The following is a 284505-nucleotide window of genomic DNA, read 5'->3' as shown; positions in this document are numbered from 1 at the left end:
CTCCCTGCACGTCTTGTTCCCAAAAAAACAATCAACAGAGACTGAAATGGGAAGTTGAGTTTTCTTCTTGCTTTATGTCTGGATAAACAGCCCTCAAAAAACAAGAGACTGGAGACTAAAACACCTCTAACAACTGAGTGTTTGTGTGAGCAAATTGTGCTATTTTTCTCAAAGAGGGGAAAACATGCTGTAACAGTGAGTCAGGAAGAGGCAACACAGGTACACAAACAGCAGGAAATGCAGAGATGACACACAACAACAAACACACAGAGATACAAATGTAAAAAAAAAAAAAAAACAACAACAACAACAACAAGAGTGCGAGCACACAAACGGGTCACTCAGCCTCACCATCTTCCCTGCATTCTTCTGGCGGTTTCGCTTTCTTTGCGAGACGAGGATCCAGCCATGATGTCGTTTTGGTGTTGTGACTGGAGGAGAAGAAGAAGAGAGAGGGATGGTGAAGGCGATGAAGAGAGGGAACGTGGGACAGAGAGGCGACAGAGAGGAGTGTAAGTAACACTAATGACCTGTTGGTAATTGTGTGTGTGTGTCTGATAAGCAACATTAAGTTACATCAATTATTCAACGCCAAGTCCAGCGCTATTAAGTTTAGAACCGGAGCAAACATAAAGTGCAGGCCACCAGCAAAGACAGCAGCCCCCTCAAACTGTTAAACAAACCTCCAACCCAACCTCCGGGGATTTACGGACTCCTCTTTATTTCAGGAACAAGTTTCTTTCCCTATAGTGATTGAAATAAGCAAATATGCTTAATTCTGATTTAAACCCTGAACATTGATGCAATAGAATGATTTCATGTCAGAAATTATGATTTCATTATCATTTAGACTTCTGCCTCTCTGCTTACTGGACTCGTCCTCCTTCATACCTGGGAGGTAGGTGTCCCAGACAAGTTTGCAACAGCGGTGCAACATAAGAGCTTGTAGTATATTGGATACTGTGTGGGATTTGAATTATTTTTAATCCAAGAATCATCCCACATCACTCAGCAAGGAAGAGAAGACATACTGAAGAAATGTAGAAGTTGGATTGATTTGGAGCCGAACACACAGGTAATATTCTCATCTTACCTCACGACAATGTGCTTTTTTTTCCATTACTGTTCTTTTAGGCCTAAAGTACACATGTTGGGTGTGAATGACAGTGCAGTTATTGAAATAAATCTTAAAACTGAAGCCAAGACAGAATTTATTATTCTGTCTGTGGGCAAAAAGTGCAGGGAGCAGCTGCGAGGGTGTGTGTGTGTGTGTGTGTGTGTGATGGTAGTGTTGGTGGCAGGGGTGCGTGCGTGTGTGTGTGTGTGTGTGTGTGGGGGGGGGTTACGAATACCAGCCTGATTATTCTGGGAGGTCGTGACTCAAATAGCTTGAGAAGCACTGATGTGGAGGCCTGAGGAGATTCAACCTAACATTTTTGCAGGGATTCCCAAGAAAGTGATATTCGCAGGATCATTGTAAAATTCACTCTGTGATAGAACACAGCTCTCTGTTGTTAACAGGATGTTCCCACAGAATAAGAGTCAATCTGCAGAGAACCTCCAGTGATACAGCAATAATTACATGCATCCACTGCAGATGGTGTAATTACAGATGATTGGTAATAGGTGTTCCTCCTCTCTTATTCATCTTCTATTATATTTTGCAATTAAACTAGCAGAATTAAATTGCTTTATTAATGTCTATTATTCATAAATCCATCTATCCACTAACTGCTCACAGCAATAGGAGTGAGCATTGTGCGAGGGGTCATCATTCACGTTCACACTCTCTCATAAGAAACCCACAGCTACAAAGGGAGAACAGAGCCCACACAGGGAGACTGCCTCATGGGTCGGCTACCACATTCAACCTGTGCAATAAAGACAATCGTCCCTTTTGACTTCTTCCAGCTGAAACGCCTGATGTTGTCATCACTGATAAAGACAGTGCAGAAGTCACGATTCTGGGCGTAGGGTGCATTTTTGAGAAGCCAGATGCTACCTACTTTTAGAAGTAGAAACTACTCAGGGATACTACCATACAGCACAGGAACACATTAACTGTTAGCATTTACATTTGGAAGTCTATGCTATGTCCGTAGATTGGTAGACTCTGGCCTGCGGATGGCTAGTTTGCTAAAGCACTGATAATAGTGGTCAACACATCTGGAGGAGGCGCTGCTCCCTCCACCCACAGACCCAGACCAGATGTGTATGCTGTCTTGAGTGACCCATCGTATGTGCACCTACCGCATTTTGTTCCTACATGTGAACACAAATAAAGCTTTTCAGATGTGAATGGGGCAACATTGTTAAGCTTGATTAATAGAAGTGTGCCGGGTCTGTGCCGTGCAGCTCAACTCAACCATTTATCTCCTGCTCTTTGCTGAAAATAGGGAACATGTAAACAGTAGATTATTAATAATTATGAATATTGCTATCAATATCAAGTTAATATCAAACATTTTCTTGGACAGACATTACATAAAATATGTCTGTTTATATTTAACATTAATAAATACATAATCTTGCCGAATCTGTGCTTGTTAGCACTTGAACTGTAAATGTGCACAGCTGCTTGTTGGAAGAACAATAGATCACCAGCTGCTAGTAGCTGCAGTCCCACTGGCAGCATGGTTGCACTGCATTTGGACTAATTGACCCACAGAGGTGATTCATGCAGGCCAGCTCTCATCATTCTGCTCCTCCTCAGGCCTCATTAACAGCACTGAAGAGTCCAGTTGCTTTGTATCTTGAGTGAACGTAAAGCCTGGGATTCCTCCATGAAGTTCTCCACGCCAGTTAGTATTTCCTCTGCTCTCGTCTCCAGCTGGCCTCCTAGATCGTGAGCTGAATGTTGAAAAACTGCTAATGAGAGAGCGAAAGCCTTCTAGGATTTTCTGTTGATAGGCAAAGTCCCTATTTTACTTTGTTATTAGCTCATCTTCATTGCAGATGGGTAACTGAGCCGTCTAGCTGAAAATGTTGCTGTCTTTCTGTTTTTTTTCTCTTTCATCTTATTGCCTTTGTTTCTCTGGCAGATTCAAGCCATGTCAGCTCTGTGTCAACACTGGTCATTCAGAGACTTCCTTTTCTGGAGGATCACCATCTACTGTTCTCACAATGGAGATTCTGTTTGCCCCCTGTCCCTCTGAAGTTCAAGGCAGGCAACTTTTGCAGCATGTAGGATTTTCTCCTTTTCTTGGAGATCAGAAACTTGCCGACAAGTTTCACTCAGATTCAAGGTGGGCCAGCTAAGCATCCTCATTTTCTCCTGAGGATTTTCTCCTCCATCTACACTCGTTCGTTCAGATGTTCTAGGAGATGTTCATGTTCCACAGGGCTCCAATCTCAGCTAGTATTGTATTAGTCAGAGTCCAGTCGAGCATTAGTGGGATTTTCCTTCCACTCATTAATAATCTCGTTGTTGTGCAGCTCCTACAATGCTGACTTCAGCTGTTCAGTCTCCTTTTGTTTCCTCTTGCCGAGCGTCTTTATTTGAAGCAGCTTGGCAGCGTGGCTATGATGGAGGATCTTCATGTTCAAGCAAAGATCCGTTACTACTGCCTTCAGTTTCTCAGTTTTGGTCTCTTGTTTCTCTCTGAGGAATTTGAGCTGGGCAAGCTCAGCACTCATGTTTTTGTTCTGCTCACTCAAAATAGACTTCTTGTCTCCACGTTTCCTGGAAGTCTCATTCTTCTCCCTGATGCCCACCTTCTTGGACAGGAACTTTGAGAGGCGGGCCAATTCTTCCTGCAGTCTTTTTGTTCTCCTCCCTGATTTCAAGTTACTTCCAAGTAACATAACCACCGACTGGGGATTGAGCTCCTTCCACTGGTCATGACATTGGTGGAGCTCTTCCTGAGATTTGTGCTTGATTTTCATGCTTTTTCTCTCTGGCCCCCACCTCTTCTAAATCTATCTCAAGCACCCACATCTCTGATTCCATACTGCGCTCCTGACACTTCATGGAGTTGATTTCAACATTAACTTTTTGTGGAACCTCCCGTGGTGCAGGTATTTCTGCCCTTCTCCTGACACACCAAGGCTTCCTGTGAACCCCACAGAGGGTCACTGGTTTTACCTCAGGAGGTGCTTACTTGCTGTAATTTTGAGAAAATGAGACAAATGTTAAGGGCTCTACCCGTACAGTTCGTTTGATTTTGGGAGCTGTTAGCTTCCGGTTAAATATAGGTGGCTGGTTCTTTCTGCATCCTAGAGTCACAAAGAAGTGATGAAGCGGAGAAAAACTTCTTCGAGAGCTCGAGGCACCTATGTGTGAGTGCTTTTTGTAGGTATCACTTCAATGTTAGTGGAATTTTTTTCCCTCAAACCCCATCTGCCCTTAAACTAACTTGATTCCGCCTCGGCCTGAGCTCCACCCCTCCAGCAAATTTAATGAAAATCTGCCTGGTAATTTTTTCATAATCCTGCTAACACACTAACTAAGGAAGGAAAATAGCACCACCTCCTCGATGGGGATAGCTATGTTTTTAAAGTCGGTGTATTTGTGAGCTGCTTTCAGTTGGATTTATCCTTTTCAAGTGTTTTTTTTTTCTCCTTATGTCAGAAATGTAACCTTCTGTGACTCTACAGATAAACGGGAACACGCTGTTCTTTGAGGCTAAAATCCTCCCTCCATGGGTCAAAGTAAATATATTCATGTTTTTCTCTTACTCTATGAAGTAAACCTCCCCCTTCTCGGTGTAGGCCATCTCCCAGTTGTCAGGGAGAGGACCCAGCTCTTCCTCATCTACGTCTGGGACTTTGGTGGGGGATTTCGAGGGAGATTTCGGGGCCTCCTCTCCCTCGGTGGGCGGCTCAGTGGAGGCTGGGGCCTGGCTGGAAGCTTCAACAGGGACCTCCCCAGAGGCATCTGTGCTCTTGTCCTCATGTTCACTGGACTCTGTGAAGCATGTACACACACACACACACACACACACACACACACACACACACACACACACACACACACACGCACACACAAGGTTACTTTCAAATTTACTCCTCCTCTTTCCCATTTCCACACAATTCTGACCTTCTGTGGCCACAAACACACACACTCTCTCTCTCACACACACACACACACACACACACACACACACACACACACACACACACACGGCATGCATGATGAGTCAGAGCCAAGCCACTGCAGAGCTATGAACCCCCAGGAGAGAGAGAGAGAGCAAGAGGGAAAGAGGGGGGGGGGGGCAGAAGGGACGGGGGTCTGAGGACAACAAGCATGAGGAGGAAACAACATGGGGATGTCAGAAACAGAGAAACTGGGAAAGACAGAGACTTCAGGGGTCAGAATGAGTCAGAGACACAAGGAGAGGGTTTTTAGAGTGAAGAGAAAAGCTGGTGGCATTTAAGTCAGTGGATGAGTTGCACATGACGGACGAGAGGATTACTAAACTATGTGATACTCAAATTTTTGTTTATCTTAAAATAAACCCATTACAAGCAAAGGTTTTGTATCAAACTTCTAATTCGTCCAAATCGTTGCTATTGTTTGGCTGTGATGTGTGGAAGCATGTATAAAACATTTACCTGATCAATGCCGTTTTTTTTTTCGGTGACAGTTAAAGGACAAAAGTAGAAGTAAAAATAGCACATCATATGACAGTAATAGAATAATGTAGAAAAAATACAACAACCCAGACTGCAAAGAGACAAGGGACAGGGAAGAAAGAGACATGAGGAGAGGTCAGAAGAAAGGATGGTAAAGGAGGAGAGGACAGATGGAGTATTAATAGAAACAAGGACAAAGGCCAGTGGCAGGACAGCGAAGATGCAGTGATGAGGGGACAGAGAGAGAGAGAGAGAGAGAGAGAGAAAGAGAGAGAGAGAGACGGCGGTTTGAAGCCAAAATGAGCCTCAGAACAACATTAATAGTGGAGACGTTCAGGTGCCCTTGAGCTTTCTGTTACATAAGGTTATTGACACCCTGTGCAGCCCACACAGATGCAAGCAGAGTGTGTTAATGTCTGTGATCACTGGTCAGGGTACAGTTGAAGCCAGATTTATAGCCATCTGCACCGCCTAGACATATAAAGTACAAAAATGAAACTGAGCTCAAGGAGAAAACAGACTCCTTATTTATCCATAAGGGAAAATAAAAAAGTATAATAACGTTTGAGTCTTATTCAATCCGATCAACGAGAGGCAGTAAATAACCCATATGAGAGAGTGCGGGCCGTCAAACCAGATTTTGTCTCCCTCTAAATGTGATGTTATTAAAGGACTATGGTCGTGACACTTGTGAAATGGGATCTAATTTCAGTTGAGCAAATGAAATATGTTGTACAAAAACATCAAAACCATCCTACAGTACCTGGTGTAATGGCCACTCCGTTGCCGTTGACAACCGGGCTCTCCTCTTCTTCCTCCTCAGGCGGCTCCAAGCTGGCACGCTGCTCCATGTTGCTGACTGACTGGTTCCTCTTCCTCTTGCCCTGGGCGCTGGGCCGGGCTCCAGGCAGCAGGGCCTCACTCACATTCAGAGGAGGGGCTGCAGGGGACGGCTCCGCTGGAGGTTTCGGGGTGCCGTAGAAGTTATCTGAGGGCCACAACAGCATTTGTGTCAGGGGCCACACGTGCAGTACTGCTACTGCAGTCTACAAAAATAAATGTCTTTGAAAATGTGATCGCAGGTTGACTAACAGAGATGCTGTTCTGACTGGGAGCTGATCGTTCTGAAGTAATGGATCGGTTTTCTGCATTCTCACTCCGAGATGAAGACGTTTCCACAAGACACAAGCGTTAGCATGTGTAGCAGTCATGTATTGATGAAAGAGGAACACTGAGTCAACGCGGACTCTTTCAGATTCCATCAAAGTCGGGTTGGGCACGTGTGGCAAGACAGTTGAGGCGGTCAAAATATAGATTAATATTAAATGTCATTTAACAATGAAATCGTCCTGTGGTTTTTCTAGAATTGAGAATTGTGATACACGAATTTGCAAATACAGGGTCATACTTTTCACAAAAAATATTTGTGAAAAGTCATTAACACAAAGACCAAAGAGACATCGACATGTGAATTTCTATAGTTGAGCAGACATTGGGATACTTAAAAACACCTTGTTTATGGTGATATTAGTTTTTTTCCATATTGATCAATCCTACCGTTCTATAAATCCCAAAGTATCCCCTTCCACACTGATTTTTGTGTTGAACGCCATTTTCATTTTGCGTCTACATTAAAGGACCATGCCAATTTTTCCGGAAATATGCTGATTATCCAACATTTTCAGAGCCAGGCTATCAGATAGATACAGGCCGACAGGCAAGAACCATTTTGGATGACTTTTGAGACATCTCTTTCTCCTGACACCCTGCTAGCATCGACTGCAGCTAACCTGACTAGCAGTCAGGTGTCTGATGGAGGTCTGTTAACGTAAACATACCACACACACACACACACACACACACACAGAGGAGAGAAGAGTCTCTATCTGCTTGTCTGGCTCTAATCATGATGGATACTAAACACATTCCCCAAAAAGTTAGCATGTTCCTTTAAGCTTGCCCACTCACATGTTTACTTGCTCTCAAAGCCCAAACCAGCATCATTACCCTAAAAAACAACAACTGCCCTTTGGACTGAAGTCAAACTGTGCGCTACGTGTAACATTGTGAATGCAGTAATGTGAGCAAGCTGAAGTTCAAATAATGGCCTCATTTCTCATTTGTCATCGTCTCCCTAAAAGCAGATAACGCCTCTAATGGGTTTGGGGTGAGACTTCAGCTTCTACTGACAGGAAAAAGAAAGGGTGCATTTCCTGAGTTAAAAAAGCAAACATAATATAAATATGTTTCAAAGGCATTTTTATGATGTCTAAATGCTTGGATGATTAAGAGAGAGCTGTCACTGCCCTTATACATTATTTCATAGCGTAATAGGAACTCTGGCTCCAATTCGGATGTCTTATTACAAACTATATCTGCATTATAGACCATTATCTATTATTTTGTTTATTGTCTGTCTATTATCTTCATTTCTATTAAAATGGTCACTTTTATTAAACACACTTACAGCCACAACTCCACGTACAACAGCCTTTTCGAGGTGCTTGTACGATTGCACGACTCAGCAAACCACTTACGTTAAATAAATTTGAAGAAAACATTATATTTGATATTTTAAAAGAAGACAAAGGCTCCCAGTCGTTACACTACGCGTGTGGAATAGCTTAGCAGGTAAAAACAGACGCACACATGTGATTAAATGGTTTCCAAAGCTGCACACCACCAGCTGCTCTGTATTAAAAGAGACCTTGACTGCGTCATTCCACCCATGTAGGTGCAAGCGGCTTTGTTCCGAGGCAAAAGCATCAGAATAAAAACATCCAACCACAAAAATAGCAGTGACCCTCTTCAGTGCTGGTAAAAAAAAAGAGGAAGTTGGAGAGAAGAGGAAAGACCTGAAGGATTTCAGGGTACCGTATTTATACACCTTTAAGTTTCTGATTGACATCGCTGCCTCTGGGATTTTATGGCTTTTCATAATTTCTTGTCGCTACGAACATTTATATCTTTTCCACATATTATCTGCTCTTAAACCACAACAAGGTTTTATTACTCTTAAGGAAATGTAGCAGTGATTTAATATTGAGCGAGAGGCAAATATGTTATTTTATAATCCCTCCAAGTGGAAAAAATAATGGCAGCCTCACAAAGAGGAAACTTGGAGAGGACATGGGCACTGGGATGAGACAACAGCTGAGCAAAGACTAAGGAAGAAGACAACAATGGAGGACAAAAGGAGGATCAGCACTAAAGAGTCCACAGACATCAGTTTACTTTCATCCCAGCAGGAGCAGGGAGCAGGAACAGCTCTTTCACAGACGTTTCACCAGAACACACTTACACTGCTGTTCACCAAACGCAATATCACCTAAATGAAAATGTTCACACACACACACACACACACACACACACACACACACACACACACACACACACACGCAGTATGAAACTGCTCCAACGTGTGAAAGCTGAAGACATGATTTACAGAAAGAAAGACAGCTTTAACGAATGATGAATCACAATGTGGGGAGGTATAGAGCAGACATACACTACATCCTGATACCTTTATGGCTTACTTTTAAACAATCATATCAGGTTATTTCAATGCGACAGTGCTTCAAATTCGCCGTTCAACTAATCCTGCTCAGACACAGAATTCTGGCAGCCAGAGACGTAAATCAGAGCACAAGAAGAGGAGAATCAGAGTTTTAATGCTGAAATGGGCATAGTTTTTAATGAAATTCTGCATTAGAACAGGAGAATTATAATTAGTTGCAGTCTGCTATCACAACTCTCCATAACTAAGAGTCCAGAGTTGACCCCCAAACCAACAAAATCCAAAATCAGAAGAGAAAAACAAGGTTAACAACATCAAAAACTGGCTAGAACGCAACAACACCAAATGTCATGCTACTGGATGGTAAAGCCAGGTGTATTAATGAACATTGATCGTGGCCCTGTTCCATCTAGGCGGACCAGGGCTCTGGTACTGTGCTGCTGGCTCACTGGAATGGCTGGAACACTGACTAGAGTGGGACTGTAATCAATGTTCAATCAATAACACCTGTGTTTACGCTGCTATGACACATGAAAATGGCCTTTAGCCATTTAAAAATGATCCATCGTAGATGATTCTTGATATTTGGAATCATACAGTAAGACACATGAGGCATTTAATTGACAGGTTATTTACTATACCTTCAACCAACTGTGAAATACCAATTCTCGCTTTCTCAGATCATGAACCCTTCTTTTCACGGTTTACTTGAGGAGTAAAAATATGAATCCTCTGTTTTTATTTTTGGCCTTCAAAAAGAGGCGCAGTATCTTATCTAAGCTGAAGATTCTGAGGGCGGGATAGATTGAGGGATTTGGAGGTGACTTTGACAGCGAAGAAGTGAAGGAGGAGCGCACTGGAAGGGGTCCATACGGCCTCAATCTCTGCCAGCGTGGCCTCATTCATTTCAAGGTGCTGCGTCACCTCCATTTCTCTCAACAAATGCTCCTATAAAGGCGACAGATGCAGACTTTCACCTACCTCTCTGACACACTCGAATCTAATCCCTCCATTTATGGGAGCTCATTCTTCAAAGCACTGACTAAAAATTGTAATTCAGATGGATCCCATGACAGCTATTTTTGGTGTCGTCAGGGAGAAAAATAATAATCTTTATTGATAATGCAGAGTTGAAGGCTGAGATTCACAAAACTTAGAATCCGTTACGATATTCAGAAGATGTCAAAAACATTTATGGATTAGTAAAGTTTTCCCAACAACCCTCCGGAGTGCAACTCCAAATGTATTTATTTTTCACTTTTGTAGGTTTTTAATGCTTCTTTTGTCAAAATTTTCATCTTGTTTTTTTTAATGGCTGACAAAAAAGGTGGTCCCTTGATGCTGAACGCTCCTGGTTTCTGATCAGCTCAGTATCTACCTCCAGCTCAGACTGAGCTCATATCATCACCACTCAGGATAATGTCTGATTTTGGCCTCTTTCTCCTTATTTTTGTGTCCTTATTTCCTGTGTCTCTTATTTTAATGTGTGCTGCAGCACCTCCAGTGCAGCCATCCGGAAAGAGACAACCTCCCCCGGTGGGCAGAAGTAAGAGAAACATACACTGTAAACACGAAGACGCACAATTGTGACGTACTAAAAAGGAAACACACAAGCGTACATGAGCACAAATCCCTCCTATACACACACATAATTTGTGTGAGTGTATGTCAGCCACACATGCTCACAAAAGTCGCTCCTGGGCAAATGAACCAGCGGGTCGCCCATCTGTAGCTGTATCCCTGACAGCGTAGCAAAGCAGATACACAATTGACATGCCTTGGATCTCTCTTGTTCTCACACACACACACACACACACACACACACACACACACACACACACACACACACACACACACACACACACCAACAGAATCATGCACAAACAAACTCACTGACGGGTTTTCATCACTTACACGACTTACATTCATTGCTGTAAACTTCCCATAACACCACCGGCCTGACTCTAACCTCATTTTCACCCTAAGATCTATCACTCTGATTCCATTCTAACCTTGAATGAGTCTCAGATGTGAGGGCAGACTGACAAGTCGGCACCGTGATGGTTTTAAAACTGCAATAAGTCCTCTCACCCATCCTGAAGTATTCAACCAGCCTTTCAACGACCCCAAGAGGAATCTCTAATGCACCCCTCACTGCAAAACACTAATTGAGTTTACTTAAGCTGTTTGTAAGAGCATCACTTGACACACCAGATCCATCATGAGCATCTATACTGTAGCGCGGCTCACATTTAAAAACAGCAGAATAGCTTTAGTGAAAGATGTGCTCCCATTTTTTGCTCCCCAAGCACCTGTACTTGTCTCGCGGATACAAAATGCTTCCCTGCGCAGCGGCCACAACGATCCCCCAAGCTCACCTTCATAGGTTCCACTCTCTAGTAAGGCTCCGCTTTGCTCCAGTTCCATAAAACGCTCCACACTCACAAAGTTGTAGTCCACCCCCGGCACCTCCCCCTCCTTAGGCTGCCTGGTTGTACCTGTAGAAAGAAAGAGATGGGGAGGTCATCAGAGCCAAACAGGGTACTTGAGAAGAAAAGGCAGGAAGGCAGAGAAAGAGAGGGTACAGAGTGTATGAGAGGAAGTAGGAGGGAGACGGGAAATGGAACAGAAGAGGCTGAGTGAGGAGTCATCAGTTGTGATAGCCAAATCCATTCACACAATTGTGTGTGAGTGACAGTGATAGACTGAGACTGAGCTGGAGAGGAGCAGGGAACGCATGTTCAAACAGCAAACCGACATCATTCATTCCCTACAAGCCGATCCGCTGCCATTTCATTAATGAGTCAATCAATACGCCACTTTTACCAAACATAACTCAGACCTCCTCAAACAGCACACACCACTGCACACACTGCAATGACAACAGCAATACAGAGGCGCAGCACATACAACAATGGGGGCCCTCCGAAATCACAGATGGAGGTCTGGACTGGCGCTGCTGCGGCGGTGGCTCGGCTGGACTGCGTGATGGCAGTTAATGGCAGTTTGGAGTTTAATGAAGTGCTGCGTTTGTGCCTCTGCCAACTCAACTGGGAGCTCCGATCAGCGACGTCCACTGCTCTTGATTCCTGCTCACCATCGATCATCAGTTCGATCATCGGGCCCATACAGCCGGGTGGAGACTTGCAATCTGACGTGTCTGGTTTTATTACTGAAAAGGTGATGGTGGCACTCTCACAGCTGTATGGACGAGGGTGTGAGATGTTAAAACAGCAGTTGGTGGATGGGCAGTGTTCACACGTACGGCACAAACGCACACACGCATGCTACGCTAACAGTGTGGGGTTTGGTCGCCTTGGTGAGAGCAGGATCCCTTCACTCTCCCTGAACTGTGATATCTTAACCATTAAATCTCTATTGATTGTCTGTCACCACATTGTTCCTGCATCCACTGAACCTTCAACACTGTTTTTACGCCATCACTGTATGTGTGTGATAGAGAGAGAGAGAGAGAGAGAGATAGACAGATAGATAGATAGATAGACAGAAAGATAGACAAATAGATAGATAGACAGATAGATAGATAGACAGATAGACAAATAGATAGATAGATAGTTAGATAGACAGATAGATAGATAGATAGACAGATAGATAGACAAATAGATAGATAGATAGATAGATAGATAGATAGATAGATAGATAGATAGATAGACAGATAGATGATAAATAGATAGATAGATAGATAGATAGATAGATAGATAGATAGATAGACAGATAGATGATAGATGGATAGATAGATGGATAGATAGATAGTTAGATAGAGAGATAGATAGATAGATAGATAGATAGATAGATAGACAGATAGATGGATAGATAGACAGATAGATAGATAGATAGTTAGACAGATAGATAGATAGATAGATAGATAGATAGATAGATAGATAGATAGATAGACAGATAGATAGATAGATAGAGATAAAGCGTGTGTGTACTCAGAGCTGATTATTGCTAATTAATTGTTTTGTAAACTTTAAGTATGTCTTCCCAAGTAAACTTCATGTAGCAAGTATACCAATATCAGTGTAGTAGTAGTAGTGTATTTGTATTCATTCCACTTCAATACATATTGACGTCAATATAAACATGAAAGTGTATCTTTACATTACTGCAGTGTAAAAGACGTAAATTTAGATACATAATTAGTTTACTACCTATATATTTTTAGCCCATTAACTCATGAAAATATGAAAACTGCAAGTAAAAACAAAGCTGTACCTTGTTTATATGGTAATCTCTGTCCAGTTTTCAGGTTTTCATAAGTATGTAGTACGAGGTATAAAGTAGTCAAGTAGCTGTTTTTCAGACACTTTATGTTTTTATTTGGTAGAGACAGAAAATGTGAGGAATAACTTGCAGTGTACTCATGGGCCAGGGGGGAATTGACAGCGAGTATTCTTAACTGTACTGCAAGTGAATTTAAAGGTTTACTGCTACTTCGATCACAAGTATTGGTTTATGTAAGTATATTTTTACAATGGCAAAAAATATTCATTTCAACAAGTAAATCCTGATTGGAGAATGTTGTACGACTACAGAACAACCACTGTGCTCGACTGGTGTTTATAATAGGTCTGAGCCACACTTTCACTTCATTTTTACAATGCAGTATTTATACAGAACATAAACCTTCTTGATAAGGCAGGAAGACTTCATCAGTTTACTTTACTGCTTGCTACTCTACGAGTATAATTTGGTAGTTTAACCCTCAAAAAAAGGTAAACTACTGCCCTACTTTTAGTTCCAAAGAGGTGAACTGTAAGCATACTGGAGTAATTTTAAGGGTAAGGCACTGTAATTCGACACTGCTACAGTTATGGTTGTGTGTGCGTGTGTGTGTGTGTAAGTGTGTATCACCGTTTAAACTGTTTGATGCACTCTGACTCTGATCACCAAATGCCTCTTTCATCGCTACTGCTGTCAGATGTGTTACCAGAAGTAATTATAGAGTAAACGCACATTCCTGAGAGATTCCAGGAAGCTTCAGTATCTCTCATGACCTGAAACAGATTTGAATCCTCTATACGGTCTGTTTTTTTGACCCGTAGACACACAAATACGTTTCTAATAAGCTGAAAAAGCAGCAGGCCTGCTTGCAGCTGTCTGTGAGCTGGTGTAGGCCTGCAGATTTGTCCGACTGATATTTGGCAGCCTTGAACATGTTCACAAACTGACTGATGACAACTGGCAGGCCTAGCAAGAAGAAAATATGAAAGACAGCAAAACAGATAGCCTGATAAATATAATTCTTGATATCAAAGAAGGTATCTCGCTGAAAATACTTGAATCCAGAGTACTTGTAGTACTCTGACAATCTGTGTCATCTTCATTAGTCCATGTTAAAACTTTCTGGGCGCTCAACAACTGTGAAAGTTCATCATCTCCCTCATGTTCTACAACGAAAGGAAACTACATTTTACACAAATCCAAACTACAACTTATTCCACTCCTGAGATCGAATCGATAATCACTTTTACTCTGCAGATATGGATGTTTTTTGCACACTGTAACTATATTGACTGATACTGCAATTTTTATTTACAACATACTGTAAGAAGGAATACTAATGGATGTTTTATCATTCACATTCGAACTGAAACAACTTTGGGGTCTTTACCACAGAAATGATTTTTTTTTTTTAAGTCTGTAGAATGCATTTGTAAACACTGCACCTCCTGCCATATTGCAAATTCGATCAAAACAAATTCTGATGTATTATTCAGCCCTATTTAACAAAACAAATGATGTGCTAGGAAAAGGTTATGATGCTTATTATTGATTATTGACTAATAGAACCCTATCATAATTTATGAGGCTATGAATGATCTGTTGATGTATTAGACTGCAATTTTATGACAGGGTGCAGTAAATCTCCCCCTCTTGAGTTAAATCCTCACCTCTGACATCAAAAAAATTCACTTTATAAGATTGAATGACAACGTGTTTCATCTGATAGCATTACATTATAATGTATTTCTGTCTACTCTCTCGTATCCTAAAAATGCCAACGTGAAGACTCTCCCCAGTGCATCAGAGCTCTGACCATAATGCGATCTAAGTGAAAGATGTATTTTAAACGTGCTGTGTTCCTCTGAATACCGCAGCCAGGCGGGGCTAGTCGCCTTCACTGGGCGCAGCTATTGATCTGTAAGATCAGAATGAAATTATTCTGCTGCCCACACCAGAGTAGGCAGAGCCTGCTGGAATACTGATGACCTGCTGATGGCCTCCTCTCCCACAGCTTCCTTCCCTAGACAAACTGAGGGACAGAGAGAGAGAGAGAGAGAGAGAGAGAGAGAGAGAGAGAGAGAGAAGCTGGGAATATTGATCAACTAATCTGGGCTTTGAGATGGGAAGATAGCCTGACTGTTCCTCCTTCCTTCCTTGTCACTCGTTTCAAAGCGGTTTAGCACCTTACCTGTTTTAACTGTAAACTCTTAATGAGCACAGTCTCCAGCAATAATCCATACGCTGTTCCTCCCCCTCCTGCTACTTTCCTCTACCTTCATCTATCTTTAACTTTACCAACTCACTTTTCCTTATCCTCAAAAACTCCCAGGTAGAGGCCAAAAATGATGAAAATACAATCCATAATTGATGTGGCCTTGTGCATGAGTGCTGAAAAGTCTTCAGTTCAGCACAGCTCTGTGGATTTTGGCCTTTTTTTGCTTCTTCTTCTTCTTTTATTTTGCACGCAGCACACAAACTGCTACGCTGAGCTTTCAGTAAACGATGTGAACAAAGCAGGACAAGCGGCACAGGTTCTCAAATTAAACAAAATGGCTGCAGAAGAGGCAGTGAAGCTTCCCCTGAGCCAAAAGCACTGCTGACTATTGATTGGACGTTGTGCTCTCCCTAATAAAGGATAAAGCCGGCTGTGTGCCAAAAATGGTCTTTGCATTGCAATCAGCCGGTGTAGCCAAACCACTCAGAGGTGACACTGCGAGGAGGAGTGAGTGCCACAGAGATTTATAGCTTATGACTTACTGTAAATCTACAAAAGCAGAGAAAAGCTTCGGAGCTGCCACTTTAAGGGGTGAAGACATTCTCTGCCTCAAACCAAACTCAAATTGGTGGTATTGTGTGTCGGAGAGCGATATTACGTACATAACAAGGAAAGTCCATTTGGAGCTCCAACGAAAATAGCTGACATACTGAAATAACTCAGCTGGGTGTCAGACGATAAGAGGACAAAGACCTTTGCTAAATAATAGAGTGGCAGGCAGAGAAAAACTGAAGAAGACGGCAGCCGAAGGAGACAGTGAGAGGGAGAGGAGGAGCCCTATTGGTTAACCTCGCTGTGCATCCACAGCGGCAGGCAGTTGGAGAATGTTCACGTGCACGCGTACGCATGAGGGTATTTGTATAATTAGACAGGAAGCCACCACGAGGCAGAGGGAGCGTGGGGGAGATTTAGAGCTAAAAATAGACTATCGATGGGCTGATTATCATAATAAAGGCTGGGGGAAAGTGGTCAGATGATTAATAGTTAACGCTTGATGTGGAGGTATTTTTATTTCCTCTTATGGGACATTAAAAGGAAAAAAAACATTTCCTCCAGTTTAGATGGAGCAACAAACCCAGATAATGGACAGCGGGGGGATACAGTAAGACTGGATTCACATGCTCCCACCTGAGCTGCACGTCTTGGTGCACACAGATTAGGAATGTGTTTGTTCCACAAATCCCCCTCCTGGTTCCAGCGAATCATCCATCAAAGCCATCAGGTTGCATTGGGAGTTGAAGGGATTGACTACACTCCGAAAAGGTGAATCCCTACGTGGATGGCATCAAAAATATAGATCCTTTTGGCTAAATATGTCCATCCTGACCTTATATCACTGGTTTATCTTGTTTGAAAGCATGCCTCATCCTGATTGAGTCAGTACTTCCTACATGCACAGGGTGCAGCCAAGCACAAACCTTGGAGAAGGGCTCGAAATATTTCACACCAAATTTATGAAAAGGCATCTAAAAAGATTTCTCTTACTATTCAGTCTAAATGTGCAGCCATTAAAACAAAAATAAAACATTTTAATGTGAAGCTAGCAGCAGGGACTTAACAGGAACACATAGATCCTGCATCTGTGGTACACGGCAGCTTTCAGAGGAACAGAAATATATGATGAAAATAGCAGGAAGTGAACTTGTTTACTCAGAGGCTGCCAGCCAGCACCAAGCGTACGACACCAGTGGAGCTCTGGTCTTTCACATGGACTCATTGATCTGAACAGTCGGCCTCCGTAGCAACAAAAAGCCATTGAAGCGAGCCATTCCGAGTAAAAACGCAACAGTCCACGTTGTTTCAGTTCTGATCCAATTCCGACTGTCAATACTGAAACTGATCCTGATATTGTCATGGCGACTATGTTTAAGGTTACACCAAGAGGCTGCAGTAAAACACACAGTGCTTCTTAAAAGAGCAACAACAACAAAATGTAAACTCAAATGGATTCAATTTTTATTTAAGACAGAACAATTCATTTGAAGTGTGGAGCTGTGTGACTTATTTCTTATGTTAACTTATGGTTGTTTCATGGTCCAGTACAAGCAATGGAATGCAGTCTGGCTCATCATTCTGATATCCTAAGCGTGAATAACATTGGCATCAGCGCCCCATTATTAATTTGATAAACTATATCTAGTTTTAAGTAAAAATAAAGCATCTTAGGTCCAAAATGATACCATACTGATGCTAACAGCTTGAAACCTGGGAGACACACACACACACACACACACTCTCTCTCTCTCTCTCTCCTCAAAAGCCTGGACCCAGAGTGAGCAGGGCACCGCAACAATGAGAGCAGGCAGAGAGGAATGTGAGGACAGCTCCTATGTTTGTTCTCTCTCAAAACACACATTTAATTGTTTTCCATCCCATTCTTTATCCATCTATCCATCAATCCATTATTCTATTTCTACATCAAACTGCCCTCCATCATATCCTTTCTTTTGCTCCCCTCATTGTCGATGTACCTTGTCTCTTCTTTTCGTTTGTTTCACTGTTGTCTGTCCCCATGACTCCCTTTCTCTCTCTTTATAACCCTTTTCTCTTCCATTCTTTGTCCTGCTCTATTCCTTTGTCTCTCTCTCTCTCTCTCCATCCTGCACTTTGCTCTTGCATTTCTTTCATTTTCACTGTTCACCCTCCTCCTCCTTTCCTTCCTCTCTGGTTGACAGATGTGAGGTGTGACAGCAGATTTATAGGAAAGGTATGATGGAACACACACACACACGCGCGCACACACACACACACACACACACACACACACACACACACACACACACACACACATTCCATTTACACTACAAAGCCCTGGCTACAGATGTAGCGACGCAACACGGCAACACTCTGACAGGAGTGTCTGCTACCACGACAACCCGTCAGTGCCTGGCAACACAGTCTTGCCATGGTAACAAGGAGGAACATAGATTAGCTGTGCAAAAAATAATATTCATGTCAGACATGACATTTTTCACTTGTTACTTTCTCAGAGGTCCTCAGCTGGCGACCTTTTGATCTACAGAGTCAGAGGTCTGTGTTTCTCCCCGCCTCACACTTCATCAATCAATTACTGCCTCAGCTTGACCGAGGAGAGCTCACACCTGGCTACTTCAGAGTGATTCAGCTGCGGTTTGAAGGTGCAGGATTGAGGGGGGCTTCAATGTTATCTCCCCGCTATAAATGACGGTGAGACGGATGGAGACGTGGCGGTTCAGTTTAAGATTCACCGAGTTTAAAAGCTCGCTAGCTATTTTCTTGGAGGTGCACTGCAACATGTATGGTACTTTACAGGCAGATGAAGGCCTGCAGACATCCCATTATCCACAATCTAACCCTGATCTACTTTTCAGTAAAATAGAGAGACGTGAGTATCGTATGTTGTCACACTGAAAGGTTTTACTTTGGGTGTATGGTTTATTTGGGTTTAACTTGTATCAGAGACTATTTTTTAACCTCAAACGAGTTCAGTGTACACTAGAATAGGACCAGGCCACCACGTCAGCTGAGCGAAACAAAAACATAATAAAACAACTGAATTACTGAGTCATGCTTACGAAAGACGGTTATGCACATTAAAGAACACAGCAAACCTTTAGAGAGGAGAAGATCATCAAGTGATTGTGAAGATTATATATATCATATACATATACATTTGCAGGTTATAAAGTTATCCCTATTTTCAATTGAAGTTTGCTAAAATCCTAATGTGGCCTGCTGCACTATCCAAATCGTAGGAGCTACAATATTTGCTGAGGGCAAAATGTGTTAAAACCTCGTGTAAATGAACTATCGTGTTCCAGCGGAGATGTTCCATCCCGCTAACGGTTTTCTACAGGCTTCAGAAAATATCCTTGTTGATCCCTGCAAAAATTACACCATTACCAGTTCAGGATGTTTTGGTTGTTTGTTTGTTTTTTAATTAAAATGGGAGTTGTGAAAAAATAGAATCCATCCACAATGGAGGCTGTGGACACATAGACGCCATTCACTCTCATATTTTTTTTCAGGTCAAAAATTCAGATGTGTTTAGTTTTAGGGAAAATTTGGATTTTTGGGATGTAAAATCCCCGAGGTCCTTTATCTGTGTGTAGTGAAAGAGGTTGTAATTATTGAAAGAGATTGGCAGCTGTGTTTTTACAAGCAAATGAGCAATCACACAGAACTGGTACAAATCTGACAGTCTCAGGCGTAGCGTGGATATAGTCAAACAAATCTCTGCCATGGAGAGAAGAGAAGACGTTCTCTCTGAGAGGAACTTCACCAGAAATCGATTTCCTGACATTACAGTGGAAAAGATTGCTACCTTTTAAATAGTTTATAATGTGATTTTGCAAGCTGCCTGATTCTTTTTTCTATTCCGCGCGCCGCTAAAAAAAAAAAAAAAAAAAAATCCTTCCGATATTGCGAATCACATTAAAATCACAAGTAATCACAAACAGACACAAACTTATGTACAGTGAATAACCTGTATTAAGATAACTGAGGTTTAAAAAGTCTGACTTTGACAAATAAGATTAGAGTTTCATCCACCAGTAACGCTTCTGGGATTATGTGACTCTGGTGAACATCATCCAAACCACAATCTACGGCGGAGGCTACCAAAGCTGGGTGCTATTCTTCTAACACATTTCTGCAAACATTTCCTTGAGAAATGCAAAGAAATTCTGACTAAAAAGGCAGCAGAGGAAGATCCGTACATGACTTTTCTAGTTCACGCTCTCTTAGCTCTTACTGCAAGTTGGTGTATAAATGTCTTATAATTCAGTAGACATGTGTTTGATATTTGATCAGTGAAGAAACAGTTCATCCTTAACACGTTTGGAAATTTTACACGTTAAAAACAAAAATCCAGTCAAGTTCTTTGACCCGTCGACAGCTTCGGCAAGATGATGACGGGATGAAATAAGGTTCAAACCATAAAAAAGGAAAACGAGTCAACTAAAACTTCACCCAAACTGGATGATTAGAGTGGATCAAGGATGTGAAAAAACGGTTTCTACCAGCAAGTGAATCTCAGCTTGACTAGCAGCTGCAATGACAACTGTGCTGCTGAGTGGATCAGTGTCCTCGTAGCTGGTGGCTGGGTGACATTGAGAAATTGCCCCAGTACTGAGGTGTTTCCTGCAGTGATGGAGATCAGGCCTGATAGGCTGAAAAGCACCTTTATTAGTCTGCTGTGCTGACTGATGCAGGACGACAGTGGGGGCTCATGATGCAAACACACACACACACACATGCGTGCACACGTACTGAGCTGGTGTTTAGTATTCACTGTGTGAAGTGGTGAGTATAAGGAGAGGTGAAGATCAACTACAGTAAACAGGTAAGGCTCTCGGAGGTGTCAGCGCTCACTGACCATCACCGGACGAGCCGCTCAGTGAGCCGGCGAGACGAGGGGTGAGGAGGGGGGGACGCAAACACACACCCAGCAGAAGAAACATTCTCTGATTTTTGGCTGCTGAGTGAGACGAGGAGGAGGAGGATGAGCGCAGAAGAGATGACACCTGTCCGCAACTTAACACAGAGACTACTTTACAAACACAACCAGTAGATAAATCGTGTTCAATATTTGCTATTTTCATTTCGTATAATTAACACCATTCCCTCGCATTTTCTTTCATCTGTGGAACAACAATAATCCAGTGTGCCAATCAAACGGCGGGAAGCACAGAACCACATCAAAGCATGTCAGCCAGCCTTTTCACAAGAGCAAGCCAGCAGGCAAATCACCCCTTTAAGGAGAGAGTCCCTGGGGGATGATGTATTTTCTCTCCCTCGCTCACACATACAGAGGCAAGAACACACACACTCACACATCGACAAAGAATGACGCGTAATACCATTATTCATTTATCAGCTCAGCCTATTATATCTCAACACACACTGAATAATCAATGCGACACTGTAGAAAACACATACTCTCTGTACAAGCACATTCAGATACACAATCATCCTCCCACAGACAAAGACATCAATCAATTTCTCTATTAAGACAAACATCAAATTAGGTTTATGGCCCACTCAAATCTGTTAAAAAAAAAAAATCCCACCAGAAATCTAGAAACACTTTTTTTTTCCGTGAAAATCTAAACACAGACAGTAGGTGGGAGACTTGGGTAGCAGCTTCATCTGCTGAGGAAATCTTCACAGGCCAGCGTTGGTTTGGAGGTGCAGATTGTTCTCGTGTGTTTATAGCGAGCGTCCGTCTGATTACCAGCAGCAGAATTCCAGTACAGCAGCACAGTAGCAACCATGTCGACGGAAACTAAAGGCCACCAATGTGCGGAGGTATAAACGACCATGGGGGAGGCAGAGGAAACGGGGGTACGGCACAACGGTGTTCTCAAAGTCCCACGACTGCTTTTCTGTTTTCACCTCAAGAAAGTACTTGAATTTCTCATTTTTATCTATAAAAAGTTTAGAGGATTTACAAAAAAGTTTGTGTCACAACCATTTGTTCTTGCTGAGCATTTTTTTTAAATTACAGCGCATTTTTACTAAACCGTGCTGGATGAATCAAACGACAAAAAGCCTTTAATTCCTTCAAAAAAAAAAAAGATAGATCAATATTTTGGGGAAAAAAGGAAATAGAAATAACAGAGACAGACCTTTATGGTTAGTTTCTGCTTAACAGAGAAACTATAAACTAGAAATTCTTCCTTTTTAGTTTGGGTTTTTGTTTGTAATGACGCAATCTTAGCCATAGCGGTCGGGTAGTTTTGGATTATTTGGAGCTTTGAAGCTCTAACAACCTGATCTCACAGAAGAATATTAAATGCTTCGTGTGATGGTCACGTGATAACAGTTAAAATACGCGCCAGCACCACAGAAACACTTTATTTATGTGAAAATGACCTCTTGAGATCAAATTAACAATTGGTGACACATGATTTTTCATGATATATTAACGATGTTAAGATCTTAGGCAAAAAAAAATCCCCAAACTGCACATGTGGGAAATGCAGGACTGCGACTGGGACTCAAACCCCGTCTGTCACTGCGTAGTTATATTTAGACAAACATGGTGGAGGTTGGGCGGGCATCATGGCTTAGGTCTCTGTGGTGAAGTGCAGTGTTACATACGGGACTTGCAGTGGACTGTCAGAGGTCCCAGTCATTTCAGGTGTTTTCTGTGAGGAGCTTAAAATGTGCTACGAGCACGTTTTGCATTCACACCACAGCATAACTTTGCTAGAATCAGGATTCAAGATGCCATCTTCATTTACTGCTGGCACAGCAGGGCTATTCTACCTGTCATCGAGTTCACCATCACCATCCTAAACATCTTGTTCTTCATCTTCATCTTCTCCTCTGTCCACTCCAGAGAAGGATTCCCTGTTGGAGGCTGCAAGGCTGCGGGGCAGCGTGCGTCCAGAGCAGCAGATGCAAAGTGACAGAAACTGCATGTATTTATAGGCTATCTGAGTAGAGAAACGTGCTGCTCACTGTTCAGGCTATTTATAGAGCCTTTTACTGATTCCTCTGAGTAGTGTGGAGGAGAGGAGATGGTTCTCCAGGGAGTGACTTATGAGGTTCCCTCATTTCTCCCTCTCCCCCCATTCAGCACACGTTCAACCTCCTGCTCCACACGTCTCTACTCTGCTCATCCCTCCATCCTATCATCAAATCTCGCCTTCTCGGTTTCCATTTTCTGCCTCCGCTGCTGAGCTCCACCACAACTCCTCCTGACTTTTCCCCCCTCTTTTTTCCATCTTATCACAAGGCCTCTCTGCTCTCATCCACTTCCATCATCTTCTCACTCTCTTTCTCTCTCTCTCTCTCTCTCTCTCTCTGACTTCACCGTACTCCCACCTTTCTGCTGTTTCTCTTATCTCCAGATTCACCCCCATGTCTTCCACCCTCCCATATTAAAAAAGAAAAGATGCAGAGAGCAGAGTCATCTCCTCTCTGAATTCCTCAACAGCAGATGCTCCGACAGAAGCTCAGGCTCATTTTTGGAAGTGATCACAGTAAATGAGGTGAAATGGTGCCTGACAATATCTAATCTAATAGGCGCGAGAGGTTGGATAGTCAGACTGTCAGACATTGACAACTTTATCAAACCTTTCAACTTGCACATCAGCTTTATAGTTTTATTCCTATCCTCTCTTCTCTCTCTCTCTGTGCATTTTTGTGTTTTCTTGATTGACCCTTTTTGCAGCTACTCAACCAGCAGGGTTTCTGTATTTTTGTAGGTGTGATAGCCCATCCTACTATGAGTGCGTCCTTAAAATAAAAGGGCAGCTCTGCAAGAATATGGCATGTTTTTGAAGTGCATGTGAAAAAAGGAGCATTTGCAGATAACTAGTAGAGAGACCAAGCAAGGAGCCTGGAGGAAAAAATACACACAACACAATGTGAAGAAAGTTTGTCATATCAGACGGGAAATTATCTCATTCAATTTGATATTTTTTTGGGAGGAGGGGGCGCTGAACAGTTAGTGATGTAATAGGGTGCAGGACTTGATGTCAGCATGTGAGCCTTCTAGCAGTATGAATACACACTCACGCACATGCAGATGCACACACACACACACACACACACACACACACACATACACGCCGATGAACGGACACACCTCCTCCCACGTCCTTCAGTGTGACAAGGTGTTGTGATGCAGAGTGGCGTCTGCTTGTCAAGCTGACAGACTCGCACTGACAGCGTGGTCAGAGCGCTGCAGACATGGAGGAAAAACACGGATTTCAAAAATGCTCCAAACCACAACTACAAACAGCCTGCTGGGCAAAAGCGGCTCTGCGTTCACGACCCTCATTGTTGCTCTTCAGCTGTCTGATGCAGAGTCACATCTGCCAGGAAAACACGGGGAGTGCTCGTATGCAGATAATCCGCTGACCAGTAACTAATCAAAGCAGGTCAGCGAGATGAAGAGGAAGCTGTGGAATCTGTGTTATCACCTAGTTCAAATATTCACCATCAAAGCTGCTGTACAGGAGCTCTGAGAATTGGAATTTCTATAATCTTCTATTACACTGTACCAGCTTTGATAGGCACTTAATTATGGGGATGTCATTACTGCTTACACATCACACAGAGTCAACGTCTTTCCATTCTCAAGAAGAGCTGGAAGGCAGCTTTAATTGAAATGTGGTGACAAAACAATGGTTCATCCAACCAAACGGACCAACGGACCAGACAGAGGCTTAAGTGTGCCTGCAGTGTTGAACTTCAGCCGGTCCTCATCACCTCAACTGTCACCCTGTCAGTCTGCCTCCTCGCCACAACCAAGCAGCCAACAGGCTGGAAAAGGTAGAAACAAGCAGAGGCGGTGAAGGGGATGATGCTTTTTCCCTCTATTTTCTAACTGATATGCACACAAATGAGCACATATACGCAGAAAGAGCCTGGGAATATTTACTTTATTGAATATATGCTGAAATAACTTGACTAAAATATAAAGTGCAACAGTTTTCTCTTTTATTTCAGGTTTGATATACATCTGTTGAACAAAGCTATTTAAACTCCGTCATTGTCATAATTGCTATAGGAAAATGAAAGCGTAACACCCTGTAGGTAGGTAAACGACTAGCTGCTCCTTTTAACACCTCACTTGTCGCTCTGTCCTCCTGACTGTAGCTGATTTAGGCAATACAGCTCAAGATTTAGTAGACATAGTTGCAGCAGTATTCCAACTGTCTTTAAAAGATCTGGGGAATTTAAGGGAGGGATGATATGGTGATTGACAGGAGGCTGTGTATGACTTCTCAAGATTTTTCCCAACAACATCAGACCTCACCTGACACCACACCTCACCTGAGAGCCTGCAGCTGTTTAACAGTGATTTATCGAGGTTCTCCATTGGTTCTACTTTCAGATCGTCGGCGAAGGTTTAGAGCACACTTGCATGCTGTCAGGTTGATTAACTTACAGCGAGAAACACCTGTGTCACTCGTCATATATCATATATATCATTGTTTGCTCGCTATGATGTGCAGTCCCTACATGCAAAAGATGTCTACCAGAACCTACGCATTTATTTGAACACCCGCAGACACGCCATCACCCCATGGTTGCAAAACTTCAGGCAGGTGTGTCAGAGCCATGGGAAAGAGCTGCAGTATGCAAACTGGCCTGAATTGAAGGATTTAATGCTTGTGTCAAACTGTTCATGCTAGAAGAAAAAAATCAACCTTATTCGTCCCTTTAATGGCCCATAAACCATCTGATCGCCAGTTGGCTCGAATATTATGTTGGTGTGCTGGTGAGGCCGTTGTTGCTGAGAAGCTGTACCCTGTTTATCCTAAAAAATAATGTCTTCGTGGTCACAAATAACAGCAGTAATGCTCCCCATCAACACTTGAAAAAAGTCACATGTTCAGACTAATTATGGAATATTTCTCATCGCTACACTCAGCTGTTACTTACATTTAATTTCTCCTCAAAAAGATGTACGGTCTGAATATTCTTAGGATGTATCTGGAGTCATAAGGTTGTTTCATCAAAACACATGTCTGAGTAACAATCAAAACAAGTTAGCAGACAACGCTGAATGTCTGACATTTAAACAAACAGACTGGTGTTGATCTTTTCCAGTGGGGATGCTTTTAAGCTGGTGATGCTAATAGATTTGAATTATAAATACTGACCATGTCAGAGTAACTTTGCTGCTGGGCTCAAACTAGTCAACAATGTGTTATAACCATTCAGAGCTGCCAGATGTTCTCATCTGGAATCCTGCATGACGTGTCCATCCTTAAATCTATGCTTACAACATGAGAGAGAGGAGAGATGTAAGGGGGGGGGGGGCTCAGGAAGTGTGCAGCTGGGGGGGGTTATTAAACAATCACCTCTGTGTCAACTGCTGAACACACCAGCAGAGGACATCTTGTATAGTAGAAGCTCTCAGCCAATGCAGCAACAAGCGCTGATGTCAAATCCCAGCTTTGCTCTCTCATGCCACCAGATTCAACAGCCAGAACCAGTTGATTCCCCTCATCCTCAAATCAAAACCCTCCGCCTGCAGAGCGACCAGACAGCACGGCTGACACACAAATGGTACCCGAGCCCTTGAACAAACACCAAATCAAAGTGCATTCCATGCTGCAGGAAAGGAATAACATGTTTAGTCTGCAGAGTCATGCATCAGAGCAGCTTCGGCCTCCAGAGGAGCTGATTCACGAGCTGCTCGCTATTCTGACAGCAGGCAGAGCTGCTCTGGACAAGATCCCCTCATTGTCAATCACGGCAATGACATCGCCCTGCACGAAGCAACAGGAAAACACAAATGTAGGCTGCACACATCTACATGCAACCCACGGGTATTCAGCGTGTGTGTGAAGATGGTGCTTTTTATTAGTACACACACACACACAGGTAAAAGACCCATCTGCCTCTTGCATCCTAAAGAATGATGTATTGTTACCTTTGTGTATCTGTGTGTTGTGCATGTCTAGCATGTGCTGAAGGGGGTAGGGCGTGACTGCAACGCAAGCCTCGAGACAAGAGGGTGGTTGCCGTGGAAACCTCAGGCTGAGAGCTCGGCAGCCGGACGATTGAGGGAAGAGAAGGAGTGATAGGGCCAGGAGACGAAGACAGAGAGAAACAGAGCTATAGAGAGAGAGAGCATGTGCGTAATGAGGAAATACGAGGGCAACATCCTGAGGGCAAGGAGGGAAAACTACAGAGGGAAAGAAGGAAATAGAGCTGGAGGAGGTGGAGGGAGGGGGAATTGTATCTATGAAAGCGATAAAGACAATGAAAGAGACAATTACAGAAAGAAGCAGAGCACGGAAGGAGTGAAAGGGAGAAGCGAAGAAGGCCAGAAGGAAAGAAAGAGTAGAACTGGAGGTGATGCCTTACAGGGAACGGTGCGGAGGTAGAGGTTGTCTCTGATGATCTGCTGGTGGTCGTGGTCCACGGAGCCTTTGGAGAAGCGCAGGTTGAGGTAGTGTCGCAAATCCTTGTCCACCACCCCCCCTAAAGACAAACACAGTCAGGTGAGAGCAGGTCTCCATGTCTCCAGATCATGAATCATGACGCTAGTGAAATTATACATTTCCATAAATAGCAGATATGTCTGAAATTGGGGGGAATGTGTTGAACATGATGTAACAGAGCTTGAATAATTCATACAGTATAAACAGCTCATTTTTACTCTCCAGATATGAATTCTGATGCTTCAAAAATGTGGATCTACTTATCCCACACCAATAGGGCTGAGTATCGGTACCCAACACTACTTTTTTGTTTTGGTACTTGATTTTCTCCGTGGATTGCTGCAGGAATAAAATATGTCAGGCAGGCCGACACAGAAATTAGCCTTCATGGGTTCCTTCCACCAAAATGGGACAAATAAAAATGTCTGCGATTTACACAAGTTGTTCTACAAGATAATCTCCAGAAATTAAAAACAAAACACCTATATGATTTTTTTTGATGAGTAAGAGCAACTATCATAAGCAGGAACTACACCACACACGTAACGTCACGCCAACTAGCATCACACATCTTCCATTTTTGTGGCATGATGATGTTTAATAGCCTGACAACTTCAGTAGTCTCATTCAGACACTGACCAGGAGCCTGCATGTTAAGACACACAAACGTTTAGAAACTCACGGTTGTAGGATTTAGGGACTCATTTTATGTCGTCGCCAAAAACTGTTCAAATATCTTAAGCGAGTGGGAACCAGAGATCATATGAAAGGCAATTAAATGAAGCTGAAGGAACTGGCTATTCAACACTGCTAACTTATTTCTAGGTTTTAGAACTCATTACACCATTCTATAGCATACAATAATACAAAATACAACTTCTATTGATAAAAAGGAGCCAGAACTTTATTCATCAAAGCGGAAACTGTTTGACCAGGTGATTCCTTCCTCACGTTAGATGTGCAGCTATGCCAACCATTGCCTTTCACTGCAAATATTCCAGAGTGTGAAGTCTCAAAAAGGGCAACCACACTTGAGAGACCACCGTTATGTTTGTCACATGGTCCAACCTGCGCTCGATTTTCTCACCCAGATTTCTCGGGTACCAAAATTAAGCACAGACATTTGCCAGGAGTCAGTTAGTGAATGTAAATCAGTTGTTACCTTCAGTTCAGCACCAAACCCAACACACCCAACATACATATGATCTCTTTTCCCTCAAGCTGTAGGTGTGACTTACTGGTATTTTTACTTTTATGTAAAATAATGTGACCCCAGGAAATGCCAACAGAAACAGAGATTTAGGACTTTGACACAAATCTTATATAATGTGGATTGGTCAGGCCATTGCAGCTTTAGTAGTGTATGATATGACGTGATGTGATGGTTTTAACTACCTTAAATATGCCAAAATGTTTGTGAGTGTGTGTGTGTGTGGGGGGGGGGGGGTAGTGAAATGCACATTAAGATTGAGTGTTTTGTTATGAGGTAAAATAGTTTAATCAAAATGAAAGCCTCTCACACCAAAAGGAAAAAAGCAAAGGTTACCACACACACACACGCACACGCACACACACACGCACGCACACACCCACGCACGCACACACACGTGTAAACCAGCGATCCCCCTGGGGTATAAAGTGCAATGTCAGCAGGTTAGGTGACAAAAGCCTACAGAGGACAGACACACACACCACCTCATCTCTGCCTGACTGTCTCTGCTGATAATTCTCTTCGCAGGAGGTTAACTTTAAATCACTGAATAGAAACATTTTTTTTTTAAAAGAGGACAAACATTGGTCTTTAAGTGAAAACAGGAGAGCAGGCCAACATATCTGTGCTGCACACACACTGAGCGTGTCCATGAATAGTTTCTCCTCCCTTCATCCCAAAACCAAAGAAGCCCAGGAGGATGAGAGGAGGAGAACTTATTCTCCACACAACACGCAGTATCCAAGAATATCACATCTGACGGTGGGAGGGATGAGGTTACATGCCATGCATTTACAAATGACAAACATGTCTTCTCACTCATGCATACTCTAGCAACCTCCTGCCAAACTGACTTGACAGCGTTTGGCCTACCGGCAGAGATTAATGCAGCGCCTACCCGTGATGGACAACATCCATACAGTGGAGAGGAAACACTTTACATTTGCATCAAATCCATACATGCATTTTTGGTGACACAGGTCCTTTTTTTGAATGACATCTTATGTAAACTGACTCCATTTTAGCAAGGAAGCCTCACAAATAGGAGGAGAGGAGAGGAGAGGAGAGGAGAGGAGAGGAGAGGAGAGGAGAGGAGAGGAGAGGAGAGGAGAGGAGAGGAGCCAGAAAACAAAGGCAGGGTGACATCTTGATGAACATTAACACCATTGCAGACATCACATTAAAGAGCCATCTAATGACACACAGACCTTATTGTACATGCAGCCCAACACACACCTATGTGTTGTGCAGAGAGAGATGGAGAGACACAGTGTAGAGAAAGGCAGTGTATTCCGGCCACCTTATCAGCAGCTGGTCCTGATGTAGATAAAAGCCGTCCTTTTCTCCTCCACAGGTATACATCCACACACAGCCTGTCCTCCCAGGCGTCCTCTAGCCCTGCAACCGAGCACCACACATCTTCCACTGCCTTGGCGGTGAAACCTCACCGTCCTCCTTCTGCCTTTGCCTCCTTCAACCGCTGCTCGAGCAACACAGCAGCTGGCTGCAGCCAATTTTAATCCCAGAGAAGAAGGGTGATGGGGGAAGGGAGATGTATAGAGAGAGAGAGAGAGAGAGAGAAAGCCAGAGAGAGACAGGGAGAAAAGATGGATAGAGACAACGACCGTCGGAAAAAAAGACAGGAGAAGGAGATGTGCCAGTGGGATGCCGGGCTCCTCAGAACCTGCCAGCAGATTGACCTGCACAGTCCTGCAGCAGCCCCTATCTGTTACTGGTGTTACTGCACTGGTGTCACGGTTGGTGTGTGAGGAAATGGGAAGTAAATGTTTATGTGTATGAATGCGTGTGTGTGTATTTTGTGCATGCACGTGTGTGTGTGTGTGTGTGTGTGTGTGTGACTGCACCCAGATGCTCTCTGACATTCCTCAAATTCTCTGCTTCTCGCCCACCAGATGCTCTCCCTGTTTGACCTTGTGTAGACGTCACCAACTAGAGGGAAATACTGTGAAATACAGCAGCAGCATATGTCCCACCAAGGTAGAACACACACACACACACACACATACACTGAGGGCTCATAAGATTACAGCTGCAGACACCGGTAAAGATGCCTTGAGCGCCATCTCGGGCAGCTTTTGGTCTTAATACAAGAAATAAACAAACACCCACACAGAAACACATGAACATAATATGAGCGCTCAGGGAAGAGTTGAATGTGGATTTATTTAAAGAAGTAACTGTTCAAATTGAGCATATTTAGCAAGTGTACTGTCTAGGGGGATGATACTCACTGAGGTACCAGAGGCGCAAGGTTCCAATCCTGGATGAACCCTCAATTTATAGTAACACCTAAAAATGTACTGTAAACATTTTCTCCACCTTGTTTTTGTGGCTAGCTACTCCAACATAGCAGTACAGCTTCTAGAGAGGACACATTGTATTGATTTCCAAAAAAAATTGTAGAGCATGTCAAGGAGAGAACGATAACGGCCACGATCAATCACAAACTTATCATGGCAGACAGCAATCAATGCAGCCTGTGCTCAGTGGAGCGTTCATCAGTCCATGGAGGTCACATCGCCTCCTGTCAATCAACATATCATCCCTGCCAAAAAAAAAAACAAAAACCCACCAATCACGTCATGGTATTTCCACAAGGTGGCCCATTTAAGCTGTCAGCTCCCCATTCCTGCTGCTGCACCCACACGGCTGCTATGGCATCCACCTCTGCAGCCTCCACCTCATTAACCAACACACTGCACGGTAAAGCGGGGGACTATGGGCCGGTGTGCTGAATACATATGTCCAATATCTCATAATACATGCATGATCTGTCTCTGCTGCATGAGAAATTGGGATCTGAGTGTTTCAGTGCGGCTCAGATTTAAGCATGAATCGCGAAAATGCTTTTGACCAAGCAGGCCACATCAGACGGGAACATTTAACCAGGCAAAGATTTCCAGGGTGCCTAATAAATCCTTTTTTTAAACAGCGAAATGTTTACCAAAAACGACACAGCCTGATATTTTTGTTGCTAAGTAACACAAATGGAAGCAGATATATTTACAGAGTGGTTGATGAGGTGTGGTGAAAAGCTGTAATAATGGCAAACTTTGGTTTTGTTTTTTGAAATGTTCTCCGAATCTTCACTATCCACTATCCTTAAAAACTCAGATTTTCTAAAGGTAGTGGCGACAGAAGGTGGTCCCAAATCTTTGGATTTTTGACTGAACTGAAATCACTACAGTTTAGTTACCTTCAGTTGTGTTTGAAGTATCACTTTAGAAACGGTTGATTGAAATGGCGTTTAGGCTCTCAAGTTGGTTTCAAAAAAAGAGTACAGGGCGGCACGGTGGTGCAGTGGTCAGCGCTGTCGCCTCACAGCAAGAAGGTTCCAGGTTCCTGCCCTGCCTCAATCACAGGATCTCTCTGTGTGAGTCTGCATGTTCTCCCTGTTCCTGTGTGGGTTCTCTCTGGTACTCCAGCTTCCTCCCACAGTCCAAAGACATCAAGAGGGGACGAGGCTGATTGATACTCTAAATTGACTGTAGGTGTGACTGTGAGTGTGAATGGTTGTCTGTCTCTATGTGTTGGTCCTGTGATGGACTGGTGACCTGTCCAGGGTGAACCCCGCCTCTCGCCCAAATCTTCTTCTTCTTGTTTGTTACAGGTGTAACGTTGCCCACACCGCCATCATTGTGTGGCTTACTTTATTTGCTAGAAAGAATTTAATGGAAATGCTATTTTGCCCTTTTCACTTTTTTTCAAAGCTTACAGGGAGGGAGAGACATCACCACACAAGCGACTTGAGGGAGGCAGGATGATCGTCCACCTCAATTGCTCCGTCACGTCTGGAGCAGCAGCCTGAGCCCACTATGTGCACACTGATAGGAGTAAGCAATGGAACCCAGGATTCAAAACTTGCCCTCTCCAGAGACCATTGGTCGCCCTCTATTTAGCAGATCAGGAGGCCACCTGCTTGGCTTGAGAACTTGGCAATCAAAGAAATAATTAATTAATTAATTAATAGAGGCTGTGGTGTCTCGTAAATGCAGACTACTGGTAAGCATGTTAACTGGCAACTGTGACTTCTTCCTCATTTTTTCCTCCCTGCCACATAGAAACGGGCAGTGCTCTCGTGGGTTCTCTCTGGTACTCCAGCTTCCTCCCACAGTCCAAAGACATCAAGAGGGGACGAGGCTGATTGATACTCTAAATTGACTGTAGGTGTGACTGTGAGTGTGAATGGTTGTCTGTCTCTATGTGTTGGTCCTGGGATGGACTGGTGACCTGTCCAGGGTGAACCCTGCCTCTCACCTGAAGGCTGCTGGGATAGAGGTGCAATATTTGGTTTGTTTGGTGAATGAAAAAAGTTGATACCGTCCCTCTGCTACTGAAAGAAATGTTTATTCTGAATGATGTGTTTAATGGGATGGAGTTTTGAACTAATTCTAATCAAAATACCAAGGGACGTGTAAACCCACCTAAAGATGGGGAATGACACACAACAAAGCCTCTCAATCATCAGGGCGCCCAATACCCGCTGTAACAGAAGCTGTTGGTTGTGTTACTGTGGGGTTGTTGAGTGCTTCTCTCCTCTAACAAGGTGCCTCGAATTACTCTACGCTGTTTGTTCACATACCAACATTAGATTTAATGGATGAGCAGATAGATGTAGGGTAGAAACCAACAGTAGCCATTTTGTTGGATTCAGGAAGGCATAATTAGGTCTGACATGCCCACTTTCCCAGGAGGCCCAGAGAGGAGAGAAGCGCATTTGTGCCACATTGATTCTTTGAGCTTCTCACAAAGTTTAACTGCTCAGCTCTTAAGTGTAAACAAGCCTCCAGTCACGCTTCAGGAACGCATGCCGGTATGCAAACTCACGAGTTTCACTGTAGATGCATACATATACACACACACACACACACACACACACACACACACACACACACACACACACACACACACACACACACACACACACACACAAATACAAAGTAAAAACAAAACCTGTGAATGTTAGAAAAACAGTGAGACGTACACAAGGTGCAGCATCTTGTCAAAGACATATCACACAACATCTCTGCGTGCACACGCACACACACACACACACACACACACTTACAATTTTTTGCCCTAAATCAAACACAGCTGGCAAACAACTGATCTAATACCTGCCGTAAACACACACACACCCACACACACACACACACCCCCAACACAAACACATACACCAACACACACACACACACACTGTACTGTACCACATCAAGTAAACAGAGGGCCATCTAGCTGGTTAAAGGCTGAGATCTGAGCTGATGGTCAGGGGTGTCTGGGGAGCACTGAGGTGAAGTGGTGATGTACCTGAGTGGTTGTCATGGAGAACAAAACTCAGAGAGACTTTATGATCGATAGCTTGCCTGCACTCCCACAAGAGGTCATACTGGCTATACAGAGTAGTGCCAATGTACTGTATGTACAACGGTATATCTGGAATCTGGAGAGGGAACGTATACACACACACACACACACACACACACACACACACACACACATATATATATTTCTGTATATATATATACAGAAATATATATATGTGTGTGTGTGTGTGTGTGTGTGTGTGTGTGTGTGTGTGTGTGTGTGTGTGTGTGTGTGCTTGAACCACTAAGAATAGACAAGACTTCACACCTCTCATGCCTGTGTGGATGATCACTGATACTTACAAGCTGCAACACAACGGTATAAACTCAGTCCACTCCTTTCTTCTATCATACACCCTTCATGTATGCAAACTTCAAACTTTTAAAAAGCCTTAATCACACGGTAATGTAATGAAAGTGCTGTTTGTAAATTAAGAACCAGCCAGCACTGTCCGCCCAAGCACATTATAATACTTTAATACTTTGTACCCGAGTCACTGGAGTGCGAAGGAGCAGCGGCTCTCCTCCAAGGCGACACCTAGCCATTAGGAAATGACCGTAGTTGCACTCACTGAGCAAAACAGTACAATGAAATTATATGACTATGACATTATACATCCATAGGACATCTACATCCTGTCCTCTTCAGTCTTACTGCACGCTGCAGCGAGCACTGTTGGCAGCAGCAGCGCTGCGTTTCAGCCAGATCTCAGTCCTCTGCACCTCCCAAATTCTAAGCTTGTGCATCGTGTTGGAAAGCGTTCATAGGATTGCAGGCGGTAGCTTCTGCAGCGTGGCCTTCTGCTTAGCATGTAGCTCCACTGGCTTTCCCCTGCTTTGGTTCTCTTCACTTTTACTGGTGCCTCTCTTTTTCTCAGCGAGCTGATGATGTCTGCATTCAATAAAACGCAGGATCATTTCACGTATTGCTGATTTTCAGGAGGACACATCACTAAAGTATAAGTATGTCTCAACTTCTCAGCTCAAAAACAATCACAGTAAAGTCAACACAAACAGTCAGAAGAGCGTCCAAGCAGCTCCATGTCTGTCTGATTATATGCTGCACCCTCTAGATTTTGAGAGTTTTACATTTTATAAATTGTAGCTTTGATATCAATACTCATTTCCCTGTCAGACCCTGTCAGAAATTTGTACTCTCCCAATGTTCTAAACTCCAATGAACCAAAGAAAGACCTGAACAGAAAAGAGCACAAACATAAGTGGGAAAATTAATTAGATGACCATGTAAGTCAATTTAAGCAGTTAGCTTTCTGTCTACCTATCTATGCTTATAAAGACACTTACAGACAGATCACCTCAATTAGTCTGATTTGTTTTCACGTTCGATTGGCAATTAAGTCACACACTCTTTGTTTCGGTCCAAATTATACAGCAAATATCCATCAGCTCTTAGCTTCACCCTTCACTTCTCCTGTTATCAATCAATAACATTTATCTCTGACTTTGAAAAGAGGGAAGTAGCAAAATAAAAAGCAGTACAGCAGAACTGTAGAAAATGTTAACTGAACAATTAGAAACAAAAGAAAAACATATACTGTATGGGTTATTAATTCTACACCCCCCCCCCTTCCCCCCTACACTGAAGGTCACAGGCTTTGATCACAGCAGCAGAGGAACAAGGATTCAGCACCAGATCTGTTGAGGCAAGAGTTGAAAAGACATGACACAAGATGCGACCAGTGCAAAGACGCCCCTGGGACCAGCGCTTCGTGACAGAGATGAGCAATTATAAAGAGAAGGGCATAATCAAATGGAGCGTACAGCGGAACATCTGACTGGAGAATCTCAGAGTTGAGATCACGTAGGACCTCGAGTTCAAGACTGATAAGAAGAAGGCATTGCTACGCCAACCAGACGGGGTTGTGGTCATCACAAACAGATACCCATCGATTTGACGCCAACATCATGAGACGCTGGAAAGACAAAAGCACCCAAAAAGGGTGAGAGAGACAGAGAGTTCTTTTTTTTGGGGGGGGGGGGGGGATGATATATCATGTAGACTGCCAACCGTACTCTACTCTCTACCCACTCACACCAACTCTCCCTTTGGTCCATTTCTCCTCTCTTTCTCTCCATTTTCCCCAGTTGACATTTAAACCTTCTGCTATCTCTCTTTTCCTCTTGATCCACCTCTCCTGTGGCCCATTTAAGACTATTATCTCTTGTTTTACAGTTAGGCTCAGTGGTGTGCGCGCGCGCGCGTGTGTGTGTGTGTGTGTGGGGGAATTATACTGCATGTACTGCGATGTGGGTGTACTGTGATGGCCATTTAGCTGTGGATGAAGTATGTGTCCAGGACTGCTGGCATTTTTACAGCAGACAGCAGGGTCCATTATTAATAGTACATGGCACAGCCTCTCTCCTAAAGGTCTTAATATTGATCCCTCCCATCCTCTGACTAATCTTAATGATGATGTTGCTCGCTGTCTTTCTCTACAGCACCGTAATCAAGGCCAGACACACATTTACAACCTCAGAGTCATTACAAAGAGAAACAAGTCCGCACCACAAATGAGACATCAAGATGAAAGAAGGACATTTATAGGAATTGCCAGCTCTAATATTTTTGTTCTACCCTTCTCCCCCTCTCATCAATGAACTCCTGCACTCACCTCGCATGTCGAAGCAGATGAGATAAATACTAACGGCCGGTTGTGTGTTCCTGTTTTTAAATGAGGCTTTATGAGGGTGTTTGTCAGCCCTGATTGCTCTCTCCACCTCAAGCAGTTATCAGGAACAATAAGCAGGATGCATCTTAACTAGAATTAAAGCAACACACCAAATGAGAGCTGCACGATATCAAACTTTGAAGGGAAATGGTGTGTGGAACCCAAACACTTCATCCTGAGCCGAGTAACAGCGGGACGTTGGGTACAATTATGTGGAGAAAAGCAAGTGGGAGGGAGATATGAAGGAGTAATAAGAAACTGAATGGGTTGGGGCTAGGGTGGTCGATAACCTGGGGGGGGGGGGGCAGCATGGGTGTGTTCCCGGTCGATACAAAAAATTAATAATTGTAGCTATAGCAGAGGGAAGGCCGCCCTCGGAGCATCGTTATGATTCTGCTCTCCAATGCTTCATTTGGCTGCTGTGGTCTGATAGTCTAATAAAGCTTGTCTGTAGAGATTAAGGGGCCCTGCTTCATGCTGCTAAATCCAAACCAAAATGAATTGAAATTCGGCTCAACTGTACCGACCCCACTGCTCATTTATTTCTTTACAGCATGTTCGGGTGAACTACATGAACTACAATATTACACACCCATCAGATAAAGTCTGGAAGAGGTGGCCGTAACTCACAGCCTAACAAGTCAGGTGGAAAACTGCTTAGAGGTACAGGGGATGTTTGGAGGGTTCACCGAGGATGAACTCATGATTGTCACTTCATTTTAACCGCCGTCGTATACGCCGCTCCGAGAATTTCATTAGAATAGACAAAGACTTCATTTATACCATGACAGCCAACAGCTAATCACAATAAAACACCCATTTGGACGCGACAAACTGGATGATTGATTTCAGTCGAAAGTTAATCGTTGTAACGGATCTGGTACGCATATTTGCTTCATAAGAAATATTGTAAACAATATCGCTTCTTTACCTACCAGATGATTATCACCAAAATCAAAAAAGGCAAAAACTAATTGCTCAGAATGAATTTTTTTTTAAATGTCGCCAGATATCCTGATAATCGACTCATCATGTCAATCGTTTTTCAAGCAAAAATGTCAAACATTTTCTGCTTCCAAACTCTGACGTAAACGGATTTTAGTTGAATTCTTGTTATTTATCACAGGAAAAAGGAGTCTTTGAATTTTTTTTGACTATTAGTGGACAAAATAAGCAATTTGAATGTGAACATTTTTCAAATTTGGGGATTTAAAAAAAAATAAATTCTTATGATCATTTGTTGATTATCAGCAGGTTAATCTATGACTGACACAATTGCTAGTTGCAGCCCTAATGCCTCCAACCTTTTTCGTGAATTGGGTGAAGTGACTGTTTTTGGAAAACTTTGTCTGTAGTTAAAAATATGATGAAACCAAGTACAGAAGCTGATGGAGGAGTCAGGACCACTCCCAAGCTGCCAAGTCTCGACAGTTTTAAGCACCAACTATAGTAATTTAAACGTTTTACACGTCAACTTCAACGATGCAAAATTATTCCAGTCAGTCCCCTTGTAACACATCAGTATGGACAGCAACAACTGTAAGACAAGTAAAATACTGACACTGCTAAAATCTGACCTTTCTGGCACTAGAGGGAGGGAATGAAAACATGAGAAAAGCAACTTGCCTCCGAAGTTCAAACTGTTTTAGTGCCTGTGAGTGTCAGCAGCAGGTTTGAAGCTGCTTCGAGTCTTCTGAGGACTTCCTGATTAATCTGCTACTGCCCTCTATTGGTAGGAAGCATCAACCACAGTCATACAATTATCAGGGGTGCAAATGAGTCACTTGATGGTTTTGTCAAAGAACCCGAAAAACTTTGAGAAGAGGAGTCGATTTGAAAGAACTTTAAACCTGCATTCTCCCTACAGACCAGAAGGGGGCGACTTCCCTAGTTGCAAGGAGAAAAAAATTCTATGAGAAGGAGAGAAAAAGACACAATTTTTCTGGGAGATTGAGTCCCTGAGATCACCAATGAAATCTTTTAGGATAAAAATCTCCTCTCCTACACAACATCCTGATATTAATAATCAGTTAACTTTGCCATTACTACTGTGGTCTCCCACGTTTTCAGAATCAGTTATGATTTGAAAGTCCTGTCGTGTCAGCATAGCTTTTGAAAAATAAAACATAAACGCTGCTGCGTGATCGGCAAGTTGCTCGCAAAGATGGTGACGGCTAACCCGCCCAACTGTCCTTCAGAACAGGAGTCGCAACACGACTGCTACGTCCACCTATTTTAGTTTTAACACATCAGATGAAATTTCTTCCAGTACAGCGTGAAAAAAAGGTTGAGCAAATCCATCTCAGTACTTGTCTTACTTGTTACAGAGGAACTATTCTGAATAAATTCAGATATACTGTAAATCCACCATCTCTTCCATGTTCCACAGAAAACACAAAAACAATGCATCACATGTAGATAAAGAGACGCTGCAGAATGTTAAAGTTATAATGAGATCAGAGTAAAGAATAACTCACTTTCGTGGCCATGCCCCCCCCCCCCCCCCCCCACACACACACACACACATTATTTTGTTCATCCAAACACAAACTGGCTGTGCTCGACAATATTCAGCTTGAGAATGAAGGCAAGCCTCTTTAAAAAGTCAGGAAATCACAGTTTTCAGTGCTGCAGTTGGAACGGCTCCTGACGGCCGACGCCAGATTTTTTAAATCCTTTTCATTCAGATTGACACTGTAAGATTAGCATTTCTGGCTAAGCTACATTATGTCAATGAATGCAAACCATCTGCTACCTTTCGCACTGCGATGGTCGACTGACTAAGATGTGATTCCATTGTTTCGGCACAGACCTGGATGGCTGTTATACAGAGAAATTAGCGGGAAACCAGATGTTGTAGCTGCCAGGAGCTGGGAAGTCTCGGTAACCAAGAGATTAACCTCGACACATTGGGACGTAGAAATAAAAGGGGATTTTGGATGCAATGATATTAATTCAACATATAAAACAGCTCCCTTCATTTCAACCAACTAAGATTCTAAAATTCGCATACATATTAATGCAAGCGTGATAATTACCCAATAATATAAAATTCTAGAGTTCAGGCGTTAGACAAAGGTGCTTCATGCTTTTAATGATTTAGATCCACAATGTCAGAATGACTCTTCCACATTTTAAGAGCTATTCTTAAAGCCCAACTTCATTTTACAACTTATCACTTCACTAGTTTTATGTTGTTCTTTCTTTTTATATTTGATTATATTTCTGACAATTCCTTGAAATTCATTTCATCTTTTATGGTAATCTATTTAATGTGCAACTGCGAAGCACCTTGTAACCTGTCTTACGACAAGAGGAGTTCATCTGTGACGAGGACTCGCTGCAGCAGACAGTCTCGGCAGGAGTAAAATGGTCCAGAATATAAATACTGAGTGAAAAGGTAAAAAGAAATAGCCAAAAAAGAAATAAATATATCTAGAAGTAACAGCCAGGTGCATAAACACCATAGAAATACATTAAAAAAAGAGAGAAATAAAGAGAAAAGAGGCTTGGATAATTGCTTATGCACACATTTTGTGCTACAGGACGAAGTGACTCTGGTCTTTCAATGAATAGAATTATTTCTGATTGACCTCTGTCCATAGGTCTCAGGTCGAATGTTGCACACAGGGACACACCAACAACTAAACAACACAATGAGGACACACAAACGCGCGCGCGCGCACACACACACACACACACACACTTGCATTCTCTGGTTTCTCAGGACACACAGTCAGATGAAATGCTTTTATTTCTATTTAGCTCTGACACAGAAAACACACTTCCACACACTGCAACAAACAGCGTAGTCACATCAGGATCCATCACTAAAAGTCCTGTGCTGATGTGGAAAACCCATTAGGCTGACTGGACAGATGGCAGCTGTTATTGGGGACGGACTCAATATTTGGGGCATCACAACAAACACACTCCAACATGGCATATCTTAAAATGAGCTAATATCAGCAACAAAATATAAATAGTTTAATAATAACGGCTCATCATCTTATCTGTCTGTTGCTCTTAACTGGATAACCAAAACTACCGAACATTTTATTCTAAATTGTGATCAAGGAAGAAAACAGGACATAAATAAAATGCATCTACTTAGAAGCAAATTTTCACAACTCTTGGTGAGGAGGTGGAGTGGGCTGAGAATGAATCCATTAAATGGTGGTGCGGATCTTATTCTTTTCTCAAATCTAAGCAGTTAGCGTCCCCATGGCAACCTTTATCTGCAGGTGAAACGTAACACCCTGGGGCTCCAGAAACCAAACTAGCTCCGTGAATGACCTCATGCTCCGCATCACTGACTGGCAGCGTATCTGCCATCTTAATACGGTACAACACAGTACTACTTCTTTAGTATCTGTTTACTTCAGGCTGTGTGTGTGCAAATGAATCAACAGCTCAAAATGTGGTAAACCATTTATAACCATATTTTGGACCCCACAAACACACTTCAACCAGGCGACACACACACACACACACACACACACACACACACACACACACACACACACACACACACACACACACACACGAACACACAGATCGACATTTCAAAAACACAAGCTGCTGCAAAGTCCGAGGCCAGCACCATGCAGTGTGTCCACAGTGAGGAGAATTACATTGACCTAATTCACTTAACTGGACCAGTTGGATATTTGGTCTGAGGCTGGCTGAGCTGGAGTTTGATCCTCCGAGCTGAACACCAGCAGCTTCTAGCCTCAATAAAATCCTCCTCCGACTCTGACAGAACTCATCTCTTGGTGAGTTATTAATACACGCAGAGCAGACAGGATGTTATGCACTGATTCTTCAAGCTTCTCATCAACAAAGTGATAAGACGGGAGGAGAAGATCGCCTTCTCTCCCTCCGTACCATATCCATCAGGACGACTGGCAGGACTCGGGCAATGACAATTATGAAAAGTCTCTAAAATCGGACTTAACACAAACTGCAACTATACTCCAATGCCTAAAGGCTTGGTTTGGAATAATGTAGGCAGCTGCTTTAAGGCTTGTACTTCAATGGTTTCAGTTTGTATAAGATTTATATTGTGCCATTTTAAACATTACAAAACCCAATGTATTTCCAGAAGAAATAAGTTTATCGTGAAGACAAAACATTTCAGCCGGGGCTGAAACCAATACTGATGCTTAAAAGACTAATTTTATCAGTGCCCGCACTGACAGGGTTTAGGTTTTTTGGTGTCTTCTTTTTGCTTATATGGCATTGCTGATAGTTTTGTTTGTGTTGATCTCTACTCCTGTTTTTGTGCCATGTTAGGGTGACAAAAATAAAAATTAGTACAAAATAAATCATCTATTACCAAAAATCTTTGCTAGAGCCCAAATTGCTTCAGTACTGTAGAGTACATTTAGATGCCTTATGGTTTAATAGGAAATTTCAATACTTTGGAAGAAATCTCTGATCTTGTGTTGCAGAACGGCTTTGAGTGGAGGAACATAAAACCAAAGAGTTGAAACAGTAAATTAAGTTGAACAACATGTCAGATTTTCAGGTTTAATTGTTTTGAGCCTATCCCAGCGGCGATGGGCGAGAGGTGGGGGTTCACCCTGGACAGGTCACCAGTCCATCTCAGGACCAACACATAGAGACAGACAACCATTCACACTCACAGTCACACCTACAGTCAATTTAGAGTATCAATCAGCCTCATCCCCTCTTGATGTCTTTGGACTGTGGGAGGAAGCTGGAGTACCAGAGAGAACCCACACAGGAACAGGGAGAACATGCAGACTCACACAGAAAGATCCTGCGCTGGAGCCGGGGCTCGAACCCAGAACCTTCTTGCTGTGAGGCGACAGTGCTGACCACTGCACCACCGTGCCGCCCATCACAGCTGAACACTTCTGATGTAAGATGATGGACTGTAATTTTTGTTAAAACAGCCTTTAATTTGTATCGAAAAAATATCATTGAGAAACTGATACTGAAGTCGGGCAGCATGGCTCAGAGGTAGATGGCCATCCAGCATCCAAAGGGTCGCTGGTTTGATCCTCACTTCCCTCTGTGACCATGTCCAAGTGTCCTTGAGCAAAATACTGAACCCCTAATTGCTCCTGATGGCCCTGTGATGGACTAACGACCCTTCCGGGTTGAACCCCTTCTCTCGCCCAATGTCAGCTGGGATAGGCTGCTGGTATCGACCAACACCGATGTTAATGATACACCGTAGTGTATTTGCTAGCTGATATTTACTGATGCAGATATTTTCTGAACAAAGCCACTTTATATTATATTCACATTTTGAGCATATTGGAAAACATGTAAACAAAGTGAATTTGAAAAGTGTGCGTGGAAAAGGAGGAGGAAAAGGTCATCTCAGACTTTGAGTGTGATCGATTCATTTTCTTCATATTTGTTAACAGGGAGAAAACTATCAAGGACTATTATGAGAGACTAAGATTTCTGAAGTGGTCCTCTACTGAATCCCAGTTTACAGTTTCATCAGTAAATAGCAGCGCTCCCTGGCCTGTCCTGCCCTACATAGACCGGCCGAGAACTGCTGCACTGTGTGACGGGGGCTCACTGGGCTTCACTTAAAAGTTAAAGGGCACGTTAACATTTTGATATCATGTAAGTTTGAATCAGAGGGAATTGTTCTGATGAAACCTAGATTAAAAGTCCTGCGGTCCTCCTCCTCCTCCTCCTCCTCCTCCTCCTCCTCACTCCTCTCCGAGAGGCATTTGGAAAGAGCAAAATTACAGCACACTCCAGCAACACCAGCAACCTGTCACGTGTGGCTTTAGGCTCCACGTTTCATCCAGACTTAAGCACCTTCAGGTAGGGAAAATGTCTTTTTTTCATATTTTGGTTCCCTGATATGAAAATGAGAGCAGCATTTGTAGTGGACGTCGGATTTAATATCACCTGAATGAAGAATGCAACACCAAAAATAGCTGACGTTATTATTTATATCGCTGCATTTGCTCTGTAGCTATTTATAACAACGGATTATTGCCAATTAAAAGCATATAAGACAAAAAGCTGAGTCTTCATTTTTCCTCTTTTTTTTCCAAAAAGAGAACAGAGAAAAGCTAGCTAATAAAACCTTAAATATTAAGGGTCCCCTAATCTAAACAGGCTTTTTTTGTTCGGTAAACAAGAATAAAAAAATCAAAGGACAAATCTGTGTTTGGCTTTGTTGTTTTTTTTAACATACTGGCATGACATCTTCATTATAAAAAGCACTAATTTAAAAATATCATATGATGTGATTTTCCCTGTTGCAAAGAGTGTGTATGTTCACACTTTCATCATATTCTTCTCTTAACAATCTCCTTCTCTGTCTCTCATTCACGCACACACACACACACGCACGTTCACACATCTTTCCTCTACATACTGTTCTAACACCTCTATGATGATCTTCATGGCATTTTCCATAAATCTGCTTCACTGAGCCAAGCAGCCATTTGCACTTCATTCCTGCCTGCTGCTGATGAGGAGATGAACATCTGAAGAGAGATGCTTAGCACATAATTTCTTACATACGGTCAGAGATTTAAAAGAAATCCATAAGCACATAGATTTATATGTTTCACATACCTCTTGGCAGTATTTCTACTCTATTAAACTCAACAGTCTTCTGTAGGTTGTACAGAAACGTTCACGATAGTCTAGCTGTGTTGTTTCTGGTGATGACTGGTGCCGTTATGTTGTTCCTGACATAAGCTGAGATTTATCTATGGTGCATTTATTTACACGACAGACTCGCACACTGCGGGGGAATAAATAACTGCCCTCTGAAGACGCAAACTGATGCGGTGTCCTGGCACTTCTACGATAACAAGTAATATGCGGTATCTGTGACCGATGGACTTGTTAAACAGCCAAGACAACAGAGACACATTCCTAGAAGATGGTTCTCTGCAGGTGAAATTAATGTAATAAACCTGCAAAAGTTCATAACTCAGGTGCCAGAGAACTTGGTTGGATCATCTGTGCTCATGGTTCGGTCTCTAAACGGGCCCAGAGTCAGATTGCACCTGCAATAGTTAAAAAAAAAAAAAAAAAGTGAAAATTGAGTAATTTTGAAAGCGCTCCCTCCTGTCCTGCTGTAGTTACACTCTCGAGTGATTGACAGGAGGTCAGAGAAGAGTGTAGTCGCCCTCCAACTCCCTGGCTACAGAAACAGGGCCGGTTACTGGCTCCGACCATCATGGTGGATTGTGATACGATAAATGGACTCTACTTATAAACCACTTTTCTATCTCTATAAACAAATGTGCATATACATACAGAATCTGTTGGCGAGGGAGAACATGTCAGGGAAGGGAAGCTTCCGGTTTCTGTTAGAGTAGCTTTGGCCATCGCGTTTGAGCTGGGCTGCATTGGCTGAAAAGCAAAGTCAGAAAAATGTTCGTAGTCTGACAATTAAACAAAGCACTTGCAGTGGTTTTAAACTGTAAACTGAGAGTAAACTGGCTACTTCTGACACAATCCACTTCTATTCATCATTTTTCAACTCCATGCAAACATCTCAAGTTGCTTTACGGGCCCTAAACAATGAGCAGCGGACGGAACAAGGAAGTCCTGGTCCTGATATCTGCTGGGTAACCTGGAACAGCAAAATACAGACCCTGGTTTACAGGGGCTAAGTTTCAGACATAGCTGATGGGCTGCTACATTGACCTTAATGGTACTCAAAGAACTTTAAAATGTTGCCTCATTTACACACACACACACACACACACACACACACACACACACACACACACACACACACACACACACAGTGGAGGCTGTCATGCAACCACCAACCTACTCATCAGAAGCGTTTAGAGCTTCAGTATCTTGCTCAAGGCACATTGACACAGGGGTCAAACCAGCAAACCTTTGCATACCAGATGCCCACTCTACCTCTGAAACATGCCAATCCAATATATAATACGACACGTCAACATACGCTTAACATACTATCATAAAAAGATAAAAATCTAAACAGAGCTGAAAAAAAAGAATTGGCTGTGTGGCTGCGCAGTCTAATAATTCATACATCACATTCTGTTGACAAAAAGAACGATTTCACTCCAAATTTCTCTTTCGATTTATAAAGCAATCATTTTTAAAATTGTACAATTCCTAAATCTAGCTGCCATAAGCTCCCATTGATAAAGTGCATCCTTGTGACTTTATCAGGATACATTCTGATATGTCACTAGTAGGAGCAGGAATCTCAATACAGAATCAAAAAATAAACACTGAATCATTTTTGTTGCTCAGGCTGAAACTGAAAGGATGTTTTGGCCTGCTGTTCTTGACACAAATTAACCTGTTAAAATGCGGAAGTGCGTGTGTGTTGGCAGGCGAGACCTGATTGTGAACTTTTGTGGCCTCTGAGTGCAGCGACTGGACTGCTGCTGCATGATTCCTCTGAGGGTCTAAAGCGTGTCAGCAGCTGTCTGCCTTAAATACAATCCGCTCATTGCAAGTCAAGCAGCAATATGAAGGAGGATGAAAACCAAAAATAATATATATTGAAAGGGGACGCGAAGCCGTGCACAAACAAAAGCGCTCAAGGACGTTCTTCTAAGAGAGGCCGCGTTCATCCTGGAAAACAGTGTGAGGTGGGTAGTTAAATAAACAGATAGAGAGGACTCATGTTTAAATGGATAAGAGAGGGAGAGACCAGACCTGTCTAGATACATGCACATTAGCATTTAACCCCCAACACATCACACAACTGAGCCCTTCCTCTGTCAGCAGCTCTTACTCAATAATCAATCACATTGACGCAACCCATGGAAACACCAAGATTGAGAGCAAGCTTGAGAGGCAAATCCTCTCTGAGGACGCTCTGTGATGTCCAAAAATAAAAACAGCGCTGAGTGTTTGATTTACCAGGCGTCTCAGAGAACTCAGACCCTTATTTAGCCACTTATTTGGGCTTAGACTGAGCCTACAAGGGGGCGATGATAACCATCTCCTCCGCTTCATCCAGTCCAATGTTCTGTTCGTATGAGACATTGTCGGCTTTTACTGACAGAAGCAGGTCACTCAAGAGACGCTCAGAAACATCAAAACAGGCTAATTTTAGATGCCACAATAAGTTGAGACGTTCCAATCTGACGCCGGTACACATCTGCTGATGCCGATTCCAATACCACAGCCCTTTTTCCTTGAATATTATCATTATTGTTGTCATTTACATCAGGAGGCTTTGGTAAAACCAAAGACAGCCAAAATATCTACACAAGGCCAAAGAAATTTCCTGTTTATCATGAGTATTTATGGATGAGCGATGTGTGTCATGTTATGGAAAAGGAACCTGATTCGGTATGTGGATAAGCACCATCAATCCAACAACTGGTCCCTACAGAAAATCAGCCGATACTCAAATAATGTCAGTATCTGCACCAGATATTCCAGATATGACAGCCCATCTCTCAATATGCAACACACTGAATCAGAACTAGGGATGGGAATCCAGAACCAAATACACTCAACATCACGTGCCTCTGAGTTTATCGGTTCCTTTTATCAATACTGGCATGGTTCTCTGACAGTTGCAGGACAATAATGTCAGTGTCTTTACCGTAGAGAGAGAAAATATGAGGAGTATTGTAACTTATTTGTTACAGGCAGTCATTCAGGAATGGCTTTGGTCTACGGTGTTTCTGTACCGTACTGACACTCAGATATAATCAACAGTGTGTAAGCCTGTTCGTTTTTCCACGTATAAAACTGATGAGGAATCAACAAAGAAGTGAAGCAAAATTGATCAATAACATGTCATTAATTCTCCTCCCTAAACTCAAAGGCTCCTCTAGCCAAGATGGAACATTGCATGAGCTCAATATGTTAACGTGTGTGTGCAAAATGTGTGTGAGAAATGTGGGTGGGTGAATGTTAACTACAGAAGCTACAAGATCTGATCAATGTGGGCTCTCCAGTAATTAGGCTACACCGGTTTATGTTTCAGTTGCTGCCAGCAGACTCAGTGTGAAGTCTGTGTGTGTGTGTGTGTGTGTGTGTGTGTGTGTGTGTGTGTGTGTGTGTGTGTGTGTGGCAAGATAAAAACATCATCAGCACAGGCCTGTTTGCTAATACCAACCCAGTATGTCTTTGGCCACAATAAAGAGAAGCTTGGCCGAATCCAACACACCCCCTCCGGGCTGTGGCTGATAAACAACCGGCCTGTCGAAGCACCGTTGCTGCTCACATTTTACCCACTAACAGGCCTCCTCATAGGTGTTGTCCACTTAAACGAACCGATCTCTCCTTTAATGTAGACTGACAGATGACTGCTCAAAAGACATCTTAGTTACTCATAGATTTTCAAAACAGACCCCCACCCCCCAGCCCCTTCCTCACTTCTCTCACCTTGTTTGACACATTTGAAGCGGACCGGGTCCTTACAGTGCTTGATCACGGCCAGCACGTCCCGGCTGGTGAGCCCGGCCACTGGCATGTCGTTGACCTCCAGCAGCAGCTCATCCTCGGCCAGCTTGCCGCTCTGGATCAGCCCCTTCCCCTGCTTCACCTCGCCGAAGTAGGGGAACTGGCCGTTCTCCGCGCCCCCCTTGAGCTCGAACCCCAGCTCTCCCTCCTTCCCCCGTGTTATCACCGCTTCGTGGACTTTGTTGGTCCAGTGGTTTTTCTTCTTGAGGCTCTTAGACATCGTTAGGGCGAGTTAATCACTGCGGACTGGCCCGTATACACGGCTCCTACCGTCTCATCCCTGCCGTAACGGCTGCAGCTTCACACCGTCCGTGGCTCCATCATCACCGAAGCACGCCAGGCGTAGTGTCCGCTCGGCGAGCCGCGCAGTCGGGCAGAAGGCTGCGGTACAGCACAGCGACGGCGGCGGATGAAATTATTACACTGTCAGACACACAGACGCAAGAGACTAATGCTGGCGGATAACCCGGATGTGAAACCTGAAGGAGGGGAGAGATGAATGGTTCTGGTTCGGCATAAAGAGATGGAGGGGAGGGGAATAGCACAGCTTCACTCCCACTCCTCCGCTGCCAGGGGCGCTTCCTCAGGCTCACTCAGACCGCTCACTGCGACATGGAGGAGGGACGCAGCTCTCTCCACATACACATCACTCTGTGGTTCACCTTAACGCCTGTTCGCAGAGAGAAGCCGACACTATGCGAACACTATTCTTAACTGTATGACATCGAGACTTGAAACCGGCCTCAGACCCGGGTGAGGGGGTGAGGGCGGGGGGGACCTTAAATCGCACGATTTGTCGTAAATCCCACGAACTGCAAAAACAAAACAAAAGAACAACTCTTCAAACTATCATATCAAATTACAAGATAAAGATTAAAACATCTCAACCTTTTTGAGCCTTTTAACCGACATGGTATTAGTGACTCACAGACAGAATAATAAATTCCATTTTGGCTTTGGTGCTCCAGACTTCATTACATAGCTGCACCGTGACTTCTTCAGAATTAAAGCAACATTACTTAATGGAAAGAAAGAGCAAGAACGAGATTATCTACTGCGGCCCATCAGAGTGTCTGCTGAGGTGAAGACTCGGTGTTGAGATAAACCTGAACTATCCTGTACCTGAAGTGGTATTTCTCAGCGTGTAAAGTAAATAGACAATAAACAAATAGATATGAAGCGCTGTTTGATACCCGCACAGTGCAGAGAGAGAAGCAGGAATCAGGAGGTCAGTCTGGGTCCACTGCACAATTATGTCCAGAGGCTGCATTGTGGGCTCATTCGGCCCTGCACCTACTATAACTTCCATGGGTCTTCTTACACCAGCGATGCAGCACTACCTGCACCACCAGTCAGTGCAAATAGAAATTGTGTTTATTAGTGTTTCGGTGCAGGAAATGAAAATCCCCATGGCCCGCTGCTGTGTGCTGAGAATGAAACGGAGCTGCACCGCAGCTCTTCATCTTCCTTCAACACGTTGCGGGTTTGCTGTGAAGAGTTCGTCTGCTGTAGTGTGGAGAGAGAGAAAAGGGAACCATTTATTCATCTACACCTCTTTTTTAAAAAAAAAAAACACCCAGATTTAGTTACATAACTCCTCCGATGACATAAATCCAAGTCCAACAGAGAATGACGAATCCTTTTGTTGCCATTACTTTTTCATGCCTGGCTTTTCGGAGAGGGTGAAGTAAAGTTTCATTTAATATTTAACACCCGAGTCAAGAGCTGCTCTTTGCCGAGTCGACTGTGGATGACAGTCCCTTTTACGGCCGCTCTCAGCCAGGCTTTAAGGGTTGGTAACATGAGTATCCTCCTCCCAACCAAACAACATCACCGTGCACAACCTCTGTGCATTTGAAACCAGTAAATAATCCATGATCCACTTTGAATGTCACTTTACGGACTTCATTTAGGTCGAACTGTACACTGACAACGGTAGATGATGCGGTCTTTTGTAGAGTCGGACTGGGAGGAGCTCGCACGATCCGGAGGAAAAGGGGGATCGTCCTTGGCGTGGAGAAGAAGGAGCAGAGGCAGGCCCGAGTGAGGAAGAGGATGACCGCCGGAGAGGAGGCTACTTTAGCGTGTCATGGAACTTAGTTTACAAAACAAAACAAAAGCTCATCCTCGTTATAATTTTTTTTTTTTTTTTTTTTTTTTTACATAAGTAACTTTATTAGTTGAAATACCCACACACTTTCCACCAGGATCCTGAGAGGAGCCACCTCCAGCTGCCCCGTAGACCCCGAGACACTGCGAGTGAGACCCGGAGTTCCAGGAGGGGGGTTAAGAGAACTTGGTTCATGCTCTGCGTATTTCTCACAATTCTGGCACCACGAACAAACAAGTTGTATTAGCAGCGTCTCCGTCCTCAGACAACACAAGAAGTTACAATCTTTGAGAAATAAACCAGAGTTAAAGAGCATGTGGTGGTGAACCTTTGCAATTTCTAAAAAGAAACTTTAGATCCAGTGAAATTAATCTCTCTCAGTTGCTGATCAGTCCGTTTTACATGCTCACTGGGCAGCAGGTAGTAAAGTCGTTTTCTGAAATCAGCTTGTGAATTCTGTATTTTTTTACTGTGAAAGCAATTGTGCCAATTTGGAGGCTCTTGGATTACAATATAGGCTGAGTTTAACTGGTGCACCGTTTCCTGCTTTTGAGTTTGCCTTTCGTAAGTGTCTTAGTTTTTTATTTATTTATTTTTTTGTAATTCAAGTTTTTATTTCTTTTATCCTTGGTCTGTGACAGTACAGCACTTGACATTGTGAGACAGTTTCGTACACAGTATGTAGCATCAGTAACATAGCAGTACAAGAGCAAATAGAAGCATTCATAAACATTAATGTAACAAGGCACATGACTCATATCAACTTGCTACATGACCAGGAAAAGTGTCCATACAACAACTTCGATCATTGGAAACATAGAGAACCGAAGTAATTAGTATTCATGCCACAGGCTCCTTAGGCGATGTTATATGAGTCCAGAAACTGTCCCATATTGGTGTTGTATTTTTGCCTCTGTTATTCACCCTGTTGAGCATGAGCTCATATGAAGCAGTTCTAACCATGGCATTCACCCACTCTTTCAGATCAGGGCGTTCAGGTGTCTTCCAGTGTTTGAGTATTGTCCTTGCAGCTGTTGTGATGCCTGCCATGATTACCGAAATTCGTAGTTATTTTATTTTATTAAATTACAACAAAGACACCGAGGTCACAAATGAACTTTCTGATGTCATGCCATCCAGTGGTGTTGTAACACTGCTGTAAATTTGCTAGTTAAAGTCAGTGGTGAAAGAGCTCAGGAGAAATGCTGAAAACAGTCTGGATTAGGAGATTATATATTCTGGGTGTGGGTGGGGGGGGGGGGTTGTTTGAATCCCTGCCATGTGTTGTTTGTGTCTCTGCTGATGGATGCTAGAACTACAGGTTTGAGAGGCCACCAGCTGACGGTTCAAGTTGGAGGAAGCTTTCAATCCTTTCAAACACTGAGCCATCAGATGGATTCCTCTCTGGGGAACAGAATAGTGAAATCTACTGATGCTGCCTTCAAATAGAACAAAACCAAATCACCTTTTTCGTTATATAATGCCACTTTCATGCGTGTACGTAATAAATCCTATGCTAAACGTCTGCCCGGTGTTCATCTATATATATCTAGATCAGAGCAAATCTTTTTTTTTTTGTACCTCCCTTTGTGAATATGAATGTGATAGAGCAGCTAAAAGAAAAGCTGTCAAAGTTTGGAGCCGGAGCATCTAAATTTGGAGTCACTTCAAGCATTTCTGAGACTTTCTCCGACAGGAATCAGTGCATCAAATGCTTTCAAAGTGTCTTTATGGACACACACCTCCATCTGCAGAAGGTGTGTTTCCAAGCAGCATAATAAAACGCCCTCACACCTGAGAGTCACTGCAGCGTACGTGCAGCTCAGAGAAAACGACTTCAGCTTTAAAAACAGTCAGTTTAATCCTTAAAGTTTTTTTTTTTAACTCTCTTTTAAAATATGTAAGATCAACTAAATCCCCAAGTCTGAACTTAACTCCACCCACGGCATAGTTTAAAAAAAAAAATTGCTGGAAAGTAGCAGGGGTGTCGTTGGGATGTGTGTAGAATTCAGTGACATCAGGAAAAATGGAGAGTGACTGAATCCCATTTTGAAGTGGAGGACTTTCCCCCCTCAGAGTCCTGTGAGAAGAACAACATTAATTCAAGCCAGTGGCTCCAGCCCCTAAATGAGCTGTCCACCCTCACTGTGTCACATGTCTGATTCTATTCCCTCATACTCTCAGTTTACCCTCAACATCAGAGGCAGAGGGATGCGTAGCTCTGTCTGAATTCTGGGATAACCACTTGTGTTGTGTAGCATCTGGATCCACAGGTCAAAATACACTGGCTAACTGCTATCATGGCATTTGTCGGGTTTACAGCAATATGTTTAGAAGAATTGCATCAGAAAGGGTTTATGGAGAGGGCGCAGTCTGAAAAGTTCTGTGGTTATTTTTGCATCTTTCCAAAAAAAAAAAAAAAAGGGTTAAGCAAACAGACGAAAACCAGTATTTCAAATAAAGTCTGTGAGGGAATCACGAGCTCGTGCGACTGACCAGTTGTCTCTGAAGCTATTTTTTTGCTGATTGACAGCTTCTGCTCTTTATTATGCAGCCATGAGTAAAGTTACTCACAGATTACCATCTTCTGACGGCATTAGGGAGCCTATTTTATTCACTCCAAGATGAAAACTCTCCTTATCCACAGTTATTTTTTGTGACATATCTGCAGTTTACTCAAAAATTGTTTGACAATTAAAAGGTAACACAATTAATCCTTTAAAAAAATCGTATTAACTCTTCCTTGAGTGGCCGTCTAGCAACCGAAGGGTTGCAGGTTCGATCCCCTCTTCCCCCGGTGACCATGTCCAAATATCCTTGAGCAAGATACTGAACCCCTAATTGCTCCTGATGACCTGCGACGGACTGGCGACCCGTCCATCTTCCTGGCTCCTCCATGAACATCCTGTATTCATTTTTCATGAAAATTCCAATCTAGCTTCTCGTACCTGAATGCAGCATTACAAGTCAGCAGCAGTTTTGTGCGTCTTCACTTCAAATTCAGGCGTCAGAGCTCAGAGAATGAATGAAAATGGAATCATTCTTCTTATTTACAAGTCAGTGCATCATCAAAATGGCATGAAAACCGTTTAACCTACAAATACGGTATATTGTTGCTTTAATATAATCAGAACATGTGGGTTATATAAATCATCTCCAGTACCAAAAGTGGTTTGGAAGTTTACTAATTCTTTAATGACAGAGATGTAAAAGCATTGTGTGTGATTCTTCTCATCTTTTCCTCAGACAGTCTGTAAACATTTATGTGTCTGTGTGTGCACACCAGGTGGGAGAGGAAGAAGGGAAAAAGAATATTACTTCACATCATCTTTATAGACAGAAAGTAATGAGCATCCTAAAGCAGAGTGCCAACAACAGCAGGCATGAATACAATAACATGAGGCAGTCTGCACACACAGCGGGGGAATTTCAATAGAGCTTATATGGATTTAGCTCGCAGCCTCCCTCACTGCCTCTCTGCCTTTTCGCTGTTAGGGAAATGCACACTGGGTTGTTTTTATTACTCCGCAAAGACGAGGGCGCGTAGGGTCACCTTCCAACTGACACTCACGCACTCTCCGCAGGGTGAAGAGACTCCTCCTGTCTTTGTTTTATCAATTAATGTGCAAAAGCTTAAAAGGAGAAACAGGTGGCAGAGAACCATATAAACTATCATCCACCGTCCTTGGGAGACAATAATGTTTGAAAGACATTGTAATCTTTGAAATTTAATAGACTGTTCAGCCACACCAGGGAGAAACCCATAGGTGCGCTGGACTGGAGCAGCAGTTAAAATCTTTTTACACACGCGCACGCGCACACACACACACACACACACAAAATTACTTGCTCACAAAATGTTAATTTGAATGGCTTCAGGGAAGAGGTTTTCAAAGTGTGAGGCGTACCTCCCTCAGGGAAGCTATAGGCGGATTCGGGAGATTCAGAGACTGGAGGTTAAAGAGTATTAGTTCTCAAAAAGGACACCATTAGATGTACGTGATTTAGTTAAAGAGATGGTTGAGAGATACAGGAGTTTGGGGGGAAATTTCTCTTGGATCAAACATAAAAATGTCTCTATATAAGCAACCAGGAAAAAAAACAAAACATAAGTAATGTACGAAGGGTTAGGTGACACTTCATTCAAGCCTCATCATCTCAGACTTTCCAAGCCCTGCTCCAGAGAATGACTCGCTAAAGCGACCTGTCGACTCCATCACGACTAGACTGATGCATCAGCCGGCGTAATATCATCTGGTAATAGTTTTATTCACGTTGGCAGAGGGTCAGATGAGGAAACCACCTATCAGTCTTGCTGATTTGTATTTTCTCCTCTTTGAAGGATCAAACGCAACTTGTCAGAGGGAAAATATGTCGGAACATGTTTCAGCTTTGCTCAGTCATTTTCAGGGGTGACGCTGTGACAAACTCATGTGGTTAAATAGAAGCGTGTCAGTCAGTGCAACTTGGACCCGGGTTCATGTATTTGCATGTTTGTTAAACTGATAGGTTGTACTAGTTTTTTCATGTTAGAGAAATCTCAAAAATCCTGTGGGAGTGTAATCCCTGCCAACATGGACACCTGAAAATCAGATAGACACACGGTTTATAATCCCCTCCAGCCTCCCACTGTTTTAAGCAGCTAATGGAGCCTCTGAAGCTACTGATCAGATGGAGCTGGTTATCACACGCTTGATGAGGAAATGTGGTTTGGATCGATTCCCTCTGCTTTGACTTGTCTGATCACTTCTCGTTCTCTTGCGTTGCTCTTTTCCTCAAGTACATACCTCAGCTTTGAGGAAGCATCATATCTGGACTGTTTGATCTGACTGGGAGGGATTTGGGGATTAGCATAATGATTCTGCAGTTAGCTTTTAAATCACACAATGCCTCCCAAAAATAGTCAGCTAATGCCTGATCATTGTGCTTGCGCCGGCACCCAGTCTGCCAGTCAAGAGCCGGACCCACACGTTAGACATAAGATGCCATCGGTACATGGAAATGAAAATGACAGGTGCCCTGATAATCCTACCACTTACTCTAATTTCTTCCTATCAACAGATCGCCTCATGAATGGGTTGGTGGCAATTGGAGCCCGCTAGAAAATCACTTTCTCTGGATTAATTAGTCCTCATTTTGGGGTGTTTCTAATGGAGATTTAAATGAAAGGAACAAGCAGGAGCAATCTATTAACGGTGGTGATTAGATTTTCTGCAGTTGCCTCCCTCATGAGGCAGCTATCAGTATTAGTGATATATGCAGTCGCACATTGCGGCCACTAGAGGGAACCATTTACTGCTCAACAGTGCTGGTAGGTAAGTAACGCCTCCAGTTGGAACTCTGCACCAACTTCACCCTTGATCTTTTAAACAGTTCTACAATGACTCAAATATTCTAAAGGTTTGCTTACTTATTCTTAAAGGTTTCAGACGGATTATGTTGTCTTTTCAGCATGTGGGCCTGGTTCAGAGGTCTAGGCTGTTGAAATTTTTATTCATAGACTTAAAATGTGTTATCAAACTTGCTGCATTGTGCCATTTTCTGAGGAAAACTTTTTTTAAAATATCAAGGACATTTAAAAGATTGAAAATTTGATCCTTCTTAAAGGTGATGAGACTTCACCTGTAGGCAGAAGTTACTCACGATTTATTTAAAACTTATATTTTTTGATTGTTTTTATAAAGGCTGACTGGAGAAAATATTAATATTGTCTATCTAGAAAAGTACAGAAAACATTTACATTCACTCTTGATGTAAACCCAACAAACCCTCACATTTGAAATGCTGAAAACATCAAGCATTTAATATCTTATTTTGCTAAATCTATCAAAAATAGGTTGCTTTCTTCAACTTAATTACTGGTGATTACAAAATCAGATCAACATCTGGGTCCCTATTCTACTTTTTTATTACCATCATTAATCAGCCAAATGTTTCCCTAAAAATGTTGGAAATAAAATAAACAGACAGGAGACAAAGTGGTTTGTTGCATAAGGTGCCACGGTTTCACCACAGCAGCTCTTTTATTAGCAAAAATCATGGAGATCAATCCACTGATGCCCCCACCCAATGGAAACGAGGGGGGGGGGGGGGCGGAAGGGGATGTGTAACTTGAAACGGTCACAGATCACGGCCAATAACAGTGCACTTGTCTTTGCACCGAACACAGAACTAGAAAGTATTAACAGTGTGCTACAAGGCCGCCATTGGCATCCTCTTTTCAAAGCTTCTCTTTCCTTCTCCATTCAATTGGGAATGTTACAGTTTGTCGCAGGGCGCCGACACCCGTTAATTAGATGAGTTTCTTTTTTTGGTCTCTCAGAAAAAGAAAAAAAAAAAAAGTTCAACTTTGAAAGAGGATGACATGCAGAGGAATAAAGTCCCTTTGTTTTCTATTGTGCATACATCCATACGCGCCCAAATCCCTCACACAGGCTTTTGGTCTCATAACACAGGTCACACTCACATGCAAACCTTACGTCTGAACAGGTTTACGCGCAGCTCTCACAGAACATCAGAGTGGATTGGTCTGTAGAGTGACTTGGTCTTGCTGGATTTGCCCAAGGAGGCAAAAAAAAAAAAACAAAAAACAAAAATTGACAAAGACAATAAGACAAAAAAAAAAGGGTATGGACAGGGGGGGTGTGTGTTTGTTGGGGAGTGCTGAATGTAACAACTACATAAACCTAACAGCTAATCAACATAAAACACTGCACCTAAGGCATGCAAGGCAGACACATCTACAAAAATAAAAAAAGAAAAACTCATTCATGGACAAAAAAAAAAAGTTATGCCCCCCCCCCCATATAAAAATCAAAAACAATGATAGGTAAAACAAGCACATTTTAAAAACCGTGAAAAATCCCCAACCATAGACAGTTGTACAAATATTTTACACAAAATGTTTTTTTTCTACACTCTGTCTTTAAAACTTTTAGAGATGAACATAAGTTAATAAGAAGTTAAAAGTGACATTCTCAGCAGTGTCTATGAAGCTCAGACTCCCCTTGAATAAAGTCACTCGGCAAGTCGGCCACAAGGCTGCCTGGACAGAAGGAAAACAAACAGAGTGGGTATAAAAAAACAGTGTCAGCACTTAGCTAATGAGGTAAGATTCATAGAATGCTTCAGGAAAAATAAATAACAAAAATCATCTGCCTACCAAAAGTCTCCCCTGTCACAGCGCATTCATAATATTGACCTAATTATTCAAATATGTCCTGATCAGCTTCTTATCAATGTTTGTTTGGTGCAGTCTAAAAAACAAAACAAAAAAACTAACTAAATCTGACAGCACTCACATGGCTTCTCCTTCGTACCTTCAGAAAAGGCCACAGTCCTTCAGGTTGTTTTTGATGATGACATCAGTCACGGCATCGAACACAAACTGCACGTTCTTAGTGTCGGTGGCACAGGTGAAGTGGGTGTAGATTTCCTTGGTGTCCTTCCTCTTATTCAGGTCCTCAAACTGACACTGAATGTAAGCTGCTGCTTCCTCGTAAGTGTTGGAGCCTGAGGGAAGCGACGGACATGATGGATACAGTACCATCAGAAGAGGAAAAACATCATGGTGATTCATCACATCATACAGCGTCCGTCTGAGATTTTTGAAATCTTGTCATACTGTGACATGGATTTATGAATCTTGATGCTTCTCCACTGCACAATGACTCAATCAGAACTTCTATTTGGAGAAGGGTGTGGGCACGGTCTTAGCTGGTAAAACCAGGCCAGCTTGGGATGCTAATTTTACAAAGAAAGCTTGAGGTCATCGTGAGCACGCCTGCATAGCCACGCTGATCAGTGCGTCATCTCATGCTGCTTCTCTCTCTTGGCAAGATGACGTCCTGTCGGTCACAGCAGCAGTCACACTCTGATGATCCTCTGAAATTTCTGATACCGTCTGATAATTTTTTTTTTTTTAAAATTGGGGTTTTCTTGGCATGAGCCTTGGCGGGACATCAGACTACAGAATGTCAACATGGATTTCGCTTGATCATAACCATAAGTTACATGGTGATGAGGGATTTTTGTCGGCCAACGTGAGAGTTAACACTGTCGTGTGTTCCCTAGAAAAAAAAGCCAGTGGGACTTTTACACCGATTTTGGATCGCTGCAGAAAACGAGCTCTGAGCTCTGAGGTTGATGAGGGTTGCATGTTGATTTTTTTCCCCCAGCGAGAACATCTTCACAAAAGAACACTTTTATGACTTTTTAAGCTTCAATGCAATCATCGGAGGTGCAAAGCTAACATTATGCGGTGAAGCACGGCTAGCTTAGCACTTCTTCTGTTTTTGTGTGATGTTTACTATTTAAAACAACCTCTGAAGTGTTACCAAGTGAAGGGTCAACTGATTTATTTTATGCAGTAGAACAAAACACAAGACCTTCAGCCCGCGTAAACCACTGACCTTATATCAGGTGTGTTCCAGAAATCTTTCAAAAACCCAACCGACTTTAAACCATGGCTGTTCAACAATGCTAACTTTCTTCTGGTTTTTCAAACTCATTCCTTCTCTTTTCTATTACCAAACAATGGAAGTCTGAATATGAAAGCCACCAAGCAACTTTACTGACAGAGCATTTCACAAACATGTTGATGTTTGTTTTACAGAAAAGTACCCTGAAAGATTATCATACATGCTGAACTTGAGGAGGCCGAGTTTCCGTCCTAAAACTTCTGCCATTAACATTTGTGAGTACATGGAAGGTTTTGCTATTTTCAATAGTTTATACAATGTTAGAAGTAGCAAAAATGCAAACACAGAGGCCTTGAGTTCCAGAGTTTGTGACACAAGACATTTTTCAGACACGTGTGAAACAGAACTACTGGGGAAACTAACAAAGGCACATTGTCAGAAACGTGGGGCAGCCCACACAGTTCAGCAGCAGAGCAGTGAGAAGAAACATCTTTGTGTCAGTTGTAAGATCTAGAGATCGCCACACCTTTGGAGGGCCACAAAGAGCAGACAGTCTGACAGTGAGGGGAAACAGATGGGGAGAATAACCTGGACCTACTTGTGTTTTTAGAACACTACAAAAATGTTTAAAAGGTTTCAGACATAGTCAAGTGTGTGTATGTATGTGTGTGTGTGTGTGTTTTTTGTGGTCAGCAGGCAACTAAATAGATCTGAATGGCATTTATGATTTATCAATGATTCACCACCATACACAGTTTCGGCACGTGAGCTCAGTCAAGTGTGTGTGCATACGCGTGTCTCTCACCTGCATATTCAGGGTAGCAGATTGTAAGAGGGCTCTTTTTGATCTTTTCCTCAAACAGGTCTTTCTTGTTAAGGAAGAGGATGATGGAGGTGTCTGTGAACCACTTGTTGTTGCAGATGGAGTCAAACAGCTTCATGCTCTCATGCATTCGGTTCTGAAGGAGAGCAGGAACACACACAAGACGATGGTAGCCAACCACACAATCGCAGATGGAATTTAAAATGTGCAGGTAAGTGCAAAAACATTCATAGTATTTTTTGTTTTTTACCATCTCTTCGTCCTCGGCCAGCACAAGGTCGTAATCACTCAGGGCCACACAGAAGATGATGGCAGTGACGCCCTCGAAACAGTGGATCCACTTCTTCCTCTCTGACCTCTGGCCACCTACATCAAACATTCTGAAGACATGGCAGATTCAAACGGTTTAGAACAAAACATCCTCCACATATTTAGATTCCCTGACATGTGCCGCTCAGGGCTGGAAGCAAGAACATGTCTGTGAATAAAATGTGCTTCATTTTCCTAAAGCAGTGGAGTAAAATCAAACTCAACATGGACATACTCACGGCCATCTTGAATGCAAATCCACTGAACTATGAAGGGTTAAGGGTCGTTCTGAATTCGTTCCAGTTAACATGTGAAGGTGCAGATTTTTATAAGTCAAACTTGACTATTTAATATTTCAACTTTAAACCCCCTTTGTGAATGGAGGGAGCGCTAAAGTTGTCCATTTCATATATATCATGTTTATTGCATGATGTAATTCTACTGTTTACTTCTTTCTTTTTTTTGCACAACCCACACATACACACGACAAAAATAAAATCAAAGAAAAAAACCCAACACACTGGGAGTGATCTTTACTACTCTAATTTGCCAAATTAAAATCAAACCTCTGGGTTGCAACACAGTTAATCCATTTTTGTTTATGGCAAATGAAATAATTATACCTCATGATTGTCAGAGGCTGTCAGCTTGTCCATTTTCTAAGTGTCCAACGTGATTTTCCAGCCACGTGCTTACCGTTCGGCTCTTCCATGAGCCATTTCCTGGCCTTCACACAAGCACCAACAATCTCCCCATTAAATATTTATCCATGCTCAGCCAGTCTTCAGGTATGCACCTAAAACACATGATCTTACTCCCCAGGGAAACTTCACACCTAAAAATGTCTTGGAAGGCATTAAGTTTATTTTTCCCAGAATAACAGCCCCAGAAAAGGAGCCTGTGGGTAACAACAGCTCCAGAATATACGGTATGATTTGCATTCTGGTGATTTATCTTGTTATATCAGATGTGTCCTTTTTTTGGCAGCTTCATGCATCTGCACCATAACACCATCGACAGACATATCCAAGCTACGGATGTCGTTTACAACAGCAGCTCACTTGTTCGATCCACTTTTAGAAGGACAACAACCACTGTATCAAATACTTTCTAAATGAATCCTAATGTTCATCTAAATGCTTCAAAAAGGTGGAAAAAATGCATTATGTACTCAAACTCTTTTCAGTCGGAAACCACAGTCTAGTATCCCGGACTGAGCACAGCTCTAAAAGCTTCGGCTCCAAACACCGGACAGCATAACTGAGTTAATGTTGTCAGGCGTTTCCTAAAGTAATCCAATAGCTCATGATGCTGATATAATGCATAAATAGATAGTAGGTCAACTCCACTAATAGCAATTGTTTCTATTAGCTGTATTAATACATACATAGAGTTGAGGCTAATGGGTTACAATAACAGTGCATAACCCCCCCCCCACACACACACACACACACACACAAACACAACATGCTAAAACAAATAGACACTAACATATCCCATTTTAGAAGTAACTTGCCCAACACTGTCCATATATAGTCATTTTGTTTCTACGTGACAGATAATATAAAAAAAAAAAAACCCAAAGAACAACCCTGCACTGGAATTCCTTAAAAGATGCAGAACTTAAAAATCCTGCCACAGCCCCGATCCTCCATCCCATCAGCCTTCATGATAATGTTTCCAGGTAGCCACTTTATATTCTCTGGAGGATTATATCTATCGAACATATAAGTCAGACCCAAATCACTTGTGTTGATGCCGCTGCGAGATGAGACTGATTTAGGACGGCACTGAGCTTGGTGGTGAGTACTCTCCTTTTAGGAGTGGTAATCAATGATGATATGAGCATAAGGAGGGAAGCCGCCTTGTGGATGGGGCCTAGCCACCAATCAAACTTTGGTGGATATACTCACTTGAAATGCAAGTCCTTGAAAGTGAAGTGTGTTTCCACGATACCGGTAGTTTTGACCCTGGTCCTCAGTACGTCCTGTTGGGTGGGCACATAGGCACCGTGTGATATTCTGTCCAGGTCGTTCAGATAGCTTTAGGGGAGACGCGGGCGGGGGACAGATTTTTAAAGAAAGATAGTAAGAACAGCTCTTTTCAAACTGGATCCTGCAGTCGCGTCTGCACTACTCACTAGGCTGCGGAGTCGTTGAGCTGGTACTCCCGGGAGCGACTGAAGCACGCCTGAACTCCTCCGTCCTTCCACAGCCGCTGGATGACCCCGGCCAGCTCGCCTGTCATGAAGCCCTCCTCAGCTGAACCGGCCAACACGAACAGCTGCCGCGCATCATCCTAACGAGACAAACGTGTATTTATGCATCATTTGCTGGCAAAGTGTGCATGATCGAATTTTAGTTCAAGCTAAATGTAAATGAACAACCAATTTACAATTAGTTTAAACTCTGACAATGAAAAATGCACTGTCTCTGCAAGACTGCATCTGTCTGAATGTAATATTCCAATTAATCAAAGGCAGTCAAGGAGTGACGCAACTATTCAGAAAAAGAAGGGAAAAAAAAAAATCACTGGCTCTGTTCCAGTCCTGTAAACTTCTAAATTCTGCATAAAATCTCATTTTAAAAGCAAAACAAAAAAAAATCTATGGCAGGTTGGTGTCCAGAAACTTATATCTCAGAGAGAAAAAGGAGAAAAGAAAGGCTTTGGGTGTCAACTGGTCACGATGACAGAGCAAGACTAGTCACGCTGAGGCAATGACTAAGCCTCATGTTATGCCAGGAGAGAGAGAGAGAAAAAAAAACCGATTAACAGGGGGAAAAAAAAACAACTTAAGCCTGAAGAATTAAATACTGCAATCTTCACTTTTTGCAGCTCTTCCTAACAATATATTGCACACAGAGAGAGTTAAAGAAAGTAGCTTAACATGCTGGTACATAGACAAGATGTCCTGGTCAGTAGCACAGCAGACCAGTTCTCTGTTTCTAGAATCGATTCCAGTAAAGAAGCATCAACACCAGCTCAAACATATGGATTTTCTGTAGTTTTTGGTGCTTAAAAAAAGAGGGCAGAACTTTATTTCATTGTAGAACAGCATGCAGTGCATTGGTTGCTCAGCCCTTCTTACCCCGTTCTCACACTTGCTTTCTCTTCCTGTCTCACACGCGCACAAACACATCAACAACAGGCGCAGCTGTAAATAGTAAGGCTTTTAGTCTCAAACTCTGAACCCAGAAGACCAGGCATGTGCATGTGATACAAGAACACAGAGCGGTATCCACAAGCAGAAACCAACAAATCTGGCATGTTCCTCCAAACCCGCCTGGATCAATTGATATATCCAAAGTCAGTTTTTGTCTCCTATAACAAAATGCTTTGATACGCTAAAGCCCAACCAGCTGTATATGACCTGCTGCTGCAGAAACAGGGTGTACAAAACTGCCCAGTAGGGAAGGGTGTCATATGACTAAGTGGCCCTTGTGGCACAGGCCATATATTCGTGCAGGGCAAAAAAAAAAAAGGCATATTCCATTCCCACATGAGAATAGAAAAAAAATAACATAAAAAAATACCAGCTTCCTTCACTCACCGCTCTGGCAGACTCAGCAAAATCAATCTTCAGGCGTCCCATAGCTCTGATGATGGCAATGATGGACTGGATGGTGTTGCTGTAGACAACCGCCTTGTACTGCTTACACTCCTCCTCTGAGTAGCCGGCTTCATGGATGATCCTAGGGCACAGGGGGGCAAAAACAGAGTTGCAACTCCAAGAAGCTTCATCATGGATAAGCGGACATGCGTCTGTGATCTATCCAACTCTAGATGGAGGTAACTGAGTGGAGAGTTTGCTACAACACAAACCACATGGTTTTTATGTTGGTGTTAAAATGAACTTTATCATGGATTCATGTTTTCAATCCACAAATTTAACATCTAAATGGGGCTTAAAAAACTTAAATTGATTTCATCGGGACCAGAGGTCAACCGGTGGAGCTGCTGATATTTAGAGAGCAGGACAGCTAATGGCTGATATCTTGTCAATTTTCTTTTGTGCAAATCCAACAATCCTACTATAATAATGCAGAGAACTGTTTAAAATGCTCTGTTCTTGTTAAAAGTATTATTTTTAAAAGGTATCAACTCTAAAAAAAAAAACCTCTCAATAAGTGCTATATATATATATATATATATATATATATATATATATATATATATTAATAAATGAAGACTTAATGGCTGCACCCAGCGGCATCTCTTTGTTCAACACTTGAATCTATTTTACAATTGAACTTGATTATTATGGTGAGTGATTTCAGACAAAGGGTGAGTCTGGAGAATGGCTTGGCATTGGGCTGCCCGCAATGTGCCTGCTTGTTAATCGGCTGACACCAATTAATTAAAAAACAAAAAAAGCCAAACATTGGCCAGATTACTGTTGGAGAAAATGAAATAAAGAGTGTGACAGGAATATATGACACACTTTTAAACAACTTGTAAATATAACATGCAAGAATTTGTTTGATGAATGATCATATTGAATATTCTTTAATCAAAAGGGCCATGATGACGATATTTAAAATCTTCTTCTCTAGGTCTTGTTAAACTAGGTTATGTAGATGTGTGTGTTCCTTAAGCAGCTATGACAAACATTATTAACAAGAAACTAAGGATAATTAGGAATCATGGCTCTGAAATCCAAATTTTGTTTACAGTGTACCATTTGATTTGAGTATTCAAATCCTTAGTGTAAATCATGTGCGGTGTACGTACACTCACTGGCCTCTTTAATGCAACAGCTCTGTTGTGAAATCTACTTTTGTTGAGGCAATAACAGAGGTAATAATGCGGCTTTTAATCTATCGATGTGGGGGCAGTGGGTGGTGGAGTACAATTTAATGTTTTTAATATTCTACCCCCTGATGGAGGGCAGGAAATTAGCACCGGCTGCTATCCAAATGCTGTAAAACCGAGTGGCGGCTGGTAGATCAGCTCCACTCACCAGCCAAAAACGCAATAGTATATTATTGATTTAATGTGCAGCCGGTAAAATTTGAAGTTCAAGCTACCACTTCATTTTTTAAGGGAGAATTTATGGAAGAGCAGTCGCTCTGGATTAGCTGTACCTACTGAAGTGGCCTCGGACGTTCCACATGGGTGTTAACACGACAATGTACTGAAAGTGCACACCATTTCTGAGATCATGCAAAAATTGCCGTCACGCATTATAAATCCCACAGTGATGAATGGAGGTGAACATTTATTGGTTTGAGAGATATTGATTGATTGTTCACCATAAACTACGGAGTGTAAATTCTATGGGTCAAAGCAAATGAATGGACAGGGGGATGATTTCAGCCATCAAGCATGATGACGGAGTCTCACCTACCGATTACATTTAAATAATAATTACATCGACAGGGGATTTGCAGTAAAGATGGACAAGTATATCATTTCCTCTCCCTGCGTATTGACACTGACACAGGAAAAAGGCGATTCTCTGTACAAACAACAGCTGATGCAATTTGATTGCTTCCGACATGTTGAATATGGTAATAATCGTGCAGCCTTACTTCATCTGTTTAACAATGGTACTCTTCCCAGATTCTCCAGCACCTAAAACAAAACAGACAGTCATACATTATAGTTACCTCAGTGTATTATAGTTTTATTGTAATTTATTATAGTTTCTGCTATTTATTGCTCTTGTACTTTTCCTGCTGCTACTTTTCTGTTTCTGCTGTTGCAACAGTGCCAATTTCCCCACTTATCTTACATCATACACAATTTTCTAAAAAAAAGAAAAAAGAAAAAAAAGAATGATCATCGACATTATCAATTTCAGCTCTGGCAACAGTTATTTAAAGCAACATTGAACACAAAGATGATTACTTTGAACCAAATGTGTTGCATCGATGTTCTGAATAAGACACAAATCTGATAATCTGAAACAATAGGACGCATCAATGTTAGTTTCCTCTATATGTTGGATACACCATGGCGATTTAAAATCACACACACACACTCATCATGGTGTCATTGTTCACGCTGCCACTGACGAAGCCTCTCAATCCCGGTTTAGTCAGTGCACAGTGCAAGAGCGCAATTGGATTAATCAACTGGATCCTCCCGTTAATGAGATTATACACGACGGCTCAAACATCCCAGGGTTAGAATCTCATGCAGCATCAGGCTGATGAGCATGTTGGAAGCATCTCATTTTGATCATTCTATTCAGGTGAAAACAGAATACAACATTACTGAAGCAATAGCGGGTCATCGCGATAAAAAGCCATATAATATATATAAAATATAAAACTTCAAACAATATATGAATGAGCCCATGGTTTAAATCTATATACTACTTGAATTTGGGGGAAGCATTTGGTGCAAAGACTCACACACGCCTCTTCAGCTCCCTCTGAGATTCAAGCATGTTTTCAGCTGAGCGCACAACATTTTAATTACCTTACCACTGCAGGGACTCTGAGCTCCCTGGTGAGGAGAACGGTTCACCAATTCACCGTCCCATATGATAAGCTGCAACACAGCTAATATTACTACAAACATCCCAACACACTTCAATTACCAAACCCACGCTCAAACCTAAGTGACACCTCAATGTTAAAATTATCAACATGAAAGTGGAAAAAGTAAGAAAGTTTAATGGTATAGGAGCTACAGAACCTGGACCAAGGATTACACATTAACCCCCCAAAAAATAAACATAGAAAGCATCTCTTTAGTTCTGCTTTTTCTGCGATGAAACAAAAGCCTCTACACAAAACATAAATCAATCTGATAATTCACATTCGTACAGCACACAAACAACCCTCTCAAAACACTAGTTGAGTACATGTCATTTATAGTATGCGCTCACTCTCTATCTTGCCAAGAAACGCACACACACGATATGAAAGACAATCCATGTCACGATTACGGGAAAGGACTACATCGGTGTGTTCACAGTCATGTGGAAACAGCCCCATAAGACTATCAATCAACCACAACCCAATCCTCGTGACATGAAAAATACAACCATGAAAATTCAAATCAGGTCCATCTCAAATGACTCCCATACAAGACCAGTCTGCTGCAGATGAGCAAAGAACAGTGTTTGATGCACGAAAATAAGCGCTGGCGCAACACACACATAAACCTGAAAGAAGATAAATTGCAAGACAGACACTTGTGCATTGTGGCAACAGCTTGCAGACGGCATGGCCCAGGCAAACATCCAGTTAGCCTGCAATAGCTGTTTCTGTTGTGTGTACATAATTGCCAAAGATTCACATTATTGTCAACCAGGCTGCACATGTTGCTAGGCAACCTCGTCTGCCTTTTCCCGATATCAATCAGCACTGGTGGTCACCAAGTGCCAGTAATACAGGGAATTGGGAAAACATGGAACTTTACAATGACAACAGTTAAAAATTCCACATTTACACAAGAAATATAATTTTGGTACATGAGTGTTAATATATATAATCTGGAACATTAGCTGTTAATCCACCTTCCTTTGTCTTTCCTGTTGTGAAAACTTTAAAGATTGCTTTTAAATTCAGTGAAATGGATCCCGAAAACACACTTGCTTGTTCCAGATGACAAAAGAGGGGGGTGAACACAACTTTGTATGTTTGGCCACAATATGGACAAAGTTATTTTTCCCTCTCAGACACCCCATGAATCGCCAAAATTTGGATGAAGACTGAACACACACTCAGTCATATACAAGTTACTATTTGATTCAAATTATTATTAATACACAAGAGGGGACATGTTTCTTGATACTGGCTTTACATGGTAGAAGACTTACAGAAAGTTTAAGGGGAGTAGCTTATATTACCTGTATATTACGGCTAGCTATCTCTTTCTGAAACTGACATATCCTGTACATAGTTATCCTTCGGATACATTTTAAATGTGAAAACCGCAGTGACTTGTGTGATTATAAACTGCAAATTAGGGCAATATCCAAATATACAATTTAAGACGACAACTGTACAACGACCAAATCTTGAACCAATCTATGTACCTCATTTAGGGTTGAACTCTAAGATAACCAACTAATCCGAGCTAATGCTAAGGCGCTAGCTAACGTTAAGTGGCTAATTTCCTAGCTAAATTAGCTTACTTACTAACTTAACGCCAGTGCTGGGCATTAACGTTAGCGGCTGGCTAGGGTGGGGATACATCTCATTACTGCCAACTGACAAGCTGATTAAGATTATTTTAATGTAATGGGGTAAAAACAGAGAGAGGTGCTCAACTTTTCAGCTAATGTTAACGCAGCACCACCATTAACGCTAAAACCCTAAAATGTCTCCACTTCTTTCACCGTGTTAGGAGTTGAGTCAAACCCACATCGTTACTACACATTCCCGCAGTGAACAGAATAAAACCTATTAAAAAACCCAAACAATCAAAAAACAGATGGCTTTAACGTGTAAAGCTTGGTTGTGGGTGCAGCTTTTAGTAGGCAATGGGGAGGTCCTTCGCCAGCAAATAGACCGAGACCCCCGTTCATCTATCGTTCGCTCACCGAGCAGCAGCAGCTTCACCTCACGGGCGGCTTTTTCTCCGTCGTCCCGAAGATTTCTGTCGATCATCTTGCTCCGCTCCTGTGCCGCCTTGTCGTCCGTGCTCAGAGTACATCCCATCTTCTTCTCGTCTGACCTCCGAGTAAATTAAAAAATGTAGACCACACACAACTTTAACTAGGAGTGCTACGACATGCAAACGCTACCGAGCTAGCATCCAGCAGGGAGGAGGGGGCAGTCTGTGTCCAACTGTTGGGCTTCAATCACACCCTTTCCTCGTACTCAAGCTCCCAATTTCACAGTCGAGGCAGTCTCGGCTGTTGTTAACCACCAAAGCAAGGCTTCCCGTCCACTTGCTGGATCTTTTAAGGACTTTAGTCTCTTCCACCCAAAGGAGTCACGCATTCACAAAATGAAGCGAGTAGAATCCAGCATCTGCGCCTACCTCGCTTCCTGTTCGGCTCACATTCATCTAATGTGCGCATGCGTGGCAGAGCAACAAGCGTTCAAAAATGTTTAATCTTCGTGACTTCTCTGCGGTAGTTAGTGCCTATCCCCAGGAGGACAATTCATGAAAAGGAAGAGGACTACAAGTACATTTTAGCGTGGTAAAACTTCGTAACCCTTTACATGCAATACATCCAGAATGTATAAAGTCAATATTTGGTGTTGTTTAATTATTACCATAGTTACTATAGTAGCAAAAATTTAGGTTTAAAATGAATTCAGCTACATCCCTTATTGTGGACAGTAGAAGTACTATGAAAGCTTTATCAAGTTCCTTGTCAATGTATCCACTCTATGGTGGAAAAAACACACTCAAACTACAGGCACACTGTAAAAAAAAAAAAAAAAAATTCTCCACTGTTGTGTTGCATGCCCTGTTAGTAGTTTCAGTTTATAGATCCTGCTTGTTAAGAGAGATGCTTACATTAAATGAATAAATGTGAAGTGTGTCACCCAGTGGTACATAGCTGTAAGTTCCATCCATCCATCCATTTCGTCATCTGCTATGTCACCTGTCACCTGCCACACCAGAGACAATAAAACATTGGACTTGTTTTATACCAACACAAAGGAGGCATATAACTCATCACCCCTCCCACCAGATCAGAAGATCAGATCAGGAAGATCAGACCACAACCTGGTACATCTCCTGCCTGTGTATAAGCCCCATCAACGATGGGTGAACGATCTGATCCGATACTTCAATAGGTTTGATCAGACACCTACTCCTCCCCCTGACCAGTCCTCACTGCTGCAACCCCCATCATCGACACCTCCAGGAGGCTATCACACCCTCATCCCCCCATCCACCTTCACACCTCTGCCTCAGCTCCCTACAACCCCCCACTACTCTCTTCATCCACACACCATCACCACTCCTGAACACAGAGCCCCTCTGCTCCAACCTGTCCCTCACAACACTCCAGGTGAGAAACCAGTTTTGGAGGATCAAGCTAAGGAAGGCGCCGGGTCCTGATGGGATCAGCTCCAGGCTCCTGAAGTCCTGCGCAGACCAGCTGTGTGGGATAGCTGAACACATGTTCAACCTGAGCCTGAAGCAGGGGAGAGTGCCACAGCTGTTGAAAACATCCTGCATCCCAAGGACCACAGCAGTTACAGACCAGTGGCACTTCATCCCACTTGATGAAGACCCTGGATAGACCCTGGATGCCGTGATCTTCCTCCTCCATTGAGCCCTCTCTCACCTGGAGAAGCCCGGGAGCACTGTGAGAATCATGTTTATGGACTTCCCCAGTGCTTTCAATACCATTCAATACAAGCTGAAGCATACAGGAGTGGACCATAACCTCACATCCCGGATAGTGGACTACCTTACAAACCGCCCGCAGTATGTAAGGTCTGTGTTTCGGACACAGTCGTTGGCAGCACGGGGGCCCGCGGGGAACAGTCCTGGCTCTGTTCCTCTTCACCCTCTACACTGCAGACTTTTCCCACCACACACCCACCTGTCACCTGCAGAAGTTCTCTGATGACTCTGCAATTGTCCACCTCCAGATCAACGCAGAGAAAAACAAGGATCTGGTGGTGGATTTTCACAGGCAGATGCAGTCGCACCCAACGCCTGTGAACATCCAGGGAATGGACATTGAGATTATGACATCTTATAAATACCTGGGTGTTCACCTGAACAACAAACTGGACTGGTCAGACAACACCACGGCCATCTACAGGAAGGGTCAGAGCAGACTACCTGCTCAGGAGGCTGAGGTCCTTTGGAGTGCGGGGGGCAATCTTGAGGACCTTCTATGTGGCATCAGCCATCTTTTATTTCAATTTAGAGTATCGAGTAACCTAGGCTGTCTTAAGTTATCATATCATATCATATCATATCATATCATATCATATCATATCATATCATATCATATCATATATGAAAGCCTTATCAAATCGGACTCAATATCTGTGTGTTTGTGTCTTTGTATCTTTTGGGGGAGGGGGATTGTCTCTTAATCACCGTGAATTTAGATGATGATCATCATTATCATTCAGGCCACACACCAGACAAGTACGCAGTAGCTGAAGGAAATTACACCACAACAGGCTCATGGATGTAAAAACCAATGATGAAATTATGCCAGGATATAGAAATATATGACATAAAATGTGCGAATAGGGGGTGGCATGGCTCAGAGGTAGAGTGGCTGTCCAGCCTCCGAAGTGTCGCTGGTTTGATCCTCACTTCCCCCGGTGACCATGCCCCAGTATCCTTGAGCAAACTACTGAGCCCCTATTTGATTCTGATGGCCCTGCAATGGAATGGCAACCCATCCAGTTTGAACCCCGCCTCTCACCAAATGGCGGCTGGATAGGCTCCTGTCCCCCCTTCCCACAACCCTTAACAGACAAGCACTATAGAAAATGGATGGGAAATATATGAACATAGACTGTATAGACATCTGAGACATTCTGGTGTATTTCCAAAGTTCAAAAATCTGAACTCAGATCGGTGGAATGCATATTTCCTCCCTTGCTGATTTGCCTTGTAAGCCTCCGCCCTGAGCTTCAAATGCTGCATGAATGCACTGTTTATACAGACACACTGGTTATATGGAGACAGCAATTTCAAACAGGTTACATATTTTATTATTTTATCATTATTATTATATTTTCCCAAGATTTACAGAATATTTCCAACATTCAATAATCAAGTTCAAGAGTGCAAATTGAGGCATATTGTTATCAGTATTGGTTGTCTAATCTTAAAATTACAGGGGAAGAAAAATGTATATAAATCAAGTTTTTAAAAGCGCCTCATTACAAAAATAGAATTCGCAGTTAACACCGAAGGAAAAAGTAATTGGTCAGAGATCAATATAAAAAAAAACATTATTACATTTAAGCATATTTTGCTCATTAAAAGTCATAAAAACAACGCTGGTTTCAAAGAGGAGGTCTTTTGAAGATGGCGGGGTGGAGGGATGGGCTGAGGCAGGGTGCACCCTTTGGTTTAGTTTTCTCAGCGGCCGCTTCCACGAATTCAATTGATTGTCAAATCATCGAGTGTATCTTGCAGAAGACACTGGGGTCAAAGCACCTGAAATCAATAAAAACTATTTGAATAATTCATCGGAATGATCTCATGAAAAGTTTAAGAAAGTAAACACAAACAGGTACAGTGCCTGTTACATGGGCTTTACTGGAATAACAAGTAAGAAAAAAGTAGTTATTTTTATAGATGAATGGCAACCTCTTTAAATGTTACAGAGTGGCGCTGACTTCTCTCGTTTGACCTGAAGTGAACCAGTTAGATTCTCGAGAGCCATTTGTATAAACGGGATGGGAAATGGCTGAGATGTGGTCAGAATCCATCTCCTCACTTTACATAGAATTTCCATAGTAGGCCCCTCCAGCATGCAAACTCACACCATAGTGATTTCCAACCCACTCTTCAACAACAAAACAGCCTCCCAAGATTTTCAAAGAAGGATGTGTTCTTTTTGTTTTGTATTTTTCTCTAAGAGATGATGTTGTATTGTTGCCAGGATACAATGTCACATTGTCACAGTGCCCTCGAGCAACTCTTTGAAGTGAGGGAGCCTCAGAAGACCACGAGTGTGATATGAATGTGGAAATGACAGAGCAGTTTGTCAGCACTTTGATGCTCATTACGCTCCACAAAGATCACAGCCTCCAATGGAGCTTATTAGCCTCTGTGCGTGTGTGTGTGCGTGTGTGTGTGCATGTGTGTGTGTGTGTGTGTGTGAGTGAGTGTGTGAGTGTAAGCGTGCATTGCCTGTACAGAAGAAACGTTGCAAAACTGTCGACATCTTCTCCAAATTTATTTGTCTTGACGTTAATGTCAGTTCATGGCTGCATGAAAAGTTGGTCAACAGATTCTGATTAATGATTTTGTATATTCTTATTTAATAATGGTCATATTTGTAGCATAAACAGACAACTTCTGTATTCTCAGCAAAAGTCTGAAATCTAGATTACAAGAAATGATGAAATATGACTAATCTCTGACGTTCAAAAGTCTGCAAGTAAGTTTGTTAGTTTTGGTTTCCAAATTATTTCCAATGCAGTTTTAACACTGAGTCAGTCACATGGAGTGTTTTCCTTTTATAATTCTTTTAAAACTCTGAGATAATATTGCACCATGAAGACGTTAGTCCACCAGATGGCAGCAGAGTCACAAAACAGCCAATTCGTGCAGCTCGAGGAAGGGACCTCTACTGGGACGTTAAAGTAAAGAAAATTGGCTTTCGTGGTTTCATGTGAGGGCAGAGTCCTTCAGGTGATGTCCATGGATCCTCCTCAAGATGAGAGTTGTCACCCTTAATTGATAATTACAAACCAAGAGCCTGGAACTTATCTGCAGGACAAATGTGACATTGACTGAGGAGGGCCTTTAGGAGGCAGGTGAGGGCAAATGACAGAAATTGTTATGGAAATTACAGGAAAGTCAGTATGAAGGACACCGATAAGACAATATCAGGTCTTGCTGGCTCATTTTCTAGATTAAGTTGACTTTTAATTGTAATTGAATCACAGAGTTAATTAGTATTTCTGTTTTGGACATCTTTGTGAATTTACTGTCTGGTAAACCTTAAAATATTGTGTTTTGTTAATTCACAAACTGAAGGCAGCGCTGAAACACTCTGTGGTCACATTTGTTCCGCCAGCGTGTTCTTCTGTTCTACATAGATATGAGTTGCAAAGCTTAACATGCAGTGGCTGCCAGTCTTTAAGAATCCAAAACACGTTCTCCATACATTGTCTGCACCGATGTTACCTTTTTAATTAAAGGGATGTACAAACACTTGATTTGAGCTAAAAACTATAGCACTTCCTGTTGGTGCTACCATGAATGAGCATGGACGGCTACCAGCTGGCACATCCAGTTGAAACACATCACCTGCTAGTCTGTGCTCGTTTGTGGTAGCAGGCAACTGGAAAGATAATAGCTTGCTTGTTTTTGGTTCTAATCAAATTGTTAGTGAATTACCGATCTGGTTGGATAAAGAAAATATAAATATCACTGGATGATGTACTTGATAAGTTGAAAGGAGATGTTTTTGGACATTTTTTTCTTTTGCTGCTATAGCTGTTGTTAGCTGTCAGTCACATTAGCTTGAAGCTAAAATACACGGCTGGCTCTTTCTGCATTCTGGAGTGTAAAGGAGTGAACTGAAAGGTAAAGATGTCTGTGTGCTCAATACTTTCGTGAGTATCTGAAAGGCAAAATATACTTTTTGGGTGAAGTATTGCTTCATCTTAAAGCAGTGATACATGTATCTTTGTGTGTTTTTTATACATTCCATATTCTTTATGGCTCCTCTATGAGTTACCATGAGAAGAGACTATAATGTCATGTTTAGCTTCAGGCTCAGACAGAGTTCCAGTAAATGTCCATGGGTCATCCATATTAAGTTTGTAGTACATGCTGTAGTTACGCTCAGAGGGAAGGAACACATCCAGACATCGTGAGAGAAGGAAAACTTGTGGTGTGACTTTAAAGTCGCCTGTCTTTTTCTTTCACATTTTCTGAAACCCACAACTTTGTTGATTAGCGCATGCATCAGTAAACCTCAGAACATCCTGAGCTGTCTTGTCGGAAATGTTACATAGCAGGCTGTTTTTGTATGTGGCCCTTCGCCATCCATTCAAAAAGCTGCTCAGGCATCTAACTAGATGACCTCATTTCCCTGAAGCCTTGGGACATCTCTTCAAATAGTGAAAAGGAGAGAGCTCCATTGTTAGCTGTTATTTTTTACTCCTCATGAGAGACAGCAACTTTCAAATGTGAATGGTTCTTCTTACTTTCACAACATAAAAAGTTCAACTTTTCACGATTTCTGTGTTGTACTAACATGAGAAAGAAAGAGATAACTTTGCAAATGTGCATACATTTTGAACAAAAGGAGTGATGAGTGGGTGTGATTTTGTGTGAAAGGGCAATGTGTGTGTGTGTGTGTGTAAAGGGTGATGGCTTTTATCACTCACGGTGCTGTACACTAATATACATCATATGTCCTGAAGCAGTGCATCTTTTATGGCTTCTATCTGTCCTCTTTTCAACTCCAAACACATCCATTTCTGCCCTGCCCCGTCTGTTTGAGGCTTTTGAGCGCATGTCGGTTTCTGTGTAACTCCCCAGAATAAAACATATTGCTACTGACACAATTAAAAAAAAAGGATGGAGCCTCGATGAAACTGAGACCTTTAACCAGCCCATTCCCATATGCGATTGCTAATCCAGTGCCTGTGAGAGGAAGCCATTGTATAATGTTACCATGCAGAACAAGTGCCAGTGGCCAGCGAAGGCTAAACACGACTGTATGACCCTTATGAATTATACATTCAGCGTCGAGCTTTCACACACTCATCGCTCAGAGGGAAGCTTCGGAGAGTCAGCTCTCCATTTTTTATGTCTCATTTGCAATTGCAAGGACTTCAAAGCATGCCATCATTCAATCTGCATGTAGTCTTGTTCATTTAATAAATCTGATGATTTAATTTTGTGGATATTTTCAAAATATTACCAATTTTTTTTGTCATATAGTAAATACCAATTTACAAAAACGCTGACCTTCACATCAGCATCGGGTTCATGACACTTCATTTAAAGGATGATGTTGACATTTTGGGGGGATGCGCTATGTTGTTTTTGTGGGGAGAGAGAGATAAATTGATTATCTTTCCTCTCTGTGTGGTACATAAGCACTGCCAGCAGCTGAGCTTAAAGACTAGAACCAGTTGGCCTGGCTATACTCAAAAGAAACAGAATCGACCTCCCAGCTCCTCTCAACTTCACTTAGAGACACAATACGTCTAATGAATTTGAGTTGGTCCAAAATGTAGAATGAGACCCAGTTTGTTTTTCCAAGGGATCACGTGCTGGAGTATTTCTTGAATGAACTTCTACCAGGATTTTTTTTTTTTGGGACATGACGACAGCCACAGGTAGTACGTTCGTCACTTCTGTCCCATTCTTTTTAACGCAATATCTCAGGAAGGCTTCAAGAAAATGTCCCAAACATCCACAAGGAGTCAAAGATGAGCGGAAAAACTGTTGGTGGTCAAAAGTCAAAGGTCAAGGACACTCTCCTCTTGCAAGGATGTGATGGAACACCCCGACGGCTTTGCTTAAGATTATGCACAGAAGTCAAAGTGGGGCTGGAGGATGAACTGAAAAGAAACTGTTGGCAAAAGGTCAAATGTCAAGGTTAAAAAAATGTAATCGTCAAAAAAGAGGAATAAAAAAGATACGTCTGGATTGCTTGAAGGTCCATCCATCCATCATCGTCTTCCGCTTATTCCTTTCTATTAAGGGTCGCGGGGGGGCTGGAGCCTATCCCAGCGTCTACGGGCGAGAGGCAGGGTTCACCCTGGACAGGTCGCCAGTCCATCGCAGGGCCAACATACAGAGACGAACAACCATTCACACTCACAGTCACACCTACGGTCAATTTAGAGTATCAATCAGCCTCGTCCTCTCTTGATGTCTTTGGACTGTGGGAGGAAGCTGGAGTACCAGAGAGAACCCACACAGGAACAGGGAGAACATGCAGACTCCACACAGAAAGATCCCGCGCCCGAGCCGGGACTCGAACCCGGAACCTTCTTGCTGTGAGGCCACAGAGCTCACCACTGCACCACCGTGCCGCCCTTGCTTGAAGGTATTCCTTCAAATTTTGGTACAAATATCCACTGCAACTCAAGGATGAGCTGAAAAGTTTTGAGTGGTCAAAGGTCAAGGTCCCTGTTAAAAGCACATATTGCAGAATTATCCTTTCTAATTATTAATTTCCATGATTTCGAACCAGTATTTCTAATTAATCTATTATTACTGGCTGTAGTTTCATATTTACAATACAGCCATGAAACAATATTCTCATCCAACACTGGACAAGTTTAGATCTCTTTCTCCAGAGTGTCACACTCTTCCTTTGATCAGTGGAACTACAGAATAATCACCACTCAAAGCAGCTCTGCGTCTTTGGATCCGTCAGCTTTACATCTTCACAATCAGTGGACACGTTTCTCCACCAATGCTTGAATTTACTACAAATACAGATAATGGCTCATTTCTGGGAAATACTAGAAGCCAGTGGAAGATGGGAAATTAAAGCATCACACACACGTGCACACACATAGTGTCATATTGATTTGTGTCCATGACAAATGAATAAGACAGCCGGCGTGATGATGGTGACCTTGGGCATGCCAGTAAATTCCTCCCTAACATGCATGTCCCCACATCAAGAATGCCATGAAATAATTTCTGGATGGTACTAAAGTCCAGTGATTACACTGAATATACGACGTGCGGAGGTCCTATTCGCTTTACATTATACGACAAATCAGTTAGCAGGCTGCTGTTGATGTGATCAGTGCGTCATAACTCCCGACCAAGACAAGCTCAATAAATCATCTTATATTTTCTCATTTCAAATCATGTTTTTGTGCCAGGCTCAGCCCTATCTGATGGCATGTTCCTCATTTGCAATATTGTTCTGGAAAGATGGACAATTATTCTCTGTGGTAATTCCATCAAAGTAAGGTCATCCTCCAACTGGGGCAGACCACATCACGGGTTTGGTTAAAAGGTCAAAACAACAGAGTTTTAAAGGTTAACGTCCTGCAGCAATATATAATATCAGTGTAACCCTTTGCTTTTGTCATCCTTTTATATCAGTGCTTTACCATTTCATTTCATGCCACAGCCTTTCAAAGTTCTCTTCTGTGCCTTCAGCTTTGTATCGTGGGGCAATAAGCTGCAGAGGCCAGTGCTCTCCGTGGTCCTGAAACAAACATCTCTCTCTCTCTCTCTCTCTCGCTCTCTCTCTCTCTCTCTCTTTCTTTTGCGCTCTCTCTTTTTGCCTCTCTGTCCGTCCATCTCATCTCTTGTTTATTCAAATTTGCCTCTCTGGCTTAAGGGATACCACACAACAGTTGCTAATAGCTCCTGTAACCCCTCCCTTCTCTGTCTGTCAGTCTCTCTCTCTCTAATACACACAAACACACACACACACACACACACACACACACACACACATTTGCACTATGGCTGGTTCTTGTCAGAGGAGGAGCAACATCAACATCCAGTTACTTTCTTCTCCTCACTCTGCTCCAGTGTGTCGACAGAGGTGAGAGGAACATGGACGAGTCTAAAACAGCTCATGCATGTCTTTTCCTGCACACAAGGTAAGATCCCTTTTCTCTATGGATTTCCCTTTAAAAAAAACAAAACAACTAAACTCCTGCAGGTTAAGGACATTTTTGTTAAGAAAACTAGTGTTGTCATAACTTATGGAACAGCACACAGCCACTTTCATGAAATCTTCATGGCACCGTCATCTTTCTTATGTTGTGACATGCTTTTCCTCAGAGTGAGTTTGCTCTGAGTGCAGTCCACAGTTGGTCGCTGCTAACAAGACTCACACAGACACCATAAAATGAAAGGACGTTAACATCAGGAGACAGAAAATGTAACTGAAAACTCAACACACGTAAAGAGTTCCAGGAACATAATGTGATTTGTTGAAATATTGATTGAAATTCATCCCTCTGCTGCCAGCTTCAGTTTCCAGAGTAAGTTTTCATCAAGCACAGATGAGAAATACATTTTATTGTTCCCAGGAGGCTGTTTTTGTCCCCTTGCTGAAAGGTTCCAATCAGCTGCCGGCATCAGATCTTAACTCTGGATTCCCCCGTCTCTCTGCTCCTGAGGAATCCCCGCACACTACTGTATGTGCTTAAGAGGGAAATTAGATTTCGGACAGGCAGGTCCTCCATGAAACACTGTTCCTAATCTTTGCTAATTAGCTCTCTTACTCCTGCACATGCGGCAGCAGGCTGCATTTGCTTTCTTCTTTCTTTGTTATTTTGGCATCACTGCCTGGTCCCTATTAGTATCACTTCTCCCTTTTTTTCAATTGACTGCTGCAACTGACCTCCCGTGGTGTTCTCACGTCTCTGTTAACGCTGCTACGCCAGGCCAAAGCTGCAGGCTGATGTGACATTTCACTCTTTCAGTGTCACACTTCTCTGACATCACAACAAACTTGTGTGACAAACTGACTTCAATAACAACAGGGGTTTGCAAAACACCAGCCTCTATTAACATTTCTAATATATCAGATTTTCCCATTGTGTCTATATGATATGCATGAATGCTGTACGTTGAATGCTTAAGGTGAATTTGTCTCTCAGATCTGCAATTATAGACACGTTTGTACTGACAATCAAAGCAAACAACGCAATCAGTTGATCTGGTAAAATCTATTTTTGAGTCACATAATTAAAACGGCAACACTCTGATCCCTGCGCTCGTTAAATCTCCCTCGGATGGAGCTGTGTACTCTGCCAATGTCCGTCACAGACGTGTCTCCGCACCTGCTCTCGTCTCTACAAACAACCCTGGTGTTTCGCCCTCTCGTGCTAGCTCCATATCTGATGCTTGTTCATGATATCAAAGAGTTTTTAAAGCCGAGCTTCCCCTGCCAGAGGAGTGCTGCTATATACTACAAGTAGATTACCGGTACAGCTGTTGCATCTGCTGGATCTAATTGTCTAAATGTTTCTGTGCCTGTCAAGGAAATACTGTTTGCGTCGGTGACTCTCTCCAGTAGCCCCGAACAACAATTAAGCCGGTCCAGTAATGTAGGTCTCATTAGTGTGAACACAGAGAAGATGAAGTGTGGAGTGACGGACTAGCGATCTCCCACTAAAACATTTCTTCACTCATCCTTGACGGACAGGGTCGGTTGTTGTTTGTCTGTTTGCTTGTTTGTTTGTTTGTTTGTTTGTTTGTTTGTTTGTTTGTTTGTTTGTTTGTTTGCAAATTAAAAATTGTATTATACTTCATTTTTTTCTTGCCTGTGACATTTGCTGTGATGTCATATTGAAAATGACTAACAGATACGCATGGCATGAACATGTAACACACACACACACACACACACACACACACACAGCAGAAACATACAATACCTCAAAGATTTGTCAAACTTTTCTATTTCAAGCAAAAAACTATGAGTGACTATAAACCTGGTACTAATGTGTTCAGAACAGAAATGTTTATAAAATGATGTTAGAATGGAACAAGCCAAACTATTCTTGTTATAATGTTTTAAAATATCGCTCCTTGTAAGTGAGTGTGTCCTCCAATGTGAGGAATGAAAAAGTTTGACAGGAAATTAGACAAAAATACACTTGTACTAGTGATGTTAAGTAACTGAGTACATAAACTGTACCACTAAACTCAAGTGCCACAGTGAAGAACCGGTTGTTGACTATCTTGGTTTCATTGTACTTGTACTCCATTCTGTGAGAGAATATTATATTTTTTTCTCCTCTACATTAAACTGACACTTATAGTTACTGCTCACTTACAGTACTTAGAAAGATTGAGGTTTTATGTGTTAAACAAATGACGAGATATAAAATTCCGTCATTTAAACACCCACATCACCGAAATGCTGCACATTTACGTGCGAGTGATAAGAATTCAGCAAATAGTACAATAATTATAGTGTTTATCATGCATATTGGCAATAACATTGTACATTTTATGTGTTTGGAATGCCATTGAAAAAAAATCATAAAAGCAAGATTTTAATGTGTCTGTAACCCTTACAGTGGTGCTTTAGATATTTCTCCCATTCCTACCGAGGAGGCATTGACATCAGTTACTTCCTTAGAGACTCTACATCAATGTTAACCCTTTCCAGTCACTGATGACTGGAAATGGACTCATTTGATACTTTGATCAATATTCCAGCAGCAGATTAATTGGCACATTGCTTTTGAAGTTGAGAGATGAATAGGATTTTACTCAACCTTAATTTTGCTTTATCTTTTGGCAGCTGGTGACGTGTTCATCTTAAATTGATGACAAGACACTAACTTTTACTTAAATGCAAAAGCTTTCGTTCGTGGGTGAATTTAGACATCTCTACCCAGAGGTGTTGGGTAAGAAGTTCTTTCAAGAGCACATCTGGGTGAAAAAGTTAAGTTTATACTGTAGAAATAGAGTCCGAGGCCATGTGACGTCACCTCCACGACGTTTTCTTGCCCAACACACTGTTGGGGCCGTGGTGAGCAGAAAGAGCTTAGACATACAATGTCAAAAAGCTAAAGAGCTGCTAATATCCACAGCATGCCCAGAAATTTAAAAAGTAGACTTATTTTCGATACTTGAATTATTTTTTTGTTTATTATAGTTAAAGTAAAGGACCAAAAAATAAGAACGTCTGTGCCAAAATTCTATCTTGAAATGTGAATGCTACCCAACAGTACACATCAACCTCAAACCAACACCTCTATAATAGTTACACAAACCTACCTTTATTTCCGTTCCAAATTTTGCTTTACTTAAAAACTATCGTGACATTTTTTACCTGTACTTTCTGGAAGTGATAGATATTACAAACTGTCAATGTGCGCTCACATCATAGCTCCTCTGTCATCCATCCATCCATTGTCTTCCTCTTATTCCTACATTAAGGGTCACGGCGGGCTGGCGCCTATCCCAGCATCAACAGGTGAGAGGCGGGGTTCACCCTGGACAGGTCACCAGTCCATCACAGGACCAACACATAGAGACAGACAACTATTCACACTCACAGTCACACCTACGGTCAATTTAGAGTATCAATCAGCCTCGTCCCTCTTGATGTCTTTGGACTGTGGGAGGAAGCTGGAGTACCAGAGAGAACCCACACAGGAACAGGGAGAACATGCAGACTCACACAGAGAGATCCTGTGCTGGAGCCGGGACTTGAACCTGGAACCTTCTTGCTGTGAGGCCACAGTGCTGACCACTGCACCACTGTGTCCTCTGTCATTGTTCTTTTGCAAAAAAAAAGAGCCAAAACTGAAGGTTATGATGTGTGCGTGTGTGTGTGTGTGTGTGTGTGTGTGTACATATATATGATGTGTGTGTGTGTGTGTATATACATATATATATGATATGTGTGCGTGTTTGCGTGTGTGTGTGTGTGTGTGTGTGTGTGTGTGTATATATACATATATATACACACACACACACACACACACACACACACACACACACACATATATATATATATATATATATATACACACACTCTCACACACACACACACACAAACACGCACACACAGGCTGGAGTGTACACATATGATGCACTAACTTGAAACCTCATGTTCATTATTTATGTTGAAGGGAGACAATGGGATTTTGTAAAGAGATTAATGTCCATACAAGATGAACACACACACGCACGCACACACACGCATACACACACACACACACACACACACACACACACACACGCACGCACACACGCACGCACAGCTCTTTCTCATCCGTGACAGAAAAGAGCCAGAATGGGTCTCTGATGAGTAAGTGATAGAGTTAGAGTTGCAGTAATGAAGTTTCATCTGGCTGTAAGAGCAGGAAGGAAACATCTCTCAGGTACAGTAGATGTTATCATGTGGCCTGATGGAGTCACTTACAGGGTTTTACCAGTAGGCAATGACCCTCCTGCTCTCATCTGAGTGTCTTTACATTGATTTTCTGATCAGAATGCCTCACTTTATCACATCGTTATACTGTGTATGTATCTGTCCCCGATGTTTCAGATTTTAATGTAATAGTAACCCTTTTTGTATTATACTGATGCTTTGCCTTAATTATAATATTTTGCTGCCAGTTTGATTGCCTTTGGTCATTTTTAATGCGCAATGCACCCATTTGGAATACAAAGGACCAGATATCTCCATATGCATATCAAACATTGTTTACTGGTTACTTTTATCCAGAACACCTAACAGCATCACAAGTGCTTGGATTTTTCTAGTGTGGGTGGCCCCAGTGAAAATATGGGACGACTCATTCATCCTGCTTTTTATAACACACAGAACAAACGGTTCCAGTGCAGAAAAAAACAACCTCTTTCTCCCTTTTTTTCCAATCATAAAGCAGAAATTATTGTGTGGATGACCCTTCTTTAGCCTCAAAGGATCTCCTGTCTTGACGTTAAAAGCACGGCCTCTACTGAGTGTTCTTTGGTCATCTGGGCATGGATATAAACACATATACACACACCCGGAGTGGTCTCCCAAATGAGGATCCCAGCCCCATTTCAAACCAGGCGGTACCTTTTTCATATTAAGAGGGAGAGATTTATGCCCGCAGGATCAAGATAACAACTTGACATTGCTGAATTGGCTCTCTCACACAGATTAGATCCTCTCAAAGGGCATTTAGTGACTTTCAAGTCAGAACTGGGGAATTTAAATGAACTCTCTTGAGGTGTAGGTGGCCTCGTTACATTGTGCTGTCCAACCTGTCAGGTCAGATTTTATCAGCGTTAAGACTTCCAGGTCAGTTAAGATGTAGGTGAAGAGAGTAGCTTCCCAGAGGAAAGAAACATTCAAAGAAAGATCTCTGCTTTGTCCAGCTTGTTTTTGTTGTTGTTGTTGTTTTTTCTGTCCCAGTCAAAACTGAGCTTAAAACATCACAATGAGATTTGGCCCTTTTTCCTCATACTTTAATTCAGCTCCAAGAAACAGCCTTCCACATACTTCATCCTGATCCTAATTTAGAATCTTAAAATACTTTTTTCCCCTCCTGCTCACTGCACTAATATGTTGAAATACTCAGACAGATAACATCAAGAATTCATTTGAATCAAGTCTCAAAAACTCAAGAAGCTGGGAACTCCGTCTATTAAGTGCATTCCACCTGTTTCTCTCAGACTGAACAAGATAATTTTGATTCACTCATTTGCTCCCAATTTCTCCTTCAGCAGGTTTTGGGGGTGGGGGGGGGGGAATGGGTTACAGTTCAATCATCTTCAAATAAGGAGAAGAATTAAAAAATTATTAGGAGAGCAGTTTCCTTTAAGTGGGTAAGTAAATGCAGCAAGAAATAAAAAGCAATCATGCAAAGATAGTTAATTCATGAAAGCATTTTCAGCTACTCCTGCCTTCCAGCTAGAACTGAGCTCTAAAACCATTTTCATGTGTTTTGCTGATATGAGGATGTTGGACGCTGGCTGTGTATTTTAAAACACAGCTGCTGGTGTCTTTATTTGTTCACCTGTCCAGCATTCACACCCGGGCCAATCTGTAATCTGAAAAACTCTCAAACACCTGCCAACTCTTACCTGTTTTGCTTGTGTGAGTGTGCTGGCCAATAAAACACAAACCGGTTAAATAAATGATTTTTGTGTGTGTTTGTGTTTGTCAGAATGGACGCCGCTATTACTCGATTTTGAAGCACCTGTGAGGATTTCTGAGAGCAGAGAGAATGGAGAATTCATCCCAGAGCGCCAACATCAGCAGCAGCAGCCTGATCTCTGGAAGTCCTTATACGACTGTGGAGATCGTGCTCATCATCCTGGTGGCTGGATCTCTTAGTCTGATCACTGTCATTGGAAACATCCTGGTCATGCTCTCCATAAAGGTTTGGATTTCCTTTAAACTTCTGATACTAACATCCCTCTGTGGACACCTTAACTCCCACGTTGGAGATGAGATAAGGAACTAATGCAACCTAGAGTGATAAGCTAATCTGATTGAGAAAACACACATCGCACAAACAAAGATTAGAATCTGACAACCTGTTCTATGTTGTCTCTCAAAAGGTAAACAAGAACCTGCAGACCGTCAACAACTACTTCCTGTTCAGCCTGGCCTGTGCTGACCTCATTATTGGCATCTGCTCCATGAACCTCTATACTGTCTATATTGTGATTGGCTACTGGCCCTTGGGAGCCCTGGTGTGTGACCTCTGGTTGGCTGTCGATTACGTTGTCAGCAACGCCTCAGTCATGAACCTACTCATTATTAGCTTCGACCGTTACTTCTGTGTCACCAAACCGCTCAGCTACCCAGCACGCCGCAGCACCAAGATGGCAGGCTTGATGATCGCTGCCGCCTGGGTGTTGTCCTTCATCCTGTGGGCTCCGGCTATTTTATTCTGGCAGTTCATCGTAGGTGGGAGAACTGTTCGTCCGGGTGAGTGCTACATCCAGTTCTTCTCCAACCCAGCTGTGACATTTGGGACAGCCATAGCGGCGTTTTACCTGCCAGTAGCCATCATGATCTACCTGTACTGGCGCATCTCCAAGGCCAGCCGCAGCCGTGTAAGGAGAGATAGCAGGAAGGCTTCAGGTACCAGTTTGGGAGAAGGTCCCTCCCAGAGTCAGGATGATGGAAACCAGGACAACTGTGTCACGAAAAAGGAGAAGCACAAGGAGGCTGGAGACAAGAAGGAGAAGGAAATGCTGCAGCAGCAGAATGGAAGTGGTCCCTGCAAGGAGGAAAACCCAGACCAGGTGAATTCAGACAGCATCCCCGCTTCTACATCAAAGGACACTGAGGACCCTTCTTCGGCACAGACCGGACCAAATGTCAGGAGAAAGACCAACCCAACACTTTCACTTTCCCTGGAGGGTTCAGCCATTGACAGACAAGCTCTGGTTGCAAAGACACTCTTTAAGGTACATTTGTTGACTGCAGACAAGCTCATCCATCTTGTTTAAACTCAATAATCACATTATCTAGTCAGCTCTGATAGCGTGAATCCCTCTGGCACAGACGGAAAAAAATTCCTAAATGTGTTTTTGTACAGAAGTTACTGGCCCCAGAGGATCAATAATACTCACTGGTTTGATGAAACATCTCAACTACTTATTGATGGATTATCATGAAATTTGCAAGCTCTGGCTCAAATGACATGTAGTAACTTCAACGATCTCTTAAATATATAATTGGTCAAAATTTGAACTTGTCCAACCTTTTGTTTCATAATAAAATAGCATCACACACACCACGTTTTGGAATTCAAGTGGTGAACATGTGAAGTATTGTTAGTACTGGCATCATGTCAACATTTAGTAGGCAAATCCATGTACTCTTTCAGCAAAGGGCAGAATAAGGAAGAGCATAGCAGATGTGTGAGGGCTATAAAGGTGCTACAGGTCATTGTTTTTTTCTGGCTACAAGATTTGGTTCAGTCTTGTCTTTCATCAGTATTTTCCTCAGAAATCGCTGGATACTGAAACAGGGCTTATTTTTATATGTCACTAAAAGAGTGCTAATGTTGCTAATTGCTAACACATTGACCATAGCAGCTCTGTAAGGTGTGTAAAAGGTGTGGTCAGAGCCACCCCTAGTGACCAAAAAGAAATTTATTAATTCTGCCTTTAAAACTTTTTCTTGTGTTTTCCAATTGTAGGTAACGAAACAGAGTGCCGTGGCAACGTGGAAAAAGAAAAGTGCTTCCTCCAGGGAGAAAAAGGTGACACGCACCATCATGGCCATCCTGGTAGCCTTTGTTGTCACGTGGACGCCGTACAACGTGATGGTCCTGATCAACACTTTCTGTTCCATCTGCATCCCAAACTCCCTGTGGACCATTGGCTACTGGCTCTGCTACATCAACAGCACCATCAACCCGGCCTGCTACGCCCTCTGCAACACCACCTTTAAAAACACCTTCAAGCATCTGCTTCTGTGCCAGTACAAGAACATCCGCTCAGCGCGATGAGGGTGAAGTAACAAGTCCAAGTAGCAAGATGACCAAGAGAACATGCGATAACATGATAACATGATTACATGATAATAGAGAGAATATATATATATATGTATATATATATATATACATATATATATATATATATATATATATATATGATTTTGCACTGAACGCGATAATTTACAATTGAACTAAATTTTGAATTTGAGTAACACTTAACAATCTGAATCAGAATAAGGGTGCAGTTAATGCTTAGTTTACTGTCTAGTAATAATGTTCTAGTTTTAATGTTGTAACTTGAATACTGAGAGAGACTGAGGTGGGGTTCGGGGGGTCAAGAACAAGTGTTACTTAAGGGCTCATGTTCCCCACATTACAATAGATGTCACATACAGCATTATAAGGTGGTTAAGTATGCTGTAGCGATGATTAATCTTATCCATAACTAAGCATTAACTTATTGTACAGTCCATCCATTTTCTTCCACTTATTCCAATTAAAGGTTGCGGGGGGGCTGGCGCCTATCCCAGCGGCCTTTGGACGAGAGGCGGGGTTCACCCTGGACAGGTCACCTGTCCATCACAGGACCAACACATAGAGACAAACAACCATTCACACTCACAGTCACACCTACAGTCAATTTAGAGTATCAATCAGCCTCGTCCCCTCTTGATGTCTTTGGACTGTGGGAGGAAGCTGGAGTACCAGAGAGAACCCACACAGGAACAGAAAGAACATGCAGACTCACACAGAAAGACCCCATGCTGGAGGTGGGACTGGAACCTTCTTGCTGTGAGGCGACAGTGCTGACCACTGCACCACCATGCAGCCCTTATTGTAAAGTGACACAGAAATTTATTTTGACATTTTAATTGTATCATCATCATAATTTTCATGGCATTATATCATAGTTTATACGTCAGTGCATCCCTGCGTGAATGTAGTTTATTGTAAAAAGAACACCGAGTGCAGTTGCTCAGAGTTACTTTGGGTTGACAGGATGTTTTCCTCTTTGCTCCTTGTGAACTTGTGCAGTATGTCGCTTGATGTGTTTTAATTTTGCCATTTGTTTAATGTCTAACTTTGTCTTTAAATAATCAGTGTAGGATAAGGATGAGATAATAATGCTGTAGAAAAACACACTGTTACTGTTATGTCATCGCATACACCGAGACTGAGCAGCCCAATGGAAAAATGTTTCTGAACTGTAAAGCAGTAATTCAGTGTGTGTGTGTGTATGTATGTGTGTGTAAAACAACTTAAGCCACTTTCAGGAACATAAACCAGACTTAAGACCAGTTGATTGGGGACAGCATGTGCCATAGGGGACAAAATTTTTTAGTTATGAAGTTAAAGTTATTGTTATTGTTGGGGTTTGGCGAATAGCCGTTCTAGTAAGTCTCCAGGAAATGAATGTAGGTCTATGTAAATACCCCAAAGTGACTTAAGTAAACCTGTGTGTGTGTGTGTGTGTGTGTGTGTGTGTGTGTGTGTGTGTATGTGTGCACGCGCATGCATGCGTATGTGCGCATTATTCACTGTGTTTAAGTGTGTGCATGTCTCCTTACTGGTTAGATTTAGAAAGCTCAGCTTATAAAACTGATGTGTTGTGAAATGAGTCCAAAATGTGATATTTATCCTCCTTTTAATCCTATGAAAAACAATAAAAGATATCATGTTATCACATTACGTGTAGTGTCAGTTTCTGTCACAAACTGTCTCAGTCAAGTGAGCTTAGCATTGAAGAATAAACGTGTGGATTCTGAGTCACCGGCTCCACAATATCAGGCCTGAGCTCACATGATTGTGGTGATATTGTAAAGATGAATTTGCTTAACGATTAGTTTTTGTCAATCATCTTCACCTTGAATTTTATTCAAAACATCCACCGCAGTCAACATCACGGGAGGGATACAAAGACACGCGGAATTGGACACCATTCTTCTTCAGAGTAGAGGACACTAACACCTTTAGCACCAGATTATAGGTTCTACTGATGTCACGCTCCTCAAGACGACAGAGGCCAGCTGCAAAAGGATTTCATGTTAAGTAGCCGGTGTGACCATCGACAGCTTATTTGTACAGCTGCCTTTATACATGAATTGCAGTTCAAAGTGCTGCAACAAAGAGAAAGAGAAGATTAAAAACGAACAACATCAGGATGGGCACAACGGCTTCACTCTTTCAGTTTGTATTTGCTTTTTATCAAACTGTTGGATAAAGATTCTGTTTTTACCGCCATGCAAGCTAAAGACAGTATGTTTGTTGTCTGTCCCTCCATCAGTCCAACCCATTTTTTTTCTCTTGAGCATATTTAGGGAGTTTCTCCAGACTTGCTGGAAACATCCACTGGGACTTGAGAATGAACTGAAAAGATTTCGGTGGTCAAAAGTCAAGGTCACCTCACATTAGCACCATATCTCAAGAACATCTTCAGGGAATTTCTCCAAATATACCGCAAACACAGACTAAGACTCAAAAATACCACGAAAAAACATTTGGAGGTCAAAGGTCGAAGTCACTATGACAGGCTATGTCTACACGTAGGTTGACGTAAATGCTAATGTGGTGTGTTTTTTTTTCCTGTGGATGTTCCCGTGTGTTCCTCCCTCAGTCCAAAGATATTCATATTGTCCTTGAGTGTCTGCAGATCTTCCTGCACCAGTTTCTGTACAATGTTCACAACAACGGCGGAAGAAGTTAGAAAAGTGAAAAGTCACAAAACGCAATGAACAAGCAATTATAATGAAGTATCTGTTGTATTTACTAAGATCGAACTTGAAGAGAGAGAGTAAGATCTACTGCAAAAATTAAAACAAGAACACAGGACATCAGGAAACAAGACTTTACTGACAAACTGTCCTCAAAGACATTTTTACCTCCCCGTTTAACACCCCCGTCTGAAATTCCTTCAGTGAACAGAAATGAGGAACAGAGAGAGATTTGACATGAAGGCGAGGACTGGATCATGTCCCCCCCCCTCCTGCACTGGGTGTCATAACCTTCTCCTGGTTCCTGTCAGAGGCAGAAAAACACCAGAGGGACTCACGCTAAAATCTTCACTCTGAGGATAGAAAGGACAGAAGACATAGAACCCTATGGACATTATGGAACTATTCTGCCCTCTAGTGGAAGGAGAGCTTTCTCTTAGTGATGCTCCTGCACCTGAAAAGTTTTTGTTAGTGAAGTTGCACACGTTTGAGAAAGAAACGTTTCCAAAGATGACCTGCGCGTGAACGCTCAGCTACATGATTGGTTGATTGCTCTGATCCATTTTACCAAATCCAACCTCACCTGCCTGAAAACATAAAACCTGTGAAACCCCAACACAGCATCTCACTGTTCAGCCTTTATGCATGAAGAGAAGTGGTCAGTCGCCATGGAGCCACTATTGACGATGGTGGAGTTTAATGTAAACACTGCACCGCGCCTGTTTGTATACAATGTAACCTTGTTTGTGCTCTTTGTGAAGCAGTTCTGCATGTATAAATTAATGCCAATAATTATTCTTAAGCAGAACAAGGAGACTTTTATAAAAGACACAACAAAGACATCCACGTCAATCTTCATGGCACCCTAATAGAACTAAATTTCATTTCTATATTTCCTGGTTACATTTGACTCTGTGTCAACAAGCAGTACCCACTTTAGTGTTTACCCTGCACACACTGCACTCAGGACTAATGATGTACTTTACATTTAGTCAAAGTGACTAAAGAACTGCTTCTGTTTTGAGTAAACAGACTCCTTGGAGGAGGAAGCATCAGATGCATGTGGGTCTGGGTAAAGAGTCACCACCTGAGCTCGGGTCTAATTCACTTCATCAGTGGTTGCTGTGGAGTCATGGAAGTGGAAAAGGAGCAGAAGGAGGTCTTGTGGGACAAGCAGCAGCCACCTGATGAGTATCCTGAACCACATACAGAGATTGGAGCTGAGCAGGGGGTAGAAACAGGAGAAGACACCCCTGCTGCCACAGAGGAAGTCACCAAAGATCAGAAATCCAGCCCGAACCTGCTGCTGCAGATGCTGAAGGCGGCGGAGAGCAGGTGGACACCGCAGGGTCAGGACAGAGAGGGTGAAGATGTGTCAGACGTTGGGACAGAGCAGGTTGTCACTGAAGCTCTGAAGACAGACATGGTGAGCAAGGACACTCCTTCACTTCCTGACTTGGCTGAGCTTGACCTAGAATCCAGAATCATATAGAACACTCATATGTGAGAGACGTGAATCTGCATTCACTCAGGCTGTTAATGATTTTAGCCGCAAGGCATCTATGAATGAATGTTTGACCACACACACACACACACACACACACACACACACACACACACACACACACACACACTGGTTTGTCTCTCTGAAAGGACAGAGCACATTTAAACAACTGCTCTGATACTTTTATAAAGATATAGAACCTGTGAGAAACATTTAGAAAACAAAATGGATGCAGCGAAGACTTAAAGGTTTAGAAAACACCCCTTCATTTGACTTTTAATTCGGGTTATGGGATAAAGATAGGCGCTTAATCATGACATTGTAGGACCAACATCATATCAAATCTTGCTACATTACCTAAAACACAGTCTGAGCTTTTATTACACTCCTCCAGCTTAATAAATCTCCACATCTTTGTTATTTGCGATGTCTTGTTACAGATTTGACTCGTCAAAGCCTATTGGACACAACCTGGCTAATACCGTCAGGGTTGTTTTTAATAAAACTCCCTCCAGAGTTACAGAAGACATTACATAAGTGTTAACTGTGACTAAATGTTTTCACGGGCTGAGAAGGAGTTTCCATTACATCTTCATCTGCAATATCAGGGTCCCTTTAAGAGACTTCCAGGAAAACAGCTTCAGTTGTTTAGCAGACAAAAAACAAAGACTTACATTGTAAATGCATGCTTTGTTGTCTGATGACCAGAAAAAAAACAACATTCCGCTGTGCCTCTGAATGCAACATGTGCTATTTCACTCAGCTGTGTCCTCTATTGCTGAAAACATCCTGATCTTTGTTTTGCAAACAATATCACTCACAAATGTCCAGTCGTGTCAGTACATCTTTATGTAATGTGCTGCGTGTAATCCCTGAGGGAAGAATGCGCTATACTGCGCAAGTACCACATGACTTATAGCTTCTGTTTCACCTTCTGTCTACTCAACTTCAACTTCTCTCTGCTAGATTCAGTTCCCACACAAAGGCTTCATTTACTCGTCTTCCTCTCCGTCTTCCCTCCACCTGTCACCTGTTGGGTGAGGGCGTGGTGTCGCACTAATCAGGCTGCAGTTGAACAGCAATGTGCAGAGTTTTTTTTGTTTTTTTGTTTTTTTTTTGGTCACTGTGAGAGCAGGGCTTCTGCCAGCATGAAGAAGGCTTACAGTCTAGTCAACATGACTAAATCTAAGGACCAAGAGGTGGTACAGTCCATCTGCATTAAGGTATTTACCTTTTAGAAGCTGTCGTTGTTTTCAGTTTTAATAAGTCTTAACATAAAGAGTAATGAAAACATATACCTGTTCTTGTAACTACTATGACTCCTCTTGCTTTCATGTGCTTTATTATTTCTAATAGCAGAGGAGAAACTATCACTTTTTCATTGTGCTTTCAAAGTGTCTGGCTTGAATTAAGTGTGATTTGAGCCATGCTAAAGATGGGTTGTGATCATTAAGTTAACTTTCACAATACTCCAAGGCACAGCTTAACGTCCTTTTGTGTTAAATATTAAGAGCTTGAGCTGCTTGAGCTGTGTGCTGTGAAATACCGGATGTATTCATGCAACTATATTCAATATAATCATTACTCAGAAGAACAACAGAGTCGAATCTTACTTTACCACGTCTTTGTTCTGTTGCTGTTACAGTCCTTCCACTGATGTTTAACTCTTTCACTTTATTACCACCTTGAATGAAGAAATTACTGCCTGATTGGAAGTTTCTTGCGTTAATATTATGATTGTATCAGCAGAAACTTGGATAATTTAGATCATAATTGCACAAAGACAGAGACCTAAAGTTCAAATGATTGAACTGGAATGTTGTGAGGAAAATATACTTGCAAAAAAATCAAGAGACAATCAAGTTATGTTGTCATCCGTAGGTAAAGAAAGGGATCGAGGCCATAACAGAGGATTATGTTGATATCAGTGCTGTTATCAGTTCTGCTCATAACTCTGATGTTTGTTTATTCATTTATTGATTCCTGATTGGTTTTTCACTATGGAATCAAGAGTAGGCCTCCTGTGTGAACACGAGGTATGCATGTCTGCTTACATAAAAGCAGATAAAGTTGTGACATTGATTGCTCCTTACTGTTTCCTTTGCACAGCCTAGATAAAGAGAAAACCCAGCCAACAGAATTGATAAGCTTAGAGAAGTCGGAGACGTCATATAATAAAAATAAACTGAAAGGCAGAGCTGAGAATCAGAGATCCTGACTGTATATCAGGTTTCATCGCCTCCAACAAGGTTTTGGATGGCAGCATCACATGACAGATGCCTCACTGAATTCTAACTGAGAGCGATTCCTCACCCCACTTAACCCCACTTAGGCAGCTGTAAACAACAATATTAGTGATTATAGGCCTGTTGAATATGCAGCGCACTATGACAGCAAAGCTACATGCAACTGTTTCCTTCTGTCCGCAGCCAACAAACAGCTGGTAATGTATCCTCAACGTCATTAGATTAGATTTCTCTTTTCATTAGTTTGGTGAATTACAGCAAAGCGTTTGTTTGTCTAGTTTAATGCCACGAAGCCAGAGTTTAGTGGAATGACAGTTGACACTGTCTGCTGGCAGTTAAAGTTCCACCTGCACTTCAGAGCTGCATGAATTGACATTCAATAAATGATTCAACCCTGCAACACATGTGCCTTTACATTCATACCGCATAAGAACAAGGTCACAGTGCTACCATTGTTATCCACGGCGCTTTTCCCTTACTTAACATTTTTGCAACTTTCAATCCTTTTCGGCGCAATAATTTCTTGCTGCCCTCTTTCATCTGACTTCATTATACGTTCATGATGACCTTTAGCAAAGGTCACAGTCGAGAGGAGGAGAACATATATAGGTTGTATAGCGCTAAAATGGCGTATTACACAAAGGCGTTCTGCAGCGATTTCATCTTTACAAAAAAAAAAGTCAAACAGGTTAAAATTCAGTCAAATCTTTTGTTCAAACCTGCCAGATAAAGGTGTTCTGTGCCTGTAGGATTTGTTCCACCAGGACAACACCCAGTATAATACGCCGGCAGCACAGCGTAGCTCTGTATGAGACTCTCTTTGTATATGGAGATCCCAACAACCCACCTTCACACATGAAGGCCAAAGCTTTTTTGTCAATAATGTAAGACATTTTTCTTTTCCTTCCTTTTTTTAAAACAGGAAATGTATACTTATAAACTACTGTGTATTACATGAAAAATATCACCAATATCATAAAAATAATAGTAATAATAATACAAACTGAATTGCACATCAACTTTTAAATGTAATCCCAACGGTCCCTAACCATTCAAATATGATATATACGATATCCTCTCCTTAAGCACTGGCCACTGAAAGGCAAAACTCTTTTACTATCAGTGCATTTACATTTTTAGTTAGAAAATAATAGAATATATATATATATATATATATATACATACATACATATATATATATATATATATATATATATATATATATATATATATATATATGTATCAAGGATTTACATTTACAAAGAAAATATTGAAATGTTTGCAGTCCTGTAGAGAGGGAATCCTACTGAGGGATTGTCTGAATTTGTGCTATCTTAACAATGACTTGCATGTTTGCTTTAAACAAACACTACCATACTCACTCATTGATATCCTCCTGGGTGTCTTCCCTTCAACAAGCATGTTGTATAAAGCTGGAATTCTGCTCTTATCAAAGAGTGTGTAGACTGAGACTACGACAGACAGAGCAGTTCTTGCTGTAGGCAGCTGGGTGAAACATCTAAAAAAAGAAGAAAGAAAGAAAAAGTATATGTTCACAAATCACATTTCTATTTTAGTAGGGGAAGGCGGGGGGAGTGTGTCTCATAATAGAAGCAGGAGGTTATAGCAGGAGGGAATAAGTCCTCTGTAAGCTCGCAGTGATCTTTTTTTGGGGGGGAAGGGGGGGCTGTATGTGAAGCAGGGAGCAGAGGCAGACTGAGCAGCCAGCAACCAGACATGGCCAAGTGGGATTCCTGTGGCAGCAGCCCATCTTTCAAGCAGCTGCACTGGATGGTGAGATGGTCGGCAGCCAGGAGAGAGAGAGAGAGAGAGAGAGAGAGAGAGAGAGAGAGAGAGAGAGAGAGAGAGAGAGAGAGAGAGAGCAGGGTGGTGGTGGTGGTAGAATATTGTTGTGAAGTGTGGCATATGTGCAGTTTTAGCTTTTATGACTTCATCATCTGTACCCAGCATTGACCTGTTGCATCTTTATTCTCGTCCAACAGGGGAACAACAGCCGGTATCATTTCTCCCATTTTATATCTCACTGTTTTGCGTTTTTGGCTCCTCAGAAAATCCAGCTCACTGACCAGAAACAAGAATTCAACAAACGTCCTATCAAAGCCGGTCGCCGCTCCCTGTCTCGGTCCATTTCACAGTCATCTACAGACAGCTACAGCTCAGGTACGAAGACATGAAAACACGCACGCACGCACACACACACACACACACACACACACACACACACACACACACACACACACACACACACACACACACACACTGATAAGTCTGGTCACATGTCTTTGATATATAAACGGATCCAGAGGACTGTGGCTGAGAACTGCAGGCCCAGAGGATTAGTCTCTCCTTCAGCTAAACCTTAATCAAAAGGAAAAGTCTTCTGAAGAATTAAGTCTCTATAATTTGGTCCTAATCAGCTCTGTGAGTCATTCTCAAACACGTCAATCACTCACAGAGTTTATTCAAACATCAAACGCTTTGAAAAATCTGGCTGGAGTCAAAAACACTGGACAAAGCAAGACAAGTCAAACTTGTCACAAATCCAACACATCATCAAATCATTTACTTGCACATATAATTCCATCCACTTGTCATGTTTCTTCATAAATGCTGGTGTGTGTTGCAGTGTGCAGTGAGAGCTCTGATGATGAGACCTCGCCTAAAGACAAACTCCAGAAGACTTCGAAAGGTCTTTCTGACTTTTGTATCAAAAACATCAAACAGGCTGATTTTGGCCGCAGAGAAATTGAAATAGCAGAGCAAGGTGAGGACAAAGACTCCACATACAATCAAAATAATATAATAAAAACAATCTCACACACACGATGAATGATAAATATGTGGCCTGTCCTGGATGGGATGTTTAGAGATGCCGGCACTTATGGTCCTGAGGAAAAAGGCAGGAGGGGAGAAGCCTCTGTCTGGAGCCAGAGTGGTGGGCTGCACGCACATTACTGCACAGACGGCGGTCAGTTGTTTACACACACACACACACACTCACACACACACAGACACACACACTCACACACACACACACACACACATATCCTGGTAATATGGAAGAATGAGAGGATGAGTGGTTACATCACAATCGACTGCTGTGGAAGATAAATGTCTCAAAAGAATGTCATCATTACATTTTTACTGATTCTCCCATAATCCATCTATTACATGTGACACATATCAGTGTGTGTGTGTGTGTGTGTGTGTGTGTGTGTGTGTGTGTGTGTGTGTGTGACAACAGGTGCTGATTGAGACTCTGGCTGTGTTGGGGGCTCAGTGTCGCTGGGCAGCCTGTAACATCTTCTCCACTCAGAACGCAGTTGCTGCTGCTCTGGCTGAAGGAGGTACAATCCAATCCGCTTCTCTTCTGTCTGACTGTTGCTGTTTTGTTTTTGATCTTCACCTCCTCTCTATTCCGTCTTTCAATCAGGCACCTCACTGTTTGCGTGGAAGGGAGAGTCCGAGGATGATTTCTGGTGGTGTATCGACCGCTGTGTTGGTTCTGAGATCTGGCAGCCCAACATGGTATTACGATCCCTGTTGTTATTGCAGTACAACATTCAGCATTTATGATGAATCATTTGTATTTAACAAGAGAATTTTAATTCACTTTTTTGCAGAATTCACTTCATAATAATTCATATTTTTGATAAATTACAGAAAATGTAAGGTTACAGGTTTCTATGTCTTATTTCAATAAGAATCCTTTATTTATCCCACACTGGGATAATAATGCTTTCATCTCACAATGAGGACATTTTAATCAAGGTTTTGATTAGATTTGCATCTCTTTTTGTAAAATAAGAAAAAAATGGCTTGGTGTAGGTATAATAGAAATATCTGATGATAAAGTATGAAATCATATAAAAACAGTTCCATTATGTCTTGATGGATTTTAGTGGAACTGCAGAAAAGCTTTTAGAGACAAAGCAGAGAAAAGCTTTCATTCATTTTAATGTGTTTTTGTTGGTGGTTTGAACACAAATGCTGTCTCCTAATAACACAGAGACTCTCATTAATGAACTGCCCCAATTCCTCCTACTTCACTGCATTTATTTTAAGAGTTATTCTAATCCTGGGGCTGCTTCATTAGATTCTGGATGATGGTGGCGACCTGACCCACTGGATCTATAAGAAGTACCCCAACCTGTTCAAGAAGCTCAAAGGCATCGTGGAGGAGAGTGTGACAGGAGTTTATCGGTTGGTTTCGCGTAAAGCTTGAATGACGCTCTGCAAGTTTACAAAGTTATGTCTCAAATGTGCCTCTATCTGTGTTTCAGGTTGTATCAGATGTCAAAAGCCGGTTGTCTGTGTGTTCCTGCCATGAACGTCAATGACTCGGTGACCAAGCAGAAGTTTGACAACCTGTACTGCTGCAAAGAGTCCATCCTGGACGGGTAGTTGATTATCTTGTGGACAAGTAAATATGCTGGAGGTTCAGGTGCAGATCATGAACCTGACTGCCGAACTCTGCTTTCAGGTTGAAGAGAACCACTGACATTATGTTTGGAGGGAAGCAAGTGCTGGTGTGTGGATATGGCGAGGTCAGTAAAACATGCACATATACCAAAGCTACCTAAAATGAAAAAAAATGCATAAAATATTCTAAATATAGGGCTGCACGGTGGTGCAGTGGTCAGCACTGTGGCCTCACAGCAGGAAGGTTCCGGGTTTGAGCCCCGGCTCCGGCACGGGATCTTTCTGTGTGAGTCTCCATGTTCTCCCTGTTCCTGTGTGGGTTCTCTCTGGTACTCCAGCTTCCTCCCACAGTCCAAAGACATCAAGAGAGGACGAGGCTGATTGATACTCTAAATTGACCGTAGGTGTGACTGTGAGTGTGAATGGTTGTCTGTCTCTATGTGTTGGCCCTGTGATGGACTGGTGACCTGTCCAGGGTGAACCCCACCTCTCGCCCGTTGACGCTGGGATAGGCTCCAGCCCCCCCCCGCAACCCTTAATGTAGGAATAAGCAGAAGACAATGGATGGATGGATTCTAAATGTATAAATATTATAAGTATATTATATATTGTATAATATATGATGAACATGAGGTAATAAAAAGAGGTGTGTCATACATTTCTGGTCTTGTACTAATATCTTCAACAGATTTTCAGTCCTTAGGTCACGTGCCATGTAAGATTTGGTGAAAAAAATGCCTGTCTAGCATACAGTAATAAATGTATCAATATTTACATTTTCTTTTACGTAGAACATATCCATACTTCAGTGTGACCGTACAAATGTCAAATTTTGTATGAAATTATGTGGCTTTCTCTCCCATCTTGCAATCTAGGTTGGCAAAGGTTGCTGCGCGGCCCTGAAAGCGTTGGGGGCTGTAGTGTACGTCACAGAGGTGGATCCCATTTGTGCCCTACAGGCCTGGTATGAATGGGGAAAGCTTTTATCAGCACAGATGCTGAGTGTGTTTTTCTCTGTGAGCCGCACAATGGGTTAAATGAAATATATGTATAAGATTGTCAACCCTTGATCTCCTCTGCTCTCGGCAGCATGGACGGTTTCAGAGTGATTAAATTGAGTGAGGTGGTCCGACAGGTGGACATGATCATCACCTGCACAGGTACCTACTGAGCTTGTGTCTCTTTGGATAGTGATGCAGTTCAAATTCATGATTTCTTCTTTTATTTTTATTTTTTTTGTATTTTACCTCGTCTTACTTCATCTCTGCTTCTCTGCAGGCAACAAAAATGTGGTGGTGAGGGAACATCTGGACAGAATGAAGAATGGCTCCATCATCTGCAACATGGGACACTCAAATACAGAGATAGATTTGGTATTACCTTGTGTGTGTGTGTGTGTGTGTGTGTGTGTGTGTGTGTGTGTGTGTGTGTGTGTGTGTGTGGTCTATATGAGAGGGGTTATGTTTAAATGTGTTCAAAGTACAGATTCATGTTTCTCAGGCGAGTCTGCGGACAGCGGAGCTGCGGTGGGAGCGTGTGAGGCCTCAGGTGGACCATGTTATATGGCCAGATGGAAAGAGAATAATCCTGCTGGCTGAGGTACGATACTGTTAGCTTTGTTACTGTTATAGATCTGCTACAAATGTTGCCCCATAGTGAGCTCTAATCGCAGCTCTTTATCACCCAGACGGGGCTCATGCTGCATTATGACTAGCTCGCTGCACCCTATCATATTAATTCCTCACAACATACTGAATTCACTTTACAGAAACATCACTATAAAGGCTTGAACCAAAGTCAGATAAACATGAAGTATTTTCAGTGCTTCAGATCAAAGTATCTGCAGTTAAGCCTATGGTGACATTAAAATTTAAACTGCAATCTGTTTTTTATCATTTCAAAATTTAGTTGACTCATATTTTACATACTGACCTAGAATAAAAAGTTACTTCATAACTTAATCCAGCTCGTACTTTAAAGGTGCAGTTAGTAACTTTGAGAAAGAGTTCGCGAGTCCATCTTATTTTCCACTTTGTACCTCAAGACAAGATACTTTATTCTTTATTTCAGACATGTGAATAAAGACATGGTGACTCACTGTAGCAGCGTCTCGACTGTCAACTTCCCCTAAATGTTGGTGCTTCTCCCACCACCGTTCAGCTCAGCAGTACCAGCGTTACTGCTTATCCACCTGTCAACCCTCGTCTTACACTCATTTGTCACAACCCCCAGATACTCAAACCCACACACTCCAAGACTGCTGTACAACCCTAGTGGGTTGGGTTGGTTGGGTTTGTTGCACTGGGCTATAGTTCGTGTGATATCACAAATTCTCCCCTTGCAGTCCCTGACTTTGAACTCCGACCATCATCTTCAACCCCCAGATTTAAACCTTGGCACAACACTTCCTTCACACACCGGTTCAAGTCTGACATCAGTCAGATAAACAGTTTTTGAGTCAATCGACTATCTCTTACAAACAGACAGAGATTTCCTGCATCATTGGTCAGATCACTGGTCATTTCAGAACGCTTGTGAATTGGGCAACCCAACGTTCTGGCATTGTGCTGCCCCATATTGATGTACTGGTGTAATAACTGTTGGCGTCTGGTAAATTCAAACAATACAGAACATTGCCCTGAAATTGATCAGCTAGGCAAGTGAGCAGTGAATGATTGGAAGCATAAGAACCTTTCCAGTGGCGTTAGGATGTGATCAGTGTCTGCTGTTACATTAGTGACTCATCATTTTTTGGTTTTCCCTCTCAGGGGCGACTGCTGAATCTGAGCTGCTCCACGGTGCCCACGTTTGTCCTCTCCATCACTGCAACTACTCAGGTGGATAATAACTTGCATATGTTCACATCAGAGCTTTATCCAATAATACACCACTTGGTTTCAGATCACAAGACTTTCTGTGTTGCTGCCTGTGACATTTATCCTTGTGTTTCAGGCGCTGGCCCTCATAGAACTGTACAACGCCCCCGATGAACGATACAAGCAGGATGTTTACCTTCTACCAAAGAAGATGGGCAAGTCAAACTATCATCACTATCACCACTGTTGCATTTATACATCATTTATTTAAACAAACACTTCATGATTAAACTTTCAGATGAATACGTGGCCAGCCTTCACCTGCCTTCATTTGACGCTCACCTCACAGAGCTGACCGATGACCAGACTAAGTACCTGGGTATCAGCAAACACGGGCCTTTTAAACCCAACTATTACAGGTGAAGACGAACACTCTGAACACCACACACCACAAATACAAAAATACAGAGTTTCTTATATCTAATAAAATGTTTTTCAAACAGGTATTAACCCTGCAGAGGTGTGCACAGGAGTTCTTCAGACATCCTGTTGAGGATGTTTGAAAACCTCTCAAGCTCCTGCAGACAGAACACTGGCGCCCTCTACAGGCCTAACACAACTCAATCCTCTGTTTGCTATATTTGAGAATCTGTGGAGGCACGTGCTCTACAGGATGGGTTATAAATGTACACAGTATCTGCCTAGACTAATTACAGCGAAGAATGAAGAGAAACACAAAGTGCAGAATTGATGTTATTTACTCAGTTATATTATTTATTTATCAATCTCAAATATATTCACAACTCAGTTTAGCAAGGTTTGAATTTCCATAGGCTGAATGATGCCAGTACAGAGTTTGCCACTGATATCCATTCACTGATGTCTTAGTTAAAGGCTTATACATAAGCCAGAAGCCTAACTAGCCTGATAAGATTTTAACTACATATCAATTATGTCCAAAAGAATTCACAATATGTTGTCACGATATCTACACAAAATTGAAAAAATATAATGACAATGCTATCAGTCAAATTCTGCTTTAAATTTGCATCTTATTTTTTGCCAAATGAATTACACACTAAATATGTAGCTGTTGGAGGCAATGCGGCACCATTAGCTTCAAGCTAAATACACATGGCTGGCTCTTTCCGCATTTTGGAGTCAAAAAGAAGTGACACGGTGAAAGAAATGCCCTTGAGGTTTCAAAACAGCTACTTCTACTTGAGAGGCAGAGTACCATTTTTGGTTGAAGTATCACTCTGAGTTGATGTGCGACTTTGAATCAATAGATGCAAACCAATCAAATTAATTTATCGTCAATTGTTGTCATTTGATATAATGCGCATATTAATGTTACAAATAAAATTGTTGTTGCCAGAAACAAACCATGCTTTTCTGTGCTCATACTCAACATGGGTCTTCCAGATCATCCCAGTACATACAGGTTCATATCCAGTTTCCCATTTTGCAATGACTGCAGTTCTCCCAGCAGACTCAGCGGAACACACTGCTCCTCCTCAGGAAAGTTTCAATATATGTGGATCCAAACTTTTGTATGTCCATGTATTCCCCTCTAGGGGGCGTCATAGCACTGTATTATGAGTTGTACAGTTTTTAACCAGTATTTTTTTTTATATCAAGTATTTTCAGCAATATCGTTGCATATTTACGTAACCAAAACATACACAACTGACATATATCCAGGATCCAGTGACTAATGTGTGTGTGTGTGTGTGTGTGTGTGTGTGTGTGTGTCCAGGAACAAGCAAGCGTCCTTACGAGTGAACAGGAAATAAATAAATCAGCGGGAGCTACATAGTGAATGTAGCTGCTGTACATTTACATGACTTGACTTCATCAGTATTACACTCCAAAGCCTCCAAATCAACGATGATTTTACTTTCATAAGGAACTTTTTTGCAACGGTAAAAATCACAATGAATTTTGCAATGAAATTAGGTGGCGCTGTGTAGCGTGATGAAGTATTTTACCAAAAAGTGCTGCGCAAAGGATTTTTAAAAAATATATTTTTAATAAAGTACAGAAAAACAACAAATATAGTTCACGCAACAATATGAACACAATATCACCCCACGGTAAAATAAGATTAAATCCAGTCAAAGTGAACCCGTAAGAAGCTTTGAGCAAATCAGGTAAGTCAATTTACAGTCCAATTAAAAAAGAAAATTGAAATACACAAATGACAGGTAGCTCATACATTTTTGAAGTCTCCCATTCCTTACTAGACGAAAAAGTCCTGCCACATGGTGCCGTGCTATCTTGTAGCAACGAAAAACAGAATTGCCGCAAACCACTATGAAACAGCGCAGTGGAAACTTGCAAGTATTTTGGATGAGCAGCGGTCATAATTTGGTTGGCAGCATTCGCTCTGTTAAGAGATGGTTTGTGCTACCATACAGATCGCAACACAGGCGTTCTGTAAATGTTAGATAGACGTATTCAAACAAACTGTGCTCGGTTGATGTTTGGGTTCCAGGTGCCACATGAACAGACGACGTCAGGCATCGTATCGTCTGCTCACTGACACGTGTGGATACAAGAAAGACAGTTTGAGCACGTGACAGAAAGGAGATTCCTCCCTCTGTTGATTTGATCTCCTCCATTACTGAGCCCAGCACAGAACCCCGACTCTACAAATCAGGTTACGTGAGCTCAGTTTTCTCTCGCGTCCTTCGTGTCCGTCTTTAGCCTCATTAATCAAAACAACCTCAAGCAGAGTAACATGATTAGATGCTCCAGAAGATTAAAGGCTGCAGTGTGTGAAGAAGGCTGACCAGGGTTTGTGTGGCACCATTATGATGGGAACATTTATTATTATTCCCAAATTATTTGACCTTTTCTGAAAAGTCACTTTTAAAACTTTTTTTTTTTTTTTTAATATTCAGAAAGTACTGATGGTCTTTTGTCTAAATTTACCAAATGGGTCCAAATCGCCCTCAATCAATTAATCTACGCATCAGAGTAAAATGTGTCATTGACTTATTTATTTATTTACTCACTGACATCTATTATGATGTCATGTTATGATATGATTGGGTTGTGTTCATGCAGAATACTTTTTTTAATTGGTACTTTCAGGAGCTCAGTTTACTCTCTCAATTAACTTTGTTCCTGTGACGTAATCAGGTGGTTGTATGACATCTTCACCTGTTTTCCTCAATTACTGCAAACTAAATGTCTCTCATAATCAAATCCTAAAAATACCCCTGTTCTTGGATTACTGTAATCCAGAGTCTGTGTGTGTGTGTGTGTGTGTGCGCGTGTGCGTGTGTGTGTGCGTGTGTGTGTACAGACATAGCCTGATTATAGATCCTTATTGAACTAAATGTGAGACGCTGCAGGGGAGCAACACTCTCTCTTCCTCCTTCTTCCATGGCTGACGTACATCAAGACAATTATTTCGCAATGTATTACATCAAATATGTCATCTCCTGTTTCTTATTTTACCATAGTGAAGATAAATGAATCCCCCCAATGGAAGCACATTGTTAGAAATGATAAATGTTGGTCCCATGGTTGAGCAAAAACAAAATACCTTTAATGCAACACAAGTACAAAGGAACAGTTGAGACGGTAAACAGTCATTAGTGTATTATCTTCCACAGCCCCCAACGAATTAATGACACCATTCATCCTTCTGTATTACCAGTGTGTGTGTGTGTGTGTTTGTGTGCGTCCTGATAATCCATTGGTCAGTGAAGCATCTGAGAATGACAGATGGCTGGAGCAGCCTATATGCTGCTGGGCCTGTTTGGTCAGGAAAAGCAGGAAGTTGTGTATCAGGATTCAGTGTGTGTGTGTGTGTGTGTGTGTGTGTGTGTGTGTGTGTGTGTGTGTGTGTGTGTGTGTGTGTGTGTGTGTGTGTGTGTGCGCGTGTTTGTCTGAGTGTCCTTGTCTCCTCCCAGCCAGGGATTCTCCCTAAAGAGCTTTGATGCCTTCCCTGCATCACTACATGCTCTAATCACTCGTACCAGCTGTCAGTGCGTTGGCCTCCCTCCGTCCTCTCCAAGTTTGCTGGCACCACTTAACCTCACATCCTCTGCAGTCGACCATAATGGACTCTCACAGCATCCATATTGAAACCTGATCAACATATATCAGCTACAGATCACTAAAGCTTTTCCATCCAACCAAACACACACAGAAGCCAGTCATATATTCAGTCTTGGTTTTGAGGGCTTTTCTTCTTCTCAATCCTGAAACCCAGAGGTACCGCTTGGAGTATTTTCAAAGCTGCCTTCAGCGTTTCTCAGTCTAAACTGAGGTAGAACATATTTGCAGCTCAAATTTCCTCCTTTTTCAAACAGTTTAAAATCTACATTTGTTACCTAAATGTTTGATTGCTGGCGTCTTCTCCCTACGTTCTCGCTTCCCAAATCCCTCTCTGGAGTGGTATAAAACCATCCGCAGGATCATGTGACACCGGTGTCGTCTTTCCATGCACGTTTCCAATAAATCCATAACACATTTATTACAAATTGTTTCGAGTGGTCACTTCTACAAAAAAAAACAAAGTACCTTTAAGGCTCTTTTACGTTCCAAAACAGCAGTGGTTTAGTTTGTAACATTCTGTGCCGATACCCAGGATGTTTTTGTGAAAAATCCATAGATATTCTGTCTCAGAGTAACGCAGTATAAATCATATGATAACCCACGTGATTGTGAGGTAGGAGGAAAAGAGGGGGAAACCTGCAGCAATGTTCGCGATGGAAAAAATCACAAAAATCAAGACATTTTCCGTCGTTACTCTGATGACAAAGTTGGATGTTTTGGATGAGATGATTGTGACGTTTTGTACATAAACTACAACACCGTCAAAAAACCCCAAAACGTTCTGTTGCTGCATTTCTTATCTCTCGGTAGTAAATTGAGGTCGTTACTTGGAAGCCATGTTGGAAACAATAAAGCTAAACCTCCGCACCGCCAAATTACGCAGAACTTGCACGAGTAACAGTACATTTTTGGTAAGCTCTCATTTTTATATTTTTTGGACAATACCTTGCAAGATAAAATATGATATACATATATATATATATATATATATATATATATGTATATCATTACCATGTGGAGTTCAGCATGACTTCAGGGTGATCAACACTTCAGAGGGTCGGTGAGGTTTAGCGGTTTGATGCAGGGTCTCTCCTCTCTGACTGAAGATCAGATCAGGTTCCCCATAAAGTGAGCAAGCTGGTGCTGCTAACACCAACACAGGATTCACAGTTGTGGGTTTCACAACCAAAAGCATGAAGAACATTGATTTATCGAGCGAGGCAGATGACAGTCGACTCAGTGCCTAATGGCCTGAGTATGGATTTATGGGTCATGGCTGAAGTCTCCCTTGGTCCATTCCTTCAGTGTTAAAGGTTTAAGATTACGCTCTGGGTTTGATGCCACAATCATGCCAGCCACTATGAAGATGTCGAGAGGTAAAGTGGGAACAAGGACAAGGGAGATGGACAGAGTGGGATTATTTTCTGTAGTGCTGTTTTGACCCTGCTTACCCACTGGACTTGTGATGTATTTCTGTCTGTGGGTTGTTAAGCCCTCCAGGAGGATCCACAGTGTTCTGAGACTGCAAGAACACTCAGGGGGGAGGAGAAATTTTAACCCCCTCTCTGCTCTGCCTGCAGTCACTCACACACCCAAATTCTGCACCTTGATCTCTGTTCAGGCTGGACCGGTCTAACAATCACATTTCTCATCTACTAAATTATAACCCTCTGTGCACGTCCTGAGTCGGTGGAGGGCAGGTTAAAGCTCTCAGTCAGTTGTTGGCAAGTCTAGAACCACCGGATCCTTCCAGCCCACCAGAGTGAGTTCTACCATTGCCAAACACTGCGGGAGAGTGAACAGGCTGCTAGCACAAGAGCTGGGGGGGACCGAGGTTCAGGTTACATGAGACGGCATCTAACAGATAGAGACTCAGTCGCAACCAGCAATATCTGTGAGGGACGGTGCAATCGATCAGATCCATAGTTCATCCTCTCTCGCAAAGACAGAGAATATTTCTTAGGATATTTAAGAATTGCAGAGGTCGCTGCCCGTATATCCTTCTTTTCCTATATTGGCACTACACATGATTGCTCAAACTTGGAGAACACAGCAAAAATGTGCTAGTGCCAAAGCAGGCAAAGAAGACAGAACACATCTGCAGTCGTGGAGTAGATGCGTATGAGGATGTGGTCACAGTCAGTGTGGTTCAATCTCTACTCTGTTTATGGCCCTATGGTAATTCACTGAAAGTGTGCTGTGACAGTGAATTCTACCAGTGCCATACACAGAACAGGAGGAGAGTTCCCTTCTTACTCAGGTACATCCAGACATCTTCAGGTTCAACTTGTTCTTTACTATTCAGGAGTCTTTTAAAAATGAAGATAAAAATCAATAATGTCAGTATTTATCTCCGTTCCTCTCATCACACACAGTAAATCCAACCACGCCATCTCTTTCTAGGATACTCACACCTGTACTTTCCCCATCAAGTGAACTGAAAGAGAACCCAGACAGAAATAGGCTCACAGCTCGTAAAAATTACCATTGAATTATTGTTGGGTTTATTATTTTGGGGGCAATTCTGTCGTCTCTGAGAGCCGCCCTGATCCTGGCGGAGGAGCAGGTCTGCTGCTCAGATTGATTCTGGCTGTGGGGAATGATGCGCTAAGTGATTTTTGAGATGCTCCAAATGGGTCCCAAAGCAGGGCTCATCTTCCCATTTCCGGGAGAGATCAATAGAGTAAAAAGCTTGAGGGAGAGAGAGAGAGAGAGAGAGAGAGAGAGAGAGAGAGAGAGCATTAACATGTTTTAGTTGCTCTTCATATCTTGGTTTCTGCTGAGTGATGATCGCATCGTCCGATGATTAGTCCACACATGTCTGATATGTCTGACGGAGGATGTGTGACAGTTCAAGAGGAGTTGAAGAGGAGAATCAAACATATTCAAGTTGTTCAACAAGTGAGTTCCGATCATAATCAAGGCTGGAGTGGATGGTAAAAAAGAAAAACCTCAGTCCTTGTGCAATCACGTTTTCATTTGTGAATAAAAACCTTCAGAGTTCTCCATTAAGAGAGTTGAGCTTTTACAGACTCAATATTTCAAGACAAACTCTTGTTAAGCCTTGTTTCTCTTGTGATCATTGTTAGTTCTGTTATGAAATAAATTCATTCGCACAAAAAGCAGACTAGAACCTTTCAACGTCGATTCAGCAGAAGTCTTGTTAAAACAATTTGGTTTTAAAGTGTCTTACCTTGTAAAGATGGTGCAAAATCCTCACAGCACACAACATTACTTCAGTCAAAAAAAGACAGAAAGAAATGAGAATGTCTTCATTAACAGGAATGATGATGGTGATGATGATGATGATGATGATGAAGCTCACTGAAGACTGCTTGACGATGGAAGAGAGCTGACACTTTTTTTTAAAAGTGCTATCTTTTGTTCAGTCCGCTCGTCCGTCCCCCTCTGCTCCCTGCTTGTTTGGGCGGTATGACCAGGGATTTTCTAGTGGACAGGTAATTAGTTGGTAAGCATCTTAACCCGGTGGAAGAATAGTAATCCACGTCGCCCTCCTCCTTCTCCTTCTGCCTGTATACGCAGGCCTGTACTTCACTTCCTCTGCGCCTTTTACGCGCAGGACGCGCACTGCAGTTGCGATGCTGAGTGAGATAACCTTTTCAAAACAGGCCAAAATAGTTTAAGAGAGTTTTTTTTTAAAAATCAGAATACTTGGTATGCTTTTTGGTTTTAATTTAGGCATCCAAAAGTCAGAAAGAACTCACTTTTATGCGAATTTAAAGTGAAGACACAACCAATTACTCCTAGCTGTTATTAACCTTCAGCTCCATCCTGAAGTTTTCCATCAAACCTACCAGCCTCCGCCGGGTGTGGCATCCAGGCCTGAAGCTCCGTTCTCTCTCATCATCCCTGCGCAGGACGGGAAGTTTCTCCGGCCCGGGCCTCCTCTGCTCTTCTTTATATAGTCCTTCCGGAGCCCGTGTACCTGCTGCCGGTGATTATTAGACAGATTGCAGGTGGAAAAAGAAGCATCATCCTTTCCGCTGATGTGAAGCCGTCATAGTGGGGTCGGGCAGGTTTGGGTTACGGCTGTTTCAAAGTTGACACTGAAATCCAGCCGTGCACCCTTTGTCCTCTCCATGCATTATGAAGGAGGCGCAGCCGGCCAGCAGCGTCTATCGCCCTCTGAACAGAACTGCTGCTCCTGCTGCTCCTGCTGCTGCGGCTCGCCTTACTCTGAAATAGCTTCAGTCATCGTGGCGGGACTTTATTAACACACCGATATCATTGTTTCACACTGGAACTCACTCGCTACTCTCAATTATTGGCTGATTGAAATTAGTGACATCTCTGACACCCACCACAACACCCGACAGCTGCGGCACATTCTCCGTTTTTATGTTTTGGTGTGTTGTTATTTTAAAGAAAAGATCCAGATATTTACCAAGGCCATGCGTGATGGTCAGTATTAAAATCAAACACACGCACATCTCGCATCATTTTTTTTTTAGCTTAATTTCTTCTCCTAAAAGAGGTTATCAACCATAGTTTGTTCATGTCACAGCGAGGATTATTTAGATCTATGTGAGGAATTACGGCAGGGATCCAAACCCTCCCACCTGCGTCTGGATTTCACTGTTGTCGAAACTGAATATGCAAAGAAAAGAAGATGGACGCACGTCAATGAATATTTCATAGGATCGTTCCTGCCTCTCTTTTAAAGAGCATCTAAGACAAAGGACCACCGGAGTGTGCAAGGTCTTCATTCATTCATTCATTCATTCAGAAGCAGAGATAAATAAAATATAATCTTGATGGTCAAATCCATGTGGTTTTTACCGTGGTCAAGCTAAATGTAATTTTAACTACGAGTTAAATAAAGGAGACTGGCTGTAAATCAACTCTAACAACACATTAACAATGACAAATGCATTTAAAAATAAACAACAGCATGACAACACTCCCAGGATCTGGCGGCGCCTGCTCCTCGGTTCACCCTGAGCTGAGAGTTCACGACAGGTTGATGGACCTCAGAGTCATCAGGTGTTTCACTTAGGGACCATCAACAAATTACTGTTCAACTGACAGAGAAATGTAATGATTTTCAATACTTTCCTGCTGACTTGTCAGTGTGTGTAAAAAAATATTATTCAAGTCAATTAAACAATAAGTCTATCATTCACACGATACTCTTTGGGGAAAAAAACATCTTTTTTCTTTCAAAGCTCCCGAATGGTATGACCTATTTTCTCCAAATCCATTCGAGATATTATTGATACTGAAATAAACACCAGTTATCATCCCGTTTTATGCCGGCTATACTTTATATGAATACTTTAAATCAATATTCAGTCTTTACTGTTGTTCAGTAGCATTTTTTTTCCAATGCTGAACTCTGTTTGCATTTGTAAAATACAAATATATAAGTTTTAACGGAAGACAGCTCAGCTTTGATAGTGAACAGCTTTACGGAGGCGGACAGGCTTGTAAAACACAGACCGCCACCTGGTGGACAAGAGAGACACTACATGTCAATGACATACACAGCTAAATATTTTTTGTTATTTTTTTTATTTCAAGTTACAAGGGAAGCACATTTATTCATTTTTTGCCTTTTAAAAAAAATCAGGGATATCTCCGCCTGTATCCTGGACATAGGGCTTAAAAGTCAAAAATAAAAACATTCTGACAAATTATAGGCATCGAATAGATGTGTGTGTTTGTCACTGTTTAAAAAAATACATAACACACTGATAAATCCAGGAGATGACAAACAAGGCTGGACAAAAACTGACTGTGACATCACATCCTAAGAATTAAGCCAACTTATATTTGGGTATCGAGACAAATTAAGAGTAATTTCAAGGCTACTGAACACTTGTGTTAACTTCTAAACAAATGTAAATGCCCTCTTGCAAATCACCCCGGCCGAGAGCCTCCTATCATTTTATAGAAAAGCAATAAAGGGATCATTAATTCAGTTTCATATTACAATCAATTCACACTCCAAATAAGATTTTGATGGCAAATCATTGAGATTCAGACTTTGCTTCCTGACAGAGATGCACGTACATCCTGATGGAAACGGACCTGCAATGTCATGAGTAAATTTAAAAACCAGTAAACTATCGCTACTATGGCAACGCCTGCTGGTTTCTGCTCCTGTTAGGTACAGTCACACTAACATTTTGGCTCCTCAGAAACGTCCAATTGTAAGTCGGACTACTTGAGGAACATGTTAATGTGTAAACTAAAGAGTTCGGAGGGGATTTTATGACGCTAAGCTTGCAGATCCATTCAATTTTGGTCCCACCATTTTGGAAAACAAGCCATCAACAGCATGAAAAAGTAAATGTGACCACCCCCCCACCAAAAGGGAAAGAAATGTCTAGGATGGCTGAAACAAAGAGCACTTTTGTTGGATAAACACATCTTACGATGACAAAGATGGCCACATTTGCATAAGAAGGGGTGCAACATGTCTTTGGAGGATTTGATTTAACAAAGATTCATCCCACAGACAAAGATGTATTACTTCTCCTCATCTTCACAGGACAATTAGTTCTTTAAACTAGTGTGTTATATAAGTATTAAAACATACATTATGATTCACCACCTGCAAAAAAAAGAAAGAAAAGAAAAAGACCTACCCCTACGCAAGTCAAACACCTATTATAGTTTAGCACAAGCAATAGGCAAAGTTAAGAAATTCAACAATTCAACAAGGACCTGGATAATTCCTGCAACGCCACGAAAACCAAACTCCTGTCCGACTCACGGAGTGTCCGCCCCCCCACCTACAGCGCCACAGACTCAACACAACTTTAATTCTGTGTCATGCCACAATAAACAAAGATACTCAGATTGACAAACACTTTCCTAAAACGGAGAGAAGGAGCAGGAGATTGGTGTTGAGAAGGAGAAGGATTGTGACTTCTCTGATGCCTGCTGAGCATCCGGAGCTCAGCGAAACACCGGTTACTGATGCGCCACTCGTACAAGGATTTACATTCATGCAGGCACACAGACACGCACACGCGCAGGCAGGCACACGCACGCTGCAGTCTTTTGTGTGACTTGTCGTAGCTGACGCATTGACGTTTCCTCGTGTGTGATGCATCTGCAGGCTGCTCCGAGGGGCTGTCTGCAGCAGAAGACGACTGCGATGGAAATTCCTCAGAGCAGCAAAGGTGAAAGTTGACAGCTTAAAATATGGGAGTCCTTGTTGTTCTGAAGTTGAGACCACTCTAAAAAATTTCCTCCCGCATCCACCAGCAAGGAAAACATGGCTGACCAGGGGGATGTGTTAGAACAGAGGAGATTTGTGGCTTATGGGAAATTGAGTGTAAACAGTCTAGTTTTGTGCCAACGACAGTGGTCTTTAATGACGTCCTGGCCCCCACCCCCCCACGTTTGTGTCACTGCTTAGTTTGTCACACTAATTTTTTGCCTCTGAAAGGCCCAGCAGGTGCCAGAGGAAGGGGGACGGCTGGTGGGGCAGGTGGTCATGAATTCCTAAAGAGGGGATAATATTTCTGCATTATCATATTGCAAATCCTTGTGTAGCAATAAAAATCCTTGTGCTGCTGTAAAAAATTGTCTTGTTTAAATATGAATATAGCACTAAGTTTCTGCTCTTTAGGAAATGACAGTCTTGTTGCGAGATGTGGGCGACAGGAGCCGGCCCTTCACTACAACTCCATGTCCTGAGCTTCGTCCTCCGAAAAGTCTGACATGGAGCTCTCGGAAGATGAGTCGCCCCCTCCTTCCTCCTGCTCCTTTAGCGCCTCCTCCGTGGCATATTTCTGAATGTACTCTAAAGCAAAAAAAAAAAACAGATGGATGACAATGAAGGACAAAGATGACGTTCACAGCAACTTAGCAACGGCAGGTTCGCTCCTCCAGCACCTTCACACTGACTGAGGTATGTGAAGCATGAGGGAGTAAATCTGAGCACAGTTTGGGAAGTTTTACTTGCTCGCTTGACAAGATTGTATCAGCAGACGTAGTAAAAGACTACAAAGAACTTTTTGGACAATACACTTATTTTCCCATCCTCGCACCAGCCAGACAAAAAGATGAACACTCTTCTCCCCACTGTGTTTGCATCTGGGAGCTGAGACCCACAGTGACCTGCTGACCGCTAGGTAGCTTAGCTTAGCTCTGTCAAAGTTCATCCAGTACCCTTCTCCAAAAGTGTTTGCCCGCGTAACTTCAACTACATTTGTGCCTTATATTTGCTACCAAATAATCTAAAATTATGAGACATGGTAATTTTGAGAGTCATAAACATATTCTGAACTACTTTCCTGGAAGAAAAAAAGAAAAAAAGTTGGGTGCAGTGATTTAGTGATTTGAAGAAATCACCACTGTAACTCCGGGCAGCCACCCAGGACATTTCTTGATGCCCAGAAGAGTGACAGCTGCGACTAATCACGGCTAACTTCGTGAGAGAGAATGACCATGATTAGTTCTGACACAACAACACAGACCCTGATCCTGATCTATTGGCGGAGGTATGCTAACACTACCACCCTTGATGCTACACTAACTAGCCATCAGCTCGTCTCTGTAGGTGCAGCAGTACTCTATTCCCCAAAGTGTCGGCTTCATATATTATCTAATTAACCACGCAACCTTTGATCTTCTGTTTATAATCCTCCGGTCGGTGAAGGTACATGGCGGCTGCGTCCCCGTTCAGAGGGTCAATGGGGTTTGGGTAGGCGAGCAGCTGAGGCAGGAAGGACTCGAAGATGTTGGTGAGGTCTGGTGGACGTGGGGAGAAATATTAGTTAGTACAGAGTTCAATCAGCTGGGTTATCGCTCGCATTACCATCATCATCCACTAGAGGTCACCATTGCATCATCACATTCAACTCAAGCAGCTGGATGAATAGTTGCATTGTTTACTGACTAGACAAACAATCTTAGCACTTGAAAGTTTGAGTAAAAACAGATGAATGTAAGTTTACCAATTTGTAAGAGTGGATTTTCAAATTAAAACTCAAAAACCACCAGTTAACTCGCCAGTCCATCTCGTAAGGGTTTGGTTTCTTTAAGCAGGGACTATCTTGACACGACAACTGACACACAAGTTGGTGTCAGTCTGTTATGAGGTGCAAGCAGGTGAGTCATGACTAAAACCTGCTGCCCGTGCACTACCACCCAAGAATGGTACAACTAGAACTGCAGCTCCATGTCTTTATGGCCAGAGGAAGTTTTCTCAGAGATCTTGGCAGTTTATCACCATCTTAACTGCTGCCACTCCAGCCATCAAACCCCGCAGCCCCAATGTCTTCTCTCCACAGCGGAAACTGATACTCGCTGACTTGGACACTGTTAAGCTGCTTGGAGCTGTTGTCATATGAGCCGGTGATCACGCAGCTGTCAGAAACTCGTCATGTGACTGTGTGGTGGCTTTGGGTCAACCAGACATCTGCTTGTCAGTCAGTTGATGCTGGAGGAAACTCTCCTTAGCTTCCTCTGCACTCTTTAGGGAACACAGATATTTCAGAGGCTTCTGGTTGGCTGCCTCCCTTCATAAAGGCGGTTTTTCTCTCCATTATGATGCATATGTGACTTCTTGTGGTAAAATATTGTCCTAATAATAATGCGGCAGCCGTTGTGGTAACTCTGTTTTTCCAAAACTTATTTTATACAGACACACTGACTTGTTATAAAGGGCTTTTAGAAGCATTGCGGTAGAAAAGTTGTTATTTTTTCACTCCATTGAAAAAGCAACTCTGACACTTGTATTATTCTTCAGGTTTTAAACTTTTCTTTTTTTTTCTTTTTTTTTTAAACCACAGCAGTTTTCCTTTGTACTATTCAAGGTTATCAGCTGGACTTGAAAAACTGGAAGAGTTTTTTTTTTTTAATATTACTTTAGACTAACAGTGTTCAAATGAAAAACGTTGTCTAAATTCCGACATGTTAATTATCTAATAAACATTCTAACCAGTGTAACCCAGATAGATAGACACTGATGACATCATTGATGAGTTGTTATACTTGACAGGTTGGACACTGAACACCATTTAACCACAAAATTTAAATATCCTATTGTTCCATATTCACTTGAATTATGACATCTACTTCTTAGGTACATCTTGTCAGACAAAAACATTCCACAGCCGTTGAGAAGGTCTATCAGACAACATTTGACAGAAATAAAACAGAATTTGTACATTTTCCAGTGACAAACACAGGGACCTTTGTGTGTTTTGAATATATTCGAGTGTAGAACGTTGCTTCCAAGCAGCTGCATTGACAACGTTAACAGCTGTGTTGAAATGTTTAGGCTGCTGGTCATCAAGCGCTCGTCACAGCGACGTCACATGACCTCCGCAAAATAACCAAACGCTTATCAGAGTGTTTTCACACATACAGCCCATGTGAAGACACATGGGGCCTGTGGATGAGAGGCAATGGGAAAAACGAACCGATGGAAGCTCCTTTAGAATATTACAACGCATTCACACCCCGTCGAGGTTGTCAGGCGGGGACAGAGCCTCAGCAGAGACAGCTGTGGTTTGGTTGAATCCATGTGATGTGTGTGTAATTTTAAAACACGGACATTGGACATTTTAAAGACTGAAATGGGACAATGTAATTGTTTTGCTGGATAATGTGTCATATTTCCATTAACCTGACCTTCTCTCCTCAGTGACCCTTTGTAAAGCCCAGCTTCCCTCTGCCTTCTTGCTTCGACTTTTAACTTCTGGCCTTGTTTCACTGTTCGCTTTTTTTCTCTGTACCACGTTGCTTTGTTTGTTCTTGTCTGATTTTGTGTTATTTTGCTTGTTTTAGATGTTGCCATTTTGGCCAGGTCTCGCTCAAAAAAGAGATCACCTGATCTCAAGTGACTACCTGGTAAAATAAAGGTGAAATAAAAATAAAAAAGTGACTGTCATTCACATCGGCCTGACAAAACCAAACCGTTCTCATTCAGTCCAAAAGATTTACAACAGGTTTTAAAATGATTCAACAGCGTCATCGGGATGCACTTGTATCTGATCCCTTGATTTATGGGTTAATTCCCTTGACCAGGCCATTTTGTAGAGATTCCCTGTAATCCCTTAAACAACCGATATGAAGAACGTGAGGAACATCCCCTCCAGGTGAGGGTGACACTGCGATACGGTTACGCCTTCTTATCGACCAGCGGTCAGCGCATGACCTCAATACAAACAGCAGTTATCAGTAACACGTAAGCTGATTAAAACAAGATGCTCCGGGGAGGATGCAGGGGCTGTCTGTTATTGGCTGTTACTGTCGCTTACTTTTAGCGAGAGAGTGCTAGAACTTCACGTGACCTACCGTACAGCGCTGTCCAAGTCTGGTTGATGACATCTAAACACACAGTTCCTGACCTGAGGAAAGACACACAGGAGTGAGAACAAAGTAGAGTACTGCAGAGAAAAGGCTCCTCCTCAGTCGTACGAATCATTTCAGGTACTTTCAACGTGATGGGAATGAAATTTACAATCGTAGACAAAATAATACGCATGAAAAATAACAAAGACACTACCATGTACTTACGCTTCATCAATGTTGGGATGAAAGATTTTGTTCATGAATCCTGTCCAAAAAAAAAAGAAGATTTTATTGTGTGAGTGTGATTGAACATGAAGGTTTAGATACTTGTACATGTCCTTGCCACACACCTATTGACGGTGATTTGAAAGGGTATTTATCTGGTAGATCCACTCGAACCTTCCACACACCGCCTTCATACGGTGCTGGAAACAAACACAAAAAAGACAGTTAGTTGCTTGATTAAAGGTTTTAATTAAAGTCTGGGTTTATAATTGAATTTCTGAAATTGTATCATCTACCAAATGGAGAAAAAAACAAATTCAAACTCATCAGATGGGGCCCGAGTTGAATGTGTCATGCAAGGGTTGATGAGAGGGAGGGAGAGTCGATACGAGAGGCTCTTACTTCCTGGCGGTCCGTGGAACTTGACCACAAACTCGTTGAGTCCACTCAGGATGGTGACCTCATGCTTGCTCTCGATGCTGAGGACTGGTTAAGGAAAAGGCTCAAATACCAGGCAACAACAGAGTGGCAACATCAAATTCTCTTTTTTTTAAACAGGCAAACTGGTTTGCTGTCTCTGAATCTGTCTGGGCAGAGGTCAGATATGGGATCAATAACAGGGGTCATGGCAGTGAGATCAATAATGCAGCAAAACAACCCCACACAATGAGTCATGACAGGATCTTCTCAAACATTTTTCTACTGACTGACTGAACACTGGCAGCCACTCCCATTCCTTTAAATGATCGGAATTCTCACTTTTCTGGAAACACAGAAAACAACACAAATAACATCTTGAAAGTACCGAGTTTCCAAATAAATAATGAAGCGACGTCTCAGTCACAGCCTCTGCCATCTTGATGGCGAATGTCTCATTCGTCAGCTTCTTCTTCCCTCAACCAGCAACACAAGACTCGGTGTGCTGAGCACAAACTTGCTCTCAGCTGCTGAGATCTCTCATCTATTTTGCAGGTATCGTGCAGCTGGAGGAAATGGAATGTGACTCGGGCAGAGAAGACGTGTCATAATCCTAGCGTGTGGTGAAAAGCAAGTGATATATGACCGAGGGAGCTGTCAAACAGAGAGGCTGAGTGTATTTGATCAGCAACTGTGCGAGTCTGACATAAAGACACACTGTGTATCTTAAACTAAAACTACACATGAAACTGTTACACCCTGTTTCATCACCCTGAAATAAATCCTTCCACCAACCTCCATTCCAGCAGTCCAACCAAGGTAGTGGAAGAGCTCATTTAGCCAAATTGCTGAAATCCAGATGATAATACTAGGAAAAAAATGACTAAGGTCACTCAAAGGATAGCAAACTACTGCAAAAAATCAACTGTGATCTAAGGCTTTGGGTCCTAAAAATAAAACCTGTTATAGATGTAGCCTTGAGTAGCAAAAATGTGCATCTTTCTCTAATGCCTTTCCCTGAGGGTTATCCATAGAAACCCAACAACAATATATGTTCACTCAAGAGTAACGCATCAGGAGAAGCTCTCAGTGCACTGAGGACATACCTCCATTAAGATGTTGGTCTTCTTGGAAAGAGAAGACAACACTCAGAGCAGGAATGATGTTAGTCGTTTGTAGGATGGTTCTATTTCAGTTTTACATCTCTAATTGTCAGTGTAAGAAGCAGCATGATGATGTTAAGTAGCTTTTGAGCGAACAGAAAGTGTACTTGATCTGTCAACGTGGTGCACGTGCTGCTCCCATTCCTCACTGGTGTCCACACTCCGGTTTGAGGTTGGCTGGAAAGAACCCTCAAGCATGCTGTCCTCGCTGGATCCCGCCATCTATTCTTAAGTTTCTCATCTATTGTTTATGATGAGGCTGCACGGTGGTGCAGTGGTCAGCACTGTTGCCTCACAGCAAGAAGGTTCCTGGTTTGAGTCCCGGCTCCAGCACAGGATCTCTCTGTGTGAGTCTGCATGTTCTCCCTGTTCCTGTGTGGGTTCTCTCTGGTACTCCAGCTTCCTCCCACAGTCCAAAGACATCAAGAGGGGACGAGGCTGATTGATACTCTAAATTGACTGTAGGTGTGACTGTGAGTGTGAATGGTTGTCTGTCTCTATGTGTTGGCCCTGTGACGGACTGGTGACCTGTCCAGGGTGAACCCTGCCTCTCACCTGAAGGCTGCTGGGATAGGCTCCAGCCCCCCCGCCACCCTTAACAGGAATAAGCGGAAGAAAATGGATGGATGGATGGATGTTTATGATGACTGACAACTATGATAAACAAAAAGAACGGTTTCTTCTGTGGACGTGACCGCGTATCTGCAGTCCGATGTTACAAACCGGTCTCTTCTACTGTGTAGAACATGTCATATATTAATTTATTAACTTGATATTCTGAACAAATAAAGCACATCAAATCATTGAGGAAAAACCAATTTAACAAGGCATCATGAAATCTGCCAGGACAAAGCAGCTCCTGGTTGAACCATAAAGGCCTACTGTACTAAACACCATTGCCATACGTCTTTTACTTTAAAAAAAAAACAACTTAAATAGAATATTTAATATGTTTATAATGTATAAAAGAGAATCAGCTCTGTTAACACCTTAAGCCTTCCTTTTGATACATTTTGAATCGTCTAAGAAACTTTTTTTTAAATAAAATCACTTCAACTTTTCTACAGTGTTTTTTTAAACGCCCCTTTATATATTTAATTCTTTTTTTGGCAAAAGGCAGTTAGTCAGGGTTCATACATATTTTTTAACAACGGATTTCCATGAATTTACATTTCATTGATCAAACATTCTCAGAAAAATCTCTCTGCACATGAAAAATGAACTAAAAAAAAACATGTCAAAATTTACCAGGGGCAATATTTAACTAAACATTTAGTGATGAGTTTTGACACAAACAAATTTGACCCAAAACAGATTTAGGAGGATAAATGAAGAAAATTTAAAGAACTTTCCCCAAAATTTCTGGCTTTATCTTTTTTCTTTTTTTTTTTTTTAACTTTCCAGGCTTTGAAATTTCTACGCTCAAATCATATGAACCCTTTTCACTATATTGCACTATTTTCACAATTTATTTTCTGATGCCTGACAACATCTGGTAAAAGGACTGCCAACAAAAATAATATTTTTTTCAGACTAAGGTACATCTTAATTTGTTTGACTCATGTTGACTAATAAACAGCACCCCCTTACATTACAGTGGCATTTACGATTAAATAATTAAATTAAATCGTCATAATTAAATCATCATTAAACCACAAATTAGTTATCAGAATCGATAATTTTCCTTTCCAATTTTTACAAATTTATTGTTCCTTTGTTTTTTTATCTTAACGATGCCTGCTGGTATGCAAAGGAGGCATAAAACGGTTAACAATTCTTTCAAACGTTAGTCACTAATTTTCTTTTACTCGACTGATTTTTGATCTTGTCACTCGTTACTTAGCTTCTCTAAAAACCTTGAAAAAAAAAAGAGCTGTTGACCCCCTCAGCCTGAGTGTGTGGGCCTGCCCCTGCATGGACTGAATGTTGTTGTACCTCAATCAGCTGTGAATGAAGCCCCGCCCTCTACCATGTTCCGGATGGTAACAAGCTGACCAATCAGAACACCGCATCTAGCTGCAGGACAAAAACAAAACAATTGAGCTCACGCTGTCAGAAAACCTTTCATCAAAACTTCATTGGAGCTCTGAAAATAATTTTCTAAGAACATGATGATAATTATATCAGGAAATGACCACACTGGAAGACTACATGAAGCAACTGTCATTAAAAACATTGTGTGACATTTTAGAGTCGTGTTATGGAAGAGGGGGAAAAAAAACAAAAGGTCAATAATGTTAACAATATGATGTTTTGGGCGTTTGTATATTAAGATATATATAACGTTTTTTTCCCCTATATTCTCTATTTTGTAGATACGTACCAACAGTGACTTCACTTATGACTCATTTGTCTTCTTAGTCTTCACATTACAAGCGTTTTTATAAAATGGTGACAATTTAAATATACACTTGAGAAAGATAATCAGGTTTCCCCGTTTTCTAGTATTAATGGGATTTGTCATGTGTCAAAGCTCGTCTCTGCTGAGCAACATCGACCTTATTTGTTCTTTCTTGGTGGTGGCAGGCTACCCCGCTAACTTAGCAACCCTGTTAAACAGTGACAACATACATGTGTCCGTGCACTAAAACGTTTTCCAACCGTACAAATATCCTTGCTAATCCTTCTACTTGTGTTGTCAACCCGATGGGATAGCGCATATTTATCCTAAATATCTCAATGTAGCTGAGGCTAACAGAGAGTTAACGGCAAGCGTAATATTGCGACAGATTCCGTTGCTAATTCCCGATACAAACAAGTAGCAACGGCACTGCTAATGTATTAGCATGCTAACGCTAGCTAGCAGGCAAGTGAGTTCACGCAAACAAATATCATTGAATGTGTGTCCTGCTCGCCATTCTGCAACTCAACAGCGAGCTAGCTAGCGGATGCCAACACGTACAACCAAACGTTAGTCACAGGACGACCATTGACATCCAAGTGTTAACAGTTACACACTTTTCACAAAATCTATTTATGCCACACAGCAAGCAGCAATAATATCCACATCCTTACAGCTGTACGTAATCGACATCAGAGAACTGGAATTAAACCAAAAGATGTGATTCGGCTATTTCGCCTTATGTTGATGTTCTGAAAAGGATACAGTTTCACCACGTCGGTATCCATTCGCCTCTTGCCCGGACTTGGAGACGACATTTTTGTATTCCTTTCAGAAGTGATCTAAAAATACTGCGGCGATTAGGCTGCCTCTCCACCTTCCTGCGTACCTACAAGCCCTCTGGACTGTATCAACAGCCTTCCCTCAGTGTCCATAAACAAGATCCTGGCTGCAACATCGCCCACTTGTCCTCTCTCTCGGAGCCTGGATGTCCCCCCGGCTAGCTCTACCTAGTTGTGTCCTGTCCTGAAGACTCTAGCAGCGACATCAACCTCCAGCGACCAGCCTGAGGAGAGGAGGGACTCGGTTATAGAAATAAACCTCACAGCACGACTGCGCCTCCGTATTGCATTCACAGCGTAGTGGATTAGACCTCCAGCGTCATTTCTGGCTTCATAAGAGTCAACTTTCCATCGAATGTTTGACCTCTGGCTTGTGTTGTGCTATTTTTGAGGGTCGGTTAAAGGAAGGGTGCTCAATGATGAAATGCGTGCTTGTCTGACTTGTCTGGATCTATGTGGAAATTAGCCTACTGAAAGGCTGAGATAAAGTTGTTTCTCACACATACGATTAGTTAATGAGTGAGTTTAGCTATTTCTTTCTTATGGAGCCCCAGAAAGTCAACAGAATTTATGTTGTTGTTGACAAAAATTTAGGCCACCATACAAAATGTGTTCCTTTGAGTTATTTTGAGGTCACAATATATGATTTAATATTCAAAAATATAGAATAACTACATTCAGTGAAAACAGAGACACTTTGTGGCCACAAGTTAACTAAACTGAAGTGAAGTGTTACATCTTATGGCCTCAAAATAATATATTTCTTCTTTATTCCTCTTAGATGAATAATTAATAAATCAGGAGGTGAATATGTGGTTGGATCTTTAATCCAAAGAGTAAAGAGCCTTGGAGAAATCAAAGGAAATCCATTCTGCTTCATCAAATCTACAAACAAAAAAGATTGATTGTCCTATTGTATTTTCCTCTTCTGTCATTATCTTAAATCATATTGACAATCTGCTCACCCAGATCGATGCTTTCCGTTCACTCAGTTTCATGTATTTAATGAGTATTGTTGAAATCCTTCCAACTATCACGAAGATATAATCAGAGCTGCGTAAAGAATGAGAACATGAATAGAGTCAGGTTTATGTAATGCTGCTTCACATCAGATAGAGACTGTAGGTAGAGTAAACCATAATTTACTAGACAATCATTGTTGCTTTGTTACAAGTTTGCAAAAGGAGAGGACGTAGAACACCAACAACAACAAAAATACTGTTTAAATGGCTGTTGGTATGCAAATGAAACATAATACTGTTATTTGTCAAATGTTTGTATGTTTTTCATGGGTATTTTTTGGTGTAAGGTCTTGATGAGAGCTCTTTAATTTGACTTCATCTACTCTAATCTCTCCATGCGTGAACACACCAACTACCAGTCCTGCTTATCACGTCAGACAAGGTTTGAATGCCAGGATGTTTGTGATTACTGGAATGGAGTAAACCTGATCAACCATTGCCTGTTTAATTCAATCAAGTCATCAGTGTTCAAGAATATGTTACAGTCTCTTAGATATATTTGCCCAGCTTCTTTTCCTACAGGCTGTCAATATTTAGAAATAGTCTAGAGGTGATATGATTTCAGTGACCCAATACAGGGCAAAATTCTTTCCTCTGTCATTGTTGTGTAACATTTTAGCTTCTGGGTTAAGTGAAGTTTCAAGGGACTCTTTTGAAGGGACACCATAGAGCCTCTCAAACACTTGCAGTTGAATGGTTGGTTCATCCATATCTTAGCATAAACAGGTTAGAAGTGCAACCGGTTAGTCACAAACAGATGTGTCACTTGAAAAACTGTAGGCTTTGGTGTTAAACATTAACTGCATGTGTATTCTAAAGTCTGTAGCACTATCTGAAGAGTGTGTTCGATGCAGTCTTCTCATAATCAACAAGACATGACCGTTTTTTTTTAAGAGAATTGATCCATTCATCCCTTTACTCTCTCATTCTGTCCAGATGAGTTTAAAGTCTACATGCCAGCAAAGCAGCCCCCTGGGATCTGGGGGGAAAGTGGTCTCTGAGTCTCTCAGAGTCACTCATCTGCTGAGTTGAAATACAAACCAGGCGATTAAATGCTTCTAAGGCTCCAAACATTTTTCAGATGTATGATACTGGTTTGTCCCGTTACAGTGGTTCAATAAAAACGTTGGGAAGAATTTTCATTGAAAGACATAGGTATTATTGATAGTATGTGTGTGTGTGTGTGTGTGTGTGTGTGTGTGTTCATTTGTGTGTGTATATAGATAGATAGATAGATAGATAGATAGATAGATAGATAGATAGATCGATAGATAGATATTTACATTCTAGCCTACATTTCAGTGTGTTGAGTAGTTAATGCACTTTCAATGCTCCTTGTCGTACAAAGCAAACAGCTAAATATCGAGGGTGTGAGAAATGTATGGAATGTGAAGAATACCAACATAGAAGCATATAGGATGGAATCAGAAATAGGTAATGACAAACGATAGACAAATAGACAAAACAAACAGATAATGTATAAAAGCTAAGTGGTACTAAATTATACTTATAAATATTATGGGCTAAGTCATCTCGTTATCACGAGATAATGGCATAAAAAATTATTGTAATTGATTTTCTCGGCTTCCGTAATGTTCTGGTCTTTTGAATCTGATTGCAATACAAAAGACATACAGAAGGAAGCATTTCTAAACTTACAAAAGTCCCATGTCTATGTGGTTCCAGAACGCAACACAGGAGATCCCGTTTCGTCCGATTGGTCAAGAACAGGTCACCTGCCGGTGACGCCACAGGCAGCAGCAGGTGTGGACGCTCCGTAATGTTTTTTCACTGTGGTGTTTTGATTGCTGGAGCTTGCAGTCTCATGCCGCGACGCTTGATTGAACCGAAGCTGCCCATCGTCCGACTGTGATTCGGCTCTGTGGTGTCAAGATGACGTCTGTCGGAAACGACAGGACCCTCTCCCAGCTCAATAAGTTTGAGAAACTGTCGTGGAGGCCCTCCATCCGCGACTCAGGTAGGTAAACAAAAAACTGCCCTGTCGGAGCCAGCGGGCCGAGCCAGCTAGGCAAACGGTGAGCGTCGAGGGAGGCGTCAGACTCAGGCGTTATGCTTTTGGCTACACACTGATTATGCATTTATATCAGTGTTGGAAAAAAATAGCTACTGTCACAACGTACAGGCCGAAGCTAACGTTGCTAAGGAAGCTAGCAGGGACTGAATGAACAGCTAGCAACGAGCCGCGATGCTAACTTATCTGCTGTCTTTAAAAAGATGCTAGCACAGGAGAGTTGGAGAGAAATTAGCATTAATCACTGTGGATTCTGATTCTTTACCTTTAAATGGCAACATTTAGTCTAGGAGATGTTGTCGCACTAGAATAATCACTAGTTAGTAATATTTTGCATGTCCAATTTATATGATAATATATGATGTTTGTGCATTTTTTGCTTTACATGGTGACTGACACTCAGGCTCCAAGAAGCGGGCGCGATGGCTTCAGGCTCGGCGCATCTTCTCCCCCTCCTCCCCCAACCTGAGGATTCCAAACAGATTTCTGAGAGAAGGTGAATTATCTTCCTTACATAATGTATTAAGATCAGTGGTTGAGTCCAGTGTCTTTTAACAGTCTTGCAGATGTTATGGCAGCATTGCTGTGTCACATTTCTGTTATGCAATATTTTTGACAAAATTCGGTAAGGGAAAGAAGCATGTTGAGGACGTTCCAGCTGTACTCAAAGGTCTCTACATCAGGGACTGAAAGCTTTTCACTCTTGAACCGTTCCTCCAACAGGACACTGTGTACCACCCGCCCGGAGCGGACATCGCTGTGTTGCGGACAGCGCCAACTTGTATGTGTTTGGTGGCTACAACCCAGACTTTGAGGAGGCAGGCGGGTCAGAGAATGAAGATTACCCTCTTTTCAGGGAGCTTTGGCGGTTTCATTTTGCCACAGCTACCTGGCAGCAGGTGCGGACGGAGGGTTACATGCCCACAGAGCTGGCCTCTATGTCAGGTAAGGAGTGATCGTATGAGCAGAGGTGCACACTCACACTTTGTTTTCCTAGCACCGACAGCATTGAATATTGAATGTGTTGAATGTTGAAAGGTCTTCATGATGTTGAATTATTGGTTGTGGTCAGTTGTGGTTGAATTATTTTAAGAAAGCTCTCTACGTCTGCCACTAGATGGCAGCACCTGCGGCCAATCAAACTTGAAGCACTTTGTCGTCCTTACTTTTTCCTTCGTTTTTTTCCCCTCCCATCTAAATTCTTGCTTGTGTTGAAGGTCGCTTTGGACAAAAGCGTCTGCCAAATGAAATTGTAGAACTGTTGTGCAGACGTACACCAGGACACACAGGTTGTGCACAGGTGATGCACCTTGTTGCCAGCAGTCTTGTGTTATTCCTCTGGTCTCCTGTGAAGCTCCAGCATGGAACAAGATTGCTAGCAGGTGGACGCGTGTGTAAATGATTAACTAGGGAGAAAATGCATGCTAGACTGGTGTAAGACCTCAAGGATACAGGCTACCTCTTCTCAGTGTTCACCTCTGAATGTAAACAGAAACTCCTTGTGGACTTAAATGCTCTCTGTGGGACACGGTGCAAACATTCAGTGGGATTACTGGTCTCCTCTTTTCTTCAGGCATGATGTTGTTATGATTGACACTTAGAAGATACAGCGGAAATAAAAATTGGATTTATTTTATCAGTCTGTAACAACTGATTTTTTTTAATATTGCTATCTGCGTTGAAACAAGTTTATATGATATTCATATTAAAAAGCACACATAAACATTATTTTTCTTTATTTCCTATTTTTGGGAAAAGCCCATAAATCACATTTAAAGCACTGTCTCCAAGCAGTGACAAAGGAATTAAGACAGTTTTGCTCATTGGACCAGTACAGACGTATTAATAAATGACCAATATCTGCTAGAGATGGCGTGAGGTAACTATGAGGTAGCATGAGACACGTCACTGATCCATACAAACAGATCAAATATATTGCTTCAGAATATATTTAAATTTAATGTCCATTTTTTTTGTGCTCTTCATGTGCTGTTTGCTTACTGTAATCTCATGATGGAACAGTAAACATAATGCTAGCAATATTCATGATGCCTATTCAGGAAAAAAGACCTTTTGTTATAGCAGACATGTAGGGGGAATCAGTTCTGAACTGAAAATATGCTAAATCTTCCGCTCTTAATGACGTGTCAATATTCTCTTAAATCCCTAGAGGCCACATTTACAGTGGCACTCTTGAAATGTATTTGATGTCTCTTTCTCCTCAGCTGTCTTTCATGGCAACAACCTCCTTGTGTTTGGGGGAACTGGGATTCCTTTTGGAGAGAACAATGGTAACGACGTCCATGTTTGCAATGTTCATTACAAACGATGGAACCTGCTCAGCTGCAGAGGGAAGAAGCCCAACAAGATCTACGGACAGGCAAGTGCTTGTCTATGAATGTCCGTTGTTCGTGTGTGTGTGTGTGTCATGGCTGCAAGCACCCATCAGTGTTGTCACTTTGCAGGCGATGGTCATTATAAACGGCTACCTCTATGTGTTTGGAGGGACAACAGGCTACCTTTACAGCACTGACCTGCACAGGCTGGACCTGGCCACCAGGGAGTGGACCCACCTCAAGCCCAACAACACACCCACAGATCTACCTGAAGAGAGGTCAGACTCACTTTAACAACCAAATAGTGTGACAGAAAGGAAATCACCAGATCAGACTGGAAATGAGTGTGTGATTGTACAGGTACAGACATGAGTTAGCTCATGATGGACAGAGAATATACATTTTTGGAGGCGGGACTTCCTGGACATCATATCCCCTGGACAAAGTGAGAACCAGTACATTGGCAAATTGTGACGTGGAAACAGTAGATCGTGTATTTAATACAGTTGTCTTTTCCAGATTCATGCGTATAACTTGGAGACAAATTCCTGGGAGGAAATAGTCACCAAACCTCATGAAAAAATTGGTTTGTGCTTTTTTTTTTTTTTTCCTCTCCTGTTTTGGGGGAAATCAAATGAACTCTGTTAAATCTGAAGACCACAGGTTGAAATAATTTTGTTGTGTTCATGACAGGATACCCTGCTGCCCGCCGCTGCCACAGCTGCGTGCAGGTCAAAGATGGTAAGAGCAATGAAATTCACCTCAATATGAAGGCACCTTTGGCCTGGTGAAATATGTGTACGCCTGTGTGGCGGCGGCAGTTTCGACCAGCGGTGTTATATTTGCCTGTTTTTCCATCAGTCCGCCTCATTCTTGTGAGCGTGATAGCTGGACACCTCCAGGCAGTTCATTCTAATGTGGTAGAAAACCTCGGTAGTTCGAGTGCTCTGGCGGTACTCTAATGTCTGATGAAACGATGAAGTCATAATATTTTATGTCCAGCAGGTGAGCTTCAGTGTGACATCATAAGATTCATCCAAAACACTTCCCAGGCCATCGGTTGATTCTTTCTCAATATCATTTTGAGGGATTATGATGATATTGTTTTAGCCAAGAAAGTCATTAGCAGTGATTGTGCTAAGCTAATGGTGTCTTGATCTCGGGCCCCTACTTCACCCTCAGAGGAGAAGGGGATCGATCTTCTTGGTTGGCTTTGGGGAGGATGGAGACAACACTCCCCCAAAACGTTGGTGTGTTCCTTGATGTCTGCACTGCCTATAGTTTATAATGCGTATGTGAACCGCAGCTGGACTGGTTGGTGCCGGTGCACAACACAAGACAGTAATGCTCTTTTCTAAACACTTCTTGCTCTCGCTCCCTCCAGAGGTGTTTATATGTGGGGGTTATAACGGAGAACTGATCCTGCCTGACTTGTGGAAAATTAACATCCAGACTTATCAGTGGACCAAGCTGCCTGCCTCCATGCCAGAACCGGCCTACTTTCACTGTGCTGCAGTCACACCGGTGAGTAGACCACACACTCAGTCCTCCATCGATCTAGATAGACACCGGTGTTATATTCTGCTCCTGGTCCTGGTCCTCTCTGCAGGCCGGCTGCATGTACGTCCATGGCGGTGTCGTCAACATGTCCGGGAATCGAAGGACTGGCTCTCTGTACAAAGTGTGGTTGGTGGTGCCCAGCCTGCTGGAAATGACCTGGGAGAAACTGCTGAAAATATTCCCTCATTTAACCCAGCTGTCCACCCTTCAGCTGCTCAATCTGGGACTGACACACACACTAATCCAGCGGCTGAAATAGCCGCAGAAACTTAAGATGGCGATACGTGATGGGATAGCACTGATTAAAAAGACATAGCCACAACTGTACAAAAGACGACAACGAAACTGATGTCAGACAGTTCTTAAACTTTTGAATGCCTTCTAGTTTTTAGTCTGTGTGCAAAGTGCAGTGTCATGAGTTTCACCGTGTCTTCTAAAAGCCAAACATCAATGTGACTTTCTCCTCCATGTCCTTCATGTGCTTTGCTCCTCGTGTCTGTCGTGCATTCTCCCGTTTTAGCACATGTCACTGTCACAGAAAAATGTGGACCTCGAGAGAAAGAAGAACATTACAAAGAGCCTTTCTTGAAAGTCCAGATGAATGTTGTCTCTGTAGTATCATGTTAGCATCCATTCAGACACTGGGAGAAGCTCTGTGGTCGTCTCTGACACACATTCTGTCAGCTGCTGCTTCTCCGACTGTGACCAGGGTTAGGTCAGACCACAGGTGAAAACTGTGACCACGTAACACCGTAGCTTCCTTTTTTTTATTGGGTAATAATGACATACATTCTTTGAGCAGAGGCTGGTAAAGGTTAAGCGTATCAAAACTGTGATATCTCTCAATTAGGTCAGAAGTTTAAGAGCTTATGTTTTGGCCTCAAGAACTGATTTTGCACACCAAAATGGAGCTGTGATTTTAGCCTCAAGGTTCAAATTGAAAAATTTTCCCTACACTGGTCACATTAGGTCTTGTGATCACATGGAAATCCGAAAGCGTTATTCTCTTTAAAACATAGATTACATGGCATCACTGTGAATTTTCTAGTGCCTCCTTTTCCAGGCTTCTTCCTGGTTTTGACTTGGATCCGAATCTGTAGTTCTGCATAAATACCTGAAACTTCTTATTTCTTAGTTTGGTGCCTTCTGAACTTTTATTTAAAAATTTTTTTTTGTCATTCTCGTGTTCATGTGTTTTTACCTGTTGCTCTCCACAAAGAGCTTTTTGAGAAACTGTTCAGCTCAGTATATCAGGAGGTACCATTTGCAGCTCAAGGTTTTTGTTTTTTTTCTCAAGACGTAACCCACTGAGACCTCTTCACTTATTTTAATCACTGTGCCGCTGAGTTTTCATTGCAGAATATGTAGTTGAAGTTTTTTCTTATTTCAGTTGCCACATCCTGTCTGAACTCTTTTTAGGCCACATTATTTTACTATTTTTATTTTGTGATGTTGCACTTATTAAAACTGTCAAGGTACTGAGTGAAAGGCGTACTCGACATGTGAAATACTGCGATCGGTGTCAGACCTGTGAGCTCACCTTTTTTAATATTCTTTGATTTGAAGGAAAACAGATCCTGAACGCTGCAGCACTGTCCCCCCACTGCAAACCTTGGCTTTTTTTATTTGAATAACGTTTCGAGCATCGCCGATCTCGGCTGCATCAACTTCACTCGCGCACTGTAAATGTTGTGATAAGTTTGCACCATTTTCACAGTTTCCTGAGTCTGACATGTTACGGCCTTATTTTTATCTTGAAGTGAAGCCGGGCTGCTTGACCACACTCAGATTAGGTGAATGTGCTGCCTTGCTTTAAAATTGAGATGTTTTATATTTGCATCATTTTCGATGTTTGGTGAAACTGATAAAACGATCTCTTGCATGTAAGCATGGTGTGCATGCCACTTTACATGAAGTAAAGGGAGAAACACAGGTTCTCCCGTCAGGCAGTTATGACTGTAATGTATATTAAATTTTTGTAATTCCTGTCTGTAAAAACAATAAACTCACAGGCAGATTGTTTTTCAAACATTTGTGTGGACAAGTTTTGTTTATTCTTGCTCAGCACAGCCAGCAATGCCACATTCTCACACTTAATAGGCTCTGACAGACGTACCATTGTAACATATCGGAGGTAAAAACACGTAGAAAATAATTCCTCTCTAAACAAACCACCGTTCAAGCAACCACTTGCATCATGTCAATCTCTACTGTAAAAATAGAGCTGTTTACAAAGACTAAAAGGTGAAAAGTAAAGCAAAATGCTTAGATGTTAGCTTAAATACTGTACATTATCAGGTGTATTTGTAGTCCATAAAAGGACCAACCTGAGATTACACATTTCAGTTTTGTCATTTGTATAATGTAAATGCATTAGAAATTTAAAAAAAAAAAAGTCAAGTCTTGCTAATTTTACGGCAATAGGAGTGGCGTTAGATTTGCACCTTCAATGCATTACGGTCAAAGAATCAGCAGCCTGCTGGAGATGGAGCGAAGTAATACAGAGCCATCAGGATGAGATAGACGACCACCAGAGCTGTGCCTGCATACAACAACAACAAAAGAGGATATTTATCCTATGAAGGTGGATAAAGAAAAAAAAAAGTTTACTTACAAGCAGGATATTAAAATAAAGTTGTAGTCTTTCATGGATTAAAAGAACAATGTAATTTGGTGTCGTTTTTTTAATGAAATGTTGTTAATGTGCCGACTACGGTGACACAATCCTTGAGGCAGCTTTGAAAAGACTACTGTTTACAGATTACTACTAAAATACCTAAAGAACCGAGTGGAGGTTGGTAGGGATTACCAATGACGCTTCTGGGAGATTATTTCATGATGAATTTCTATTTGCACAAAATCAAACTGTTCAAAATATAAACCACTTACCCTGAAAATAATCTGACTTGCCATCCATGAAGATGTAGTTGACCAGAATCACACTGAAGATACTGGTCCAAAGGTGCAGGTCACTGAATAGCAGCACAAACCCCACATCCTACATAAAGTAGAAATGGAGTAATATTGAAAAAAAAAAAAATATATATATATATATATATATAGTTGTTTGTTTGTTTTTTGAATGAATGAATTACAAAAAATGAGGCAGATTCTTACATAGAATGCATTAAATAAGACCAAAATTGGAATCTGCAGCATGCAGACCTGGACAGCAATACAACTTCCCACCTCCAAGCTGAAAAAAAGACACATAATTTAACTCTGCACACTTATCAAATCTTGCAAGGAACTTTTCAGGACGTTGCATTCACCTGAGACTGATGTTGTTTTGAAGAGCAAACTGGATCCCATTAACAATCTCTGGGATCTCAGGAACCATAGCAAGAACTGTTACCCCGATAAAATACTGGGGACAGACAGAGAAACGTCAGCACAGCGGGAGGACCAACACCCGACAGTGTGTGCTCAGATGCAGGTCTGACCTGGGAGATGTTGGGCTGGTTGAGTATGGGCTGGATGTGCTCGGTGGCGAGGTCCGCACAGGCCGACATGAGCACAGTGGCCATGATGAGGATGACAAGAGACCTCCACCGTGACCAGTGAACTACAGCCCCGTGGTGGCTCGTCACTGGACACAGAGACGACGGTATGTTAGTGTTGTGTTATATCCCAGCAGGAGTGACTGGTTCTTAGGAGGAAGACTCCTACCCTGTCCCTCTTCAACATGAATGTCATAAATATGGGAGTGTGTCTTCAGAGTGAATATCAGTCCAATGATGTAGGCAACGGGCAAGAGGGCACACACAGTGTATACAAGTGGCCTAGCGACAAGAACACACAAGGTTAATGGGGGGTGGCTGAACAGGTTTTTGCCCAATTGGGTTCATGTCTTTTACACTTTACAACACTAGTACACAGTCTTAGATACTGGTTTCTTTTTGTTTAGCATTGGTAATTCAGATACCTGACATTTGCCAGAGAAAAGTACTCAATCTCATTGAACAACATGTTGTATGAACTGCATGTTATAGTGATGCAGTGGAGGAGTGTTCAGGTCAATGCCTTCAACGCCCCTTACAAATACCTCTGTAGGATCATACAACCTCACTAAATGCCAAAAGAAGCCTTTGTTGTGGTTCTGTATTGTTTTTCTGTTGGGTGCCAACAACAATCTAAAAATGCATTGTAAATTTAAAAAAAATCAAAATGGAATTAAAACTGAAATTGTAAACAGTTTCTTACTCAACATGGTCGCGAAACAGTGTACCATTTTTCTGTTGGGCAAAAACAGAAGGATAATTACATACACACAGTAAACACATAAGTTATATATTATGATGAGTGTTGAAGGTTTGTTAGTTTCTCCTGGCTGAAGCTGCTGACCACATCGTAATGGCAGTTGTGGCAGATAAACGGCCCGCTGCTGTTGCTTGTGCTGTTTCCTCCAGTTGAGTTGGTGCAGGCGTCACACACCAGGTTCCCATAAGCCTTAGAGAACAACGTAGGGGCGAACACACCTGCCAATGAAGGTTTGAAATTAATTATGTATGCATCTTCTTAAACCACGATTTTTCATGGCAGACATCTTCTGGAACTGATTATTTGACCAGTATAGAGAACTGAAGCTGACGTTTTTAGACATATGATTTTATCATTTAGACAATAATCTGATGGTCCAGTATATGCAAAGAAAATTCTTTTTATTTCTGTTCATGTCAAGTGGAAGTTAGCATGGCAATAAAATATAATGCACAAATGCCACACAAAATGCAATAAGAGAAACTATGGGCGAATCATGCATAGAAGCCAAATGTCAGAGCTTTTTTTTGTTGTTGTTGTTGCTTATTTTAGGTTTCTATCTTCAACAGAGGCTGAGACATAAAAGGTTTGGTAGATGATCAAGTTTTTTCAGAAACACTCAAGTTTTAAGAAGTTATTTACAAAATTCCACAGGTTTTTCCAGGTGTATTCAGATTGAATTGAATTAAACTGCTGTGGTACCTGACGGCGACAGGCGGCCGTTGTACTGTAGATGTGGTGTGACAATGAGCAACAGCACAAGTTAAGAAAATCAAACGAACTGTTATTGAGCGAGTTTGTGGGTGACTTCCATGAGGAGCTTCAGCTTTAAAAACATTTCCAACACAGACAATCTCTCATTAAAAGACCAGCGTCAGACACAGCTGGGTTTCTTTCACTCACCTCCAACAGAGATGAAGAGCAGGGACGAGCTCACTCCAGTACAGCGACTGCTGAACCGCTGCTCGCTGTGTCTCAGCCCTCCAATTATCATGCAGATGCCCTGGAATAGATGCCTTCATTGACTTGGGATCTAAACCTTGAACTATGCGCGCTGTATTATTGTTTTTTAAATTTCTATTTTGGACTTTCACAAGTGTAATGGGACCATTACCAAGTGTGCAGATGTTAGATGAAAGCAGACTAGACATGCAGGATGCTGGCTGTAGGTTGTATGTTATAGAGATGAAACGCTTAAAACTTGCTAGCATACTTTTGAAAACTGTCAAATGTAATGTAAATCCCGGATGGCTCACAGGGATGAAGAGGATGCATCCAAGCAGCGTGCCAGTCAGCGCTGCCTTCACAACCTCCTGCAGACACAGGTTAGCTGCCTGGTGACCTCTGAGCAAGGCCGTGATGTAAAAGGTCAACTCTGTGATGGAGCCAAAAGTGGCGTTCACCACCGCGCCCACAGCAAAGTTACTCTGGGCTGAGATGCTGCAAGTGAAAGTGATCAAAATGAAGCATCCTGTACAGAACTACTGATAACTTCAGATATTTGATAGATGAATTAGCAGGTATACTTGAATAAGATCATTACACTCTGGTTCTTTTATTTCACCTAAAGTCATTTTATCAGCATTTTTAAAATCATGAGACAGCTTACCTGGCTATACCCATACCGATGTAATATGAAAGAGGTATGATGGAACAGATTGCTATGGTGAACTTGACTTCAGAGCTGGCAAACTGGTTTTCTTTGTCAATGTACCCAATGACCATGGCGATAATTACGAGAGGGAGGAGGTCTGAGGTGAGGGTCAAAGATGATAGCAGCTCCTCAGTGTGACTCTCGCTGACATGCACATCCAGTTACAGTAAAGGATACTGACAGCAAATACATTGATCCCATCAACAGCATACTTGTAGTAGTACCAGTTTGTAGCATGGTAGCAGCACAGCAGCGCTCTGGTCTCATAGCTTTGATACTGAGGTGAAATAAAGATAAAGGTGTGCGTGAGCATCAAACTTGGTTCAACGTTGGTGATTATTGGTGCTAGATCTCCGTCTCGCCTTCCTGTGTGAGCAGGTGGAGACAGACACGTCTTCAGGAGCCAAGAGAAGGATGACGCCCATGGTGCGTGCATTCATCTTAGCAACTGGGATGGTGAAGACCAGGATCCAGGAGAGGAAGCAGACCAGGAAGTGGGTGACCACCAGAGGTGGGTATCCTAGCAGCAGCCACACATAGGTGGAGAAACGACGCTACACAAGACAGACACTCAGACAACAATAACATCCTACACTTCATTTGCACGTAGAAGCTCTAGAGCATAAATATGGTACAGCTTAAGAGTGATACCCAGTAGGGAGTGTGTGCTGGTTGCTCCACCATCTCTGGGACTGTTGAGTCTGTAGGTGAAGGCAGCAGAACTGGCGAAGCATCTTCCAGCCCCTCTATGGGGCACTCACATTCTGGCATTCGCTCACAGCATCTCCTCAACGTGTTTCCAATCTGAAGAAACAAATGATAAAACTCTGAACTCATCATAGCATCAGCTATAACATTTAATCTTATATTGGCATAATTATAGTTATACTTTCCAATAATACACACAGAAAGTCATAAAAGTAAACAAATATAAAGGTTATTTTTAGAAAGGAGGTATTAGATATTTTAAACAAGGATGTGAAATCTTAAAAGATGCCAGGTTAGTTAAGTTTTTAGACCGTACTCCATTTGCAGTTCTTTAATTCAGATCGCTGAATCTAAAATAAACAGATGTTACCAATGGAAGTCCTTCCAGGTGTAGAGATAAAAATGCCATATGAAACTAGCCAGGGACACCACAACGCTGAAGAAAATTCAGCTGAACAACTAACTTAAATCAGCGAGGACAGCTAGAGATCAGCACATAGTTTCCCATTAAATGAGAGACTAGTGTGAGAACCGGAGGAACATCAACAAGCCCAAGAACATCTGGTTAATGTGGAAAACATCATCCAGCAAGTCCACATTTTTAGGTGAAATGACGTGTTGACTTAAGGCAGCAATTTTGAGCATATAAAGGATTAAGAGGACCTCAAATTGAGCCTTGAGGGACACTGTGAAATTTCACGACAAAGTAACCCCAATCATGCCTTCTAGTCCGTTGTTTACAAGAATCATTGTCACATTCTTACAACAGAGATACTGGCTCAGAAAAGTGTGTTGTATATCAAAACATTATCTACGAGAGAGTTACACAGACCAGTGCTTTGGTGTCACGAGATACCAAACACAAAATGTTTGAATTTGCATCAGAATCAAATCCACCATCAAAAGATATTGCAATAAAAAGTTGTCGCTAAAGGATTGAGTAGTGTTGCAAACATGCAGCATTCATCAGTTCTACTTCTGCTTTCACGACCACAAGCAAAACTACAACGTAACAGATCGTTCACTACAAACAGCATCAGTCATATGAAATGCTGTACAATCCCAGCCTCCTGAGTGAGCAGCTCCCCTGCAACTGTGGCACCTTATGTGTAGGTGTTGTGAATGTCACGTGGACGAGTGAAAGGATGGTTTTCTTCCGCTTTAACATTTTATTCAAAGTTTGACTTGGGGAAAAAAATGGAAGCACCATAGTGAACCCACAAAGACAGTACAGCGCAACAAGAGAGAAGTGATGCTGGATCTCACGAGACGACGAGATTTCCCCGGATTACTGTGTCAGAATTGCCGTTTTATTGTTAGAATGTTCAGAACATACAGAATGTGTCTTGTTGAAAACGGATCAAACATTTTGTTCAGTGATTCTATGGCAAATCAATTGATGATCGTTTGTGACCATTTCTCTTTCACCTGCTGCGATTGTCTTAAAGGGGAAGTGAAGAAACCCATCTGACACTGTTAGAGGTAATGACTCTTCAGTCCAGTCTGAACAAGAACATTTACTGTGCTTCCACCTTATCTGGGTTCTCTACATCAAGTAATCCTAGCAGTACCTGATGGATCGAGTTGCCAAACGGCCACAGGAAGTAGCAGGATAGCTTCCAGCAAAGCTTGGCTGAAGAGAAACAGAGAGAACAAATGAGTGATAAAATATCTGACTATTAATAAAAAACTATTTTCACTCACTTACCATACGGTACACCGGTGACAGTGATGAGCATTAGTATGCCGACCAGAAAGTACACCAAAGAGACCCACCAACCAAAAAGAAACACATAAGCTACATTTCCACAGGTGATGAGATGACCTGACACCAGGAAGACAAAAAAAGCCGTCAGAGAAGCGGGGCAGTGACAGCACATCCATCTCTAATTCATTGTCTCTACACACGGCCGCAGTCAGGGTTTACAACTTCAACCTGATTTCTATAGTTTGGTCATTGTAACACTGATGTATTGGAAAAATTGTGCATCACCTTACACAAACCCTCCAGACTACTACGTCCCAAGTATGTGTACCTGGAGCAGTATGAGGTTTAATGACGTTCAGTTCTGAGTAGAGCTCTTTCACAACCTCTGACCTGTCTTCAAATGGCCGCTCTGTCACATGGCTCTTCCATTTTCTAAAACCAAACTGACACACACACACACACACACACACACACACACACACACACACACACACACGTTACTAGTTTTACCAACTAGTGTCCTGAACTGAAATCCCTCTGGATTAGCAGATAAAACCCCTCAGACATCTTACCCTGTAGTTGTTCACCAGTTTGTTGGCCTCCACTTCGTTCTCTGCTCTGATCCTTCTCTTGCTTTTGATTTCCTCCCAGCTGTCATCACAAGCATGATGGCTTGGGCCTGAAACGACAAACATAAACATTAAAAGTTTGTTAAGATCAACATTGCTGTTTAAAAACATCTACAGTAGTCAGCAGTACTCACATGCGTGTGCTGGCATGTATTTTGCAGCACACAGGGCTGGACATGTGCAGGGGCATGTAGACGGAGTACAAGTGTCCACTGAATTAGGGTGTTGACCTCTAACAATCCCGTCATGGATGCATCCATGACCCTGAACTGGCTGGTGCTCCTGTTCCCATGGAGGTTCTGCAACAATAGTCAAGAATTCATGTATTTATTTATTTATTTAAATTTTCACATGTTGCCCAAACACTGGTCAGCGTAGATTATATCATATCAATCAATTTTATAGTTACATTTAATACCAGATCAATGAGATCAATTGTCCGTGTGTGTGATAATAGCAAGGACCTCACAAGTCCATTTGTCAGTGTTTTTAACAGTTCAAACTCATCCAGACAAAGCTGATTGAACTACCAAGAGAATTTATAAGAGTCCCTTCTGACATTTGTGTAAGATGATTATGTGTTTTATTGAACTTATTTCACCATGTAAATATTCTTTATTGAAGAAGAGAGACAGGTGGCAAAATCGAAACTTTTCTGCATTAAAAATCATTAAAGTTCAGGATTGGAGAAATACTGGCACTTCTACTGTATGTGTATTTTTTTTTCATCAATTTATAAGAATTCTAGGGCAAAGTAACTGCCCAGTGCTCAGGTCTCTTCTATGATGCTAAATGCTGTCAATATATGATTCATGTCCTTTTCCAAACGTTTTGGAAATAAAGACAATCGTAATATTTTAAATTCATAATGATTACATGTGATTTTCTGGGTGTATAAAATTAAAACGTCCATGTTAACGTGTATTTATACAGATAATATTGCCATCAGCATGGCAGACATTTGCAAAAACAAAAAAAAATCCAGCATACATACATATACATATAAATATATTTTGGGGGGGGGCAATCGGAAAAATGTTGTCTTTGTTATTATAGCCTTCGACTGCCAGACAACAGCTGAATTTGTTCTGCAGGAGAACAAGAAGCATGACTGACATTAAATCAAAGGCTAAAAGCTGCCTAAGGTTATTATTTCATCCGTTCATTCATTTCAAGAGTTTGTTGCAGCCTTAAAATGACTGTTGTGAGATAATCTCTCACATTACTCGCGACTTCTCTTTTTAAAAAAAAAACGAACAACTGTGCAGTCTTGTTCTGTTTCCTCTTTCTTTTCTCTTCTCTTCCTGAACTGTATAACATCAACTATTTTATATCTGAATGTCTTTGAATCTGCAAGTTTTATTTACTGTTTTGAGAATCTTGATAAACATAAAATATTACACTTTATTGCTTGACAGTTCATCCATTTCTTCTTTTGTCGCTAACTCCATAGAGATACAGAAACATTCAGTTCAGCAGGAAGACAACCTCACTCCTTCTCTAATCTGCTTGTGTTGTCAGTTTGTTCAATCAGAGATGCTTCTGTCAACAGGCGAGGCCTATTGGATGCTGCATGTGACAATTTGGTCGATCAATTTGGCCACCAGGTCAAAAGTTATCACCGAATTTCTATTATTATTTGTTTCTATCTTTTGCTACTTCATTTTCACCATTTATTTTGCAGAAATGTCAAACTATGCTATTGTGAGTACACACTTGCCTCAGCATGACTTCATTTGAAGGACTCAGCATGTTTGTGATCTTAAGTGAACTAATTTTATTCGATGTAACACTTTTCTACATTTATGACACTTCGGACACTCAAAGCACTTTATTCACACACACGCACACACACACACACACACACACACATGTTCAAGAAGCCAACTTGCTGTCTTGCACAAGGAAGGTTTGAGCATTAAAGTTTAGGTTAAGCGTCACATTAGACTCTTGCAACTTGTGATAACTCGCCGAGACTTAGTGGGGGCACAAATGTGGGAAGTCACACAACATGATGCAATGACACCAACAACAAAAACAATAAACAACAATGCTTTTCTTATTCATTCCTTATTCAAAGATATAGTCCTGGTATGGACAGTTTACAGCAAATAGAATTTAACAATTGATGTTAAATTGAGTTGAGTGACATACATGCACACACTCACACTCACGCACGCACGCACACACACACACACAGAGTAATCGATACAACGTGACTACAACAACCCTCTTATAGCTGTGCTGCCCCTAGTAACTTGTTCGGTGTGTACAGTGTTGTAATTTTTAAGGTAAATTGTGGCGTTATTGTTGTTGTTGTTGTTCTTTCACCATCATCGTCACCTTGAGAGTAGTGGACCGGCCTCCGCCTCCAGCTGGTGGTGTCTGTGCTGTGAGAGGACGAGAGAGACATCTCTTCCGCCTGCTCCTCGGTCAGCTGCTCCGGGTCTAAGCTGCCGTCCGTCGCTTGTCGACTGCGAGGGAGACGCACTGATTCACCGGAGCTGATTGGAATTGTGGGAAATGTAGGCCAACGTGGTTGAGCTGCTTGAAGGGCAAGTCCACTCTTTACGCAGATTTTAATCAAATCTCTGGATTGAAAATGAATTATTTATCAAAATGGACAATTGAAATATATCGTTTTTTAAATAATGTATTATATATGAGCAGACAGTTTTTCTTTGTTGTATGTAGAACAAAGAAAATAATATCTGTATCCCTTTTCTATCCCTTTGTCTTGTTATCAGATCTTTTGATTTTCCAATTAGTTTGTATTTGGTTCAGATGTTTTCGGTTCTCTTTTTCAGTTTCTTGTGTTTCAGTAAATGATTTGATAAGAACAAATAATGCCCCATCACTACTGTATCATCCTCATTTTTTGAGTAGTGAAAATTTAGTAACATTAGTTTTATTAATTAATTTTAATTTATGTTAATTAATTAATTTTAGCAACTTGTTTTATGTTTTAGACTGAATGTACTTGAATGTACCCCCTATATTACATGCAGCTCATGGTGGCCGGGGCACAGGGCCACCACTAGAGGGGGCTCACTATTAGTGTTGGGCGCATCAATTCTGTGGTACTGATATATCGCTATTCACACGCTACGCTCTTGAGGATATATACGCCAATAATGTATCATTATTAATTAATAAATACCAAAAAACGCATGTGTCATTTCCGAATCTTATGTTGTAACTTACGTCAAGATTTTGTACCACACACCCCCCCCCCAGCAGAATAAAATTGAACTAGTCCATCCATACCATGTGACCACAGTTATTTGCTGTACAACCTGCTAGCTACGATTCAGTCTGAGGCTGCGTGCGGCCAAGAGAGAGCATGGCTGAGGGCGGAAGGAGTGTGGTGTGGGCGTCCTGTTCACCGGTGACAGAACTATGGCAAAGTGTAGTTTGTGTAGTAAAAATGTGCAACACGGCAGCAACAAGAACAGCCTTTTCAAACGTTTGAAAACTGCACATTCCGAGGCTTCTCTGGGAGCAGGAAAAAGGCGAGAACAGGAAGCAGAAAACGGTGCATCACCTGCACCCTTAACACCAGCAGACAGACGAGTCTGAGGTTTACTAGAGGGAAAGTGTGTCCGGCTCTGTTACTGTTCCCAGAGTCAGACATATTATCAGATTATCAATGTTTTGCAGTTTTGCTCTGTCATTTTGCTAAATCTTGGAATTAAAATTCTTGTTCAACTTTCACATAATTTAGTCTCTTGTGCACATCATAAAAGCAATGTCTCATTCTTTTGAGCATTCAGATGAGTGATTCAGCATATCTTTCTGCTGCCGCCTGCATTATTAACTGCATGTCATGTTGATGAACAGGTATTCCACTGGTTCTATGTTAACAGTCTTACTCCCAAAAAACATGTCAGCTTTGGCTTGTTACATAAGTCCTTCACCTTCAAAATGGGTCATGCACAATTTAGACAATTCAGACATTTATGTAAATATGTCCTGAATAGATTAATTACGATTTATAAATAAGTTCTCTAAAAGCTCAGAGGTGCATCTTGTGAACTGCAAGCATATAAAGATAAAATAAAACACAATGTTAAAATATCTGGCAATAGAAGAATAACAAGGTGATGAATAACAGCCTGGAAGAAGAAAGCAAGTAATTCTGGTTTCTTCCTTTGTGCTATGCAGTTCTATGAAATTCTTTTCTTTACTGTGCAAGAACATGATCTGACACCAAATTACAAAATAAATGGCAAAGTGTGAAGACAGTTCAATCTCTAGCAATAAATCCCCCTTATAAAAATATGAAATTAATGCTTCATACATTGAGGATCCTGATGACATTTAAATAACTGACATTGAAAATTTGACCATTATTACAGAAAACACTTGGGGTTGCTGTATAGGCAACACGGCTAAAGATTTTGTGTGTCCTTTTTATCAACAACGGCACAAGCGCTTGTCATTTTGAGGCACTGACATGTCTGTTGATTACAGTGTCCAAGGATTTTTTTTTTAAGTGTAACTGTTCAGTAAATACAAAGTAAACTAGATGCTTTCTTATTTTAAGTTTATAAAAAGTAATCTGATTGCATATTAAAAGGATTTTTTCCGTAAGGGTGACTGTGGAGATACAAAAAAAGCACATATAATTTTAAGGTTAAAGTAGTCCTTCTCTGTGTCATCAAAACCTCTGGCTGTTTAATTAAACATTTGATAACAAATAAAGCTTCAGGTCACAAAGACCTTTGAAAAAGTCTTTGCGACCCAAGCATTGGATTTCAGGAGGTATAAACAAGTGTTTCATCTCCTTGTTATGCTCATACAACTGGCCTTGTGAAGTTGCGAAAGTTGCGGCTTGTCAAATAATCCACCTGTATAATGTGGGGGGGGGGGGGGAGGGAAGAGGAATTGATTGGTGATTTTTAGCAGAAGAGGTGGGGTTTCTTTAAACGTCAAATCTAGTTGTCAATAAATATGGCAGCAGACAGAAGAGGTACACTTGGGGACTTTCCAGGTCAAACTGGGGTGAAACCATGGCAAGGCTCTGGAGTGCTACAGCTTTAGTAGGGTTAACATTGCTGGGGTGCTTACTAGGGACAGGGGTAGAAGCCCAACAGCCATTTTTGGTTAAGCCTAACCCTGAATACGGAAGAGACCCCACATCTCAAGGAGGACCACAGGTCTCTCCACCACGGCCAAACATTCAGTATCCTGGAGTAGCACCAGTATATGGTCGGGATCCACGGCCTCCAAACGTCTCTCCACCAGTGACAACTCTGCCTGGCACCAAAAAACAAACCCCAACCATTCAAGTTGGAAGAGATCAATATCCTGGAGGAACACCAGATTACGGCCGGGATCCACGACCTCCAAACGTCTCTCCACCAGTGACAACTCTGCCTGGCACCAAAAAACAAACCCCAACCATTCAAGTTGGAAGAGATCAATATCCTGGAGTGGCACCAGTATATGGTCAGCCTCCAAACGTCTCTCCACCAGTGACAACTCTGCCTGGCACCAAAAAACAAACCCCAACCATTCAAGTTGGAAGAGATCAATATCCTGGAGTGGCATCAGTATATGGTCAGCCTCCAAACGTCTCTCCACCAGTGACAACTGTGCCTGGCACCAAAAAACAAACCCCAACCATTCAAGTTGGAAGAGATCAATATCCTGGAGTAGCACCAGTATACCGTCAGCCTCCAAACGTCTCTCCACCAGTGACAACTGGGCCTGGCACCAAAAAACAAACCCCAACCATTCAAATTGGAAGAGATCAATATCCTGGAGTGGCACCAGTATATGGTCAGCCTCCAAACGTCTCTCCACCAGTGACAACTGGGCCTGGCACCAAAAAACAAACCCCAACCATTCAAGTTGGAAGAGATCAATATCCTGGAGGAGCAACAGTATACGGTCAGCCTCCAAACGTCTCTCCACCAGTGACAACTGGGCCTGGCACCAAAAAACAAACCCCAACCATTCAAGTTGGAAGAGATCAATATCCTGGAGTGGCATCAGTATATGGTCAGCCTCCAAACGTCTCTCCACCAGTGACAACTCTGCCTGGCACCAAAAAACAAACCCCAACCATTCAAATTGGAAGAGATCAATATCCTGGAGTGGCACCAGTATATGGTCAGCCTCCAAACGTCTCTCCACCAGTGACAACTCTGCCTGGCACCAAAAAACAAACCCCAACCATTCAAGTTGGAAGAGATCAATATCCTGGAGTGGCACCAGTGTACGGTCAGCCTCCAAACGTCTCTCCACCAGTGACAACTGGGCCTGGCACTAAAAAACAAACCCCAACCATTCAAGTTGGAAGAGATCAATATCCTGGAGTGGCACCAGTGTACGGTCAGCCTCCAAACGTCTCTCCACCAGTGACAACTGGGCCTGGCACTAAAAAACAAACCCCAACCATTCAAGTTGGAAGAGATCAATATCCTGGAGTGGCACCAGTATATGGTCAGCCTCCAAATGTCTCTCCACCAGTGACAACTGGGCCTGGCACTAAAAAACAAACCCCAACCATTCAAGTTGGAAGAGATCAATATCCTGGAGGAGCAACAGTATATGGTCAGCCTCCAAACGTCTCTCCACCAGTGACAACTGGGCCTGGCACTAAAAAACAAACCCCAACCATTCAAGTTGGAAGAGATCAATATCCTGGAGGAGCAACAGTATACGGTCAGCCTCCAAACGTCTCTCCACCAGTGACAACTCTGCCTGGCACCAAAAAACAAACCCCAACCATTCAAGTTGGAAGAGATCAATATCCTGGAGGAACACCAGATTACGGCCGGGATCCACGACCTCCAAACGTCTCTCCACCAGTGACAACTCTGCCTGGCACCAAAAAACAAACCCCAACCATTCAAGTTGGAAGAGATCAATATCCTGGAGGAGCAACAGTATATGGTCAGCCTCCAAACGTCTCTCCACCTGTGACAACTCTGCTGAAAGGCTCACAGCAGAAAGTGGTAAAACCAATTCAGCATCCCAGCAAGAAATATCCGGGAGTTGGTCCTAGTTATGGGAGGGATCCGATCATAACGAAAAAATCAGTGATACAAGCTAAGAATAAATATCCTATGCTTCGTCCCCGTGGATATGCACAACAGAAATCTTCCCAAGATCCTCAGATCCTTCAGCCAGGGGTAAAGATTCCTTCCATCCAACAGCCCACTGGGATCAAGCATCCTTCTTTCCAGAGCTGTGATGTACCAGTTGCTCATAGGGTACCATGTGGAGGACGTGGCATTACTGCTGCTGAATGTGATGCCATTAGCTGCTGTTTTGATGGTCAACAGTGCTTCTTTGGAAAAGCTGGTGGGTATTTGTTAGATTTGTTGAGTAAATGACATTTTCTATCATCAGTGGATCACTCACATTGTTAATGTCTGTTTTTGTACGTTTAGTGACCGTCCAGTGTACTAAGGATGCCCAGTTCATCGTGGTGGTGGCAAGAGATGCCACCCTTCCCCACCTTGACCTTGAGACAATTTCCTTAATGGGGACAGGTGATCGTTGTTCACATGTTGACTCTAATGCTGGTTTTGCTATCTACCAGTTTCCTGTTACCGCTTGTGGCACTGTTGTTATGGTAAGACTTTTTTTCTTTATTGTTTCAAAAGAATAAATCACAACTTTAGCAGGTCATAACTTCAGACATTGATTTTTTTTTCCTCTTTATAGGAGGAACCTGGGGTCATCATCTATGAGAACAGGATGGCCTCCTCATTTGAAGTGGATTCTGGGCTTTATGGAGTCGTTACCAGGGACTCCTACTATGAGTATGATATGATTTTTAAAAAAATTGTGTGAAAAAGATTTCCAACAAAGCAATGTAATGCCAGTTTCCTCTTTTCAGATTGCTCTTCCAGTGCAGATACACTGGCACTTCAGTTGAAACTTTGGTTGTAGAAGTTTTACCAATAGACAATCCTCCTCCAGGAGCTGCTGCTTTGGGACCCATCAGAGTTCATCTGAGGTTGGCAAACGGACAGTGCGCTTCAAAGGGCTGTAATGAGTGTAAGTGTGTTGAAGCGTGGCAGCTTTGCAGTGTTTGCAGACGATTTCAGAAATGAATAATAACCACCGCCTCTGCTCCCACAGTGGATGTGGTCTATACCTCCTTCTATACGGACGCAGACTATCCTGTGACCAAGGTTTTGAGGGACCCTGTTTACGTAGAGGTTCAGCTCTTGGAGAAGGCAGATCCAAACCTTGTCCTGGTTCTTGATCGCTGTTGGGCAACGATGGCTGAGCACCCTCACAGTTTGCCTCAGTGGGACATTCTGGTCAATGGGTAACTAGAACCTTCACTGTCCTGTTTATGACAACATGGAAACATTTTTGGCAAAGGTAACACTGACAGGTCTGATCACTATGATTTCTGTTTATGAAAATCAACAGCCACATGAATACTAACTATTTGAGGCAGCTGCGAATATCTGCGTTGAAGAGTCAAAGGACTTATTTCAATCAAAGTATTTTATGATTGAATTTTTTGATTCTATAATAGAGGCTAACCATTGCCAGCCACTACATAAATGCCACTGTTACTGCACTGACCTATTTTGTTCTCGGTCCAGGTGTCCATACAGAGATGACCGCTACTTGTCCCAACTGGTTCCAATTGATCAATCTTCTGGTCTGAACTTCCCAAGTCATTACAAGCGTTTCTTGTTCAAAATGTTTACCTTCGTTGAGGATTCTTCACTCACACCTCTGCATGAACATGTAATGAACAGATCCACTCTCAGGAAACTGCCAAAACAAAATATTGCATATATGCTCTTATAACTGTGTTTTCCTTGTTCAGGTCTACATTCACTGTAGTACCGCTGTGTGTAGCTCAGCAGTACAGAACTGTGAGCATTCCTGCTTCAGAAAGCGTAAGGGATTCATTCATAACTTGCAGAGTTTATCAGCAGCGTACACGTGAATCTGACCGTGTTTGTATGCGTGTTTGCAGAGCGAGATGTGGAAGCTGTGATGGAGATGGCAGATGAACCAAAGGTCGTGGCTACCGTCGGTCCTGTGATGATGAGCAAACCTGAAGATCCAGTTGACTAGACTCATGTTTAAGAACAGTTTGAGCACACAAAAAAGGCACCCTTTGTTTAATAATTTGTGTCATGGCTTTAAACCTGGAGCAGTTGAAACTGTATTAAAGCATTGGTAACATAAAGATGGTTCACTTGTTAGTTTTATTGTATGACCGTGATATGCCTGCCATTTTAATGCTTTAAAAATTAGGGGGGGGGGGGGGGGGGCACAAGTGCACTGCAGAAAGAATGGAATTGGTAGCCAAGCAACTGTAGTCAAATTTGCATTGAAGAAAATTGGCTATGGTGTGCTTAAAAGGTCATCTTTAAAAAACAAACACATACAACACAATACAATACACATGATAAGTTAAATTTAATGCTTACACGTTGCAGGGTTTTTTCTTTGCACTGTCAATGGTAACGTTAAAAAGGATTTCAATACAATAAAAGGTTTCTTGTCCGTCTTCAGTTCCATGAAGAATACACAGAAAATACCAGAAATGATTCTAAATAAAATCAAATGATATACATTACCATAATACATAGTTATTTATATTTTGAATATTGACAAAGTTCATTTAAACACCCCTTTGACACAGTCTCAACAACAACAAACTTAACAAGCTTCACAATTACATTGTGTAGATTGGACCTATGCAGAAAGGTAATTGATAATTCAAGATAAATCCAAGTTTAAATAAATGTCAATAACCAGTTTTCAAAACTCACACCAGATCCACAAAAACACTAGAAATGTCAAACACCAGACAAAACTGACGGATTGAAGCACCCGTTTGTGACATTTGCACTTTTTTTGTGGATACTAATACAAAAAATTTGAATAATAATAATAATAAATGTCCAAATGTTATCTATTTATATGAGTGTACTGAACTCAGTTGTCTTGACGTGGTGTAAGAATGAAATGTTTTAAAATCATAACCACATTTAAGCCTGAAGAGAATGAGAACCTCAGATTTATCTCCAGTCATTTTATTTTTTGACCAGTTTTCTAGAAATCATGGTGGAGATACACAAATGAGTGTCCTCCAACATCCAAAAGTATTTTAAAACAGAAAACTGAACATGGGGTGAAGAAAAAGGAGGAAACAGCTCACGTGGCTATGTCAAAATGTAATACATTTGCCTAGCAGAGAGTGTAAAGTCGTTCTTCTTGAATGCTTGTCTGCACAAAAGAACAATTTGCAGCTCTTTTTCTTAACACCAAATCCTGAGGTCAGGAGAGGGGTCTAGCTGGGGTCGTGGCACACTCTAAAATAACTTCCTGGATCTGGTTAGTCCTTGCTTTAATCTGGTGGACTGTATTAAAGAGCTTGATGACCTTTCTGAGTCCGAAATTATGAAGCTGAGCCCTTTAAACCTGTATTTTCTCCAATGGCCAAAATAGAGCATCTTCAGTGGTTGTAAAGAAAAGAGAGGGAAAAAAAAGAACCATAATTTGTGAAGGTCTATGAGGACGTTCTCTTTTCTCACTCGATTTATTACCCAAGTACATTACTTACATGTGGTTTACACCCAGCTCTTTATCAATTTATGCTTAAAAACAAAGAAACATTGGAAACACAAAATTCAAATTCATTTTTACATTTCAGGAGGTGGAAAGTCTCTTTAAATGTGAATAAATGCCATGGAAACAGATAGAGGAAATAAATGATGATGAACTTCAGTCACAAGATGGGCGGGCCTCGTCATCGTTATCAGGGTCGTTATTAGAACTCTTCCAAGAGCTCATCGCTGCAATGCAGTTCAGAACTTTCCACTTCCATTGTCTGTCAACAAGCTTTATATCTATCCATACTAAAGATGTATAAAGTAAAAGAATATCTTCAGCATGAGGGTAGTCGACAAAAATAATGTTCTCACTCAGTTTTATTTTCACTCACCGTGAGTCCCTGCAATCCCTTGCCTGCTTCATCTGAAGCTCTCTCCTTGTGTATTAAGGAATATAAAAGTACAATCATACACACTATAATAAAATGACAAAATTCAGTGGGAAAAAACAAACACATTTGTTAAAATTGTCATTAAATAGACACAATACAGTCAAAAGGCTTATTCCCATTGTGTTCCACAACGTTAAAAACTGTGACAGCGCAAGTCCAGCAGGCCAGGCGACATCAACGACTGGAAAACAGCAGCTATGCCGGCTCTGTTGAGGAGAGCCTGTGAATCCTATCTCCTCTGCAAATTCTGCCTCCCTGTTCATTCAGAATATATTCTTGAACTGTTCTGGCTTCCTAAGGGAGCCAACCCACCTGCTGGAACTGCTCTTTGCCCACATGCTCCGTCATGGCTTTTGATAATGATGAAGATCTATCACATATATATATTTGAAAATTTGCCCTAGAACCGATTTGGAAGTGACGGAGCGGTAAATGGTCAAATACAATTCCAGGGTTTCAAGCACAGGGTTTTAAATTATTCAGAAGAAATGTGTTGCCAGTAGGCACGATGGTGCAGTGGTCAGCACTGTCGCCTCACAGCAAGAAGGTTCCAGGTTCGAGCCCCGACTCCATCACAGGATCTTTCTGTGTGGAGTCTGCATGTTCTCCCTGTTCCTGTGTGGGTTCTCTCTGGTACTCCAGCTTCCTCCCACAGTCCAAAGACATCAAGAGGGGACGAGGCTGATTGATACTCTAAATTGACCGTAGGTGTGACTGTGAGTGTGAATGGTTGTCTGTCTCTATGTGTTGGTCCTGGATGGACTGGTGACCTGTCCAGGGTGAACCCCGCCTGTAGCCGCTGGGATAGGCTCCAGCCCCCCCCCCCCCGACCCTTAACAGGAATAAGATGATGGATGGATGTTGCCAGTATTGTTACCAAAATAATAATAATAATAATATTCCAAATTGACCTCCTCAGATTTCTTCATATGCACCAGATCTCCTCTGAGCTTCTCATTGGTTAGTTAGTTAGTGGAAGGTTATCTGGCTTTTGAAAGATACAAAAGGTCATACAGTCAAATAAGATATTTACTGCCTTTTGGCCTACATTCAACTTGAATTTCCTATGGACATTTGTGTGTAGAGTTAAAAAAAAAAAAAGACTCTAATTGAACTGAGGTTTTTTTCAATTACAGCTAATTTAACTGCTGCTTATCAGAAACTACTTAATTAGGTGGTGCAGAAAGTAAATGCACAGGTGCTGAAGTTTATTGAACCTACCAATATTGTATAAATTCACTTTCAGTGAACGTTACCACAAAACAGAAATAAATTAGCATATACAGCAATTAAAAAATCCCGTAAAAACTCATCCTTGACAATAATATGTGGAATAATTCATCGTGAGTGAGGTGGTTCGATTTTAAACTGTAGAGAATTAGAGACTGAGTTGCTCCTGTAGCTGGTGTGTGAGGTGTGTTTTAATGTTTTCTCCATAAATGTCTTCACAACTTCATGTGTAATCATGATTAGAGTTCTATCCAGAGCTGAGAGGACAGCCTGGAGTTTAAGACAAAGTTTGGCAACAGATTCAGAGAACAGATCAATATTTCTGACATTCGCAACCATAAAATAAATAGTCAGTGACACCTGGGGTGCACCAAGACCTTTGAAAGGTTTCCGTGTCCGAATTCTGCTGAATTTGAAGTTAAATAATGTCAGACTGTCTCTTCAGCTTTCTCTGACCCTTTTCCCAGTGACCTTGTCAAGCTGCCAGAGGGCTTATAAAACATTCACTTTTAAAATGTGGTTTCCAAAAACAGCTACGTAATAAACGCCTGATGTTTCTGAGGAGCCGTAAAGCGATAGTTGGTCTTGATTGGTGGTGGTTCAACAGAAGGGGCAGGGTTTTTAACGCAACATATCTGGTCATTTATAAATGTGGCAGCACACGCAAGTGATACACTTTGGGACTGTCCAGGTCAAACTGTGGCGTAACCATGGTGAGGTGCTGGAGTGTCACCCCTGTTGTGGCACTTGTACTGCTAGTTGGGGCAGTTGTGGAGGCTCAGCTGCCACTATGGCAGAAGGGTTCTCAAACTCAGCAACTACCAAAGGTTATTCCACAATCCCGTGATCCTAAAGTCTGACAATTTCATTTGAAAACACCACAAGTCCAAGCTTCGTCCCCACCAAAGCATCCTCAGAATCCTCAAAGATTTCATGATCAGGTCTCACAAGAACCCGAGATCCCTGGACCCTAGAAGCCTGTTGCTCAACAGAAACCTTACTACGTAAGAGAACCCTCCAAGACTTGTGAAGTGCCTTCAAAAGTGAGAATCCCTTGTGGAGGCACCGCAATCTCTGTGGCTGGATGTGAAGCCATCAACTGCTGTTTTGATGGCTCACAGTGCTACTTTGGAAAGGCAGGTGAGGTTCATTCTCTTGAAAAATGGTCAAGCTAAAAGTTTTTTTTCTTTTGGGAGGGGTGTCAATAATATCATATTAATGTGTGTTTTTGTGCCACCAGTGACCGTCCAGTGTACTAAGGATGCCCAGTTCATCGTGGTGGTGGCCAGAGATGCCAACCTTCCCCACCTTGACCTCGAGAAATCTCGCTGTTGAGAGAAGGCGGCAAGTGTTCACATGTTGACTCCGACTCTGCATTTGCCATTTACCAGTTTCCTGTCACCACCTGTGGCACCATCATTACTGTCAGCCTTTTTGTCCTCCTGACGAATATGAAGCCAAAAAAAGGTCTGTGTACAAATTTGACCAAAAAAATGCCATTTTTTAAACTTCTCATAGGAGGAACAGATACAGATGAATACAGACTTTCTGACCATTCTGGTCAACTGGTGAGTAAACCACCAGATATGGAGTCTAAAGGCAGAAAAAGCATAATAGCACAATTTCATTGTTGCAAAATTGTTAATGCTCTCTTGGCTCACATCATCTGTGTGACTGTCATAGCATTGAATGGATTTCCTCTTTTTCTAGGTGTCCGTAAGCTGGAGACAAATATTTGTCCTCAGTGGTTCCAGTTGATATGTCCTAGGTCTAGAATTCCCCAGTCACTACAAGCGTTTCATTTTCAAAATGTTTATGAACCCGTCATCAGTGGATCCACTGCATGAAAAGGTACCTCGTGACCATCTTGTCTCAAAGGTCTACATTTTTGCCATGATCACTTTCTCTCTCTCTCTCTCTCTCTCTCTCTCTCTCTCTCTCTCTCTCTCACACACACACACACACACACACACACACACACACAAAAACAAACTGATCCAAAACTAAAACACTGCTGTTTTCTACGTTCAGGTGTACATTCACTGCAGTACAGCCGTGTGCATCCCCGCACCGGGCCGCAACTGTGAGCCGCCATGCCTCCGAAACAGTGAGGGATTTGTTCATAACTTGCAGAGTTTATCAGCAGCGTACACGCGAATCTGACCGTGTTTGTTTGTGTGTTTGCAGAGCGAGATGTGGAAGCTGTGAGGGAGATGGCAGGTGAACCAAAGGTCGTGGCTACCGTCGGTCCTGTGATGATGAGCAAACCTGAAGATCCAGTTGACTAGACTCATGTTTAAGAACAGTTTGAGCACACAAAAAAGGCACCCTGTGTTTAATAATTTGATTTGAAATTAACAAACCCTTGTGCCGTAAATGATTTCTGCTTGTTTTTGTGCACGCTATGCTTTTATAAAAACTAAACATAAATGACATTCTACCGAAAAAAAAAAATTTAACTTGCGTTTTTAAAATAACTGTCCAAAGAAATGAACTTTTCTCTGCATGTTGATGTAAATCATAAATTACTGCTGTTCCATTAAACTTGATTGTCTCGATGTGATCTCCATATTAAGGCGTCACCACCATCAGCAGACTTTCAGTTTGCCGACTGCAGTTTGAGACGTTAGAAAAACACAAGCACAACTCAATCCTCGAGTTTTATTTTGAAGACCCCACTCTTATTTTCATGTGTTTGACCCTATAGCTGCAGTCGCACCTTTTAAATACGCTACCAAAAAGAGAATTGGAATTTTAAACATATACGTTTTTAATTAAGTAGAATAATTTTGTTGGGATAAACAAACAAACAAAAAAAAACTAATACTGATTTCTTAGTTTTAAGACATCAGAGGCATTTTGCTTAAACTCAATATTGGTTTTTGTTTAGTCTTCATCACAGCACAAAAATGGTCCGTCTTAAACAGAAATCTTCAAAATAAGAGGCTCAGTAACATTTAGAAGAAGCACAAACTTACATAGTAATAATGAAAAGTCTCAAACAGGTCTAAAGACTAGAAGATTATTGAGGAAATTGATTTAGACGCTGACACAAGCACCTGCAGAAATGTCATATTTACTGGAATCGACCATTTCCATGTAGTACCAGTACCGATTTTTATGTTGTGAAATACAAAACTTATACAAGCTTCAGCATATATTTTATTTAAACAAATTCTGACTATAATATTGCCATGTTTCAAAAAAAAATTCTCATTTTTCACCAAACTCCCAAACATTCTGCAACACTGACAAAATAAAAGCTTTCAAATCTCTGAATGAAACTATGTTTGTATTTTGCAGTTAAAAATATTTTTTTCCATCGGTGATTCGACATGTTTGCTAACTGAAAAAGTACATTTAAAATAAAGTATAATGTCAACAGATCCATACATCGGATTCCAACATCCATAAACAATGTGACTTTGGGAAATGATGATAAAAGACAGTTTTGACTTTTAACGGATTGAGCTTTTGTGACTGTGAAGCTTTTGTATCAAAGAAAACATGGTAACACAATTTTATTTGAAAGGAAAAACAAGTACAGCTAACCTAGAGAAGTGTAACAACATTTTATGCATCAGAAACCTCTCATAGTGTCATAATACCTTAATACATCAGACTGAAAGGAACAGGTAACCACCAGAGGGCGCCTCAGAGGCCCATCGCAGCCATTTAACTAGGCTGTACTTTTCACAACAATGCTTACTTACTGCATCAATGTTTTTTTTGTTTTTTTTCTGGAACAGGAAGATGTTTCATTGCTCCTTTACACAAAAATAGCGTCAGTTACAGATGATAATTGATCACTGATTGTCTTGCAAGGTTCGTCCGAGTGCATCTACTTTACTAAGACCTTCTCCTCTGGTGCAGTTTGCAGTGGAAACAGTCCTGTGGCTTCACATATCAACAGAAATAGAGGACAGTTTCAGGCACTGGTGATAATAGCTTGGGGTGTTTTCCTTTCACAACAGAGCAGTTTCTAGGTCCTTGATGCTTAATTGTATGAATGCGGAGTTTACAAAAACATTATAGACAAAAACCAAAGAGTAAAACAAAGCATAGACCCCCTCTCCCCCCTCACCAAGGAACTGTTGAGTCTTCTGCTGCTCTGCTCCTGCTCCCTCATACACCTCGCCACTGTGCGTTCATTCTCCTCTTGCCATCAGTCGGACTTGTCCTTCTTTTTGCATCCTCCTATTGGAACTCTGCTGACCACTGCAGAGCTGACAGCTGTCACTCCTCCAGCTACAGCGGATGCTCCGCCTTTAACCAGCCCCACGCCCATCGCGGGCACCGAGGCTACAGAGCTGACAGCAGTCTTGGTGAGGTCAAGACCTTTTCCTCCTATCCAGGTAACTCCGCCCACCGTCGCCCCTAAAGCCCCCTTGGTGACGCCATACAAGCCCCCCGCCAACCTGCCAAACATGCCTGGCTGTGCCTCCGGGTGGTCTTTGAGGGTGTCTGACGAAAATCGACAAAAGTGAAGGTCAACATGTCAGTGGCAAGTTACAATAACATCGAGGTATTCCTTGAATGAATGGAAAATGTTGAAAACCAGAAGAGCCTCCATTACACTCTGACATTATCTGTGCATACGTAGAAATCTCTTGTCACCCCTGCAGCCACTCATACCTGACGCTTCTGGCTCCTCGTTGAGGTCTGCAGGCATGTCCTCGGGCACCTGCTCCGCCTCACTCATCTCTGTGGGAAAATAAAGAAGACAATTACACAAAGACTGGATCACACACAGCAAACCAACGCGGCCTCCCTCCTGGCACCCTGACAACATCTCTACCATTAGTGCCCACGCTTGTTGGATTCCTGCCACTGCCAGGTAGGTTATGTCTTGGCCCAGATCTGACCGCCTGGCAGGTTAGGGTTTCCACAATACTTCACAAGTTCTACTGCAGGACACAAGATGTTTATAGCCTTATAAAGTCCATTGTTCATCTGTCCACTTGAAGCTTCAAATCACTGTGTATGTTGAATACTGGACCAGTGTTGGCTTACAAACTACCGTAGTTTACGGGTTATAAACCGCTACTTTTTTTAAACACTTTGAACCCTGCGGCCTAAACAGTGATGCTGATCGCGATCAATGACTTTACTGTTGGGCTAACGGCTGGTAAGCTGGTTATTTTTTAACCAGCCATGTCACTGCCATGTTACAGCCGCTGTTTGGAAAAAAGCATTTATTTAATCAAAAATTTTAAAAATCTTTCTGTGTAAATAACATGTTAGAACGTGGACATCTGCGGCTTATACACAAATCCAGCCTATATATGTACAGTCTTATTTTCTTTTTAAATTTAGTTGGGGTGGTGCAGTGGTCAGCACTGTGGCCTCACAGCAAGAAGGTTCCGGGTTCAAGTCCCGGCTCCAGCACAGGATCTTTCTGTGTGGAGTCTGCATGTTCTCCCTGTTCCTGTGTGGGTTCTCTCTGGTACTCCAGCTTCCTCCCACAGTCCAAAGACATCAAGAGGGGACGAGGCTGATTGATACTCTAAATTGACCGTAGGTGTGACTGTGAGTGTGAATGGTTGTCTGTCTCTATGTGTTGGCCCTGTGATGGACTGGTGACCTGTCCAGGGTGAACCCCGCCTCTCACCTGTAGCCGCTGGGATAGGCTCCGGCCCCCCCGCGACCCTTAATAGAAAGGAATAAGCGAGAGACGATGAATGAATGGATGAGATTTAGTTGGTGCAGCTTATATTCAGGTGCGCTCTATAGTCCGAACATTCATGATGCCACGAGTCTTGCTCATAGGCCCGCCTCTTAGGTCTCTGATGTAGTTGCACTGCAAGTGAGTCAAATGACACTGCAAAAGAATCACATTTTTTTCTGTTTAGACTGTCTAAAATCACTATGGATGAAGTCAGGATTTGAAAAAATCTGACCTGTCGATCTGAACTTGAAATCAGTTTTACAATTAGCAAAAAAAAAAAAACAACAAAAAAACGCACACTTTAATCAATTAGTGTGAAATTAACTTTGTGTAGGACTCAGTAATGCAGCAAAATCTTATCTGAATCACAACATGGCCTTGGGCGATGTCCAAATCACAGGAGGTGCAACATATGTTCCAAATATCACAGCATGCTGCCGGTATTCTACCGACTCAAGAGAACATTTGTTTGGTAAAAAAAACATGATCATTTCAATCTGTTTTTCCAATTCAAATGTGGATAATGACACAAGCACATTAATTCCTTCTGATGTAACAAATCACCACAACTGGGAGATGAGGGTGTCGCGTTTGAGAGGTTTTCCATCTGAATTTTTCACTTCCTGTAGCGGTCATATTGGAATTATTTTGTAATGCTTGTTTTGTTTTACAAAATCTACCCCCGGGGATGCATCTGTCAGACAACCCTGACAGGATGTTTTCTATGCGTTAACCTGCCTGAAAAGCATGTTCACGCCTTTTCAACCTTCCAGCCCAGACATATCAGGTAGGAATATGCGAGTGGTTTTGATTTCATATGTGCATAATCATGATTTATCCTGTAACTGCTGGGTAACGATGTATCAAACCCATTAGGATCACTTGGTTTAAATGCGGCTGTACAGATAACAAGACTACCTGGATGCCTGGAAGCTCGTTGAGGGCGTGCTGCTGATCCTAAAACAAGGCGGACCTGTTCAGTGTCTGTCACAGAGCTGTACGGCATCGGAGACGTAATAATGAGTTAAGAATAATCCAATGGGCTCTGACAACGAGGGTTACAGTGCTACTTTATTGAGGAAAAACTTTCAAGTACTCACAAATAGTTGTCCTCAGTTTAAAGATAATTCTCCCTCCTGCACCGCTTCTTTCAATGCAGAAGGAGCCACCAATGTATGTTTAGCGTAAAGATAATAGTGAGTGGCAGCAATCAACAGCTAAACTTCCCAAAAGTGTCCACTTACAGACTTTTACAAAGCCTCACACACTTTGAGCAAGAAAAACAAACAATAAGCCTTCCATTTCTGCACTGTAATCAACAAGCGAGAGAAAGTTGTTGTTGTTGTTGAAAGTGGATTCCGTAACAATTGCGCAAGTTAGCTACTTTTGACTCTGACAGGTTCATGCTGTTATTGTTAGCGTCTGACAGCAACACAAATGTAACATAAACCATCTGCCTTATCATCACAATTCCATCTAAACTCACATGTGGTTAGTTATGTCAACCTGACAGCCTAGACAACAGATGAATCCAGCAGGCGTGAGTGAGACACTTGCTGACCAGGAGGTGCATATGTTGTCATTGTGCCTATAAACTAAACGTCCACGGTCCACTCCCATCAACAAGCGCTACATTGGAAGTGCTATAGTTAGCTTGTCTTCAGCTTTAACCGTTTTTGCTGTCGTTTTGATGCTGTAGCTGCTTTCATTCTGGAGTCACAGGGACAAAAATATGTGTCAGCGAAAGCCACCTACTTGTGAGCTAAAGCCACCTACTTGTGAGAGCTTGAAATGTAAAATACACTGTTCGGGTCCAGTTAATTTTGTTTAATATTTAACATTATTTGATACTCAAAATGCAAACCTATTACTTTATCTGTTAAAGGCGATGATGTGAACTCAACAACATCCAACAAGAGTTTAATCCCTCACAGGCCTTTTCATGATGTACTGAATACAAAACTGATACGAAACAATGTTGTTATTGGATGTGATATTCATACAATGATGTTGTTTTAAATAAAATGGAGCAGTACACACAGTTCTGGACGGTAATGTGCATGCTGCCCTGAAGCGTAGCATAAACAGCTATTGACATTTTTGCAATGAAGTGTAGCACTATCACCCTGCTTCTTGTGTTTCCTTCTATTTCACCTGGAACTAATAACGTGTTGTTGTTTTTTTAAATTGCTGCTGAAGCACAAGTCAGCTCAAGCAGCAGCAGTCGCACTCCAAATGATTCAGAATGAATCTGGTTTGCAAATAAAAACAGATTCCTCAGTTATATGAGGGACAATCATCTCTATGATGCACAGTTGTTTTGGCACCTTGAAGTCAAATGATGTGAGAGCATAATAGCTTTATTAATTTTAAATGGTTCTATTCAAAAAAAGCACTATATATTTCAAAAGCAAGCTTTGGGACAAATGATAGTCTGAGCTATCCAGTTCCACCCTGAGGTCAAATGGTCAGGCTGCGTAATGGCCTCACATACACATTCTAATATAAGTATTTAGTGACGTATGAGAGGGATAATACAGCGTTGCCCTGTTGGGGAAACACGGTTGACTGACGGCTTTCTGACCGTCGATCAACCGTTGCATGTAAAAGTAACGTAACTCCCTACGTGCTCCGTCCCAGCTAAGCTGAGCGAAGCTAACGTCTCTCAGTCGTTGTGTTTACGTGCAATAAGAACAAAGGGATCTGTTGTGATGAGGGATTAATAACGCCAAACACTCGGTTCCACAGTATCGCCCCGGACGTCACGATAACGCCAGTAACCTGCCACCGCATCTGAGCGCAAGCATACCATTTAAACTAAGCTTCAGCTAGCAAAGGAGGGATGTTTTCCTAGCGTTTAACCAAGTTCAACGTGACGCTAACGTCAACTTACTGCTCGCTGACTCGACACACGCGGGCTCGAAAGTTGCGTTGCTTTTTGTTAAAATGTTTTTAAAACTCGCTTTCGGTGTCGACAACAAAACATTCACGACACGACCGAGGCTGCTCCCCTTCCATCTCATCGCCATACGTACGCACGTCGCTGTGGAATCTTCTAGCTGACACATCCAGGCAGACACGTCACAGCCGAGTCGCCTACTACTTTAATCTTTCCCGCGATTAATTGATAGAATATATTGATATTTTCCCTCGCTGTGTAAATAACGTGTTCTCTCGTAAGCAAATGTGTGTGTTGACGCCTTTTTTAACGAGAAGCGGTTCAGCAGAAGTTGTTACGACTGACACATCCTGCAAACTGAAGTCCCGCCTGGGTTCGTGTAGCAACTCACCTCGTTCTGTTCCGTGGGCGAACCTTCCCAGGGTTCTCTGGACGCTCCCTGGAGGACTTGAACACCACCTTTTGGAACAATGTCAGGTTCCGAGGCCTGTAATGTTGCAGCTGCTGCTGGTGATCGAGGCTATCTTGTTGTTCCTGTGTGTGTGCGTGTGTGTGTGTGTGTGTGTGTGTGTGTGTGTGTTTTGGAGGAGGACCTCAGTCTCCACCCACAGAGACACAGGGGTACACGCTGTCCGCAACCTGGGGCCCCAGCTGCGGCTACCCGCACGCAAAACCAGCCGCTCTCGTCCGCTAACATTTACGGTAAATAGAATCCAACGCTTGATTTTACTCTTTTTTTTAACCAACCTTTAAAAATGTCAGAAATCATCTCAGATTTTGAGGTGAAAAGCGCGTCCCTGATCGATTGGGTGCTACATCCAGAGAACTGTGTGACGACACATGAAGTATGTGGTAAATAAGATTAAAACAAATAAGCTTGATTTGATGGGATGTCAGCGGCTAACTTTGGCGGGAGAGGATACTGACACAAATTCCCCATGACAACCGCCTCCTTTAAACGGGAAGTGACGTACATCCCTATTTTGAACGTCTTCAATCAAAGATCGTTTATTCAAGCCAAGTTATCTCTTCATTGTTAAAAACAGACCGAGATAAATGAAGACCCCCCTTTTGTTTTTGAATGAATATAACAGGTCAGTTCGCGGGAAAAGGCAAACATAATTCACTTAGAAAGGCTTAATTAGGGTTTGGGTAAAATATGTAAATAATATAAATAGAAATATATGTCCCAGGCACCATATAGAAGTCATGTAATAATTAGGTTTGTGGCCAAATTAGAAACTATTAAATTGTTAAAACTAACCACTATTTAACTATTTACTTCTTATTTCAAGACTCACTGACAGGGACCGTGCGTAAATCAACTATTTCCTAATCAGAATTAGCTGAATTGATGTTACATCGTAGGGATGAACAATTCATAAAACTCTTCAAGAAATCACAATGTGTCCCAGTGCAACATCCAAACACAGCAGGTACAAAGCCTGCTGGACGGATATGGACGAAACAAACCTGCTGCATTACTAAACACTGACTCATACAAAGCAGAAGCACAGCTGTCAGAAGCGTGGACTGTTCATGCTATAAAGTACATGGATCAGACTGACAGTGACAAAGGAAATAAAACACATAAGGAGGAAAATGAGGCAGCGTGACAATAACAAGATAACACAACAGGGACAGGCGACAGCAAAGGAAGTCAATACATACCAATGAGAATATTTAAATATAATGAACAGAAAAGTATGCTGTAAATCACTGTTTATACTATTTTTTTGGTGAAAAAAAAATCTTCAAATATGTCAAGAATTTTTGCACTACCATACCTGACTGTAAGTCCTGTTTATCACTTCACCATACACACTTTGCACTGCTATTCCTCTATACAGATGAGCACATGTAGATGTTTACCTGAGCCATATCCTGTATTTTATATTTTTATCTTTTTACCATATTGTATTTGTCTTTATTTTATTCTTAAAATTCACATTTGTTGAGTGTTTTATGTAAGAGAACTGCAGTGACAAAATTTCCCTCTGGGATTAATAAAGTTGTATTCTATTCTACTCTATTGACATGGGGCTGTGTGTAAAACAACAACAACAAAACAAAGCAGGTGTTTTTGTGACACAGTTTACAACTCAAGGGAAGAAATAGATTTGCACAGCTGTTCTGTTGTTGTCCCCCCCCCCCGATTAAATTTATTGAATAGGAGTGAAAGTGTTGATTTGTATTGAATTTCAAGTGAACACCAATATTAATGTACACGCCACCCACAGGATCATGCTTGCAGACGTGTGTGTGACGTCTGTAATTTTAAGAGACTGCAAGGACCTAGAGAACCAAACCAGTACAGACAAGTTGACTTATGACGTCACACTCGTGAGGACAAACATCGTAAACGTGTCCCCTCGGCTTCCACGTTAACCTTCCCTGGAATACCACGTGACCGCGGCGGTGTTTTCCCGCCTGCGTTGGTAACGATGTCGTTAGTACCCAGAAGCGGCAGCAGAGTGACACCTCCGCCCGCTCTAACGTCCCAGTTTTGGGGGCTGCATGCAGATAAAGTGTCTGTGTATTTCCGAAGAAAGAGACACATTTACTGCAGTTAAATCCGCCTGGGCCACCATCTTTTGTGTTAAGAGTTGCAACAAGTTGTTTGTGGATGTGAAACACCTGGAGTGCGACCACCCGAGTGTGCCGTGTGACTTCGCCGCGCGTTGATCTGAAGTTCCGCTCCGTGGGAGCACAGGTAGCTAACCTCGCTCATGTTGCTCTTCCTCACGGTCACGTTAACGGTTCACGGCAACGGTAACGTCACCCGAGCAGGTCGGTGGGTGAGCGGGTGGTCCACCTCCCCATGCTAACAAACCTGCTAAATGAGCCCTCATTAGCTCCTCTCATCGTTCTAATTATTGTTTGAGCTAAAGTCTCAGTAGAGCGCTTCAGGTGAGCAGCACGTAATTAAGCATCTTCTCCTTCTATGTAGTGGTTTAGCATGCGGTCTACTGACGGTGGCTTTGTAGAATCAAAGTCATTCTCTTGAATGAAAAGTTGTTTTGTTTTAATTTTGGTTGTTGTCGTTGAACAAGTAATGTTTGTGCTCAAAACCGGTAGAACCCAAACAAACTAATAAGTAAAATCACTGTGATGTGAAATCCTGCAAGCGGCAACTTCGCTAAGTGCTGATTGAGAAACAACAGGGTTATCACGCGTTACCTGCTCTGGTGGCGGATGAATATTCATCTCCTGCATTTCTCCATCAAACAAGGTCAGACTATGTGATCTGATCAACTCCAAAGGTTTGTGATAAAGCCCATGTGTGTGAGCCAGTAAATTAATCTGTTAATAACGAGTCAAACAGGGCTTCTATGTAGGCTAATGACTGAGTGGGATGTGATTTTTATTTTCCTCTCCTGTGAGATGGTGATTTAGCTGTAATGAGTGACAACTTCCACCGGGTGTCAGTGTTGCCCCGCTTCTAAGTTTTCGACTAAACGCAAACCTCATCAGCGAGTGAAGCGGCCTGCACGGATGTTCTCTTTGGTTCCTGATTGCTGAACTATCCAGATAATTTCAGGGAAATTAGGTGAGGAAAGCCTACGTGTAATTTGTCACAGTTCTTGTAACATTTGGAGTTGGGGCATCCGTTTACATTTTTATAAATTTCTCCGAAAATTTTGCGTGCACTTTTATGAGAAGCACCAGGTTTGTTTACAAGGATGCTCTGTAATTGTCTCAGTATTTGCCCATAGGGATTTATGTTGTGTTTTGGAAATAAGGCTACTTTTTCAATGTCGATAATGCTGTCTTGCTTTTTAGTTTATACAAAATGCTAAGATCAAACTTTTTCTATCAGGACAGTTATCAAGTATCAGTCCTATTGGACTGTTGGAAATAGGCAAAAAGTCCACATCCCTCATATTTTCAGTTATTATTTGATCTATTATTGTGAAGGGTTTAAAGGTTCAGTGAAAACAATGTGTTTCTGTTGGAGGGTCACTTCAATAAGCTTTGGATTTTGCAGAAGTAATAAGCGATAAAACCGTATCACAATATTTTTTGGTATGTTTTGCAGTAATGATATAAATTCCAATGTGCAACAACAAAACACGCTTTGGCCACAGGACACTTCAGCATACAGTCTGGAGAGCCGTGAAACACAATATTGAGCCAGTCCTGATCCTCATCAAATACTGAACGGTACCGATGATGTTGGCTAAAAAAATAATAAAAAGATTCCCAAAATTAAATTAGCAGTGAAAATGTAAACACCATGATAATCAAGATCACAATAAAACGTGATTTCTGTTTAAATGGTATTAAAGAAACATAGATATGAAACCTGTGTGTCGTCCAGATGATTGTAACTATTAAGTCTAAAAGCTTGAGATTATTTAGTGTTTCCCATAAGTGAGACGGCTTCTTTGCTTACTTTCTGTTCAATGGATCAGGTACTTTTATTCATAACTGATTAACCATTGAAATTATTTCTTGAGGAAAAGTTCCCAGATAATTGCTACTTAAATTCTTGTGTAATGTTCTACATTTTAGAATGTTGGTAAAAAAAAAAAAAAAAGACGAGATCAGCTTGATGAATAACCGACATTTTCTACAGTGTTTAAAAGTTTTGCTTGCTTTACTGTACCAAAAGAAACTGTTAAGTTAACATAAAATATATGTTATTTAACTGGGCCAGCTTTATATTTCATTTCCGTTTCCCGTGAAGATTGTGTGTTTATATACGTATGTCATCTGATTATTGGGGCTGGGACATCCTGCAGGGAGTAGCAGGAGGAGAGTCATCATTTAGCCATGGTCCTTCCCCTCAATGTGAACCAACAATATAGCAACATGAATTAGCTTGATCTGCTTTGTGTCTGTGGAGAATTCAACAAAGATGCTACACAGAGTGATATGTCATTAGCGAGCAGGTGGGCAAAGAGAACAGAGAGCTGTTGCCTCTCCAACTAAGTCATGAAGAGGTTTCCATGGCAACCAGGCTGCCTGTTGTCATCCCTGTTTTTTTGTTTTTTTTTGGAGGGGGGCAGCAAAGATCAGAGAGGGCTGTTCTCAATTCTGCTGTAAGTGTAGGGTTAAAAGCTGGAGCTGCAGGGGGAAGCCCCTCATTAAACTTTACCAAATATCCCTAAACGTGCGGCCGACATGTTATAACCCCCAACGTGCGGCTGGCATGTTATAACATGCAGCTGGCATGTTATAACATGCAGCTGGCATGTTATAACATGCAGCTGGCATGTTATAACCCCCAACGTGCGGCTGGCATGTTATAACCTCCAACATGCGGCTGGCATATTATAACCCCCAACGTGCGGCTGGCATGTTATAACATGCAGCTGGCATGTTATAACATGCAGCTGGCATGTTATAACATGCAGCTGGCATGTTATAACATGCAGCTGGCATGTTATAACCTCCAACGTGCGGCCGGCATGTTACAACCCCCAACGTGCGGCCGGCACGTTATACCCTCCAACGTGCGGCCGGCATGTTATAACCTCCAACGTGTGGCCAGCATGTTATAACCCCCAACGTGCGGCTGGCATGTTATAACCTCCAACATGCGGCTGGCATATTATAACCTCCAACATGCGGCTGGCATATTATAACCCCCAACGTGCGGCTGGCATGTTATAACATGCAGCTGGCATGTTATAACATGCAGCTGGCATGTTATAACCCCCAACATGCAGCTGGCATGTTATAACCCCCAACGTGCGGCCGGCACGTTATAACCTCCAACGTGTGGCCGGCATGTTACAACCCCCAACGTGCGGCCGGCACGTTATACCCTCCAACGTGCGGCCGGCATGTTATAACCTCCAACGTGCGGCCGGCATGTTATAACCCCCAACGTGCGGCCGGCACGTTATACCCTCCAACGTGCGGCCGGCATGTTATAACCTCCAACGTGCGGCCGGCATGTTATAACCCCCAACGTGCGGCCGGCACGTTATACCCTCCAACGTGCGGCCGGCACGTTATACCCTCCAACGTGCGGCCGGCACGTTATACCCTCCAACGTGCGGCCGGCATGTTATAACCTCCAACGTGCGGCCGGCATGTTATAACCCCCAACGTGCGGCCGGCATGTTATAACCCCCAACGTGCGGCCGGCACGTTATAACCTCCAACACCGTTAGGGTTGAGTGACAAAACTGCCCCCTCACTCTTGAAGTTGGTCAGTTGACACAATCACAAATTTTCAAAAATTCACCTTTGTTTGTTGGACAAACACGTTTCCCACTTCTCTTGATCAGCCTTTGGCTCCTGGCCCCTCCCCTCTAAAACTGTAACAGGATTACCCATCAGACCTTTCAGGGGTTAATGGTGAGCACCGAGGTGTGCCGCTCTTGTAGGACACTGCTAATTAGATAACTGTAGCCCTCATATGAGCAACCACAGCCCTGGTGGTCCGCTGCTGCGGTGGCTTTGAGGACAACAGGCTGTGTGAATTGGGGGGGGGGGGGGGGGGGTGCTGCTTAAATCCTTTTTAAGCCTTTTGTCATTTATACAAGGATTTATTTATCCTCTAAGAATAATAATGACATTTGTGGCTCTTTTGCTTTTGGTTTAAAAGCAGCTCCTGTTAAACATGAAGTCAGTCACAGTGCGCTATGCACCTGCACATGAAACATTTTGGGAGTCGTCTGTTTTGTCTACTCAGATTTGCTGTGTTCCGTTAACCTCCAAACACACCTCCACTACACCAGCAGGCTGGCCAGCCTCTGTCCATTTGATCAGTTTAAAGTAGCAAGCTCGTGTTCACCTAAAGGAATACACCGTGTGTGTGTGTGTGTGTGTGTGTGTGGTTTATTTGTCAGTGAATCAACAGTGTCTTAGGCTCGATCTCCTTGAGTAGTTGAGCTGCGGCGGCGGTCATGTCGATGAGTCTCCTGCTCCATCTGTGTGGGACCCTTAATAACCAGCCTGGTGATTTATTGCCTGTACTCAGCAGTGTCTTTCTGAGAGGAGCCCAGACAAAAGGCGAGACCTTTGGCGTCCTGCTGCTTTTTAATAGTTCTTTAGGATGTGCACTGAAAACCCTCAGTAGTAACGTGGGGGCTCCTGCTTTTCAGAGGAGGTAAAGAAGATTGAAACTGGAGAGATTATTGGAACGAAGGCTGTTGAAACATTTCAGGAGGCAAAACAAAACCTATCGTTTGTTTTAAGTTAACACATTGGCACATTTTCTTGAAACATTAAGGTTCTAAGGCTCCGTCTCTTTCTGATCCACAAGCCTCCAGTGACCCCTCTCCTCCTCCTCCTCCGTCCCCTCTGGAGGGCGATAAGGTGCTGCAGGAGAAAAGCTGGCCTTATCTCCCCGCTGCCCTCTGAAGCAGACATGTTTTATGGGTTGTAGCTCTTTTGTTTCCTCGCTGGCTGCCTCTGTCTGATCACTCACCCTCATTCCTCATGGAAGTAGTTTGAAGGCCTAGAATAGCTTTGGAAGAGAAGCCCCTCCCTCTCTCTCCTCTTCTACTCTTCTGTTCCCTCTTTATTGAATCCCGCCTCCGTATCATTTATCTCTGCACCCCCTGCTCCCCTTCTCCTCACTTGGAGGGGGCCATTAGGGGGCATCCTCTTTTCTTCTCCAGCTGGGTTTGTTGACACACAGTCGATCTTGGCTTCTCTTTCACCTCTGCCATCCCTCTCCTCACCCCCCCTCACACACACACACCCCTCCACTATACCCTCCACTTTCTCTGAACAGTAAAGCTGCCACAGCTGTGGACTGTATTAGCATAGCTGAGGAGAGCAAGGGGGGGGGGGGGTAAATATATTGCAGTCATTAGCTTTTGTTTAACAATTGACTGTTTTAAAACATTTTAGCTTCTGTGTGACGAGCCACTAAACAGATTAGACGCCACAATGATTGCAGTCTAACAGCTTTTTAAATATGGGACTGAGAAGATGGTTGGGGAGGGCAGCCAATAACTAATTATTGCGGTTAGGTTTAACAAAATTAAGATTCCTGCATAGAAACGAACATGCAGTCAAGCATGATGACACTTGTTGCTTTAAGCTCAGAACAAATAGTAGTCTGAGACTTTGGTCTCTGGCCGTCTACAGGTGTTGGGATGAACAGGACCAGGTCCAGCTGGGATAGAAAGTTCCCTCAACGTCCAGTTTCCAGGGTTACACGCAGCTCCAGCTCCCAGGCCAGACCCGCACACCCGGCAGAGACTCAGGACTGTGGACCGAGCCCATATGGAAAACAACGCAGGAAGCAGACAGACTCTGCGCTGGCCCAGGACCTCAGCCAGATGAGTGTGAGCGGACAGGGCTGGTTACCTGCAAGGTGAGGAAACTATTTGATCAATAAAATGGTTAGTGTGTCTCTCGATGTCTTGATGTGCTGTTTTTTGTTTTCCTCTCCAGTAGAGGAAAGCCAACCAAAGGTAGTGGTCATCCTGCACCGGAGGGTCGACTCACTGACTCCACGTCTGCAGTCAAGTCCTCATCCCGGGGCGGCCTGGCCTCTGTGGCCCGGCTGCTGAAGCTTGGGCGCTGTAAGAACGTGGTGGTGGTGGCAGGAGCAGGAATCAGCACCGCCAGCGGAATACCAGACTTCAGGTTGGGGCCGGTCTGCTACCTCGTCTCTTATGACTGTCGAGTGTTTCAGGAGATTTAAACCACACTTGCTCCTTGTTCAGAACTCCAGGAACGGGCCTTTACGCCAACTTGGAGAAGTACAACATCCCATACCCAGAAGCCATTTTCAACATCGACTACTTCTCCAACGACCCGCAGCCTTTCTTCTCTCTGGCCAAGGCTCTGTATCCCGGCAGCCACAGACCCAACTACATCCACTACTTCATCCGTATGCTCCATCACAAAGGCCTGCTGCTGCGAATGTACACTCAGAACATCGACGGCCTGGAGAAAAGTGAGCGAGCTCAGAAATATAGAAACCGTAACAGAAAAGTATCTTGAGGGGAGTATTCCACCTACGTACTCAGAGCAGTGACACGCTGCTAACATTCCATGTACTCAAATGGCATGTTAAGTTAGAAACAGTTGGGTTTTTATCACTAACTCAATTCATATATAAAGCAGGAAAAAAGGATTAAGTACCATTAATATGTTGTGTGGCTGGCAGATTTGGCCAAACGGCAGCCATCGGTTCCTTTTAATGTTGGCATGCATGAAAATTGACTGCAGTGGTGGGATGTTTTTAATTACCGACTGGTCACTGATCAGTCTGGCTTTCAGCACCTCCATAACACTCTCTTCTGACAGTGTGCGGCATCCCCGATGACAAACTTGTGGAAGGCCACGGTAGTTTTGCCACAGCTTCCTGTCATCTGTGCTACACCCGCTACCCCGCTGAGGAGGCAAAGGTATCTTTGATTCCTTCAGGATTGTCTCAGCGCCTGTGATGCCTCTGTAACGTGAGCTCCACCTGTTTGTTACCCAGCACGCCATCATGAACAACCAAGTCCCCACATGCACATTCTGCGCTGCAACAGTCAAACCCGACGTTGTGTTTTTTGGAGAGGACCTTCCTCAGAAGTACTTCCTCCACACTGAAGACTTCCCTAAAACTGACCTGCTGATCATTATGGGAACGTCTTTACAGGTAATATGGAACCTCTGCCTTCTTCACTTGAACGGGGTTCTCCAACATCTCATGGTTGGTTAAATCTTGTTCCACAAACATCTCATTTAGATTGAGCCGTTTGCCAGTCTGGTAAATACGGTGCGCTCCACCGTGCCACGTCTCCTCCTAAACCGGCACGCCGTCGGTCCATTTGCAAAGACTCCGCTGAGGAGGGGAGACCACATGGAGCTGGGTGACCTGGAGACAACGGTCCGGAGGTTTGCTGAAATGCTCGGCTGGAGCGATGAGATGGAAGAGCTGCTGAGGAGTCAGGACACGGTGGTACGTTCCCTCTAGATCTGTCTATTTTTGTCTTTAGGAAACAAAAAACAGTTGGCTTTGCTACAACTGAAAGTTGCCTTGTAATTTTCCTCTGCAGGCCACCCAGACTTTGGTGAGCAGCACTTCGTCGGTGAGTCCTTGCAGCAGTGAATCTGACAGCCTGGTGAGCGGTGGAGTGTCGGAGCAATGCAGGATGGAGACGTCCAGACCAGGAGCTCAGACAGGTGCCAGCAGCGGCAGCGAGGAGACGGACTCTGAGACGGACAGCAAGAGCTCCTCGTCGTCCAGCCCCAGTAACTAAAGAAGACACTGGGACGGGTTCCTCTACTCATGAATGTTACCGCTTAGGAGTCACAGAGTAGCATGTTCATTCAGACACAAACCAGCTGGTCATGTCAAACACATTTAAAGCACTTACGTGAGGATGAGGAAGCTCCATCCTGAACACTAGTAAATGGCTCAACCCTTGTTTTACAGCAGCACAACACTGTATTTTTACACGATATATATATATATATATATATATATAATAAAAGTTCTGTGTAGTTTTCCTTCTGGATGTGTTTGTCGTGTTCTAATAATACAGACAACTTTTATTCTCCAGTTTATTCACCTCTCAGTGTGAGCCTCAATACATGAAGGAACAATGACACTGGTGATATTTACAGCATTTAAATGTGCATTTTACCAAAAACGTACTTCTCAGAATAGATGTTGAACCTGCGACGCCAATAAACGCTGCTACGACAGAGCACGGAGGAGCCCAGGAGAACAGACGCGGTCCGTGAATTTTGAAATATGAACATTTGAATTAATCACAACAGCATCAGGAGGGAAATAGAACAAATTAAGTGTTTTGATTCCTCTCATGGAGCTGTAATCACAAGAAGATCCAACCACTAACAGACTTCTATTTTTACTTTCCCCTCGTCACTCCATCTATTCTTAATAGTCCTTAAAAATCTGAAAATATGACATTTGGGGATTATCCTGTATGAGCCGTGTAGAAATTGTGCTCATGGTTAGTCACTATTCATAAAATAAACCTGTAAGAATGCATGCTCTAGTAAGTGATTTTCAAGTAATATTCAGGCAAATTTGTGTAGATTGTAATCAGCAAATGACTCTGGCAGAATGTACTGAAGGATAAACGTCCTATTGCACCAATGTAATTTTATACATCCGATTATCGTGAGGATTTATAGAAACATTTCTGATGACTGATCATGCAAATTTGGGATGAGGACATGGAATGAAGAATTACATTTTACATTTCTGTGTCAACTTTGTCTCACTTTTTTTTTTTTTTTTTAAACATCAAAAACATCTTTCAGTGAGTCAACAGGCCCTGAATTCAGAAAGTTTTCTTGGTGACTGACTGGTGTGCAACATTCAGACAAATATAGTGTCGCTCTGAGCTGCAGGTTCAAACGACCTGATTTCTAAATATACATCAGTTCTGTACATTCTGATATTGAAGTTTCTGCTCTTGTGTTTATTGTGTAATGTGCACTTAAGTCATCCAGAAATACAAAGAATGAAAAAAAAAATGTAGCAGAAAGACTAAAAAGAAGAGAAAAAAAAAGCACAAGTGAAGGAATGATTATTCAGAGCCATGACAACAGTGCTTAGTGTGACACGCGTGTTTCAACATTATTATGACCTCAACTTAGCAAAGGTGCAATAGTAACCACGGAGGCCTCAAACCAGGGCCTCCTACCACGCATCAAGTCCATTTCCACACAGGAGAACGGCTTACGGCTGCCATGGGCCCCCTCCTGTGAATTGGTCAGCGGTGTTCAACGCTGCAGGGGCTCGTGGGCCTTGTCCCATTTCAAAGGCTGATCACGAACCCTCCCCTTCACAAAAGATTCCTCTTTGAGAGGACGCGCATAGATTTTGCCCTCCGACAACCTAACGGCCCGATAAAAAAAATAGCACTTTATATGCATTTAAGTCTTCACTTATAAATACCACTAGAACTGGACCAAAGCTCACCAACAGGTTCAGATAACGGACGCCTGGCACGTCTCTATGAGAAGAAAATACAGACAGAAGTTTACAGACTGGAGCACTCTGTCCTACTGCAGCCTGATTATTGGGGCCGCCTGTGCAGCATGTGGATTAAATTCATTTTTGCACTGACACTGGATTTTTGGTGCAGATATCAGGTTTTCTTAAAAATAACTTATGAACTAATAGAAAAAATAACTACTTAGAAAAACCTCCGATGTCCTCTAGTAAAACAACAATCTCATCACGCAACTGGCGTCACGCTTCAGCTTTGTCCTAAAACTGAGCTCTGATCAGGAACATTTTACCGTCGCAGTATTTCTCTGTTGATGTGTAAATGCTGAGTTGAACCATCACAACGTGTATTCGTACTGCACAAACTAGTTAGCATTTTACCATCAAGACACCACTGATAGCGGTCTGCTTGACAAACTACATGACAGCCTCTACAAATTATCCCAAGGATCATTTTCTGCGTCATGTTCTTTAAATAAGTTTTAAATATCTGCACATGAGCCAACATATTTCTCTTCTGATAAATAACTCTAGTGAGGTCTTCTGTGGACAAAGTTCTAGGCTCTGTGTCAGTGGCAGCTTCAGGTCCTCTGAAGAACCAACCTCCTTTGTAGAGGACACAGCCCTTGAAATGGGACACAGCCCGCGATGTGATGGGGGGGCCTGATGGGCGGAGCCTGGAACATGTGGCCCGCATGTGCAGTGCACTAATCAGAGTCTGACCCCGAGTTGTGTTCAGGCGGATCACACAGAGTTTCCTCCAGTGGTGCTAACGTCCCGTCCGGCCTGACACCCATGGGTCGGATCACGTTCTGCCTGTGGACACAAAAACACTTTATAGGTGGACGAGTCAGCAAGTCGCTGACGAGGACACGGAACAAAGTCAACACCATTTGTTGGGTCCAAAAAGTTTGTATGAGGAAACAGTCTTGAGAGGGTTTTCACTCGTACATCTTTACTCTCCTACTTCCACAAATTGAGGACCCTCACTTGAGAAACCCCTCCCCCTCCATCACGGACACTAGCTTGTGTCTGGCCATCCTCTCGCCCACTTGTTCCTCCCCTCCTCTCCTGTGGCAGTTTAATTACAGGATCAGCGCTCAGACTAATCTCCTCTAAGCCACGGCTGCCCCTTCATCCTAATCCAATTATACCTGCACTGTGTGTCACCCCTCCCTCTAAGATGATTTATCAGACAGTGATCCAGCAACGATTTCAAAAGCTTTGACATTTAATTGAAAGATTTAAATATAAATAGCCTTGTAATTTCTGTCATTAAATGTAAATAATCCTACAGGTTAAGTTCTTTAAAAGAGGAAGGAGGAGAACTGTGATCTGGTGAAACCTAAAAGGACTTTACAACAGAAAGGCAGCAGTGTGGGTGCCACAGACGCTTCATTCCACCGGCCGCCAGTCAACAGCCCCTCATCACTGGCCAAAGTCAGAACATTCAATGAAGACTAACAAGGTGTCTGATGAAAACAAAACATGAACTTTCATCTCCTCCAATTACAGCAAAAAAATGTCTCCCCAACAGTAGAGGAGGACTGGGGGTCTGGCAGATGTAAGGGGAGGTGGTGGGTGAACAGAATATGTGCTAATTGGAGGACCAGTTAAGCAGTTAGGGGAGCACATTCCTGCAGGGCTCGGAGTGATCTCCTTAGAGTCTGCACTCAGGAGGCACCTCTCCATCATCATCACCACATCTCCTTCACTGAGGAGCAGAAGAAAGAGATGAAGCCCGAGAAAGGAATCTTCCTCTTGCAGGTGCACGTGCCTTGTTACAGCTCAACCCCCTCTTTGGTTCCATAATGACGAGGTCAGCTACAATTGTTCACCCTCTCCCTCTTCCTCCATGTTGCACCCCAACTGCTTTTTCTAGTTGCGCCTCTGTCCCCCTCTATCTGACCACTGATTGGCTCCTCAGAATGTGAAGAATAAAGTCAGGACACGCGTTATTAAAAAGCTGAATGTGACACATAAAGGGAGCAGGAGCAGGAGCAGCAAGTCGACTCGTGTGTGCCAATTAGGTGATAATTAATGGAGCAGAGGTAATGATGCTGCCGTCGCGTGCCGGCAGCTTCCATTTACTCCTGCTGAATGCTGCGGTGTGCTGGAAGTCCAGCAGCCCTAATTGAAGCCGCTGCTAACGGCAAAAGATTCTTGCTTTGATGAATTGGTTGGCCGGGAGCGAGCTCACTGTTACCTTTGTACAGGCATCATGTTTGACTTTGGGAGTTAGCTCTGTGCTCACAGAGGAAAGGTCAACACAAATAGAGCACGGCCTTTTGTGGGAGAAACAATCAATAATATGAATACACTGAGCTGGAGGGGGGGGGGAGTTGTTTACAGGGAAAAGTTAATCATCTTAGTCGCAGCTTTGCAAAGACAACTAATCATTCCATGTTAGTTTCTTTGCTAAATATCGGAATTGAGTTTTCCGTTACCTCCTGTACACATGAGCTGTTGGGAACGAGAGCATGTTTGAATGATGCACGGGAATCTAAACGCACTGTGTTTGCCTCGGGCATCTTGATAGAGGATTTCTAAACATTGTTGTGTGTGGACTACTGTTTGGGTCATTAGTAATATTACATAAAACATTAATACTAAGATTATTTTTAATGATATTATTAAGAAAGAGACTTTCTTGAGGGTTTTTGAGCAGCACAAAAAGCCATTCGGAACAGATGACAAAACAGCTGACGCGTCGAGTGTTTCTGGTTCTAATCACTGTGTTCTATGACGGAACCAAAGGATAACAGACACTGGGCTACGTTTATGAGAACTTCATTTGCATTTTTTTTCCCGGGCCCTCCATGTAGTCTCAGTCAGGAGGTACAGCCTGATAGCTACTTGTAACTTCTTCCTCCTGACACCTATTATTTACCGCAGGTCATCCCCAGGATTGATTAGATTAGAAGTAGCCGATTAAACTAAATTGAGCAGATTTTGTAGTGAGTGGCAGTGTTATTTGCTTGTTTTGTTATTGATCTACTTTACTATATTTACCTCGACAACTTATCAAACATATTGACAAGTTTCTGGGCTTCGTACTCCTTCTGCTCGTCTGTCATCTCTTCGATGGGGTTCGGCATCGGCTCCTCGAGGTGACCGGTGATGGGGTTGATGCTGGGACGAGAAGGTGAGAAAACTAAATCTACAAACTCAATCGTAGCAGGTAGTTTTCTGTAAAATAACTCATTCATACAAAACTGGAAGGGCGCTACTTAGGAGTACAAGTCTCCCTTCAGGACCATGTGATATTTCCTGACATGATATTTTGTGACAAATTATGAAAATGTCCACTGTGTATCTTGTGTTATACTAGAGGCCAGCAGCAGTGTGTTCTGCTTAAATCCTGGTCTCACTTAACGTTGGAGCCTGTAGAGCAAACATGTCTAAGTATTTGTGCGCAAAAAGCTCCACAGTTTTGCCAACGTTTTTGCAAAAAGTGTTTATAAATTGTGGTTGGGAGGATAAGTTAAACAGCCTTTGAGGAATCTGCCAATTTCAACAATGTTCACAAAAAAACAAAATATAATTGTGTGTCCATCCACTAAGTTTTCTGTACAGTGGGTTTAATGTTCACAAAAATACCTAAAACAAGTTGGCTGCAGTGTGTTGTGACGGTCGTATCTGCTGGGGACTCACAAAGGTTTGGCAGATTTGTACTCCTCGGTGTCAGAGTCTTCATCTTCTGAGTACTGAGTCTCTCCTCTTCCTCCTGCCAGGAGTCCTCGAGCCACCAGGAGTCCTGCTGCGTTTCCATACCCTGTGTACTTCAACAGGTTGTCCACTAAAAAGATGACACCACAAACACACCATGTTTCAGAGTTACACGTTTCTTCATTTCTCTCATCTGACATAGCACCACCTCCCGTGACCTGCCCCCCCCACTGACTTACCGCTCTCTTTGCAGAGGACAAAGAGGAACTCGGCCGCTCCCTGCTTCACACCCATGTCCACGTGGGTCATGAGGCGAACCAGCTTGTTTCTGGTAGTGGTTCCAATTTCTGGCCTGATTTTTACATCTTTCCGTGGGGGAAGTACCTGAGGATTAAGGGTTTACCATAAGTTCAGTAGTAAATGCTCAGCAGTTGCTCAGACACCAGAAATGCTTCATTCATCTTTGTCTAATGCTTGTTTAACGGCTGAATGGCGGCGACTGTACCTGAGCTTTGATATATCTGCGGATCTCTCTGTGGTGTCTCGATCCCTCAGTCAAAAGGCTGAGCACAGGAGTCAGCCCCTCCTTGTAGTTGGAGCCCTGTTTGGACACAGACAGACACAGACACACACAGACTAATCAGCAACACACACATGTACAAACCTCACCTCTCTCCTCGGCCTTCACCTCATACCCTCATCAGCTGCACTTCAGTGAAGCTTTCAACACATTTCTTCTGCGCTTTAAGGGCGTATCAGTATTTGCTATCTGTCTGCTCTATGTTTGCTGTAAATGATGAACTTCACCTTGTCGATCCTTTTCTCCATGAAGTCTATTAACACTTGTACTGCATCCATGTTTTTCCCGCCATATTTCTCTTGTCCTCCCTGGACAGGAACTTCGATTAACACATCCAGGCAGGACACAGGCAGGTTATTCAGCAGGTTGACGGCGTGGCTAAGAAGAAATGAAGGAAAGGCATCTTTATTGATATAGATCTTTAGACAACAGCTGATTCTTGACTGTAAGTTAACGAATTGGAATCCATCAAAACCATCAGATTAAAAGATTCAAACAGAAAGCAATCTGATGATTTTAAGGTGCTGTCAAAGATGGGAGGAAAGAGGATTAATAGATGAAAGCTTTAGGACATTGTATCTGCGACAAGTTCCAAAGTCAAGAACCTCTCATAACTCCCTGCCTCTTTACGTTCTATATCCAACTACCACCTGTATCACATTGTTTACTGTATCAAACAGCAAATATCGGGAAAGAAAAACTTCTAATGAGAGTATCACTCAGACCCGAGGCTGCCTTTGGGAATAAGTTGTTCATGAAGGCTAACCAATCTTTGGTTAAAGTCACATCTCCTTCACCACTTTGGTGTTTTCTAAATAAGTAAACTTTGCTCCTCCACATTCCCAACGCTCTTTGACACATAGTGTGGGTCAATGACCCAAACTCCCACAAGTCGAGGGGGGGCAGCATCAGTCAGTTTTACATGAGACTGTTAAGATTTCAGTATATGGCCACAGATTCCTGACATTCCTGCATTCAATTACCATGAGAAGAAGATGCTGCTGCCACAATGTTACAAGAGCAACAAGCATTTAGAAGATGAAACACTCGACGAGGCGCAAAAGAAACCTCTCTGTTTAACCAGCGCTGTTTTTCCCACGACAGTGCAGCCTGTTATTGGGCCGCTGGCTATCAGTCTTAATTTGTTAGCATTCACACACTGGGAGGACACTAGGTTGCCAGGTTTACTGTGTAAATGGGGAGTTTTTATTCAGTTAGCGGATGCAACTTGTGTGTATTCAGCAGTTGATTTACTAAGACAGCAGTTCAGTATGCAGTCAACTGCCTCCTCCCCTCCCAGAGCAGAGTTCATGACATCACCAGGCACAGAAGAGAAATAATGACGTAACCTTTAATTGCAAAATGCAAACATAAAGACATGTCAACGCATCAGCTAGCTTACTCATAAATCATGATCTTAAGTATTCATATTTTAAAATACACAAAATGTTCGAGGATTCAGATCGATGGGGCAGCAGCTGTTCAGAGTGGAGGTACAGTAATGGTAGCTGTTACAGTAAATATAATTGTTTTCATTCAAACAAATGTTTGGTATTTGTAGCTTCGAGGAAGGACAGCTAAGTTTGTTTCGTTTCCTCACAACAACACTCCTCCTGGCTTGTATTATTCTCACTTGTGAAACATTTGATGAGATCTCTAAAGACATCCGAACTTCATCGGCAACCTGCTGCATTTGAGTGATGAATCATCACCCAGGTGTCCGAAAGACGAGGCGCCTACACCTCAGCCAGTCCAACCCTGCGTGCTGCTCAGCGAGGCGCTGCCATGCAAATCCCAGCAGGTTATTTTCCTGTCGCTCTAACTGATTTTGCTGAGAGGTGGAAGCATGAGTGCTTGTTCTTTCAGTGCAGACCAGTTTCAGATAAAAAAAAGACAACACTCATTAAACACACTAGCCAGAAGATGGAGGAGAGGATCCGGTGCAGGTATCCTGGTCAGGAGCAGGTCCTCTTCAGTGAACCTCAAATATGTCTTTGTCTCCTCCTTCTTGTGTGCAAGAAACCTTTTTTTCTTGCATTCATTCATTCAGTCCAAGTCCCACACATTTTAGCAGAGTTTAACCATCTGCCAAATTAGTTCACGTAATCGGCTAGACATACAAATCAAAATGCACTTTTATGTCAAACATGGCCGGTGTGTTTGTTGAGGATCTTATGAAGTGGCTGCACATTCGTTTTCACCAGGAATGTTTTCAGTTATAAAAAATCACATTAAAAGACACATTCAAGTTACATACTGGCTCAAGGTGAATTTGTTTTCCCACACCAATTCTCTCTTGATCCTGTCCTGCTGCAGCTGTATTACATATTTCCCTTAAAATTGTGTTCATGATTGCATGGTGATGTCTAATTCCACACAGGCAAAGCATGCAGACCTCCATTTGTAAGCAGGGACCGTAGTGAATCGTAGTATCGGGGACTCTTTGATGCTGGCTTTCATAGTCATGGTGCAGGCGCTTAACTCAGGGTGAACCTACTTGTTGAGTTGATTCATTGAACTCAAATCTGCTTTTCTGAAACCAAAAACTCACAGATCAGGGTTGAGAGGCTCCGAGTTTGTTGAACTTCTTTTCTGACACGGACCGTGTTCAGACCCAGCGCTAAGATGCATCCCCAGCGATCCGATCACACGTGGACGGCTCCGACCACAGCCGTGAACGCACACGGACGAGTCTGTTTTGCTTTACCTTCTGCTTTTTATGCTTTTGATTTCTGACTGAAGGCACAGGAACACATCCCCTGCTGTGTCGCTCACTCTCAACTTAAACCATAAACCGGACAGAACATCTAAATCAAGATGGTAGTTCCTTAAATAGATCTTTAAATACCAGTGCTCTCAATTAATGTGCAAATATGAACATGGATAGTTCCACACAATTTGAGCAAAATATTCATACAATTTAGATATCTATTTGCATACAAGAGCGAGAGGAAGTGAGATCTATTCATAAGTGGTCACTGGAGACCAGTGGCAACCGAGGGTGACCTCTCACTCTGAGCAGTTCACTTAGGATCTGGGTCTGCCGGGTCTGAACAGGACCATATTTCCATATTGTGAGCTCTGAAGCCCAATGGGACATGTCATCCTTGTTTGTGTCCTACATACGTCCCACTGTCCAGAATTTATGCACCATCTGAGGTGAGCTACAAACATCCCACCTGTGTGCTTCCTCTGTTTTCTCCTCCGTCTCCGTCTTCAGCATCAGTAGGTGACGCAGGATGGCGGCGATGATTCTGAACTGGTGGTCATCCTCCTGAAATAACAAGTCCAGGCAAATGTCTCAGACAAATAGAATAATAGGTATTGAGAGATCTACAGCTTCAGCAGAAGCCTAGAAGGCAAACACCTAATTACCAAAATAGGAATCTTAAAATCTGGTGAGGCATCAACACCAGTCTACGGAGCGTCAAAGGTGTCACTCTGGATTCAAACAAGGAGAGTGAAGAGGAAGCTGGGATTACTACCAAAAACATCAAGGTGACTACGGCAGGGTCAAATGTGTCAAATATTGGTGTCATTGGACTTACACCGTGTTAGATGAAGCCTTTTTGGTCGGTAACAGAAAAGAAATATAGATAGGACCTCATATTACATTACAGTAGCTGGATACACCAACTGTTACAAACATTTCGAATACTCGCGCTTTCACACTGCCACTAGAAGCCAGTATGAGTCTCCACATTCTATCTTTTTCAGTAGCAGTCAGAGTTCATTTCTCAGTCCGCGATGATCAGAAGTGCAATAAAATAATACACTCTCCACATCAGTGAAAGGCTTTGGGTTCATTTCACCTTGAAAATACTTTTGTGTTTACCATTAAATTTAGAAAATGTTTGTCATGATCATGACATGAAGTTTACAAGTGTAAATAGTGGCTGCCAAAACAAGACATGGCCAACAACAGCCAGGTGTATCTGGCAGATGTAGCATGTTCATCCTCATCATTGGATCAGCTACCAATCCCTGCCTGCCAGTAAAACAATCAAACAGCAAAGTGCAAAAAATCCACCTAATACCTGAGAGGAAAAGGTAAGGAAAGGATGTCCCCTGGTGCCATTTAATCTATCATCACACACCAGAGTGTACTCACCTCACAACCAGCATTAGACAGCGTGAGGTTGAACAGGGCTTTGAGTGCTTCCATCGCCCGTTCATTGTCCTCTGCAGGCATGGGTAGAGCCTGTGGTTCTGGGCGGGCAGCTTCATACGGACCAACCCAGCGCACATCCAGGGTGTGCTCCAGCACATCTGTCAGTAGTCTCACTGCATGCCATTCTTTCCTCAAGCCTCCTCTCACATCAGGACGTAAGGCAGACAGCAGGAAGAGAAGGCGCAGGGTAAACAGGCCCACCTCGTGGTGCCACGTGCGGGCCGTGTGCAGGCCGACACACAGACCGTGGGCCAGCTTCACATCCACACTAACCTGCTGAGCAGCAGGACTGTTGTACACCACATTGCATAGGCACTTCAAGGCCTCTACCACAACCGCTTCCTCCTCCTCGGACTGAGGGTCTTCCTGAGGGTTTTTCTGGTTGTCACTGCCCGTGTCCCCCGTGTGAAGTCTGGCCATCTTACCCAGGATAAGCATGCTGTCCCTGGTGGCTACAGGTGCCAGGACATGCTTGTCTCTGGACAGGATGCGGAGGGACTCAAGGCATGTCTTCTGACAGCTGGGCTGCACCTGCCTCCCCAGGACTGACAACACACTCTGACACAGCTTCTGTAATGATGGAAGAGAATAAACCCTCATAATTATTGAAGGATGTTAGACTAACCTGCTTGTCTAACCTACGTGTTAGGCAATAATCTGAGCGCTATCACAACATGTACTCACACTGCGCAGTGTTTCCTCCTTCTGGTTGAAAGTGAAGGTGTGGCTGTTCTGGAACAGGAAAGATGCTCATTGTACACAACTCAGGCTGGCATGCGAAATATTCAGCAGAAACACTCGACACCTTTTAAGCTGGTAGTCAAAATATCTCCATGAGACCTTGAACAAGCAGCTAAAACAACCTGTGTTTTAAAAGCTGTTTCCAAACAACGTTTAACTCACCCAGCGTGCAGTTAGCAGGTAGCATTAGCATTAGCTTAACTTGCTACTGCTGTGTTCATACTGTTTTGTTGATGTGTCAAAGTTCTGTTTGCCACATTCATGTTTGTTGTAGCTTTAAGAGATAACAATGCAGAGTTTTATCAAGTGACAATGCGAACCTTTATCTTAGTTGCCAAGTCAGGAGTGATAACTCGGAGCTAGGTAGTTAGCAAGGTAGCTAGCGTTAGCACAGGCGTTTTGGTTGACGTACAAACGAGCAGAGCAGCGACTGACCTCTCGATTATACTGCTGAAGAAGCTTCTCAATCTCCACCTCGTTGGCAGTGTCGAGCTGTGACAGGAGATTATCCAAGTCCATAATGGAAATCTGAGGAAAACGGATGGTAGAACGGCTTCCAATGAAGCTAGTGTGTGTGTGTGTGTGTGTGTGTGTGTGTGTGTGTGTGTGCTGTCTACAGGGAAACTCCCCTTACTGTCTCCATCAGAGCTGGTTAGTGTAGTCCATGGTGATGATGATGGATCATCCACACTTGATGGGAATGAGTGCTCCGAAAAAGTTTCAGGGAAAGAACATAAACCTACCTGACATCTCAGTGATTGAAATGTTTTGTATGAAATCATTTTTGATCGGAAGGAAAATTTAAAAATACGTGATAAAGCGTTCAAATAACAAAAAGAAAACTTCAAGTTCCATAAGTGACAAATGTGAAGACAATGTGTGAATGATATTCAAACATGGAATTAATGTCCACTTTAAATGAACACACTGGAGTTTGAAGTGGAATATTCATTGTCATTAAGATTAAATGAGGATGTGCAGCCAAACTTTTGGGAAGCCAAACCGATGTTGCATGAAGAGACTGGAAATGCTCCGATTGAGTCAAAGTGAAGATAGGACGACCTTGTTGAAATTTCTGCCCATAAAAGTAACTTCATTGCCAATAAAATGAAAATCAGCCATTACACAAATGTGGACATTAGGCCTGTTATACTTATGTACTTGACTTCTTTTTTTTTAATTTATAGTTTTCCTTCATAATCCCACATTGGGATATTTTTCATAGAAACAATAATTCCTATTTGCTGTTTCTAAAAGGGACCACGGATAATAACGTTTACGTGGAAAATCAGATTTTCTCTTTTTTGTTTCAGATCTTAGATGAAAGAAGAAATATATCTGAGTGTGCAAATTTGAAGAAAATTCAGTTTGTGAGATGATATTTGTTTTACTTTCATATAAGGAAACAGTTCGCAATGGCAGGCCAGCAGATGCGAAACACACTTGACAGGAGGAAGGAGAGTACGGGGAAAAAATGACAATGAATGCTGGTTGGAACGGTGTTTTTGTAATATCAGAAATTAAACTCACCGCTTTGTGAAACATGTGTCTCAGTGTTATGCTCAGATACACCCCTGATTATCAACCTATCTCTCAAACCTCTCAGCGGATATTGATATTGACACTCAGGTCAGCTGATGAAATCACAATAGGGAGGGATTTTCTTTCTCTAAACAGGTTTCTACATTCAAAGTCTGGGGTTTGAATCCTGCAGGACTTTAGAGATGCGCACACATAAAACAGAGGATCAATGTTCCAATAAATACCAACCTTGGCGAGGGGTCAGAGGTTCAAAGGTTATGGGGCTGAGGTGCAATGACCCCGTCTCAATGGGACATTCTTTCTATAGAAATGTAATTCTTTCAGCGGTGTGGCTCTTGTGTCGCTGGCCCAACCCCCAACTGTGTTGTCACCTCGGTGCATCGCAAGGGAAGTTTTCTTTTCTGGCATGAAGAGAGGCTCAAATTGAATGATGGATGTTCAAACAGCAGCTCCAAGACAACGTGTTTACCATTCATAAAAATGGGCACGACTTCTATTTCTATAAATATCTGATGTCTTAATTTGAGAATTACAGAGTTTTTCTCCAGTGCCGCCGTTGATTCTGACAAAATAATAATAGACAATAAGGTATTTACTGTTTGGACTGCAGGTTTCTGTGCTCTTCCGTAGAAGGAATAAAAAGAACAAAAGAAGACAAAGGAGTCACATTTTTAGATTGTGAAATTATTTATGTGGCAATATTTTCCCCACACACATCGGTTTCAACTGTGATAGTTCAACAGTCACCACAGATGGTTTCCAGTGCTTTTATTTACAGAAAAGTGACTAGACTTCATGTTACTGTACACTTTGATATTTTCCCTTTTATAAATACCCATAGGGTAATAGGTCCTCAGTAGCTTTGAGTGCATTATAAAACACACAACCCTAGGTTAATGCGTCCTCCACTAATCATACAAAACAGTGAACAATTGTAACATAGCAAAGAAATGATACACCATGTTACAAAGTTACAGAAAATACATACCATATATATATTTATTTATATATATATTTATTTATATATATATATTTATATATATATATATATATAAATATATATATATATAGTCACATGAAAACTGCAGAAAAGCTTGCGACAGAATACGCTCACACGGTTGTTTTTGAGTCACAGCATTCGATCATTATAAAACTACCCAAGATGGCAAAACCTTCACACACTGATCTTTCATATCTGTCACCTGTGTTGTGTCTATTGGCTTTGTGCCACTGTGTGTAACTGCGATCACAAGCAGAATGTTAAGGCAGAACAGTGCATCCACATCCTGCAGTAATTTAGCCCACGACGACATCCTGCATCAGTGCTGAGAACGAGGAAGAAGAGGAGGAGGAGGAGGAGACGGCGTCAGCTTGTAGCCCTCAGATCCCTTGCACATCACGGACTGACTGTTGGTCATGTGTGCGCTGACTTACGAGAATGGCGAGGGAAACTGGCAGAGGAGTACATTCCTTAAAACAAAGGCACAGCTTGGCAGCAGCATTGCACTCTGAAAATGATTTTTGCTGCAAGGTTTTTCTTCCATCAGTGGACAAAGACATGAATATTTGTAGACATTTCATGAAACCCATGACGCCACGAATCTCTTGACGTAATGATACCTTTCCAGTTGTCAGTATGTCCACACGTGATTCCAATCACCCTGTGTTGGTGGCTTTAACTCTCTGCACCTCTTTTCATGATGTACTTGATTGGGAGTGTTCAAAGACTGTCCATCCGCCATCTTGGCAGGCCTGCAGCCAGGACTTTGCTGTCCACTGTTTCAAGGCTATTTGGCCCAGCCGGTCGTGGCCTCTCCGTTGATGTAGGCGAAACCAGGGAAATGCTGCGAGTGTTCGTACTCCGAGTTCCTGCGTGGGCCGAGGGGAGAGTACATGTCCCCAGACGTGGCATAGCGCGATGAATGCATAGGTGGGCTGGTGTAACAGCTGTTAGCTGGTGACACATCTGGCCACCGGGGGGCAACAGGTGCGGGGTGCAAGCGAGGAGTGCTGCTCATCAAGCAAGGCTCCATCCGAGACATCTGGCCATTGAGCTGGTACTGGGGAGGAGAATGTCAAAGTCAGTGAGCGGAAACATTACAGTGTTTGAAAGATTAAATCGTCATTGTTTAGTTCAGGATTTAGGGTGAGGACTTTTTTAAATTACCTGGACGTCCATGAAAACAGATGCATCAATAACAGCTGCTCACTGGATGTTCTAATGATGTTTCTTAAAATTATTTTTTTAGACTGTTAGATGAGACGGTTGACTTCATATTTCTATTTGTTAGACCTAAGACAGCAGGCACTCAGCATCAAGACTTGAAAACAGTCAGAAAATGGGCTCAGTTCCCAAGAGACTGCAAAAATGAATTTTTTGTACCACAGACACACAAAGGTTTATCTATTTCAATATACTTTCAACAAAGTTTGAACCCGATCCAGTCTCATATCTACTACATATGAGTATCCATCTATTTATTTCCCAACTTTGTCCTTCACAGAAGCTCTAATCACTCCCATTCATTTATTTTGGTCATTTATTTTCTTGTGATCAGATGTAGCAGAAAATAACTGCAGTCATGCGAACTCTCCTCAGGTTACTGAGGGCTGTCAGCTACGTTCTTCCTGGTCGCTGCAGCCCAGCTGATACTGGACTGACGCTCCCAATGGTAATTTTCTGATTTGAAAATAGAAATAGAAATAAAATAGAAAGTCATACACTCTGGGAGATCAGACAGCAGCTGAAAACGTGTTTTTGTGTGTAATTTGTTGCCTATGGCGACTGATCATAAACAGCACTGATTGTATCTGCCAGCTGACAAAAATATGTGAGACAGATGGGGATGCGACAAAGTTTTCAGCTCGATTCAGCTCAACCTCTCACACAGACAAAGCGCCGGCATTGTGCCCCATTTAAGCTCAAATGGGCCTAAAAAAAGAGGAAGTAAAACGCTTTTCCTTTTCTCATTAAACATAAACACAACAGTCGAGTCCATTATGAAGCAACGGCGGCATGGAAAAAGACAGTCACTGCAGGTCAGAGAGCAGAACAGACGGATCAGCTGCCTCTTGTTCACAAGCAGAAAAGGGACCATTGAATAACAATATTTTAATAAACGCCCCTTTGGCCTGCAGATGAAGAGGATCAGGACAGACAAGGAGGAGAACAGGGTCACTTTTCAGTGTCTGCTTCCGCTGCATGGGGGGTGATTCAAGGACTTTAAAGATACAATGTGAGAGCTGCAGCCTGGCTGGTCTCCCTCCAGCACGCAGGCAGTAGACAGGAAATCATCCTCAAGAGTTAACTGACACCAGTCGAGGCACGAGCTTAAACGACGATGACCAATCTTCCTCCATCTACTGTGAGCGCTCCGATTTTCGGCTTTGGCCTTTGCTGTCCAAATATTCAATTTTAAAATGGTATTTTGAGACACAGTTGGGCTTGAACAAATGTTGGACCTTCCTGCCATCTTCCACAGGACATACGGTGGTTTAGATGAAATTTTCCACTGATTGTGCAGCGTGAAGATGTTCTCGTTCACATGTAGTGCAGCTGCTGTCGGTCAAAGCACCTTAAGGTTTCCTACACTGTTCTTTTTGTTGTGAAGCTGCCACACTGGGCTGAACCATCCCACCAATCTGGGTTCACTTTGATCCACATAGGTTACATGTTCTGTATTGTGACACACGGCACTGGGCATATTTCTGCACATGTATCTTTAATATTTGGGATTATAGATGGGCACAGTTGAAATATCAAATTTACAGCTTAAATATGAACTCAGATCATTTCTAATACATTTTTAAACAATGAAAGAAGTTTTTTTTTTAATATTTATAGATTTGTATAAAACAGATCTATCAAAATTAGAAACCCAATAATTTAACTTGATGACAGAACTTTGAAGAGGCCATTTAAAGATTATTTGATTTGAAGCATTTTTTCATTAAAATTCTTACTGTAAGAGTAAAGAGATGTTACAACATTAGCTGAAAATCAGCTTAGATACCAAGTTGGTGATTTTGTGAATCTATGAAATCTCTTCTTGAGTCTTTTAACCCCCCCCCCCCCCAAAAAAAAATTCTCCCCCAAGCACGTACTTCATTTTACTTTAGGAGATTTGGATTATATTTTCATTCATGATTTCTGTAAATGGCAGCCAGCCCATATGGGCGCTCACAGGAGGAGCTATCATTGATGGCAAAAGCACTAAGAAACACTGCAGCTCCATTAGGGTGTGTATCAACTAATTCCAGCTTTCAAATGCCAACTAAAGAGTTAGCAAAGAAGGAGGATCTGTGGATGAAAGTAACTGAATATGAGTAAGAGTGCGTTTGCTCTCTGTGTGATGGGCCTGACCTGTGCAGACGAGCGGTGGTAGGCCGAGTAGTGGAGGGGGGACGGGATCGCCGGCTCATGAGCCAGACTCGGGTACTGGCTCTGGATGGAGTGAGGATGCTGGTTGGTGTAGCTTCCGTAGTTGTAGCTGCCAGTGTAGCTAGAATGGAGTGAGTGCATCAGAATTCTTCGACAACATTGCTGTGAAAATATTTGAGACTAAAATCATAGTTACCCATGCTCCTCTCTGTGGGTGTAGACTGGCATCCGGTGGGTGGAGGATGGAGGAGTGACTGGCGCACTGCTCCTCATACAGGACAGCTGCTGGCTGGCCTCTGGGGTGGCGCCGCCGGCTGTAGTCACTGTGTATGTAAGGGACCAGGTATATGACTGAACAGCGCCTGCTAGACACAGAGACGGTGTGACGGTGCAGAGAAGCTACCGGATATATGCTGAAACCTGTCAGAGATCTGCTGCGCGTGACAGTGACTCACCTGTGGTGTAGGTGACTCCGGTGTACTCTGGGGACACGTCAGTCGTTGGGGAGCTGGCTGAGGACACACCCACCGAGTGCACTGACCGAGCTGGAGAGTAAGATCCTGGAGATGGGGAGGTGGGGGTTGTTTCTGTCAGCGTAAATTCCTCCTCTCTCTCTGTAGAAAAGCAGACGGGAGAACCATGAGACCACGAGGAGCTCTGACATGAGCTGGCAGGTGTGGTGCTTGGAAGCTAAAGGAAATCTGCAGCTACAATGAGAGAATTGATCTTTGAGTGACTTCCGCAAAGTAATAACATCGACCTGATACAGTGCAGAGGCAGTTTGATGATAAAACGCGCCATCTTTTTCTTATAGCAGGTGTACTGGAAACCGAGCCTAAAACAATCTTACTAATTTGGATGTGAGCACATTTAAATAAAAATAAATAATCACATCAATGATCATTTTTTTATGCAAATGTATCACAATTCAACACTTTTTTTTTTTTTTTGGAAAATTGCCGAGTTAGACGAGTTAGGCACTCGGTCCGTCTCAAAGCTCCTGCTGAAGAATATCTATTAGAGGAAGTTTAATGTCACAATCAGAAGCCCGATTTGATCCTGGTTTATTTCTCAAGGAGTCTCAGATTTTTCCCTGTTAAAAGGGTTTCTATGGAGTTTTTCCTCAGTCGATGTGAGGGTCTGAGGGCAGAGGATGTTGTTATGATGCCATGTGAAGCCCTTTGAGACAAACTGTTTGTGAAAACGGGCTATACAAATAAAATTGCCTTGCCTTGCCTTGCCTAAACTTACGGAATTTTATACACATTAGTCATTCTTAAGAAGTCTCAACCGAATCCAATACAGCACCTTCAAATATCACACAAGTCATTTCGGGTTAAGTGTTCACAGGATGCTGAGGATTTTTTTGTGTGCAGCGGCAGCTTAAAATGAAAACACACTCAGTCAAATATTAAAAGTCACAAATCGTGTGTAGCGCCTCTGTCACACCGGTGACTGTTTACAGCTGGCCGTCTCACCTGTGCTGCCCTCACCCTTCATGGCCCTGATGAGGTCGTTGGCCCGCTCCTGGCAGTGCAGGGACTCCAGCAGGTACAGAACGTAATCATCGAACATCAGATGGATCAGATGGAAGGACCCTGTAGGAGTTGTATTCAGAGAAATGCAAGTTATTCTACAAAAAACACAAAAACAAAACATGCTGACACGTACATGTTGATATCACAGATTAACCCGGGATAATGATGGTGTCACACTGAAGCTGTGGTCATTGATATACTGCACGACAATTCATCTACGATACAACTCTAGGTGAAAAAAAAGGCAGAAAGTATTTAACCGCCACCGTTTTCAATAAAAATCTTTTATATTGGGCACCACAGCAGCGACAACAAATCACAACAAGAAGTATCCTGATTTATCGCTGTATCGATATTCTACCCACTCATAGCTACAGGCTGATTTATTGTGAGGACAAAAAGCAAATCTGTGTTTTATATTCAGACATAAAGCATCCGTGATGACATCACATCCTCTAGATTGACAGGACTGCTGCTGTTATTAAAAAAAAAAAAAAAGTAAGTGCGGTTGCTTCCGTATTCCGAGTCAGTGCCAGAAATATGTCCGCTGACCTCAGGGTCGCACGGAAGAGACCGTGGCATGTGAGGGAGTGTCACAATTGTGTCATTGTGCCGGTTAGTGCTGCCGCCGTGCGCATAATAAACACTTGTGGCTATTCATGGAGCTGGGTGTAATCCTGACCTGTCATAAAATGGAAAAGACAGGCAAACACATCGAGAGAGGGGAGGGGCGTTTCATCAATTAGCTGTTTGTGCACACAGACCTGCTTTATCAAAACACTGCAACCAGCTGTGTCTTTGATATTTAAAGAGCGGGCTAAAGGACAGAAGCGAAGGAAAGGGAGGACGCTTCCCTTGTCTTTCCTTTTTACTGCTCCTCAGTTATTACACACCTTAGACATACACAGAGAGCTGTTAAAGCGCCAGTCATGTGACACTCCTTTTAGATACACAGAGAATCCTGAAACATTTGTATGAGGGTCCATCATTGCCCACCAGGCGTCCACAGAAACATGAAACGAGAAGCCCTCGCGCGAGCAGCTGCTCACTAAAAAGATTTTTACCTGTAACATTTTGTGCGGGCTCCACTGGTTTATTGAGGTGAAATCTTTACTTTGTAAAATGCACTTATTCATTGTCAGATCATTATGCTCTTCAATAATACTTCAATGTGTCTGAGGAAAGGTTGTCTGTCTAGACGTTTTTGAACCAGTTGAAGCGCAGAAAATCGGTTCTTGGTGTTCACTGCTATATTTGAAAGTGGCTTTAATGTGCGCTCTCTCTGTCTCTACATGTATGAAGACAGACTGAAAATCATTTAATGTTTTCTGTCTCTGATGTGATGATTTAATGTGTCACATTTGTGTAAAATGTCATTTTCTGATGAAATTCTCAGGTGGAATGACAGTAAAGACTGGAATGTCACATTAAAGAAATGATGTTCTTTTCTGTATCTCTCCTCTTGGCTGAGTCATGACAATGGAAATAACACAACTAACGACTGTGTCTATATCACACACTGATTAAGTGACATGGAGGAATGGAGGATGGATTGTCAGCGGCTCACCAAAGCTGGGCGCGCTGTGGAGGGTCATATCCCGGATGACTCTGGTACCAAAACACGACCACATCAGCAGGAACTGTTGGGCCACCTTCTTCAGGCACCCGGGCCTCTTCCCTGACACCTAGAGGGAACATTTCCATGAGAAAAGAGGGGGAAGGGTCGGGATGCCAGCATTAACCCCTCGGTCCGTATTGGGGCTTAAACCCTCAGGAACGAAAAACATGTCAACAAGTCAACTATTTAATTTGCCCCCAGGGACACGCCTTCCTATTGAACTATTGTGTGGCTAGCCCAAGACGTTGCCAGGGCGACCAAATTTTACAAGCCCATATCTGGCACATAATGGACGCAAATGGGAAGCTTGTAGACATCATTAACTGGGAGGATTGCAGCGTAAGTGCCTGCGTGCAGGAAAGAGAAGCAGCTGTCAGCCACAGGTGTCTTTTTAAAGGAAAGAAAATGATTGCTTTATAAGGGGAAGTCGCTATTGTGTCAAGTTCGAAAATTACATTCATCTCAATTGTGTAACATGAAACTACTACGTGGATGCAAGAAAGCGCTGAGTCATCTCGAGAGCTGTTGAGAAAAAAAAGTCTCTTTTCTGACCTTGACGACACAGCGGTCCACCATGGAGTCCAGCCACTCGATGTAGGCCTCAATGGGAGACTGCTCCTCCAGTAGACGGTCGAACTCCTGATACACTGTGGAGACACACTCAGGTTACACACTTGAGAATTTAAGAAACAAAAGTGATAGAATTGTCGTATTTACGGAACGACATGCACGCATCTATGACATCTGATCCTGTCAGGCCTGACTCAGAGGCCGGCGTGAATAGGAGATGCTCCACGGGGGTGTTTCAGAGGAGAGTGAACTTGTTTAACCTTTTGGTCTCCGTCGTTAATGGCCGACTCTGCCGGTCGTGGGAATGATAGCTCCTCTCTGTGTGTTATTGTGTCCAAGTAAAGTGTGCTGAGATGCAGCACTCAAGATGACCACAAGTAGAATCTGTTTTAAATGCGTCGACTTACAGTGGATAATAAGCTGCCTGTGTTCCTCTTGGGAGTCCTCCATGGTGTAAAGTGTCTGCTTGGTGATGCTGTTCAAGTCCACATTCCTCCAATCCTCCAGCATTTGAAAGGTGATGTCAGCGCTGTTTATCACAGTTCGCGACGCCTAGGCAAAGATACATCAACAATATTACCCACAGGAGTAAACCCGTATCCCCTTATCAGCTGCTCATATGGATTTTATTAAAAACTTTCAGACCACGATAGGCACCTGACATAGATGGTTTAATGATGTTTGCCGCTTTAGAATCTGAGAAAATCTCCTGGATACTGGATATAAAAAAAAGGAGAAAAAAAAATTTCAGATTAATACTATCGTCTTTCAAACTTCCTCTTTTTTATTATAAAAATGAAACATCCATATTTTATCAAGATGTAAACAGCCACGATAAGGTTTTCAAATGTTGCCACTTACATTCAAATTTGATATTTCTCAGGTTTTCTGGAAGGTCGTGAAGGGCGATTTTAAGCCACTCGTCCAGCTGTTTGGCAAATTTTCGAATAACCTGAGTCAAACTGTAAATGGGGGGGCGGAAACACAAACACAATAAAAACCCTGAAAATAATTAATCATTCTATTTGATTAATATGCAATATACTATTAAATTCACAATTAAAAATAATAATTTCTTTATGAACTATTTGGCCCAGAAACTAACAATAAAAGGAGTTCAAATGTTTTTTTTGTTGTTGTTTTTTTGTCAGTCTACAGGCTCCACATCATAAACTGTTAGGCTTTTTTTTGCTTCAATGACATATTTTTCCAAATTGATTATTCAAAAAGTTTTACATTTAATGTTCCTAACAAGCCATCTGTTTTTTTTTCAAATTTAAAATAAAGCCATGATTTAGATTGTAGATACATATTTGTGTTACAAACAGCTAGAAATAAAGGTAAAATGTAGGTAAAATGTGTATGCAGGTTAAATGAAAGAGTTTAAAACCTACATTTCCAATCCATTGTAGCATTAGCAGTTGTAGCATTAGCGAACACAAAACCGGTACAGGATTCACATCATGCTCACCTATCAGGCAGTGCTTGCAGGACGGTGGGCATCAGCACCCCAGAGATGGCCTTATAGAGGATGGAGTCACAGACGCCGACTATGTTGACCACGGTGGGGGAGCCGAGGACAGGGAGCATGTGGGGGGGCATGCCCTGCCAGAAGTGCAGCAGGAAGCTTTGGACCTAAGACACGCACACAATATCCAGCGTGAAAGAAAATAAAAATGTGCACTTGTGGACTTGTGCAAATATGACAGAAGAGCTTGCTGAAAGTGAATCTGATCCTAAAATCTTGCCTCGTCAAAGTTGGCTCGAATGACCGTGTCCAGTATCCTCTGACAGTGCGTTCTGTACATCATGATGAAGGTTGACACCTGCAAACAATAACACACTATTGATCTAGATGCATCACACACTGAAGCGCTTTTCTCTGGTATGGGAAAACTACAGAAAAAGAGGTCGAAAAACAAGAAAATAAATCTTGGGCAAAGCATGTGAAGCAATAAATACATGTAACAGGTCTAGGCGGCACAGCAAAGTAATATAAAACAAGCTTTAGAGATCAGCAAAACACAAACCATTTAAAATCATGGCCCCCTCTTTAAAAGCTGGACAGCTAGTGCCTGCCCTTTGTCCAATGCTAGATCTTATTATCTCCCCAAAAGATTAAGAGTTAGTGAGGAGCCAGCATATAAATCCTCAAGGTCTGTTTCTAAACGCGAAGCCAGTGAAGGTCCCGGGGCAGATAAAAGGCTGGAGCCAGAGGGGGCGCAGAGACGGTGAGATGGCAGGGAGAGGTGGAGAAAGGGGGTGGAGGCTGTGTAAGGATGGACTTTTAAAACTCCTGTTTACCCTCTCTTCTGGCAGACTGGCGGGCAAATTTAGGTCTTTGACATTTGGAAACTCTGGCAGGAGCGTCCCCAGTTTGGAGCGCGGTGAATACGCCACTGTCTGCTTGGTGACCTCCTTCTTCCCCGTCTCGTTCACCCACGCCGCTCCCTTTTTAGAGTACATCACATCATAATACTGAGAGGTCTCCTTCACCGCTATGCCGTAGTAGTGGTATCTGAGGGGGGACAGATGGTGATGAGAGTTTTCATCGTGTACAAGTAGCGCCACTCCACTTAAGGAGGGGAAAAACAACTTTTATGCATATTATAAAAATACGTACAAGTTTATACATCAATTGCCACAAAAACACACAAGATTATATGGAGTATTACCTTAATTAACAAAGATGAATCAGATTACGCACTTTAATCTGATAGGTCATTTCATAATAAAAAATAAAAATGTCTGTGTTGTGATGCCAGATCTTTCTTCACATCAGAAATACACTTTGAAAATATAGATTTCATGCAAATTTATCAGGGAAATTAATTTTTTTACATAAAAAAAAGCTTTTAACTTGTGTGTTTCAGTCATTCTTCACTTTGCTTGGATTTGTAGTTTGTCTCTCTGCATCCCCATGTTGAATTCGACATGTTTTTTTGTTAGCATGTTACATGCATGTTGTCTACATAAAGCGAGCTTACTTGGACTGCCCTCTGGTCCCCAGTCTTCTGGTGGTTAATGCTGGAAACTGCTGCCTTATAATCTGTTCAGAGAATGAGAGGAAAAGACATCAGTAACTATCCTGAGAAGTATAAATAATTTAGCAGCACTAAGGGAAAATGGTAGGGTTTTTATTTGGGTAGAATTTGTGAGCATGCACTATGTAGAAGGGAAAATTTTGGGTGTGAAGAGTATCTGGTGTTCCTGGAGAACAACATGAAAGTCTGCTCTCAGAGGGAGGTCTGTCAGCGTAAAAAGGCTTTGAGAGCCATCCATTTATGACATCCAGGGGTATTACTTTTTTGTGTATAAAAAAAGTCTCCCCTCATCTATCAACCCATCTATCCTCTCTCTCTCTCTATCTCTCTCTCTCTTTTCCACTCCCTCCTTCTTCCTCTCCGATCTTTTTGTCCAGGGAGATTGGCTCCTTGGTCCAGCTCCTGGTGCAGAAACTTTAGCAAACAGTGTAACTCTCCATTGTGTGGGATGAAAATAGAGGCCAAGCTGTGAAGTTTCTGTCAGGCCCCGCTTGATAAATGAGCAGACAGGGAGGCAGTCCGGGCCCTCTCTCGTTTTTTTGTCCTGAATCAATGAAGCCTTCCTAAAGGACACCCCACACTGCTCCAGCCACTGATCTAACATTCCGCAACATCTCACCCTTCCAAATTTCCTTTAATTACACATTAATCCAGGCCCCTTCTCTTTTTCAATATCTTCCGACAGGAGCTGCGAAGGGGTGGGGGTGGGCCGGGTTGGGGGTTGGGGCCTGAGTCCAGGGTACAGGGGATGGCTGGGGGTAGGAACTTCTCGGGGTTGTGGGAACAGAAGAAACCACATCTTCTTTGGCTCTAGATTATGTGTTCAGTGAACGACCGCAGAGCTTCGCCTCACACTGAGCTGGAGCTGATATTAGCTGGACAGCAGCGCTGAGTGAACCATGCTGGCTGTCTATGGAGTCAGATAATTGTCTTCCCAGGATTTAGAAACAGCCATCTGATGTGAAGGATCTTATCTTATTCTGCAAACCTTTATTTTACAATGTTTATAAACCCTAAAAAAAAATGTAGAAAGGTATTTGAATGCAGATGAGAATTATGAGTTCATATCCGCTCAGGTTGAACTGTTACCTTTCCAAAGCTGGCTGCATTCACAGGCTGCGTGTCGTGTTTTTCACTGAAGTCTAGGTAGTGCATGTAGAGGGCACTTCGGGGGATGCACACACCTTCAGCTATCTCATAGTTCTCTTCTAGCCTGTAAAAACAAAGTTTGATTCTTCATCGCAAACGTGAACTTGGCTCATCGCTAAAACCACAACCTTAAATTCAAAGAAGTCTCATAATTGTCACGTTCCTGGTATTTGGGGGAAAAAAAAGCTGTAGTTTACGGCGTAGAAGCCAGACAACATGCCTGAGCGGGTGAACAGAGAATGAACAGAGAAATCAGAGAAATTTTGAATGGAGGAAATCATGTGATCATGATCTTTATTTCCTAAAGGGACAATATACACTATAATAATATATACTACGTGATATATGCTGTTCAAAACACACTCTCATGCTGTCTGCATGTCAGCTCATGGTTTGGAAAATGCAGAATAGCATTAAAACAGAACCTCAGATGAAGATAAAGTAGCGTCAGATCCAATTCATCACAACGTAGAACATGTCAAGCAACTCATTATCGCCACTTCACATGGACGACAGTCCTTCTATGATATTTAACATCATCATTCAACATCACCAGACTGTGTCATTCATCCTGAAAGCATTAACTTTTTGAAAATGTACAATATAACACAACTAACTAGAAGATTTAATTGAATGTTTTTGCATATAATACACACGAAGAAATATAGAATTATAATAAGGAATTTGGGTGATGACAGTTTTCAGCCTTGATAAATTCTGGACAGCCGCAGGGTTTATACACTTAAATAAATGTTGCTCTATGTGTTCAGATATTTTATTTTAAATATATTGGGTTGATTTAAAATTGAATACCTTAAGTGACATACTTGCCATTAACAGCAGTTCAAATTGACCTCCAAGAGTTGAAACTCTTCCAAGTAGCTGAATCGTATGCATCTCTAAATGTGAGGTTTCATCTGCTGTGTGTTTGCTAACCACAAGAACTTGTTATTAACCCAACAATCAAGGAAAACGTTATTGGTAAGATAGGGTGCTTGGCAAATAAAAATACAGATCATGGCACAGATATTATTATGCTGTTTTTGTCAAAGGTAGCAATAAAAAAAAACAAGTAACAAATAAGATGGATCCCTAAATTGAGCCTTGAGGTTCGCCAGTATCGTTACCAGTAACTGCTGCTTTCTCTTTGAGAACTGATTGTATCTACTTTGATGCTAAAACTTGGGAAAAAAAGGGTAATTAGTTCATGAGGTTTTCATTAGTTATGGCAGTGATTTCCAAAATATGGACAATGGCCCCCTGGTGCATCATCAAAGTATTACAGGTGGGCCATTAGAGGTCATTTACAATAAAGTTCAATCAAAATAAATACACCGTGCCCGTATTCGGCAGGATATGGTGAAATTGTTTGAGCTTATCAAATGTTAAACAACCATGACCCTGGTCTGACATTTTCACTTAATTTTGTTTAAATTAGTAACTTTATAAATAATTATGTGGATGTGAGTGGATTATTCAGCTATCCGAGTGTGCGGTAGTACACACCCACAGATACAACTGTTCTCTTTATGAAATAAATACTATAAATGGTCATATTTCATCCTCGTCTTAAGTATTTAAATAGAGCTGTAATTTAAGTTCAGAGTGGACTGCAGAAGTTTTTAAAACTTAAAATTGAGCCACAAATTTCCAACGCTGAGGAATGGCTCACTTATGGTAATGAAGGTTACATTTTTACGAGACATCTATAAAGAGAGGGAGTGCCTGCCATGACTGCAGTTTGTAAGAACTTGAAAAAAAATTAAATACAAGCTTGATAACAGGTTTCCAAGATACAAACATACCACATGTAACAGGAGAAATGTCTCCCCAGTGTGTGATGCTCCGGTTTTATTGGCCCCCAGAGCTCGAAGACTAAAGATAGGAAATCATATTGTGGAGTTTGGACGAGGTCGCGTCTCTAAAGGTCAGAGACGGAACAGACTGATCAGAGGAGAGTAAATTCAGAGTCATCATCAGCATCCCCACCTCGTTTGGCTCATTATATATTTCTGTTTGTCATCACAGGTCTGCTGGTGATTTTGAATCATTTAGGTACACTCCACTTCTTATTTAAGTAAAAACTGTTTGTTTGTTTTTTTGCCTATCTGTGCTTTTGTAACCTCATTTCTCAGAGAAATAGCTCTCATATCAGTGAGTTGACTTCTACGTGTTCGTACTGAGTGTATTGTATTCATCGACTGGATTTAAAGTTAGGATTAAAATCATTATAGGGCCAATTACAGCTGCGGTGACTAATTACGCAGAAAGCTTCTTTTTCAGGTAACTGGAAGGACAAGTTCCTCAACATGGGTTTAAATTCATACAAATATCTTAACTAGCTCAAATGTGTTGACATGTAGCAGGCAGTCTAAATTCATATATTTATGTATCATCTCTCTCAGGTATATGCTTGCTATATCAATTCTGTTCTGTCGTTACCAAAAACACAATATCTGTACAACATTCAATCAAATTTTTTTTCAACTTTGTGCTTCACTGACGTAATGAAACAGCAGCTAACGTGACTGATAATAAGTCGGGAACAATTATATCAGCTCCTGGATCAAAACATTACTCTTGGCAACGAAACGAAAAGCTATTTTATGCGTACACCATTTTAATAGGGGGTAAAATAAAAACTCTAAAAAGCATTTATATGTCAAGTTCCAGATGGTAGATTATCAAAATATTTTTGATTTTTTTTTTAAAAGATATTTGCATTGAGTCAATACGTGTGTATTTAGTTTTAATTTGATCTTTTCTCTCATTTATTTGCACATATAATGAGACACAACTAACCAATAAAACTTACCATTCCAGAGTAGCCGGTGTCGAATGTGGTTTAGAGGCTCTATTATTTTCTTTTTCTTCATCTGTAACAAACAATAGTTGAATAGGTTTTAGGACAAAATTTAAAATTAACACAGGTTGATAAACCAGGAGAGCAGTTGCAAACGTTTCTTTTTATAATTGATAGATATAAATGATTTTTTTTTTTTTTAACAAAACATGATTATAAGTAGAATAAATGAATGAAGGCATCACTGTGCTGGTGCTGCTTACGTTCGTCGTTGGACATGTTCCCCAGAGATGTGTGACTAGAGTAGCGCTTACTCTCACTCTCATTGAGGCATCTTTCAATCCAGCTCTCTATAGGAAGAGATGAGGGTTACAGACTAAATATGACAATTCTTATTACAGAATAGACACATAAAGGTTACACCGAAATTGTGATGGAAATTACACGTCTGGTGAAAAGAATTCATTTTCGAAATTCAGAAGAAGGCCTCCTAATAGTCATTTAGCTAATAGATCAGTTAGAAGATCTTGTCTGATGTTTTTTGTTTTATTCACTCTTTAAACTAATTTTATTCCACAAAGGAGAAGGACTAAAGCTTTATTTACACAAACAGCACAAATACACACCGGAGTTTTTCAATGTCACCAAAGTGACAGATTGTATAGGCAGCAGTGAAGCCATGGCTCTATTTGAGATGTTTTCACCGAGCCGGCAGGAATCCTGCATTGTTCCCCCGGGGACTACGAGCGTGCACACTTTCTTAAAAGAGCCTGTGCACATTACTGAAGCAGTCTCGTGGAATAGAGGCCATTGTCCTGTTTTAATTTCTACTTACAAATAGCTCAACTGGGGTGCTTTCTGGGAGCGAGCTGCAGGAAAACACCACAACTTTCACATAAAAACAGACAAATGGAAGGAGTGAAATAACGCTTCATTTCTCTTCCAAAAAAAACCAAAGTAGTATTTGATAATTAAAAATGTAATTAAGAGGGAAGGCAATTGGGTTTATTTTTCCTGCCTGAGGGCAATGACGTATTTCAGTAGATGTTCACTTAAATAACCATGTTATCCAACATCAGCAGCTTTTGTTTGTCCCGTCGAGAAAATAAAAACTGGACACGTAACATTTATTTTCTCTGCATGTGAACTGACTCTAGTCACTATAGCAGCTGTTGCTAGGACAGACTGCTGGCAGGGCGACCTGTTGGAGCAAACCATGGAGAGAGTCGAAGGACGTTAACGAAAAGTTTCAGAGACCAAAAAGTTTGTATTCAACGAAGGAATCTACAGCTCAACGACGTAGACGAGTAGAAAATCAACTCACAGGACAAGAAAGCAGCTTTCGTTCTATGTCAGACAAATATTATTCCGTAATCAAAACTGCGGTAAATACCAATACGGCACAAAAAGCAGCTTCTGCATTTCCATTTTTATCTCCCCAATAAAACCCCAACAACACACACACCAACTAACCCTCCTCCTGACCATCTCATGGTTATTTTCCCGACAGTATTTTCTTCTGTCCATCTAAGAAAGCCAAAGGCTGGAAAGGAAAACGAGAATCCAGTGAAGTGAAGCTAATTCTCCACACAGGCTCAGGTCTCAAGCTTCATTTACCACAGGGACAGATAAGTTGGGGATGGAAATAATTGGATTAAATTCGATCAACAAGTGAAACAGATGTTCACACATTTATTAACACACTTTGAGGACTAAACCGCTCTAAATTGAATCAGTTTATTCAAAAAGGTTTTTTTTTCCCCCCAGCGTAAGACTAAATAATGGAGAAAAACACATTTTCTAAAAATTGTATCAAATGAAGCCGCTTCTCAACATATAATGGAAACTAAAGCATGATTGAATTTAATGATGTTACAAAAACTTAAGATCACTCACATTTAGATATAAAACTAGTTAATAAAGAGTGAATAATTGGTAACTGCACAACTTTTTCCAAATCTGAATTTAAAATACCTCAAGCTGCAAGTAGCAGGTGCACGTAACTAGTTTAAGTGAGACGATTGGGGGAAAAAACTTTAAAAAACAAAAATATTGAAGGACAATTTCTCAGCAACTTTTCTTTTACCGATTGAAAAACGTACCCTGCACATAACAGCCCTTCCCATAAATGTTTTTTAGCCGGTAACATCCCCTCCACTGATAACCGAAGAAATTAAAGAAATAAGAAACAGGGTACAAATCAGCAATTCAGCATCCATGAACATCCTGAATGACTTCAGAGCAACTTCCAGAAGTCCAGCGGCACACGTTGATGTAACGTTTCTCAACAGAAAACCTCCAGAGAAGCAAAGTGAGTAGAATTAGCAGGACTGACCTGTGGAATCCATATCAGGCTCCTCCAGCAGCCCGCAATGCATCCTCTTCCCATCAACGACACTGGCTCCTCCAAGAAAATGGCTTAGTGCACGTTTCCCCCTCCTCAGCGGCTCTCTCCCCTTGTCTCGCTCTGTTTCCGTGACCACTGCCCGTCACAGGAGATGTTGAGGATCTGAGGTTTGCCCAGAGAAGGGTGGTGTTGGCGGAGGAGATGGGGAGGGGGGGTAGGTGGGAAGAGGGGAAGAAGGGGGTAGAAACTCCTCCAGAAATCCAGCGGGGGGAAAGCCAGACCCGTCAAAATGTTTGCTGATGTTTCATGGGAAAGGGGCTGATTTTATAGGAGCCCTGATGGGGACATGTCATTGATAGGCTTGGAAGGCTGATGAATGGCCCCAAGTCAGATGGGGATGTGGCAAGGCTCACTGGAAGTCTTTTGTGGGGCTGTTTTGAATAAGAAAAGCTCCCTCCCAACGAAAAAAAAAAAAGAGGCTTAGATCTACGCAGTCCTAACACTGTGGCCTCCCCGTCTTCCATTATGGCATTTAATACGTTTTTATACACCCCCGAGCTCCAAATAAACATACATCCCTACACAACCGCCGCTCCTGCCACCTCCTCAGATTTTACCTCCCGTTTCTCATCTCTTAAACACTTGTTGCCACCTTTCCCAACTCCATTAAACCTTTTGTGTGACAACCTTCTCACAGAGTTGATGCATCATATGTTCGTCTCATCCAAACATGACAATCTAGTACAAGTGTGAATTTTTGTTGGAGTTCTCACCTCTTTTTGCTCACTCTCTCTCTCTCTCTCTCTCTCTCTCCCTCTCTTTCGCTGTGGCAACCTTATTTCGGTGTGCCTCTGAGAAGAGGGAACGGTCACAAAGGGGGGGAAGTAAAAGTGCAAAGCCCGAGGCTGGTCGGGCTCTGATGGAGTGCCTGAGAGCTGGAGAAGGGAAAGCTGTGATTAGAATATGAATGGAACCACAGGAGAGGGGGAGAGTAGAGGGGAAAGAAGAGGGGAGAGGAGAAAGGCGGATTATAGCTGAATTACTCACCACACCATGGATAGCAAAGGAAGACTTTCTCTTGCGAGTGCGCAGGCGTGATCGCCACCGCTTCAACTCACCGGCACACACCATGCAGGCACCTGGGAGCACGTGTGGGACAGGGTGGATGGGACACGGTGCAAAGGGTGATGCTCTGTAAAAACACTTGCTTAATTGGCCTTTTTCAGACTCACGTAGGGGTGGAAAGCTGATAAGAGTCATAATGTCAGCTGCAAAGATGAGAAAAAATAGCAAGAAAACATAAAGCACATTATCCAAATTCTTAAATAGTAGCTGATGCAAAGCCAGGACCTTAAAGGAGGATCTCATTTGTTTCAGTCCAGTAAGATGAGATGGTGGTGGTGGTGGAGGAGGAGGCGGCTGCATCTCCCATCCTTCCACTGTTATCTGCCCATTAGAGCCTCATAAAATAGGACAGGTGCAGCCACCAAAAGAGCCTGTTCCAGCCGTCCCATTCTCACACACTCTACCATCACAAACGGATGTGTACGGCTTTTGTTCAGTGAAAAGGCTCCAATTGAGTTGTGCGTGTATGTGCGTGTGGGGGGTATGGTTACTCCACATACAACATGTTGGTGGCATCAAGGCTGTGGTTTGAGGAGGAAACCATACAGCAGTCAACCGCTGACTGAGTTCAAGTATAATACAACAGCCCTGCAATAAATCCTTCCTTTAATCTTCGATATTAATTAGGGGATTTAGAAGCATAATCCAGGAGAGTTTCACAGCACCATTAACTACTTTAATGTTTAAATACACCAATAGAACAACTCTAATCCTCATGAAGGGAAGATGTATAGAATGGCTGTTGTATTATACTGCATACTAAACCTGCCAGAGGTATTAATATAGTGTCTGATCAGAGGGCGTCTCTCTCTTCTTACTGACGTGAAAGAGAAGGATGCATTTCAATGTTGAACACTGCTGTATCAAGCACATCTCATTATCGCGCGATAACGGAAACTTTAATCACCTCGCGTAATAAAGCAGGATGCAGCGCTGCATTGTTCTCCAGAAATACCGAAGTATCAACACCCACAAATATCATACCGTGTACATTTGTTGATCTGGGATATTGGAAACCATTCTTTTTACACAATCTTTCATGTGAAAAATATCAACCCTCAGCACCTAAAATGGTCCCCACAGCGAGCAGTGGCCGATGTTTAGCTGTTGATATAGAACAGATTTCATTAAGGTTATTTCAGAAATGTGTAGGATTGGATTTGTCCACAAAAGTGGTGTGATAAAGAAAGGAAATACTTTATACTTCTAAATTTAATCATTTATTCTGTTTTAAGAAAACAATCATTTTTCTTCCGTGACATAAACTGGAGTATTAATAGACAAAAAAAAAACAACATAAAAATTACAATTTTAAACATCTGTATGAAATGTGGCCCAGAATGACACATTTATGTTAAATCAGTAAATTTTCTGAGGCAGTTATTGTACCATGTACACATCTCAAATGGAAAAACCTTTCCAAACAAAACTACATTTGTCTTGACAAGCTGCCATTTTTTTTCATTTACTTCAATCAAAAGGGCTGCTGATAAATAGATGTAAACTGGATAATTATCATCTATGAATGATAATTATTAATGAGTATTTTCTTAATTTTGACCGGGACAAAAAAAAAATTATGATACGTGATAAATGATGTGTTAGTGGAAGCTGTAAAAAGAGATGAAAAATACACTTTTTTATTGAGTGTATTTTTTGAACGACATGATAACGGTGGCCTCTTGAAAATCCCCATCAATTCATATGTTTTATATATGTTCAGTGATTCTTGATATTTCAATACGTATATCCATTTTGGAAACATTCAATTTAGCTGTATTTTAATGAGTAGATACTTACACATTTTGCTGATAGGCGGATGAGGCTGATGGTTTCATACAAGTGAGGTAACAGGTGAATTGAAGTGTCTCTGAACAATACATTTAGGTATCAAAACGTTGTATTTTTCTGTGTTGCTGTTATTTAAACTCCTATTATGATATTAATTGGTCCAAGTTAATAAACTGTACAACTGACGTCAGATTTATAATTTTCTCCACTAAGGTCACCATCATCTATTTGTCTGCTGCTTTTCTAAAAATGTTCAGCAAAGGTATAAATGGAAATGCTCTTAAGCTAAAACTCAGGTGTCAGATATCTTCACCAACACATGAACGCACCATAGGTGACCCGCAAACCCCCCCCACTGAGTTTGTAACCCGAACCCATTAATACACAATCTTAATGCTGCCATCCGGTCAAAAATCTGTTTTTCTTCACGTTTCCACGGTTTAATGTTTGAGCATCGCTGTGTGTTTTCATCTGCATTGGTGAAAGTATCCATTTTCTCAGTGCTCAGACTTGTGACATCAAATATCTTAGAAGCTGATCCTGGTCCAACTCCAGCATACACAGCTAGAAAATGAAACAATGACGCTTTGAAGTGAGAATGGACTTTTAGAGAGCATATAAATAAGTGAAATGACAAATATTCATTTATTCTTGTGATCTGGAACTTTTAATGGGGGAGAGGAGTAGGTGGCATTTTGGGGGTTGTAATGTGGCGATCATTATTATGTCAGACACACATTGCAGTATTTGTAATTGTAAGTAGACAGTAGAGTAAGTATTTTTGAACCTAATACATGTGTGGAGGGGAACTTCAAGTTTCTCTATTTTCCAGACTGACACAATGTAACCTGGAGGCAGCGGCTGTGCTGAGATGGATTACCTTAACCTGAGGAGTGTTTCGGTCGTCTTTTCCTCACGTTACTCTTCATGCTTGTTGAAATCCTGTATTTACGATCGAGAGCGTTCACACATACATTTGTAATTCATCAGGAAACACAGGACTCATCACATTCTAAGACACAGCAGTTAATGGTGAAATAATCTTTTAGAGTTTATTACATACATTTACAGAAGAAATAATGGCGAAACATGACCAACTTAAAAAACAAGACAACATCCTAAACTTCACTCAACAAAAATGTCCTTTGAGCTTCAGCCGTTTCCTTCTGGTCGCTCACAGCTCAGGCTATTGAAATCACATCACTGACTCGAAGCCTTTCACTCACAGACTGTCTCTCTGTCCCTGCTGTGTCACTCGTTGTAGCGCGACAGTTTGAGTCGGGGGATGATGTTCATAGACTGCAGCTCCTGGAACAGCAGTTTGCAGGCGTAGGGGATCCGCAGGGAAGACACGTGGCAGGACGACTTACAGTAGTGGCACCTGAAAGACAATGGCTGAGAATCAGACTAGCGATAAACCGGACATTACTGAGTGGGTCTTTGGAGGCTATGATCCGGACAGAAAAATTAGTAGTTTGATATTTTCAAAACAAAACGTCTTGACTAAAGAATTTAAAGAAGTCCAGCTCTGTGACACAAACAAAAATGAATCATTCTTGTATTAACCTTAATGGCAAATACTAAATAGTAAGTTATAGAAATATTCCAACTCCATAACAACTTCAAAGCCACGCTACAATGCTGTGTGGCATTAGGCACTAGGCTAGCTTTGTCATACATGAGTTTTAGAGGAGTGCTATGCTAAGTTAGATTTGTGTTTCTACAAATAGTATCTTGAATCTTGCTACATACGTATATCTAATGCGCACACTCTTAGCTTTGCATGCTACATATTTTAAAAGATACTTATGCTAAATGCTATATGTATTATAGCACCTTTTTTGCCATTGTTTAGTAACACTGTTAGTTCTAATACCTTGTTCGTACTGTGCTTACAGTTTCCCAAGATTTCTACCCAAATCTTTAGAAGAATTCCCTGTGCCATGGAGTTTTTTAAAAGAATAGTGCTCATTTGGTTGGAAACCAAGGCCCCCCCTCCTCCCCAACCACTGCTGACCAGGAACAAACAGAACAACTACTAAAGCCGAGGTATTCAACTCACCACCCGGAGTATCCCAACAAGCCGCACTGTCCACACACATCCACCTCGAAAGCATCACTGGAGATCATGAGGCGCTCCAGCAGCAACATGCTCGCTCCGTAGCCGATCAGACAGTCACGTTCCATCTCACCCAAACGCAGACCTCCATCTCTGGAACGGCCCTCGGTTGGCTGCCTAAACGACACAGTCAGGGAACTGTGAGTCAGTCAGGTGTTTGGAGTGTTTTTGGCCCAGTTTCTGAGGGTTTGTTTTTTTGGATAACAGGGCTTGATATTTGGGTTTTTGGCTGTCGATGGGAAGTTGTTCTGCAGGTTATCTTCAGTAACTGTCAGCTGTCTGTGTCACACTGGCTGGCTCAGTATCACCTGTAAGGAATGTTTTGTTTATGAAATTAAAAGAAGACCACTGACTTCACCTCGTGAGAACAGCTCTGGGGCCCCGAGCTCTGGCGTGCATCTTGTCTAAGACCATGTGCTTGAGTTTCTGATAGTAGACTGGCCCGAAGTAGATGTACGCTTCCAGAGGTTCTCTGAGGAAAATACAGCAGACACATCTGTCAACACTACAATACCGTTACATCAGTAAAAATACCAAACATTCTGTTTGTAGTTTGCATTTGTAAGTTTGTCCGGTTTAATTTATGAATCAAAGGGGAGTATTTGTATTTTTCATTGATTCATGTGGTGCTGGGAACCTTCATATCCTTCTGTGTGTTTTTAAGCTTCAGTCTGACACATGGCACTTTAATTTTGGACAGACAGAGTTGCTCCTCAGCAGTTTCCTAAATAAAATCAAAAGCTGCAATTGGAAAAGACCTAAAACATGTGGTTTGTTATGAGAGGTGCAGTTTGACTTGGTATAAGATGGGTTCTTTATTATTTCTTACCCAGTGATTCCTGAGGTGACAAAGTCCTTGCCCTGGTAGTTGTATCCATAACGGATGAGATCTTCGCACACATCCTTCACCTTGCTGCCTCCGAAGGCCGTACCGTAGTGAAACCTCCCGTCCAGGACTCCTGCCTTCCCAGCTAGCAGTTCAATCAACTTCCCCACCTGACAAAATCACACACTCGTTCAATCGATTGGTTTGCTCATAATACATCTTTTGTGATTTATATGCTTGCCTGACACCAAGTGTTGATATTTGGGGTGTGATTAGGTAACACATGTACCCCTCGGGGTGGGACCCTCGGTCTAAGGATGACTGATTTCTACAATTCCACTGAGGTCGAAGCCAGAGGACCCCTGACCCCTGCACATAAAAGGAACACCTACTCATTTCACTCTCCAGCCACAGAAACATCCTCCTGAGCCAAACATTTCTGAGTCTTTCCCATGACAACCACTGCTAGCAAACACGCCGGCGCTGACAACTTCAGCAGTAAAGATCACTGAGGAGTTTTAAGTGTCAGAGACAAGAAATCACATCCAGTGTCATCCTACAGTTCAGATGTATAAAAGTGCCACAGGCGGTGGCTTCGCTGGCAGCCGTCCCTGCAGCAACAAATATGTGTTCGTGGACAATAAGATTGCTGTTTAGCAGCATCAATGGACGTGTGCTCAGGAAGTCATTAACTCATCAGCTGAGATAATGAGGGTTTTGTCTCAAAAGAGCCAACACAAACTTGATACAACTCACTGTTAAAAAAAATTAAAAAATAACTATGTGTATCTAATAATCTCCGCCAACATTGCTGGTCCCATTTTCTCCACTGAGTACATATTCATAATACTGTAATAACTGAGGAAAACAAACCTTATGGATGAAATGAGGATCTAAAGAATTATTAGTTGCAGTTCTGCATGTGTGTCTACTGTACCGTCATTCTGGAAGGATATCCATGAGGGTTCATGATAATGTCTGGGCAGATGCCTGTGTCACAGAATGGCATGTCCTCCTGTGGAACTATGAGGCCACAAACACCTAAGAGACACACATACACACACAAACACAAACACGCACACACAGTGTGACAAACACATTTTAACCCCTCCAGGTAAAGGGGGCTTTTCATATGAATGATCATATTTTTCTCTGATCACATCAAAAACCTGATTTTAGGAGGTGGTCTTTGTGACCAATCAATAGTTTTGATCCTGGTCCAACATTCAGCAGCTACAAGTGTCACTGAGACTTGATAGAGAAGCAGGTGACATCACGAGGCACCAGTCTTGTGTCCAGCTGTTGCACTCTCCATGGATGTAAATATTCTTGAATTTTTACTGAGGGATATTAGGGACAATGGGTGCAATTTTTTGTGGACTTAAGGGTGGTATTTTGTCCTGATATACATGTAAGGGGGAGCTTTAACGCTGAGAGGACAAATCCATAACACAACATTGTAGACATCCAATTCATAGCTGGTTTCCAGCTTCTAACATGAGAATCCGATTTCCCTTAATATTCAGTATTTTGGGTTGGACTGCTGGTTAGGCAATAGATAATCGGCAAACGTTGATGATCTCCCAGGAAAAATCTTTTTTGCTATTCTATGAAAATTTAAATGACATTTATCGATAAATCAAAAAAATAATCTTACAGATGAATCAGGCCTGAAAACATTTTTAGTATCCTAAGCCAAATGTCCTTAGACCCAAACAGCTGCACAGGAAAAAAACAATGTGGTATGTTTATAGTAAACTGGTGGTTGGGAACACAATTGACTGCTTTCGGCTGATTTGTTGTGCATACTGCTGCTGTGAAGCTTGATGTGGACCTCTGGTGGAGCAAAACATTACCATACTCATGGGGACAGACAGGGTCCTCTTTTGAGTCGACTGAGACAACCAGCCCAGTAGCCGAGAGTTTAAGTGTGAGTGCAAATGTTTGCCGAGGGGCCGAAGCACTCTTCCCTGGCCAGGGTAAACAGATTTTAGGCCCATTTGCAAATGAAAAAATAGGAAGGGGAGAGCAGAGAAGGCGAGCAGGAAGTAGAGAAAGGTGCTTAGCTGGACAGGGAGACTGGGATTACACATCCCTGACTTTCAATTCAGCACACAAGAGTAGAGGGATCATTTGGAGAGGAGAAATTCAAGCCCTGCACGTGGGAAAAATTCATTATTAGCTGACTGGTCTGCACTACAGAGTGTTGATGTCTTACAGGATGTTGTAACAGGATGTTGACTGGGAACAAGTGCAACGATTTACTGGAAAGTCGTCCAACAGCAGGAAGGAGAAGGTGAATAGAAAAAGAGAAAAGGCAAGTGCGGCAGGGCCAGAAGAGAAGGTCAAACAGGAAATAAAAAGAAAGAAAAGGCAGTAAAAGAAAAAACGTTAGATTATCAGGGTAAATGGTGGCAGAAGAGGAAAGAGAGTGGAAAATGGTGGAGAACAGAGAGATTCAGAGAGAGGGACAATACTTCCCGGAGCAGACATCCTCTGTGTTGTTTGTTTTGTGTGAAAGTGAATGATAAAAGAGGCATGAAATCAGCAGAGAAAGGCAAGACAACAGCAAGGGTCCAGAGCCCTCCATCAGAGCTCATACAGCTCCATGCTGGCGGCCTGCACAAAGGGCCCCTACTACTGACAACCCCTCAACCCCCACCTGCACCCCTGCGCAGACTCCACACCAGTGTGTGTATGTGTGTGAGACCAGTAAATAATTAACTTATTCTGCTCTGCTGACCAGGACTTATGAGACTAGTCATGAGTAGCTGGAGGATCTATTGCTGCTGCTAAATTTTCTCTGTCTGACTAATAAAACCAAAGTTTAGGATTATGATTTGTCTGTTTAACAGGGAAAAAAAAATAATTCTACAAACTTCTGGAGCAAAACAATAAGTTTCACAAGCTTTCCCTAATTCTCTAGAATATTTGTCACATGATTCAGACAGCAAGCCGGATCACAGTTGCACATCTGGGCCTTTCCGTCCAAACTTTCACCGCTAACCCCTTGACGACCCCTCTCTCTCTCTTTCTCCACCACTATCGGAGGGAGAAGACATTGTCCCATCACGAGCTGACCGCCCTGTGGCCACCGTGTTAATGAAGAGAGTAAATTATGCATGGCGCCAGTTAGCTTTTTGATTAAAACATCATACCAGCCCTCTATAGGGGAGGTGCTGCAAAACAATGGAGGTTGTAAACACTTTTACCCCAGTAGCAGCAGAATACTGCTGGGGTGTAATAAATTTGCATAGTCTGGCACGGGACAAAGAGCCAATTAATTGAAAAGAGCTCTTGAAAGATGAGAACAGGGGGCAGTGACAGAGCAGCAGCCACTAAGACTTGACTCAACAAATGCTCTGACGACCTGCAGTTTTTCCTCCTTTTTCAGTCATGCATAACCTTTACAAACAGTTCTGAAAGTGGTGATCATGAGTGTGATACATGTTATTATGTAGGTTCAAGCTCGACTTGCAGCTGCTCTCGTCTCAGAGAGAGCAGGGCACGACACTGCGGAGGGTGGCACCTTTCTGTCCGTGTCGACTGCTGAATTTGTCTCCTATCTCTGGTCTCCTGGTCTGCCTCAGCAGGATCTTGATGAGAAAAGCATCTTCAGCATTGGATGAGATCATCACCTTCTCAATGTAGGAGTCTGTTGAGCCTTTATAGCTGCAGGAAAACAAGACTAACTTTATTTTCTATAAAGCAGGAGAAACTCTCTTTGTGTGGGACTTTACCAGCCCAGTATCCCCAACCGAAAGCTGAGCAGGAGACATTAACGGAGACCAAAGTGAAGGTGGTGGGAGTTGCTGTGAACTCACCTGATGGGCACATCTCGGTACTGGGGTTGGCCTGGCTGGGTACTGCCCTCCAGTGGTGTCTGGGTGACAGTTGGCATGGATTTGTTCACCAAAATCTGCTTGTTCTCAACTCGCTCACCTGTAGGACACAAGGTATTATCACACAGTTTCATTTACACTCATTTAGATTTCTGTAACTTTTTATTGTCGAAGTCTGAAATATGTCACTTGCTTTAAAATGGCAAGTCAATCAAAGATTGTCAGCAGCATCGTGTGATTGCTAATCATGAAGCTGATTAACATTTCGGAAACATCAGTAGAAGCTCAAGTAAACTGCCAGCTAGTAAAAGACTGAACATTAAAATAATCAACCAATGAGTGACAAATGCATTGAGAGTAGATTCATAATGGCGTTGTTGTTCATTCCATGTATTTTAATGGTTCCTCCCAGTCCTCCTTTCACTCACCAGGGGAGCAGATACCATCAGCATCCAGGATGCTGTGTCTCCAGATGGGCTTTCGTGTGGCAGCATCCAGCATGGGCCCCATCACTTTGTCGAAGGTTTGGTTGGTGTAACGCCGCAGTGTGCACTTGGCATTTTTATAGACCAGGCAGCGACCAAATCCTTGATGGAGAACAGAGATTAGACCTTATATGTGTCTGAGATGGTTGTTGATAAACAAATATGTTTTAAAAAACAGTTCCTGGCATTGACAAATCCTCTGTACATCAGTATTATATATTCTTTAAAAGGAAAAAGTTCATCCTTTAAAATGGCTTTGCGGCCACCATTTAGTGTGCTGAATGTATTCAAGTTGTTCCCCTGCACTGCTCGCTCACCTCTGACTCTGTTAGCTCTATTTTGCTCACTACTGGACATGACACAACGACACACACAACGCAAGTATACGATGATAAACAACAACAGGACATCCAGTTTCTTCAACACCTCTCACCTCTATCCAGCGAGGCTTTGTTGAGCACCAAAGCGTCTTCAATGTCATAGCCACTATAGCTCATCACGGCCACGGTGGCGTTCTGTCCAGCAGGTAGTTTTTCAAAGTCAATCAGCTCAATGGTTTTTGTTTTGACCATGGGCCTCTGAGGATACGCCAGCAGGTACATCAGGGTGTCGATTCTGTTCCTTTGGTTGTAGCCAATCGTTCCTGGACAGAGGAGACACGAGCAGGTAAACAGGACTCCTGCAGTGCTTGTTGTTAGCACTTATCATTTTGAGTCATTTCTAAGGTGTGTGTGTGTGTGTGTGTGTTACTTTAAAAAAAAAAAAATTTAAATCACTGATTTGAGGATTAAAGGTGTTTATTCCTCCGGTCAGGCCAGGGCTGGGCCTGGTTAGCACCATCACAGGGGAGAGTTATGGTATAAAGCCTGGCCTCCCTGGAAGCCTTGACATTTGTCAGATGCTATTACTTCACAATCAGGCAACAAGCACAGAGCCTGTGATAATGGGCCCCAGCCACACAACCAGATTTGCACATGTATAGGGTTGTCCACACAAAACAGACAAGGCAGAGGATATTGGGCCAAATATAGTTCCAGTCAGTGTTTTTGTAAAGATGGTGGGGGACGGGGGGACGGAGGTAAAGCGGTAGGGTGGGGGTGATCACCCGCTCTTACGAATGTTAGCAGGGCCGTTTGGGGAAGTTTTGGTTACCAAGGAGCTGCGGGTGCACACTTTGTGGTCTTTCGCAGCTGAGCACACTGACCCCCTGAGCACAGCCAGAGCAGACACAATGAATTGCTAATGACACTCTGGGTGACTGGCAGGGAAAGGGCCTCCGCACACACACGGCACAATAGAGAACCTACGCAAGCGCCCCATGTTTGATGTCCATGCGCATACACACACTGACACACACATAAGAAAAACACTCAATCACACATACAAATGTATTCTGACTAGAAGTAGAGCAGAATTTTGGGAAGACGCACAAGCAGGCGTCTTGTCTCTCCTTTACTATTTGTTATGTTCTTTTGTATGATTTTAACTCCTGTAAATAAAACTTTGAACTCAGCAGATTTAGAGGGTTAAGAATAGTGTTCATGTGAGATTAAATTACTGTAAGTGTCAGTGTTTGTCTGTATGCGCGCACCGAGGTAAACAGTGCAGCTTTGTTGAGGATGTTTGAGAAGGGATTTGAGATCTTCATAGTTCAATGACCTGCGTGCTCACTTCTTACCCATGGCCTGCTTGCCCATAGCACACTGGTATGTGTTCCTGGGTGACTGGTTGTGGTGGGGGTAGGGAATAAGGCCAGCACACACCCCAAGCAGTGTGAAGGGCTCGATCTCCAAGTGGGTTGTGTCTCTACAGACAAAAACAAATACAAGATCAGTAAAACCAGTGTGCAGAAAGACAAAAAAGAACCAGACGGGAGTTTTCATATATTTCAATGTCAGCTAAATCAGCTGTCACCCACTTGTTGATCATGTGTTCATAGAGGGCAATCTGACAATCATTTTCCTCGTTGACATCCAAGTACTCCACCAGACCCTCGTGCAGGAAATCTTCAAATGTTCTAGTCAATAAATATGTTTCAGAAATGAGCAAATGTAAGCAAGTGCTCTCAAAGTAAAATCTGTTGTAACAAAGGAGTGTGGACAGACTGTTCTTAAAAACTTCACCTGTAACCCTGAGACAGATCTTCAATGTGTTTGTTTTTCACCATCAGCTGCCCCCTTTTCACAATGATGTAAGGTCTATAGAAAGAGGAAACAAGGCAAAGCACAGTTCATTCATATTTGAACTTTATCATCAAATTCTCAACACATGAAGCTAGAAACACCCACAAGAGAAAAAAGCTGTTTTGGCATTTGTTTTTGGCAAAAAACAAAACAAAACAAAACTGGCATGTATAATTGTTTGACTTGTTACCTGGAATAGAACTTACATAACTTCTATTACAGGTAACAAGAGAAACATTTCAAGGCTTCAAACAAGCTTCATATAAAGATTTAGAAGACCTCACCTGCAGAGACGTCCTCCATCAGATGAGATGTAGACGCAGCGGTCGGTCAGGTTGGTGGAAATGGACACAAACTCGTTGATGAAACCGGCTCTGCGCATCAACCTGAAGGTGCTGACCAGCTTCTGATGGTCTCGAATTACACCCAGTATGGTGCCTGAGAGATGGGTAGACGGACAAGTGGAGAGGGATTAATATTACGACCTGTGACTGTAAAATGGTAGCGGCCTAACTTTTGAATCTTTAAGCAATAAACCTGTGACTTTTTTTTTTCAAAAGTATCTGTTTTAATTTAATTTTTCAAAGCTATTTTTCAATTTTTGTCACTTGCTCAGGTTTTCGTGAGCTGATGAAGCCTGGCTTTTGACATGGTACGGATGAAAACTGGTGCTCAAAAAAAAAAATGCTCCTCCTCATGAATGAAATCTATGATTGCCTTTGGAAGGCAGAGAGATTTCTCACATACAACAGAATTACATCACGAGTCTCTGCTTATCCATCTCCTCCCTTGTTTTTACACAAAACTTTCCTTCCCATGATTCTACATGCATGAGTGGGAGGAGCACAACCTGCCATTTTCCCGTGTTCTAAAGAAGCCAGAATGCTGTTTCAGCCATGTGTTGTCTGTTCGTAGACACAACACCATGTTTTTAGGAGCACAAAAAAGACCCAACATTTCTTAATCAGCCCAAAAGTCTTACATGAAATAAAACTTCATACAAGACAAGAAGGAACCAGCAAGTGTTCAGTGCTTTTACTTGAAAAGGTCGCAGCCGATTATTGTAGTTTCTGTGTTTGTGGGTCAAACCTTTGGTTTAGACACCAACAGCCACAAACTTCAAACTTAAAGGAGGAGGAAAACATCCAGTGTTTCTATACGTACATGGTAGGGAACCTCTGCTGCTGGTGAGAAAAAGGCTCAAACTGCCTGCTGAGGTTCTGCTCATATCAAGTCTGACAGACAAGCACCAGCAGAACAGAGGAGACTCTGTGCTCTGCCTCTGTGTGTGAGGCTACGTTCGCAGTGAACACACTCTGAAGGGCTTTGACACCTGCTGCTTCCAACTAATTAAATGGTATGGCAGCTAATATAATTTGACAGTTATCAGTGGCGAGACAAACATACAGTAATTACAGGGCCAAGTTCTGACTCAAGAATAATACCTGCTGCTGCCATGAAATTAATGACTTATCAGCTTCCCTGCAAACACAAAACTGCCTTCTGTAAACTAAACAGAATATTTTGCCTTCATGTTCAAAGTATTCAAACAGGGAGGATTAGACTTTCTTTTCAAGTGATCTAAAGCGAAGGCATCTCGTGTTCATTCTCTTTGTGTTTTTATTTTGTAGGCTCTACTGCTGTGGATTTTTACCATTGAGGAACACGAGGAAGACGCTGGGGTAGGAGAGCTCCTCTCCGCACAGCAGGTTGACGTCCTCTACCCCCAGGTTGAAGGCCAGTTTGATGATTGGGCCGTCCTCCATGTCAGTGGTTATGTGAGTCATCAAAGCCAAGTTCTTCACCAGACCACAGGCCTATGAAAATCAGAACATAAAGCCTGATAGGGTTTCGTCCGCCAGGGCAAAGTCATGACTGTGGTGTGATCGTCCAATAACACTGACAAAACCATTTCAGGATGTTTTTAACTGTCCCATCTCATCGTGAGCTGGATGTCCTCGCAATATTAATAACACCCAACACACTATAAGATGAAGAGAATCTTTTTCATCACAGATTTGACTCTGACATTTTGTTTTCTCCATCACGTCACTGCACTGTTGTTAGGATAAAACTACTCTCACACAAGATCTCATTTTGCCCTTTAAAGGTTTTAATGTTTAGCATTTTAAACCCTAAATGACACATCCCAACTTGTGAATCGTCCCTCTGTCCTCACTGCTGCCTGGTAAAAAAAACTTCAGATCGCTGGTACAGCTGCAGCTTCTTGATGCAACAATTCATGCAAACGTGACACTGAGTAGTATCATGAAACAAGCTGCTGGCTTTGAGGATGAAATATCCTCTTATAAATGATACCTTTAAAGGAGACATACCACCACCTGCCATGTTGAGGTGGGAACTAGATGGTGCTTGATGATATGTTAATATCGCATTTAAAATATCACCCATTGGTCTGGGTGTGGGGGTGTATATAAGCTTGGTTTGTTCCACAAGTACTGCTGGAATTGTCACATGCGTTGCAAAAACTACAGAGCTGCACTCTCAAACTCAATACTGCCGATGGCTTGTGCCACACAAAGGTGGTTTGTCACAGTGTCGAGTCTTGTTGATGTTGAACCAGATATTCATTGGTTCACACAGAGGCAGTGTTGGTATAATCTCCTGACGAGGGCAGCCAGCCAGGTCAGGTATGGCGGATGCAGCCCACTCACCTCTCCCTCAGGGGTGTCAGACGGGCACAGCATGCCCCACTGTGAGGGCTGCAGGGAACGCGGCCCGCTGACCTTCCTGGTCTTCTCAAACTGGGAGGAGATCCTTGTCATCATGCCAAGAGCTGATATGAAGGAGAGACGAGACAAGACTTGGGTGACACCCTGACGGTCCATTTTGAATCTCTTCAGAGACCAGTTCCCCTGAGAAGAGAAAACAGCAGAGAATACAAAAGTTGAAATCACTAATAAATCCTAACCTGTAGTATAACAATACGCATAAACTGAGTATAAAGAGGCTGAAGTTAAATCACCACTGTGGAAATTAAATTTACTCCCCGACATGTTCAGTGTGTGTCAACTTCAACGTTAACTGAAGGAGGGATTTCAATATTCTCAAGTTGTGAATTTATTTAATTATTTGCTCTAAACCTGCAGCCACTCACTGTGGATATGGCATTGACCATGCCGTTAGTGATCTGATCCTGCCGCATGTGTTTGACCACATCAAACTGTGCAGCCCTCTGTTTCGGGATGATCTGATCTGCAATTTTCTTCAGTTCAGAGTTGAACTTCTTGAACAAATCTTCAAACAGCAGCGACAGTAGCTGGAAAAACAAGAGGTTGATGATAATCAGTAAAAATAAAAAATGTTCAACTTCAGATAAACAAGGAGGAAGAGCAGCCGTTGCTTCTTCAGTCTGATCTCCTGGGATCTGTTTGTGTCTGAATCAGTGCTGAGGTGAGTTTACAGTCAGATTTAATAACCAGGTATGCTGTCTCACTGATAAGCCTGACCTGGCCTCTCTCCCAGTCCCCCTGTCCTCCTTCCATTGGGCCTTCAGGAGGCAACCTCTCTCACAACCCCCACCCACCCCTGTACATTAGCATACATCAAAACAAACAGGCAGCACTGCTTGAAATTAATAAAGAAATTAAGCTTCCGTTGCGCAGCCAGGCCAATTAGTTGAATGTCAGGGAACCATAATTGGAGAGTGAGGAGATTGCTGGCGTTGTTAGTATGTAAGCCCCTATTGAAAGCGGGCTCTGCACCCCCACCTCCTCCCATCTCCTGCTCCTTATACAGAGCAGGTTGGGGGGGAAATTAAAGGCCTTAAGACAGCAGTAATTACATTATCAGAGCTGGGCCTGCGGATTAGCTCAATCGCACCAGTCAAGGCAGCAATTCTATTGTCACAATGCTGAAAAATCCCCATGCTTCCACAGCTTTGGGATTTTGGTGCCACTGCATATCTCTCTTCTGACAAAGCCAGGCTGATATAAAAGGGGAGGGGGAAGGAGAAACAAAACAGGGAAAAACAAAGCTGAGGGAAAATAATGAGAGCTTATTAAAAGAGAGTGGCAAGAACAAAGATGCAGGTGAGAGATCAGGACTGGAGCTGCCGCTGTCCTCTGGTCTAACACTGTGATCACTTCACACCAATGCATGTTGCGAGTTATTAGTACGTCTCTATACATGTGCTATTCATGAACATCAAGCATGTTTTTTCTTTCTGTTGGCTCAGTTAGTAAAGAAAAAGAAGTAAACAATTTTTTAGTTAGACTGAATATGAATGAGCACTAGGGTGCTGTATCCATGTCAGATGCTACCTCTGCTTCCTTTTGATCGATGGTTGTGGAATATCACTCATAATTTCTACTCATTTCATAATATTGGCTGTACAATTATGAGTAGACATCATAATCATATTAGTACATAATCGACTAAAACTATAATTTATGTCGTTTTTGTTTGCCTAGAGTGGGCCGTTTCTACAAAGAAGCAGAGTCTACCATATCGTAGCATTCTGTTTCATTTTGTTTAAAACGTCTACACTCTAAACCCTCAAAGTTAAAGGCCATTAAAGTCTCCCCACTGGTCCTCTAATAGAGCTGATGTGAAGTTAGTGAAGGCGTTGCAACCGCGAGGCTTACCTGTCCAGCCAACTCCAGACGTTTGTTACCGTAGTAATCTCTGTCATCCACCTTGTTGTCCCCTTGAGCCAGAATCACTCTCCGCACCATCACAGCCAGATAAATACACTTGGCCCTGAAGTTAAACTCTTTGACCTGAACATAAATTATGACAGGGTTATATTTTGTGGAGTAAACTGAGAATATTTGAATATTCTTGTCTATCTGTTTACATACTGGCACATGCGTGAGGATAAGTGATGCTAAGAGCTCTCGGGCCTCCTCCATTTTGGTCTTCTTGGGTCCCCCCCACATGCGCTGTCGCCGTACTTTATTTCCAAGATACCTCAGAGCCTGAGACACATACAGAGATCAGAGAGCCATGAAAACAAAGTCCAAATATCCCCACTTGATGATAATCTGCGGTGTGCTCTGAACTTGTCCTGGTCAAATGGTTGCTTGGAAAAAAAAAAAAAAATTAAAAAGGCATTTGGTCAAAATGTTAATTGTAAAATGGTAAAACATGTATGGAATTCTCTAATGAAAGTGTCATGTGTGTATCAAGCTTGTGAGAGGTCAAGTGAATCACAAAAGGGCATAATGCCATTGCGCACACAAACACACACTTACACTCTCGCTCGCTTGCTCACTCACTCACTCACTCACTCACACACACACACACACACACACACACACACACACACACACACACACACACACACGCCAGTGTTCCTTGGATCTCTACTGAACTACATAAAAGGTCAAAGGTTAATGAGGCTAAAGAAGTTTGCAGAGGCCACCCACCCTGCTCTCTATAAACATATCATTTATGAATGTATCAAGGAATGAGTTAACTTATATAAACAGCTTAGTGTAGATAAAATACAATGTGAACTAAATAATCATTTTCTGTAGATAAACTAGAAAATAATAATCAAAAAACTAATCATTGTGTGATGAAATGATGTTTTTTTGAATGTTCCATTTCTAAGGATTTGTCACCAGTAAAAATATGATAAATTTGTTTTGGGCAGGTTACTTACCATAATCTAATAAGAATCTTTCTAAAACCTTATCTGCCTTTAATTATATAGATTTAGGCCTCATTGTGCACAATACAATGAGCCAATGAATACCATGAAAGGACATCATGGAGGCTGGCAGACAGAGGAACATGAGAGCAGCAGCGGCTGGTTGCTAGGATGCAAATGTGGCCTCATCAATGCATTGGCGGTTCCTCTTACAACATAATCTTTATGAAAAACAAATTGGCCGATTGCATTCATCTGTAGATGTCAAAGAAAACACGTGGGCCTCCTGATTTAGCCATGAAAAGCATTACTTAACTGGCTGGTAAGACAAAACCTGAGTCATCCGATTGCAGAGAGACAAAGAAAGTATCTTCTGTCAACAAGCTGGTTTCTGCGTCTGAACAGCAACATCCTGCAGCCATTACTGTCACTGTTCATTAAAGATGTCAGGTCTTCATCACTCTAAAAATATCTTTCACAGTCAAAATAACAGTCATTTTTAAATCAAGCTAAACGGTCTCAAAATGATGAGTTTGAACTCATCGCAGCTTTGAAAAATCAGCTTCACTTCTGCTGAGGACTTCATGTTTTAGGAAGGTAAACATTAAAACTACCAAGATGATTTTTTTTTGTTTACTTTCTTCAGTGTTGTGAATTATTTGTATTTGTTTCTTTAAATGTGGATGATATATTAATGTATAGGTTTTAAAGCACACAAATGTATTTAAAGAGAGCTATCAGCCTTGGCGAGGTCTACTCTGAGTGCACGTTTAGTTCATTAGTCACCACCTGAACACAAGTTATTGAAAAATATCTTCGATGAAATAACTGGACATTTTAGAAAACACATTTGTTAGCAAGTGTTGTCAATCACAGGTAGCTTCACCTGCTCCACTGTCTAGTTCACTCTGCATGGGACCATGATTTACTCAATGAACATGAAGCTGCACCGACAAAGGCTGACACTAGCCAGTGAGATTATACACCCAGCGGGAAAATGTTAACTGAGGTTGTTAATCAGGTGAGCATTTTCTTACAACCCTCCACAGAAGCTGTATATTTGATGTCACGCGACAAAAAAAAACATCTAAGGTGTGAAAGAGCTGTTGGCATGAATGGTTCTTTCACACTGTTTTGTATCAGCTCTTGAACTATTATACACAGTGTGTTTGGGAAAAAACGCACCTGGCTGATGTCAAAGAACTTGTAAAAAGACCGACCGTTGCTTCACGTAGCTTGTGTTTGGGCCAAAAAGGTCTGCACACGCATAAGAGGAACTATCATTGAGGTTTGCAGTAGCTGTGAAGTTGCCAAGCAACCAACGCAGACTCCAATTAGTGAGGTCTAGCAGTACAGGTGTCTATGCTAGGAGTCTTTATACCCAATTCCAGAAAACAAAGAAGTACCTATCTCAAAGCGTGAAAGAAACAATTCAAAAATATAATCAATATGAATATAGAAACATCGACAGTACTTGACATGAGGTTGAAATGAAAAAAAATATCATCAACTTATTTCCATAGATTTGAACATATTTATGTGAATTCATATGAAGGTACATGTCAACAAATAAGTACTAGTTTCCTTTCCTCTAACTGGCTTGTTTATTTTTGCGTTAATACCAGTTTTATTGTTGTCCTTTGATGTAATTTGTTCCAAACAATTGTAGACAGTCGAGACTTGTATAATTTCTAATAATGACTACGCTCATGTAACCAAGACGTTGTACAAACAATGTGTAAAGGGGACTGAAGCGCCCTCCAGAGCCAGAAGACTTTATCCAAGTGTTGACACAAGCCGAGTTGTGTTTCTCATGGCCCTCCACCAGCTCTTTAGCATCCATATCAGATGTGAACCACTGTGGTACCTGAGTCTGCGTGAAGATCTGGGCTTTCTGACACTCCTCCAGGCTGGGGGCAAAGCTGGCCATGACGTGCTCCTCTGTACCGATCATCTGCACGATCTCCTGGTCGCTCTCCACACCCATACCCTGGGTGAGAGAGGTGAAATAAAAACACAGTTCTGCAATTAGAAACTGGAGCAAGAGCTTGAATCAGGGGGTAAAGGGGAGGGGGAGGTGTGTGTGTGTGTGTACAGGGGTGGCAGAGGTGAACTGGGAGTCATAAGGTTGTCTGACATTTGCTTATGGAAATGTGAAGCTGTGGGAACTGATCAACTTGTCCCGAACCAGATCGGAGGTTGGTGCTTGCCCAGGATATAGAGGAGCACAGCAAACAGTGCGAGTACACACATGGACTCCTGAGGATAATGACTTCTGCTCCAAACACTCGATGTTCACGTTTGACACGTTGTTCTCAGAGGGTAGAGAAGTTAATGATGCCAGCTGGCAAACTGACATTTTCATGGAGAACAAAAGGCAACATCAAAATTAACCTGATGAACAATAACTGAAACTACCTCGTTCACACAGCACCGGGAAAACTTTTCAGTGAATAGATTATTATTACTATAGTGTGAAATCAACTACTGCAGAAAGGTTCAGTGAAAAGTCAAAGAAAAAGTTAAGCTTAAGAGAAACTTGTGCCTGAGCCTCTGACAGTCTTACAGCTTCCTCCATCATCATCCACTTGTCTCGCAGCGCCCTCTACTGGGCTCTGAGCCTCAGCTGAGGCAGAACTAACAGTCATCCGGAACACACACCTTGAATATGATGGCGATGGGCGCGTCCTCTGACAGCGTGTTGTGTTTCAGGTAGAATCGGCCTTGTTTAACAATGATGTTAGTTCTGCTTTTCTTCTCATGAGTGGAGCTGGAATTAAGAGGCAAGACGACAAAGTCAGAGCAAAGAGAATTCAGGCTGGGAGAGTCATTCCTACATGTCAACATTCTGTCATTTCCAACACTTATGTACGTATGAAGAGATGAGGAAACATTTTAGATACTTCATTAATTCCTGAGGGCTCTGTATTTAACCCATTCGTGTGCTTTGAGAAAATGTACACCAGAAACATGGGCAGCCACAGCTGGGAGCAGTTTTATGAGGTAGGTGCTTTGTCCAAGCTTCCTGCAGGTTTAAAGGTGCCATAGAGAGGTTGAACAGGGTGTTCATTCTTGTTCTGTGGTGTGATATGTAACCCCACAAAAAATGGTTGGGTCTGTAATGGCTCAGAAGCTTCCTAAAAGGCTCTCTGAAACAGCTATGTTACCATGTTGGGTTTAGAATGCGTCGTTTGTCCCTATTGGGGTCGTTTCTGACCTTATCTGGCAACCTCCTTATTTATGCAAGTGCATGAGTTGATGGCGATCGGTTGCCGTTGTTTATCTGGCAACCTCATTTAACTACTACTCGGTGATTGGCTGCCCTCACTGTCACTGAAAAAAAAGTGCTCCCACTTTCTCGGCTAACTGTCGCCGGTGCTAACTGTGACTGCTGCTGTCAATTGACAACATTCCATATCATACAACAACATTCGTGTGATAAGATACCAAGGAGCCACGGCCCATTTGCTGATCCAGACGTATATGCAGAGGCGGGGTGGCCGTCGGGACAACCGGGAGTTTTCCCGGTGGCCTGGCCCCTTGGTAGCCTGGCTGGCTGGCGAGATTCCTTCCCCCTCAAGCCAAGCCAGGCCAGCTAGCGATAGACAGCGCAGATAAAACAAAGGTCTCAATTCTATCGAGGCCATTCATTCAGTCAATCTGCTCAGTCAGTCAGTGCTGCTGCTGCAGTCTCCAGTTTGTGTCGCGCGAGCGAGCGACACGAGAGAGCTGCACTCACTCGGCTCGCTCGCATAATCGCCCCCTCCCGAAATATGTCGAAGGGGCGTGTGTGAAAGGGGTGGGTTCAGTGTGTGTGTGTGTGTGTGTGTGTGTGGGGGGGGGTGACGCAACACTTCAGCCAAAAACGCATTGGTCCATTTTCCCACGGCGATTCAAAGAAGGGGAGATACTTAAAACAGAGGTTATGACACTGCCTCACACTTCGTGTGTATTCCCCACAACTGGGGGACGTTGAATAAACACCAAAAACACGAAAATGATGATTTTCATTCTAGGTGACCTTTAAACTGGTTAAACAGAAGACTTTCACGGACATTTTTCATACAAATTAAGACCTACTTCACAGTCATCCAGACAAAAAGATTCAAACTGTCGTTCTTGATTACCAGCCATGCAAGTGCTAGCTGAGTGGTCTCTGATAAACTCACCAGAGGCTGCAAAGTCACTGCCTGATAGTCAAGTGTTGATTTAATTCCATTCACATTGCAAGCGAACTGGTAGAGACTACTACAGACGTTTCCCTTAAACACACCTAATGTGATTCAGAGTAGTTCTGGCAACACAGAACTAACTCCCGAATCCTCTGTTTTTGAGACTTAAAAAAAATCATTTCGAGACCAAAACTCATTCTGGATCAAATTTAAGACCTGCAGGAGCCCTGTACCTCGTATCTACATCTAAAACCTTGTGATTTTGAATATAGATTATTAGAGACAAAGGTTAGACTGTAAGGCTACACTTTAAGAGCTTGTTTGACTTAGACTAATAATCTTATCATTGCAGTGAGGGGATGAATGGTGGTTGCTGCAGCACCTGGTAACTGAGGCTCCGACTGCACCTTTCCTGTCCTGCTCCACGATGATTCGATTCTTTGACAGCTGTTCCTGGATCAGAATGACTTTCTCTTGACCTTTTACGATGAAGTAGCCCCCTGTAGAACAAAACAACTTTAAACCACCCATGTATGAACAGCGTGACTTTTCCTCAAATACAGAGACTTGCTTTAATTCCATGCCAATCTTGAGGTTCAAGTGTCGCAGCTATTTGAAAGCAACTGTTTCCTGATGCAGTACCTGGATCCAGAGGACACTCGTTGAGTTTAGAAAACTCCATGGGTGTCTTTCCTGTGAGAACACAGTTGGAGCTCCGCAGCATGATTGGCATCCTGAGAAACAGTGATACATAAATAACTACAACTTAATCATGATGAGATGATGGATTATTTTGGTGATGGCATGTTGGCCAAAGAAAGTAAAGTTGAATTTCACACTGATTTATTTTGTCCTATGAATGTCTAGAAATGTAAGAGTGTGAGACTCAGAAAGACAAACTCATGGACCTTCCGATGGGCAGGGCGTTGCGAATGATTCTCTGACTTCCACGGGTGTACTCTATGTCCACTGTGATGGGTGCAGAGTAGGTCATGTCTCTGAGACGACACTGGTGGGAATATCAATGAAGGAAAATGTTCTGACATCTGGACCTGATAAGTTACTTCATGCTTTGCTAACTGAACCCGTCTCAAGGGCCGGAGGATATTGAAAGATTAAGATTTAGATATTTCACCCAAACATCCCCATTAGACGTGTAGTGACTCAATAGTTGATTATCAATTGAGTTATCAGACAAAAAAAAAAAATCAACCAAATAATTACTTTGAGTGATTCATCGATTATTTGATCCATAAGAAACAAAGCTCTGATGGGCTGAGAAAAGAAAACATGTAGTTTTGTTCACTTTATTATCAAAATTGGGGATAATATTTAGTAACTTTAGGTGAATTTTCAGTCATTAATTTAAGAGAAATGTCAATCTGTAAGCAAACAATATCTAAAGATACAAAAACAACACGACCGAAGAGTCAAAACTTAATCCTCTTATTACTCTGCAGCAGGAGAGCTCACCTCATGAGGAGAGACGGGTCGGGTTACGTTGAAGCTCTCTTCAACATCCGGCATGCCAACATAGATATTGAGGTATCTGGAAATACAACATGCAGTTTAACAGGGTTCATATTTAAACAGCAACATTTCAAGGACTTCTTCCATGTAAAAAAAAAAAAAAAATCGCTCACATATTCATCGAAAGCTTTTGAAAAGGAAAAGTTAACAGAAAAACCCGTCGCAAAATTTACCTGGCATCTGTTTTTCAAAAAAAGTTTCCGAGGACTAGAAATGGCTATTTCAAAAACATCGTGGCGTTTCCGGGTTTTACATGACCATATGAATCCTGACATGAACTGAATCTTGAAGCTGTGACGTCTGTATTTATTGCTTCAAAGAGCGCCGTTAAAGATCACATGACTTACTTGATGTACCACATCGGATCAGCATCACTTGTGATCTTCTCATTAGCTTTCATGATTTTCTTAATCTGTAGAACAAGACGCCGGTATTTTACATGCAGACCAGTCACAATCAACACACACTCCACTCTGAGTTCTACTTTACCTCCACATTGATGAAATAGTTGAACGAGTCGATGTGCTGCTTCACCAGCCCTTTCACCTGCAAAACAGATTGTGCGACTGCTCAGAAAAGATTGCCGAGGTGCTCAACTGCATTCATCACCTCCACCATGTCACCGTCAGTGAAAGGGACTTCACATAAGTGTCATGATTTTTTTTTGGGGGGTTAAATCAAACATATCATTCATTATCTGATCTGTATGGTGAAATCATTATGAAAAACATGTTGATGAAAGGAGAAACCGGTGGCTTCATGAACTGGTTGTTGATCATGGACACAAGTTGATTCCTACAAGTTCAATCAACTGAAAAAAAAACCTCAGATTCTTCAGGCTGCTGCAGATCTGCTACAGTAGTACAGAGCACGTTGAGCCTTTCCAGTAGCAAAATAAAGCAAACATGCCAAAAGAGATTTGTGTGAAATCTTGACCATCAACATCTCATAAGTTCGTCCTGGAGTCCAAGTGCACATTTGCCCCAAACCTGAAGAAATTCCCCCAAGACATTAGTGAGCTATCATGTTCACAAGAACAGGACTGATCAGCACCCACTTGTGCCAATTAATATTAAATGTTTTACTGTTGGTCAAGGATCAACAATTTAAGTGTGTTACTTTGGAAATTATAGATCAGCGCGTTTAATTTTTTTCTTCCATTTGAAGAATTAATTTTAAATCATTCGGACAACTTTCACTCAATCGTAAACTGAGCCTTAGCGATTTAAGCTATTTAAAGTTTCCCAGCTAATTTTTTGAGCCATTTCACTTATAACATAAAACGATCTACAAAAGATTTATGTCACAATCACCCACTACTAGATCCCACACAAGGTGGATCAAGACAACTCCGTGGCATGTGAAGGACACACGCTTGTATAGTAGATGCAGGTGTGTCTTGTTACCTTCAAGAAGGCTGGCAACAGCTTCCATTTTTCCTGATGAATAAACAAAATAGAGAAAATAATTACATCACATTTTTCATCACGATAAATCTGATTATGCATCACAGTCAAAAGTTTTGGAGAAACTCCATTTCCTCAGTTTCTGTACAAATAACCGGTTGAGTGAAAAAAAAAACGTGAATGGTATCAAGGTCAGTGTGAATGTTGGGAAGAGAAGGTAAAAATGCAGCGGTATTGGTACGACTGGTTAGTCCTGGGAAAGCAGTTGATCTTGGTGTTATAGGGTCAGACCATGACACATTTGAAAATGAATCTAAAATCAACCCTAAAGCACACGTGCAGCCAGTGTACGATCTACTCGACTTTGAATTCTGCAAAATGTGGAGCCTATGAATCGATTTCTGATTTACAACTGCCGCTAGAAGCCCATTATGAAAGTCCATGTGTGTTCAGTCGGTAAAGGCCAATTAACAGGAGGAATACAAACAGACCATCATAAGGCTTACAAGTGTTGCTCTTTCTGTCCTTTAGAAAAGAAAGAAAGCCCAGATGACAGCAAGGGCGACTCATCAGCACCCAAACAAAATGTGCTGTGACAGGAGAAGGTCTCGCAGGAACGAAGCCCCTGCAGGACCCCTAGAGAAGCTGACAGGACAGCAGCTTCAAGGTAAACACGATGCATTTTGCAACGGAGGAGAAATCATCGGAGCTGAGGGTTTGTGTTTGCCAAAGTTAAGAAAGGCAATATCAGGAATAGAGGCTTCCACGGACCAAAAAGATGAAAAATGCCAATAAAAGCTTTAGAAACACATTCGCTGGAGTTTATAATCCTATTAATCTGTCTGCGGTGTGTTTGGTGTTGATTTGTTTCTCTGTGTTGCCTCCACCAACATGCTAGTCTCTCCACTCGTGGCGTGTGTTTGTGCGTGAACATTTCGGTCCCTATCTCCGTTCAACTCACCGCTACAGTGTCGACGGGAGCCGCCAATTCCTGAGGAGTCATGTTACAAAACTCGCCTCCAAACATCTCCATGTTAATGTCGCTGTTGTTTAACAACTCATGTACGAAACTGTCACCATACTGTAATGTTGACTACCCGGTCGGAAGTCGACAACAGGCATGTGTCGCGTCGCGTGTGTCACCATAAAATCTCCGTGCGGGAACAAATTTACAATGTGTTCCGCAGCTCTTTTTTTCAGTGAATAAATTGGGTGTTTCATCTGATAGACAAGGGGAGAAAGTAAGGGAAAACCTAAAGCAGGGTCTGTTAACATTTTGCTGATTTTTTTAGGATTTATCTGAGCGCTATAGTTAGTTACTGATAAATTAAAGACAACATATGCTTAAAAAAACGTATGATCGCCCTATAATTTTAAAAAAAAATAACTATCACCAGGTTTTTTAAAAGGGGAAACCTCATGGGGAGTTACAGAGGAGGGATCTTTCTCCCAGGATGGACAGATGTGCAATTGGTGAGGTGAGTACAGGACAGATCAAAGCAACCACAGAATAAAAAAAACAAACAGATTGCCAATTCATAATTCCACAATATTTTGTTCCTGATAGATTATGAATGTGTTGCTGATCTGGAAACTGAAACATGTTATGATTAGGTAGGATTAGGGTTTTTTTGTTTTTTGTTTTTTTTTACATGCGGGAAAGGAAACATGTTTTAAATTTTTCTGGCAGGATAACTGCTATTTTGGGTAAAAACATGAACAAATTATTATGAACATATCTTTTTTCTCCATGTACATGTAGTCATGCTGGCCATATTCTCAGTGCTATACAATTATATACTGCATGAATGTATTATTGCTATTATTATTATGCATCATCTGATCCCAAGTATCTCATCTGTGACTAGCTGTTCAGAACATCCATAGTGAAGTATTTCGTCCAGTGAGAAGCATGATTTTATGTTGCAAACCTGAATGTGCACCATAGCAGTAACTATAAAAGTAAAGTATCTTGATTTTGCTACATTATGGCTGGATGATGACAGCATTATATACAGAGAAAAAAAAACACTAGAAATTTGCTCTAAGTTCTAAATAATAATAATAATAATACATTTTATTTATAAGGCGCCTTTCAAGACACTCAAGGTCGCCGTACAACAGTTTAAAAAACAATAAGACATGCACAATTTAAAAGGACAACAACAACACAAGTCTCTAGCAGAGCACAGAAGAGGGCATTCAGCCATACGCCTGTCTAAAAAGGTGAGTTTTGAGATGTTTTTTGAAGGTATCAACGGAGTCAGTGTTTCTGATGTCAGGAGGGAGGGAGTTCCAGTTCTGATCAACTGTAACACTTGTGTAATGTTCCTATAGTTGCAGTCTCTCAAAATTCATGACCTACAACCTTTGCAATTTTTAACGGCATCTCAGTTTTCTGTGACTCCCAAAAAGGAAAAAAAGCAGGGCTCGTCCGGGATTTGAACCCGGGACCTCTCGCACCCTAAGCGAGAATCATACCCCTAGACCAACGAGCCTACACTATCAAGTCCTAACATCTGCTCTTTGGTGATGTTCAGGCCTGGGCTGAAACTCTGCAAAAACTGGTGATGTGGCAATTTTAGGTTCTGTTCTAGTTCAACAGCACCCTCTAGTGGTCACAAACGGTGACTCTGACTGTGCAGGACTGGGCAAGAGGACCCTGAAAACATTCTCCCTCAGAGAAGTGCCTTCTCGACTTTCCTCACACACTCAAGCATAAACTTACATGCACAAGTTTTAAAAAATAAAATCAAATGTGCAGTTTTGGTCATAATTTAATGATCATCTGCCTGACAGCCTTGAAAAAAAAAAAAATCACACATAGGATATGACACATCGTCCGACCAGAGATTTGTTTGTGAATTGTCATTTCGCATGTTTCATCATAGATCAAAGTTCTGTGTTAATGATCCACGTCCACTGACTCCAATAACGTGTATAAATATAAAAACAGCAGGTCAAATGTGGTTGGCTTCTTTTCATTCGGTTTCAAGAGTCTTTGCAGCTGACAAGTTACTTGTCCAGCTAAGAAGTGAATTGCACTGTCTTGCTGCTTTGGTCAACACTTTTACCTACAACTGACTATTGTGTTTCCCTGACTAACATTCATTGTTTTCTGATTTGTAACAGTAGTTGTGATATTGTGCATGCCAAAACTATGATCTCTGGATACCGTGTGTATACACTTACTCATTGATTAAAAGCAGGGCTCGTCCGGGATTTGAACCCGGGACCTCTCGCACCCAAAGCGAGAATCATACCCCTAGACCAACGAGCCGATATAATACTCTTATAACAGCTGGCTCCAAACTCTTGGAATGCTGATGTGGCATGAGGAAAGCCAAAAATATATTGGGATGAACAACACCTCCCAGTGGCCGACAGAGGAAAAACAGCGAGCGAGCACGAAAAAGTTTTGAAAAACACATTCTAAAACAGCTGAGTTATTGCATAAAATAGCAACTGCGAGAACACCTGCCTGAAGGTGAACTCCATCAGCTTCTGCTGTCTCCCGTGAGCCTCTGCGTTCGCCTCCTCTCAATGTAACACACGGCTAAAAAAAAAAAAAGTTCCCGAACCACAATAGCGCGGGTCCATTTTAGCCTCATGCGTAATGCGTGATGAATTAGATAAGTCCAAGTACTCAGACAAGTCCAAAATCTGCAGATATTATTGGTGTAACTATAGTGAAAGCCTTGTTTCGGAATACACAAGGAATATTAATTTACATCAGTATGAGTCGGAGAAGGTAACTGTGTATCTGCAACTGGTAAGGGTGGTATGTTTATATGTTGCCATGGCGACCCCAGAGGTGGAGGCGCGAAATTAAGATGTAAAACATGTGCAGTACAACAGTTGGCTACGATATGTGGGTACTTATTCCTACCTGTGGTACATGATGCCGTATTTACAAGCTTGAAGAGCTGAACCCCATCCCACTTGTGTGTGAGTACCTCCACAGTCTCCAGCGTCTTTTTCTGGCATTTAGGGAAAGAAAGCTTTCATTAGCAACAGCATTTAATATAGACATGAAATTGTATATTATGCAATTTTTTTTGGATGGGAAACGTTAACTTCCTTCTGTTGCATTTTTAAAATCAATTACAACAGAAGATACAACATGTTTACTTGTGAGGAACTTTCGCCAGGTTGGTAGCTAGGTTAGCTGTACCTCCCTGTTTCACCCATGCCACCCTCCCTGGCACCATCAGCTAGACCAGGGCTCCCCATGTGCTGGTGGCCTTGCTACCCTGTAGTCAAGGTGGCCTGATAGCCAGACTCCCTGTGGACCCAATGGAGGCCCTTTGACCCCTGGATTCAAGCAATATTCCCAACTTTCAGAGTTTATTTACAACATAAAGTGAGTGCAAGACATTATTATTTCCAGGAGGATCTAAGGAAAATAAAATAATGCTTATCAATGTTATTTCTAGCTGTGGTAAATAATGCCTTTTTGTAGTGTGGACAACGCAGGGAGTTGAACCCCTTTCCAACTGTCGAGAAGAGAAGAACAGATTAAGTCTTATAGCAAGAATGGTTGGTTTTTAATTGAGAGTTGAAATCAAGGCCAAACGTCCTCTCTAACACGTTTCATTTACTATTGTTCATTGCATGAAGCACACTAGCAGTCAGCTGGTCTCTGAGGGGCACGAATGCAGCACATAGGTGAGTGGTGGATTTGTCTGACTGCCTGCCTCCGAAGATGATGGACAGTCAGTAAATTTCCCAAAATGTTGGCGTTTTTCTGTCAATGTAAGTCTACGGTTGGAATATTGAAGCTAGGGACAAACAAGGGATAGATAGGTAGGTAGGGTTTGACAAAGGTGTGAGAAGTTCAACAAGAGTTTTCCCAAACCTTTTGGGTCAGTGAATGCTAGTAAATGACACCTGGCTGGCAGAAGATCCCCCCCCCCCCATCCTTCCTCCCTTCAGACCCTGTGTCTAGTGCTACAGATGAGGGGAACGCGGTTGTCTAGCTCGCTATGACGTCATCCTATACACACGAGTTTCCGTAGTGTAGTGGTTATCACGTTCGCCTCACACGCGAAAGGTCCCCGGTTCGAAACCGGGCGGAAACACTTTTTGCAGCGAGCGTTTCGATTTGGCAAACAACTCCACATTCTTAACTACATCTACGCTCACATGGTTGACTTTATCAACTTGTCCCGACATGACATATACCGTTACTGCAACTTTCCATAAGGAAGCGGTTATCAAGTTCGCCTCTCCAAAGGTCCCCGGATCATTACCGGTTGGTAATACTTTTACAGCGGCCGTTTTTGTTTGGCAGTCAGACAAACGATATATATTTCCTAACGTAGCGCTAAATGGACAAATGTTGATATTTAGTTAGAAATGACCGACTTTTCTTATCGTAAGTTTCCGTAGTGTAGTGGTTATCACGTTCGCCTCACACGCGAAAGGTCCCCGGTTCGAAACCGGGCGGAAACACTTATTGATCATTTCAAGCCGAGGAAACACTCCCACGTATTTTGACATTATCACTGAAATTGGAAATGACGTCTTCATTTTTTAGCAATTTTCCATTATATAGTGGTAATCACATTCGCTCCACACGCGAAAAGTATCTGGTTCGAAACCGAGCGGAAGCTCATATGCACTCATCTTTTCATTCTGTCCTGACAGACAAATTACAGTATTTAGCTGTACCCAATTCGCCTACATGTTTTCACCCTGAGCTAAATACTTTTACCAAGAACCACACCATTTCATGCAGGTTTCCGTAGTGTAGTGGTTATCACGTTCGCCTAACACGCGAAAGGTCCCCGGTTCGAAACCGGGCGGAAACACAACGATGCACATTTTTTTCATTCAGACTGACACACACACACAAACAGCGCACATCATTAAGAACTTAATTCAGATCTATTAACCTTATTATTTTTTTCCTTACAGTCTACAAAATTAGAATAGCAGCCTTCAGATGCACTCTGGAGCCTATCCCAGCTGACATTGGTTGAGAGGCTGGGTTCACCCTGGATGGATTGTGGGTCCGTTGCAGGGCCATCAGGAGCAATTAGGGGTTCAGTATCTTGTTCAAGGACACTTAAACATGGTCAACGGGGAAGTGAGGATCAAACACCCGACCCTTAGGTTGCTAGACAGCCATGCTACCTCTTTGCTGTGACACCACCTACCTGTAACATGATAACAGCAATCAGATTGCAGCAGGTTTGTTTTTTTGTTTGTTTTTAAATCTCAGCAGTTATTGTGTCGACTTGGGTTCAAATCCCAGTCAGGACAAAGCTTGTCATCCATTATGAAACATAAATAGCCAAGTAAACATTAATATTAAAAAGACAAATACATCTGACTGACAAGAGCTGTGACACTGTTCAGACAAAAGTTTGTAAACCTTTCAAGTAAAGGCGTGGACTGTCTGTCCAAGTATCTGGATAGAAATTTATTGTAGTGAAAAAGGTTTTTTGTTCACCTCACATTGAAATGATGTTTCTTCATACAGGGCGGCACAGTGGTGCAGTGGTTGGCGCTGTCGCCTCACAGTAAGAAGGTTCTGGGCTCCAGCACAGGGTGTTGTTGTTCTCCCTGTTCCTGTGTGGGTTCTCTCAGGTACTCCAGCTTCCTCCCACAGTCCAAAGACATCAAGAGGGGACGAGGCTGATTGATACTCTAAATTGACTGTAGGTGTGACTGTGAGTGTGAATGGTTGTCTGTCTCTATGTGTTGGCCCTGTGATGGACTGGTGACCTGTCCAGGGTGAACCCCGCCTCTCACCTGAAGGCTGCTGGGATAGGCTCCAGCCCCCTATGACCCTTAACAGGATAAGTGGAAGAAAATGGATGAATGGATGGTTTCTTCATACAAAAATGGATATTTTAAAAGGTCTCATGTTGAAAAGCTGGTGACTGTTAAAACTGCTTTGATCAAGCAGATTTTAGACAGTACAATGTGGTGGTTTCTGTTAAAACTCTGAACGGGGTTGCAACATAAAAGACAAATATTGGGGTGTCACACTGTTGAACTATCAATCAAAAAATGAAGACAGATACCAGACATTTACTTTTTTGACTTCATCAAGAATAAAAACAACTCTTGTTAGATGAAACATTTTTCTCTCCCCGTATTATATCCAGCTACCAGGATTCAAGATTGAACTATATAGAGGAGACGAGATGGAGGGGTGGGGCAACATTACATATCTCCTCGTTAGTATGGTGGTGAGTATCCCCGCCTGTCACGCGGGAGACCGGGGTTCAATTCCCCGACGGGGAGAAAGTGTTTAGCATTTTTTTAACTCACTCAATTGCAATACACTAGAACATCAGAATCACAACACGCAGCCTCAAACTGAGCTAAACTGCATCACACAGCAAAAGAGGAGTACCCTTTGCTTCACCTCTCTGAGAGAGACACAGGAGAGAACCAGGGTGTCATCCTGGTCAATGTGACTGGTTCCTCTTCTTCTGCCTCTCTGTCCTGGTCCAACACTATCCACAAACATGTGCCTGAGTTCCAGTTTCACTCTGCTGCAGTCCAGAAGGTACAGCTGTCCTAAAACAGCAGGAAATCAAAATTTGTAATTTAAGATCCATTTGTTGTATCACTGTTATTCTAGCTGCCATATAAACACGAATGACCGGATAAGCACAGGACGACGAAGATGACGAAAAGACATGTCTTGCGTGAAGTTACCTTTTTTCTTTTGGGTCCAAAAAACTCAAATCCCCTGATGCTTGCACAGCAGCCCTCACCAAGGAGAGCTGATTTGTTGGAGCTCGTGGTTCAGAATTCAGCAGCTGTTGTCCATCAGTCTGCCACAGATCTAGATAGAGGAAATGCAGAACCTTGCTGTCATATTGCAGGAGGTATAAGGAGCTGCAGACCTCCAGAGGTTCCTGGCAGAGTGGCCAGCTTTACCTGTCAGGAAAACAGAGGAGGTCAATTAAATGGGCTTTCTGAATGTTTGTAATACATAATTCAAAATTACAATACAATGTAATTTTGGATATATAGGGGCAACTAGTTTCCAGAAAAAAACTTGACGGCTAAAGAACAACTACTGCCACTAATCATAACAGATTTTGTAAAATGGATGAGGAGGACAAACCAAAATCCTGAACCTGATTTAATATAACAAAACTAACAAATTCTCATTCTTGCACAAACAATCATTCTGAATTCATTCTTTACAGATTGGTTAAAAGGCAAAGTCTGAAATATGAAAGTATTATCATCTGGTAGTATCATAAATAAACAAATGTATACCTAAATAACAAATATTATTCATGTTTAAAGTCATATTTGTACAACTTTTCTACATCTGATTGTCAATAAGTTGCCACTTAGTGATGTTCTGGGGTTTAATTTAAGTGGAGGGAAAAAAAAACAAAACAAACAAAAAAAAAAACTTCCACTCCCCGTCGGGGAATCGAACCCCGGTCTCCCGCGTGACAGGCGGGGATACTCACCACTATACTAACGAGGAGATGAAGAGATTAAAGTTTTCCTACATTTTTATCTATCTTAACAATTCTTATTTAATCCCTTTATACATGACAGTGTTGTTGAGTACTTACTAAACCTTGGTGCCTAGAGGGAGGGTTCGAAACACAGATGTTCATTAAATTCCTTTGATTGTTGCGACCCAAAATGATGTTGTGGATGATGCTAGAGGAACTCCCCCAACAGAAGCCTTTGAAACCATCTGTCTGGTGTATGATTTGAGTTTATTAACTCGGGGCCTAGTATGAATGAGGAAACAATGTTCTCTTTTCGACCTGTGGTGGGACTTGTGACATAGTAGGAGAGAATTCTGCCACTGAACCGCCAATGTATCTTGCTGAACGTGCACCTTTCCTCGGTCATGCACACTGGTCTGAGGTTACTACTTCAGAAAAGAGAAAAACAACCACACTTCCATCTTCTGAACAGTGACAGAGAAGGTACGATGCACTCAATGAAGTGACAGTGACCTTCACCTTAGAGCAATCTTGTTAGTTCTTCTTTGAGTCCAAGTGGATGCTTGTGCTGATTTACAAAAAGATCAAAAGACCTATTTTTTTAGTCTCACATTCACTTACTCACACACACCCACACACAAATATATGTATGCAATTCTATGTGTCTGTATGTGTATATATGGCCAAAAAAAGGATCAACATGAGGAATATTTTTCAAAGAACATTCAAATACTTGGACAAGCTATTTTCCTGTGCATCAAAATACTTGTAAAAACAATAAGCAGTCTTAAATCCCTAATATCGGCCTCAAAAATCCCGTGTTGGTTTGGCCCTGTCTCAAGGTCCCTGTGAGCTTAAATCCTTGGTTTGAGATGGAGACTCGGACCAGCTCAACAATGGACCAGATATGCCCTGCTGGATGAATTATTTGGTAAATTCTTTCCTTGAAATGAAACATTTGGAAAGCCATTTCTTTAAATTTTTAGCCATCATCTGCATGATGTAATGTAACAAAGTTATTTTTTTAATAACAATTACACTGATGTATACTTAGGTGAATATTTTTCCATGTTTTTTGAGTGTCTCCATTATATTAAATATTGTTACTGTCATGGTATGCAATCAACTTTTTTTCCTCTCACTATTGATTCTCAGTGTGGGCCTCTTGTTTGCTAGCTCTAATGATCTATTGTGCAAAGTATCAGGGGAAAAAAACAGGGCTCGTCCGGGATTTGAACCCGGGACCTCTCGCACCCAAAGCGAGAATCATACCCCTAGACCAACGAGCCTGTCACATTACGGAAGAAAAAAAAGGTAAAATATTTCTATCCCCACACTTCTGTACCGGTTATTGACCTTTTGTTTCTTGCAGTTTCTTCCGGTATTAATGACTATTGAAATGCGGATTCACATTCACATACAGCAGGTAGTACTTACACAGCATGAAGGCTGTCGGCGTTAGCGACGTTTAGCTTGGCCTACCTGTTTTAATAGTAGCAAAACAGGAGGGAAATTACATACACAATTGTATTATTTAGAGGGTTCCCTTGAGGGCTGACGGGCTATTTATACATTACATTATAAAATCACCTTCTCCGCTGAGAATTAGCAAGTTTTCCACGAGCATTCATTTTCTTTGGCGCTTGTGTTGACACGCGACTAATTTCCTACAGGTCCCCGCTCAGGTCAAAATACTAAATTGCATGTCCACGTGCTACAGTTAGCTCCAGCGACCCAACATACCTTCATCTGACAAATTTTAGCTCATCATCCGAATGGCTACAGAGGCGAAACGACCAAAGGTTGCTTTTCAATCTGCTCTTATGCAAAAATGTCATGATCTACTCGTACACATTTTAGACAATGAATGCTAGCTGCTAGCGAGGCATGTTGTTTATAATCTAACTTTATGACGTATTGTTGGAAAAAAAGTTTTAAAGGACGTTTGAATTATTAGATTTATTTTTGACTTTAAGGTGGACATTAAAAGTTTAGTGTCCTCTGAGCTTGAACATCGGAAAATATTAGTCCCTGGACTTTGCCTAGTTATTTTAAACCACAGCTAGAGTTGGCTATTAGCTAAGCTAATGTTTACAGATGTTGTTGACGTCTTGTCAAACTATAACAACCTGTCACACATCTTATCCTGTCTAATATAATCCTTTATTTATCTGTCAGTGCGTCCTTAAGCTTACTGTAAATTATCTTTAATTTTTAATTTCGCTTGCTATAAAGGTCAGCAGTTAGCTACTTGCCATTTTGATAGTAAGAATGTGTTTTTTGTGTCTCTGTTTTAGAGAGTTGATACACTGCAGTACATATTATTTGGTAGCACATGTTTGATCATATTGCTGATTAATCTTGTATCATTGTGACCCTCTTGCTCTCAGGTGGATGATGATGATGGGTCAGAGCTTCATCCCCTGCAGAACTTCCTACAGTGGTGTGGTACAGTCGGACTGGTACTCAGCAGTAAGGTACTGTATGTTGTCATCAACTGGCTGCAGCACCTGAGTTGTGTGACAGTAACTCTTCCTGTGCCTGCCATGTCTCCATATCCTTATTAGTCTGGCACTTTTAGCATGCGTCTCTCCTGCAGGTGTTTGTGAGTAAAGAGGGCACAGTTGCAGAGTATGGCATGTTAGCTAAGGATGACATCGAGGAGGGGGAGGTTTTATTTACCATTCCCAGATCAGCTCTTCTTCACCAAGGAACAACCAAGGTTGCTTCCCTGCTTACACGAGGTGACTACACTGATCATTCTGTAGCCAGAGTGGAATTGTTCAGACGGGTTGCTTGCATCATCCCTGTTTGGTCCTTTCTTTTACTTTGTCAGAGAAGGCATCTCTGGAGAGTTCTTCAGGCTGGGTCCCCCTCCTGCTGGCTCTGCTGTATGAATATACATCCCTAAAATCCAACTGGAAGCCCTACCTCTCTCTCTGGACTGACTTCCGGACCCTGGACCACCCCATGTTCTGGTAAGAAACAGTTGAGCAGCATTTGCCTATGTACTTTTAACAGATGTATTCTTCAATTTCCCTGTCAGAGTAAATTTCAGCATTTTGGGCTGTCCTCATAATAATGAATGCTCCTTCATTTAGGTCTAAAGAGGTGAGAAAGGGGATGTTGAGGGGAACAGGTATTCCAGAGGCGGTGGACACAGACTTGGCAAACATCCAGAGGGAATACACAGATGTGGTACTCCCCTTCATCACAAGACATACAGACCTCTGGAACCCAGGCACACACACACTAGAGCTGTACACACAGCTGGTGGCTTTTGTCATGGCGTACAGGTTAGTGGGCAAGAGAAATACATACTTGGACTTTTTCAGCCCTCAGTGTAGTCTTACAGGCAGGAAGTAAAGCGTTAAGGCCAATTGTAACTCCTGCCCATACATCTTTCCTTTTGTAGTTTCCAAGAGCCACAGGAGGAGGCTGATGAAGAGGATGAAGAAGAGGAAAAGGTGGCCAACCCTCCCATGATGGTTCCCATGGCTGATATGCTCAACCACGTGTCCACTCACAATGCTAATCTGGAGTTCACACTGGTGAGGGAGCACTCACTGCTTAATACTGATGGACTCTTGACTGTACAGTCTCCTGTCTCCAATCCTCTTGTCATCTTTTCACCATCAGGACAGTTTGAAGATGGTGTGTGTGCGGCCCATACCTAAAGGCCAGGAGGTGTTCAACACTTATGGTCAGCTGGCTAACTGGCAACTGCTTCACATGTATGGCTTCACTGAGCCGTATCCTAGCAACATTAACGACACTGCTGACATCCCCATTAGCAACCTCTACAAAGTCTCCATGCAAGGTGACTGTCAGGACTGAAAAAAAAATTCCTTTTTTGAAGTGTGGACATTGTCACAAGGGAGAAGGTGTCTTCTTCACTGCTTCTCAAGCCTTTTTTTTTTTGCACTCGAGGTATTCAGTCCGATTTGGACCAGCAGCTGATGGAGGAGAAGTGGGAGATGCTGCGTAGCATGATGGAGGAGAGAGCAGCCTTTGTATTTGGCCGGCAGGGCTGCCTCACAGACACGGAGCTCAACACTGTGCTCAAGGTGAGGGAGCGTTAAGAGTTCAGTCGCATCCATGTGTGAAGTCTCTGGATATATGACAAATTGTCATGATCGGACACGCTTCTTTACATTCAGGTGCTCGGCATGTCAGGTGAGGAGTTCTCAGAGTTCAAGGATAACGAAGGATGGGAGGAAGACGAGGATGAAGACGACACAAGGATCACCCAGGCTTTCTCGAATGAGGGTCTCCCTGGATTAAAGTCGGGATGGAAATTTCTGATCCACGAGGCGGCTCGTCTGACTGTGACTTCTTACGGAGATGGGCAGGAGGGGCAGACTGAGGACCAGGACCAGGCACTGATGGAGGATGAGGCGGCAGTTGTAGGACTGAGCCGCAGGCAGCAGAACGCACTACAGGTGCGCTATGGACAGAAGAGCATCCTGTACAAAGTGATGGAGCTCACAAAGACGTGACATCATCAGCAACCGGTGGATGGGAGGAGTTTTGTTTTTAACTTTAGCAGTTTTCTAAGCTTTACCCAAAACTGTAAAACTGGTTCACATTTTCAAATAAAATAAAAGTGTAATGTTTGTAATCTTTGGTAATGCAGATTATTCAAACTTTATTTTACAAGTAGCATCTGTAGTTCATATTAATATTTAAAGACAGCATCAAATTACCCTCCTCGTCCTTAATGAACACAGATGCGTTGCAGTTTGAATGCTTTATTTCCTGTATGTACGCATACTGCAATTAAGTAGCAATAACTAAAGGCAAACTAGAAAGAACTACAAAATACACATGGACCAATACATTTACAAAACATTCAAAATGTTACAAAATGGGCTGTATTGGTCCTTCTATTGTTGTTCTTCAATTTGGATCTTTGTACAAATTGTCAAGATACAATGTTACCATTCTCATTTTGCACAATTTTACAAGTGCCAGAGAGAGAGAGAGAGAGAGAGACTGTCAGAGCCAGTTTCAAATGGACAAACCATCAGTAAACTGTCTCCACCAGTAATAGACCCCCAACCCCACCTGGGAGACTTGATTACATCTTCATGTCCCACTCAAGGATAAAAAGGAATCAAATGAAAATAGGAGGCAGATCTTTTTCTTCAATCATCTACCTTTCAGCCTCTGAAAGCAAACAAAGTCAGGAAAAAGGGATTTGTGTGGGAGGGGAACAAACCAAAAACTTTGGTAAGTGAGTGAAAATATGTTCAGATGTCTTTACATGTCAGGATCAAATTTTATTTGACATGTTCATCGCTCTCCACTTATCTATTCTCCCATTCTCCCTTTTTTCCCCAATATTTACATCAAAGCATCAAAAAAGTATATTAAACAACATGTCCCAATCCATTCTCTCCATCTCAATTCAGCCCCAAAGGGATCAACAAAAAACTTAGTCTTGGGAACCTGGAGCAGTAGTCCTTTCATCCACATTTCAAATGACTGTGGGTGCCAGTTAATCCAGTGCTGCCAACAGTAAATAGGGAGGGGTGTGTGTGTGGTGGGGGAGTGGGTCAAGGCCGCAGGATCTCTCCCGAGGGTTACAAGCTGGCTGGTTCACAGGCTAGCTGGCACCGGTGCCTTCCATCACCTGCTGGGCCTGCTTTTGTCCCATGCAGCACTGGGCTACCGACTGGAACAGCCTGAGGAGACAGTGGAGGAAAGAGATGGATCAGGTGCAAGAAAAGAAGGCTGGAATAACATCATTATTTTAGCTCTTAATTCTTTTAACAGTTCTCCTCTCAACAGCTATGCTGTGTTAAAAACAGTTAAAGGAGAACATACTTTTCAATCTCAGGGGCACAGTGCACAAAGTCATGGCTCCAGAACTTGAAGGCAGGATTCTTGATCAGCTCGATGAAGGTGATCAGGAGACCCCATGGGTGAGGCCTGTTCACTATCAGCCTCTCCAACAGAACCCTGGGGAAGAATGAGAAGGGGGGGGGGGGGGCTGGGTTAGCCAACAGCACTGCAAATCTATGATGGCGATTCAGTAGACCAACTCTTACCTGGTGATCTGCTCCTGGATGGCCTCGGTGTTGGCCTCAGCAAACAGGTAAAGCATGGTGCAGCTGAAGTAATGAGTGTGGCTGTTTGGGTAGCGCAGCTGATTGGCGATGGCGTTCAAGAACAGGTAACGCCCTGAAACAGACCAGCAGAGATGTTGAACATTCATGAACTGATATTTGAATTTACCATTTAAAACAAGTACTTCAAATAATATGAAATATTAAACAGATGCGTGTGCAGCCACAGTGCCACCTTACCCTCAGTGTCCAGGTCCACAGCCAGGTTCTGGAAAATGTCCATGTGTGCTGAGTGAGTGATGGTGCTCATGGAAGGACTGCTGCCCTTGTTGTGGATGTGTGCGATGGCCTGTGTGCCTACATACAACACTAGAGCATTGATCAGCTGGATGTTGTAGCGATTTCCTGGCTCATTTGACACCTGGGCGACAAAAAGAAAAAGCAAATGTTAAAAACAAATGCTGTTCGATCGGCAAAGTGTCCCATCACTCCCCTACTAAATTACCCCTACCTGTAGATTGCTGCGTAGCTCTGACAGAAAAGTGACAGGTGAACGCGTTTTCAGATACGAGTCCAGATCCTTCTTGAACTGCGAAGGCATGACACCTGTAAAGTTGGTGAGGATACGGGGAGCGATGTTGATCTCACTCAGCATGTCCACCTGCAGCAGAAATGAGACAGGGATTTATAAATTTATAGGTCCGTCTTGTAAAATTCAAGTGAAAGCTGACACCCCTCCTCTCGACTGTGACACATCATGACAGCAAATGTTTTTTTTCAAGCCACCTTCAACAGATCTACAAACAAGGTTCTGACTGTAAAAATCTGAAACATGTTATACATCCTTTTCTGCTGATCAGTGAGGAAAAAATTTTAAACAACATGCCACGACAAACTTTAATAATGTGTCCTCTTAATTTAAACAATATAATAGAGTTCAATATAGCACAAGTGTGAGAGTTTGTCTACCTTGAGATTGGGAGTGAACGGGTCAGGGAGCCTCATGTTGCGTGGAAAGGCACTGAGGATGAGGTTGCGAAGCTGAATGCAGTTGGGTGGGATAACGTCACAGAAGCCATAATGGTAATCACACAGGAACTCTGGGAAGTCGTGCAGTAGGACCAGCAGCACTCGCAGTGTGCCCTAAAAAAGCCCATCGAGGGGACAGGGGGAGTACAAAAAACCCCCCACAACATTTAAATTCAACCCGCAAAACTGTCACAATCCCGAATAGACTTCATTACATAAGAAACATAATGCCAATATAGTAACAACAGGAACATAAAAACTTATTGCACTTCATACTACAATTAAAACATCCAGCTATGACACAGAACCAACAGGTTGCCTCTAAACTGTATTCAAGATTGACATTGAGGATACAAAGCAAAGAGCACCTTGTAGAGGATTTGCATAGGTTTGTTGAGCTCTACATTCCTTAGGAAAGGAGCTAGGTACTTGAAGAGATCAATAAGCAGCTGTGCGTACATGGGCCAACCCTGGAAGACAATCAGCCACACAGAAATTAAAAAAAAACATGAGTCAAAACACCAGCATCCAAGTCTGTAGAAGACTGAATGTTTAAGTGTATGAGAGGGATAGAACATTGCAAACCTTTTGCTGTGGTGTGTGTGCTAGCATCCTGGCGATGAATATGCGATGGGAGATCAGTTCCAGCCAGGCGTACACAAAGCCAGGTGCTTTGGTGGGTCTCAGGATGTGGAAGGTATTGCTGCAGAATCAAGCACAACAGTATTTAGAATCCAACAACCATCACAACAAAGCCACAACACACAGGAGAAGACTTCAGATATGGCTGATGTCTTACCAAAAGGCAGTGAGTGTCTGGAAATTGATGGTCTCAAGGACATGTTCGGGGGCATTGAGCTCCAACAGTAGCATGATGAAAATGCGATGGTAGGGCAGCTGCTGGAATTCTGTCTGACGAACATCGTGGTCCTGGATCAATACCCCAACAACAATACCCAGCACCTACAGGTCGAGTGCAGATTGAAGATTACAGTAAGTATCAAGCAAAGTGGGGCTCAGCGGTAGCTCATTAAAGTTTCTGATGGAGTGGTTGTTGCACATTTATAGTTAATTACTGAATAATTCATTTGGGTTTTGTTTTTTTACATATGCTATATATTTAAAAAGCATAATCAGAGGGAGGGGGCAGAGACACACACAACAGATCCAAACATGCCCCTGACAGTGAACAGTATAAACAGTATGCATAAACAGTAAAAATGTCAAAGTCATTTTACTCTACCTTATTGAGGAGGTTGATTTTCGTCACGGTGTTGGAGGCCTCTCCAGAGTGTTTGACCAACAGGGCTATGAGCCTAACGAAGGCATCCAGGTTGTGGTAGCACTTCGCTCTGATGATAGCTGCACTGGCTGCTGGGTTGTGCTGCTGCTCAGCCTGAGCACGATAACTTATCTCTACACACATTTCTGTGCACAGCCGGAAAAACCTTGTGATCAAGTCGTCTGTCTTCAAGATGCCCTGCTGGTGCATCTAAAAAGGTTAAAAAAAATAGAAGCAAGGTATAAAATTTTTTGGGGACCAAAAGTTAAGTTGATTTTCAACTGAATGGATGATAAATGAAGGTTTACCTGGCCAACAAAGGCAGAGAAGGCTTTGGTGCTGTCCCTGCCAGCAGCAGCTGAATGATACAGGTTGACCCATTCCCTTAGGAGGTACTCTGCCTTCTCCCTCAGGCCTGGAGGGTCATCATATTCTGAAGCCTGGGAAATCCCAGAGTGCATCATGAAGTTGGGTCCACCATGGGCCCGGTCAATCATGGCCTCATAGTTGGAGCGAACAACATCCATCAGCTGGGGAAGACTGGCAAGCAGGAGAAAAAGGATTAGAAACATATTTCAGTAAGAATTGCCCATGTTCAGCGTGAGCCATAAAATGCCATTATCAAATTAAATGAATGTACCACATCTAACGATGTCAGTTTTGGTTCTTTTGTTTTTCCAACTGTCTGACACACATTTAACAGCAACTAACCAGTCCATCTCTTAGAATAATGTGGAATGGAGGAAGTGCTTCTCTTCAAATTTAGTACATAAGACCCACTGCCCCAATTGTAATACAAAAGAATGGTCAACATGTAAGTAATCAAGTCAGGATATTATTATATACCGTATTTTCCGCACTATAAGGCGCACCTTCAATGCATGGCCTATTTTAAAACTTTTCATATATAGGGCGCACCGCATTATAAGGCGCACAGAATCGAAACTACTGTAGTGGCTGGGGTTGCGTTATGCATCCACTAGATGCAGCTGCGCTGAAGTGAACGTCAACAAAACAGTCAGATTAGTCAGTCAGTCAAACTTTATTAATAGAATACAAACCAACGTTCTGACAACTCCGTTCACTCCCAAAACAAGTTCGTGCATTCACAATACGGTACCGTACGTACCCGTAGCTGCGTGACTGATAGTCTTCAGTTTGAACTCTGCGTCGTAGGCATGTCTCTTGAAAGGTGCCATTTTGGGGTCTTTATACACACACAAGTGGTGTGGGACTGGAATTCCCCTTTACCGTTTTTACCGCTGTTACTTCAGCGACACCCCGTGACTACGGTAGCCATAATTAACCAATATTGATCCATATATAAGGCGCATCGGATTATAAAGGCGCACTGTCGGTTTTTGAGAAAATTAAAGGCTTTCAGGTGTGCCTTATAGTGCGGAAAATACGGTAATTGGGTCGCTATGCTTTTTGATAACAGCTGCCATCTACTGTACATAAAAAAACAAAGTTATTACTGACACGTATTATTATGTTTTAACATTGTAGTACATACCCCTCAGGTGCATTGGCTCGAGAGTGTGCGCACGTCCTCATCAAAGTCTCAATGGTGTGGAACAGGTCGGCCTCTGTGACATGGCTCACACTGCGTTCATCCACCAACAGCAGCTTCACCAGCTGCATGGCAAATGCAACTGCCATATAGTGCAATCCATTTTCCATTGACTGGAAGAAAACACAGTTTGTTAGTTTGGACTAACACCTTCAGTTTGCAAGACACTGTTCGATCATGGTCCAGAATAACACTGTTTTCTTCTTTTATTTAACATTCAATAGAGGGAAAACAACAAAACTTTTGTAAATGTATCTAAATAAAGTTGAATATTAAAGACTAAAAGAGTTTACACCAAATGCCAACAATTCTGACAGAGAAGACTACTCGACAACTCAGTTGTGTACCTGTGCCAGATGCAGATCATATTGCTGCATATTCACAAGATGGTTCCTGATGAGAAGCTCCACTGCCTCTACATTGTACTTGTATTCATCACGGCACTCTATCAGACACCTGTAACAAGAAAGACAGCAAACAAATTAGACACAAGCTAAACCAAGTGGTTCAACTGCAGAGCGGATTTGTTTTTAAGTATCACTCTTGAGAAACTCAATCAACAACAGAAGGACAACTCAAATATTAACTCACCTGGTGATCTGCTTGTTGCACCACTGTGGTCCGTAGGCACGTCCATCCTGTAGGGCTTTGAGCACCAGGAGATGACACTCCCTGTAGCGAAACAGCAAGTCAGCATCTGCTCCGCTAGTGGCATCCAGAAGACCTTCCACAGCCTGCGAAACAGAAACCTTAGTAAAACTCTGTTCAACAGCTATGCCCTCGTCTGTCATTAAGACCGAGTGAGGTGGAGCATCGTTAAAAAAAAAAAAAAAATGGAGCTGCTGAAGGAAACTAAGAACCAACCGTGGACTGATTGTGTAGGATTTGAAAAATATGTCCATCTATTAGAGAAAGCAACTGTCCTACCTTCTGCAGCAGGCCTAGAGCTGCAATGCCATCTCTGGAGTTCCTAGCCAAGGCTACAGCCTCCAGCAGACTGCGTAGGGCCTGTGTCAGGGGGTTCATGGCCAGAGCTGGAAGGATGGCATGGAGATGCTGCTCCAAGTCTGCCATGCACTTATCGTAGATCTGAGCAACATCATCTGTGGCCCATGCCTGTTGCTGTTAGCAAGGCACAGAGATGGAATTTATGTTGGTGGAGCTACAACTACAATACCATTTGTGACATACATTTCTCTCAGTTTAAAAAGTGGAAATTAGTTTAAGTATTGGATAATTTTGTTGAGGAGATAAAGTTGTGGGCAGCATAAATTTTGTTTTAGAGGTCACAGTCAAACAACTCACCTTCATTGGCTGTGCTAGGAAGCCTGTTGGTTGAGAGAGATCATTACTCGGTAGGAAACCTGGAACATTCCTTGCAAACTCCTCATATACCGCCAGCTGCTTGGGGTCCACTCCTCCCACCTGCAACCCACACATTTGGTCATTTAACTGAAATGGCATCCCCAGACTGTGCAAACTGCTTCGTAAAACTGAAAACAATGAAGGGAGCAAATCACATATCGAGAAAGACATATTCACATGAATGAAAGCACAGATGAGGCTGCAGATTACGCCCACCCACTCACATTGATAGGCAGGTCTTACCTTGAGTCTGATCTGTTCAGGCATACGTTCCGCTTGATACGTCAGAACAACGGGGTCACAATAGCGACGTCCTTCTTGGCGCGCATGCTTCCTGAGCTCAAACTCCTGCAAACATAGAAACACAATTACAACACTTTAAACTTAACATTTAATTCTACTTTAAAGTAAATTATAACAAATATAATACACTACAGCATATTTACAGCACATTCCAGAAAAAAACTTGTCACCCTTAATGACAAGATTCATACTTATATTTATTATAGTGTATTGGGTCTGAAGGTCATTTACAGATCAGTCAACTATGTTTACAGGTATTATATAATAAGGTGAGAGGAGCCTGACTTAATGTCTCGTGAATACAGAAATGATCACTGCAGCAGAGCCAGTGAGTCTGCAAAGCCTCACCGTGGCAAGTCTCTTGTCCATTTCAGGGCCAGCCTTCTCCACAGCTGTTTTCTGAATAAAGCAGCACGCCAATTCACAGTTGTCTTGGGCAATCCTGGCTGCAGCCTCCTCCATCATTTCTCTCTGTTGGGGAGTTGGTGCCTGAGATAGCAGATGGAAAAACGAGGAACAACGGGTGTTCAAGCACTATAATGAGATCTTAATTCTGCTTAATGACTTTTTCCCACGCTACATAATTCATTTGTTAATGGGCAGTCGAAAGAATTGAATGCCTTCAGCTTACCCTGAGCGCAGCAGCAAAGCTGTTCTTTAGGTTGGTGGCAATGCTCATGAGCAGGGGCTCACGGCAGGTGATCATGGCCATACCAGCAGTCAGGTTTCTCATCATATGGTGGGCAGCAACACGCATGCGGGACTCCTCCGAATCCAGTGCAAAATCCTTCCTAATGATTTGCTCACATGTTGTCATGGCAATTTTGATCGAGCGATCCACTACAGGGTGCACTAGCTCCTGGACAGCCCGTTCAACTGATTGCCTTACACACTGCTTCAACTGAGGGTGGGCCTGTAGCAGAGGAATCTTAAGAGAAAACATGGAGCATGAGGGATTAGAGAGCAAACAAACTGAATCGAAATGGCTATTAGAAGAACAAATCAAGACAATTACAACATGTAACTATTCATTTATTTGTCTTGTGTATTTGTCCCTCTCAATTATTTTAACCCAGCTTGTTCTGGACAGACTTGTGTTGTCCAACTGCTGACTGAGTCTATGGTCTAGTTTCATTGGGTCCCAGTGGTTTGTCAATACTTGATACTTACATTGACATTTATATTGATGTGTGGGGCCAGGCCCGCCAAAGCGTACACATTGATGTCATGGTAACTGAACTGTGGGGTGGGGGGCCCAGTAGTTGTGCAAGTGGTGGTGGTGGTAGCTGGGGTTGAGGGAGGAACTGCAAATGGAACAAAGTCTCCTGTTGGTCACAAAACGCTAATTTGATTAAAATCACTTGAAAAAGCACAACAGCAACACAGGATAAAGAGAGCAAGCATTAAAGAATGAGCTACAATGTGACATTCAAAATCAAATTAGTTGATTAAAAGGGTTAAGTATATTACTCCAGTGTCATCAAGAATAAGTAGTTTTCCTATTTTTAGCCTTCACACGATCCTTTCCCAGCGTTAATTCAGGTACATTGTTGAAATTCTTCAGCTACACCTGTGTCTGGAAGGTTGAAGAAAAGCAGCCTGAAACTAAGACTGAGCATTCACCTGTGGTCGAGACTGGCAGCATCTCTTCTGGAGGCTTTGTTTCCTTCTTTGGTGCAGACAGCTGCTCTTCCAGGCTCTTCAGCTTGTCTTTGTCCTTCAGCAGGTTTCCTGGCTTCAGTTCATTGATGTCCAGAGACAAGTTCTTACACAGAACCTCAATTTCAAACTTCAAATTCAGCTGCAGTAAAACAACAACAACAACACATCAATGTGAGCAATGATTACACACTAATGAACTTTGCATTGTTGTTTACCCTGGTACGATAATTTGATTGTTTCACTGTAAAATGTAGTTATTGATAAACAGATTCACGTTATGACAACAGATAACACATGTGTTCAAGGCTACTAGCCTTTCGCTACTGTTACTACCATAAAAACATTGACATTTTAATCAATTTTCAGGATGGGGATTTATTAAAAACATGGTAAATTTAAAAAAATACATTAATAGGTCAGTTAAAGAAATCCAGTCATGACAGTTTCATATGCATTTATTGCCAGAGTGGGCATTTGGGTATGGCAGTGGTCTGGCCTTCTAGTTTTTATTTTTCAAATATCTAGTTCAGTTTGTTATAAAAATGCTGAGAGAGGAGTTGGTTAATTGTAGCCCATCTACGTCTTAGTACTATGCTACACTGATCGATGAGCTGCATGTTTGCAGACAGCTGTTAGGAAGAGCATTCTCTTACCTTGAGGTCATGTTCCTGATGGAGCTCGGCGAGAACATTCATGATAGCCATTGTCCAAGGGTTCTGAGGCCTGAAAACCTACAACATCATGGCCACATCTCAGTTACTCCCTTAGAAATAGAATTTGGCATGTTAAAACTAAAAGGCATCTTTCGGACTCCTCCTACGTTGCTCACCATGCTTCGTAAGCTGGACTCCAAAACCTTGGCCACAAAGGGGACCACATACAGTAGCTCCTGTTGGCCTTTCACATAGGCTTCTAAGAGCAGAGACTTAACTTCCAGATCCTGGTTAATGGAGAAAATCATTCAGCCAACTCAAAAGCTGACACGTGACATAACAATACAGGGCAAAAAACTTGCTAAACTCTTACTGTATAGAGGATGGGCTTATTTTTGGCCAGTGTAATCATGCCCAGCCAGTGACCCAGGTTCTTCAGCAGGGAGCGATCAGAGAAATTGGCAGCTGCCTTGTCAGAGGTCAAAAGAACCTGAAGGAAAAGGACAAAGGGCGTGTAGGTAATTTATTAATTTGGACTTTGCAGGTCTGCCTGTTATTTATCCATCATGATAATGTGATTCAACACATGTTGATACATTTATAGTGGGCAGCAAACATGTTTGGACCTTACAGCTTTCAAGTAGACTTATTATGAATATCTGACCTTGATATTCCTGTATGTTTCGTTGAGCACCATCTTGACAAACTCAGGATTCTTGAGCGTGTCCAGAAAGTTGGAGTAAAGACTATGGAAGTTTGGCTCAATGCTGACACGCTTCATCACCAGGTACTGTGAAACCCACGGCATGAACTCCTCCTTCACCGTCTCCTTCAATTCCTCCACCTGAAAATAGATAGAACAAAACCGATATGGTTTTAAAACACATCCACATTCACATGCTTGACAATATGGTGACGTTTCCCCCCCCCCCCCCTTTTTTGTTTTTACCTTCTGTGTCATGTTTGACTGAGAAAGGTTGTTGAAGATAAAAGCAATCTTCTCCTGGACATTCTCTGGAGGCTCTACAATCCTTTCTGTTTGGTCAGTGGCCACCAGTAAGGTGTCGATGTTTGTAGTGTTTATGGAGGGCTGAAGGCAAAAACAATGAAAAATTTACCATTCAACAAATCTGAAAGAGTTTTTACTTAAAAAAAAAAAAAAAAAATAAATTAAAAAAAAAGAGTCCAAAACAAATTATGAGCCGTAGCAAAGTTTGTTAATTGACCAGGCCAAACTCACAGGCACATCCTTCTTAAAGCTGCTGGGTGTCGGCCTTGTGATGGTGGTTGTCTTGGCTGCTGTGGTTGTAGTTGTAGTGGTGGTGACAAGAGTGCTCGTCTGCCCTGGCTGCGGTACTTTAGGGACACCCGGTTGCTGCGACTGAGCCTGAGCCTGAACCTGCGCCAGTGCCAGGCTACCAGGGGTGGTGATGGAGCCTTGCATCTTCACCGGAGGGTCCCGTGACTGTTGGCCGTACTCGATATACTGCACACACAGGATATTGAAAGGTACAGAGCGAGAGATTTAATTTATCTGTCAGAGGTAATCCCTTCCTGTAGTTTATGTCAGGGATAAAAAGTTGTAATTCAAAAATGGTTAAAAATAAATTAAGGAAACCTGATTACCTCTTGTAAATGGTGGGGAAATTGCAAAAAGTGAGCGATTGAAGCCAGGTGTTGACAATATTGAGGATAGTCCTTTAGTCTAAAGATATATAAAACGTTAGTCTGATACAAGTTGAATGGCATTAAATAAATTATAATATTATTATTATTATGTTATTTTATTTCACGCACAAATAATAATGTACCTATTTTTGAACCTGTCCAGAGCAGCAATTCCAAAGTAATACATTTTGGATCCATAAGGTTTTCTTAAGGCTTCCAGAACATATCGAAGCGCCAGGCCCAGGGCCATATAGGTGACAAGACCCTTTTCAATGATGCCACCAAAAAGACAGGCAGTGATGTGCAGCTCCTTGTCTGGGTATTGGGGAAAGAAACGATATTCCTCAAACAAGTTGCGAAGCATGCAATTGAACACCTCTCGCTCCCGCTTGATGGTTGAATCCTTGAACCTCTGTAGCATCTCCAGCACCTGGAGGGAACAATGACATATTAAAAGGCGAGTAAATTCAAAGACGAGCAATATAGACTTAATCACTAATTTACAAGGTCCACTGAAACGAAACAATAAGTATAATGAAGTTCTAATTCACATAAATATACTGGACAAAATATTAGAAGCATCACTCAGTACAACTTTGTACAGTGCAATCAATTACAGACACCAAAAGGAATAAAAGAATATATTAATATCTCTTTAATCTTTATGCTTAAAAGCTATAATTGTGTTCCTCAATATTTGAGAAACACTGTTCTGTACATTGTTCGGTAAAGACAGTAGGCAAGCAGAACAAATGCCAAATGTAGCAACATACTTCATCTACAGACATAGTTGGGTGAGGTGGGTGGTTGTAGATGCGCTGGAAGTAGCTGTTTGCTTCATCATCTATCTCCTTACTAAAGTGCTGGTTTGCCTCGGGCCACACCTGAGAAAGATCAGCTAGTAGACAAGCAGAGGAAGAAATATTTCAAATCAAGTTTCATTTACTTGTTGTAATCCAACACACCTAGAGCATGAACTAAATAATTACATAATTTATGAATATCCCAAGACGTTATACACTCAGAACTTTGATTGATGCTAAAAAAGTTAATAATGCTAAAGTGGGGCTGTCAGTCTCAGCAGACAAGGAATGGAAGACTGACCTGTATTTCCTCTGCAATCATTTTCACACGTTGGATGACATTTCCGACATGAAACAGGACTTCCAGTCATCAACCAAATGTTTGAAAGAGGTGGACTTGCACAAGTTCTTTTAAATTCGCAAATCAACTTCTGATCATTGCAGAGGAAATACAGAGCTGAGCAGCGCAGGGCGGGGCTCTCAGTCACACCACTACCACCACCACTTACAGGCCTTCATCTTACTCTGCTGAAAGGTAGGTGGGTTCAGGCCTGGTGTGCTCATCTTCCTGGTACCAAATGGATCAGTGCTTACTGCTGGCATTCCAAGACTAGAACCAATACCAGAGCCGATGCCGGAGCCCAAAGGACCTAGAAAAAAATAAGTTATTTCATGTCTCTCCTTTACCTTCTGCACTATGAATCTGGCTGAGTTTATATGCAAATACTGAAAGACTAAACACAGCGGTGAAACAAACTTTGGAACACTTAAAAGCTATTTTTGAGCACTTAAATTCTATTATCTGTTCTTTTTTTTCATAAATTAACATTCAACTGTCTCCTTTGTCACTTAAGGTGAATAAGATATAGTTAAATGTAATGAGAAGTACAACTTGATTAAATGTGAACACATTTATTTTTAAAGAAAATAAAAATTGCATAGTACCAGAGTCCATACCAGGGAGCTGTGAGGACAAGCTGCCAATGCCCCCAAATGGTGTGCTAGGATTTGTGTTAGAGAGAGGTGGGAAGGCTTTTGCTGGAGACTGGGGATTACTGAAAGCTGAACTCAGTGACGTGGGGAAACCCTGCATGCTCTGAGTGTGAGAGGTGGCTGTACCACCAAGGTTCAAGGAACCCATGCCAGAAAGAGGGTCCATCTGGAGAGGATACAGAGAAATGAGGCAACTATTGGGACAGTAAGTGCGACAATGAGAGGCATTTTCAAGTAATGTACACTAATAGTGGAAGGTCCTTTGGAATTGGCCAAAAATCTCTATCATGACAACAATCTAATTTTGAAAAGGGATTGTTGTTAAGTAAATGGGGATAAAGATGTTTATTACACACACATCAATACCTAAAAGTATAAAGGTATGAGAAGAAAGTTTTAACGAAGGGGCATGATGTGTCTTTCGCATAAATACCTGTACGGGTGAAATGGCATCCAGGCTACTTGTGCTGGGGGCCCGTCCCTTGGGCATGACGCCTGGTGGTGGCTGCCGTGCTTTGTTCATAACATTGCTGCAGTTGGCTACCATAGTGAGGATCGTCTCTGACAGCTCCTGGGAAACACTCCTAAGAAAAGAAGAAAACAAATTATTACTTTGAAAGAAAACAAGACCCAATATGTTGAATGCTATGCCATCTAATTTGATTCATTGACATTTTGATGCCTAACCATTGTAAGAAAAAAGGACAGGTTGTCTTCATGATAATGCACCAACAAGGTAAATCTCTCTCCAATAATGAAGGTGAGTGTCCTCTGACCAACAGTGCAGCAATTATTACTCATGGATAGCCTCTCACCCAGCACAGGACTGCAGGCAGGCCAGCATGGTAGCTAAGGTCTCTGGGGGCAACTGGGAGCTCTTGGGCTGGTCCTTGTCTGGGGCCAGTCCCCCCATAATAGATGGGCAGCGTCTCTTCAGGAATGTCACACATGCTTGGATAAAGGGTTCCTGACACACACACACCAAATACAAAATTACTGACAAGTACATCATGTTGATTATGTGGTATGCTCCAAAAGGACAAATTATACAAGAAAACTAAGGCTCTCCATTGATCCTTTCAAAATAAATGTAAGTATAAATTCAAAAGGACGTACCCCATGCTCTCTGATTTTGTCAGTTAGCCATTTATCAAGTTTGAGGTATTCACGGCGAGAGGCAAGTGCAGCAAGGTCAATAACAAAGGCAAATGGAGTACCATTCAGCAGCATCGATAGAGACTAGAGGGAGGAAAAGCAACAACAAAAAATATTTGCTTATCGTTGATCATAAAAATCTAAATATGTCCCCTGAGAACAATATGTGTTCACTTATTTTAGTTTGGCAAGTCAATTTCATGAAAGTGGTGGAGGCCTGGAATATTAACCCACGAAGAACACATTCAATTTTGGGGCAAATACAGGAATTATTTCACCCACTTTCCTCAATATTGAGAGATAGGGCATTTTCATTGATATCTATCTTAAAAAAAAAAAAAAAAAATTAAGATGATTTGAACAAAAATCCAGTATATTTACAGTGATAAGTACTCTGATTGTTGGGTTTTGTGTCAAACCTGGTAAATGTTTAAGAGTGGACTATATGCCTTGGTGAATGTCTGCGCTCTCCCAGTGACTTTTGGTATTAATTACATATTTTTTAAAGTTGTTAACAATACAAACTTGGAGAAACACATGCAATGTAATAGTCACATGAGCTTCAACACTAAATATTCTACTTAACCTTAATGTTCAGAGAGGTCAGCATGTCCAACAAACCTTCAAGTCCTGGGCCACATCAAGGATGCGAGACAGCTTGGCCTGGTCATACTGTTCCCCTCTCATATACCACTCAGCCATTGAATGCATGATAAGCTGGCGGATGGAGGGAGACTGTCCCTGGAAAAGTATTATTTAAGTTTATGGTTTCATAAAAAAGACAAATACATAAAGTTGAGGCAGAAAAACAGTGAGGACCCAGCATAGAATTCTTGGACTGAGACCCAAATGCTGTGATGCATACATACGTTGAATTCCTGGACAATTCACCTATGGATTTGCATCTGTCCCTATCAAGTAAACATGATCCTCCTTAGAAAGAGTCATAGCACAGAGGCCGGACTAGGATTGGACGATCTGCTCTACTTTCAGATTGCACAACTGTGTTTAATGGAGATCGCTGATTTATGATCCAATTGCACTCAGGGTGGGAAGTGTTCCGCCTGCATGGCAGGTAGTGTAGTTGAGTTAGTGGCAAAGATACGAATCACTATAAAAATAAGGCCACAAAGGAAACAATCCGAGTCAATGATTGGTCCAGTTTACCGTGGACCATCATTACCCAGGTGGATGAAACGTTGCTTTTATAAAACTGTTAATGCCACTTAGTGACTATACTTTTCAATGTGTTATATTTAGTCTGTCATTTTGAGTAGGGTATGATATGAAGCTAATTATGCTTACAATCACATAGGGACACTAATGCTGTGGATTCACCATCCCCCCGCAAGGCTACTAAACTGCATCAAGCTAGCAACTCGAGCGCATCTCATCAGTTCTCGTTAATGGCAGGTTTTGAAAAAGCTTTAAAATAGAAGCATGGAAGCACGAGTAGTGTCGAGGGCACAACAGCTGTTGCAAGATATTCAGCAAAGGAGTCGGTTCCATTTCACACAGTAGAGAATAGGCAACCCCTATTAAATATTAAAAGGCGATCAAATCGTCTTCAGAAGAAAACGATTGTGATCACTCCATTCAATCGCTGATGGTCTGATCGTCAATCGGAACAAACCTGAGTCAGACACAACTAAAGCTAATTCTGAGCAAGCTGCATTTGGTCTGTTTCTCCAGGCCTGGTCCAAACTATGAAATAACAGACCAGCCTGAGTCAAGTTATATTCTGTCCCTTTTCTCTTCAGCATGGGTCCAAGCAGAACAAATGTGCATTTTTGCAATCTAGCACACATTTTTGGAGCTACGAAGACCTCTACTCCAAACATCAAAAAGTTTTAATGACAAAACAGATTCCTCAACCAACCTGTCCATGCCAGGCGTAGTGCAGGATGATGGCTGAGTTGGGGTGGTTACCCAGGAAGATGGGCATGAGGGTAGAGATGAGCTCATGGCGGAGAGTGTGCCAGGAGGTGGAGATCTGCAGCAATGCGAGCACCAGCATGTCTGGGCAGTGCTTGATTGGGAAGCTAAAGAGTTGCTTCACCTGCTCATACTGTCCAACTTCTGACAGCCTTAGCAAGCTCTCAACCAGGTCCAGACTTTTCCTGTGAAGTGTTCAAGTCCACTCAGTCACAGGCAATCAGCAATAGCTAATTAAGGTTTGAGAGTGTGGAATGCAAATACAAAATTACAAAGCTGTTTCAAATATGATAGGTGCAGTTTTACTTGAAATGTCAGACACATTTCCTCAGCTCACTATACAGAAATAGGTGCAGGCTTCTTTGTAGAGGCCAAGCTAAAAGCTCCTTACCAGGTAGCTATCTCCCGGTTGTCATCTTCTGGGGGGGCTTTAAGGATGTCAATAGCCACACTGTGGCAAGGGTAGTCAGCAAAGCAAAACACTTCCGGGCTCATGAGCGAGTGTTGAATGAATGACAACTGATGGGAAACGAAAAAAGTAGTTCAACATTTTAGGGAAGACAGCTCAGAGTTAACCAGTCCAACTGCACCATGTCCACACCTTACATTAGAATTTATCTTCGCTCTATCTTTACATGTTATTGTTGTCAAAATATTATCAAAGTTTGCCACAAGAATCACACACTCACAGAATACCTACCTGACCCTCAGCGTGTTTCCACGGCCGATAGATGAGATCGACAGGGAAGACTTCCATGCCCAGACCCCGCTGGATGCCATACACCACTATATGCAGGCCTTTGCTGTCCCGGATGATGAAGCCTGGGTGATCCAGTTCGTATGTCACCTCTTTGAAGTTCAGGTTGGGATTCTAGTAAAAATAAATGAACAGAAAATAACTTCAAGTCCTTCACAGAGAAAAAAATACTTCCACCAAGGGTGCACCATCTTTCCAGATTAGATACTTCCAATGACTGACAGGCATACTGATTGATTGCTGTTCAGTAAACTATTTAAGATAAATGAATGGTCAACTTACCACTTCTTTGACTATGTCAATAAGAACCTCAACATTCCACGTGTGCGCCTGTGAGCCATCATTCTTGTCCTTGCCATCGCTCCAGATGCCACTTCCAGGAGCAGAGATGGACTATAGAGGGATAACGCAAACAACTTGGATGTTACGAAAAGTCAGAAAACCAGAATGCAAAAAACACAAATAGCATCAAGCATTAACAATGTTAATATTTATTACCAATAAACAATGTTCAACAGCTGCACCCTGCCAAGTAACATGTGAAAGAGTTAACATGATCCAGTGACAAGCCACAAACATTTATTTCTGCTTTCTGGGCAGTTGTAAATATGAACTCTGATACTCTCATCACATGAACTCAAGGGGGATTCTATTCCTTTAAAATCACTTCTGGATACAATCAAAAGTGGGTTGAACCTCCACCAGGTAATCACATGTTAAAATCTGTGATATCATAAACACCTTAAGTACATCAAGTAAACCAAAGCTGTACTTCTAGCAGCAAAGCCTAAACTCACCTGTAGAGGGATACCATCAGTTAGGCCGGAGTGGGTACGAGCCATCATTCCCAGGACCCTCGCTACCTGGCTGGCTGTCACCTCTCTCACTCCATACTGGAGGATTATGTTTCTGCACTCATCCAGACTGGATACACAGGACCAGGATGTTCAATATTGACTATGACTATTACACAACTTTCAGATTATATGACAGTTCAGACTAAATAGAAGCTACATTGGCAATCAGACTACCACCAATTTCAGCAATCCTGTCATTGTCAGACAGTGATAATCGTGATCTTTCAGTGGCAAATCAAGCACTATTAGTGATCAGACTAAGACCCGTGTGCAGTCATTTCATGTTTATTGGTCATAACATCCTAGCTCAATATTTGAACAAGTTAAATCATTTTGGTCTCAAATTGAAAAATACCACAATTTACCTCAAATGTAAAAAAGGTGATAGAAACACAGCCTTTTTTTTTGTTGCCATTTTTAGAATTAGTAGGAACAAGCGGCTATACAGTTGGAAAAATTTGAACCTAAACTCACCTAGCACAGAAGCCATAGCCAACTTCTTGCATGAATTCTGCAAGAGAGCTCTCCATCATGGTCTTAGCTAACTCCCCCGAGTCTGGCAGGATCCTGTCCATGAGAATGTCCCGTTTTTCAGGGTACAACAGTGGTGCGAGCACCACGGGGCAGCGCTCCTGGGGGAAATCTGAAACACAAGACTATGACATGAGGATATGTACAATTTCAACACAGAAATACACATTCAAAAGTGGGTTAACTACAGGGCATTAGTTCAGCCCCAGACAGTTTATTCTTATCGAACATACCTCGGCAAAGTGTCTTGAGGAAGGCGTCAATCTGCTCTTGTCCTACCCCACTGGCTCCCTTCTGGCCAAACAGTAGATGGGAGAGCAGTAGGTGCAAGACCTCTATGGCAATGTCTTGGAAGCCACCTTCCTGGGTCCCTCCAAGGTCTGCGTCAACGTATGACCGCAGTAGGTCTGGAAGTTTTTGCTTGATAAACTGCGCAGCTGAGAAACAATGGGTTTAGGTGAGACACAGCAGACAAAGGCATGCAAGTTTTCTCTCTCAAAACAGTCAAATTTGAGACTTTCTTCTGTAAGAGCTCTTCTTTCAGACCAGCAGGAAACTTCAAGTTCAACAATTAGGTATTCATTCTCATTTCTTTTTGAAGGTGACTGCAACCACTTCTTTATTTCCAGAGTTTCCACAATACATATACTTCATTTTTAAAAATAAACTGGGGTTACTTCCCCTGCCTTGCCATCAGGTTTCAGGCCTGTGGTCTCTAAGCCCTCCAGCCTCCGAGCGCGCATCAGAAAAATAAGTCGCTCTCAATAATTAACAAAATTACACCATTTTAAATAATGTTAAGACTTTTTGTGTTGAACAAATGTGTTTTGAGAACAATTGATCTTTTTTTTTAGTATGTTTTTGCATAATCTCAGAGTACCAAAATCTGGTCCATTAAGTCTGATATACTTCTAACTTTAAGAACTGTAAGGAAATTCCAATAAGCAGAAATATGGAACCAAAAATATGGAAATCCTCTCTTGCAAAATATGATAATGATGCACACTGCAGCAAACCTCCTTTTAAACTCCTCATTCTGCATCTGTACCAAGAACAACAGGGACGGACACTTTTACAACAGGCTACAGAGCAGATGCTGCCAAGATCTTTAGACAACACTCCAGAGGTGCTTTTATCATAGCTTCCCGAGTCTGAGCTGCCAATAATAAGCATTTTCCCAGTATTGAGATGCCAAATCGCAAGAGTCTTATTTTCAAAATACTCGTTATAGATTCAAAGGCAAAATAGTACTACAAAAAGGTTAGGACAAATTCAAAGTTGTCGCTACGTGAACCTCAACAAGCAGGTATTCAAGGTTGATCCTGTTTCCTTACCAAATCCCCGAAGGTCTGTGTTGCTGGAGCTGAGCAGAGCGAGACCAAATATCACCTAGGAAATATAATTAAAACACATTCTAACATGTTCTTCCACCTCAGATTATTTTTCAGACCAACATTAATTCAGGACACAGGAGATTTGTGTTACCTCTTGGACTTTGCTGAGCTTGAGAACTTTACTTAGTTGGGTGAATAAATGGGCCGTTGGCTTCAAACTCTGAAAGACAATTTAAAGAAACACCCCTTAATAGAAATTAGATTCTTTCATTTTTTCCCCCCAACAATCTTGCAATGTGCCTTTGTGGTGTTTGAGCCAGATTTGTTAACTAAATGAAAGTTCAATATTTTCATTGATTCATTCATTGATGTAGAACAAATAATGCAGATTCTTGATTAAGTTCATATTAACCTATAACAGCTCTTGTTTTTATTTGTGCATATTCAATCAAGTTAAAATATGACTGTTAATTAGGGCAAGCATAATGCCAACAATCAGGCAACTATTCCTTACCTTTTGGTAGTGCAGGGGATTGTCAATGGCGTAACACAGAGTAGAGATAAAGTTTGGCTTTGATATCAGCGACACACACTCCTGGATCAGAAACTGTGTCTTGGGCAAGTTGAAATGAGAAGCGTACCGAGGAGAAGAAAGTAAAGACAACAGAGGCAGGTGAAGTGCAAGATAAGATAACAAGTAGGGGTGTTACGAAATTTTGCATCACAAAAAATAAAAAAACGACGAAATAAAATTCCAAGACGCATGAAATAAAAATCAATGAAAAAAAAAACTGTGAAGTGGCACCACGCACCACTAACACTGATGATTTTTGACCCTCTCACCTACTGTATACGAATATTACAAGAAGAAGCAGAACACTGTAGCAACACCATAGAAGAAGAAGAAGAAGAAGAAGCGAAACAATTATTTCTAAATGGAGGAAGACACGGTCGAACACGTAGCAGACGCTCCTTCATCAAACAAATCGGTTGTGCTGACTTATTTTGGCTTCCCACATAAAAGACAAGGCAACAGTGAGACGATTGTGGATAAAACAAAAATCCTGTGCAAACTATGTGGGTACACAACAAGCAGCAATAACTTGTATGTGTGCATATTAAGGAAGAAAATAAAGAATATTTGATTTTTGCATTTCTGATTTTCTTTAAACTTTATTTCGTATCATGAGTAATTTGTATCGTGAGCCCTGTTTCATACTTGGAATCATTTCGTGAGTCTACTATTTCGTTGCAACCCTAATAATAAGTGTCTCATAATAATCAGTGAAGACAAAAGAAAAGTATGAAAAGTTTAAAATTGTGAAAATTCTAACATGGTCACAATTGGGGAACATTTTGAAAATTACAGAATCAACCTACTTTGTCTCTCATCTTTTATTAAATACACATTCCAGCCACACTGAGTTTAAATCTACTGTATACCCAAACAGGAGGAAAACCATAATGATAGAAGATTGTTGGGAAGCCTATGTTGTAATAATGGCCACAAAATACTCAATTTTTCATGAAGGAAACACAATCAGTGCAATTTCTGAAGATTTAAAAATGCACACCGGCACTTCAAAGAAGAACCCTTGTCTGAAATGCAATTGATCAGAAATGTGATGAAGACTTAATTTGTTATCAGAGGATGCTTAAATCATTTTTTGCTGCATTGCTGTGGCTAAGACTGAAAAAAAAAATCTTTCAAGTCTCTATGATCAATTCTTGTCAATTCTTCACAAAAAGGCCGAAAGATGGTTTTTGGTCTGTCATTTTGTCATGCTACATCAAATCTGTCTCAACACCATGTTCTTTTTTTTCTCAACGCTGTTCTGCAAACCTGCATCATTTGCATACATGATGCTATGAAGCTAATTGCAAACAGGTCTGATGAAAATGTGAAAAATGTCTAATCAACATGGGGTGGTTTGTATTGGTACTGTGGCAGGCCACAACTGCAACAATGTGCATGAAACATATATTGCAGCAACACCTCCCACAATAATGAATGTCAAAGTATTTCTACTCAAAAATTACCTGGTGAAAGTCCTTGCCACTGCTTTTACCATCGCCACTGAAATCCACATGGGAGAAAAGACAGCGTAGTAGATGCCTGTCTGCCTCAGGACCGTGACGGTTTACAATCTGGAAGACACATGGTCACAAGCAAATATTTTCACACACTTCAGAAAATATGACAATTGTCGACAGGAGTGAAATAAAATTAAAAAGCACCACTTACATGCTGTATTTCTTGCTGGCTGGCTCTGTAGTTTTTCTTCGTTAAATTGTCCACCAGATAGCTGATTTGAGACAAAGCCAGCGAGAGCGAGTCAAGATTCATTGCTGGTTGGGGCGGAAGCAGGCGGCCGAGCACGGCGCAAAATCACCATTATTCCCCTTTAGTCACTTCAGTAATAGGTTACTTCTGCTCCCCCCCCCCAAAAGGTGTGAAAAAAGTAGGCTTCCAAATTAGTTTTCCTATCAGTGGCTCCCGGTACAAGGTAGAGTCCCTCAGTTTAAAATAGGGTTCAGCATCTGTAAGGGAGGGACAAAAATATTATTAAAACAAGATATAGTTTGAAAAACACTTGCAAAAAGCACAAAAATGTTTTTACAATTATACTAAACTTGCAGCTTTGTTCGTGTCATTTTAATGAGACAATATTTACCATCCAATCACAGGACAACATACTGTCACAGGCTTTGAGGCCTACCTCAATGGCAGACTGACATACTGTTAAATTAATGCTTGCATCTGCAGCCCAGCCATTTACCTTGTAAAACCACCTGCGGTCAACTCAAATTAGTTTAGTGGTCTTTCGTCAAAGGTGTATTGAAGTTATAGAAACTGAAGCAGCAGTAGCTTCAGCCAGGCCTCAACTAAGCCCGAACATCTAGCACACAGATTAAACGCTTGGATAGTTCACCGAGCAAACAAAGTCTGCCTTTGCGATATCAAATAACTGCAATAGCGTAATCAAGCAATGCATAATTTACGTTATATAGAACCGCATTTGTACCAGCTTGCTCGTGAATGAGGCATATCTAATGACTGGACAATTGAGAGAGCTAAATGATCCACAGAAACAAAGGACAAGTAAATGTAACGTTAGCATATGTTGAGTTCTTCGCGATGGACGGACGTGTTAATGGATATACAATGGAGTGATAATTTACAGATAATCCTAATTTTAGACGAATTATATTCTACTTAAACGTCGCCTTACCGACATCGACTTCGTATACCAAATGACGCTAGTGCAGCGCAGCTAGCGCTCAAGCTAGCAGTTTAAGAACGGTGGGAAACACTTCCTATGAGGAAGTTAAGTTACCATTCGCCAAAACTTCAGTAGAAATACCATTACTAGTAATGCACGACTTCGTAGCGCCGGAATTACCGTACAGCTGTATTCTGTACAACATTTCCTAACATTCTTAATAGTATAACTTAGCCGTGGTCAAACCTACCACATTTCCCACAATAATGTTGCCAGCTCCCTGTGGGCTACAAGCTAATGCTAACTAATAAGCGTTTGCGTTAAGCTAGCATTAGCAACATGAGCCCATTTGAAGCTGGCGTGTAACGGTATGGGCCGGCAACAATAATTTCCATCTCTTATTATTTTAAATTGTATTGCAATTACGTCGAGCCAGTCGAATAGCAGCAAGCCTGGACAGCTGCAATCACATCTTTCCCGTAATACAGCGGCGATAAGCCTGAAGGCCGCGAGAAACGTCAATACTTATTGCGGACGGGTTTTGCCCGATCTTTTTAGCTAGCTAAGGTTAGCATTAACCTTGTTAACGCTAGCTTCTTTCTACGGAGTCCGACTATTTTATGGAATCCCTATCGCTTTAGTTCCATATGCAAACTACCGTGAACCGACGTACAACACAACAGTGTTACACAAGCTAATGGTTAAATTAATATATTTAAAGACAACATCCTACGACATACGAGAACATTTGCAAAACTGACGAGTTGTTACTTTCTTAATGTAACCAATGACAGCTGCCTTTCAGCAAATAGACCTCCCCGCGCTAGCGGCTAACGGCCTCCTCTGGATTCATATGCTTACTTCTTTCTTCTGAATAAACCTGTCGATTGTGGTGTAACATATGTCATAAATCTCACCGTGCTCCCAGTAAAGTAAATCAGGTGTTCATTCCTTCTTGTTTCTCCAAACTAACTTAACGAAATGGAAGGGTCGCTGCGCCTCCTGGTCAGTTTGATTTTCAAAATAAAATGGCGACTCTCACCACCGCGGCGCGCTCACGGAGAGGAGTGCGTGAGCCTATCCGCGCGATGAACACTCAAGGTGCTCGTAGAAGAAAGAAGAAAAAAAAACCCTGCTCGGGGCAAACTACTACATTCAAATAAACGTATTTTAAGTCCATATTATCTTAAATTATTTTTTTTGTCATGAAAAACAAGCGATTGCACTCATTCAGTATTTAGTTAGATGAAGAATTACTCCTCTTTCCCAGTGATGCCGAAATTACGTGTTGAGCAATGAAAGACCGATATCTGATATCTGAGGCCCTCCACCACTTAAATCCAGAGAGGAAATAATGTCTAGCTTTGTCCTAAAATCCACATTCATCTCCTGGGCAGATTTCAGGGTGGGGGTCATATGCCACAGAGCCATTCATTAGTCCTATTCCCGGCCCCTTTCCACCACACTCTGTTACTGCTTCATCATCTGATAATCTCTGTGGTTTAGATGAAAGCAAATACATTGTTCTTCAATCTTAGGGCCATAGCCTACAGTGTTCCTCTGATGCGAAGCACCTGCTCACACCCACATCCCCTCAGCTGCACAAACTGTGGTCTGGCTTTAAGGCTGCACCCAACTTAGGCTGCTTCCTGGCACAGTTGAACATATTTTATTACAGTCACTGCAGAAATCAAAGAACCTGGTCCTCACAAGTGAGAGGGGGCTCGCTGGGGTCAGAAACTGAGGTGTTTCAAATCTAACAACATTGCACAAGAATCAACATTTAACCCACCATGAGTGCTGCGACCAGTCATGACAGGCTGCGCCCTATGTTCTAAACAACCCCCACCCACATCTTCAGTGAAACAAACCTGATGCAGAATGTGAATGCTGTGCATTTAATGCTTTAATTGAGTTGTGTAAAGTAGGAGATGGCACTCGTATAAGAGGTGTTTTTGTTGTTGCCCAATCTGATCTTGAACATTCATTTTTTCTCCTCATATCCATTATGATTTATTCTGATAATATTTTTATTTAGTTTTTCAATGTTGTGTTTGGCTCCACCTGTCATTATCTGCACATGTACTAGTGTTTTAGGCACTTAAGGCCCATCAGTTATTCTTATGTGCACATGATTTTACTTGAAACTTTTTCCTTGAACATTTTCATATGATTTATTTGATTTTATATTTTCCAACAACTAAACTTCAAAACCAATCCATGCATCAGAAGTGCTCCAAAGGGAGTCGTGTAATATTATCATTATGGGAATGAATGGGATCAAGCCTGTCAAATGTCATCACATTATACAGTCTTCATTTTAGTGCTCTCAGCAGTTCCTTATTATGGAAGGTCAATTTGATTGTCAAAATGATTGCAGTTCCCCTGAGGAGAACATGAATCTTAATGGTGATCATGCGATTCATCATCTGGGGAGCATGATGCGTTTTCTGGACTGAACTGCCGAACCAACCAGCTGACAGACCAACATAAACATCTGTTATATTAGCATAGACATGCTCAAGAAGAATTAATAAGATGTAAAGCCAATTATCAAACGTGACCAAAATCGAATCTAAAGCTTGCTACATAGAAAGGCAGAGCTCCAACAAAAGAAATTACGCCAGACCCTTCTGACTGAGTCAAACTCAGTAAAGCTCTTCCTTATACGGCACCAGGGAGCTGCATGGCAGGTTTGACGTTGTCAACTGAATAGTTATTGAGATACTCATGCCACAATCACCCTTGCAGAGATTTTTGTTTATATATTGCCTTTACGGTTAGATTGATGGATCTCTGCGACTGGTCTAATAAAATTTAGATGATATATGTTCAAGTTTAAGGCTTCTCTTAGTTATCGTGCAGTTGGGGTTTGTCCCCCTATAACCCTCCGGTACAATAGGTGGCGGTGTGCACCTACTAACATTTGTTCAGACGTGCCAATGAAACAATCGGAGAAGAATAGGCCACGCCTCCTCCCCGCCCTCCACAGACAGATTTCCAGTGGTTGGAACACCGGTGGAAGAACTGGTGGACAGATTGACCTCACTCTTGCTGCGTATATTTGTTTCGTGGAACGTTACAGACCGGTGGTGGTAAAATGTCGTCTTGGGCGAAGTCCGCTGCTGCTGCTCGGCGGCCGGCAGCGAACCCAAACGGAAGGTAAATCGAGTGGGTTCTGCTCTAGCACGCTAAGCTTAGCACGAAGCTAGTGTGTGTTTGTGTGTGTCTGTGTGTGTGTGTGTGTGTGTGTGTGTGTGTGTGTGTGTGTGTGTGTGTGTGGGGGGGGGGGGGGTAGCCATTAATACTCTTTCTTCTACAATGTTAACCGACCTTATTAATGTTTGATGGAAAAAAAAGACGATCTCCTTTGGTGTACAGTGCTCAACAGCTGCGGTTGTTTCGGAGGGCAGCGCCGTACCCCAGCAGGGAGGAGAGGATCGAGGAGCTCAAGGATGCCTTGGACAGGTAACGTTAGGAGCTCGACGTCGATGACCTGAGTTGTCTTGTCATATAAACATGAGTTTCCTAACCGAATGTGGACTTACGATCACACACCGTCAATCTTACAAATGTATATACTAATATTTGTCTCACAGATTCTGATGTGTAATATTAAACGGTTGTTTATAGTCTTTATACTGGCTTGTTTTTCTCTAACTAGTAAAAGACGTTTACAAATTGAGAATTGGGACAGTTGATCCGTTGATAGGGTTTTTCTTTGGTTGTAGTCATGCTGGTATTTTAAAGCAGAGAGGTAATGTTGATATCAAGTTGTCATTTTGCACCTCCAAAATGAACCATTGTCATTAATAATTAATTCATTCTGATGTTGCATCGTCACTGTTTTCATAAAATGACCAACTAATGCCCAAAGGTCATCAAACTTAACATTGTAGAATAAAGGGGTTTCTGTGCAGTAAACAGCATTCATCCTCAGAGAGATGAGTCCTTGTTTCTGCGAGACAGTAAATATGAAATTAACATACGCACAGTGAACATGTTGTTAAACTGCTTGGTAGCTGACAGTCTATCAACCTAACAGCAATTATTACCATGAAAGGAAAAAAAAAAATCGGACATATCTCTTTATGTTAAATCAGCCAAACACATGCATATTCTTTGTTAAATGCTTTCTTGTTCTTTCTTTCAGGGCCTTGTTTACTGGCATCTCTGAGCGTAGCATGCACACAGATCGTTTCCTGGTTCCACACTTGTACAGTTTGGGACTTTCCAGTGTCAGGGCCTGAAATTAATTTTTTAAAATGATGGGAAATTCCTTTCTTTAATGTGTACAAGGGAGGGATTTATACGCTTGGGTGGGAGAGAGTATTGGCAACCAAAAATAAACTAAAACTGACAAGAACCTCACACCAACTCTATCAATTAAACCAGTTAATACTTTTCCAAGTGCCTGCATTCATGAGCTATTTTCTTGCATGGTAATTTTTAAGGTAATTAATTTGTTGCACAAGATGTGTAATTTCTGCTTTTCTAGGGAACTTGCTTTTTGATTTAAAACCAAACACTCTCCAGACACTTATTTTAAGCTGTGTGTACTTGGATGTATTCAGTAAATAAATAGTTCAGTTGTGTGTCAGTAGATCTCCTGATCAGACTCATGACCTTGTTGAGAGCAAATGAGGACGCAAGTTCGTTTGTGGGGGAAGTCGGACTCGACATGACTGTAATATCACAGTATGATAGCAAAGTCTCTGATTTCCCAAGAAACCCTAATCAACCTTTTTTTTTTTTTTAAATTTGTGACAAACTATATCTTAAAGCTTTGAGGTGAACCACTGTGTTTATACAAAGATGTCAGTTGCCCTAACAACGAGTTGAATATTGTCTGCAGCTGTCAGTTGATCGTGCATCAGCCACAAAATCGAGCACATAAATGCAACCTCCATGAGTGCAGTGAATCGGCAGGCATAAATTGCCAGCTGTTTTTAATCACGTGGCGTTCAAAGATGCACCTGTTTCACCACTTTTCTTACAGTTATAAAGAACTGGAGAAAATACAAACCTACAGTGGAACTGTGAAGTACGAGGGCCTCAAGCATCAACCAAATGGTAAGACTGCTTTTGTAAACATTACGAATAACATTTGTTTCAATGTATGGCACAAAAACTTCACACGCCGAGACTAATATTTAATAATACATGCTCGTCCAGGTGTAAAGGAAACATGTTCAGTGTTAATGTTGCTATCCTGTAGGTTAATCTGATAAGACCTGTGGTTACCGTGGTAATGACAATTTTTGCAGCCACTTCATCATCCAAAAGAAGGGCAGGTGTTGGATGTGTTTAATGAGCTTCTAAATAAACCTGCATGACAATGTTGGTCGATTTTAAAAGTCATTATAAGCTTGACATGTTGGGTTTCCCTTGGCAGCTCCACGTCAGCACACTGTCATTCGTTAAACAGTTGCATAATTAGTGACCTAGTTACATTCCACCTCTGATGCAGGTGTAGGAGAGTGACCAGTAACCAGTGGGACTGTTACACCTGAAATGGACCTGCATGATATCATATTCATGAATCTTTTCTGGTGAATCCTTTTAATAAAATGCATTGAGTGGCTACAGCAGGAAAAAAATGCAGACCAAAGATTGTATCAAATGGGTTTTTATTTTTTAAGATTTATATTCTGATGTTAAACTGCAGTTAAATTGTGGTTAGCGCCCAGAAGCTGCTGTTTACACATAAAGCAGAAGCCTGATTCATTTTCCTGCGTATTCCCTCTTCTCTTTCTCACCCTCTGCCTCTCCTCCACTCTCTGCCATCTCTTGGTCCTCCTCCTTCGCTCAGCCAAGCCAGAGGGCACCGCAGCAGACAGACGGAAAAGCCTTTACCAGAGGTTCTACAGACAAGTGCAGGAGGACAGGAAGCCGGCCGACTGTGTGGTCATCTCTGTCACCAAGGAGTGCCTGTGAGTACTGCGTACCGAAAAAAGTTCAGGCGGAAAATATGTTGACTTCTACATCCAAAAGGTTAATGCAGGGGTCAGCCAGGAGCGTTGAGACGCATCTATCAGTATCTTTTAAGTTTTCCTTAGATTGTGAAGAGTCATCGGATTCTTGGCATTTTCTCCAACCACAGAATTGGTTGTGCATGATGATGCAACTCATATCCTTGTGCTGTCAGTTCAGGAGGGGTGAATGCCCCGCCAGTCTCTGTAAAACTGCAGGAGACTGCAGGGTAACATGCTCACACAAAATCATCAATGCATGAAGACTGATATGATCTATTGACATAATTCCTCAAAAAGAGTTTGCTACTTTTAAAACAGAAAAATACAAAGATGGTTACACTGGCGTCACCACTGGAATACATCACCAACACAACCATTGAGCACATGACAGACGCAAGCATGAAACTTGGTTTCAATTGACCGCCGGCTATTAATGGCATATAAAGAAATGCTTTCATGTCTGATTCATCAGTGGAACTTTATGCTGGATTTTGCTAAATTGTTTAACATAATCAGTTGATCCTGCACGTGGGGCCGCAACTCAGGATTGTTTTCATCACTGATTAGTTTGATTAATCTATAAAATGTTGAGGAAATTAGAAAAATGCTTGTCACAATGTCCCAGTGCCTGAAGTGACATGAGCAAATGATTAATTTATCCCACCCAACAGCATAAAACCCGAATCTTTATATTCATTTTGCAACCATCAAATAATTGATCTTTAAACCTGGAAAGAAAAACAACAGTTTGATAATTGTTGAAATAGCTGGCGGTTAATTTTCTTGTGCCTGATTAATCGCTGCACCTCTACCTGTGGACATACTTTCAACCTGTGGGCAGATTGATACGGCAGCACTTGGTGTAAAGACGGACAGATTTACACTTTGATATATCAAATGTTCGGAATGTTTTCTGATGTCAGGTTGAATGACTGTGCCTGTCACACTCCATGTCAAGTTTTGAAAGTTCCCACATCTTTTTATGCCTTCATTGTCCTCAGGAGCATAATCCCCGTCAAAAGAAACAGATCTTAAGCAGTTTCCCTAACACCCAGTTCAACTTTCATTTGTTGAATTTTTTTATCATTGCACTCAGAACTGTCTGATAAAACACTCCTCTGATACGCCGTAGCATGTGATGGCTCACACATGCAGACATCAGGCACATTACAAGCGGTGCTTTATTGTGCTGTTCTACTCGCTGTCTTTCTTTTATCACATCAGCATGCAACAGTAATCACCATACCTTAATCTAAGTATTTGTCCAGTGAATCATATGCCAACAAATCAGTTTTATGTCTGTGCCAATTAACAGCAAGCAATCTTGGCTAAAGTGGAATGCAGCTTTAAAGTAATTTGTCTGCAGCTCTATCATACACACATACCTTTCCCCTCGTGTTCAAATGTTTCAATATGGTTACTCAATGCCATTTTACAATAAAATTACTTTGATTCACCGCACGCATGAAATAGGGTACAAAATTTACAGCTTTGTCCACCAGCCAAATGGCTAGTTATTGTTCACTTTTGACCAGCCACTCAGTAGATTACCATTGTTGTATTTGCTTGGGAGTGATGCTACTGCACCAGCCAGTTACATATTTGACTGCATTTAGCTGGTGGTTGGTGTTAATTTTGTGCCCTGTTGTAAATAGGACTTCTATAACTACATCCTCACAAAATATTCTAATTCCATACCTTTCAAATGGCTGCCCTGTTTCAAACTGGAGGCACGCTACACACACTTTTTAGGACAGGTTCAGCAACGGATGACGGCCCAAGTCAGTAAACGCTCCCCCTCACACTGATGAGATCTCATCTAATTTGATGACAAATGTTAATACAGAGACTTCACTGCAAATACACAAAGTAGTGGTGCAAGATCAATGCACAGTGCTCCATTAATCAATGCACAAGCTACACAAACATGGAGGTTACGACGAGTGAGTCTGCAATTATTGCACTGTGACACTCTAGACGAGCTTACATTGAAATCACAAAAGCGCTATTGTGCTGTCAGCAGTCAGGCTCCCAAGTGTGTGATCAGGAGTTTATCGGTACTTCCGCATTATACTTGTAAAGTGAGCCAAGCTGTGCAATGTTTAGTAGCAGAGACAATGTTTACTTTGACTTCAAGAATACAGACTCACACTTTGAGTGTTGCACTTCTTTCTTTGAAGGTCTTCTCCACCAATGCTGGATCACATGCTTGGCTAATGTCTAATATTTGCAGTTGCGCACCGTGACTGAGTGTATCTGCAGACCAAGTTGCAACTGCATTACCAAACATGTATTGCAGTTTGAGTGCACCTTTAGAAAACCAGGTCTCTGTGGCAAACACTCACAGCACAGTGTTTTGCAGTAGTTGGAACAGCGACCCTGTTTCAGAGGGCAAATGAGCATTTTCAAGGAAACTCGTTTAAGGATCGCACTCGCAACTGGTTCCTGTTTGTTGGACCTGTTCAAATTGTCATTGTTTTGGAAGAATTTGATGAGGTATTTCTGCCCTTATTGGCCATAGTGGACAAACTGGGAATTATTCTCGCAGCATATGTGAGGGTGGTTTTTGGTCAATTGTCTGTTTCTCAAAGTGCAGCTTTTCCTGTTCATCATTAGTGGCTGAAATCTCACTCTTACCTTAACAAGCATTTTGCCGCCTATAGCAGATTTGTCTCTGTGCTGTATGTTGGAGCAAAGTTGAAAGTCTTGGACGAGGATAAAACTTCCGCTCCTCCAATTTTAGGACTGACATCAGAACATGACGTTTATAGTTTGGTCTTTACTAACCATCATGGACTCATATTAGTTGTTTGTAGGGGAATCTTCAAAGAGCAGCCTGGCACCACTGCCCATGGGTAAAGACCTGAGGGTCTGTCCACAAAGCTACCAGCAGAAGCTTAGGATGTTTCAGTCTCATCCACATTTCCTCTGAAAACCACCATTCAGCTTGTTTGATCACCTTGGGAACCGGAAGAAATGCTGTTCATAGCTGACCTGGTAGCTCCAAATGTACTCTGTTCCAGCACTTAAGACAATTTGAGAAGAGCTGATGAACAAATACAATGTTTCCTTAAGCAGCAGAACTTAGCAATGCGACTGGGACTGAGGCAACAAATTCCTTTCTAGTACACTAGTGTAACAAGTGATATGTACAATGCTGTCAATACCACTCATATCCAGACGTCAGAACCAAAATAACACCAATCAACAGAATGATATCAGTGTGGTGGTACACGCCGATCAGCCGTGACATTTTGACTGACTGCTAAAGTGAATAAGATTGATTTTCCCATAACCTGTCAGTGAGTGGGATGTTTTAGTCAGCAGGAGAACATGTTGTTCTTTAATTTGATGTGTTGGAAGCAGGAAAAATGGTGAGCGTGAGGATCTGAGCAACTTGGACAAGGGCGAAATTGCGATGGCGTGAGTGCATCTTTTCACTTCAGGTCCTGTTGTGTTTTTCTGGCCTGAGGTAGTTAATACCTAACAAAAGTGGTCAAAGGAAGAGCAACCGGGGAACTGTAGACGGGGTCATGGGCATTGCTGCACTTGCTAAAAAGTTGAAGCCATCACATGGATGTGTGTGGTCAGGGCTTACCTGGGGAAGAGATGACACCAGGATGCACTATGGCAAGAAGGCAAGCTGGCGGATGCGGTTGGATGCTTTGGTCAATGTTCTGCTGGGAGACTTTGGGTCTTGCCCTTCATGTGGATGTCACTTTGACACATAACTCGGACTTAAACCTTGTTGAAAACCAAGTGCACCCTTTTGTGGAAGTGCTGTTCCCTAGTAGCAGTGGCCTCAGCAAGATAACGTATCCTGGTACAAGGTGTTGACTTGGGCCCCACATTCCCCAGATCTCAGTCCCACCTCACAACTTACGGGATTTGAAGACTCTGCTGATACAACAGCACACCTTCAGAGCTCTTGCAGAGTCCTTGGGATCTACGCAACATTAGACGATGGTCTTTATGGTATGGCTGATTGGTGTAAGATTTTCCTTTTACAAGAGGGCACAAATTTCATTTCTCAACTGATCAAGAAGACTCTCTTTTATATATACGAAGTAAATGCGTCCTACAACACCAAACACTCATCCAGAAACATGTCCACCCAAAACCTCCACTAGGCTACATTAATTCTGTATAATTGCACTGCACACGTTCTCTCTCATTCTCACTGATATCATTAAAGGTTACCTTTTATAGCAGCTGAGTCACTTAATATAGAAATGTCAAGTTAACAGTGTTTCTCTTCCTCTCAAAGGGATTACCCCAAATCGCTAAGCCAGTGCTTGCAGGAGCGTGGCCTATCAGTGGAAATGCTCTACCTTCAGGCGGAGTCGGGCCTGACCCGAGCCCTACAGGATGTCCGAGCTGACGGCTCCCCGTTATGTATTCTGGTGGAGCAGACAAACATAGCTCTGTCCTCCTGCACTGTAATCATATTCTCAGAATCCCTCAAAAGTAAGTCCCGACCCCTCCTTACTTTAAAACTAGTCAAACCCTCCATCCCTTTTCATGGTTCACTTCACTGATGGTATCACATTTTGAAACAGACCATTTCTGAACATAAAAAAATCAGAAGGAGATGTTTTTGTAAAGCCAAGTAAAACGAGACACATCTTCCCATTAAAACCAGACATATACAATTCCAATACTAGAATTCTGCAATCACCAGTCACCACATGGTCTTTGTGACTAAAACATTTATTAAACAGTTTCTTTTATAAGTTCTTCAAATACACATGATATTATTTCATAGTATAAATCAATGTCTTTCAGCAGACCTTACAGGGAGTGTTACCAATGGTGTATGCAGCTTGGCATAACATAATGCTACATTCTTAAAAGGACAATTTATGAGCACTTGAACAAGCTAGCACCAGCCCGTCTTGTCTAATATTACTCTGTATTGTGAGGGAGCAGAGGCCCAACTGCGCCGTTTGTCCGCATGGACTGTAAATCATCTGGTAAATTGAGACTCTGATAAGCACCTCAGCTATCTGGTAGTGATAAGGCTGTGTTGAATAAATGTTTTCATTCTTTAACTTAATTTTTTTCATTTGCAACCCATCATGTTGATTGATGAGGGTTATTTACAGCTGTGGAAGGAGCGAGTACTGCCCTTCAAAACTTCAAAACTCTGGCTGTACTGGGGCTGGTACCTCTAGTCTCCAGCATGGCCCTGGGGAGCAGCCTCAGCTTTCACAACAAAAAATAAAATGGCTATGAGAAATTATCTGTTTGGGACAAAGAGATTTGAACTTAATGAAATAGTCTTTCCCAGTCATTAAACTGACAGGTAATAAATACATAATGATGGAATTTTACAACACAATCTTGTCAAAATGTTTGTCTGCCAGCACTATGCTGCCCTCTACTGAAATGGAGGCTGGAATATGAAATGCTAGCTTGTTCAGATTACCTACAACTTGTACTATTTTAGGAAACAACAACAACAACAACAACAACAAATCTAAAAGTTGCAAATGGGAACCAATAAAGGAAAACAATGGTTTATTACAACTTGGTTTTTATTTTTGTTGCTCACAATGTTGATTTTACCACGGTTGGTACCTCTGCACCCACAAAAGTAATTCCTCCGATCTCTGTATGTCGCTCTAACATGGCATGAGATGATAGTTGCCAGATAAATTACTGACAACTCACCAATTAAGTCAAACTTATTTGGAGCTGAAATACATTTTGCACATTGCTGATATTAAGCTGATCAATTAACACTCGCCAACCCACCGCTTCAGAGTAGAGTATCTTCATGAACTTCCCAAGGTTCTCATGGAACAGTAGGGTTTATAGTAGCTTTAGATTTATCCCAGAACATGTAGACTAACAACAGCAGTGGTGGTCAGTGCATTTTTGTACATTTAGTAATTCTCACATGAGCAGCCGACTCATAGCAGTACTGTTGAGTCTTTTGGCACAAAGTGGAGTGATAAAAACCAGAGGGTTGTCGCCCTGTCCTATTTTGAATCAAGAGTTTTGTTGTGATGCCACAGGCTGGAATAATGGGTGAGATTACAAAATATTCCCACCAAACCCCTTCAGAGATCTCAGTGTGAATTACATCTGTGAGTACGATTTTAAAATCCAAGTTGTTATGAAGCCTGGTTTTACTTGAGGTCGACATTTACAAAAAAAAAAGTCGGACTCACCTTTTCCACTGTTGTACCTGTATTCATTTATGTATCATGCAACCACTAAGTTTGCGTAAGTCATTAATACACAAAAACTGACACCATGCGCCGACAAATCTGCATCATACAAATAACTCATACGCATGAAATCAAACTGAAGAGTGATTTGATTTTACAGTGTGTTACACTGCATAACACACAACTGGAAAATGAAAACGTAAATATTCCCTAAATGTAAAATAATTAGGTTTGGTCTATAAAATCAAAATGAAATCAATAAAATAAAATGTGTGTCCTGAAATGAGAAAAATAGCCCGTTCTTTGCATCAAAACTACAGATGACATCATCTTTTCATTGTTTTAAACAGGTAGTTAATTTGTTAAACATGAAGTAATGCAACACTGTTAAATGCACACCTCTACATAAACGCCTGAACACCGTCCACTACAGCAAATCACACCTCACAAACCTGTGCAATCCACCAAAGTACATCTGCTGATCCCTTAATAAAACCCAGATTTCAAGAGTGACCTGAATATTCTTTTAGACCCGTTCTGTGGTCTTGGTTCTTTTTAATTGTACTTTCTCCCAGTCTGGTCTCCTGACGCCTCCCCATTAACACTCGCTTTTAACCCCCAGTCCATCGCAACATGCCCAAAGACCAGGCTATGGACTTTGTGGAAGCCGAATACAGACATGGACTGGTCAAAGAAAGCACTCCGAGAGACCCCGCAGACATCGCGTCGCAGGCTTCACAACTGCTGGGGGACTTTCTGGATCGTGAAAAGATTGAGCGCCACAGTGTTCCGTCTGAAACCCGTCAGCTCCTCATGCTGTTGAGCGAGGGGGTGCATCTTTACTCTGAGGAGCTGGAAACCATCTCAGAATACGTCCGCTCGCGGCAGGAGCACTTAGAAGGTGGGACACAATCCACACTGTAGCACCTTCTAGAGGTCAACCTGGTGTTGACAGCGTGACTGATTTCCTCATCTTCCTCTCCTTGTCCACTGTTTCTCTCCAGCCTCCAACACTGAGGGAGAGAGCGGTAGCTCGTTACCTCCAGGGCTCGGTAAACCGCCTCCTTTGCTCCCTACTCCACCCGGGCCCCCTCAAACTCAGTCTGCAGGAGCAGGAGGACCCCTGGTGGAGCACTCCCCACCTGTGCCAGCTCCTCTGTTACCTTCACCAGGTGAGACTGTAAACTGGCCTCACAAATTTCTGTTTCAATGGGTTCTTTGTTCATGTGTGGGAAGGAAGGTTGTCGCGTTACACTGATCTGTATCGATGTGTGTGATATCATGTAGTTGATGCATAATCCAAATATTGATCTATGTCATAAGCCACCATCCTAGTGCTCATTAGAGTATCCTATGGCATGTGTGCTTTGCATTCTCCTCAGCGCTGCATTCATGCTTATTTTTCTCATTACTTTAATCAACGTTTTTATTTCATGTTCCTTATATCATTGCCATGTTTCCCAGGTTTCAGGAATAAATTGTGAAACCTAATTTTCCCTGTTTTTTGTTGAAGCTGTAAATGTAAGCAGTTGCGTCATGTTCAAAAGGTGCCTGTCCTCCCATCTGTTTTTCACTCAGGCATGTCTTCTGCCTCCTTTTTTTTCCCCACCCCCCCTCTTTTAGGCTCTTATCCAAAAACCAAACCTCCACCACTGCTGTCCCTGCATCGCTCTCCTGGTCTACCGTTAGGGTCCCCAGGTTTACGCGGACCCTCTTCCTCACACAGCCCCTACGGTGCCCCTGCTTTGCTTCGTGGCCCCCTTCTGCACCACACCCCTCCATACCACCTAGGCCCTAGAGGCCCCCATGCGTCTAGAGGAACCCCTTCCTCTCTCCCTTCCCTCAAGAGTTTGCGGCCTCCACTTTTATCAACTCCAGGTGGGTTTTGTCTTGGAGTATTATTGTTAACCGTAAGTCTGCACTGATATGTAGATAATTCAAGAAAACCAGGAGTCTTAAGTATAAACGGACAACAGATAGTTTTTTTCTTTTCTCCCATCTCTCCACTAGTTGGCCCTCTTCCACGGCTGAGCGGCCCCCGGCACTAAGAGACGTGAACCCACACATGAAGACTACCAGAGTTATCAACATTTCACTTTACTATGAGGCAAAAAGACTCCTTCTATCCAGGCTTTGGACCTTTTTAAAATAGAGTTAGGAACCCAGCTTCAGTTAGATGAGATGTTGGTGGGAAAGGTTTATTATAGCGGTTGGATTGTCAGACTGGCCTGGTGTTTTAGTGTCTTTCTCATGATCCGTCAGCCATTGTCACGAAAGGCAACGACGGCTGGTGGTGATGTTGAGGTTAGATGTCCTGCTGTATACTTACTCTCAAGATGGTGCTTTATATTTCACAAGCATTCGTTTTCCCGCGGACCGAATTTCAACATCAAACTGCATTTATACACATATACTTTTATTTTTGTCTTTCTTAAGGAGTTTGTAAAGTAGCTCTCATTCTAAATTTGCATGTTACACATTTTCTCCTTTTCAAGGGAAAACAACTCACCGATGTATTACATTCCGTGTCCCTTCAGACGTGCCGTGTCTTTTTAATAAACACGTTTTGTGGGAGTGATACCGGGATCGTATGCGCTATGGAAGCATGGATGAGGATGGGAACATGTAACGAGTTTCATCAAATTCACTCCCCGTCTTTCTTTTTCTGCAAAAGAAAACAGTTGTATAATTTTCTTTAAAGTTATTGAAATGTTTTTTTTTTTTTTACATATATATGTATAACAAAAAGTTGTAGAGTGCTCTGTTTTTATTTTTGTGCGATGTTGATGCAGCTTCTCTCTATCCATCCCCGCCCCCTGTGATCGGCAGTGAGAAAATTCCTGAATGTGAAGTGATTGCGTCCTAATACCCGACAGTCGTGAAAGCCTTCAGATTAGATTAATTACACACCTGCAAATGTCATTTATCGGAAGAAATGTTTCTTTTTCATCTTTCCCTCTCGTAGAGAATATTCAGATTTTTTTTTTAAATGAAATATTCAATATGTATAAACATTTCACCATAGATTTGTTTTCTTTGCTACTGAGGGCAAAAGAAAACATCTGCAATTGTTTGCATACTTTTTGTTGTGGTGAATATCTTTTTGTTGAAGAGGCTATTAATTAACCATAGGAAATAAATGAGAGTTAAGGTGACTTTGTGATCATCGACTGCTTCATATATTGTTTTACAACACTAATTTCCAGCAAATGTTATGTTTATTTTACATATTTACGAGTTACTGTTCAGTTCGTCTTGGTAAACTGGATTGAATTATCCAGGACTGCGACACTGATAGTTTCTTTCTCCTTGAATGTATAACAATAACATAGTGTCTCCTGATGCTGCAGCAACATAAACGGATAATTTGATCAAAAAGTTCTCATACATTGAAGACAAACTCAGGGCACATTAATGTTGTAGAACTGGTTTCAATTTGCATATGAAAATGAATTTGAATGGTTGTTAACGCCTTGTATTGTTAAATCCTGATGGTGTCAGACATTCAACTACTGGACTGACGGTGTGCAGAGGATTGTGGGATCGGCTCGGAGTTCCTGTTCATAGTGATAAGTGATGTATTTGCATAACATCAAAACCATAAAAGCACAGTTCTGATTGATGAAATGCTCTTACACACACGTTGGATTCCCCTACGCTTGGAATTACTACGCCTTCAATGTGGTGTTCCAGACCGGAGGCAAAGCCTCACCGCTGCCGGTGACTCCTTGCTCCAGACATCCATTGTATCCTGTACCTGTCAATCATCCAGGCCAGCAAATGTTTCAAGAGATACACAGTAGATATCACATTCATGTGGTTACAATTTGGCTTTGTTTCCTGTTTGTTAAGCTAAAACAATTCTGAAGTGAGTAAGAACAAATTTATCATTTAATCACTGAGGCCTAATGGCTCTATTCCATTAATCCCCAGTAAGCATGGTCTGTAGCAGAGCTCTGGAACTGGTGTAACTGGAATGCAGCCATCCTCAATCCCACCTCTGCAGTTCCTGCTTTGGAAAGTCAAAATATTTGTTGAGAAAATGGTTTATTGGGAGAAGTGGGAACCCAGTGTGGCTAACATGGAGTGAGTCCAAATGTTTTACTTGGCATCTCAGGTGTGGGACACACTTGCTTGCTGAACACTGCATGAGTGGGCTTTGGGAGGGATGTAACGATTGTAATTCAACTAGTCACACTGAGGTTCGACATACATATTTTGAGAAACAGGTAGACCATGGAAGGACTAATTGAAGACTAGGCAGATACTGTGATACTTGAATGACAGATGAGATTCACAACACTCACCATACATCTCGAAGAAACGCTAATGTTGCATCCAGCTGTTTTATGAGAGGAAGTTCTTCTCCTCTCTCTTTCTCTCTCTCGCGCTCTTTGAGGAAGAATATAATTCACGTTCCAACTGTCCTATTCATTTTAAAGATTTGGGACTCATGAACACCTACGGTGCACGGTGGTGCAGTGGTCAGCACTGTGGCCTCACAGCAAGAAGGTTCCGCGTTCGAGTCCCGGCTCGGGCGCGGGATCTTTCTGTGTGGAGTCTGCATGTTCTCCCTGTTCCTGTGTGGGTTCTCTCTGGTACTCCAGCTTCCTCCCACAGTCCAAAGACATCAAGAGGGGACGAGGCTGATTGATACTCTAAATTGACCGTAGGTATGAATGTGAGTGTGAATGGTTGTTTGTCTCTATGTGTTGGTCCTGTGAGGGACTGGTGACCTGTCCAGGGTGAACCCCGCCTCTCGCCCGTAGATGCTGGGATAGGCTCCACCCCCCGCGACCCTTACTAGTAAGGAATAAGCGGAAGATGACGATGGATGGATGGAACACCTAGAGGTGAGCAGCATGTACCATCGCCTCACCTGTGAGGAGGTTACACGTCTTAATCTCTAGATGGCGCCGTACACCTGCTCTTCCACAGGAGACCAGGACAGATTTTCAATTACTGGAGCTTTTATATATGTTTTATCATTCTTGCATAAGAAAAATGAATGAATGAAACAGAAAAAAACTCAAAACTAATACATTTTTAGACAGAAAGGTTTTCATTTGACAGAAAAAAAACTAGAAATTTTGAATTCTTACAAGAGACATGATAAAAAAAATGGCACAGTTATATAATACATCCAATTGCCATTTGCAAATGTGAACCAGTTAAATGCAGAGGTTTGATTAAATCTGCAGGAATATTTTCAATGTTTTTTCTTTCGTTTACTTGCAATTATAATTGACCCCTCTTAAAAACTCGAGAGGTATTTTTTATTAAGGGTGGGCCACCAGTTAAGTGCTGTTTGACAGTATTTCTATCTGACAATGAGTGTTTTACTCCATTTCACTTCAATAATCTTACCAGATCGATTTAACTGCCAATCATCCTCAAGACAACTCGTTCTTCCTGTTGTTATTAATGTTTATGTTTTCTTCCATATAGAAGTTTCCTGTCATTAACGACTCAGACGACAAACACAGTACATGACGTTTACTGGTAGGATTCTGCCACCCCCTCCTCTCCTCCCAAGCTGTGGGTGGACTGCTGTGAGGAGCCCATCAACTCAAGAAGTAATGGACAAGTGTCTCCACCTCATTACACCAGCTTACACACACACACACACACACACACACACACACACACACACACACACACACACACACACACAGATTTTATTCTGCGTGTCTGCAAAGTATGTCTTATGTATTGCAAAACCACAGTACACTGCTGGTATTGAGTATCCTAAGTTCACATAGTAAGTGAGGAGTGTGTGTGTGTGTGTGTGTGTGTGCACGCATTGTAAGAAAACATGTTTGTGCTCCTGCATAATTTATGACAAGTAACTTGTATTATTGTCTTCATATAAACTCCCAGAATTCATAAATTAATCCCCCTAATTTTTATAGACTTTGCACTTGTGAGATACTTTCAAATGCTCACCTCTTAATGTGTGTGTGCGTGCATGTTCCACACGAGATAATATAGATAGATAAGATATATAAACATAGAAACAATGTTAATAAATATTTTTGTCCTCTTTCAAGCAAGCTTTAATCAGTACTGGAGTTCAATTGGAAAAAAGTCCATCAGCGGAATATTCCGGCGCCTTTGTATCCGAAGGATAAAATATTTAATATTTGTTTACCTTTCTCAAGGTGTCCTGAAATCAATTACTGTAAATTTAAATCTTTACAACCCTGGGTGTTACAGCCACCAGTCTTTGCTTTCTGTCTACAAGATAAATAGATTTTAATTGGAAAAAAATCCCTCCTCCTCACACACTCTTTTCCCACCTCCCCACTGTTTCTCTTCCTCCTGTTTTCCCACTTCATCTGCACCCTCAAACTTTTGTCATTCTTCCTCTACCTCGGGTTGCCCGTCAAGTGAAGTCATTTATTTTTCCATTTGCTTTGCCTTAGTTCCAAAGCTGAAATCTTTAGGGGGGGGGGGGAACACATGAGACTGGAAAAAAATATGAAAATATGCAATTAAAGAAATTCTCCGCAATGACACCCCTGACTTTCATCTCCCACATTCTGCCGTCACTCCAACTCTACCTGCTGCTGGTGTGTCAGAATTCACAGGAACTTCATCAGATGAGGAACTGTTTCATTGTTACATCAAGCTCTCACTGTGTCTGTGTGTGTGTCAGTAGAATTAATGGAATGCGCACACACACATCCTTACCACTCAGCATCATGTGACGGCTTGCACACACACACGCACACATACACACACACACATTAGGGTGTTAATTGTTGTGATAACACCTTCCAATAACAAGGCTCTAATTATCAACATGTTTGGCTGTTGGAGGGTGTATCTGGCACTTGTGTACACATCATGTGGTGTACATGTTTGCCTGTGTGCCAGGGTGAGGTGTGGTAGCAGGGAAGATGGTTTGATTATTTTGAAATATGCAGTGTGTGTGTGTGTGTGTGTTTTACGATGCTATGTGCTATATGAGATGGTGATGAGTTCAGTCGTGACATTAGCATCATGTCATCTCTGATTGCGCTCCACTAGAATGGCTGTCCAGGTACACCTGGTGTAAACCAATGTGATTGGTCATGACTACTTCCTGGGTAGGAGGAGTTCTTCCGGGTCAAGCCTCATCTCCCTCAGAGAACTCACATTCTAGTGATCATGCAGATGTCAAATACTGAAAATATTCAGTGTCAGTAGTTTTTCTTCATTTGCCTTGAGCAAGTATGGTTTCCTTACAGAAATCCCCATTCCAAGTTTTATTTAATCTAATTTCATCATCTCACATCTCATATTTCATTGTCAAATGTATCATCCATCCATTTTCTACCACTTATCCTGATTAAGGGTCGCGGGGGGGCTGGAGCCTATCCCTGCAGCTTTCAGCAAGAGGCAGGGTTCACCCTGGACAGGTCACCAGTCCATCGCTGGACCAACACATAGAGACAGACAAACATTCACACTCACAGTCACACCTACGGTCAATTTAGAGTATCAATCAGCCTCGTCCCCTCTTGATGTCTTTGGACTGTGGGAGGAAGCTGGAGTACCAGAGAGAACCCACGCAGGTACAGGGAGAACATGGAGACTCACACAGAAAGATCCTGTGATGGAGCCGGGACTCAAACTCGATACCCTCTTGCTGTGAGGCGACAGTGCTGACCACTGCACCACTGTGCCACCTGACGAATGTACCAGCAAAGTTTTATTTTTGGACGCTGAATTATTTAAGTGTTCAAAATTGATGATTCTGAATCAGTAAAATTCTATGATGAGAACAACCCTATACATCCTGACACAAATTAAAATCGGAACAAAAAAGAAGTTGCAACAATAGAGACTGAGTCTATTCACTCCGGCAAACCAAGATGTTGGATTCCCTTGTACTATATCTCTAAGGGCTTTCTTTGGAGACGGTCTGTTCAAAACTAAAAAGCTTTTGACAGGATTTCTTGGGCCACCTGAAGCAACACAGGGGCTAGTATTTGGTCTGAATGCTCACTTAGATTGATAACAACATTATGTGAGGAAAAGTATCCCATTTATGTATGTAATTTATTCATGCACAAAATTGTTTTGTCAGACATCTGATGTGCAAATTTAAGACTTGAGGACTTGAATTTGACTGTACTGTACTTCATCATCTCAGAAAAAATGTATTTTACTGTCATTTTTATGAGTCAGAATGCTCATTTTTCTTAAGACGTCATTGTATGAATTTCCCTCTTTGTTTCCGATTCAGTGTTTCCTTTATTGATGACTTCATTTACGGTATTGATTGTTTGTTGTAAAGGGTATAAGAGATGATGGATCGACTGGTTTTTGCAAGCTCATAATTCCTGACTAAACCTACTGTCATGTAAAGGGATGACATTCACACACACACACACACACACACACACACACACACACACACACACACACACACACACACACACACACACAATTAACCAGCCTCATATTGCCAACAACACCAAGACATAAAACAGGACCCAGAATCTCTGATAGGTTGTTTGGCTTCCTGACAGACTGCCAGGCTAACTGGTTTACCGGCTGGTTAGCTGCCTGACTGCCAGGCTGTCTATGTACTGTGTAGCTAGCTAGGTTTGTTTCTTTGCTGGCTGACTGAGCGGGTGGCTGGCTGGTTGCCTGAGTGGCTGGCTGGTTGGCTGGCTGGGTGCCTGACTGGCAGCCCCAGCTGTGTCCTGAGCCAAGCCCCTACACCCCACCAGATCTTAATTGGGTTAAGTTTGTCCGCCACAGATAACACGTCTTCTTTCTTCTGAGAGTAAGAAAACAAAACAAAAAAATGCCTGGCACTAATGATGCACTTTAACGGGACTCTTTTCTGTTTTCACGGAGTGAAATTAGGAAGAAGGGGTGGGTTCCCTTCAGAGAGATATGGTCAGGGGAAACATGGCATTGTTTGGAGCCAAACACTGAATGTGAATATGAAGGAAGAAAATGAAAGAAAGCCAATTTAGTTTTCGCTGAAGACATTTCCACGGTTTCTTTTTAACTGTCCCTCATGAGCAAGGCAGGATTTACCCAGGGTGACTGAAACATCAATTTATATACACAACTTCTCTCTTTCTTACTCTTGTTCCTGATTTGCAAACTATTTTTTTCAACCAATACATTTTGGAATATCACCTATTGACTGATTTTAGGAGGATGTGTGATGAGAGGGTTAAAGAATAAAGTTGTTGTTTTTTCCAACCAAAAAAATGAGATGAATACGACTTTACAACCATCTCATTTGCAGCTTCCAGACACAAAACGTCACATAAAATGGACAATTATAATCGTGGTTTGTGGCTTTTCTAATAATAGTCCAAAAAAATAGCTATGTGATGGACGTGTGTGCAACAAAACAAAAGCAAAACTGCAAGTCTTCTTCTTTTCCAGCCGTATTCTTACGCAGTATTCAACCGCTTTGATTTGAGCTAATACCAAACTTGCTATAAACCTTCCTGATCGGTGCTACTGTGAATAGGTGCTGAACCAGAACGATTATGCATGTTTTTGCTGCATGAGCAAATGTGTAAAAAAAAAAAAAGAAAAGAAAAAAAAAGCAGCGTGTAACTGAGTAAAAACCTGTGCAGAACACAAACAAAAAGCTTCATGACTGTACATGTGCACAAATGATGAAGCTGTGATAGTGGCAGCTTTTAGAGGACTACACTGTACACAGAGAACTTGAGCTTACATATCCTCGCCTTCTCAAAATAATCGCTGGAGTCATTTCTTTTTCAAGTTTTTCAGAAAACACAAAAAACTTGAGACGAAACACCATAAGGAGTTGGGTAAGGCAAAAAAAAAAAAAAAGTCCAAAAAATGACTTAGATAATTCTTTTAAGAAGGTGACGGTATGGAACTAACAAAATAGATCCAAACAGTGCTGAAGTGCAGAAATTTGGAGACATTTGACATCCATCCTATTCCTCTATTGCCATTTTATTTGCACAACACACAAACTGAAGCACGCGTTTCCTGCTACAGTGTAACGCCAATCAAGAAGGTCTAAATGCTTTTGGCTACGACTCCAAAAACATTCTGTATTGTGTTACTACCAAGAGATGATGGAGGTCGACCAGAATAATGTTTGAAAATTTCCCTCGCCACTGGAAATGAGGCCTCATCATCATAAAAGGCTTCATTATTATCATAATGATAGCAACAAAAATGGCGAAGATCAAACATGGATTATCAATGTATTCATCAGCAAAACCATAATCTCCACATATTGTCTTAATCATGCTTTGTTTTTTTTTCAAAGACCTCTCTTTCTCCATCTCCCTCACTCCTGACACACTAATTGCTCTGCAAAGACCTTGCGCTCTGCGAGTGTGTAGAAAAACAAGCTTAACTAATGCTCAAAGCAAATATTGAAATAAATTTGGTTATTTCTTTGTGTTTCCATAATGAATATTTATTAGTGAGCATCCACAGGCTAAATGTTCTCAGTTGTTTTCACCTTCAGATCAGGTAATGACTCCAACAGACACACACATACAAACACACACATATACAAACACACACACACACACACACACACTTGACGGTGCACCTCATGCATCGAGAATTAAAATTCACACAAGGTTGGGCTAATGCAGGCCTATATAGCCTACCTTGTATATGTGGAGAGCAGCCATGCCACTACTGATGTCTACCATCTTAAAACAACAGCAATTACTTCAGAACACACACACACACACACACACACTTACGACCCTTTGCATTGTGCTCTCAGCTCACGTCAAGTGGAGACAAAAGAATACGGCTTTGCAGTATTTAAATCAGTTATGTGTCTAATTATTCCATATAAAAATAGCTGATATCTAGGGCAAAAGCAGCGAGATGGAACATTGTTGTCTGCTGAGGGGAGACCTAGTGGAGCTGGCGAGAGTTCAACACAACACAGAGGACAGGGAGAGAGAGAGAAAGAGAGAGGGAGAGAGCTGGAAGGGAGCGAATGATAAAGGAAGATAGGGAGCGAGTGCGCTTTAGGCTACATAAATATAACATGAACTCTATTCGCTGGTGGCAGGAAAGCAAGCAGCACAATGGGCTGATGTTCAGGAGCCCTTTGTGAGGAGAATAGGCTACACTACCTCCTCACCTCAGGAATAGAAAGCTTTGATACCTGGGAGACGAGAAGAGTGGAGTGAAGAAGAATGTGTGAAAGAAACAAAAACAGAGAAAATTCATTGGGCGCATGCAGCAGTACTGCAGGTCACACTGTGGAGACCCTGCAGTCAGCTCACGGCAGCGCGTGACCCAGCTGGTAATGTGTCTAATGTCTAATGAAGATACTCAGACCCTTGACCCCGTCGCATTTCCCTGTCCTGCCAGGACAGCTGTTGCAAAGGCCTGATGTGGAGAGTATAATCACTCCTAAAGAAACTCCTGGATAAAACTTTTTTTGACCTTCTGCATCATCATTGTGGGTAAATGAGCATCAGGTAGTATATAAGAGTTTCTGGGGTCTAAACACTAAAACAATAAAACCCACATGACATCTGAACATTAAGGAGAAACCACTTTGGCTCATTTCAGCAAGCTGTTTTAAAAATACATCTCATCATTACATGAATAATTCATCCCTCTCTGAGAAAGCAACTGTTATGCCCACTAGTTAGGCATTTCCTCATACCTCCTCTTTATTAAACTCTGCGTTTTTCTCTGTTTCTCCCAAAATTTAAATACCTGATTCCAAATGCACACTTTCCATATTGTTGCTGACTCCTCTGCGAGGGCTGAACAGAGTGTTTGACCGCTGTGAGGCAGTTACTAACTGCTTCTTTTCTGCATATGGGTGGTTTAAGTGATGCTTCGCTCACAAAGTGTGTTTTGCCTGTCATTTGCATCACTTCTTTTTGACTCCAGAATGCAGAAAAGGGACAGCCATGTATATTTAGCTTAAAGCTCTCTCTCTCTCACACACACACACACACACACACACACACACACACACACACGCCCTCAAAACCAGCTTCCGTAACAATACACTCATCTTTAGTGACATGAGTGACTGCAGATTGTTTTGCATTTCTACCCAAAATGATGTGAACACTCCATGAAGGCCAGGGTAAACCTGAAACACTTTGTCTTGGATGTGCCATCTGACCATATTTGGAAGTGTCAATAACTGTTACAGGTGACCTCACTCATCACTGGCAAGGCAGAGAGCCTGCTGTTCTAAAGAGAGGAACATGATTATAGTGCACACTCGCAGGTTATCATGCGGTTGCATTTGTTTACACACATGAACAGTGACAGAAGCAGATATGTGATGACTGCTTGTTTCCTTTTTCCACCGTCACAAACCTGGCAATTGCTGTGTGAAGAGGGATAGCTTGTCTGCTTTTTGAGCTCAGACTTTGTCAGGGGCAGGCTTCGCCCCAATTTTAGTACCAAAGAGCAGTGAGGGAGTGTTGTTCAGCAATCCAACAAGTACTTTAGCTCAAGAACAGGGATCACTTTACATTTTCCACCCAGTTTCACCCTTCACTGTGCTGAAACTCCAATCATCAAGTAGTAATTCCTTGTAAAGCAGCAGAAACAGGAACCCTTGCTGGCTTCACTTTGGGGTGCATAACAGTGTGTCTCAAGGCTTGATGTAGTCTGATAAAAAGTTGATGCCAAAAATACTGAAGACGTGATCGTACTTGTTTTTCTGTGGTACATAAAGTAATCATAGGTGATGGAGATATGGGACATTAGCAACACAAAGAATGACACCAACAAGCACAGTCACAGCAGCAGTTCAGCTCGTAGACCTCAGGAGGAAAAAAACAACACCACTACAAGATTAAGGAGACAGCATGGTCTTCACCAGTTATTTGTGGTGCGGTCAAGGGAAAGAGAGCTTGTGTGTGTATGTGTGTGTGTGATAGTGAACATTTCTGTAGCTCTACTATGGCCTTAATTAGCGCTACAATGGATTAAGTGACTCCGCCGACTTACATGAACCTGTATACGTACAGTTGATGCTTCCTGTCAGAAAGTACATGCTAAAACTCCTCAATAAGACACAAACCAAGTTCTGCGTATGGTTAGCCACAAATTGAGCGGCAACTTGGACCCAACTGATTATTTTGTTATAGAATTTGATATTAAGAACTGTGTAAACATGGCCATATTGTACCAGCAACCAAATTTTTGGCATCGTGGCAACTCTACAGCAGTAAATTGTTGTCTGTCATCAGAACAAGAGCCATTTAAATTCTACACATAGGGACTTTAATAGCAACCATTTACTTTTTATTATGAAATTTTTCATTTTAGGGACAAACTTCAGTTCATTCTACTGGTTGACTTTGGCGAGAGAGTATTAACTTTAACATGACAGTGGTGAAACCGGGGCACCAAAGGAAAACACACACACACACACACACACACACACACACACACACACACACACACACACACACACACACAGATGCATGAAGAGCATGCAAACTCCATCCACATCAACATGGTACAGATGAAGACATGATCCTTTCTGCTGTGAGGCAACAGTGCTAACCACTTAGCAACTGTGCAACTGAAAAAAAGACAGACAGACAAACAACAAACACCAAAGGACAAAACCATTTACAGATTTCTTTAGCAGTCAACTTTGGTTTTTATACAGTACACCAGCTCAAGAGCGTGATGGTCCAGCCTGCTGTAATTATACTTGTAATTACCATTTTTTCACAAGGTTAGGTAATATCTTGAGCCCCTAAGGGGACATGAGGGGGAAAAAGAAAATGAGGGGACCGGAGAAGAAAAAAAAAAACACTGATGGGGACATAAACAAAAAAAGAGATAAAGAAAGAAGTGAAGGGAGGTATGAACCAAAAAAAAAAAGAAAGCATCACATTGTCTGGTGCGCACCATAAACTTTCAAATGCTCAGCAGAAACTCTCACCCAAAATTTTTGCATGCACTCTATGATTATTTATTTTTGCACATCCCCTCACCGTTTATTTATCTATTTATTTGCTTGTGTCCCCTAAGGAGCTCCCTAATACTGCATCTCTTCATATTTTTTTTAAAAAGGAACCTTTTAGCAGATGCAGTGAACTGTTTTTAGTTCTCGAAAAACACAAGGTATATTTGATTTTTTCCCCCTTCCAAAACAGTTCATTGTAGATGCTTTAGCACTGACACCTAAATATTCCTATAAAACTCATGATTTTGGTTTAGTTGTGCCTCAGGTCTGATGTTTACCACATGAAAGAGATCACATAGTTGTGTGAGTGCACCTGTATTATTACTGTTACTTCAGACAGTTTATGGCCCTCTTAAAATGACAAGATCCTTTTAATCAATCTCTCACCTCCTGTAGTACGACGCTGTAAAAACATGTCAGCTTCCCTGTGTTTGTGGTTAGCTTGGGATGATGGTGGCTACAATTGATTCCAGTGATAC

At 42.1% G+C, this 284505-nt stretch overlaps 16 protein-coding genes, 1 long non-coding RNA gene and 9 other non-coding genes across 67 annotated transcripts in view; 13 read left to right on the top strand and 13 right to left on the bottom strand.

The window, feature by feature from the left end:
* Positions 1–48714, bottom strand: part of magi2b (membrane associated guanylate kinase, WW and PDZ domain containing 2b) — an 83523-nt gene extending 34809 nt beyond the window's left edge. For 2 of the 7 annotated variants that reach the window (XM_086208739.1, XM_086208740.1), the window contains exons 1-6: positions 48151–48714; positions 27432–27548; positions 11470–11589; positions 6338–6562; positions 4678–4906; positions 352–431 (exon numbers count right to left, since the gene is read on the bottom strand). In XM_086208739.1, the coding sequence (XP_086064865.1) occupies positions 352–431; positions 4678–4906; positions 6338–6562; positions 11470–11589; positions 27432–27548; positions 48151–48448 (1069 nt within the window). In that variant the 5' untranslated portion in view covers positions 48449–48714. Of the gene's footprint in view, positions 1–351; positions 432–4677; positions 4907–6337; positions 6563–11469; positions 11590–12001; positions 12231–27431; positions 27549–29926; positions 30481–48150 lie in introns of those variants that run through there. The other 5 variants (XM_086208734.1, XM_086208735.1, XM_086208737.1 and 2 more) reach the window with 4 other exon arrangements.
* Positions 48715–56874: 8160 nt separating this feature from the next.
* On the bottom strand, positions 56875–68862 carry LOC147258737 (guanine nucleotide-binding protein G(i) subunit alpha-1). 3 transcript variants are annotated; one of them, XM_086208733.1, is made up of 9 exons: positions 68391–68860; positions 65422–65464; positions 63441–63582; positions 62031–62188; positions 61804–61932; positions 59832–59961; positions 59564–59717; positions 57658–57850; positions 56875–57383 (listed from the first exon to the last, which is right to left on the bottom strand). In XM_086208733.1, the coding sequence occupies exons 1-8, from the start codon at positions 68506–68508 to the stop codon at positions 57660–57662; spliced, it is 1065 nt and encodes a 354-aa protein (XP_086064859.1). In that variant the 5' UTR covers positions 68509–68860; the 3' UTR covers positions 56875–57383; positions 57658–57659. The 3 variants fall into 3 exon arrangements, with proteins under 3 accessions (XP_086064859.1, XP_086064858.1, XP_086064857.1); XM_086208732.1 differs by having other exon boundaries at positions 57640–57850; positions 59564–59961; positions 68391–68862; XM_086208731.1 differs by having other exon boundaries at positions 59564–59961; positions 68391–68862.
* Positions 68863–77935: 9073 nt separating this feature from the next.
* LOC147258735 (muscarinic acetylcholine receptor M2-like) lies at positions 77936–86570 on the top strand. Its single transcript, XM_086208730.1, has 4 exons — positions 77936–78066; positions 84100–84315; positions 84497–85354; positions 86092–86570. Exons 2-4 carry the CDS (start codon positions 84160–84162, stop codon positions 86401–86403), a joined length of 1326 nt encoding a protein of 441 aa, XP_086064856.1. The 5' UTR covers positions 77936–78066; positions 84100–84159; the 3' UTR covers positions 86404–86570.
* LOC147258736 (small nucleolar RNA SNORA23) lies at positions 81830–81971 on the top strand. The gene has a single exon (XR_015117376.1). It is a non-coding gene; the product is annotated as a small nucleolar RNA SNORA23 (small nucleolar RNA).
* A 3612-nt stretch (positions 86571–90182) lies between the features above and the next one.
* On the top strand, positions 90183–101483 carry LOC147258734 (S-adenosylhomocysteine hydrolase-like protein 1). Its single transcript, XM_086208729.1, has 17 exons — positions 90183–90528; positions 94922–95033; positions 95500–95637; positions 95741–95841; positions 96118–96220; positions 96307–96401; positions 96970–97076; positions 97157–97273; positions 97357–97420; positions 98171–98259; positions 98385–98455; positions 98574–98668; positions 98796–98894; positions 100064–100132; positions 100248–100326; positions 100410–100530; positions 100615–101483. The coding sequence occupies exons 1-17, from the start codon at positions 90235–90237 to the stop codon at positions 100619–100621; spliced, it is 1761 nt and encodes a 586-aa protein (XP_086064855.1). The 5' UTR covers positions 90183–90234; the 3' UTR covers positions 100622–101483.
* Positions 101484–109710: 8227 nt separating this feature from the next.
* On the bottom strand, positions 109711–120829 carry LOC147258733 (ubiquitin-conjugating enzyme E2 H-like). Of its 2 annotated transcripts, XM_086208728.1 has the most exons (8): positions 120762–120829; positions 120374–120674; positions 116090–116166; positions 115813–115887; positions 115688–115727; positions 115466–115518; positions 112784–112912; positions 109711–111962 (listed from the first exon to the last, which is right to left on the bottom strand). In XM_086208728.1, exons 2-8 carry the CDS (start codon positions 120424–120426, stop codon positions 111838–111840), a joined length of 552 nt encoding a protein of 183 aa, XP_086064854.1. In that variant the 5' UTR covers positions 120427–120674; positions 120762–120829; the 3' UTR covers positions 109711–111837. The 2 variants fall into 2 exon arrangements, with proteins under 2 accessions (XP_086064854.1, XP_086064853.1); XM_086208727.1 differs by having other exon boundaries at positions 120374–120822.
* Positions 120830–123206: 2377 nt separating this feature from the next.
* LOC147258732 (kelch domain-containing protein 10-like) lies at positions 123207–129428 on the top strand. Its single transcript, XM_086208726.1, has 10 exons — positions 123207–123450; positions 123908–124000; positions 124228–124449; positions 125730–125884; positions 125970–126118; positions 126201–126285; positions 126360–126426; positions 126534–126581; positions 127225–127364; positions 127450–129428. Exons 1-10 carry the CDS (start codon positions 123366–123368, stop codon positions 127657–127659), a joined length of 1254 nt encoding a protein of 417 aa, XP_086064852.1. The 5' UTR covers positions 123207–123365; the 3' UTR covers positions 127660–129428.
* Positions 129425–138836, bottom strand: cax2 (cation/H+ exchanger protein 2). Its single transcript, XM_086208725.1, has 20 exons — positions 138703–138836; positions 136494–136658; positions 136303–136409; positions 136059–136173; positions 135731–135847; positions 135594–135655; positions 133966–134118; positions 133677–133868; positions 133492–133591; positions 133270–133411; positions 132917–133100; positions 132564–132663; positions 131745–131878; positions 131604–131635; positions 131070–131182; positions 130844–130989; positions 130673–130767; positions 130518–130596; positions 130290–130398; positions 129425–129942 (listed from the first exon to the last, which is right to left on the bottom strand). The coding sequence occupies exons 1-20, from the start codon at positions 138770–138772 to the stop codon at positions 129869–129871; spliced, it is 2289 nt and encodes a 762-aa protein (XP_086064851.1). The 5' UTR covers positions 138773–138836; the 3' UTR covers positions 129425–129868.
* A 2491-nt stretch (positions 138837–141327) lies between these two features.
* Positions 141328–145537, top strand: LOC147258730 (uncharacterized). Its single transcript, XM_086208715.1, has 8 exons — positions 141328–143673; positions 143763–143947; positions 144040–144137; positions 144215–144375; positions 144460–144652; positions 144939–145086; positions 145169–145241; positions 145322–145537. The coding sequence occupies exons 1-8, from the start codon at positions 141372–141374 to the stop codon at positions 145420–145422; spliced, it is 3261 nt and encodes a 1086-aa protein (XP_086064841.1). The 5' UTR covers positions 141328–141371; the 3' UTR covers positions 145423–145537.
* A 3688-nt stretch (positions 145538–149225) lies between these two features.
* Positions 149226–151300, top strand: LOC147258729 (uncharacterized). Of its 3 annotated transcripts, XR_015117031.1 has the most exons (6): positions 149229–149731; positions 149832–150015; positions 150110–150159; positions 150302–150442; positions 150623–150698; positions 150779–151298. It is a non-coding gene; the product is annotated as an uncharacterized LOC147258729 (long non-coding RNA). The 3 variants fall into 3 exon arrangements; XR_015117030.1 differs by having other exon boundaries at positions 149226–149731; positions 149832–150159; positions 150779–151300; XR_015117032.1 differs by lacking the exon at positions 150110–150159 and having other exon boundaries at positions 149228–149731; positions 149832–150058; positions 150779–151299.
* A 430-nt stretch (positions 151301–151730) lies between these two features.
* Positions 151731–158105, bottom strand: tmem263 (transmembrane protein 263). 4 transcript variants are annotated; one of them, XM_086208723.1, is made up of 4 exons: positions 157550–158105; positions 154203–154240; positions 153227–153295; positions 151731–153055 (listed from the first exon to the last, which is right to left on the bottom strand). In XM_086208723.1, the coding sequence occupies exons 3-4, from the start codon at positions 153291–153293 to the stop codon at positions 152757–152759; spliced, it is 366 nt and encodes a 121-aa protein (XP_086064849.1). In that variant the 5' UTR covers positions 153294–153295; positions 154203–154240; positions 157550–158105; the 3' UTR covers positions 151731–152756. The 4 variants fall into 4 exon arrangements, with proteins under 4 accessions (XP_086064849.1, XP_086064850.1, XP_086064848.1 ...); XM_086208724.1 differs by lacking the exon at positions 157550–158105 and adding an exon at positions 157153–157539; XM_086208722.1 differs by lacking the exon at positions 154203–154240.
* LOC147258727 (NAD-dependent protein deacetylase sirtuin-3) lies at positions 157227–167558 on the top strand. 4 transcript variants are annotated; one of them, XM_086208718.1, is made up of 8 exons: positions 157227–157860; positions 165214–165442; positions 165526–165717; positions 165798–166030; positions 166384–166484; positions 166562–166723; positions 166814–167026; positions 167124–167558. In XM_086208718.1, the coding sequence occupies exons 1-8, from the start codon at positions 157629–157631 to the stop codon at positions 167325–167327; spliced, it is 1566 nt and encodes a 521-aa protein (XP_086064844.1). In that variant the 5' UTR covers positions 157227–157628; the 3' UTR covers positions 167328–167558. The 4 variants fall into 4 exon arrangements, with proteins under 4 accessions (XP_086064844.1, XP_086064843.1, XP_086064845.1 ...); XM_086208717.1 differs by having other exon boundaries at positions 157836–157860; positions 165523–165717; positions 167124–167551; XM_086208719.1 differs by lacking the exon at positions 157227–157860 and adding an exon at positions 159614–159871 and having other exon boundaries at positions 165523–165717; positions 167124–167551.
* Positions 167559–167629: 71 nt separating this feature from the next.
* On the bottom strand, positions 167630–178821 carry ric8b (RIC8 guanine nucleotide exchange factor B). Its single transcript, XM_086208716.1, has 10 exons — positions 178651–178821; positions 178159–178206; positions 177415–178044; positions 176483–176577; positions 173531–173681; positions 173229–173324; positions 172963–173107; positions 172709–172853; positions 172067–172186; positions 167630–169870 (listed from the first exon to the last, which is right to left on the bottom strand). Exons 1-10 carry the CDS (start codon positions 178732–178734, stop codon positions 169762–169764), a joined length of 1623 nt encoding a protein of 540 aa, XP_086064842.1. The 5' UTR covers positions 178735–178821; the 3' UTR covers positions 167630–169761.
* A 1646-nt stretch (positions 178822–180467) lies between these two features.
* On the bottom strand, positions 180468–197654 carry rfx4 (regulatory factor X, 4). 3 transcript variants are annotated; one of them, XM_086207768.1, is made up of 18 exons: positions 197196–197654; positions 195124–195210; positions 194873–194933; positions 191998–192121; positions 190852–190913; positions 190169–190382; positions 189613–189690; positions 189336–189499; positions 188726–188826; positions 188522–188580; positions 188272–188416; positions 187847–187941; positions 187244–187361; positions 185617–185736; positions 184594–184752; positions 184335–184503; positions 184121–184259; positions 180468–181817 (listed from the first exon to the last, which is right to left on the bottom strand). In XM_086207768.1, the coding sequence occupies exons 1-18, from the start codon at positions 197236–197238 to the stop codon at positions 181545–181547; spliced, it is 2211 nt and encodes a 736-aa protein (XP_086063894.1). In that variant the 5' UTR covers positions 197239–197654; the 3' UTR covers positions 180468–181544. The 3 variants fall into 3 exon arrangements, with proteins under 3 accessions (XP_086063894.1, XP_086063895.1, XP_086063896.1); XM_086207769.1 differs by having other exon boundaries at positions 184335–184500; positions 197196–197653; XM_086207770.1 differs by having other exon boundaries at positions 184335–184461; positions 197196–197651.
* A 3169-nt stretch (positions 197655–200823) lies between these two features.
* On the bottom strand, positions 200824–232391 carry polr3b (polymerase (RNA) III (DNA directed) polypeptide B). 5 transcript variants are annotated; one of them, XM_086208706.1, is made up of 32 exons: positions 232338–232391; positions 232185–232229; positions 229981–230205; positions 229685–229839; positions 226193–226283; positions 222304–222336; positions 221387–221443; positions 221245–221309; positions 220841–220916; positions 220276–220376; positions 220010–220101; positions 219750–219867; positions 217857–217965; positions 217063–217185; positions 214402–214518; positions 214186–214320; positions 212697–212858; positions 212254–212454; positions 211233–211395; positions 209863–210016; positions 209519–209593; positions 209314–209412; positions 209074–209201; positions 207829–208038; positions 207339–207497; positions 206893–207010; positions 206598–206740; positions 204006–204109; positions 203072–203238; positions 202601–202714; positions 202186–202359; positions 200824–201504 (listed from the first exon to the last, which is right to left on the bottom strand). In XM_086208706.1, the coding sequence occupies exons 8-32, from the start codon at positions 221295–221297 to the stop codon at positions 201375–201377; spliced, it is 3225 nt and encodes a 1074-aa protein (XP_086064832.1). In that variant the 5' UTR covers positions 221298–221309; positions 221387–221443; positions 222304–222336; positions 226193–226283; positions 229685–229839; positions 229981–230205; positions 232185–232229; positions 232338–232391; the 3' UTR covers positions 200824–201374. The 5 variants fall into 5 exon arrangements, with proteins under 5 accessions (XP_086064832.1, XP_086064833.1, XP_086064831.1 ...); XM_086208707.1 differs by lacking the exon at positions 221245–221309; XM_086208705.1 differs by lacking the exons at positions 226193–226283; positions 229685–229839; positions 229981–230205; positions 232185–232229; positions 232338–232391 and adding an exon at positions 223265–223453.
* trnap-agg (transfer RNA proline (anticodon AGG)) lies at positions 224730–224801 on the bottom strand. Its single transcript has one exon. It is a non-coding gene; the product is annotated as a tRNA-Pro (tRNA).
* On the bottom strand, positions 225512–225583 carry trnap-ugg (transfer RNA proline (anticodon UGG)). Its single transcript has one exon. It is a non-coding gene; the product is annotated as a tRNA-Pro (tRNA).
* On the top strand, positions 226161–235370 carry setd6 (SET domain containing 6, protein lysine methyltransferase). 5 transcript variants are annotated; one of them, XM_086208711.1, is made up of 12 exons: positions 226161–226251; positions 228791–228897; positions 231590–231678; positions 231903–232061; positions 233138–233224; positions 233347–233491; positions 233584–233725; positions 233849–234043; positions 234163–234298; positions 234387–234567; positions 234678–234814; positions 234908–235369. In XM_086208711.1, exons 6-12 carry the CDS (start codon positions 233386–233388, stop codon positions 235244–235246), a joined length of 1236 nt encoding a protein of 411 aa, XP_086064837.1. In that variant the 5' UTR covers positions 226161–226251; positions 228791–228897; positions 231590–231678; positions 231903–232061; positions 233138–233224; positions 233347–233385; the 3' UTR covers positions 235247–235369. The 5 variants fall into 5 exon arrangements, with proteins under 5 accessions (XP_086064837.1, XP_086064840.1, XP_086064838.1 ...); XM_086208714.1 differs by having other exon boundaries at positions 231590–232061; positions 233589–233725; positions 234908–235370; XM_086208712.1 differs by lacking the exon at positions 228791–228897 and having other exon boundaries at positions 226225–226251.
* trnav-cac (transfer RNA valine (anticodon CAC)) lies at positions 227312–227384 on the top strand. The gene has a single exon. It is a non-coding gene; the product is annotated as a tRNA-Val (tRNA).
* Positions 227685–227757, top strand: trnav-cac (transfer RNA valine (anticodon CAC)). The gene has a single exon. It is a non-coding gene; the product is annotated as a tRNA-Val (tRNA).
* trnav-aac (transfer RNA valine (anticodon AAC)) lies at positions 228044–228116 on the top strand. Its single transcript has one exon. It is a non-coding gene; the product is annotated as a tRNA-Val (tRNA).
* Positions 229489–229560, top strand: trnad-guc (transfer RNA aspartic acid (anticodon GUC)). Its single transcript has one exon. It is a non-coding gene; the product is annotated as a tRNA-Asp (tRNA).
* Positions 230702–230773, bottom strand: trnad-guc (transfer RNA aspartic acid (anticodon GUC)). Its single transcript has one exon. It is a non-coding gene; the product is annotated as a tRNA-Asp (tRNA).
* trnap-ugg (transfer RNA proline (anticodon UGG)) lies at positions 231965–232036 on the bottom strand. Its single transcript has one exon. It is a non-coding gene; the product is annotated as a tRNA-Pro (tRNA).
* A 63-nt stretch (positions 235371–235433) lies between the features above and the next one.
* cnot1 (CCR4-NOT transcription complex, subunit 1) lies at positions 235434–259014 on the bottom strand. 15 transcript variants are annotated; one of them, XM_086208694.1, is made up of 49 exons: positions 258860–259014; positions 256964–257259; positions 256759–256866; positions 255233–255331; positions 254870–254938; positions 254719–254773; positions 253618–253821; positions 253328–253496; positions 252794–252920; positions 252279–252389; positions 251940–252110; positions 251631–251758; positions 251184–251424; positions 249926–250045; positions 249266–249388; positions 248965–249116; positions 248583–248733; positions 248102–248315; positions 247666–247806; positions 247127–247251; positions 246497–246783; positions 246312–246390; positions 245926–246171; positions 245635–245775; positions 245350–245529; positions 245059–245175; positions 244862–244972; positions 244686–244763; positions 243994–244171; positions 243541–243695; positions 243002–243298; positions 242719–242859; positions 242311–242415; positions 242008–242127; positions 241630–241824; positions 241294–241436; positions 241050–241158; positions 240646–240815; positions 239438–239669; positions 239091–239339; positions 238647–238810; positions 238433–238550; positions 238216–238317; positions 237788–237961; positions 237330–237479; positions 237059–237239; positions 236801–236933; positions 236577–236711; positions 235434–236434 (listed from the first exon to the last, which is right to left on the bottom strand). In XM_086208694.1, the coding sequence occupies exons 2-49, from the start codon at positions 257063–257065 to the stop codon at positions 236356–236358; spliced, it is 7179 nt and encodes a 2392-aa protein (XP_086064820.1). In that variant the 5' UTR covers positions 257066–257259; positions 258860–259014; the 3' UTR covers positions 235434–236355. The 15 variants fall into 15 exon arrangements, with proteins under 15 accessions (XP_086064820.1, XP_086064816.1, XP_086064823.1 ...); XM_086208690.1 differs by having other exon boundaries at positions 245926–246181; positions 246313–246390; XM_086208697.1 differs by having other exon boundaries at positions 243541–243674; positions 245926–246181; positions 246313–246390.
* Positions 259015–260913: 1899 nt separating this feature from the next.
* Positions 260914–273240, top strand: LOC147258713 (uncharacterized). Its single transcript, XM_086208689.1, has 9 exons — positions 260914–261104; positions 261324–261410; positions 262942–263015; positions 263755–263875; positions 268185–268384; positions 270716–270994; positions 271098–271265; positions 271717–271971; positions 272104–273240. Exons 1-9 carry the CDS (start codon positions 261043–261045, stop codon positions 272139–272141), a joined length of 1284 nt encoding a protein of 427 aa, XP_086064815.1. The 5' UTR covers positions 260914–261042; the 3' UTR covers positions 272142–273240.
* Positions 273241–284505: the final 11265 nt, after the last annotated feature.

Source organism: Aulostomus chinensis, chromosome 7 (genome assembly GCF_037954235.1).
Source record: "Aulostomus chinensis isolate RoL2024-O1b breed Wild chromosome 7, RoL_Achi_v1.0, whole genome shotgun sequence".
NCBI classification, from domain to species: Eukaryota; Metazoa; Chordata; class Actinopteri; order Syngnathiformes; family Aulostomidae; genus Aulostomus; species Aulostomus chinensis.
The sequence above is the reverse complement of the archived record's forward strand: the minus strand, read 5'-3'. Positions and strand labels throughout refer to the sequence as shown.

Excerpts from the sequence above, each read along its gene's own strand:
- rfx4 (XM_086207768.1), bottom strand. The coding sequence starts at position 197,238 with ATGCATTGCGGGCTGCTGGAGGAGCCTGATATGGATTCCACAG. Across the intron at positions 195,211-197,195 it reads GCCTGATATGGATTCCACAG|AGAGCTGGATTGAAAGATGC; the intron begins GTCAGTCCTGCT and ends CTCTTCCTATAG. Across the intron at positions 187,362-187,846 it reads TGGACCGCTGTGTCGTCAAG|GTGTCAGGGAAGAGGCCCGG; the intron begins GTCAGAAAAGAG and ends TGTTCCCTCTAG.
- LOC147258732 (XM_086208726.1), top strand. The coding sequence starts at position 123,366 with ATGACGTCTGTCGGAAACGACAGGACCCTCTCCCAGCTCAATAAGTTT. Across the intron at positions 124,450-125,729 it reads AGAGCTGGCCTCTATGTCAG|CTGTCTTTCATGGCAACAAC; the intron begins GTAAGGAGTGAT and ends CTTTCTCCTCAG. Across the intron at positions 125,885-125,969 it reads CCAACAAGATCTACGGACAG|GCGATGGTCATTATAAACGG; the intron begins GCAAGTGCTTGT and ends GTCACTTTGCAG.
- ric8b (XM_086208716.1), bottom strand. The coding sequence starts at position 178,734 with ATGGACTTGGATAATCTCCTGTCACAGCTCGACACTGCCAACGAGGTG. Across the intron at positions 178,207-178,650 it reads TTCAGCAGTATAATCGAGAG|AACAGCCACACCTTCACTTT; the intron begins GTCAGTCGCTGC and ends TTCCTGTTCCAG. Across the intron at positions 173,325-173,530 it reads TGGAGAAAAGGATCGACAAG|GGCTCCAACTACAAGGAGGG; the intron begins GTGAAGTTCATC and ends GTGTCCAAACAG.
- polr3b (XM_086208705.1), bottom strand. The coding sequence starts at position 223,336 with ATGGAGATGTTTGGAGGCGAGTTTTGTAACATGACTCCTCAGGAATTG. Across the intron at positions 214,519-217,062 it reads AGATCTTCACGCAGACTCAG|GCTCTGAGGTATCTTGGAAA; the intron begins GTACCACAGTGG and ends TATGTGTCTCAG. Across the intron at positions 202,360-202,600 it reads CCCAGAGCTGTTCTCACGAG|GCAGCCAACCGAGGGCCGTT; the intron begins GTGAAGTCAGTG and ends TGTGTCGTTTAG.
- cnot1 (XM_086208690.1), bottom strand. The coding sequence starts at position 257,065 with ATGAATCTTGACTCGCTCTCGCTGGCTTTGTCTCAAATCAGCTATCTG. Across the intron at positions 252,390-252,793 it reads CTGATGGTATCCCTCTACAG|TCCATCTCTGCTCCTGGAAG; the intron begins GTGAGTTTAGGC and ends ATCCCTCTATAG. Across the intron at positions 251,759-251,939 it reads GGAAACACGCTGAGGGTCAG|TTGTCATTCATTCAACACTC; the intron begins GTAGGTATTCTG and ends GTTTCCCATCAG.
- LOC147258713 (XM_086208689.1), top strand. The coding sequence starts at position 261,043 with ATGTCGTCTTGGGCGAAGTCCGCTGCTGCTGCTCGGCGGCCGGCAGCG. Across the intron at positions 263,876-268,184 it reads TCTGTCACCAAGGAGTGCCT|GGATTACCCCAAATCGCTAA; the intron begins GTGAGTACTGCG and ends TTCCTCTCAAAG. Across the intron at positions 268,385-270,715 it reads ATTCTCAGAATCCCTCAAAA|TCCATCGCAACATGCCCAAA; the intron begins GTAAGTCCCGAC and ends TTTAACCCCCAG.
- setd6 (XM_086208710.1), top strand. The coding sequence starts at position 232,523 with ATGGCTACAGAGGCGAAACGACCAAAG. Across the intron at positions 233,492-233,583 it reads TGCTTCCCTGCTTACACGAG|AGAAGGCATCTCTGGAGAGT; the intron begins GTGACTACACTG and ends TTACTTTGTCAG. Across the intron at positions 234,299-234,386 it reads CTAATCTGGAGTTCACACTG|GACAGTTTGAAGATGGTGTG; the intron begins GTGAGGGAGCAC and ends TTTCACCATCAG.
- LOC147258730 (XM_086208715.1), top strand. The coding sequence starts at position 141,372 with ATGGCAAGGCTCTGGAGTGCTACAGCTTTAGTAGGGTTAACATTGCTG. Across the intron at positions 144,376-144,459 it reads TTCAAAGGGCTGTAATGAGT|TGGATGTGGTCTATACCTCC; the intron begins GTAAGTGTGTTG and ends CTGCTCCCACAG. Across the intron at positions 145,087-145,168 it reads TCACACCTCTGCATGAACAT|GTCTACATTCACTGTAGTAC; the intron begins GTAATGAACAGA and ends TTCCTTGTTCAG.
- LOC147258733 (XM_086208728.1), bottom strand. The coding sequence starts at position 120,426 with ATGTCGTCTCCAAGTCCGGGCAAGAGGCGAATGGATACCGACGTGGTG. Across the intron at positions 116,167-120,373 it reads GATACCGACGTGGTGAAACT|CATCGAGAGCAAGCATGAGG; the intron begins GTATCCTTTTCA and ends ACCAGTCCTCAG. Across the intron at positions 115,519-115,687 it reads CATCCCAACATTGATGAAGC|GTCAGGAACTGTGTGTTTAG; the intron begins GTAAGTACATGG and ends GTCTTTCCTCAG.
- LOC147258735 (XM_086208730.1), top strand. The coding sequence starts at position 84,160 with ATGGAGAATTCATCCCAGAGCGCCAACATCAGCAGCAGCAGCCTGATC. Across the intron at positions 84,316-84,496 it reads TGGTCATGCTCTCCATAAAG|GTAAACAAGAACCTGCAGAC; the intron begins GTTTGGATTTCC and ends GTCTCTCAAAAG. Across the intron at positions 85,355-86,091 it reads TTGCAAAGACACTCTTTAAG|GTAACGAAACAGAGTGCCGT; the intron begins GTACATTTGTTG and ends TTCCAATTGTAG.
- LOC147258734 (XM_086208729.1), top strand. The coding sequence starts at position 90,235 with ATGGAAGTGGAAAAGGAGCAGAAGGAGGTCTTGTGGGACAAGCAGCAG. Across the intron at positions 95,842-96,117 it reads ACATTACTGCACAGACGGCG|GTGCTGATTGAGACTCTGGC; the intron begins GTCAGTTGTTTA and ends GTGTGACAACAG. Across the intron at positions 97,077-97,156 it reads AGTGTGACAGGAGTTTATCG|GTTGTATCAGATGTCAAAAG; the intron begins GTTGGTTTCGCG and ends TCTGTGTTTCAG.
- LOC147258727 (XM_086208718.1), top strand. The coding sequence starts at position 157,629 with ATGTCAGGTTCCGAGGCCTGTAATGTTGCAGCTGCTGCTGGTGATCGA. Across the intron at positions 166,031-166,383 it reads CATCGACGGCCTGGAGAAAA|TGTGCGGCATCCCCGATGAC; the intron begins GTGAGCGAGCTC and ends CTCTTCTGACAG. Across the intron at positions 166,485-166,561 it reads ACCCCGCTGAGGAGGCAAAG|CACGCCATCATGAACAACCA; the intron begins GTATCTTTGATT and ends TTTGTTACCCAG.
- cax2 (XM_086208725.1), bottom strand. The coding sequence starts at position 138,772 with ATGTCTCTCTCGTCCTCTCACAGCACAGACACCACCAGCTGGAGGCGG. Across the intron at positions 133,869-133,965 it reads CAGCACACACTCCCTACTGG|CGTCGTTTCTCCACCTATGT; the intron begins GTATCACTCTTA and ends TGTCTTGTGTAG. Across the intron at positions 130,768-130,843 it reads ACCAGCCCAACATCTCCCAG|TATTTTATCGGGGTAACAGT; the intron begins GTCAGACCTGCA and ends GTCTGTCCCCAG.
- LOC147258737 (XM_086208732.1), bottom strand. The coding sequence starts at position 68,508 with ATGGGATGTACTCTGAGCACGGACGACAAGGCGGCACAGGAGCGGAGC. Across the intron at positions 62,189-63,440 it reads TTGCTGAGTCTGCCAGAGCG|GATGATGCGCGGCAGCTGTT; the intron begins GTGAGTGAAGGA and ends TTGTCTCGTTAG. Across the intron at positions 61,933-62,030 it reads CTCAACGACTCCGCAGCCTA|CTATCTGAACGACCTGGACA; the intron begins GTGAGTAGTGCA and ends TCTCCCCTAAAG.
- tmem263 (XM_086208721.1), bottom strand. The coding sequence starts at position 157,327 with ATGTGTCAGCTAGAAGATTCCACAGCGACGTGCGTACGTATGGCGATG. Across the intron at positions 153,296-157,152 it reads GTGTGTCGAGTCAGCGAGCA|AGATGAGTGAGGCGGAGCAG; the intron begins GTAAGTTGACGT and ends ATTTTCCCACAG. Across the intron at positions 153,056-153,226 it reads CGAGGAGCCAGAAGCGTCAG|ACACCCTCAAAGACCACCCG; the intron begins GTATGAGTGGCT and ends GATTTTCGTCAG.